The sequence below is a fragment of the Camelina sativa genome, chromosome 3, assembly GCF_030686135.1.
Source record: "Camelina sativa cultivar CO46 ecotype springtype chromosome 3, ASM3068613v1".
In the NCBI taxonomy this organism is placed as follows: domain Eukaryota; kingdom Viridiplantae; phylum Streptophyta; class Magnoliopsida; order Brassicales; family Brassicaceae; genus Camelina; species Camelina sativa.
In genome coordinates this window covers 13,889,608-14,172,399 of record NC_141882.1, presented here as the reverse complement: position 1 = coordinate 14,172,399, position 282,792 = coordinate 13,889,608, and the positions used below count along the sequence as shown (strand labels likewise).

Here is a 282,792-nt window from a genome sequence, read left to right as displayed (position 1 = left end):
TTATTTGACTCAATGGATGATGAATTTGATGGTTATAACCCAATGGAGCAGAAGTATGATACATTGCTTAGAAATATTGTTGTTAGAGATACTAATGAATTGGAAATTTATTTGAGAGAAGAAGTTGAGAATCCTGAATTGATTGTGGGCATTGAGTATGATATTCTCTCTTGGTGGAAATTCAACAGTGCAGGGTATCCCATTAATCTAAGATGGCTAGAGATTTATTTGCTACGCAGGTGTCTTCTGTTGCTTCTGAAAGTGCTTTTAGCACTAGTGGAAGAATAATAGAACCATATAGAAGTTGTCTTACACACTACATGGTGGAGGTTTTTATGTGTACTAAACAGTGGTTAAAACAATATACTCATTTTGAAGAAAAGGTGCTTACAAATGCACGGATTCTTGCAGAAGTTGAGTTTCAAGATGAGCTTGAAAGAGGTATTGTTTTTTTTTTTTTTTGTCTATCTATTTGATGTTGATTTTTAAGGTACAATCTCTAAGACTTTTTTTATTTGTCATTTTCTTTTTAGAGTTTGAAACTCTAACTCTCTAAGTGGTTTTGGTCCCGACGTGTTTGAAAGAAGAAGAGGGGTTCGATGTTTTGGAGCAGAAGTAGGTCCGCATCATTTGTTTGAATGAAGAAGATGATATGTTATGATTGTTTTTTTACTTCTGTACTTACTCATCTCTTTAAGACTTTGAACTTACATTTGGTTTTACTCTTCTATCTCTTTAAAACTTCAACTCTCAGTTCAGTATTTCAATTCAGATAAGACTTTTGATTTCGGGTTTTTTACTTAATTTCGATCAGTTTCAGTGAATTTCGGGTATTTTTATCAATTTCGGATACAAAAAACCCGAAACGTATCGGATATCCAACGCCAAGTTCGGATTTTGGGTAAATCCGAAAATATCTGAATCCAAAAACATCCGACCCAAACCCGACCTGATTCTATAAAATACCCGATCAGGTTTTATATGTGTACATCCGAACATCCAAAAATCTGAACCCGAACCCGATCGGATACCTGAATGTCCAAGCCTATGAGAAAATATGCGAATTATATTGAGATAACGAAATCAAAAACGAATTACAATTAACATAATATAAATCACAGAGGTGAGATATGATATATTTTTCCTTAATTCAATAGATCAGCCGTAAGTGCTTTCAGACAATCACAATTTATGAATCCGAAGATACAATTGATCACGAACTATTACTCTAGTACAAGAGTAATAGAACTCAAGCGAATAGATCTACGTTCTACTCCTGAGACTACTACCAACTACGAACTTACTTTGGACGAAGCAAGAGAGAGAGAGAGAGAGAGAGGGAGCGGCGGTGATTTTATAACTAGGAGTTTTTGTGTGTTTTTAGCGTGAGAAATAATAAGAGGTTGCAGCTGTATATATAGTGGAAAGAGGTAGGGTCTCGAGAGAATATTCTTAGAGTATTCCGCAAGTTCCTTGGAGTATTTCCCAAGTTGCTTGGAGTTCACGCCAAGTCTTTCCAAAAATTACTCGGAGAGCCCAAGAGCCCAAGGCCCAAAGACCCGCTCCAAGCCTGGCCCGGTTCGGCGCGCGTTTGGGAACCTTCCCTCTTCCTTCTGATGTGAAAACATATATAAATGTGTGAAAAACACTCTCATTTCTGATGTGGGACTTTTTCCCAAACACCCCAATTACCTCACTTCACACTCTTATTTCTCATTCAAATCAACTCCGTTTTGGACGTATGAGTAAACCATCTTGTAGTTCTCATTACCAGATTTCCATTGCACTATCAACCCGAAATTATGTTCATCCATTTGGCCCGAAAGTCGCCGGAAAGTCATTATCCCATAACCTGCAATTTTCAGAACTTTATTTCTTAAATTCAGTTCCAATAGATACTATGCTTTGCTATTATCTAGACTTCATAGGGGTTGGCTGGGGTGCATTATGCAATGGTGATAGAAGAGGTTGGACGTTTGGATAAAAAGGGAAGGGCAAAATATTCGTTCTTCATCGTCTTGACATTCAATCCTTAAAAAGAATTGAACGATTAGCAATGTGAATCAGCAAATGGCGGAGCTTGGAATGATCGCAAAACACAATAAAATCTAAGACATAGATATCGAAGCTGAGAGATGATTGGCCATGGATGCGATCAAGCTTGACTTCCCTATTGCGACCATATAACAAGTGTCCATCCATTTTCTCTTTCAAGCTTTACCAACTCTCACTCGAGCTTTAAGATGAATTTTTCTATATAACTATATTACACGCATCTAAAGAGGCATGAATGTGATGCATGGATGTTTAGTTTCAAGTTTGAATTATGTGGTGTTTGCAGAGAACTGGTTAATGATGACATTGAGACAAATACTAAGGAAACCTTTTGATTTATTAGAATCTCGTACAAATTCTCAATTTATAGTTTAGACTGGCGTTGTAGTAGTTTAGGTTACAATAGTCATCTCACCATCACTGCTATTCGCAAACTAACGGAAGTCCCTCCTAAAAACTTGTAAAAATTAAACTATCTACATATATACTCTTCCATGTAGTTAACAGTTCTGTGATCATATATACTGTTTTTGTATTATTTACTAACAATAAATATAAGCGTCCCAAACAATATATGGTTGGTATTTATTTATGAACAAAAATAGAACCATCCTTCCTTTAATTTATTCGTATTCACATCCACTCCATAAAAAAAACTGTTTCCATAAAGAGAAAAACATAAGAAGGATCAGTACCAAGAACAGCATATTCTCAGACCATAAATGGCAACGAGTCTTTTTTTTTCATGGAGCACCAGGTGGATCCTTGTGTCCGATGCCTTGGCTAGGACCCTGACCAGTGGGTCGGAAGGCGGTTTGTTCAATGTTCTTGTATATATTGATCTTGCACCTTTCAAAATCATCCTTTGGGGGTGCTAGTGGTGACCAGTACTTGATCGAACTTGGCGGACTATACACTCTAATTGGTTTTCGCGCAGCTGTTGTAGTTTCAAAATGCAGATGTAACACAAGCAGAAAGAGCACAAATAAGGAGAAAGACGCAATAGAACTATCACGGCTCACCATAATAATCAATAACTTAGAACGTAGAAACAATTTAAATCTTAAAACTTATAACAAAATACTTATAGAATGTTAAAGTAAATAGTTGAGTTTCTTTTCTTCAACACTACCGAGAGGATGCTACTTAATAAGGCTCCATGGGTGGATCCCGCAAGTCCTATGTTTTATTTTTATATTTCCTCTTGTTTCGTTTAAAACTATGATTCCATTAAAAGTAGTAGCTGTGCGAACATGGCCTTGTCAATTTGATGATATTCTGATAGTATAAGAAAAGAGCATGTTCCCACTAATACTTGCCAAAAATGGTATCGGTCTCGATATGATAACACTAATGATTTCTTCTTTTAGGAAGTCATGAGTTATATGTATATTAATCTTTAATCGAAAAATGCTTTGCCCACTTAACCTGCCAGATATTTTTGTTACGCTCCCCTTTATATGTGTACTTCTCCCTAGCTATTGGCCAAAACTTTAGGGGCATGTTCACATATCTAAATTAAAATATGAAGATGAAGCGGGAACATTAAACAATGGATTAATAAAAACGCACCAAGTCACTATCAGTTACATATTCTTTTTCATTAAAGGAAACGTCCACCTTAAACTGGCCTATTCGAGGAATCCTCACATAAAGATGAGAACAAATTCCAACAGCTACTCGTATATTAAAGCCACCATTCAAACACAAGTGATGCATTTCAAAGTAGTAAAATAGTAAGAGAAATGAATGGTTGATTTTCAAATAGGAAAAGAACAAGTTATTTAATCAGGTAATAACAATTACCAAATAACAAGAGGGTATATATGAAATTATTCCTTGTTGGTTTATAAGGTCTTGGTCATGTAGATATAAAACGCACCAATTGCTTAAGTTAGATATACACAATGAACTATTTCTTACAAGTTACAACCCATATTCCACATATGATGTTCTACAGTTTACAGTTAGAATATTGAATAAATTACATGCACATCAACGTTTTTCTCTTCAAACACGTCAGGCACGTACGCCTTCGCAGACCAGACGAGCTACAAAGGCCAAATAGTTTTTGATCTAATATTAAGATTAATAGTTTTTGATCTAATCAAATAACAATGAAATTAAGCTAAAAGAATGTAATTCAATAACGAAAAGGGTCACGAAGCTTAACATTAAATTAAATGATGAAAAAAGTAGCCTAACGTTAAACACACACATTAACATTGCCTTTGTGCGCAACAAAGTGAGGATTAATTCCAACTTCCTGAAATAAATATACACTTTTATTACTTACAAGTTACTTTAATTTAATCCGTCCACACTATATTTTATGTCAGGAAGTTGGAATTAACTTGTAAGTAATAAAAGTGTATATATTTCATGCTGCGTATGAAACTAGTCATATGAATATAGTAAAGTAAGACCTGACTATAGTAAGTAAGAATTTATATCCTCGATCTAATAGTTTACAAGTCCGTAATGTTGTACAAAAACATCCATAATCATTTATTACATAGTGATTAGTACAGAGATCTGATATACAAATAGTGGTGGAACAAATAGGGTGATTGAAATTTTGAATAACATGCATTACTTTGTTTTTCCTAGTATTTCTTTATTAGTTCACACTTAATAGAAAAAGTGAGTTTGAGGATATTATTAGTATTCAAATCACAATCATGATTAATTTATGATTCAATTTTGTCAATAGTGGACTTCGACCCCATCTATGATTAGAACCCATCGAATCGTATATCAATCAATAATTCAATATTAATTAAGATGGAGTCCAACGATCACTACTGATATATGATCGACTTATTAAAATATTTACTAAATGCATATTTGTATTTTCTGTCGTTACTCTGTATCAAACTTTCGTAGTTTTACTTGTATATACAAAACTAGATTAGAACCTTCATATTAACAAAATATACTAAATAATATTAATGTATATATTTAAATTTCACTCATAGCCATCAATTAGAATCAAAATATTTTAAAATTTACAAAAATATCTCCAAATAGTTTTTTTACTTTGGTATCTATAGTCAAGATAATTCATGATATATAGCTATAGAAATGATTTTTCACACAAATAAATATATAAATAAAGACCAAAATAATCTAGTGACTTAGTAGTTTTTATTTAAAAAATCATAATTTAATTTATATTATAATTAATTTATGAAATGACGAGTAGTAAATACTTAATAATAATTAAAAAGAGAATATTATTGTTAAAAGCATAAAAATATAATAACCTTCTCATCAAATAATAAAAGTATGTTCCAAAGATTTTTTTTTAAAAAAAAGATTAGACGCACTAAAATGAAATGATAACAATAACCAAAAACATTTATTGCAATAGAGCAACCCGATCATTTTTTTTTTTACATTACTTAGTTAACAAAAAAAAAGGTTCCATATTAGTTTGTATAACTGAAAACTATTTTGTTTTTCTATTATAAGACCATCAAGGTAGTGTCTTTACTGATAGTGATGTTAATGACTATGCATGCGAAATAATTGGGAACATGAGTCAACTGTTTTTATTTCGTCAAGACTTTGAAAAATATACACAGAAAAATCAAATACTAAGATTTTGACGATTTTCCTCATGTAAGTTCCTAATTTCATATAAATAAAACCTGACATTGTTTTCATTAATTTGATTAAAGTGATAACCTAATTAATCATATCATTGATCCAACTCTTGGTCACGCCTATTTCCTTTTTGTCTCCCACTAATTATTCCCGACTTGAATAATCCCAACTTGAATACGTAATCCGAGAAAGTAAGCAAATAAGATTGTAAAAAAAGAAGAAGAGAAGATTGTACAATAGTACAATACAATGGTTAATGAGATTGTACATTTAATTTGTACTTTTGTATCCATGTAATAGGGTGCATGTATAACTTACATAGATATATGCCCTGTTTTAGAAATCGCTAGGCGCTAGTCGGGCGGTCGAGGTGGACCTAGCGCCTAGCAAGAAAATCGGAGATTAAACGGAAATTAATCGAGGACTAGTTTTAGAATTATTTTATTAAATTATTAATAAAATAAAAATATATAGTATTAAATATATGTATAATTCTGTTTATTGTAAAACATCCTAAACTCTTAATTTAAATGTCTAAATAACAAAAAAATACATATTTGATTTATATTTGACTCTAAAAATAATCATTATATACAAAATTAAGCGGAAACTAATCAGATTAGACGGTTATAATCAAATTAGACAGGTATAGTTAGATAATTAATGCTAGGCGGGGATTAGTCATTAATCGAGGTGGAGAGGGTGGGCTTAGCGATTTTGCAGGGCGTAATCGGTGCTAGGCGGAGATTTTTAAAACAGGGATATATGTCACTAACATAGCAAGTAAATTTTGAACCCATTTTCAAAATGTTTTGTGTGGAGCAAATATATTCCGAGAAGCCTTGTGTGTGTGAGATATCATCATATATAACACGACTACACGAGTGGTATCCCTTAATATGCTTCTGAATGATCATGATTACCTTAAACTTGATGGAATTTATCTACTATACGATTTTTTTATGCCAAAAAAATCTGGTTTACTATTTTTCCACTGTTTTTTTTTTATTTTTTTTATAATGAATGTAAAAATATATTCAAACCAAAAAAAGTCTTTTTGTAATTACAAAAGATGCAGTCTTGTTCTAAACGTTATTCAAAGAGTGTAAATGTATTTAGAAATTTCAGATTAGGGATCAGAAGCGAGCCAGAGCTGAAGTCCATCTGCAAACTTTGTGGTATGCTGCTGCAAGGCAAGAAGTTTGTTTCGGAGCAATCAGTCGAGAAACTTAATGAGTTGAGCTGTTGTACTAGGATTGCCTCCATGTCGTCGACGGTTACGCTCCAGCCAAATGGTATGGACTATGGCCTGAAGAGCAAGACGTAATAGAAAACAAGTTGTGCCTTTGACATTCGTACCCGAGAGGAGGATCAGGAGTTGAGAGAGTTGAGTGGAGTAAAATTGAGGGCAGAGGGATCGAGCCATAGCCTGCCAAACACATGAAGTATATCCACAATCAAAAACAGATGAGGAACAGTCTCGAGCGGGGCACTGCAGAACCCACAAGAAGGATGTCCTCCCTAGTGCGACTAGTAACTCCTGCAAAAAACAGAGTTGATTTCTCCAAACTGATTGACAAGCCCAATATTGCAGCAAAGTCCCTAAAGACCTCTAAAATTCCTTCCATTGAAGAAGCTTTCCCATCAGAGAACACCATAATATCGTCCGCAAAACAGAGGTGGGTAAGGCTTAAGCTACGACAACGAGGGTGATAGCCAAACTTGCGCGCAGCCGCATCACGGTCAAGCATAGCAGACAACACGTTCATACAAATGGCAAAAAGATAGGGAGACAACGAACAGCCTTGACGCAGACCTCGCTCACTTTTAAAAAACCCGCCAACTCCCCATTCACTTGAACCGAGAAAGTGGCTGTAGACACACAGAGATGAATCCAATGAATGAACTCCTCCGGCAAACCAAGAGCAGAAAATATATTTAAGAGAAATGGCCACTACACCGAGTCAAAAGCCTTTGAGATATCTATCTTCATCGCACATCTGGAGGACACTCCCTCCTTATGATAATCCTTTACAAGTTCTGTAGCAAGCAATAGGTTCTCCATGAGTAACCGATCCTTTATGAATGCAGATTGGTTTGGTGCAATGAAAGCAGGCAAGATAGTCTTGAGACGGTTCGCCAAAAGCTTCGAGATAATCTTATATAAGATATTACAGCAAGAGATGGGTCTGTAGTCCTTCATTGCACTAGCCGAAGTGGTTTTTGGTATAAGAGCCAGGATTGTAGCATTAACACCTTTTGGCAAAAAACCAAACGCAAAAAAGGATTGGACAGCCTTAGTGAGATCCGAACAAAGGATAGACCAAGTACTTTTGAAAAACTCCACCGTGAAACCATCTGGACCCGGAGACTTGTTTAAAGGCATAAAGAAGAGAACTCGTTTCACCTCCATTGCTGAAACCTCTTAAAGAAGTCGACGTTGCTGGTCCACAGAACACCGAAAAGGCAACAGAACCCTTAAATCTTCAACAGAGATACCAGTGAACTCAGCCGTTTTGTGCGTTAGCAAGTGTGAAAAGAACTGAATCCCTTCAGCCTTAATATCATCCATAGCAGTAAGACAATTACCACTAGGATCAACAATCTCATGAATCGAGTTCTGAGACTGTCTTTCCGTAATGGCATTGTAAAAAACTCGGTTATTCTTGTCCCCCACATTCAACCAGTGAAGTTTAGAGCGTTGCTTGAGAAATCTCTCCTCCAAACCTGCAACCCGCTCCCAACGAGCATGAGTCGCTGCTTCCTCCACCACATCCTGAGGGGTAGGATGCAAGTGGGACGCTAGCTGTTTTGCACAAAGATCCTCATAAGCAACCGTTGCTCGTCGAGAAATATCAGCCAGCGTGTTGAGACTTTGCTCCCGTAAAACAGGTTTTAACTGCTTGAGTTTCTTGCTTAAAAAGAACAAAGAAGAAGTAGAAAGATAGAGAGCTGGAGTATCCTGCCAATAGTCTACAACACTCCGTAAGAACTCTGGTTGCGAAGCCATAAGATTCGTAAACTTAACCGGTCCCTTCTTCTGTTGTACTTCAGAATCAAAGTAAATCTTGCCACGAAGATGATCAGAACATCCCCCAGCCTCCACCAAATAGTATGATTGTGGAAAAGATTGGGACCAGTCTACATTATGAAGAACTCTGTCCAACTTCTTACAAATAAGACCATTTTCTTGATTATTGCTCCAGGTAAACAACGGACCCAAAGCTCGCAATTCCAATAGAGCAGTAACGTACCACGTCTTGAAAATCACGCATCCCAGAGGTTAACAACGGAGTGGAGCCAGCATTTGAATGCTCCTCAATGTCCAGAGTCTCGTTGAAATCTCCAAACAGAGCCCACGGCTTACCTCGAAATGAAGCTAAATCATGCTGCCTCTTAATATCAGCCCAAAGCGATTTCCTCTCCTCTGCAATATTATAAGCATAGATAAAAGAGCACCAAATCTCATCCACACCACCACTCATCTGAACAGAACAAGTAATCATCTCCCCACTCTTGAAAACAACTGAACCTTTGTTTGCGGGCTTGACACAAAACAGATTCGTCCCAACCGACTGAAAGCATAGTTAGACACAAGGTGCCAATCACCAAAAACCTTTTTCATTACACGATCCACATTTTTTTCTTGAACCTTCGTTTCCAAAAGACAACCAAACTGAAAACCATGTTTCCTGACCCACTTCTAACAACATCCTGTTTATTTGACTTGTTAAAACCCCGAATATTCCCAAAAAAACACGACATTAACGGTTGCGAGAGGAGTTCTTTTTGTAAAACTTTCTAGGACCAACGTCCTTATTTTTCTGAGATGAGCTAGACAAAAACTTATGAGCATCCTTCGAATTCCTCGGCTATTTCACACGAAGAGCAACATGATCTTTAGGCGCTGATGGCTGATGAGCTGACGCCAAGACAGACTCAGTTCCTGTTACAGAGACAGGAGGAGCTCCAAACTTCTCAACCGTAGCAAGATCGGCATCAGGTTCAATCTCCCCTTCCTCAGCATCCCGCAAAGCATCAAACCGGGAGGAGAAGCAATTTGAACAGCACCATAAACTAGTTTTTTTTGCATTGCTTGCGTGTTTTTACCACCCAAAGTAGTAACTTCTGTCCACTCCTCTGCAATTCCCAAAACCACCTGTTCAGTAGCCAATGGAACAGAAGATGTAACAGAGCTAGGATCCGTAACTTTCCCCGCACTCTCGACCATTGGCCGCGTACGGTCCGAGGGTTGCAAAGCCTAATTCGTTGGTGGAACCTCGGCCGGATCGCAGGCAAATGTCTGATTGTGACGACCACCGGACCGGTCTATGGTTAGTTCTGCCATAGGACGGTTTGGGGGCGTTACAAAGCCACCCTTTAAGCTCCTTCTCGCCGCAAAACCCTAATCATTCACAACCATCTATTCCCTAATCAATTAAACATCAAACAACACGACTTACCTGGATAACAACCATGAGAGAGCCTCCTTTTCTTTCCCAATCCACCACCAAGCTCCTATCCTTCCCCTCACACATGTTGAAGATGAAACTCCCTTCTCCTCCTCTTATGCCCCAAACACAAGGTCTCTTCCTCTAGCATCGTCGATGCATGACGGAGAAAAAGCTCCCCTCAACCCCACTGCTTGATCTCCTCTTCTCCCTTACACCAGGACCTCCTTCATTTTTCCATCCTTCGTTAAACCATCTCCTTTCTCTTCCCTTCAAAGAGAGAACCCACAACTCTCTTCTCCCTTTTACGGCAGGAGACGGTTGCCCTTACCATGGCGTCAAGATACCACTTATATATTTAAGCCCCTAGGATTTCTTAAACCATACCGCTTTAAACCGACGATTAAAACTTAACCGCTGAACTCAGAAAATTGTTGGTGTTGACCGGCATCCCATTGGTGTCACTCGACACCCACCCCCAAAATCCCTTTTTGGCTAAGATGTGTTACAATATATATTATATTATATATATCTTCCTATATTAATTGAGAGCTAAAAATATCAAACTAAACTTATAAAGTGTAAAAAATTACATTTTCATGTCATTGATCTTAAATTAAATGTTTAAGTTTTCAGTAAGGATAAAACTGTTATTTTAATATTAGACTAATCAAATCTTTTAAATAATTATTAGTTTCTAAAACACAATCTTTTTTTTCTCTACAATTAATTATGGATGAAAATTACTAATTAATTTTTAAAAATTGTAAACCAATCAGAATTTTAAAAACTAAGATTTTATTTTTTAACTTTACAATATGATTATTTTTAATAACAATATTCGGAAGATTTTATTAAGATTTTAAATTCTGATTATCCTATCATCTTTCTTTTATTTCATTTACTAATTATTTTGAATTATTCTATAATAAAATAAATATATATGGTTAATAAATATGTAGAATTTTTACTGCATATGTTGTGATTTGAATATTTAAAAATATGGTATATTAATAAATTTACGAAAAAAAAATATGTTTCAATGTTCTACATTGGCAGGTTAGTAAAACTATATTTATGCGGTTGATAAATTAATTAATTTTATTTAATCACAATTACAATATTATTACGTACTGTAAGATATTTGACAAAATAATGATGCAAATACAATAAAGAAAGAATATAAAACTGTAATATACATCAAACAAATTAAAGTACTATAATATTTTTTGGTAATTAATTAGTATTTAAAAACATATATATATATATTTACCAAACAGTCGTAATATTAAGAATAAATATTGTCTCAAACAAAATAACTTTTTAAAAGAAATATTAAAATATATTTTTAAAAATATTATAATTTTTGAAAAATTGTTAACTCGTGCTTTACTACACAGGATATCTCCTAGTTTGAACAAATAAAACTTACAGTTTACTATTATTATAAGGATGATTTTTATTTTTCACTTTGCCATCATTTTGCGAAGATATTGTCAAATCTATATATATATATATTCTAGCAGGTTTTCTATTGTCAAGGCATTTTGGTTTCCTTTTTGTTTATTTACTTTGCTCTCATAACTATCTAAAATAAATCTTTAAATCTAGACTTACCTTGATAAATAAAAAAATTAGCGAAGAAAAGAAAAATGAATTCAGCAAAATATTCAAAACAACTTATTTGGAACAATCTAATCATATGTTGTTAAAAAAAACATATTTGGAACGTCTCTTTTTGTAGTACCATTGTTTTAAAACTATTTGTAACTTTACATATGCTTACTATAAGATACTAATTTTTGATGGGATATCTTTCTAATATAGACACTAGATCAGGACCCGCGGTATACCGCGAGCAGAGCCGGCAATGAGTACAAGCAGGACAAGCAGGTGCTTGCGGCAGTAAGATAATATAGTAATTAACCGGCCTTTTTTGAAAAGTTGTCTTGGTCCGCTGGTTAAAGTAGTAGGTTTTTAGTGGTCTGCACCCTAGTTCGATTCCCAGCCCCCTATTCCCTAGTTTTTCAACCATTTTATTTTTTTAAAAAAAGTAGCTATAACAACAATTAGACTTGCAGCCCATAAATTTTTATTTTATTTTTTTATAAATATAATCTATAGACTATTAAAGTATAATTTGTGTCTAAGTTTGTTGTCTAATTATATAAAAAATGTTCTATGAGTGTACGTATAAAATGGTTTATTTATTGTGACCCCTAACCCTTCATCGTGGAAATGGAACTAATCATCCAAATCCACTAGTACGTTGTTGGTGCGCTACACGTTCCTCGAACTCTGGTCCCCACCCTTTAACAACCTTCCCACAGGACAAGCTGTCACCAATTGAACTGCATTTCCATGGTGACAGCGTGAGACCTATGGGGGCAAGCTAGCGGGGGCTAGTGGGGTCCACATGATGAGTTGTCAGAGGCCCATAAAAATGAGTAGAGATCGATTTAATACAATTGCATTTAATGCTCAGACTTTCCAAATCAGATTTAAATGACAAAAACTGCAGCCAAAATATTAGTATAGATCTATTGGTATTAGGTAGATATATATTTTTTAAATGTTTTTGAATACATATATAAATTTCCTTTTTTTATTCCTATATATAGAAATCACTGAAGTCTTGGTGTTGATTGCAATTATATAGAACTAATTATTCTATGGTTTATGTTGACAAAACTTGGGATATACGTATGCATCAATGGATATTGGGCCTTGGAGTAAGATAATATATGTCTTCGTGGGTCGAATTTACTATAATTCATTTTGTTGACTCCCAAATAAGGGAAATATATATATAAATTTACCCTTATTGACTCTCGTTAAACTAAAATCATGCAATTCGGGTTTATAATCCTATTCATATTATCCAATTTGTTTGGATACACATGAATGCATGATTATCTCTTTGGAAATCTATAAATTTCCTCATACAAATCAAATCATGAGTGATAAGCGAGTCATTAACCATTCGTACAAGTGCAACTTGGAGTGGTGGTGAGTTTGATAGGTTTGACTTTGAGGACAGGGTTTTGCTCGCAAAAGTTGGCCGGCCGAAGTTCAAAGCTACTGGATAGAGTAGGCATAGTCGGAAAATCTTCCTGGCATGGGACGTGGTGGAATCCGACGGTATACCACATCACTATATCTTTCTTCTCTATTTCTCTATTCCTGTAGTATACAATTTATACATATAGTTTAAGTCCCACAAAAAGAATCTTCTTTAATATGTATCGTAATTAGGACAATATAATATCAAATTTTAAGATATAAATGCTGTTAATTTTTTTTAAATTATTTTAATTGTTTTAAGAAACATTTCAGGTGTTAATATGTTTGTAATGCTTTAGAAAACTTTATTTTTTTCATCAAACTTGATCATTATATTAAATAGGGAGAGAATTATCGATGTAACTCGTTTGTGATTACATAAGTAATAAAATCATAATAGAAGAAATGAGAATTATTTGGCATAGTATGTTTTAGAAAATTTGATGTATAGTGTTTTTGTTCATTAATCTATAATATCCTTTACATAAAGTAATATAATTCTTATGTCAAATTCATTTCGTAAAGCAAAAATACTATTTTATACGGATATATAGAAGATCAAAACAGTAACTTTTTTTTGTTATTTAATTATTATAATATGATACATACCCAATTTCCGTAAACATTCAACTTCAATTTTAATTTTTTTTAACCAGCTCATGTTTTAAGCGAGGGGTGGAAATTTGGAATATATAGTTAATTTAAAGATTGATTCTCTAAAATCTTAAATTTTTTTTTTTTGTAATGAAATCTTAAATTAAATTTGATTATACTATTATTCAAACCATGCGACGGACGTAAAAGAATAAAATTTTAGTAGAGATTTTAGATTACCTTTGGGACCATACGGCTAACGTGTCGTCGCCTTGGCTCCGATCTGCATACAAACCGCTAGTCCAAATCTCTGATTTGTTATAAGGGGTGTTCCACATATTATAGTTGGTGAATGCTGCTCGAATCTGTGGGTAATCATCTTGAGTTAGAAGTGTGCCTGAAACCGGCCCCGGAAATAAACGGTATCCAACCTCATTACCGTGCTTCGTTCTCCGATCAGCGTTAACTACCACAAACTCTTCTACTTTAAGCCCTAGTTTCACCCGAGCCTCTGCCTCGGTTTTCGCCGTCTTTCGTTTAGTAGCCCAGTAGCTTTTTCTTGGTGTGTTAACAGATTTCGGAGCCTTGGTCACAAGTTCGGTACGTACAAAAGAATTGTTTGTACCATCGATGTCAAGATCAAGACGGAATGTCACAAAATGGTCGTGATTGACTCCGACAGTGTTGTCAGCAACAAGTGTCCCATGGATATCGTCTTCTTTAATCTCTGATGTGTGAACATATTCCACCGGTTTAACTTCTAAAACACCGGTTAAACCAACCTAGGCATATGAAAGCGGTAATATTATAACAGGTCGATTTGAGAATATCAATTATTTTATTAAAATATATTTAATGCAAAATCGTTTTTGTAAATCATTGTCACAACCGGTATTTTCTGTGTGTGTGTGTGTGTCTCGGATTCGCATTTAAACTTTTGACTGATATGTTTGATTGAATACTTGTAAATATTATGTTTCTTTTAATGTTTTAATGTAGAAAAGGAGTTGTATATCAGAATTACGTTTTTGAAAGACGTTGACATTACCTCCATTTTGATGGAAGCACTAGGTTTGAACTCGTAATCAATAATGTAGTCGTAGTTTCCCACGGCTGTCACCATACGGGCTACAAGACTTACGTCCGATCTAACCTCTGTGATCTGCATGATAATGTAAAATTTCCGACACATGGCCTTTGTATAGGACTTGCCGGTACTTGTTCATGTCCATGTCGAAAATGGACGCGAGGGAGATGACGAGGCCAGCTCGAACGTCGAATGACATGTGAAACTCCCAATTTGCCCATCTATTTCACAACCATATAAAACGAACTGATAATTAAGTTTTCATTGTCAAATTTTCTGGAAAGCGTTTACGCATATTCTTTCCAGAATTTCTTATTTACTATAATTCTCTCTCACGTTCTAAAAAGAGAGAAAATTAAATATTCAATGACAGTATATCAAATCATTGTGTTTTTCTTAATAATCATCTTCTATTGCCATTCAAATTCAAATTTATTTCAAGAATATTCAATGTGTGATTATCACACAGTTTAATCTGTATATATAAGCCACTAAAATTATATCTTAAAATAGTTTGAAAACGTACGAAAAAATGTTCGACTTAGAGAAAACTTTTTCTCACGGGTATATATAAATATGTATATTTTCTAATATGTACTATAAGTTACTTATTTTGTTTTAAAGGCTTTCCATAAATCTAATCATCTAAGTAATCAGTGTTCGTAGCTTTACCACTAACATTAAAACGTTGTTGGCTTAAGAGTTTGGAGTTCTTATATTTTCTCAGTTGCTTGGCTGATTTAAGAGAAAGAAATTATAAGAGTTTACCGACTTTTAATAATTCAGTTATAAATATCTCTCGGTAGATGTAAGTGAGAACAACAACTTATAAAATTTTGGGAGAAAAAGGCTAAAAATCTGCTATTATTCACGCTGAATAGTTATTGTTAGCAAAATCTTATATATAATTCTGTGTGCGGCCAAAGAGACAGAAAGAGAGAGATCCTAGTACCTCACGATGTGACCTTCAATCTTGAACCCTGGACCGTTGGGTTGAAAATTAGGACAGCGTTCTGAAGCGCCAGGCCAAACGGCGGCTTGAGCTTTGAGAAACGGAACTCCGTCCCGTTAGCCTTTGGCAGAGGACTGGTGAATCTGTCCTTAAACGTCGTTACCTTCATTTTTTCAAGGTTTACTATTATTGTCATTCCTTCAATAGGTCTAAGATACGTGAGGTGTATGACGCCTAAAGCACATATGAAAATGATGCCCCTTAACCCCAAAAAAAATTTCTTCTATCAAAAAGATATCCCCTGTATATTAATAGAGAATCATTCTCAAGAAAATGCTGATGTGTCGTCGTTAGAGAGCTCGGAACACCAATGAATTTATTGTCTTCATTTTTATGGATATTTATATATCTCCTATATATTAATAGAGAAACATTCTCAAGAAAATGCTGATGTGTCGTCGTTAGAGAGCTCGGAACACCAATAAATTTATTATCTTCATTTTTATGGATATTTACACATAATTGCTATTGAATGATTAAGGAATATTATTTTACAATTAATTAAAAAAATTCAATTTAAAATTAATTTTAATCATTTTTATAACATAATTAATTATTAAAATATAAAATCATTAGATCTAAAATATTTTCAAAACCGGAATTTATTCACCTATTAAAAAAAATGATTACTGTTCACATATTTAAAGTTTCAAAAATAAAATTATCACAATAATCATTATTATAGGGAATTGACTTATTTAATACCATTTGGTATAATATTTCACGGGTGAAACATATTCTTACATAAAATAGAAGAAATTTTTTAAAAAATAAAAAAATACTGCATAGATTAAGAAAGAGGTTATACATATATTTAATTGATATATAATAATTTGATTTAAATATATTTTCACAGGTTATATATATTTTTCTTACATAATTAGATACCAAAAAAAATAAATTTAAACATAATTCTAATTTTATCTGCCTATATTTATCCCATACTACGTGCGGGTTGTTACCTAGTAACTATGTAAAAGATCACCAAAAATTTCAGTTGTTTTAAAAACGTACATAAACCATCAACATAAATCACATGTTGTCAAAAGAAAAAGCATCATCGGTACATGAGTCACCAAAAATAATCCTCGCTTTCGTGCTTGCAAAATCATCGATCAACTTTGAGTTGTCAAGCGTTTCCACCAAATCTTGTTCTATTGATATCAACGCCAATCCATTTAATCGCTCTTGAGACATAATCGAACGTATATAATTTTTGATAAGCTTCAACTTCGAGAAACTTCTTTCTGCACAAACAACTGAAATCGGAATAGTGAGCAAAATACGATAAGCAATCCATGTGTTTGGATAACAACCATCCATTCTTTTTAAAAACTCTAACACATCAACCGCTTTTGTAATCTCCTTTGGCAAGACTCCTCTTAAAAGTTTAAGTTCCACAAACAGATCCTTTCCTTCTATATCTGAATTCCCGTCATGCTTGAGGGAAGCTTCAAGCTTCATACAAGATACCATTAACTCATCATCTCCTGCTGACTTTAGTTTCTTTAAACCAAACAAAAATCCAAAAGTTTCTTCATAATATTGAAATTGTTCGAATCTGACCTCAAGAGACATTATAGCTTGATCCACTACGTTGATGAAGTACTCGATCCTAAAACTCTCCTCTGCACTTAACGTGTTACTTTGATCAACATGTTCTGCGGCTTCACTAAACTCCTTTCTTTTTTTTATCAAGCGTTTTGGTTTTTTATAAAAAACTGGTTCAATATCCATTTGAATGGCAATTTCTGTAGCTTCTCCTTTTGCTTTCTGAAAACCAGTTTCTCTATAATCTTTCAGATAACCAACAAGCCCTCCTAACTGAGCAATAGAAACTTCAAGGTCCATGTCCTCTGACTGTAAGGTTTTGCTTATAATTTTGAAAGCAGAAAGCAAATCATACCATATTACCATTCCAAACAAGAATTCAAATCTTCCGATTCCATGTGTTTCACTCACTGCAAGAGACTCAGCTTCACTACGATGTCCTGGATTATCACTCAACTCTGCTAAGTAAAACAAAGCATCTCTTATCTTTGAAGCTTGAAACCTTATTGGTTTAACACTATCAATGCGGCTTTCCCAACGAGTTTGTGACAATGGCTTAAGTGAAGTACCATTCACCATCTCTTGGTACACTTCCCAATTGTTGGTTGAAGATGCAAATAGGGTGTATATACGCTGAACAATGCCAAAAAATGAAACATCCACACATCGGATTAGAAATGTCAGCTGCTCTTTACGACTAACATCAGGAGGTGAATCCAAAATGACTGAAAAATACTTTGCATCTTGAATCTTCTTTACAATAATCATCTTTACCTCATTAGCAAGCAGTTCTATCAACTCATTCTAAATCTTATGACTGAGATAATGGTAATGAGTTTCACCTTTTTCAATCCGTCGAATGTGTTCCTTCATTACTGCATCAAAGCCTCCAATCATCTTAATAAAATCTAGAAAATGCCTACTGTTTGGATCAATTACCTTTTCCTTTCCACCACGAAATGCTAGATTTCTTTCCGCTAGAGTTTTTACTACAACAATTATTCTCAATAATACATCTCTCCAATGCTTCCTCTCCTTGTTAATTGCCTCCTGCAAATGCTTATCAATAGTTTCAGTTTTCTTCAATCTCACTTCTAACTCTGTCCAACGAGTCATGCAAATGATATGATGATGAGTAGTTTCATGACTTTTCAGCCTATGTGAAATATTTCTCCAATCATTGAAACCGGTACTTGCCAAAACAGTAGGATTTGCTTCTTGAGTGAATAATTTACAGCAAAAACAAAAGACCTTGTCTTTAGTTTTTGAGTAAACTAACCATTTTTGTCTTGCTTCTCTCCGTTGCTCATTTTTCTTGTATAAGTGGCATAAGTGAAACATCTATTACCACCATCTCTTGGGAAAAGATAACAAGCGGGTGGTCTTGCGGGTGGACCCTTCTCAACCAAAAAAATTCTCATTCTCCTATCAATTTTCTCCCAGTTTCCAGGATCATCCATATCCACATTCTTATACAGACCCTTAATCTTATTACCTTTATTATGTTCTTCAGCGTGTTCATTCTCAAAGTTCTCTTCATCATCTCTTTCTCTTACAAGTTCTTCTACAATCTTTTCATCTGCAGCTTCTTCAATAGTAACATGCTCATCAACTTCCTTGTTTATCTCACTTCTAGCCGTCTCATCAGTTTGTGGAGGTTTAGTTCTTGTCACATACTTAAGAATATCATTGGTTTGAGATTTCACCAATTCATCTTGTCTCTCTTTTCTCTTCCTATTCGCACATCCACTTGGCTGGTTCCGAATTCTATTGCCTGGCAGCATTTTCTACAAATCAGAATAAGATGAGTTTATTTGATGAGAATTGTCACTGAGAACACATAAAACAAAAAATTAGCTTTTACTTTTAGTGGAGACTCCATGTACAGAAATTAGCTTAAACATAAGGTGTAAAAAATTATAATTAATCTCAAGTCTCAATTACCACTGGTGATTGATGATGGGCAGTGTGTGTTTTGGCGGAGACGGAAGATCAATGGAACCATCAAATAAAAAAGTTTGGAGTTTTTCTTTTTAATTCAGTTGCTATTTTTAATCGTAGAATTTTTTATGTAATATATAAGATAAAAGAGAATATTATGGTTTAGAAAAATAAGAAAAAAAAATCGTGAATACAATAAACTTGGGATTTGAACCTCTACTGGAGAGAACTCGAGCTAAAACAAAAAAACCACCACACCAAATAAACTTCTACAAATTGATGCCCCTAAAATACTTATAATATTTGGCGCCTAAAGCCCTTGCTTTATGGGCTTTAGGTCAGGGCCGACACTGAATATTAGCATCGATTTGATATAAATCGATACAAATTACTTGCATCGATAAAATGTAAATCATTTTTTAAAGTGATGCAGATTATTTTTGCATCATTTAAAACTGATACTAATATAGAAAATATATGATGTAATACCACACTTTTTTGTAGTGTACAGGTTGAGACTCAAGATAAACGTCACACCCACAATGTGTTGTAGTTTTCTTTTCAACCCTTCCCAAATTAATTAGAAAGCAAAGAAACTTGATCAAATTAATACTCATAGATATTATTTCATTTCTTTTTTGTGTGTAACCTTAGAAGTTCCAAAACTTTCTCATAATCTCTCTTCTAACTTGAGATCATTTCTAAATTAGTTTATTTCCTCATAGACCGAAATAGTTTAGAGTAGTGTAATCCCTATGAGATTAAATATTTTCACTAGATAGTTAGAGCCAGAAAAGAAAGAATATATATATATATATATATATATATATATATATATATATATTAAAAAAGTATTTTTACTTAAAGGAAAGAAAGTAAAAGATAAAAACTTACTGAGAACTCTCAATGAAGAATACGATTGAAAAGGCGATTGTCCAGACGGTTAGTTTTTGGTTCTGGATCCTCAAGCATGTCTTCTTGGGGATGGTTGATGTCAGTTGCGCCGGCGTCGTGGAGCAGTTTCCACTCCACGATTGCGTGGCGGTTATCTCCACGAAGTGCTTTCCACTTCATGATGTTCATGAGACGGTTATCAATAGAGGCTATGTAATGACCCTCACCAAGAGTAAAAATCCAAACTAAAATTTTGGAGAAAAGGACCCGGAGAAGACTTAGCAAGGTGGAGAAAAGAAGAATAAGAAGAATGACTGAAGAAAAGTCCGAAGAAAAATCAACCAGTCGAAAGATGGCCAATGGTTGAAGTCAAAAGGCCAAGACCAAAAAGAAGTTGAAGAAGAAGAATGGCCAAGTCAAAAATCACGAAAAGGTCATGGTACGGTCAGGACAGACGTACACGGACAGGGACGGTACGGACGGACATACATGGTCGGAGGCGGTACGGACAGACGTACAAGGTCGGGCACGATACGGACACTTTGGACGTACGCGGACAGAGATGGTACGCACAGGTCGGACGTACATGGACAAAGATGGTACAGACCGAGTAAGGACGGGAAAGGACGGACGCATGGGGAGTAGAGACAGTACGGACTGGGAAGGACGAACGCATGCCGAGTACAGATGGTCAAGGACCAGTACAGCCGGTGAAGACCGAAAGGTTGCGGTACAGTCAAGAAGTACGTGGTACAGTCAGGAAGTACGCGGTATAGTTAGGAAGTACGCGGTACAGTCAAGAAGTACGTGGTACAGTCGGGAAGTACGCGGTACAATCAGGAAGTACGCGGTACAGTCAGGAAGTACGCAGTACAGTCGGCAGTATGCGGTACGACCAGGAAGTTGCGGTACTGATGATCGGAGATGCGTTACGGACAGAGACATAGCAGACGGACCGAGAACTTGCGGAATGCATCAGACGAAGTGTGCGGTAAACACGGTTTTGCGCAGAAACGCTGTACCGACCATATAGCGATCCTAAATTTAAGGAGCGATTGTTTAGCGATTAAAGAGATTTTTCCACATGAAATCAACCAATAGGATTTCATGCAACTTAGAGGATTAATCATTGTGTTGTTGACACAAATAAAAGACATAATCATTATGTCTTAAGGAATTGGCCAATGGGGATTCATGCACCAAAAAGATGGGAGACAAAGGGAGATTCTCCTTTCTCCATCAACCAATCCGCACACATGCAAGAAGAAGAAGAGAATCTCTTAGCTTGCTCACCAAGTCGCCAAAATGAGTGGAGGAGAATCTAACCGTGTGTTTGACATGCATTGGGGGAATGCACCGCCCAAAAATCTCTATAAATGGGAGCTCACCCTTCTCATTTTCTTCATTCACCCAAAACACAAAGAAAACTTAAAAATTTTCTAAGTTTTACTCTCTCATTGTTGACAGAGAGGAAGACCGGAGCGAAGCACTGTCGGGACGCCGTTCGGGGTCGAGGAGAGACGCGGTACGTGGTCGCTGTTCGGAGACGCGGTACGTAGACGCTGTTTGGAGACGCAGTACGCGGACGCTGTTGGATGCAGTTGGACGCGAAGAAGGAGTTGTCTGATCCGCGGTGCCGTGAAGTCCAATCAACAATCTGCTGACTCTTCGCGAGTCCTATGGTGAGTTCTGTGGTAGTTTTGCGTGGGGTGCTGCATGGTTCCTATGGACCATGTACGTACCTACTGTGTGATGCATTTAGTCTAGGTTCATGTTAGAACTAGTTAAATGTTGCATGCATTAAATTGGTAGGATTCATGCTATAATTCATGTTTAATCACATAGAATTATGCTAGGAATCACCATGCATGTTGAGAAATTGATGAGAATTGAGCTGCATATTTTCATGAAGAATTTGATGCATTTTTAGCAATTCGGCTTGCTTAAAATTTGGATAAAGGACTTGCATGCGTAGTTGAATGAGTAGATTTTTATTTGCAATTTTTATTGCTTAAAAATCGGTTTAAATTGGTTGCATGCATGTAGACCAATCTAGGATTGCTTGAATTTTTATTCTTGATTCCTGTTGATTGTTGTGTGTTTCTTGCTTGATTTTTCTTGCTTGTTTTGCTTGATTTATCTTGCTTGAATTGGTTGTTTAGTACTAAATTCTTTGCGTTTTTACTCTTAGAAGTTTAGTACTTATCTTAGCTAGTCTCTTGAATTATATTTGTTATTTTTCTCGAGTCGTAGCTAGGATAGAGTAGTCGATCTTCTGTTCCTCCTATTGTTTATTGTCTCGTGGAAGTTCTCAACGACCACTTACGCGGGACAATGTCGGCGGCTAGCTAGCCACTAGCGCGACAGCTACTTGATGTCGTAGCATGGGATGGGTCATGCAGGTTACCTTTGTGGTATCAGCATGGACAGAGAGGTGAGGAGCGGAACAGATTATCGAGGGCCCTTAGGTGAAAGAGTCTAGGATAGTTGAGTAACCCTTAATTATTCTAGTCGTCTTTGTGTTGTTAGGTGAAAGAGTCTAGGATAGTTGAGTAACCCTTAATTATTCTAGTCGTCTTTGTGTTGTTAGGTGAAAGAGTCTAGAATATTCAAGTTACCCTTGTTCCGTTCTAGTCGTCTTGTTCATCACGTAGGAGTGAAGAGTCTAGTGTGTCGAGTCGATTCGAGTCTTGCTTGAACTAACCCTCTTTGCTTGCTTGTTTGTTGTTTGCTTCCGCTATCGTTTCTGTTGCGTAGCTTTGATTGCTTGCCTTGCTTGTTTTCCTTCCTTGTTGGGGTAGTCGGGGTGGGGAAAGTAGAAGCATGTTTAGGAAAGGGGTACCCAGGCTCACTGAGTAATCTTAGATTACTCATGATAATATTATTGTCTTGCAGGAGTTTAGGAAGAGTTGGAGCCGGAGCGAACTTAGGGTGCCAAATAGGATTGATTTCTGTGTTTTTGTAAAATCCTATATTTTCCTAAAATGTATTCTACGGAAATATCCGACTATTATGTGTATTGATTTGATAACTTATTTTCAATGTAATATTTTATTAAAGTAATATAATTCGGTTTTTGGGGGAAAACATGGCAAGTTGCATTTGATACATTGGCCTTGTCCGGGCCAACACAACGCACCAGGACCGCGAGGGTTGCAAAGCCTAAGCGAACCTCGGCTGCGGGCGGGCTCGCGTCCAGGAGGACTGGTCGGGAAGCTGCAGCTTCCGTCCCTCGACCGGACCACCAGGGTGCGGTTCCCATACGTGGCGTTCCGTGGCCGTCCGTGCTCTTGTCCAGGGCATAGGACTGGTTCGGGGGCATTACAGGCTACCTCTATAAAAGCCGATTGAAAGATCTTCATATGCTCTATACTCCACCACCAATATCAACTACTATCCTCTTTCCATTCCGTTTTTACAGTGTTCTTGTCCAAAATGCTGATAATTTGCGAAGAACGGTCCAAGACATCAACTTGGGGGCGGATGATGCCCCTATTGCAATTCCGGTAGACGTAGTGGCCAATGCAGCAGCGGAATATTGTTTCATTCTCATGGGCCGTCTAGTCATGCCCCGCCGCCAAAACCTCTGTTCTATCATTGCTTTGATGCCACAAATTTGGGGTCAAGCCGGATTGATTCATGGCTGTATCGTGGGTGGTAACCAACTTCAATTCATCTTCCCTACTGAAGGAGAAATGGAATTGGTCCTTCGTCGTGGCCCCTGGGGTTTCAATGACTGTATGTTGGTGCTCCAACGCTGGTACCCGAATGAGAACCCACCACTCATTGATTTCATCCTCTTCTGGGTGCAAATTCGAGGGATCCCATTCCAGTTTCTCAGTAGAGAAGTCATCTCCTAGATTGGACGCTCAATTGGCAACCTTTTGGATGTCGACTATGATGTAGAAGTGGTTGCTCGAGTGGAATTTGTACGTGTACAGATCCACTGGGACATTGACCTTCCTTTACGCTTCCAGCGACATATACAATTTCAAGATGGAGTTAATACCCTCCTGCGATTTTGCTTTGAAAGGCTCTGGGGCTTTTGTGAGGTCTGTGGTATGCTAACACATGATACTGGCGCTTGTATTTTACAAAATGGAGGCGAAGAACAATTTGAAGAACCTGGTGATGATGAAGGATTGCCATCACTTGCTGGACAACAAAATAGGGGTGTGATCATTCGAGAGATTGTTACTAAAGACCAAATAGAAGCAGAACATAGAGAAGACCCGCTACCTGATGATCAGATTCAAGAGGAAGTTGTTCATGATGAAGATCCTCACCATGATGCCTTAGCTCTCCCTGATGAATTTCATGATGAAATGGAACTGCCTGCTGAAGTTTACACTGATCAGGAGCCGGATGCACTTAACAATGCAGACATGAAGGCTCGTGGTAAACCGAAGAGAGAAGATCTGTCGGAGCAATCAGACAGAGCTGAATGTTCAAAGGTGATGGGCCGTAGAGACGGTAATGATAACATCTCAGGAGGAAGCTTGTCTCCCCAAGGACGTGAAAGAGGCGCGGTGGACCCTGAACCAACACTTCCCCCATAAGGACAACTGTTTGGAACTGTAGAGGACTAGGCAATGATCTCGCAGTTCGACGTCTTAAGGAGATTAAGAAAATTTATTCTCAAGACATCATTTGCCTAATGGAAACAAAACAAGGAGACGACGCTGTTAGATCAGTGAGTGCTGAATTAGGTTATGATCGTGTAGTAACAGTTCCCCGTAGTTTTAAGTGGTGGCATTGCTCTTTTATGGAATAGTAATATTTTTGTTTATGTTCTTTATCAATCCCCAAATCTTGTAGACACTTATGTTCAAATTAATGGATTTGGTTTCTCTTTTTCATGTGTATATGGCAATCCAAATCCATCTCTTAGACACTTGATTTGGGAAAGATTGGAAAGAATTGTAGTAGATAGAACTGGACCATGGATGGCTATAGGTGATTTTAATGAGATCAAAGGCAACCATGAAAAGAGAAGAGGTCCTCCACGCCCTGAAATTTCCTTTGCTGATTTTCAAAATATGATCCAGGTCTGCGACTTTCATGACATGAAACACCATGGTGACCCTTTCACTTGGACTGGAAAACGCCACTCGCATGACGTAGCTTGTCGCTTAGATAGAACCATGGATAATAATGAATGGCTTGATCAGTACCCAACTTCTCATGTTGAGTTTTTGGAGCTTATAGAATCAGACCATAGACCAGTCATAACCACTATTTCTAATGACGTCAACCCTCGGCAAGGACAGTTTTATTATGACAATAGGCTATCAAATAGAGATGGTTTCATTGTAGCAATAAACCATGGATGGAACCGCAGAACACTGGGTAACATTACAAACTTGAGCACCCGACTGAAGGAATGTCGAAAAGCAATCTCTCACTGGAAACGAAGCAATCCATCTAATTCTCGAGAGGAAATTAATTTTCTGAAGTTGATTGATAAGGCACATTCGGATAGATCCTCTAGACAACAGATACAGTGTCTCCGTCACAAATTGAGCTGCACTTACGCTAATGAGGAGGAATTTTGGCGTGTAAAGAGCCGCAAAGAGTGGATATCCTTTGTTGATCGTAACACAAAATATTTCTTTGCCACCGCTAAGAGCCATACAGCCAGAAATAAGCTATATTCAATACTTGATGATGAGGGCAATGAGCACCGAGGAGATTCACACATTGGCTGAGTGTGGCACAAACGTACTTCACCAACCTCTTCAAGAGTGAATTGTCTCCTCAGAACAACCACTATCACGTCTTCCATGATTTCCAGACCACAGTAACCCCGGAGATTAACGAAGATTTAACCAAACCAGTTACAGAATAGGAAATTAAAAGTGTGATCTTCTCCATTAGCGCTACAAAGGCTCCCGGACCAGATGGTTTCACTGGTGTTTTCTCTCAACATTTCTGGGAAACGACCAAAGAAGCAATTACTCTAGAAGTTCAAAATTTTTTCAACAGTGGTACCTTTGTCCGAACTCCAACCTTCTCGGTTAATATCAATGGCAACCCCCAAGGCTTCATACAACCAGCAAGGTGAATAAGTCAAGGTGATCCACTTTCCCCATATTTGTTCATCCTTTGTGCTGAAGTCTTAAGCCATTTAATGAAAAGAGCAGAGAGAAAGGGAGACATCAAAGGAATCAAGATCAGTAATGCAAGCCCCCCAATCACTCACCTCCTCTTTGCAAATGACTCATTGTTCTTCTGTCAGGCTAACATGAGCTCATGTGCGGTTGTCAAGGAGATTCTCACACAATATGAACAAGCCTCGGGACAACAAGTCAATACAAGAAAATCGGCTTTAACCTTTGGAAAAAGAGTAAGTGAGCCAACCAAAACTCAGATCAGAAGGTTTCTCCAAATTCATAATGAAGGTGGTTGCAGCAAATACTTGGGGCTTCCAGAACAGTTCGGACGTAAGAAGACCGAACTATTCTAATACATCGTTGAAAATGTTCAAGGTAAAACAAAGGGTTGGAACAACAAATTTCTCTCTCAAGGAGGAAAAGAGATTTTATTGAAAGCAATAGTTATGGCTATGCCGGTCTATACCATGAACTGTTTTAAACTGCCAAAAGGTATTTGTGAGGATATAAAAAGGATAATCGCACATTATTGGTGGAACTCTCAACAACAAGGAGCTGGGACTCACTGGGTAGCATGGGACCGTATGAAATATATGAAGAAGGAAAAAGGGCTTGGTTTCAGAGATATTGAAAAATTCAATGAAGCGTTGTTAGCAAAACAGGCATGGTGAATTCTTCAAACCCCAACTGCCTACTGTGATGTACTCTTAGGGGGAGGTATTTCTCAGGATCGTGTATTCTTGATGCTACCAGGGGCACACAACCATCTTTTTGCTGACAATCAATCCTTATTGGTAGAGATTTATTACGGAAAGGTATACGTTATACCGTTCGGGATGGACATCAAATCCACACTTGGACAGACCCTTGGCTACACATACACCCTCCTAGACCACCACGGAAAGCCCCTACTTACCAGTCAGATGATATTCCTATTGTAGACAACTTACTACTCCTAGACAAAAGCGGTTAGAATGAACATTTAGTACGAGATAGATTCCATACAGATGATGTAGCCTTTGTTATCTCCACCAAGATCAGCATATGGCAGCACCATAATTACCTTGGTTGGCACTATACCAAGCATGGTTTATACCTTGTGAAATCAGATTTTCCATGCTAGACCCCCAGATGGAGACCCACTACTCAAGAATGAATTATGGAAAACAAAAAAACCTCCGAAATTTAAACACTTTTTATGGCGTTAACTTTCAAATGCTTTAGCAACAGGTGCTGAACTTGATAGAAGCAGAGCTGGCGCTGAACTTTCTAGGGCTACAAGCCCAAAAAAAAACTAATTGCAGCTCCTAGGGGTCGAAAATGAGTAGTGGTGCCAATATCAGGACTTCTAAACCACTGGCCTAAGGAAAACTCTTGAAGAAAACGGCTGAAATATTTATTTTATTATGCACGGCCGCAAGCCAATGCTTGGCTTACTTGGCCTCTTGGCCGGCTCTGGATAGAAGACATATCTCCGTAAACGCCTACTGCAAACGATGTACTACAGAAGTTGAGACGACATAACACCTTTTCTTCTCTTGCCCTCATGCCCAACAAGTCTGGCGTGGCTCAGATATTCCCATCAGATGCCTGCTTGATCCTGCAGTCACCGTCGAATCCAAGATTAAAGTGATTTTTGATTATCATAAACATCAGAGAATTTATGATAGACTATCTCATCTACCCTTCTGGATCTTATGGAAGCTATGGACAAGCCGAAACAAGCTTACTTTTCAGAACCTAAACAACAGTTGGCAACGTGATCTCAGAGAAGCCACACAAGAAACGGATGAATGGTTAACAATACCCACCGTACGTGCACAGCCTCATCCCACTGTTCTAAATAGTAGCAGGCTCTAAAGAACACCAAACAACACTTGGAGATAACCCCGAATGGCTGGTTTAAATGTAATTATGACGGAAGCTTCATAACCAGAGACAGAAGAGCCACTGCATCCTGGCTACTCCGCGATGAACACAACCACTTTAGAGAAGCAGGACAGGTAACTGGAATTCCAGTATCAACAGCACTTGAAGCCGAATGCCGAAACCTTTGTTTTGCTATGAAACAAACCTGGCTAAGTGGGTTTAAAAAGGTGATCTTTGAAGGGGATAGTCAAGTTCTAGTTAACATACTTAATGATAATAGTCCAAGGTTTGACATGTACAACTGGATTCAAGAGATCAAGGGATGGGCAACACGATTTGATTCCGTCGAATTCAAATTGATCTCCCGGGAAGCAAACTTCCATGCTGACAAGCTGGCAAAAGCTCAATATCTTGAAACATTAGATTATCATTTTCATTTAACTATTCCTACATGTATTCGTTCATTATTCAATCTTATATCAACATTTTCCAACTAATAAATGAAGTTCTAGTGTTAAAAAAAAAAAAAAAACTTATCGGAGATTGTTACAAAAGACGAGAGGCTGTGTGAGAAAGAAAGAAATAAATGTGATAATATATATATATATATATATATATATATATATTATACTTTTTTTTTTGGGTAAAAATATACATTATACTTGTTTTGGATATATTAAATATGTAGACATTTAGAAATATTCAAATATATGAAGATGAAGTAATTTTATAATCAAAGACGAACACCATTATTTGCATTTAACATTCTAATTCGTATTTTACGTTAAAAAAATTATAACACATGCTATTTGATCAATAATATTGTTGGAAATGTGTTATTTTAAAAATAATAATCAAACTACAGCTACGTACTCATGTAGCGTTGAGAAAGAAAAACCGCGGTTTATCAAATTTTAAGGTCTGCCTAAACGTGTTTGGCGAGTATAGTGAGATAGAGTGTGATGGTGACAGTGTTGCTAGTTGGTGGAGATTGATAATCTAAGTCATTCTCAGAAAACTTATTAAACGTAAACGCAACGTCACTCCACACCATGCACACTCTTTGTGTTTACGAAACGACTTCGTTACGTTAGGCCAATATTTCAGAAACCCATCTCAGCGTAGTACTGTGGACAAAATATCAACGGTTAGTAATGGTTTCTTGGTCCATAAGCAACCAAGCAATTTATATAATGCAACTAGATCATAACAAATCCACAAATCTTTAATTAAACACAAATAATTTAGCTAGGGACATTTTCACTCAAATTAAGGATTCAATCTATAAAAAAACTCGAACACCATATCTAAAGAACTAACATCTAGTAAAGAACCAATTCTGTAATGTCTATGTTATGTATTTTCTCTACATTTTGGTGGATGGATATAGTAATATTCAAATATTTACATTGATCATTATAATCAATGTCAATATATATCATTTATTTAAATTGATGTCAACATTTATATATATAATTTTATTTAAGTGATGTACCGATTCTACTATTAATATCACTTGTGTGTAATTGATGTTATCTTGGTGTCAATTTTTTGAAGTGATTTTAATTGTTATATCATTGACAATATTAATAACCGATTCAAATATTAGAATCAGTTATATATAACTAAAATAAAAAGTAGTGTCAATTTTCTAAACTGATTTTAATAACTGTATCATTTGCGTTAATTGATTTTAATTTTGAATCAGTGGAATTTTATTGGGCCAGATCGTTTAGTAAAAGAAGCTATGGATAATCTTTCTCCTTTTGTATCTTATTCTAATTATGTTCCTGCTTGCCTTGTAAACATCTTTCATGAGGACCACACTGTAAACATCCTCTCTAAGGACTCCATTTAAATTTAATGAATGAAAGCTGTTGAATATATATATATACTAGTGTAATGGCCCGCGCTATACGCGGAAAAATAAATTAGAATTTTTTTTTGTAATATTATCAAAATAATGCTTTTAACAAATTCTCTAATTCAAACCTTTGTAACACATATAACAAATGAATTAGAATAAAATATTGTGTAGTATTATCAAAATAATGCTCTTAACAAATTCTCTAATTCAAACCTTTGAAATACATTTACAAAAAAAAATTGGTTATCTATTAGAAGAGAGTAGCTTACATGTGAATATGTAATGTAAACTTTGTGATCCATGTGTTAGTGCCATTCTAATAAACTAATAATTAAGTTTAGGGAGATGTGTATTTTATATGTAGTATATGATTATGGGTGTAAGTGCGTAAATTCTGTTGCAAAGAAATTAAAGACTCTGGTTAACTCAATAAAACGCACACAAAAAAAAAAAAAAAAAAACTGGAAACGTCCATGTTGCGCCGTAAACCAAGTCATCAAATCGTGCAATGAGAAAAGATCGAAGAGCAATCAATTGAAATTATTTGAAAAGTAAAATGATAAATTATATGAATCTCTACTATAATTAAAGTTGGTATATTATTCGTGGTGATCCCACGTACGGTAAGAGACAAAGAGAGATATCTTTTGTTTCAATATAACCAAGGAGCTTTGAGCAGGAAGAGTATAGTTCGTGGTTGTGGTCATGGTGTTGTACGCTTCTTGAGTTTGAACTTTGAAGCTCTGAAGCTAGATGTATGTTTTGAGTCGTGTCTCTTGTGATCGTGAAACAAAATAGCAATGAAAATAAAGATGGATGAGTTATTATAAATCAGTTTTTTCCAAGAGAACATCACTTGTAAGCAAAACAAAGCAAGATATAAAAATAAAGACAAAAGTTATGTTTTAAACAAAGTCTTACAAGAAATACGTTCCTATTAACGTTTTTCAACCTTCATATTACTACTTGAAACACCACAATTAAAACTTGCAATTTATCTGAACACAACCAAAAAAAAACGTCGAGAATAAATATTTATGTTGTTTGTTACTTTGCGAAGTTTCTCAAGTCTTAAAAGCTTTGCATCATATATATAGCATCAGACTAATAGATGGGATGGTAACAGTAAATATATCCTTATGGAGTTGAACCAACTAACGATTGGTTTGACAAATAAAAGGAAATATAATTGGATGAAACTAAATAGATCATAAATCAAAAAGACGATCTGCTATCTATAAGAACTGATGTCTGGTTAGAGCAAAGCAATTCCCTTTGGATCATAAATAAGCTTCACATTATTTGCTACTAATTGAGATTAGGTACCTGCAGATAAGAACATCTGTTTGGGGTCAGAGATTTCGAATGAAGAGACGACGGCTAATTAGAAACTGGAATCTGAAACCTGCAAATCCAAAAGGAAAAAATTGAGAAATAAAGAATTTGATGATCATTTAAAAACGACGATGAGAAATATGAAACAAATTGTGAATTGCAAAGAAGAAGGTAAGTACATGTAATGATGTGAATCTAAAAGTAGAACATGAAACGACAACTTCAATTTTTTTTTACTTGATAGAAGGAAGAGAAGCAGAGGCTTCTTGTAGAAAATCATGTTGCTGTTCTATTGTTAAAGAAAGAAGCGGAGTGGAGCATTTGAGATCATGGGAAAGAATCAGTTGAAGCGTAAACCTATTTTTTACACGATCTTTTGTATTTTTTCTGTTAATTAAGATCATGTGCCTTAATTCTATTGGACCGGTGACTTGTGTTTTATAGTATAAAGAATATATATATATATATATATATATAATTTTTTGGCGATAACAACATAAAAAGAAAAATTAATATGCCCCCATATTTTCATCATTTCACTTGAATGTGTGATGCCTATTAATGGGCATTCATGCTTGCACCAACGCTTATCAACGTAACCGCAACCGCAAAATTGACCCTGCAAGTAATCTATGTATTACACAATTACGTAATTGCGAATTTAATCATGATTATGACACGGCTACTAAACTAGATCACTAAAATGCTAGATATTTCAACATATTTGTTTCTTGTTGGTAAACTATGATGTAATAAGTATCGTCCTACCAAGAAAACAATAGAAGAATTATACAAAGTGGTGTAGTTCCGGTTTTGTCCGTTTTCAAGAAACCTCTACAGACCACAACGTTTCCAACGATCTGAGCAACGGAAAGACAGACCAAAGCAGCGATTCTAACCCGAAAGCATGATTTTTGGGTAAATAACAAGATTCTCCGTCCCCTTAAAAAAATACGTCACCCTTTTAGGAAAGTTTTTAACCCGAAGTCATGTTCTTAGAACAGAAAAAGGATGACTTGAGAAACAAGTCATTTGAGAATTCATATACCTTAGCCTTCTGAAACTCAGCCGAAAGGCACAGGACGAACGCGGCAAGACCAAAAAAAAGATGAACATGAAAAAGAGAGAAAAATTGGGTCTCCCATTCCTTGGGTCTTGTTCTAGAACCTCCACTGATTTGTCCTTACAATAAGGCGAGGGACTCAAGGATTAGCCGCAACACGTCATGAACAACTACATTAACCACCAGCGCTAGAAGAGCAGTTGAGTTGGCTTTTCCTTCACTTCAGGAATTGAGGCAGAGAAGAATATGATTGAGTGAAATATTCCCCATCCTTGATAAACTATGCATTTTACATTGACGGTACTACGGTTCTTTCTCATATCCAAAACCATCATTTACTAAAGTATCTCTAATCGCTATTGTTATTTAGCGGGCCGACGGCCGATTTCCCCACGAGAACTATCGTATCAAGCCAGATAGAGCCCGTTCTTTACCCTCGGTCTATATGTCCCTGAGAAAAAAGTTTAAAACCAATTTCCCCCCGAATACAAAGTTCGAAAGCTATATCTCCCTGATTATATTCTTCTACATCAGTTAACCCATACTCGTGGATTATATCGGTTTACTATTTTCTTAACAGATTAAGAGATTAATAAACCCAAATTATACCAAAGCAAACCCGATTTTGACCCGATAAACTTTGATTTTAGTATCCATTAACCTCAAAATCCCTAAAACTAAAAAAACCCATATTGTGAAGAACCCTAGAGTGAAACCCAAAGTCGAAGTTAAAATTCTTGAGGGAAGACAGCTTTAATGGCAATTGTCGTACGAGATGGAGAGTTTGGAGGAGATTTCGATGAAGAAGCCAATGATAGAGATGAATTTCACATCGAGCAATTGGTAAATGAGTTCGTGGATGAACCACCAGTCCACCATGATGTGTATCCGGAGAGTGATACAGAGGAAAACGGTGACGGTCCAGAGCCAATTCATACACATATCAGGCGCGGTGATGGGTATTTGTACGACAAGCAGACCTTCTTCAGTGGAGTCACTTTCAAAGAAGCAGTGACTGACTATGTTCTTCGAACCGGAAACAACTTGAAGCAATACAGGTATGATAAAGATAAAATTGGCTTTATATGTGTTGGTTGTAATGGAGAAGATGGATCAAAGTGTGAGTGGAATGTTTATGCCGCGATTCTGCCAAAGGATAACATGTGGAGGATTAGGAAATTTAATGATAAGCATAGTTGTATCCCTAATGGAGAATGCGAGATGTTTAAGGTGAATCATATAGCTAGGTTGTTTCTTGATAAGATTAGAGATAATCCTGAGTACTTCATGCCAATGAAAATGGAAGAAATCATAAAGGAACGATGGAAGATCAGTGTCACTAGGCATCAGTGTCAGGCGGCTAGAAAGAAGGCACTTATCTGGATTGAGAAGGAATATGATGAACAGTTTGCTAGATTAAGAGATTATGCTGCTGAGATATTAGAATCAAACAAGGATTCACATGTAGAGGTTGAATGTGTGACGACTGATGATGGAAAAGACATGTTCAATAGGTTCTATGTTTGTTTTGACAACATAGGAAGAACATGGAAAGAGACTTGTAGGCCTCTAATAGGAATGGATGGTTGCTTCCTAAAGAATAAGGTCAAGGGACAGCTTTTGGTAGCTTTAGGTAGGGATGCTAACAATGGTATTTATCCAATAGCATGGGAGGTTGTAAAAGTTGAGAATACCGACAATTGGATTTGGTTTATGAAGAATTTGAAGATTGACCTTGGACTAAATGATGGTGACAGCTTCATCATGATCTCTGATAGGCAAAAGGTAACTTGTATTGTTCATGGTTTGTAACTGATTTTGATTGTTCAGTTGTTTATGGTACCTTTAAATGATTAGTCTTATTTTGTAGGGATTGATCAAAGCTGTTCAGCTGGAATTACCGAAGATGGAGCATCGGATGTGTGTACAACACATCTACGGTAACTTAAAGAAGCATCATGGAAATAAAACCCGGATGAAGCCACTCATTGTGATACTCGAACTCGTGAAAGAAGAAGCCAAAGAGAGAAGAAGAAGCAAACTCAAGAAGAAGATTCGATAATGTAAGAAGTGAAAATTGATTTTAGGTTTTAATTGGGGATTCTGGGTTTTATGTAAACGGGTCGGGTTGGTGGAAGAATTTGGTTCAACAATTGGATTAATTTTGGAAGATATATGGTTTGGTCTCGGGTTTAGACATTATACCGCTATAATCCCGAATCGGGGAGATATAGCTTTCGAACTTTGTATTCGGGGGAAAATTGGTTTTAAACTTTTTTCTCAGGGACATATAGACCGAGGGTAAAGAACGGACTCTATCTGGCTCGATACGATAGTTCTCATAGGGAAATCGGCCGTCGGCCCGTTATCTAGCTACCTAGTTGTTTTTTAACAGTTTATTGTCTTAATGTTAAAACTCGACGTAGGTTTAAATTTTCAAAGTTGGCATAAGACGGTAAATCATAAGAGCTAAATCAACAGAGTATATATTTACCATTTTATTGTTACTTTTCAAAAAATCTTAAATGTATTTTTCTTAAAGTGAAACACATGTAGGTGGGAGCAAATCTTAATGTACTCTCCTTTTCATGTACTATAAAAAAAATGGAATTGAAATATATGGGATCACATAGCTATCAGTTTACTCTAGGCACAAAAATGCCAAGACCAGCAACAACATTTTTAAACACACATAAATACTACACCAACTTGGTATAAAAATCAATTTCTTTATATTATTTATTCATATTATCATATGTATATGGATACACCCGAATACATAATTATCTTTTGGAATCTCTTAACAATTCCTCATACATATAAAATCATGAATTGCATTTATTATGTGATGAGCTGGTTTCATTATATGATGAGCTGGTTATTAATTGTTCTTTGGAATACACTTTGGAACGGTGGTGAGGTTCATAGGTTTAGCCTTGAGGACAGGATTTTGCTCGAAAAAGTTTGTTGGCCGAAGTTCAAAGCCGCCAGACATAGTAGGCATTGTCGGAAAATCTTCTTGGCATGGGACATGGTGGAATCCAACGGTGTACCACATCACTATATCTTTCTTCTCTATTTTCCTATTCCTGTTACATTCATTTGCATAATTTTTAATTAATCCAACAAAAAATAAACATAAAGTACAATTTTTTTACATAAAACTGTTATATTCATAAAAGAATTATTGTTCAAAGCATTTCAGGTGTTTACATTTTTTTCTGGATTGAATGTACTTGTAGTATAGCTGTTTACATTTTTAATAGAGGTAGAGTACCTTTGGCACCATAAATTTGAGATAAGTCTATATGTATATATACGTTTACTTGCAGTAATCCCCTAAAATTCTTTGTGAAAAAGGTTTATATAATCTTACGTCAAGTAATTCAATTATTCAAAGAAACGTACCTATACAAAATTCTCACGAAGAAGGAAGCAAACTAATGGCTACGTATGTAAAAAGAATGAAATAGTAATAGCGAGGTAAAGTACCTTTTACACCATACAGCTAACGCGTCGTCACCTTGGCTCCGATCAGCATACGAACCACTAGTCCAAACTTCCGATCTGTTATACGGCGTGATCCACACGTTATAGTTGGTGAATGCTGCTCGAATCTGTGGGTAGTCATCTTGGGCAAGAAGTGAGCTTGTAGCCGGCCCAGGAATCAGACGGTATCCAATCTCATTGCCATGCTTAGTTGTTTTAGTAGGGTTAACCACCACCAACTCCTCCGGTTTCAGCCCTAGCTTCACCCGAGCCTCTGTCTCGGTTTTTGCTGTGTTTCGTTTTGTTGTCCAATAGCTTTTTCTCGGTGTGTTAACAGATTTTGGAGTCCTCTTGGTCACAAGTTCAGTACGAACAAATGAATTATCCGTACCATCGATATCAAGATCAAGACGGAATGTTACGTAGTGATCGTGGTTTACTCCAACGGTGTTGTCAGCAACAATTGTCCCGTAAATGTCGTCTTCTTTGATCTCTGATGTGTGAACATATTCCACGGGTTTAACTTCTAAAACACCGGTTAAACCAACCTATGCACATTTAAGTGGTAACACTAAAACAAATTAGAGTGGTAATTAACATTAAAAAACAAATTTGGGAATATCGATCTTTTTACATACATGGTCAAATCTTATTGTTTATTCATGCTAGAGTTGAAATGTTTTTTTTTCTTACATTTATTTGCTGTTTACGGCTAAATATTTATTATATATATATCTGTTACTTTTCGGTTTGCAGTCTTTTTTATTTATGATAAAAGTGTTGCGGTCTTTGTATTTACATTTAGAATTTTCAACTATTGTATCATAAATAGACCAAAATATAGTGTTTCTTTTAAATGTAACTATGTAAGCATATTTAATGTACAAAGAGAGCTAGCTGTAGCCGAATATGGAAGTTATAAACAACTAAGCTCCTAAAATCAATATATAAATTAAAATGCATGCATAAAGCTAGGAAAAGTTTTGGATAGACATTACCCCCATTTTGATGGAACCGCTAGGTTTGAACTCGTACTCAATGATGTAGTCGTAGTTTCCCACTGTCGTCACCATCCGGGCCACAAGACTTACATCTGGTCTAACCTCTGTGATCTGCAACAAAAGTTTGTGTAGATACATATATTGTTTATCAACAAAAAAACCCCTATAAATATGTTATATACGAAGATAGATTTCATGATAAGATATTATAATTTATTACTTTCATGCCGGGTACTTCAGATTCGGTATGTCGCCACATAATATCTCCGGCATATTTTTCGAAAATGCACATAACATTTGATACTTTTGTAGGAGTTCCATCTTGCCCCGCAAAGATGCCATCCATGAAGGCAGCATTTGGGGGACAATCGGTATATGGCTCAAGGGACACGGCAGATTGGCCGCAACCAAATTCACCACAGTCTAGGTAACTGATGAAGTACCAGTCATCATGTGGGTCCATGTAAGGGACAAACATCTCTGATAAATGGCCTTTGTATAGGACTTGCCGGTACTTGTTCACGTCCATGTCGAAAATGGATGCAAGAGAGATGACAAGACCAGCTCGAACGTTGAAGGACATGTGAAACTCCCAATTTGCCCATCTATACACAATCAAATCATAATATCAGTTTAAAAAAAATTATGTGCAATTTTTAAATTCAGAATTTTTACCAGATTTACAATTAGCAGATTTTAGCAATAAACTTGAACCAGATTAGTGATTGAGGTCACCGGATTTACCCTATCGACTGCAAATGCATGTTAGATCTGAAAACATTGGGTTTTACGGTATTGTACATGACCACATACTCCATAATAGTATAAATTCTTTACTTTTATATCTAACTTGAACTTAAATCTGCATAAAATGTATTTAACAAATGTATTCTGTCGTCTGATATTTCATTTTAAATTCAAAAAAGAAATTCTTCAAATCTAAATATGACCAACAACAACTAATTGCAATTATTTCGAAATCAGAAAATTTGAGCAGAAAAAAAAAAAGAACTGTCCTATTTTTACAGTTACCGACATAAAAAGTTTCTTTTCATATTTAGTTTAATTAATTATTGTTTGGCAAAATTGATTTATAAGATGTATGTGGCATAGTTGCTCTTATTTTGTTATTTTAACTCACAACTGGTACCATTTTTTACCTCACGACATGTCCATCGATCTTAAACCCGGGACCGTCCGGCTGAAAAACGACGGCGTCTCGAAGTGAAGGGCCAAACGGCGGCTTGAGATTGGAGATACGGTACTCTCTCCCGTTAGGCTTCGGCATAGGACCTGTGAACCTGTCCTTGAACTCCGCTACTTTCATCTTGTCAAGGTCAACGATTATCGTCATTCCTTCAATTGGTCTAAGATACGTGTTCACCGATCCGTTTAGATAAAATGGAATCGTTCTTATAAACCTCTTCGTCTGCGCCTCACCAAACCATCCCATCGTCGAGGATGTGACCACTACTTCCGACAAGTTCAAGCCGCGTTTCATTATCGAGTCACAAAACGGCTTAAACTTGAGAACAAGCGCGGTGGCTGCATGCTGCTCGTCAAGAGTGAGCATAGGGTTACCATTTCCTACGTGGATCTTGTCCGAGACAATGGCTCGAGTGGAAAGTCAACAACCATCTCTCGGTTCTTGCCCTTATCTCGGGCGATGACAAACGCTTGACGTGGTGGTAGTTTGACGTTGTGGTCTGGTGATGAGTGCCATGACAATACTAGGGACTTGTCTGGCTCGTTGAGACCCACGTATTGGAAAGTGAACTTATGGTTATGACCAATAGGGTACGACTTGTTGACGATAGTACGCACAAGGTTGAGTTCAGTCTCGGACAAGGGGTCGAAGGGGTGAGGCGGCGGAATGAAGCTCGAGGATGAGATTACGAAAATGGAAGAAAATATCAAGATGGTGAAGTGAAGTTGAGCCATTGCTTTGTAATTTGATTGTCTTGGTTATGTATAGTGTATACTATATATAGCCAAAATTTTCCTTCTCTTTTGCACTTGAACACATAAGGAAAACATGTAAGTTAGGGTTTTGTGGTCCTCAACATTAAGTTGTTTCACAAAATATATGGATAAGTATTTTATTTTGACCCTGTGTCCATGGATCTTGAACCCTAGATTTAGAACCACACATGAAAGGAATATTACAGTTAATATTTATTTCCAATTAGTAGAAATTTGTTATGCACACAAATTAATAGGGATTATATACACAAAATTTACAATGTCATTTTTTTTTCTTGACAGTACAAACAGAAAGAAAGTGTAGTCTTAATTAAAGTTCGGAGTTTCTCAGGTGGTTGGCTGATCCCTAAGGGGGAAAATGTACTTTTCATACTTCAGTTTAACAAATGTAACTTTCTCTTTTATTCATAAAACTTCAAATTATTCTTCTTCTTTTGAACCTTTGAAAGACACATTGTAAACGTTTTTGGTCCTAGTCATAAATTTTCTCGTTACTTATCAAGAGGGTTCTAAAGTAAGGAGCATAATTTATTTTGAACGTGTTTGTGTGGTTAAAGAAAGGAGAAGAAGATGCTTTAGTTAAATGTTGGATCTTGAATTTTTTGGTTTAAGAAGAGAAAAATTTTGGTTAAAGGAGAACGTATATTGTTTCACAATTCATGTGAGTTATATAGAAGAGCTTGTGGTGATACAAATCTATAAGAATTTTATGGTGTACATTGCTTGCTACACATGTGGTTCCTAGCATACAAAGTACATATGGTACAAAAACTTGTCGCTGGATTTTTCTTCATCTTGTCTTCTTCTTCTACCTCTGTGACCATGTGATAACTCACAAAACTTGTGGCTGGCTTTTCATTCCTCTTGTCTTCTTCTTCTTGTATTCTTCTTCTTCTCTTCTTATTCTATGTTTGTGACCAATTGCTTACCAATTGATCTTTTCAAACACCACAGTTTTCTTTTAAAGTTAAAAAACTTGTTTTACATTTGTTTAAAAAGATCAGTATATATATTTTTTACCTTCGGTAAACATGATCTAATAGAGGACCAGCTGCCGTATGTTTGCGCCAAATTTTTTGAAATTTACACTTTTAAAAAACCTTATAAAAACTTATATAAACGCTTTGAATTAAACTTTTTAAAAACCTTGTAAAAGCGTTTACAAGGTTTTTAAAAGGTGTTTAAAAAGATTTTAAAAGATTTTTACAAGGTTTTATAAGACTTTTATAAAAAATTTAAATCGTTTAAAATCTTACAAAAGCCTTGTAAATTTCTTTTGACGGGAAATTTTTTCTTGTCGAAATTTTTTGACAAAAAATTTTTGGTGGTAAACTTTTTTCGAAAGTTTTGTGGAGGAAAAATGTGTTGGAAATTTTTTTAGCGGAAAATTTTTCTTTTTCATTTTATTGATTAAAATATTTTTAATGTAAGTATAAAATGGTCGTTAAAAATTAAATGAGGGAAAAAATGAAATTAGCAAAAAAAGAGGGCATTTTTAAAAAAAGGTTATATCAAAAAGGTTACTTGTAACAAATTCTCTTTTGTAATCCATCTAAAACCATGTTTTCAATTTCAATCGAAAATAGAGAAAATAAAATTCGTCTTCTTTCCAGTCCATTTCTATTGTTACTATGAAACTAATATTTTGAATATCAATTTAATTTTCACTTAGTTATTAGTATTTATTTCTAACCTAAATTTTAAGAAGAACAATTCAATCATATTTTGAGTTATTGTTTTAACGTAATTAGGATGTTACATAAATTAAGTATCTATTACAGTAACATTTTTGTTTATTTCATCATTTGTAATGTGGTCCTTTACATCATAATAACAAAAATCCCAATGTAATGTTATGTCAAGACTCAAGGGGGCTACGAAGAAATGCGCAAATCCAAAATGGTCCTCTCTGGTAGGTCTCTTCCAACCAATGCAGTGAATTTTTTTGGGTCCCTTATACGATCAATTTAATATAGAATATCGCATACATGCCAATGATCGATTTGTATATAAATATACTGCTGTAGTTTTGAAGGTAAATCTTTTTAAAAATGAAAACAAACGATACTTGGCATCAATCTTTCTTCAATTTTTTTATTTATCTCATACTCTTATGTGGTATTAGAGTAGGTAGTCCATCGAAATTTTCAAATCCATAAATCTTCTCCATGTCTCTTTAGATTTTGAAGTGGAAAAAACAAAAACAGATAATTCGACCGGTTGTTTTCAAGGGGCAAACAGTATTTCTTGTGGTAAAGAACCAATATCATGTTGCTAGAGTTATGAAAGAGTACAAGCCAATATCATGTTGTAATGTTATTTACAAAGTGATTTCAAAAATCCTTGCTAATCGTCTTAAAGGTCTACTCCCTGAGCTTATCTCTCCTAACCAATCGGTTTGTAAAGGACAGGCAACTCATGGAGAATGTCCTCTTAGCATCATAACTGGTCAAAGACTACCATAAAGAAGACATCTCCCCTCGTTGTGCTATGAAGATCGATATATCTAAAGCTTTTGACTATGTTCAGTGGTCTTTCCTGCTCAATACGCTACACGCCTTACGCTTCCTTGAACAATTCATTCATTGGATCCGGTTATGCATTTCCACAGCTACCTTCTCAGTGCAGGTCAACGGCAAGCTCGCAGGTTTCTTCTTTGGTAGTGCCTGCGGACTGCGACAGGGCTGCTCCCTCTCTTCGTACTTGTTCTTCATCTATATGAATGTACTCTCACATTTGATAAATAAAGCAGCTGCAGAGAATAGGTTTGGCTATCATCCTCGATGTCACAACCTATTCCTCACGCATCTATGCTTTGCGGATGATCTTATGGATTTCGTAGTGGGCACTACGCGATCAGTAGAGGGTGTGATCCAAATTTTTGATGAGTTTGCGACAATCTCGGGTCTGAAGATTAGTCTTGAGAAATCGACCCTCTATATGGCTGGGATATCTCAAAATACTCAAGAGGCGATCAAATCCACATTCCTGTTTGAAGTTGGAACACTACCAGTCTGTTACCTTGGTTGGTCTCCCACTCCTAACCCAGTCTATGACCAGTCATGACTACGCACCGCTGCTCGCTAAAATTCGACATCAAATCCGTACTTGTACATGCAGATTCTTGTCCTACGGGGGAAGGTTACAGCTTATCAAGTCAGTTCTTATGAGCATTACAAATTTTTGGTCCTCTGCATTTCGACTACCTGGAAAATGCATGAAAGAGATCGAAAAGCTTTGCTCTACTTTCCTCTGGAGTGGTCCAGAACTTAAGACTCATAAGGCAAAGGTTGCTTGGCAAGATGTTTGCTCACCGCATTGTGAGGGTGGGTTAGGACTACGATCTTTAAAAGAGACAAACATCGTTTGTGGACTAAAGCTGATTTGGAGGCTGCTATCTAAAGAATCATTGTGGGGTAAGTGGATCCACACCTATCTCATTCGTCAAAGTTCCTTCTAGGACATACGAGAAACGCCTTCTCAGGGATCCTGGATGTGGTGTAAACTGCTCAAACTTCGAGGATTGGCAACGGACTTCCACCGCAAGGACATACAAAACGGTGAGTCCACCTCCTTCTGGTATGATAGATGGTCTTCATTGGGCACGTTATATGACCTGTTAGGTGACAGGGGTTGTATTGATTTGGGGATCCCTAAGCATACGACTGTGGCAACTGTAATGTCAAACCATAGAGCACGACAGTTTAAAACAATGTTGAGTCAGAAATTGCAATAGTCAGAGCAAAGAGGAAACAGAGGATTTGCATCTTTGGAAGAGGAGAACTCGTTTCAAACCTCGGTTCTCGACCTGAGATACTTGGAAACATATACGTATAGAGACACCAAAATGTGCTTGTGTAACGGGTGTATGGTTTCCCTAGGCTACCCCAAAATTTGCTTTTATAACATGGCTTGGTATGCTGAACAGACTCTCCACAGGTGACCGCATGTTGCAGTAGAACAGGAATGCTGATTCTTTATGCTCTTTCTGCAAATCTTCACTGGAAACAAGAAATCATCTCTTCTTCCAGTGTCCCTTCTCACATCAGATTTGGAGCAAACTCACAACTGGGTTCCTTGAAACCTACTCCACATCGGACTGGGACACAATTCAGACACTCATTATTGATACTACACTTGGTAAGCACACTTTATTGTACCTGCGATACACGTTTCAGACCACGGTATATTCACTGTGGCGAGAGCGCAACAATCGTAGGCATGGTGAAGACCCGACCTATGCATCTCGACTTGGGAATTGGATTGATAAGACCATTCATAATAAGCTACTCCTCCTTTTGAACTCTGGTCACCACCGTAATGAAGACATCCTCGCAATCTGGTTTTCTACCAGAACGTAAAGCTGTCGTCTTGTTCTTAACAAAAATAGAATCAAACATGTTACACTTGTTGTAAAGAACAGGTTTTTTTGATGAATAAAATTTTACTTTCATTCAAAAAAAAAAAAGAACCACAAGTACTGCACTACTGCTCTACCTAATAATTGTGGCCATGTGGGAGCACATTGCTAGCTCTCAAGAGGTATCAATAAATTTGTTCATGCATGTTCTATTTAATTAGAGTTCTTTGGAGCAGTCTATCGTTACCTCTTACTCATACGTTAAAACTGTAAATAATATATTAGACATTTTGGTTAATGTATTTGGCGATTTTCATATCTTTGATGTAAAAAGACGCTGAACATCCAACCAGAGGAAAAGTTATTCAAATTATCATTTTAGGAAATTCATAGCATTGTGTTAATGAAATGATTCTGCCACAACGAAAGACGTGGTAAGAAAATTTACTATTTTTACTGCTCCGTATAGAAGGGAGATATACAATAAACACGATACTATATCCCTCCCGTCAATTTTTGACCAAGTCATTTCATGTGGGTTTTACTCTGGTTACAATTTTATGGATTTTACGCGATTACTCAAATTATGCAATGCAACAGATGAAAAAGAATCAAATTTAATAGAGATTTAAACTACATTTGGGACCACTAGGCTATCGTTATCCACACATTATAGTCGGTGAATGCTGCCTGAAACATTTATAATTAAAATCTATCTGGGTCTTATGATTATTCGGTTCAGTTCCATCGGGTAAAAACATTTAGAATCAATTTGGTTTGCTTGGATTTTTCGATTCGGTACTCGTGTTTTAAGTCTAAGCCTAGATGATACTTTTAGGAGCGCAAAAATTGAATTGAGAAAAAATGTGAATTATATTGAAGTAACGAAGTCGAACAAATTACAATAACATAATAAAACATAACATAAATCACGTAGGCAATATATGATATTTTTTTCCTTAATTCAATAAATCGGCCGTAAGTGCATTCGGACAATCACGATGTATGAATTTCAAGATACAACCGATTACGAACTATTACTCTAGCACACGAGTAATATAACTCAAGGGAACATATATACATTATACTCCCGAGACTACTACTAACCTAAGAACTTACTTAAGAAAGAGAGAGCAATAGCAATTTTAGAATTAGGAGTTTTTGTGTTTTTGAGCGTGAGAAATAATAAGAGGCCATGGCTCTATATATAGTGGAAAGAGGTAGGGTCTCGAGAGAATATTCTCAAAGTATTCCGCAAGATTCTTGGAGTATTTCCAAAGTTCCTTGGAGTTCTCGCCAAGTCTTTCCAAAAAATTAAATGGACCTAAATGCGGTCCAATAAATACTCAGCGAGGCAAGAATTCCCAAGAGCCCAAGGCCCAAGGCCCATGGCCCCGCGTCCGTGTCCGGCCCAGCCTGGTTCAGTTTGGCGCGCTTGTGGGAACCTTCCCTATTCCTTCTACACAATTTTGAAACTATAAAAGTATTAAAATATATATAAAGAGTGATGAAACACTCCCATTTCTGATGTGGGACATTTTCCCAAACCCCACAAGTATTTCACTTCACACTCTTATTTCTCATTCAAATCAACTCCGTTTTGTACGTATGAGTAGAAAATCTTGTAGTACTCGTTACCAGCTTTCCATTGCACTATCGAACCAAAAATTCCGTTCATCCATTTGGCTAGAATTTGGCCGGAAAGTTGCCGGAAAGTCATTGTTCCAAAACATGCAATTTTCAGAAACTTTATTTCTTTAATTCAGTACCAACAATCCCCCACATGAATAGAAATAGTTGAACCTACTCATTGTTAATATCTGTAGAGTTTACTCCGCCAGATGGTGAACATGATGTCTTGACCAATATGGAGCTGTAGATAGGCTTAGACAGCATGGATAACACAGCTTCGTTTACTCGTAGAACGAGGTTCTATATTGTGCTCATTATGGCCTTGAACATGCCTGGTTAATCATGAGTAAATTTGGAGAGTCTAACCTCAAATATTCTCCTAGAAACAGCCCCATTCCACACTCAAGTGATTTTAATAGCTCCTTGTATTTAAAAAATATCCTGTAAGTATTTCAAATATTTTACGAAGCTAGACTTCAAATCATTAAGAGCATATGCTTAACCTCTACACATACATGATGCAGTTTACATCACTTTAAGAACGGGGAAAAGACAACACTCTCTTAGTGCTTGTAGCAGATTCAGCTTAATTTAGTTGTCCCTTTGAACCTAGGTCATGGGGTCTCCAATCTTAGTAGGTGGGGTTACCATCAAACCTCCTCTTAAGTTGTAGGCTTTAAACCTATTCCTCTTTATGACTATGTAACTTGATCTCGCGCCAAACTTTTTGTCAATGGATCCACTATGTTGTCTTGCGTCGAGATGTAATCAATCGTAACTACACCAGTTGAGATAAGTTGTCTAATAGTTTTATGTCTTTGTCTGATGTGACGAGATTTACCATTATAATGAGTACTCCTTGCCCTGCATATAGTAGATTGGCTATCACAGTGTACACGTATTGCAGGCACAGGTTTCCTCCACATTGGGATGTCTTCCAAGAAATTATGAAGTGATTCACCTTCCGATATAGCTATCTCCAAAGCTATGAATTAAGATTCCATGATTGATTTAGCCGCCAAGGTTTGTTTGGAAGACTACCAGGACACTGCTACACCTCCAAGTGTAAAAACGTATCCACTCGTGGATTTTGAGTTCCTCAAGTTTGAGATCCAGTTGGTTTCACTGTAACCTTCCAAAACTGTGGATTCTCTACCATAATGCAAGCCATGATCTTTGGTATAACATAGATAGTCCAAAACCCTAGTTATAGCCATCCAATACTTATATCCTGGATTACTTGTGTAGCGATTAAGTATATATACAGAGTGCGGTAAATCTGGTCTTATACAGTTTGTCAAGTACATTAGACTGCCAAATACCCTTGCATACTCCACCTGTTGCACAGGTTCACCAGAATTTTTGGTAAAGTGAAGTTGAGGATCCTCTGGAGTTTTTGGAGTCCCATTTGAGTAATGCTTGAATCAATCAAGTATCTTTTCAGCATTGTGGGTTTGAGACAAGATAAGACCCTCATCAGTTCTAATGATTTTTATCTCAAAAACTACATCTACTAAACCAAAATCTTTCATGTCAAAATTTCTTTTGAGCATGTTTTTCGTTTGATTTATGATGTCTTTGTTGATTCCAATGATGTGCATATCGTATACATATAAGCATAACAAAATGTACCATGTTGGAATAGTTTTGTAGTATATGCATTTGTCGCATTCAGTAATGCTAAAACCATTAGACAACATCATACTATCAAACTTCTCATGTCACTGCTTAGGAGCCTGTTTGAGTCCATATAATGACTTCACAAGTTTACAAACTTTGTGTTCTTGTATTGGGATAACAAACCCTTCAGGTTGTTTCATGTAAATTTCCTCTTCCAAATCTACATGGAGAAATGGATTTCAAGATTTCTCAAGGCTGCAATGCCTATAATCATCCTGATTGAAGATAGTCTTGATACCGGTGAATAGGCATCAAAGAAGTCTAATCCTTCTTTTTGCCGAAATCCTTGCACTACAAGCCTAGCCTTGTACCGCTCAATATCGCAATTGGTTTTTCGCTTTATCATGAAAATCCATTTAAACCCCAAAGGTTTAAATCCTTGTGGTAGATCTGCTATCTCGTAAGAATGATGTTGCAAGATAGAGTCTATTTCGGTTTTGACTGCTTCCTTCCAATAAGGTGCATCAGGTGTAGACATGGCTTCTGCATATGTTCTAGGTAGATTTTCAGCTAGAAATGCCATCATCAGAAAGTCTTCACCAAACTATTTACTTTTGCGAGCTCTTTTGATTCGTCTAGGTTCTTCTTTAGGTTCCAGCTCTGTTTCCACATCTATAGTACTCAAAGTATTGCCAGCGTCCGAGGTCGTTGCACCTCGTTGTTCACGAGTCCGTTTATGATTTTTCCTGCAGGGAAAAATGTCTTCAAAAAATGAAGCATTTTTTGATTTTATAACTGTATTCACATGGATATCTGGAAAATCTGATTTATGAAACAGAAATCGATACACACTACTGTTATTGGCATATTCGATTAAAATACAGCCTACTGTCTTAGACCCAATTGTGACCTTTTTAGGAGGTGTACAGCCATTTTTGCTAGGCACCCCCACACTTTGACGTATTTATACGAAGGTACTGTATCTTTCCAAAGTTCATGTGGTGACTTGCTAGTAGAATGCGGTTTCCTGTTGAGGATGTAATTAGTGGTAAGCAACGCTTCCCCCACATTTTCTGGGCGAACCCATATTCCTGCAACAACGCATTCATCATCTCTTTTAGAGTTCGATTCTTTCGTTCCGCTACTCCGTTAGATTCTGGTGATTAGGGAGCGGTTTTCTAATGAATAATGCTTTTTTCTCTTCAAAATGCATTGAACGACTCATTATATTTTCCTCCTCTATCACTTCGAACAACTTTTATAGTTCTCTAAAGCTGGTTTTCTACTTCGAGTGTGAACTCTTTAAATCATCAATGAAGGTATCAAAGTATTTCTTACTGCCTCTAGTTTGCACATATTTAAAAATGACATAATTCTGTGTGATTTAAACCTAGAGGTTCAGTTGTTCTTTTAACGCGTGGTGATGGAGTTTTAGTGAGTTTCGCTTGTACGCACACTCCACATTTTTCATGGTTAGTTTTGAATTTTGGAATTAAATTCAAGTTTTGCATTTTTCGCATTGTTTTATAACCTAAATGTTCATGTTAAGTAGTAAACGACTCAACCAAGTAAGCAATAGGGTTTTCTTTGATTTCAGCAACAGAAGAAGAAGTTAATCCCATTTTTCTTAAAAACTAACTGATCATAATCAAAATTAAAGGAAAAACCATGCTTGCTTAACACTGTTCTGGAGATGAGATTCTTTCGCATGTCCGGTATGTGCTTCACGTTTTACAAGGTGAGCCCACGATCAGAAGTTAGCTTTAGATTTTTTTTGCCCTGACCTTCAATCATGGACACTGCCGTGTTGCCCATGACAATCTGCTCATTTGACTTGTTCTTCATATAGGTGGTGAACATGGTCCTATCAGAGTATATGTGTGTGGTAGCTCCAGTGTCGTAGTACCACTCCACTGGATTGTCTTTCACCATGTTACATTCAGTAACCACCGCAACCATGTCTTCTTCAGTTAGGTTTGTCTGGCTCTTGAGATCTTTGGCTTTGCTTTTGCAAAACTTCAGCCTTGTTCTCAATCTTGCCACAATGATGACACTTCCCTTCGAACTTCCTCTCAAGGTTATTTTTCTTGAAGGTTGTTGCAGATGACACCTTCAAAGCCTTACGTTCTTACCAGCTTGGCCTTATGCTCAACTACATGGACATCATGCCCCTGGTTTTAAGCATCTAAATGAGCTCCACGATTGTTGTCCTCAACCCTCAACCTTCGGATGAGATCATTAAGAGGTATTGCCTTACATTTGAAATTACAGTAATTCTTGAAATCCAACTAGCCTAGTGGTAGCTTTTCGATCAAGCAATTCATTTTAAAGACATTGTAGATCGACATCACTTCCAACTCTATCTCCTAAAAGATGGGTTGAAGAGCCTCCACTTGTTCCATAATTGGTTTGGAATCCACCATCTTGAAGTTCAGAAACTTCGTAGTTGAAAATTTATGCATCCAAGACTCATCAATCTTGTACTTATTCTCCAAAGCCAACCACACTGCTTTTTGAAGTCTTGTACATGCTGTAGAGGTCGTATAGATCATTGACCAAACGGTTCAAAATCTGACATTTGCAACAATAGTTCTCTTGGGCCCAGTTATTAGGGATGTTAAAAAGGGTTTTTAAGTCATGTCCAGCCCTGACCGTGTATAAACTCAGCCCTTTAAAACCTTGGATATGAAAAGGACCATGTAAACTTAATATTAAAGAGCCGAACCCTCTTCAGCCCTAGCCCTCGTGGGCCTTTTTTTTAACGTTGTTTAGCTATCCCTCGGTCCGTGCTCAAGATCTTAGATCGATTTCTAAAGTCGTCTTCTTCTTCAGATATCTAACTCGTTGAATCTTATGAAGCTTTAATTTTCCTTAACCATGGATAATTGTTTTGATCCAAATCCTTTCGCTGAAGAAGAAGAAGAAGTCAATCTTTTCGCTGAAAGCCTTTTGACTTTTGGATTTGAACTCGTAAAAACTAGAGCTTTAATCGCTTTTCAATCTAAGCTTCTACGAATTGGGTTTTTGAATTTTGGTTGATTCATTAAATCATTGGGTTTTACATCGAGTTTAAATCATTGGGTTTTTACTTCGATTGAACCTTACTACTTTAATCCAAATAGAGCTTGAAGATATTGTGAAATATGAATATGTGAGTTAGTGAATTGATTTTACGACGGCGAAGAATCGTCTTTGCGGTTTCAGATGAATGGAAGAAGAAAAAGAAAAAAATATTTGTGGCTGTTTAGAAAAAAAAAAAAAAAAAAAAAAACAGGGCTTCAAAATCTGTATACTCGACCCTAAATAAGCTTGAAAATTTGTATAGTAAAAATACAGGGCTACAGGTCCAACATATTAAAACGAGTCGGACTAGCCCTTTATAACATCCCTACCAGTTATCCATACTTCTAACCACAAACACATCTGTGGCATCTTGCGGAAGCGTTGGTGGATCGTCAATGAGGTATCTTTCCATTTTCATGCTGACCAAGTAGTAGCGCATCTTGTTTTGCCACGTTATGAACTCAACTTTGCCATCAAACTTATCTGGCATCATCGCTTAGGAAGCCGAAAGTGGTATCTCCATGTGGGTTGATCTATTATCGAACAGATTTCAGCGCACATTTTCCATACCATAATCGGTAAGCTTCATGTTTTCAAGTTCATTTGCAAGATGAAAAGCCAACTCTTCAGGAGTCTCAGCATGGGTCTCAGGAACTCTATCACCGTCAACGTTGTTGGTATTGTTTCCAGACATTATGTTTAACAATAAATAGATCTGATTAGTATATCAATCAAATAATTCAAGTAACTAAATTACACTGAATTAATTTTGCAAACTCGCTTAAGAAGCGTTCGCAGAAATTCGTTTCACGTTTCACAAACTCACTCAATTAAGAGCGTTTGTGGAAACCAGAGAGAGTAGGGAAAAAAGAAGTAAAAGCTTTTTTCTAAACCTTTCCGCGTAAGCACCAAAAGTTGAGAACAAAAACAGTTTTAAGAAGATTTTGAAATCGTTTTTAAAAATTAAAAATTCGAAAAATTCTCAATCTGTTAAGAACGATAAGCAGAAAGCAGATTTATTGAATTAAGACTGTTAGGAGCGCAAAAATTGAAGTGAGAAAATAGCCCTGAGCAAATTAACCGGTTCTGAAACCCGAAGTAGGCAGTTCGGTTCGGATACAGATGGTGTATAATACCCAATTGGGTTTAGTTCTCTTAATGATCGGATAGGTGGTGGAGGAACTGCTTCTGAGCAAAATAAGAGCCCAAGGATACTTCCGCCAAGATCCGGTGTATGGTGCCATTTCACAAGAGTACCTGGAAGCCGTGACAGATGTAACCTACAACTATTGTGGAAAGGGGTTAGGATGTGCAACAAAGTCAGGGACAGTAAACTTGTGGAATCATAAAGATATATGTAAGGCATTCAAGGCGTGGGAAGAAGGTCAAGATGCTACACAAGGACAGCAAGTTATTAATCAAGAAGGAAACCTACAGAGTGCAAAAGTGCCTGAGCATGTTTTCAGATAGGCACTTAATCAAATGGTGGTGATAGGAGAGCTACCGTTGTCGTTTGTAGAATCCATGGCATTAAGATTCTTTTACAACAAGGTTAGTCTTCTCTTAACATGGTTAACATTCTCTTAGCAACTTTTTTTATTCGATATGTTTTTACTAATCAAAATTTATCTTGTATAATCTGTTTAGGTAAACTATTATAAGCCTCACTCAAGAAGGACAGCAACAAGAGAGATAGTTAAAATGTATCATGAGAGGAAGGCCACACTTATAAAATGGTTTATTGAGAGTAAGCAAAGAGTATCACTCATCACTGATATTTGGATATCCTTGGTAACATGTATGTTTTTTTCCACCATATTCTGATCATTACATTCTTATTCTCGATCATGTTATCTTCTCTAATCTGAGCTTCTTCTTTTTTTCCATCCACAGGTTCAAGTTATATGGTTATAACAGCACACTGCGTTGATAAACACTAACGATTGAAGAAGTTAATCATTGGATTCAAGTATGTGTCGGATCACAAAGGTAATACAATCGCCAATACTCTTCTACAATGTCTTGCTGACTGGGGGATAGAGAAGGTGTTTACTGTGACTGTGGATAATGCAACTGCTAATAGCAATGCTCTGAGTGATTTTCAGTCTACCTTCTCTCTAATTAGGAAAGATTCTCTAGTGTTGAATGAAGATTACATGCATATGATATGTGTTGGGAATATTATAAACTTGATAGTTAAGGACGGTATGGCTGAAATGGATAGTAGTGTTACTTCAGTCCGCAATGCCATATCTTATGTCAGATCAGAACCAAATAGGAAAAAGGCTTTTGAGATGCGAGTGGAAACTGGTAGATTAAAAAAGGGTAGTTTTCCTGTAGATGTAACCACTAGATGGAATTCGACATATTTGATGTTGACAAAACAATTAAGTTCAAAGGAGCTTTTGATAGGATGGAGTTCGAAGATAAGCTTTACAATGATTATTTCTTAGAGTATGAGAATGGAGAAAAAAGGATAGGACCTCCATTGATGAATAATTGGCGTAAAATAGAAAGGTTTATGAAGTTTTTTAATGTTTTCTATCAAGCTACATTGGTAGTTTCTGCCTCCACTACTTTGAATGCACATAAGTGCTATAGTGAGATAGTTATCATTATAGTGAAGCTTCAGTTACTCTGTCTTAATAGCAATGTCGATGTGAAGGTTAATGCCGAGAAAATGTATAAGAAATTTGATAAATATTGGGATGGCATTAAGAACATAAACGTTATGTTGGTAATTGCTAGTGTTTTTGATCCGAGAAAGAAGATTGAGTTTGCTAATTTGTGTTTTGCGGAGCTGTATGGGTAAGGTAGTACAACTGCTAAGGGGTTGAATGATTCAGTTTTGATTGTCATACGTGACATTTATTAGGAGTATAGTGAAAGATATGCTGAATCAACATCTCATGCATCCGATCAGTCTCAATCATCATCTCAGTATACTGAAGTGAGGCAAACAGATGGGTTATTTGACTCAATGGATGATGAATTTGATGGTTATAACCCAATGGAGCAGAAGTATGATACATTGCTTAGAAATATTGTTGTTAGAGATACTAATGAATTGGAAATTTATTTGAGAGAAGAAGTTGAGAATCCTGAATTGATTGTGGGCATTGAGTATGATATTCTCTCTTGGTGGAAATTCAACAGTGCAGGGTATCCCATTAATCTAAGATGGCTAGAGATTTATTTGCTACGCAGGTGTCTTCTGTTGCTTCTGAAAGTGCTTTTAGCACTAGTGGAAGAATAATAGAACCATATAGAAGTTGTCTTACACACTACATGGTGGAGGTTTTTATGTGTACTAAACAGTGGTTAAAACAATATACTCATTTTGAAGAAAAGGTGCTTACAAATGCACGGATTCTTGCAGAAGTTGAGTTTCAAGATGAGCTTGAAAGAGGTATTGTTTTTTTTTTTTTTTTGTCTATCTATTTGATGTTGATTTTTAAGGTACAATCTCTAAGACTTTTTTTATTTGTCATTTTCTTTTTAGAGTTTGAAACTCTAACTCTCTAAGTGGTTTTGGTCCCGACGTGTTTGAAAGAAGAAGAGGGGTTCGATGTTTTGGAGCAGAAGTAGGTCCGCATCATTTGTTTGAATGAAGAAGATGATATGTTATGATTGTTTTTTTACTTCTGTACTTACTCATCTCTTTAAGACTTTGAACTTACATTTGGTTTTACTCTTCTATCTCTTTAAAACTTCAACTCTCAGTTCAGTATTTCAATTCAGATAAGACTTTTGATTTCGGGTTTTTTACTTAATTTCGATCAGTTTCAGTGAATTTCGGGTATTTTTATCAATTTCGGATACAAAAAACCCGAAACGTATCGGATATCCAACGCCAAGTTCGGATTTTGGGTAAATCCGAAAATATCTGAATCCGAAAACATCCGACCCAAACCCGACCTGATTCTATAAAATACCCGATCAGGTTTTATATGTGTACATCCGAACATCCAAAAATCTGAACCCGAACCCGATCGGATACCTGAATGTCCAAGCCTATGAGAAAATATGCGAATTATATTGAGATAACGAAATCAAAAACGAATTACAATTAACATAATATAAATCACAGAGGTGAGATATGATATATTTTTCCTTAATTCAATAGATCAGCCGTAAGTGCTTTCAGACAATCACAATTTATGAATCCGAAGATACAATTGATCACGAACTATTACTCTAGTACAAGAGTAATAGAACTCAAGCGAATAGATCTACGTTCTACTCCTGAGACTACTACCAACTACGAACTTACTTTGGACGAAGCAAGAGAGAGAGAGAGAGAGAGAGAGGGAGCGGCGGTGATTTTATAACTAGGAGTTTTTGTGTGTTTTTAGCGTGAGAAATAATAAGAGGTTGCAGCTGTATATATAGTGGAAAGAGGTAGGGTCTCGAGAGAATATTCTTAGAGTATTCCGCAAGTTCCTTGGAGTATTTCCCAAGTTGCTTGGAGTTCACGCCAAGTCTTTCCAAAAATTACTCGGAGAGCCCAAGAGCCCAAGGCCCAAAGACCCGCTCCAAGCCTGGCCCGGTTCGGCGCGCGTTTGGGAACCTTCCCTCTTCCTTCTGATGTGAAAACATATATAAATGTGTGAAAAACACTCTCATTTCTGATGTGGGACTTTTTCCCAAACACCCCAATTACCTCACTTCACACTCTTATTTCTCATTCAAATCAACTCCGTTTTGGACGTATGAGTAAACCATCTTGTAGTTCTCATTACCAGATTTCCATTGCACTATCAACCCGAAATTATGTTCATCCATTTGGCCCGAAAGTCGCCGGAAAGTCATTATCCCATAACCTGCAATTTTCAGAACTTTATTTCTTAAATTCAGTTCCAATAGATACTATGCTTTGCTATTATCTAGACTTCATAGGGGTTGGCTGGGGTGCATTATGCAATGGTGATAGAAGAGGTTGGACGTTTGGATAAAAAGGGAAGGGCAAAATATTCGTTCTTCATCGTCTTGACATTCAATCCTTAAAAAGAATTGAACGATTAGCAATGTGAATCAGCAAATGGCGGAGCTTGGAATGATCGCAAAACACAATAAAATCTAAGACATAGATATCGAAGCTGAGAGATGATTGGCCATGGATGCGATCAAGCTTGACTTCCCTATTGCGACCATATAACAAGTGTCCATCCATTTTCTCTTTCAAGCTTTACCAACTCTCACTCGAGCTTTAAGATGAATTTTTCTATATAACTATATTACACGCATCTAAAGAGGCATGAATGTGATGCATGGATGTTTAGTTTCAAGTTTGAATTATGTGGTGTTTGCAGAGAACTGGTTAATGATGACATTGAGACAAATACTAAGGAAACCTTTTGATTTATTAGAATCTCGTACAAATTCTCAATTTATAGTTTAGACTGGCGTTGTAGTAGTTTAGGTTACAATAGTCATCTCACCATCACTGCTATTCGCAAACTAACGGAAGTCCCTCCTAAAAACTTGTAAAAATTAAACTATCTACATATATACTCTTCCATGTAGTTAACAGTTCTGTGATCATATATACTGTTTTTGTATTATTTACTAACAATAAATATAAGCGTCCCAAACAATATATGGTTGGTATTTATTTATGAACAAAAATAGAACCATCCTTCCTTTAATTTATTCGTATTCACATCCACTCCATAAAAAAAACTGTTTCCATAAAGAGAAAAACATAAGAAGGATCAGTACCAAGAACAGCATATTCTCAGACCATAAATGGCAACGAGTCTTTTTTTTTCATGGAGCACCAGGTGGATCCTTGTGTCCGATGCCTTGGCTAGGACCCTGACCAGTGGGTCGGAAGGCGGTTTGTTCAATGTTCTTGTATATATTGATCTTGCACCTTTCAAAATCATCCTTTGGGGGTGCTAGTGGTGACCAGTACTTGATCGAACTTGGCGGACTATACACTCTAATTGGTTTTCACGCAGCTGTTGTAGTTTCAAAATGCAGATGTAACACAAGCAGAAAGAGCACAAATAAGGAGAAAGACGCAATAGAACTATCACGGCTCACCATAATAATCAATAACTTAGAACGTAGAAACAATTTAAATCTTAAAACTTATAACAAAATACTTATAGAATGTTAAAGTAAATAGTTGAGTTTCTTTTCTTCAACACTACCGAGAGGATGCTACTTAATAAGGCTCCATGGGTGGATCCCGCAAGTCCTATGTTTTATTTTTATATTTCCTCTTGTTTCGTTTAAAACTATGATTCCATTAAAAGTAGTAGCTGTGCGAACATGGCCTTGTCAATTTGATGATATTCTGATAGTATAAGAAAAGAGCATGTTCCCACTAATACTTGCCAAAAATGGTATCGGTCTCGATATGATAACACTAATGATTTCTTCTTTTAGGAAGTCATGAGTTATATGTATATTAATCTTTAATCGAAAAATGCTTTGCCCACTTAACCTGCCAGATATTTTTGTTACGCTCCCCTTTATATGTGTACTTCTCCCTAGCTATTGGCCAAAACTTTAGGGGCATGTTCACATATCTAAATTAAAATATGAAGATGAAGCGGGAACATTAAACAATGGATTAATAAAAACGCACCAAGTCACTATCAGTTACATATTCTTTTTCATTAAAGGAAACGTCCACCTTAAACTGGCCTATTCGAGGAATCCTCACATAAAGATGAGAACAAATTCCAACAGCTACTCGTATATTAAAGCCACCATTCAAACACAAGTGATGCATTTCAAAGTAGTAAAATAGTAAGAGAAATGAATGGTTGATTTTCAAATAGGAAAAGAACAAGTTATTTAATCAGGTAATAACAATTACCAAATAACAAGAGGGTATATATGAAATTATTCCTTGTTGGTTTATAAGGTCTTGGTCATGTAGATATAAAACGCACCAATTGCTTAAGTTAGATATACACAATGAACTATTTCTTACAAGTTACAACCCATATTCCACATATGATGTTCTACAGTTTACAGTTAGAATATTGAATAAATTACATGCACATCAACGTTTTTCTCTTCAAACACGTCAGGCACGTACGCCTTCGCAGACCAGACGAGCTACAAAGGCCAAATAGTTTTTGATCTAATATTAAGATTAATAGTTTTTGATCTAATCAAATAACAATGAAATTAAGCTAAAAGAATGTAATTCAATAACGAAAAGGGTCACGAAGCTTAACATTAAATTAAATGATGAAAAAAGTAGCCTAACGTTAAACACACACATTAACATTGCCTTTGTGCGCAACAAAGTGAGGATTAATTCCAACTTCCTGAAATAAATATACACTTTTATTACTTACAAGTTACTTTAATTTAATCCGTCCACACTATATTTTATGTCAGGAAGTTGGAATTAACTTGTAAGTAATAAAAGTGTATATATTTCATGCTGCGTATGAAACTAGTCATATGAATATAGTAAAGTAAGACCTGACTATAGTAAGTAAGAATTTATATCCTCGATCTAATAGTTTACAAGTCCGTAATGTTGTACAAAAACATCCATAATCATTTATTACATAGTGATTAGTACAGAGATCTGATATACAAATAGTGGTGGAACAAATAGGGTGATTGAAATTTTGAATAACATGCATTACTTTGTTTTTCCTAGTATTTCTTTATTAGTTCACACTTAATAGAAAAAGTGAGTTTGAGGATATTATTAGTATTCAAATCACAATCATGATTAATTTATGATTCAATTTTGTCAATAGTGGACTTCGACCCCATCTATGATTAGAACCCATCGAATCGTATATCAATCAATAATTCAATATTAATTAAGATGGAGTCCAACGATCACTACTGATATATGATCGACTTATTAAAATATTTACTAAATGCATATTTGTATTTTCTGTCGTTACTCTGTATCAAACTTTCGTAGTTTTACTTGTATATACAAAACTAGATTAGAACCTTCATATTAACAAAATATACTAAATAATATTAATGTATATATTTAAATTTCACTCATAGCCATCAATTAGAATCAAAATATTTTAAAATTTACAAAAATATCTCCAAATAGTTTTTTTTACTTTGGTATCTATAGTCAAGATAATTCATGATATATAGCTATAGAAATGATTTTTCACACAAATAAATATATAAATAAAGACCAAAATAATCTAGTGACTTAGTAGTTTTTATTTAAAAAATCATAATTTAATTTATATTATAATTAATTTATGAAATGACGAGTAGTAAATACTTAATAATAATTAAAAAGAGAATATTATTGTTAAAAGCATAAAAATATAATAACCTTCTCATCAAATAATAAAAGTATGTTCCAAAGATTTTTTTTTTAAAAAAAGATTAGACGCACTAAAATGAAATGATAACAATAACCAAAAACATTTATTGCAATAGAGCAACCCGATCATTTTTTTTTTTACATTACTTAGTTAACAAAAAAAAAGGTTCCATATTAGTTTGTATAACTGAAAACTATTTTGTTTTTCTATTATAAGACCATCAAGGTAGTGTCTTTACTGATAGTGATGTTAATGACTATGCATGCGAAATAATTGGGAACATGAGTCAACTGTTTTTATTTCGTCAAGACTTTGAAAAATATACACAGAAAAATCAAATACTAAGATTTTGACGATTTTCCTCATGTAAGTTCCTAATTTCATATAAATAAAACCTGACATTGTTTTCATTAATTTGATTAAAGTGATAACCTAATTAATCATATCATTGATCCAACTCTTGGTCACGCCTATTTCCTTTTTGTCTCCCACTAATTATTCCCGACTTGAATAATCCCAACTTGAATACGTAATCCGAGAAAGTAAGCAAATAAGATTGTAAAAAAAGAAGAAGAGAAGATTGTACAATAGTACAATACAATGGTTAATGAGATTGTACATTTAATTTGTACTTTTGTATCCATGTAATAGGGTGCATGTATAACTTACATAGATATATGCCCTGTTTTAGAAATCGCTAGGCGCTAGTCGGGCGGTCGAGGTGGACCTAGCGCCTAGCGAGAAAATCGGAGATTAAACGGAAATTAATCGAGGACTAGTTTTAGAATTATTTTATTAAATTATTAATAAAATAAAAATATATAGTATTAAATATATGTATAATTCTGTTTATTGTAAAACATCCTAAACTCTTAATTTAAATGTCTAAATAACAAAAAAATACATATTTGATTTATATTTGACTCTAAAAATAATCATTATATACAAAATTAAGCGGAAACTAATCAGATTAGACGGTTATAATCAAATTAGACAGGTATAGTTAGATAATTAATGCTAGGCGGGGATTAGTCATTAATCGAGGTGGAGAGGGTGGGCTTAGCGATTCTGCAGGGCGTAATCGGTGCTAGGCGGAGATTTTTAAAACAGGGATATATGTCACTAACATAGCAAGTAAATTTTGAACCCATTTTCAAAATGTTTTGTGTGGAGCAAATATATTCCGAGAAGCCTTGTGTGTGTGAGATATCATCATATATAACACGACTACACGAGTGGTATCCCTTAATATGCTTCTGAATGATCATGATTACCTTAAACTTGATGGAATTTATCTACTATACGATTTTTTTATGCCAAAAAAATCTGGTTTACTATTTTTCCACTGTTTTTTTTTTATTTTTTTTATAATGAATGTAAAAATATATTCAAACCAAAAAAAGTCTTTTTGTAATTACAAAAGATGCAGTCTTGTTCTAAACGTTATTCAAAGAGTGTAAATGTATTTAGAAATTTCAGATTAGGGATCAGAAGCGAGCCAGAGCTGAAGTCCATCTGCAAACTTTGTGGTATGCTGCTGCAAGGCAAGAAGTTTGTTTCGGAGCAATCAGTCGAGAAACTTAATGAGTTGAGCTGTTGTACTAGGATTGCCTCCATGTCGTCGACGGTTACGCTCCAGCCAAATGGTATGGACTATGGCCTGAAGAGCAAGACGTAATAGAAAACAAGTTGTGCCTTTGACATTCGTACCCGAGAGGAGGATCAGGAGTTGAGAGAGTTGAGTGGAGTAAAATTGAGGGCAGAGGGATCGAGCCATAGCCTGCCAAACACATGAAGTATATCCACAATCAAAAACAGATGAGGAACAGTCTCGAGCGGGGCACTGCAGAACCCACAAGAAGGATGTCCTCCCTAGTGCGACTAGTAACTCCTGCAAAAAACAGAGTTGATTTCTCCAAACTGATTGACAAGCCCAATATTGCAGCAAAGTCCCTAAAGACCTCTAAAATTCCTTCCATTGAAGAAGCTTTCCCATCAGAGAACACCATAATATCGTCCGCAAAACAGAGGTGGGTAAGGCTTAAGCTACGACAACGAGGGTGATAGCCAAACTTGCGCGCAGCCGCATCACGGTCAAGCATAGCAGACAACACGTTCATACAAATGGCAAAAAGATAGGGAGACAACGAACAGCCTTGACGCAGACCTCGCTCACTTTTAAAAAACCCGCCAACTCCCCATTCACTTGAACCGAGAAAGTGGCTGTAGACACACAGAGATGAATCCAATGAATGAACTCCTCCGGCAAACCAAGAGCAGAAAATATATTTAAGAGAAATGGCCACTACACCGAGTCAAAAGCCTTTGAGATATCTATCTTCATCGCACATCTGGAGGACACTCCCTCCTTATGATAGTCCTTTACAAGTTCTGTAGCAAGCAATAGGTTCTCCATGAGTAACCGATCCTTTATGAATGCAGATTGGTTTGGTGCAATGAAAGCAGGCAAGATAGTCTTGAGACGGTTCGCCAAAAGCTTCGAGATAATCTTATATAAGATATTACAGCAAGAGATGGGTCTGTAGTCCTTCATTGCACTAGCCGAAGTGGTTTTTGGTATAAGAGCCAGGATTGTAGCATTAACACCTTTTGGCAAAAAACCAAACGCAAAAAAGGATTGGACAGCCTTAGTGAGATCCGAACAAAGGATAGACCAAGTACTTTTGAAAAACTCCACCGTGAAACCATCTGGACCCGGAGACTTGTTTAAAGGCATAAAGAAGAGAACTCGTTTCACCTCCATTGCTGAAACCTCTTAAAGAAGTCGACGTTGCTGGTCCACAGAACACCGAAAAGGCAACAGAACCCTTAAATCTTCAACAGAGATACCAGTGAACTCAGCCGTTTTGTGCGTTAGCAAGTGTGAAAAGAACTGAATCCCTTCAGCCTTAATATCATCCATAGCAGTAAGACAATTACCACTAGGATCAACAATCTCATGAATCGAGTTCTGAGACTGTCTTTCCGTAATGGCATTGTAAAAAACTCGGTTATTCTTGTCCCCCACATTCAACCAGTGAAGTTTAGAGCGTTGCTTGAGAAATCTCTCCTCCAAACCTGCAACCCGCTCCCAACGAGCATGAGTCGCTGCTTCCTCCACCACATCCTGAGGGGTAGGATGCAAGTGGGACGCTAGCTGTTTTGCACAAAGATCCTCATAAGCAACCGTTGCTCGTCGAGAAATATCAGCCAGCGTGTTGAGACTTTGCTCCCGTAAAACAGGTTTTAACTGCTTGAGTTTCTTGCTTAAAAAGAACAAAGAAGAAGTAGAAAGATAGAGAGCTGGAGTATCCTGCCAATAGTCTACAACACTCCGTAAGAACTCTGGTTGCGAAGCCATAAGATTCGTAAACTTAACCGGTCCCTTCTTCTGTTGTACTTCAGAATCAAAGTAAATCTTGCCACGAAGATGATCAGAACATCCCCCAGCCTCCACCAAATAGTATGATTGTGGAAAAGATTGGGACCAGTCTACATTATGAAGAACTCTGTCCAACTTCTTACAAATAAGACCATTTTCTTGATTATTGCTCCAGGTAAACAACGGACCCAAAGCTCGCAATTCCAATAGAGCAGTAACGTACCACGTCTTGAAAATCACGCATCCCAGAGGTTAACAACGGAGTGGAGCCAGCATTTGAATGCTCCTCAATGTCCAGAGTCTCGTTGAAATCTCCAAACAGAGCCCACGGCTTACCTCGAAATGAAGCTAAATCATGCTGCCTCTTAATATCAGCCCAAAGCGATTTCCTCTCCTCTGCAGTATTATAAGCATAGATAAAAGAGCACCAAATCTCATCCACACCACCACTCATCTGAACAGAACAAGTAATCATCTCCCCACTCTTGAAAACAACTGAACCTTTGTTTGCGGGCTTGACACAAAACAGATTCGTCCCAACCGACTGAAAGCATAGTTAGACACAAGGTGCCAATCACCAAAAACCTTTTTCATTACACGATCCACATTTTTTTCTTGAACCTTCGTTTCCAAAAGACAACCAAACTGAAAACCATGTTTCCTGACCCACTTCTAACAACATCTTGTTTATTTGACTTGTTAAAACCCCGAATATTCCCAAAAAAACACGACATTAACGGTTGCGAGAGGAGTTCTTTTTGTAAAACTTTCTAGGACCAACGTCCTTATTTTTCTGAGATGAGCTAGACAAAAACTTATGAGCATCCTTCGAATTCCTCGGCTATTTCACACGAAGAGCAACATGATCTTTAGGCGCTGATGGCTGATGAGCTGACGCCAAGACAGACTCAGTTCCTGTTACAGAGACAGGAGGAGCTCCAAACTTCTCAACCGTAGCAAGATCGGCATCAGGTTCAATCTCCCCTTCCTCAGCATCCCGCAAAGCATCAAACCGGGAGGAGAAGCAATTTGAACAGCACCATAAACTAGTTTTTTTTGCATTGCTTGCGTGTTTTTACCACCCAAAGTAGTAACTTCTGTCCACTCCTCTGCAATTCCCAAAACCACCTGTTCAGTAGCCAATGGAACAGAAGATGTAACAGAGCTAGGATCCGTAACTTTCCCCGCACTCTCGACCATTGGCAGAGAGGTCTCCTCCACAGGCATAGTTTTCTCCACCACTGACGTGGTGGTCGGCACATTAACGCAAACAGTAACAGCCGTATTCGTAACAGAGACAGGGGACGAAGATGCAGTTGCTAGCTTCGCCAAACAGCCATCAGCAGAGTGACCCCACTTTTGGCAGAATCCACAACGATTAGGCAGCCAAGGGTATTCATATTGCACACAGGCTTCAACTCCACGCACTGAAAAATAGTACGTTTTTGGTAGTTCTTGCATAAGATCCACTTCCACAAAAATCTTAGCATCTTCAAAATTAGTAACTAGCTCAGTGTCCGGGTGCAATCTCTTAGGTTCACCCACCGGACTTGCGAGAAAGCTAAGCCCCTCCCATGAGTACATTGAATGCTGAACATTCTTGATTGTAACCCACAAAGGCATTGTGTGAATCTCTGGTTGGGCCTCCTCTGCTATCAGAGACCACTTCGAAACAATCATTGGCAAAGCACAGACGCATTACGGATACGAAATTTGACTGTTGTTTCATTAAGTGCATAAACATCGATCTTAATATTTTTATCCCCCAAGTTCCAGATCTTGTTCAAAATAACATGGATCTTGGCTACGTGAGGCGCTTCAGTCGGGAACCTACCAATGAGAAAATCCTCCCACAGAGGCACCGAATCATTGAGAATAACCGGATATTTTTCCACTGTTCCACTGGCCAAATTCCACGAACATGCTATTACTACCAATCTATCATTTATTTTAACCATGTCTAAGGTTTTTTTTTTTTGTTGATAAAATGAGAGCACAACCGACCATTGATCTCCACCAAGGATGGTATATAGCCTACATAAACTATGTAATTTTGAGATGAAAACCCGATAAACCTTGTTGTATATCCTTAAATCCGATCGAGAAGATCCATCGTTTTATGCTGGAGTTGCCTAGCTACTTGTTCAGTTGTTCTATTATCCAAGACCCATGATCTATCCACCCAATATATAATAAAGGTATAGGTCGTATAACACTTTCACTGCTCAGAAACGGATCATGGCACACCTTCTGATATTTTTTAATGGAAAAGAAGACCATAATTAGAAAGAGTCTTAGGGTTTTCTGCAAAAGAGCCCCTCCAAATAGTTTTTTTTTTCTTTTTTTTTTTGTAAGTTTATCTTCAATTTGTAAGAAATGCAGATCAAACTTATGAAATTATATTTAATTTGCATTATATCCTTTGTGTATTTTCAAAAAAACTTGTATAGTCACTAATTTTTTTAGAATATAAGAGTAGATTTAGGTCCTCATCGCGAGAATTTCTATTTGTATTATATTATTTATCAATTTTATTTAGAAAAAAAAAAAAGTTGTGACTGATGGTTATATTGGGCTTGTTCGTTTGGTTGAGGTTGATTACAATTTCATAGAGTGGACTAAATTAAAATTAGATTTCATAGACTTGATTACAATTTCATAGAGTGGACTAAAAATTCAGAAGGTTTTCTTTTGCAGAGAAAAAAACAAAGTCTAAATAACAATTGGGCCGTATGGGCTGAATCAAGGTCCATAGGTGCTAAAAACATTGTCCTTCAGAAAAAGTTTTGTTTTTTCTTTACAGAGATGTTCAATTAGGGTTTTAACAAAAAGGTTTTAGGTTTTTTTTTTTCCTTTCTTTCGGTTGCTTCTCTTTCTCATCTGCCGCCCTGTGGTAACATCGTTTCGTTCTTTCAACAACAATGGCGAAGAAGCGAGATCGAATTGTCAACACTCAGCCTTTCATCTCCGATGACGCCTCCGTTGCTTCTTCCAGGAAACGATCAAAGGTTCCTAAAACCCATCAGAAGCAAGAGAAGGTAAATCAAAACATCTCCCGTTCGTTCATGTGTCTCCTCATTTTTTTTCAAATTCAAGCTTTTAGAATGCTTAATTGATTGTGGTTTTGGTGATTATTGCAGTTGATTGAAGCTGGTATGAGCTCGAAGATCATGAAGCAAGCTCTTGCCCAGCAAAAGGAAGTTGCAGATGAAGAGAACGCCGAGAGAAACCTTCGCAGCGCCGCTTTTGCTGTTGCTGGCGCTGCTACTGCGGGAGAGGAGAAGAGAGTGCTGGAGGAGGAAGAAGCAGATGATATTGATGAATTTGATGGAAACTTTGATACTCAGAGCCAATTCGATAAACAAGTGAGTGTATTGATTCTATATTAGCATTAGTTCACGGATGGATGGCTTTAGATTGAAAATGCTTAGAACTAGGAGGCTTCATTAATTCTGTTTTTGATATATTTTGATGTAACTTGATTCAGGAGGAGATCAATGAGGAAGATGAGAAGTTGTTTGAGTCATTCTTAAATAAGAATGCTCCTCCTCAGCGTACTCTCGCTGATATCATTATTAAGAAAATCAAAGATAGTGATGCTGATTTGGCTGAAGGTAGATACAGATTTGTGTGTTTAATGCTTCTGCAGCTTTTGTTTGATGATTTTGTACTTCTTTGCTGATTTGTAAAGCTCATAACTTGTTGTTGCAGAGGAGCGTCCTGATCCTAAAATGGATCCTGCCATTACTAAATTATATAAAGGGTAATGTTTTGTTTCTTTCTACTTCCCACCGCAAGATCAATAGAGCTTTCAACTTAGTTTTTTGAAGCGGTTCTCATGTTTTCGAGATGATCTTAATGCAGTGTTGGCAAGTTTATGAGTGAGTATACAGTTGGGAAAATTCCCAAGGCATTTAAGCTTATTACTTCAATGGAACACTGGGAGGATATATTATACTTGACCGAGCCAGAGAAATGGTCACCTAACGCTTTGTACCAAGCCACAAGAATCTTTGCTTCCAACTTGAAAGACACACAAGTTCGACGGTTTTATAACTATGTTTTACTTCCGCGAGTGAGAGAGGATATTAGGAAGCACAAGAAGCTGCATTTTTCTCTGTACCAGTCTTTAAAGAAGTCCCTGTTCAAGCCTAGTGCCTTCAATCAAGGGATACTATTCCCTCTTTGTAAGGTATATATATTCCTCTTCCAGAATTATCCACCAACCTCTTTACAGTAATGTTTTCCTGAGAAATCTATCATCAGAATGTGAATGTTTTCTTACTAGTTCCTTGGGTATTTTTTTGTTCATTCAGTCGGGGACATGCAATCTCAGAGAAGCTGTAATTGTAGGGAGCATTCTTGAAAAGTGTTCGATCCCTATGCTCCACTCATGGTATGGTAACAAATATTTCATTAATAGAACATCTTCCACAATCTTCAGATTATTCGTTGCATATTATAAACTTCTTGACATGTATTGCAGTGTTGCCTTGCACAAGCTGGCTGAGATGGATTACTGTGGCACAACAAGGTAAACGTGTACTATTCTATTGACTTTTATAACAGAGAAAGTCAGATAGTGAGATCGCCTTCTCCCATTTAATGTAATAGTTGTAAGAATGTCCTGATAAGCCTTTTCTTCACGCAGTTACTTTGTTAAAGTTCTTTTGGAGAAGAAATATTGTATGCCGTACCGAGTACTTGACGCATTAGTTGCTCACTTCATGAGATTTGTCGATGATATAAGAGTTATGCCTGTGATTTGGCACCAGTCTCTTCTTACCTTTGTGCAACGGTAATCTTCTCCTTCTTATAAAAGATGTTTGAGAAATCAGATAGAAACTGTGAAATTAATTTGTAAACACATGTTTGAACCGATGTACAGGTACAAGTATGAATTACTAAAAGAAGACAAAGAACATCTCCAAACTCTCCTCCAGAGGCAAAAGCATCACCTTGTAAGGCTTTCTAACTTTAGAAAAGTGAAAAGTATGTTTTGTAGATCACTACTTATTCGGCTTTTTCAATGTCAATTGTAGGTAACTCCTGAGATTCAGAGAGAGCTTAAGGGTAGCAGAAACCGTGGAGAGAAAGAAGATCCTATGTTGGATAATTATATCCTTTCCTAAATTCTCAATGAAATTTACTTTTAGTATATGGGATTATGAAATCCAAGTTATGTTATTTGATCTCCTTAACAGCAACTCACTTGTCCCAGTACCAGCTAAAGAAGACAGGTTTGACATTCCTGAAGTACCAATGGAAGAGGACTGATGATGATGAATTGATGATTCATCTTGTTTGGGAATCCCCAGTTTTGTCATGGTTGTTGTATTTCTTATTCAAGTGAGAGATTGAATATTTTTGTTGCATGATGATAGTGTATCTTTTAAACATGGGTTTTAGTTTAATTCATCTTTTTGATATAAAGAATCTAGTAGACGACATTTATTGATGTGATTATTTAAATATTTACATTTTGCACGAATTTCAAAAGATTTTTATTAATTTTATTTTGTCTCTCACCAGCGGCGCCAATCGTTGGCCTGGTTTTTAAAAAATTTGTAAATCAGCCACTTTATTTTCTCTCTTGTCAAATCAAACCCTTTAGTTAAATCGTGACCGTCTATATTCATAATCAGCTCAATGAAGATCATACGGCTGTTATAATTTTTTTTAGCATCTCTAAATTTCAAAATCAGTAAAATAAAATAAAAAAAAATTCAATCGTCAACAAAAATATTCCTCCACAATAAATGTCCTCAGTGCTCTCAGCTCTCTCTCTCTCACCCATTCCTCTGCTACTACTACTTGTTCTTCTTCTTCTTCTTCTTCCTGGATCGATCAATTCTTTTTTCGGATTTATCTCAGTTATTGCATCATATTTGCTGTACGGACGATTGTGGTTGTTTCTGTAGTTATTACAACTGTCAAGTCTTCTTCAGTTCTTCTGGTGAATAATCTCTGTAGATTTTTGAGGTTTGTGTTCAAATTCCTTCACAAACTATCTGATGGTCTTCTTAGTGTAGTTCCAGGTCTTGTTGTTCTATATACAAGTATCAGTCAAAATCCATGTTAGGGTTATAGTTGACAAACAAGGAATCTTCTTACATCTCCTGTCTTTAGATTTCGATCTCAGGTCTCGCGATTAGTTCTACGTTTTTAGGTCTTGTCTCTTTGTACTTAGTTATGTTTTTAATTAAAGATGTTTTGAGATTAGTTAAATAATTTGGGAAACTAATTATAGATGTTGCCTTTTTAAGTAGCTTAAGCGTCTCTCTCTTTTTTAGTAAAAAGCTTTTTCATCATTACTGCCTTTTTAATCCTTTCCTCAAAAGTTGTATTAATTAAACCCTCCAGAAAATTAAAAAGCTGATTAGTAAAAAAAAAATTACTACTGCAACTCAGTTCCAGTTTTTGTTTTGCCTTATCTTCAATGTACAGTGAAAAAATCCTTCCTTTTTGTCTCTTTGTATCTTGATTAATTTTATATTTCTGAAATGGAGTGCGTGATTTGTCTTCTTCCATTGTTCCATTGGTTGCATTGTGCTTGTCTGCAGATATATTCTTGGTAATTAGTAATTAGTAATCAAGAACAATTGTTAAAATCATTGTTTATTATTTTTTTTTTATTTGGATGATGATAAACCCACTCTTAACATTTTGTTTTGCTGTTAGCTTTCCGTACCTTTATGAGTTAAGGGGGAGGTATTAGTTTAGGATTTAGAAAGAATTTTAATGACTTTATGTTTTTGCTGATTGTTAGAATCATAGAAAATTGAAAGTTAAAAATAAAGGATTCTAAGAGATTGTTTAGGAAGTTTTTAAAAATCTTGATGATTTGTTTTTTCTAATCTTGTAAAATCTTTCTATTTGATGAAAGAGTTTTCATGACTTTTGTTATGAAGGAAATGATATAAAATCCTAAACCAATAACATAAAATTTGAATTCATTAATAATCCAAGATTCTTTTGTTTTACTTGAATAACATAAAACTTTTAATGACTTTATAAAACTCTTAATCCAATAACACTAGATTTATCAAGATTTTAGATAACTTTTTACAAATCCACAACCAATAACACCAAATTTTTAAAGAGTTTTTAAAAGTTTTGATTGAATAACAACATATTTTACCTAACTTTTAAAGTCATTAAAATTCTTTCTAAATCCTAAACCAATACCTCCTCCTAAATTTATTTTTGTATTGACTAGGCTGTAAAAATCTGTAATGTGTATTTATTATGCAGGGACAGAAGATGGTTGGTATATTTAATATCACCTGATTAAGGAGGAGAGAAACTTGTTTTTTTGGCAATAAAGACGCAAAAGGAAATTAGCTTTTGTTCTCTTTGGTCTAAAGTCTAACGAAGAATCACAAAAAAAGAAAAGGAAGGAAGGATGATGCTGATGAGAAGAAGGTTGGCTTGCTGTAGTAGAGAGAGGGAGATTAGCATCGATTTCGATGAACAAGATAGTAAGTACTACCAAACTTTAACCAATCTCTCTTCTTGTATTATTTACACTAATGATACTTACTTAAAGTCTCAATCTGTAGCTTTTTATTTCATTTATGGGCATAATGATATGGAATATTTAGACTATACCTGTTAGGGTTTTAGTTTCCAAATAAAAATTGAATGGGTCACTATAATTGTCTTGTGACCGGTTTAGGTTTTGTGGTATGGGACCAACCAATATTTAGACCCTTAAAGGATCCTACACCAACCCTGGTCATTCATGTAATAAATAAGGGCGTGAAGACTGTAGCTTTCCCACGAGACATCAATGCCTCAATTTAATATGACCCGAGAGCATTTTACGTGATGGTTCATTGACCTCAATCTAAAGTCTAAACCAAACCCTGTTTCTTAGGATGTGGGGTTTAGTATTAGTAGTTGAGGGTCCTCTAGGTTATCTTAATTCAGAAACGGCCAAGAGTAGGTAGTTTAATTGGTTTCACATGGTGTTATTAAGACTTAAACATATCCCCTTTGAAATATTTTCAAATTGTCAGTTTTTCATTTTTTTCATTTTTCAAGGAGTAGATACCATTATTAAATCAAAATCACTGGTGCTTGATTAAACAAGTATCTTTTGAACATTTGAAAGAAATGGTTTTAAAAAGTCTTCGTAGTGGGTCCTTTTGGAATTTTCACCACATGGGGATACTAGCGTCTACTAACTCGAAATTGTTTTTTTTTATACATTTGCATTTGAGAATGGAAGCATTTGAAAAAACAAGTTTAGCAAGTTTCTTGGGTTAGCAAAAGTTTTGACTTTAGCTATTAAAGACTCGAGGAACACAACGACTTTTATTCCCATTTGTTACCATTAGTTTTCTCTTTGTAGAACACTAGGCTTGCATAAATAACGTGTCCGTGATACCATTTTCTTGATTCTCATTTGATGAGAGTGAGACAGCAAGTAGATGGGTGAGGTGGAGAGTTCTTAAATATTTACCCCTTTTTTTTACTTTCCTTCCTTTGTCAAATCTTCTGCAAGTTTTGATGTCCTATACCACACTGTAGTCTACAGTATAAAAGATGGGTAAACGTATATGCTAATGTACCCTTTTCTTTTCAGGAATGATTACATACGATGGCTTGGAAACTTGTATTATCAACAACCAATCATATGAAGAAGAGAGTGGAACAAGTCGAGGAGATGGATGCCTTACTGATTCGTTGGATGATGATGCGTTTTCTAGCTGTTCATCAAGCAAAGATGCCTCCAGTTCTTTTTCTTCCAAATGGTTACCGATGAAGAATGATGAACAGAGTTGCGATGGTTTGAGCTTATCTGGAAGGTCTCAACATTTTGATGCTAAGGAGAAGAAGAAACCAGGCTATGCCTACTGCCATCTTGATGTGGAAGCTATGAAGGAGAGATTTTCTAAGCTGTTGCTCGGCGAAGATGTCACAGGGGGATGTAAGGGTATCCAAGTAGCTTTGGCTTTGTCAAATGCTGTAACACATCTTGCTAGTATGTTCTACTATTTTACTAGCAATTTAAGCTTTTTGTTCTATTGATATATTCTGAAGTTAATTTGTGTGATATGTCTCTGGATGACTACTAAGTTTCTTAAATTTGCAGCGTCTATTTTTGGCGAGCTATGGAAACTGGAACCATTGTGTGAGGAGAAGAAGCAGAAATGGAGAAGGGAAATGGATTGGTTACTTTCTCCAACTAACTACATGATTGAGTTAGTCCCTTCTAAGCAAAATGATGCCAATGGAAGATCACTTGAGGTAAGCAGTAAAGGTATTATCCAGAGTTTTTAAAAAGTAGCTATACTCCTGAGGAAGAAACTGAACTGAATCCTCGTTTGAACAGATAATGACCCCAAAAGCTCGTGCGGACATTCATATGAATCTCCCAGCTCTTCAGAAATTGGACTCCATGCTAATTGTAGGCTATTTACTCTTTTGTTAATCTTGTCTTTTCTTGTTCTTCTTTGTACTGATCTGGTTGAACTTGCATTGTAATCTATGCAGGAGACACTAGATTCTATGGTGAACACAGAGTTTTGGTATTCTGAGATTGGTAGTAGAGCTGAGGGGAAGAACAAGAGTACAAGTGAGAGCAAGAGATGGTGGCTCCCGTCGCCACAAGTTCCCAAACCAGGGCTCTCTAACTCAGGAAGGAAGAAATTGCTTGACAAAGGCAAAGTTGTATATCAAGTCTTCAAAGCTACAAAAGCCATTAATGAAAACGTTCTTCTTGAAATGCCAGTACCTGATGTCATCAAGGAAGCAATACCCAAAGTAAGCTTTACTATCCCTTTGAAATAATCATAAACAGTGTAGTGTGTAACAACTATGTGCTAAAATCTTGTGTTGTAACAGTCTGGAAAGAACAGCCTCGGTGATGAGCTGTACAAGATGTTGGCTTTGGAATCTGCCACAGTAGATGAAATCTTGATATCTCTCAAGCTGGGAACTGAGCATGCAGCTCTGGAGACAGTTAACAAGTTAGAATCTGCTATATTTGCATGGAAAGAAAAGATTACAGAACAAGGCAGCAACGGTAAATCCCCTGTACGAGCAGCTTGGTCATTTTCTAAAGATCCAACGTCTGAAATTAGTCGCAATGATTCAATCTTGAACCGAGCTAAAGCGCTTAGAAATCAGATCAAAACCAAATACCCTAATCTCCCTCACTCGTTTCTTGATGCCACAAAGATCCAATATGGCAAGGTAAAACATAAACAGAACTACTTACATCTTCATATCTCTTTCTTACTCCCATGTCCTGAAACATCTCATACTTTTCTATTACAGGACATTGGTCATGCGGTTCTTGAGGCATATTCCCGAACACTTGCGAATCTAGCATTCAGGATTCTTTCAAGAATGGGAGAAATCTTGAAAGAAGATTATTTAAGCAACCCCAACTCTCCTGCGCCACCGAGTTGCTTCCTTAACTCCCGTGACCCTTACAGAACACCTGAGAGGCCTTTGCTTTCGTCCCGTGTAAGGCATTCTTTAACAGAAGACATGAACAAAGCTGATGGGACAGAGACTGGTTTAGATTTTTTGTTTGCCGATACTAAGGCCAGTTCAGTGAATACAACTCCAAGTAGAAGCAGTAGACTCTGGTGTCTGAGTAAAGTGCCTTCTGATGCTTCTCCTTGATTTAGAAGGTCTCCGTAGTTTGATGCGTGCCACCTGAAGCTTCTCCTTTACTTTTGAGGGTTTTAAATTATGAAGCCTGAGATATTGTAAATGTATTAACAACATGCAGTTGAAGTATTATTAATACATGCAATTTTGTTCATAATTGCACCGTAAAAAAGTGGTTTTGTAATGGTTAAATTGATTTGGCTCCATTGACAAAAAAAATAAAGAAAAACTGCTAGCATGAAATGGAGATGGGTTGGAGATGGTCTAAGTTGCTAGTGACATCCAATTTATCCAGAACTACCTTACGCCCGCTTCCAATGAAGTCACCAGCAAGACTGAAAGTGCAAGCAGAATTTATTCTCAAAGACTTTTTGTGGCTTTCCTGGATGGGAAAAGTTATACTTACGACAAGTCGACAACACAGATGAGAGAGACTGACTACGAATGTTTTAGCATTTGCAACTACAGAGGTCAAAGAGATCCTGACTATTAAAAAAAACACGAAATTACTTTTAGACTACAGATATAAATTCAGATCTTTAATTTTTGAAAGGTACTCTTATCATAGTTAATATTATTTCCGTTTTACAAAAAGTGTCATATTTTGACATGTTTCAGGCACATTATAAATAGTTTGAGACATCCATATTTAGACTTATATTTAAACATGAAAATTAGTTTTTTTATGGCTCATGAATGAACCTTAGTTTATTATGTAACAAATCAAATCAAAAGAACTATGAACTTGAAAGATTAAAGAACAACTTTTCTTTATTGATTTAGAAACTTCTCAAAACTAAATATCTTTCTCTCTTAGGTCTTATGGAACATCTCTCCATGACCTCTTATTTATATAGATTTTAGCAATCCCTAAATCTATATGGAAAAGGAAAACTTACAAAACTTCTAATATTTAGACTTTATTTGTATTTCCTATTTTCTATCTCTTCTAGCATCTTCTAGGAAGAGATTACTTAGTCTCCAAGTCTTGGAATTATCCAAAATTCTCCCCCTTAATTCCAACTTGAACTTTAGGAAGCTTTGTCTCAACAACTCCGATTACACTCATTTCTTTAAACTTTATTCTTGCTAACGGCTTAGTAAGGATGTCCGCCTTCTGCTCCACACTGGGTACATACTCCACTTCAATATGTTCGTTTTCTATGGATTCTCGAATGAAATGGTACTTTGAAAGTATGTGTTTGCTCCTTCCATGAAACACCGAATTCTTGGTTAAAACAATGGCCGACTTGTTGTCGATCTTTAGTATAACCTTCTCGTCAATACAAAGAACCTCTTTTAACAACTCCTTGAACCATATAGCTTGTTTTGCGGCTTCCGTCGTTGCCATAAACTCTGCTTCACATGAGGATAATGCGACGGTGGGTTGCTTTTGTGATGTCCAAGTGATTGGCGACGAACCGAAGTAGAACATATGACCTGAAGTACTTCTCCCATCATCGACATCGATAGTGTGACTACTATCACTATATCCTATCACTCTCTTTGATCCGTCTCTCCTAAAATGCAAACCAAGGTTAGTTGTTCCTTTCACATACCTTAACACGTGTTTGAGAGCTTTTCCATGTGACTCTCTTGGACTTTGCATGTATCGGCTTAGAACTCCAATTGCGAATGCCAAGTCCGGTCTTGTGTGAAGTAAATATCTTAGACACCCTATGGCTCTTCTGTAACTGGTTGCATCGATCTCAGGTTCGTGTTCTGCTTTAAGGAGCTTCAAGTTTGACTCCATCGACACATGAGTCAAATTCCACGACTCCATCTTAGTGTCATTAAGGATCCCATGTGCATACCCTTCTTGTTTTATCATGATCCCATCTTCTCCTTGAAGCACTTTGATACCAAGATAATATGTTAGCATGCCTAGATACGACATCTCAAATTTCCTTGACATATCTTCCTTGAATTGTTCAATAACCTTGCGTGAAGTTCCCGTTACGAACAAATCATCAACATAGATTGCCACTATCAAGAATCCGCCATGAGAAAGCTTGAACATTCCTGGTGCTTCATCAGTTTCATTTTGAGGAGACCAGTCCCAAGCTTTTTTCTCGTCAAATACTACATCTCTACTAACCGTTATCTTTCTTGTGAGTGGATCATATAGACGATATGACTTAGAACCCAGTTCTGTTCCGAGATTGATCACACTTCTTGACCGATCATCTAGCTTCTTTAAATGTGGTCCGGTGATCTTGAAGTGAGCTACACATCCAAAAACCCTTAAGTGCTCGATATTGGGTTTCTTGGACCATAAGCTCTCATACGGTGTTTGACCTTGTAATGCCTTTGTCGGAACTCGGTTCATAAGATATGTTGAATGACGTACGGCTTCTCCCCACATATCATTCGGAACCTTCATTGCTTTAAGTAAGCTTCTGGTCATCTCCATTAATGTGCGATTCCTTCTCTCAACCACACCATTTTGTTGTGGCGTATATGGTGAGGTTAAGTGCCTAGAAACTCCATTCTCTTCGCAAAATTGATTAAAGTCAGTAGAAGTGAACTCTCCTCCTCTATCAGTGCGAAAGGTTTTAATGTCCTTGCCGGTTTGTTTCTCCACAAATTCTTTAAACCTTTTGAACCAATCGAACGCTTCACTCTTCTCCTTTAACAACATTGTCCACATATATCTCAAGAAGTCATCTATTAAAACAAACACGTACCGGTTGTTTGCTAGTGTTGGTGGTGATATTGGTCCGCACAGATCTCTGTGAACCAACTCTAACACTTGTGTTGCACGGTAAGTTGCTTTGATTGGGAACGTGTTTCGGGTTTGCTTCCCGGCTAGACATGCATCACATACGTTCATCTCATGTAATACTTGTGGCATTCCCACGACCATATCTTTTCTCACCATATTGTTCATGACACCAACACTGATGTGACCTAGCCTCGCATGCCAAGTCCATGTAGCTTCTTCTTCTTGAATTGAGAGACACTTCTGAAAGCTGATCTCCAGCGGCGTTTTGTAGAGGCGGTTTGGCGACCTTACAACTTGAACTAGTAGTCGTCCGTGCGAATCACTTAAGGTCAACCTGTTTCCCTTCATCTTTACTTCACAACCATTCTCTGTTGCTTTTCCAAGGCTGATGATGTTGTGTTTTAAATCCGGTATGTAAAATATTTCTTTAAGAGTTCTTCTTTCACCCGACTTGGTCACAAAGACAATTGAACATTTCCCGATAATGTTTACATACGACCCATCACCAAACTTTACTCGCCCCTTGATGTTTTCATCTAAACTTGAGAAAAACTCTTTGTTTCATGTCATATGGTTGCTTGCGCCGTTGTCGAGATACCAAACACTTGCGGTGTTAGTATCGTAGTTATCAGGAAACACTTTATCTTCGTTCAAGAACACCACTTCATGAACGTAGAGGGCTTCAGCTTCTTGAGTCTCGTTTAGGTTTGTTTCATGGTGTTGTAGAGGCTTATCGGGGCATTTTGAAGCATAGTGACCCGACTTGTCATACCTCCAACATACGACTTTTGTAAGATCTTTCTTCTTTTGATCATTCTCTGAGATTTCTCCTCCTTGATTTTGACCGTTAAATGTACCATGGCCTCGTCCTCTGCCTCTACCAAAACTTCCTCTTCCGGTACCGCCTTTGCCTCTTGCTCCCCCTCGAAATCCACCGTACCCTCCACGGTAATCGGTGTTTGAGAACATGAGTTTACCTTGATCTTCACTCAAGGTCTCCTTCCCAACTCGTTCTTCATAAGCTTTTATCCTTCCTACTATATCTTTGAAGGTTGTTGTGTTTAAGTTGAGGACCTGTTCAAGAGATGCTACGATATGAATAAATTTTTCTTTTGGAAGTCCCGATAAAAACTTCTTCACAAGTTTTGTTTCATCGATTGCTTCTCCTAGGGAGGCTGATTGAGCAGCGAGTCCTGACATCTTCCCTGCATACTCATCTACCGACTCTGAATCTCCCATCATTACCCGATCTAACTCTGCTTTTAGAGTTTGAAGTCTTGCTTCTTTCACCCGGTCTGCTCCCTGGTGACGAGACTCGATAGCTTCCCATAGGTTCTTCGCTGAATTTTGCTCTCCAATCTACAAAATCAACGTCTCTGGAATCGACTGCAACAACAGATCAATCGCCACATCGTTCATCTTCACGTCGGCGGAGCCTGGCTCTATTGTGTCCCATACTTCGCTGACCCGTAGCGTGATCTTCATACGCATTGACCAAACTGTGTAGTTTGTCAATGTTAACATCGGACATTGGATCGAAGGTGACCCAAGGTCTTTGGATCGTTGTGGTGGATTGCTGTCTCCCATGCTTGAGAACAAGGCTTCTTTAACCCCCGTCTTCTGCACAAGCTCTGATACCAATTCAAATCAAAAGAACTATGAACTTGAAAGATTAAAGAACAACTTTTCTTTATTGATTTAGAAACTTCTCAAAACTAAATCTCTTTCTCTCTTAGGTCTTATGGAACATCTCTCTATGAACTTTTATTTATATAGATCTTAGCAACCCCTAAATCTATATGGAAAAGGAAAACTTACAAAACTTCTAATATTTAGACCTTATTTGTATTTCCTATTTTCTATCTCTTCTAGGAAGAGATTACTTAGTCTCCAAGTCTTGGAATTATTCAACAACAAACCACTGGTAATTAAGCTACTAAGCAAATAGGAAAACACTACATATGATTGATTTTTTTTTTTTGTCGACAAAAGATTAGCTTAGAGAGAGCCAATTGGGTGGGAAAAACAGAATACATTGTATCAATTAAATTGTATAAAAAAACTAAGTGATATAATTTTAAATTACTTATTTATAAGTGAAGCAAATAAATGACTTAGCATCAATTATACTAATTGATGTTATAATTATTTAATGACATTATTTATTTAAATCTGATTCAATTTTAATGATTTAAGGAGCTCCATAATAAATACCATGTATCAATAGATTTAATAACAGTTATTAATTTCATTCATAATTTAAAGACATAATTTTCAAAGCTACTATTAGTCTTATTTGCAATATTTTAGAATTTATAAATTATCGCCTTACTATATACATTTCTTACTAATTTACTCTTCATAATTTGGTAATTTTTTGTTAAAAAAATGCAATTAATATTTGTATCCTAAAAATGGAAAAAATGCAACAGAAAGCTCTATAAAATACTATGATTATCATAGCTGACACATGTAATGCATTCATACGTTTGTATGACACATTACACAACATATATATGTTAGTGTGTAAGTAAAAAATCATATAATAATGTATGAAAAAGGTTAGTTTACCCCAATTACAGTTTGCTAATTTTAATTGAAATCAACTTATGATAATTGAAAGTACATGAAACTTTTGTGTTATATCTGTTTATATATGTATATTTATTAAAAGTTGTATTTTCATAACTAATTTGTTATTTGATTACATAAGTTTTCTCTAATTATTTACTATTATTTTCATTTATTATTTTGTAATTTAAAAATTATGTACGTAAAATATGTGTATATTATCTTTTACATACTAAATGTATTATATATATATATTTTTAATAATTTTCTATGATCTAGTTATATTGGTTTTGAAATTTTCTTCTATTGACTTTACTTATTTGTGCTAAACATTTAGCCGATTTTTGACTATTTCGTAAGATACATGTTACATTTTTTCAAAAATATTTCCCGCATAATAAAATATTACCTGAGAGCCATGTTACATTATTTCTCAAAGTAATTTTACAATAGATAAAAAATTTGTGAGCTTTTATATACCCATGATTTTTACATTTACATTGAATATTTTTCTTGAAGATATAGTACTATATTCTAAAACAAAATGCAAAATTCTATAATATTGCAAAATTTCATAGTTTATCAACAAAGCTTGAAATTACCTTTACAAGGAAAATGAGAGTAATAGACGAAGACAGCCTATTCTTAGTAAAAAAAAACAAAACCTTAAAGTTTAGTTTTAAAGTCATAAACACAAAAGCTATAATTAGTGGCCCTCTCAATTAATCAAATGGAGTACAAAACAAATCTTTATTGCTATATCTTCGTATTAATGAGTCCAGCTAAGCAGCAAGTCATCTAATGACTGCATGAAGCCGTTTCGTTACTAATATAAATAGAGTATTCATAGCCAAACATCTAAACACAACACCACCCACAAAAAAAAGAAGAAAAGCAAAGAAAGATGAGGTCGAAGTTGAAGTTATCGCTCATAGCTAACAACTACTTGAGGAAACAAAGATTCAAGAGGAGGAAGGAAGGGATAACGAAGAAACTCCATGAGTTCACGACTCTCTGCGGTGTGAAAGCCTGTGCGGTCATCTGCAGCCCGTACGAGAATCCGGTGTTGTGGCCATCAGCGGAAGGCGTCCAAGAGGTGGTTTCAAAGGTTATGGAGTTACCGGTGGAAGATCAGTGCAAGAAAATGTTTAATCACGAGAGCTATTTGCGTCGCGAAATCACCAAAGCAGAGAAGCAAGTGGAAAAGCTGCGTAGTGATAACCGAGAGACTCAGCTTAGACAATTTATGTTTGATTGTCTCGAAGGCAAGATGAATCAGCACCCGTATGATGCAACGGACCTTCAAGATCTGAGATCTTATATTGGTAGCTATATCAAGAAGCTTGATTTCAGGATGAAGGTCCTTACAGAAGAAAATGGTGAGTCCTCTTCCTCCACTCTGCTTCTTCCTTCTTCAGTTGCTGGTGCAGATTCTCCTGCTGTTGAGGTTACTGGTCATCCTGGTGTTGCGGATGCATCTATGGTAACTGATTTTAATGGATTTGATGGTTATTTTCCTTATGACGGTATGACTATGAATCCGATTCCGAATCAGCATGAGTCGTTGGTTCAACACCATGTTCCTGTTGGCTCGGTTCAACACCATGTTCCTGTTGGCTCGGTTCAACACCATACTCCCATGAATCTTGATGATCAGATTCAACATGGAATCTACGATATGAATTTGCACCAGGATATGAGTTTGGATCCAAATCAGTATCCATATCCACAGGGATCATTTATGAATCTGTTGCTGGGACATCCTCAAGAAATGGGTTATGATGGAGAACATGCCCATATCCCTTTCGTGAACGACAACTATCACCAGTTACCAACCATTGATCTTGCTACAACTGAACAAATGGGTTATGATAAAGAGCATGAATCGTTGGTTCAACACCATGTTCCTGTTGGCTCGGTTCAACACCATGTTCCTGTTGGGTCGGCTGAATACCATACTCCCATGAATTTTGATGATCAGATTCAACATGGAATCTATGATATGAATTTGCACCAGGATATGAGTTTGGATCCAGTTCAGCCTTCGTATCCACAGGGATCATTTATGAATCTCTTGATGGGGCATCCTCAACAAATGGGTTATGATGAAGAGCATGCTCACAACCCTCTTATGAACGGCAACTATCACCAGCTACCAACCATGGATTTTGCTTCAACTGGTCACATGCCTTCCATCAACACCAACACCATTGCGGGTGTTTATGCTCCGGATGACATCAATGGTCTTTAATCAGAATTCAGAAGATGTGGATTTCTAATAAGTGTTTGCATTTGTGTTTGTTCATTTCAAAGGACAAATATTTGATGATGTTTTTAACCTTCGAGTCCTCTCCCTTTGAGTGGATTCTATTATTTATGGTACTAGATAATGTATCAAAATGTTGACCAAAAAGAAAAGATAATGTATCGAAATGTTAATTATATTTGAAAAAATATGGTCATAAAATAATATTTTACTAATTTGTTTTGCTCTTAGATTAGTTTATAATATAATACATAAATAGATTTTTTACCTCGTTTATCCAGATTGTTATCTCTAGTGATTTCGTTTTGTAAACTCTGTATTCTTGGGTAGGTTAGCAATCATAGAGTATAAATCTACTTGTAATCTGTTTGGTTGATAAAAAAAAAAAATACTAATAACCAACTATTGTAGGTAAATTGTAACGTCTCTACTATCACCTTTTAATGGGTCCTATGTCCAATCCCAGTCTATGGGCATACCTTTTTTAATGGAATTTACGTCTTCACACTAGGCCATAAGCTCATCCATATCCGACGGTCGGTTTGCTATGTCATGGAGCCTTTAAATACTTGTTACCGTCCCTACAAATCACCACATGATCTTTCCCTGTATTTCTGTCCTCACTTGCACACTTCTCGGAAGGTCACTTATCCTAAGACCATTTCAGCATAAGCACTCTTAACTGTGGAGTTCTTTCAGGACTCTTGACCAAAAATATAAGTGCACTTTGGTGAGATAGGTAGTCAAATCAATTTTTTTAAACTTCTCTACAAGTCTCTGAAACCGGGGTGTCACATTAATCTAATTATTATTGGTAAATTTCAGTTGTTTCAATGAATGTATTAATTATTAAAGATACATTTTTATTGTTTGTATTTCGTTTTTTCCATTTTTTAATTTTCTAATCAAACTGGTAAATAGATTTCCTATGATCACCCAGAAATTAGATCATTTTTTTTTTTTGTCTAAGGAGATAAATGTTTCATTGAAAAATGAAAATAGTTTAGGTTTACAATCTTGGGTAATAGTGCTAAAGTAATGGTCCCATGGCCAAAAAATAAAAGCGAACAACATGGAAGCATAACTGAAACACGAGAACTCAGTCCATTTGCACAACATAAGCTCTACGTTAATTAATGGAGTTAAATGAAGCTAAGTGAAAACAATTTTGGACGCTATTACGTACCATTTACTTTGCTGAAGACGGAGGCCAAAATTCTAGAAGCCTTTCAGTGGGGGGTCCGAGACAAAGCCAGTCAACGGCAAGCAGTTCCATGAGCTATTCTAGAATGGAACCTCACAACTTGCCGGCATAGAAATTTTGCTAGGGTGCTGAATTTGAACTGTGTAATTCTTGAAAGCTGACGTTAGCTAGGGCATGCACTATGTTTGTAATCATCATTGAGGCTCATGCTTGGATGCCTTGAAACTTGGATACTTTTGTAAGAGGAGAAGATGAATCTAAAAGGAAATTAAATGGCTTTGAAGTCCAAAAACCTACCATAGGAAAATAATTTGCAAAAATAAAATCTTATAGAGAGAACTCATCTCCACATTATTATAAAACAAGAAGAAATCTAAGATCGAGATAAAATAAAATGTATCATTACAGGGTGACCTTATACCATATTGAAGCTCAACAATCACACAAAATAATACATTACCAGACGAGGAAGAAAAAGAAAAAAAAAACACAGCATCATTTGAAGCTTAAGTTTGATTTTACTTCGCAAAGAGTCACTCTTGAACCGAGCTTAACCGCTTAGAAGTCAGATCAAAACCAAATACCCTAATCTCACTCACTCGTTTCTTGATGCCACAAAGATCTAATATGGCAAGGCAAAACATAAACAGAACTAGCTACTTACATCTTCATATCTCTTTCTTACTCCCATATCCTGAAAGGCTGAAACATATCATACTTTTCTTTTTCAGGACATTGGTGATAAGCACATGAGAGGCACATGTGAGGAGCTAAAAAGAAGAATGAGAACAATGTAGAGTATAAATAGAGATAGATTACTATTGTAAAGGGCATCATGCATGATCAGAATTGTGTGAGTTTGTTAGAGAGCCTGCATGCTCTGTTCTTAGAAGATGAGTTTGGAGAACTGTAACTCCATGCTTGTCAATTAGGGTTTGATTTTGTAACTAGGATCGAGAGAGATAAGAGAGAAGAGTTTGTATCCTCAATCTTATCAATTGGTGCGTCGTGACTGTGATCGGAGTTATCGCAAGTGAAGATTTAGGGTTTGATGAAATTGGGGATTTTACCAAATTGAAGAATCAGAGGATCGAAGATGGAGATACAACAAGATTCACCGATTAGAGAGCTACCAGGGGCGGAGCAAACAACGGCTTCATCTATTGAGTTTTACGATCAATTAGCAAAGATGAGTTCCATGGTTCGTTGTGTAGAATCACATTTGGATTCAAGAATCGACGCTCAGGATCAACAGTTCTTGGAGATTAAGCAGAAGCTGTATTTTGGGATAAACAATTTATCCGGGAAAGAGACAGTGCAAGAAGTTGGAGGCACAAGTCAAATTACCACTTCAAGATCGCAAGATCAAGCCAATTAGGTAACACATTCCTTTTTGAAACCTTGCTGTAGTGATATTAGGCCTAGGATCATAGAAAACCTTCTTAACAACGTGGAGATGGCCGTGTTTGAGGGCGTGGGAATATATGGTTGGATTGTCGTTGTTGAGCGTTTCTTTCAAATCGGTGGATACAACGATGCAGAGAAACTATTCCTAGCTTCAGTGAGCTTGCAAGGAGAAGCATTGAGCTGGTACAACTTGAAAATTAACAGGAGACAGTTTGAAATTTGGGTTCAGTTTAAGTCGGGATTGATAAGTTTGTTTTGTATCAAACAGACAGGAACAATAGCGGAGTATATACAACGATTTGCGAATCTTTCATCACAAGTATCTGGGTTGGATGAGCAGAAACTAGAAGGGATTTTTCTCAATGTGTTAACACGGGAAATGCAGGAGCTTGTTCATATGCAAAAGCCATGTAATTTGCCGGAGATGATGGTTGTAGCTAGAGCTATGGAGTCATTTATAAAGAGAAAAGTTGATAAAGAAGAGTTGATGTTGGCTAGTAAAGACAATAAGAAGATTTATGGATCTGATTCTGCAGTGACTATGCTAAACGCATCAAGTCAAGAAGCAGGCTCACATAAGACTGGGTCAATATCAGATTATGTGCAGAAGATTGAGGATTTTTCATCTCGGGTTAATGGGTTAGAGGATCAGAAGTTAGAAGGGACATTGTTGAATGGATTAACACAAGGGATTATGAAAGGGAATGGAGATAACATGGTGAAAAAGATCGAGTTGCCAATTTTTGATGGACTTTATCCATGTAGTTGGATAACACAGGTGGAAAGATTACTTCGATCTGATCGACATACTGACATAGAGAAGATACAGTTTGTAACGCAGAAATTAAAAGGAGATTCTCTTAGTTGGTTCAGGAATGTGTCTTTCAAGAATTGGAAGGATTTTAAATCCAAATTGTATGTTTGATTTGGGAATTCGGTTCCAGTTACTCTGCAGCCATTGTCAATTCTGAAACAGGAGCCACTCTTAGCCACAAAACCGATGACATAGACTAATTTGCATCAAGAACAAGAATCACAGGAAAAAAAGATCTTTAGACTTGGCAGCAGATGGAATTCCCCAACCACAGAAAAGTGTGATTTCAGTCTTTAAGGATGTTCACGATGCATCTTTGACTTGTTCTAATGCATCAGGGGATCAGTTTCAGTCACAACCTGGCCTTCTCTTTCATGATCTAAACTCTAGGTTTGTCAGTGATAGTTTGAAAACTCAACAAGAAGGAATATTAAAGGTTTTAGATGTCTTTGAAGTGACTGACTATGATGAGAAGTCACCCTGTATAAAGGTTAATTGTTGTTAGCATTGCTTGCAACAAAGGGGACATCAACAGAAGTGTTCTAAAACATGGAAATTTAAGTTCAAAGATAGGTATGATACAAGAGTGCTGAGAAAGGAAAATTTTTTGTTTGAAAAGAAAACATACGAGGATGAAGATATTTTGCACTTTGGAACACAAATGGTGATAAGTTGTGGCTGTGTGATCATCCGGTGTTTGACAGAGTGTTTCTTCAAAGGCAGCGAGTAACACACAAGAAGAGGAAGTTAAAGCTTAGTGAGTTTTGGCTGCTCAAATACTACGAGAGATCAAGGGAGAGAGTACAAGAGTCTATGGTTCAAAGTAGAAAGATGCAGCGTGGGATTGTGAGTTACCATTCTTGGCACCGTTGGAAAGCTCGGTATTTGCAGAATTTTGAGAAAAAGTTTGACGCTGGATTAAAACAGAAGTGTGTTGGCAGCATTAATGCAAAACAAAGTTATGAAGGGAAGTTTATTGGCTTGTACTCACCATATGGGGATAGGAACGTCTATTATTCTGTGTGGCATTGTTGGAGAAAGAAGAATCTGCAGCTCGTTAATCTGAACAATGGATGTTCACAGCCACAAAGTCCGGACCTGCACTTTCTTGGAGTCACTTACTATGGTACAGAAGATGATTGTGCGTGCAGCAGCTTTGCCGTGGCAGGAATGGTCGTCTTGTTTGCTTCTGTGTCAATCTTATTTGCTCCTTCACAGCTTGAGGATAAGCTGTCGTCAAACGGGGGAGTATTGATAAGCACATGTGAGGAGCTAAAAAGAAGAATGAGAACAATGTAGAGTATAAATAGAGATACATTACTATTGTAAAGGGCATCCTGCGTCATTAGAATTGTGTGAGTTTGTTAGAGAACCTGTGTGCTCTGTTCTTAGAAGGTGAGTTTGGAGAACTGTAACTCCATGCTTGTCAATTAGGGTTTGAGTTTGTAACTAGGATCAAGAGTAATAAGAGAGAAGAGTTTGTATCCTCAATCTTATCAATTGGTCATGCGGTTCTTGAGGCATATCCCCGAACACTCGTGAATCTAGCATTCCGGATTCTTTCAAGAATGGGAGAAATTTTGAAAGAAGATTCTTTAAGCAACCCCAACTCTCATGCGCCAGAGTTGCTTCCTTGGCTCTCGTGACCCTTACAGAACACCTGAGAGGCCTTTGCTTTCGTTTCGTCCCGTGTAAGGCATTCTTTAACAGAAGACATGAACAAAGCTGAGGGACAGAGACTGGTTTATATTTATAAAACAAAATTTCATAGTTTATCAACAAAGCTTGAACGCACCTTTAAAAGGAAAATGAGAGTAATAGACGAAGATAGCCTATTCTTAGTTAAAAACAAAACCTTAAAGTTCAATTTTAAAGTCAAAACAAAAGCTATAATTAGTGGCCCTCTCAATTAATAAAATTCAAAACAAATCTTTATTGCTATATCTTCGTATTAATGAGTCCAGCTAAGCAGCAAGTCACCTAATCACTACATGCACCCGTTTCGTTAGTAATATAAATAAAGCCTTCATACCCAAACATCTAAACACTAAAACACAGCACCACACACAAAAAAAAAAAGAAAAGCAAAGAAAGATGAGGTCGGGGTTTAAGTTATCGCTCATAGCTAACAACTACTCGAGGAAACAATCATTCAAGAAGAGGAAGGCAGGGATAACGAAGAAACTCCATGAGCTCACGACTCTCTGTGGTGTGAAAGCCTGTGCGGTAATCTGCAGCCCGTACGAGAATCCGGTGGTGTGGCCGTCAGCGGAAGGCGTCCAAGAGGTGGTTTCGAAGGTTATGGAGTTACCGGTGGAAAATCAGTGCAAGTATATGTTTAATCACGAGAGCTATTTGCGTCGCCAAATCACCAAAGCAGAGAAGCAACTGAAAAATCTGCGTAGTGATAACCGAGAGGCTCAGCTTAGACAATTTATGTTTGATTGTCTCGAAGGCAAGATGTATCAGCACCGTTATGATGCAACGGACCTTCAAGATCTGAGATCTTATATTGGTGGCTATATCAAGAAGGTTGATTCCAGGATGAAGCTGGTGCAGATTGGTGAGTCCTCCTCTTCCTCCACTCTCCTTCTTCCTTCTTCAGTTGCTGGTGCAGATTCTCCTGCTGTTGAGGTTACTGGTCATCCTGTTACTGAGGATGCATCTATGGTAACTGATTTTAATGGATTTGATGGTTATTTTCCTTATGACGGTATGACTATGAATCCGATTCCGAATCAGCATGAGTCGTTGGTTCAACACCATGTTCCTGTTGGCTCGGTTCAACACCATACTCTCATGAATTTTGATGATCAAATTCAACATGGACTCTATGATATGAATTTGCACCAGGATATGAGTTTGGATCCAGTTCAGCCTTCGTATCCACAGGGATCATTTATGAATCTCTTGATGGGACATCCTCAACAAATTGGTTATGATGAAGAGCATGCTCACAACCCTCTTATGAACGGCAACTCTCACCAGCTATCAACCATGGATTTTGCTACAACTGGTAACATGCCTTCCATCAACACCAACACCATTGCGGGTGTTTATGCTCCTGATGACATCAATGGTCTTTCATCAGAAGATGTGGATTTCTAATAAGTGTTTGCATTTTTGTTTGTTCATTTCAAAGGACAAATATTTGGTGATGTTTTCTACCTTTGAATGGATTCTATTATTTATGATATTAGGTAATGTATCAAAATGTTGACCAGAAAAGAAAATGATAATGTATCGAAATTTTAATTATAAGAAGTTTGGTCAAGCTGAATTTGTACTATATGTAACCCCTCGAAAGCTGACGTTAGCTAGGGCATGCACTATGTCTGTCACCATCACTGAGGCTCGTGCTTGGATGCCATGAAACTTGGATACTTTTGTAAGAGGAAAATGGCTTTTCTTAAAACCATCGCAGAGTAGAACAAAGTGAATGGGTTTAATACTTCCACATACACTAAAACCTCTATAAATTAATACTCTATAAATTAATAAACACTATAAATTAATAAATTTTGCTGGTCCCAAGTCGGGCCAGTGTAAAAATTAACAATATTCGATAAGATAATAAGATAAGAATTTTTTCGAAATCTCCTTATAAAATATGGTCCCAATAATATCATAAATTAATAATTATGTAAATTTATATATATATATATATATATATATATATATATATATACTGATATAATAGTGTATGTTTCTCCTAAAGTTCAATTCTATAGAACAATTGTAATGTTGTATTTTCAACCTATAATAATATCTCTAAAATATTTTATAACATGTCATACAAATAATTAAAATTTAAAGTTTTAATTTTTAGATATGCATCATTTACAATTTGATAATTTGACAGATTATTAAAATAGGAGAATTGATATTATTGTTCATAGATTTGAATTTATGTGTCTCATGTGTATAAGTCAATTTGTCTATAATATTTGTAATTTATTATAAATAGTGCTTTCTAAATATTACAAGTTCAATTCCTAAACCATAAAATTTATAACATCCGAAAGTTTAATCTTATTTTGCTATAGTTGTTCCAATTCATAATTTTTAAAAAAATAAACAATTAAAAATATATCTATAAATTAATAATTATTAATTTACACTATAAAATAATAATTATTAATTTATAGATAAATTAATATCACTATAAATTAATAAAATGTCTTAGTTCCAACATTATTAATTTATAGAGGTTTTACTGTACTAACAAAGTGCACATGGCCTATCATGTATTGGTTAGATTCTGAAAGCAGGCATCAGACTGTGAACTGATTTCTGTAAATATAACAATGAGGCACACTAGAAAAGTTCAGTAAGAAGGTAGGCTACTGTTTTCCCGAGAGAGAAAGGACTCTTTCTTAAAACGTTACTGTTTTAGAATGAAGAAAAAATATAGAAAAATATTTTTAATATTCATTCATTCTTAAAACAAACCAATAAGAAAAAGGAACATAACACCAAAAACCGAAACAAATCTCACCAATGTCATTATCATTGACTAAAATATGATAACATGCCATTTAAATTTTCAATTGAAAAAATGGAAGAAAGAAATTAAATAAGGTCGGAGAATATCCACATCTTATTTTATCCTCCTTAAAAAATAAAAGTAAATAAATAAATCTTTTTTGTTTACAGACACAAAAAAAAATTAAAAACATGAAACAGAGCATAGTTATAAAAAAATTAAACTTAACAGAATTTTAATTGAGTCTACAGATTTTGATTTTTTTTTTATAAATACATATTTTGATCTTCATTGGGAATTATACTCTTCTCCATAATTCTGAAATTATTAAATGAAAATGTTACTTTTTGTTCATACTTGATTCCTATTGATTCTTTAACTTTCTTTTGTTTGACATGAACATGTTACTTTTTTAGTTCTAATCTTTTTAAATTTCTTGAAACCATATCTGTTTTTTTTTTAATTATTCTTAAAGAACCATAAAATAGTTTTTGACAGTAAACTAGAATGTAACTCTTGTTGTATTGGTCTAACCGTTTGCATTTAAGAAGGTTGCATGTAAATTGTAGAAATTAGAGAAGGGTTTTGGAGAAAAGTGTTTATTATTTCATTGTCTTTCTAAATCAATGATAGAAGGGTTAATTTATAAAACACCCAGCTCTTAGGTTCCAACGGCTTATAATAACCGCATCAACAAAGCCCAACATAAACTGTCAGTCCATACACCAATACTCCTTTGCACGACGAATATGGTACGCAAAACGTAAACTTTGCAATAGAAAAACGAAACATGTATGTCGTGGACACTTGTCAAAGACATACAAATCATGTCAACAAACTCCTCCACGCATAAACATAATTTTGAAAATAGGAGTGAAAATCCAGCTCGTCTTCGGTCTTTGGTAAAAAAGAATAACAACGTCCCGTACATGCAAATCGTGCAATCTTCACAAATAATTATCCTAATCTAGGACAGTCCACAAATCAGACTAAAAATAAATTAACCTAAAAACATGAGGGATCTAAACAATCTCCACAAATGAAACTATTACCAAATAAAAACTCAGAAAAATTCATAATTAAAACCAATGTAAACAATAAAGCCTTGAACCATCAACATTAATTTAAATAAAAGAACAAAAAAACCCTGATTAATTATTGCAAAAAGATAGCCTTAAACTAATTTAAATAAAAAAAAATCATATGACGTTACTCTTAAAACACAAACACAAAATCCCATTAATTAAATTATTAGAAAATAAATAAACTACATAAACTAACCAAAATCTAAAACCCATTAACTCTTTCACTAAAAATCAAACGTGAACACAAATCCAAACATCACATCATCTTCATCATTTCCATCTTTACCGTCTCACATGTCTTCTCCAGTTATCATTTCCATGTTTTATTTTCTTGTTCACAAAGATTTTAATGCGGAAACGTTAATGTAGATTCACAAGAATAATCTGGCTCTGATACTATGTAAAATTCAGATCTTACTGTGGGCTTACAACCAAAAATAATTGGCAGTGAGTGGATTGACCCAAATTTTTTAGATAGTACTCAAGTTCCTTCACATTTTTCGATGTGGGATCTTTTCCCCCATACGCCCCCTCGAGATAATGGTTATTCTAATAGCCATTATCTCAACATAATCCATCACGCTCCCTCAAAATAATGTTCTTCTTAGCTATTTCCATGGACTGAGCTTTCTTTTGGGCTATCAATGGGGTGATCAAACCTCTTTCTAGGCCAAATTGATTAACAGAGCCAGCTTGTGTAAGCTATGATGTTTCCACATTTACGGCATACCACATTTCAGACCTAGTCGGGAGAAGACTCAGAAGGAGTTAGAACTTAGAAGACTCCACTCTCGGAACAAAAGAAAGACTAAGACAAGTGTTTCATTTTTTGAAGGTTCCAAATTGAAGGACAAAGCACGTAGCCTTTTTGCTATTTATACAAGGGTTTTTGTATTTTCCTCTGGTCAATTGCCGAAGGAATGAAGATCATATAACTTATAGAGATCAATTTTGTTTTTTTCTGGCTTGGTGTTTAACTTAAAGAGATCATTTGATTCTGTTCATCAATTAAATATTTCATTTTTAAAATCTCTTTTTGGCAATTATTTGATAATGATTACAATTTCTACATGTTTGATGATGATGAATTATATAGAATGATTTTCTACATTGGTCAGCACCATAGCCAATGAATTCTACTATCCATTATATATATATATATATATATATTGAAAGTAAAACTAAAAACAAAACAAGAGGCAGAGTTTTCAATGCTCTCTTACATTAGAGGATCCCTGGAATCAATTTAAGTTATAGGATTTTTAAAAAAGCCAAGACTCTCGACGTGTTGATGTACGATCACAGCAAAATAATCCTCGGGTCTATCATGGAATCCATAAGAGCACCTAAACTCTTCACCGTTTCCAATTCCTAGGAGTCTAACTCTTCTAATGTTTTGTGTTTCAACATTGTAGTAGAAAATGTAGAAGGGTCGACAATTGCGTGACAACTTCGTCGGGGCGATAATGATCTCACCAGCCTTGTTGGTGCCTTGAAAAGATATTTCACCACACTCAATATCATCCCACACAGAGGAGGGTATATATCACACATATTTGCTTAGACCATTCAGGTTTCTTGGCGTGTTCTAGTATCCACAAATAAAAACTAGTGAAACGATAATAAGGGTATCTCACAATGAAAGCTAGCTTCCCTCTGTATTCTAAGAAAACTGTTTCGTTCCCCCCTTGGGCCTTGGAACAACAACACTAGGAACTTTGATGAAACTTAGTTTCTCAGATCTAACATCGAAATGCACAAAAGCTTGACCTGTAAATTTGGTGAAGAAAGCAGCATAGTAGAGAAAACCGTTGATGCATACATTCGCTAAACTCTCCCTATAAGGTAAATGGGTACCTTTAATATAAGGTAAACCGTTGATGCATACATCAAACCCTAGATTCGACTCGATTGGTAAAAGAGGTTTTACTTCTTTTTGTGGCCCTTCACTACAGAATTCACAGGCAATGAAATCATTTCAGACCTAACTTGGGCTCCTTCTCATCTTACTGAAACCCTAGCCATTTTTTTCCCAATTTTATTTTTTGTTTACGATTTTTTCCTCTTGACCATAGTGTTGAATTAGGTGACTAACAAAAATATTCCTCAAAAAAGAAAGTGAAACAAAACAAAATCAGTCATGCTAACGTCAAATGGGCCTCGAGGCCCATAATACACATAAAAACGTCGTCGTATTATTGAATCTACGGCGAAGAGAACTCGCCGTGAAACCAAAACACCTCAGTAGATCGGAGAAAGTTACACAGTCAATAACTCCGAGAATGGTTCAGCCGCGATTCGTCCGTCCGATGCAGTCATCACCTTCCACCGATACCGGAGAACCAACTTCATCCAACCTATACGTCGCGAATTGTGGACCAGCGGTTGGACTATCACACGACGCAATCGCGGCGGTGTTCGCTGATTTCGGTGAAGTGAAAGGCGTATACGCAGCCGACGAGAGCGGCGTTCGCGTCATCGTATCTTTCGCGGATCCTTTCTCGGCGAAATCTGCTCTAGAAGCCTTGAATGGTCGGCCATGCCCGGACCTTAAAGGACGGTCTTTGCATATTCGATACTCAGTTCTTCAATCAGCTTCCGAGGTACTTCTAATTACAATACTGGATCCATTAATGGGTCTTACCGTATCATGGTTAGATTTCTATATAGGTCTCAAAGTTTTGATCTTTATGTGTTACAACATGTAGACGCAGGTGAATGATTGTGTTCCAGTGTCTTTAGTTGATTCAGAGTTGAACATCCCAGGGCTTTTCCTAATACCTGAATTTGTCAGTGTAGAAGAAGAACAGGTACAAGGTGTAGCAGGTGTTTGATTTCTTTTTTTTATCTCTTGTGTTATACTTATTGGTTCTGTCTTTATTAGCAATTGCTTGCAGCTGTTGATGCTAGGCCTTGGATTGTTCTTGCTAAACGGCGTGTTCAACACTATGGATATGAGTTTTGTTACGGGACAAGAAATGTTGATACCAAGAAGCCTCTCGGGGAGCTTCCATCGTTTGTTTCTCCTATACTCGAAAGAATCTCGTTGTTCCCGAATCTTGATAACGACCCGTCAAGCTTGGATTTGGACCAATTAACGGTACATCATCACACTCTCTGTAACTTAGATTAAAATGTTTTTAACTACATTGAAAGGCTGAGGGATTCTTGTGAAAATATTAGGTAAACGAGTATCCATCTGGGGTGGGTTTATCTCCTCATATTGACACACATTCAGCATTTGAAGATTGCATTTTCAGCCTTTCTTTAGCTGGTCCTTGTATTATGGAATTCAGAAGATACTCTGTTTCCACATGGAAAGCCTCAAGTGCTGATGCTGAGAAGTTGGGTGACTCCTCTTGTATCAAAAAGGCCTTATATCTTCCTCCTCGATCTATGCTATTATTATCTGGGGAAGCACGCTATGCTTGGAATCACTACATTCCTCATCACAAGGTTGTATTCTTATCACCACAAACTTCATTTTATCTTCATTTGGATATCTCCTTGGCTCTCACCATGGTATTGTTACTGCATTTCTATTAGTTGGTAACCTTTGTATTGTGCCCTAATAGATTGACAAGGTGAAGGAAAAAGTTATTAGGAGGAGTCCCAGAAGAGTATCTTTCACAATTCGAAAGGTAAATATATAGAAAACATGTTTGTGAGTTGTGACCAATATGTGCTTTTTCAGTTGATATTGATAGACAATAAATTCAATTTTTTTTGCAGGTGAGAAATCATCCCTGCAGGTGTAACTATCCACAATACTGTGACTCTCAGCAACAAAGATAACTGAAGAAGAGGAAAAAAATGAAAGGGAGAATATGTTAGGTATAGACAAGATGCATATGGAGAAGAAAATTATCATTTTTGTAGTTGTTTACTCTTAATTATTAGACTAGATTTGAATGTTTATATTAGTTTTGATAATCAATTTGTTACTCATTGTTCCAAACGTTCTAAGTTCACCATGTTTTCATATAAGAAACAGCCTTCCTCAAGTATCTTCTTCTCATTTGTTGTATTTTCCTCTATTTCAGTTTAATATCTCTTTTATACACTACATCTAGAATCAACAAAGTATTACAATTAAAACGATCTATTGCAACAATGGGCAACTTGCAAAACCTCACGCTAACTTCGGTTTCTAATATTTCATTAAGTGATTTTTTTTGGGTATGAATGTGTTTCACGTTCATCCATTGTAGGATAAGTCACAATTTCACTTTTCTAAATACTTCAAATTATGTTACGATCATTTATGAGCTCAAGCTTTACACTTATGACTTATCCTACATATGAACTCACTATATTCCCTATGGTATTATTGAAACAAGCTTATTGAAACCGAGTCTTTTTTTTTTTTTTTTTGGTTAATGTTAAATTTATACCAATAAAAAAGGTCTACATTGTACAATGGAAACCCAAAAATACGCCAAGCTCTAGAAAGAGAGAACAATGGAACATTTTAAGAAAAATAAATATATATTGAGCTTAAGCCATATTTAAAATCTGGTGAGAGATACAATCAAAATAAAAACCAAGTAGAGAGTCAATAAAGGGATCCTCCGGCGAGAAGTAAATGAGACGATTGCGAATGGTGCGGTCAATGAGAATCCTGGTAGCGGAGACGGATGTATGTGAAGCTGAGAAGATTCGGTGATTCCGCTCTTTCCAGATCATGTAAATTGCAATTTGCAAGAGGAGCTTGAGAATTTTGCTGGCATAGAGAGGTGGGGACGACTGAACAGTGAGCACCCAACCGGTTGCCGCCGAATGCGAAGAAGGAGGATTCGGCGAAATACTCCCCGCGAGATCAACCCATATAGCCTTTGAGTACTAGCAGTCAAAGAACAAGTGAGCATGAGAGTCTAGACCCAACTCACAGAGGACACAGGAGGAAGGGACATTCATTCCTCATGTCCTGAGTTTATCTCTAGGCGTGAGCCTACCTTGCATCGCGAGCCACTGAATGAAGGAGAACCGGGAAACGGATTCCTTGAACCAGACAGCTTTGTACCAAGGCATGGTCGGCGCTCTCTCTCGTATTTGTTGCCATGTACCAAGAGTGGAGAAAGTGTTCGAGAAGGTACCTGATGGTTGCCTCCATTGAAAGAAGTCCTGACCTCTTTCGGGGGAAGGAGGGACGATAGTAGATCAGCAAATCCGGAGTTGCTTAGCTTGGGAAGATCTAGCACTTGGAAAGAACCATTGCCCGTCATGCGTAGCTTCATAGACTGATGCTTCCCGGCGGATACGCAGCTCACGAGGACCCATAGGACCAAAAATATCAATGAGGGGCCCTAGATTGGTCCAGGAGTCGTACCAGAATAGAGCATTGAGCCCGTTCCTGACTTGACACCTAAGAAGTTCCTTCAGAGTGGGTTTAATTTCAATCATCTTCCTAACATTCCAAGAGAGACGAGGAGAGATATCCATAAGCCAATAACTCCTCCTCCCAAAGATGTTATGATCCAACCACCGAACCCAGAGAGATCCTGACCGTGAGAAATGATACCACACTTGCTTCAACCTGAACACAGCAGCAAAGTCCTCAAGCGACCGAATACCCATACCCCCTTCCTGCTTTGTTTTGCAGATATCTTTCCAGGCAACGCGCGCCCCTCTGGCCGAATCCGTGGCATTCTTCCAAAGAAAAGCAGAGCACATGGAATCAACCTTCTTATAGAAACCTTTGGGAAGTACAAACACTTGACTCCAAAAGGTGACCTTCCCATAGATAACTGAAACAATCAGCCGTATCTTACCAGCATAAGAGAGGTACTTCGCAGTCCATGAGTGGAGATGGGTTGTTATCTTCTCCAAGAAAGGTTGTAAGGACGCCATTGTAAGCTTTGTAGGGCTTAGAGGAAGACCCATGTAACGTGTTGGGAACTGACCAAGTCTAACACCGATTAGACTGGATAACGCTGATGCTTCTAACTCATCAAAACCACCTAAGAAGAGCTCTGACTTCGCTGTGTTCATATCCAAACCTGACAGTTGACGGAACTGCTGAAGAATGCTATTAATCCCAAGCAGAGATTGGTCAGCTCCATTAGAGAAAACAAGGAGATCATCAGCAAATGACAGGTGAGTTAGTTGAGGGGAGAGACACAACGGATGTGCAGAGAACACGCCCTCCACTAAACCCTGATCTAGCATACGAGAAAGCACCTCAGTGACCATTATGAAAAGATACAGAGAAATGCAATCTCCCTGCCTTAAACCCTGCCTCCCTTCAAAGAAACCCATGAGCTCACCATTAATAGAAATCGAAAACCTTGGCGTAGATAAGCATTCCGTTATCTAAGTTCTGAAAAGAGGTGGAAAGTGCAAAGCTTCCAAGATCTTTAGAACAAAGTCCCAGCAAACTGTGTCAAATGCCTTTCTTATATCCACCTTGAGTAAAGAACTATTTGGGCAAGTAGCCTTCTCATAGTTTCGGATAAGCTCAGAGGCTAATAGGACATTCTCTCCCAAGCTCCTCCCACTAAGAAAAGCAGCCTGATTGGGCGAGGTAAACTCCATGAGCAATGGTTTGAGTCTATTAGCCAAGATTTTAGAAATAATCTTATAAGCAAGATTACAACAACTGATAAGCCTGAACTCCGAGAGGGCAGAGGCTTCCAGAGTCTTAGGGATCAGAGATATGACAGTGGTATTCATGTCCTTGAGAAGACGACCATTGCGGAAAAACTCCTGAACTGCACTGATTAGATCATCCCCAACTGTGGACCAAGCAGACTTGTAAAATTCTACCGGAAAACCATCCGGCCCGGGGCTTTTATTCTGAGGCATAGCAAATAGGATGTCCCTAACCTCCTCACTTGACACCTCCCTTAGCAGATCATCAGTCTAAGGCTGAGAGAATCGAAAGGGAATCAAATCCTGCAGAAACTCAATAGATGCAGGTGATACTGGCATCTCAGTAGAACCAAACACTGACTTGAAGTAGTCTACAGAGTGCCTGTTAAGTTCCTCCGGGGATGTAATTTTACTTCCATCAGCATCCAGAAAGAAGTGAATATGATTCTGGGAGTTCCTCTGCATCACCATCTTATGAAAGAAGGAGGTATTCTTATCACCGAGCGCCAACCACTGAATTCGAGATTTTTGCATGTAGAACTTTTCCTCTGCAGATAAGAGCATGTGCCATGCCTCTGATGCTAAATTCTCCTCTCTTGCTAAATCAACCAAAGAAGCCACAAGAATCTGCCTCTGAATCGCTGCAACTTCCTTTGCCTTCTCTTTCACCCTTTGAGAGATCCCACTAAAATGCGTTTTGTTAAGCAAGCGCAAGCTAGGTTTTAAAAGCTTCAAAGCACGCACTAACTTAAACTGAGCAAACCCGATTATGGAATTGGCTGACCACTCGGACTCAATGATATCAGGATACTCGGGATGGTCCACAATGTGAGTGTAGAACTTAAAAGGCTTGTTTACCACTCTGTGTAGAGTCGGAACCGAGAATAAACAAGGGGCATGATCAGACTGACCTGGCTCCAAGAATTCAGAATAAGCGTCCGGGAACGACCTAGCCCAATGCTCATTGATCAGATTATGATCAATGCGCTTAGAGATTGGATCCTCTTCTCTATGATTCCACCACGTGAACGGAAGCCCCTTAGACGGAGCTTCGAAGAGGTTAGCTTCCTGGAGGGCGAGCTCGAAATCACCAACTCCCGTGACATCTACCGGCTCGTGGGGAAAGCCAGAGTGATGCTCAGAGCGGAGAATCTGGTTGAAGTCCCCTATAACCGCCCAAGGGTTACTCGCCAGAGGAGTAGAAGCATGAAGGTAGGCTAACTCCTCCCAGAGCGCAATCCTTTCCTCCGGAAGATTAAAACCATACACAAAAGTAACTGTTATATTGATATTCTCAGCCTGAAGAAAGAATCCACAAGTGATAGCTTGCGCAGATTGTTGGTAGACCACCACCGTGACTCTAGGATCCCAAACCACCACAATTCTCGCTGTATTGTGGTATTCAAAATTCCCACAGAACTTCCAACCGTGAGGAACTGCCTTCAAGACTCTCCTGGTATTATTTAGTTGTATCTTTGTCTCCAAAAAAACTCCAAAAAGAGGCCGATAGATATTAATCCATTCCTTAGTCATTACTTGCCTTCTATGGCTATTTAAGCCTCTAATGTTCCATCCAAAAAACATACTTACTGGCGCTAGTTAGTTACTCGCAGCCTTGGGGCTGCTATTCTTACGTCTAACCATGATGAAAGGCGCTTCCTCTTCAACGACAACAACCGGAGAGGAGGGACGAGCTGGCTTGGAGTGTACCACGGGACCTTGCTCACCAGAATTGGAGGCCCCAATGGCATCGGAAGGATTATCCCGCACAGCTCTAGAAACAGGTGCCTCTTTACAAAGGCTCTTAGACCTTGTAGGACTTCTGCTTCGTCTGAGTGCCCTGCTAGCACCATGACCCTCTCCACTTTGTGATCGGTGATGCTCCTTCTGGTCCAACTCAGGGGGGACCTTGGGGCAACGAGAAGCTGAATGACCAAATTCTTCACATGAGCTACACTTTGCGGGGAGCCACGGGTAAGCGACATCAATCTGGATCTCTCTCCCGTCACTGAAACCCAAGACAAGCTTGGAAGGCAACTCCGCAAGCAAATCCACCTCAACTACAACCTTTGCAACCTCAAAGGTTTCCTTCCGTGCAGTCTCTAGGTGAAGAGCTTTGGGTTCGCCAACACCAGAAGCAATTCTGGCTAGACTCTCATCAGTGAATAAGTAGTAGGGGATTCCCCTAAACTCCACAACTACCTGAGCCTTGGTAAGCAGAGGCTTCTCTGGGGTAAAGTCAGGAGACCAAGGGGCAACGAACATTGGATGGCCGGCGATGTTCCAAAGGTTGCGACTCAACAGAATCGAACGAGACTTGGCATTGGTGACACGAAGAAGAAAGGTGCTAGGTCTAATACGGTGAACAAAGATGCGAGGACCTGAGCGAGCCCATAAAGCATTCACCACACCGATAATTCTACCCATCTCCGGAGGAGGACCATGGAACTGGGCATAGACATAGTCCTTGAACTCCTCTTTAGCTACTGCAACACTTTCATCAGGGATGAGAATGAAAGGAACACCAGAGACATGCTTCGTCGGGCTACCAATTTTCCCCAGACCGGCTCCTGGCTTAGCCACACTTGCGTAGGAACGAGGGGGTGCAACAGACACCTTATCCGATTTAGAAGGCACATCCGCAGGTAAAGGAGAGAACGAGGAAGTGGAAACCTCTGCACATGGAGAGGAGTCGGTGGATCCCGTGGCGGCAGGAACAAAGGCTGATGGATCTGAAGGCGGAGCCATAGGAGAAGCGCCTCGGGGTGAAACATTCACAAGGAGTGGACGGGTCAGATCTAGATCTGGGGCGGATTGAGAGAGATCTGCATCCGCAACCTGGAGGAGAAGCTCCGCACGAACCGAAGGAACCTCCTTCTCAGGCAGAGCAACTTGCTGGGTGGGAACAGAAGGAGCCTTCTTCTAAGGCGGAACAGCTTTCGAAGCAGCTTTCGAAGAGGTTTCACTGTAAGACTGGCGAGGGAACTGAGGTGGAGGAGAAGCCTGAGGACGAGGTTTCTTCTTCTTCCCCATTGGAACAGAGATCCAAGTCGGCGAGGGACCGACCGACGGCGAGAAAAGAGGCGGAATACAACGGAGGGGTATTAGATTTTAGATGTCTCGGGAAACGGAACCAGAGAGTAGAAAAAGCACCAAACTTCTTTCAAAGTAAAGTCTTTTTAAAAAAGCTCCGATGCCGTTATGTATTCTTAAATAGATTATTGTTTGGAATATTAAAACCGAGTCCGTGTTAGTGGTTTAATTGAAGACTGGACACAATGTACATTTAGGTGAGAGAAGAGAGCATATTTATTGTATTTTTGCAACAAATCTAGTTATCTAATACTCCGTCCACGTCTCAGTTGCAAATAGATATTTTCTAGAGGGTGGTTAAAACTTAAAACTCAAAGTACCCGTTTTAAACGATACAAATACAAAAGTTTTGTAGGCCATAAAAAGTGAACTGCTTTGCCCCACCCTTATTATTGATAAGGCAACAAGAAAGAGTACTCACTGAGTAATCACAATTCAACTGTACATTTAGTTGTATTAGTTTTGGAAAATAACAAATCATAATCAAATAGAACAACAAAAAAAAAAAAGATATAAAGTCAGAAAGTCACTTGTGACCTTTTCCCATGGCGTTGCTAGATTCTCATGTGTTGATGGGGATAGTTAGACTGATCTTTTTATCTGCTCTTTTTGTTGGCACTATCGTAAGCTCGGAATCGCAATGCCGGAATTTCGAATCCATCATCAGTTTCGGCGATTCAATTGCCGACACCGGGAACTTGCTCGGTCTCTCGGACCGAAACAATCTTCCTATGAGCGCGTTTCCACCGTACGGAGAAACTTTCTTCCACCACCCAACCGGTCGTTTCTCCGATGGCCACCTCATCATTGACTTCATTGGTACTTCTAATCCTTAGTTCCTTTATGTGGTAGTCTGTGTTTTTAACTCTCGGAAGAGTCAAAGAAAACAAAACCTTGTGGTAGAAAAGAATCTTGTTAAGGTAGTAATAGAGATCTAAGGGCTCTTTTTTCGTTTTCCTTTTTGTCTTATGTAAACTCTGGTTCTGTTTTCTTGTTTTGGCTTAGGTTCTTGTAAAGTTAGTGTTTCTTCTGTAAATTATTTCTATGTTTATCTTTTTTTTCTTTTTTCTTGAAGTGCAAGTTAACAATGTAAACCGTTAAGTGATGCTCCAATTTTTTTATTTACAGCTGAATTTTTGGGGCTTCCTTATGTGCCTCCTTACTTCGGATCTAAAAATGGAAACTTTGAGAAAGGAGTTAATTTTGCTGTAGCCTCAGCAACGGCATTGGAAAGTTCTTTTCTCGAGGAGAGAGGATACCATTGTCCTCACAACATCAGTTTAGGAGTTCAGCTTAAGATCTTCAAGGAGAGTTTACCAAATCTATGTGGTTTGCCATCAGGTAGTGAACTAAGATCGACTTTAGTGGAGTCATTATTATGTATTTGTTTTTCATTAAGAGGTTTGAGTTCACTTGTATTTGTTCTTAGATTGTAGAGATATGATTCGAAATGCTTTGATTCTCATGGGAGAGATTGGAGCGAATGATTATAATTTCCCATTCTTCGAAAGCAGACCCTTTGATGAGGTCAAAGAGCTAGTTCCGTTTGTGATTAGTAATATTTCTTCTGCCATTACGGTAACAGTTTTAATAGGATTCTTGATATGCTAGCCACAATAATGAGTAAAACATATTTGATTAATTAGGTTTTTAAAAACTATGTTTGTTGCTTTGGGACTGTGTTGAATCCAGGAGTTGATTGGTATGGGGGGAAGAACATTTCTGGTGCCTGGAGGGTTCCCTATTGGATGCTCAGTAGCATATTTGACATTATATCAAACATCAAACATGGAAGAATATGATCCTTTAACAGGATGTTTGAAATGGCCGAACAAGTTTGGAGAATACCACAGCGAGCAGCTTCAGGTAGAACTCAAGAGACTCAGGAAGCTCAACCCTCATGTCAACATCATATATGCTGATTACTACAATGCTTCCTTGAGCCTTGGCCAAGAACCAGCCAAATACAGTTAGCCTTCTTCATTCCTCTACTAAATCTCCGCAACCAATTTACTGATTTGGTATTAACTGAGTTTCCAAATCAATGATATTTTCAGGATTCATAAATGGAACCTTGTCCGCTTGTTGCGGTGTAGGAAAACCGTACAACTTCAGCTTTAGTCAAAGTTGTGGAAGTGTAGGAGTGGAATCTTGTAACAATCCTTCAAAGTACGTAGCCTGGGATGGCATTCATATGACTGAGGCTGCACATAAGTTGATGGCCGATGGATTACTCAAAGGACCATATGCGACCCCTCCTTTCAATTGGTCATGCCTCAGCTCCAAAATAAAGAACAAGAACTCATTAGAAAACACAATATTATTTGATGAGTAGTTGACGCAAGTTTGTCTCAAAATTTATAATCTGTTCTTAAATCATTCGAGTACTATTCGTTTAGAGTTAAATCACAAAAATTAATAAATTTATTATCAAATTTAATTTTGGTTTTATATGTATGAAATACTTTAAACTTGGATTAACTATAAACAAAGGGAGTATGGTCTAAGTATGTTTGTGTTCACCTTTGTAACATTGTGTTGTTGTCTGATGGAGGGTAGTTCAAGTGTTACTAACTAAATCATGTGATGTATTTTAGAAAGATCAAAGTCATCCTACAAAATAACTCCGTGGTCCACTAATCGAGAAGAAATGACCCTTGCTGTAATCATCCACTTCCTAGCAATCAATTAAATTTACGATTCGATCATCATTGGTTTAAGAAATCCCACTTTTCCATATTATTTTACTGATATCATAACATATAACAATTGAGATCAAGCTTTGGAAGTAAAATACTCGTTTAAAGAGAGATTATTGTTAGACGAGGCAAGTGATCTAAAAGAACTAACTCTTTAAGAATAATTTGATATCCAAGAATGAGAGATTTCGGTACAATAGAGAGAAAGAGAGAGAAATTTTTCTTTTGATAAATTTGAAACGATTTGACGGCTTTTTTTTAAATAAATAAATAATAATAATAATATAAGTATTAATAATTAGAGGGGTATTCAAATGAGATTTTGGAGAATTTGATGGAATTCAAAAAATTTTGGATTTTGATAATTTTTAGAATATTTTGGTGGATTTGTTAGTTTTTCAATTTTAAAAAAGGAAAAATAGTTTGTGATTTGGTTAGATTTTAAAGAAATATATTGGATAATTTTAAGAGATTTTTTATGATGAGAATGACATTGCAGATTTTCATAAACCTCGAGACATTTTCATACGCACAACAACTTGGTGTTAATAATACTCTTGACAAATCTCCTCAGCTTGCCTCGTATGTTCTTACAGTTCTTTGTTTTCTATATCTATTGTTATTAGTGATCATAGGAACTGGACTTATTTGGTCACGTTACAGTATTGTAATCACTCTGATATGTTTACTGCAACTCATGTTCATGTCATAACTGTGCATGTTTGCTGTATTGAATTACCCCTCTTAGTAACAGAGGCATAACTGTGTTTTTAATAGTGTCAATATATATACAAAGTGTTCATAGGAACTGGACTTTAATTGTATATCATCATTCTCTGTTTTCAATTAGTGTGTGGTGCAAAAAGTGCGATAAAAAGGCGATTTGGCGAAAACCTAATACCCTTTTGCCGCCTTCGGTTTGGCCTCACGCTGCCGTCGAGAAACTCTCCTTCCTCTCTCCTCTTCCTTTCTAATTTCAATGGCGACCAAGGATCCCCCGGATCCCCCAATAATAATGCCAAATCTGAACCTCGCTCAATCGCTCATCCCAAGTTCAGAGACTTCTGATTTGGCAGTGACTACTGCGGTGCAAGGGACTCAAGGTCCAGTATCGGAACCAAATCTTAACCCTCCTGTAGAGAAAGTTGTAACTCCACCAGTCATTGACGATACGACCCTACAATGGGCAGCTCGTTTCAATCCAAGCCTGCACAATCTTACCAAGGCGGTCCAACCAACAGTAACGGAGGATGGAACACCTAGGGTCCGTGCACCAGCTTGTGTTGTTTTGAAATCATCGGACACTTAGAAGGACCACATAGTGGCTCACTTCCATGGCACCCCTCCATCAGCCGGAAATTTTTTTGTGGATTTGAATCCCATTTGGGGTAAGGACAGTCGCATTAACATTAGGATGCTCCCTAATGGACTGGTCCTAATCTACATTCCCTCGGCTGCAACTCGTAAATGGATAATTGAGGTTGGGTGTTGGCAAGCCGGGAATTGCTTATTCACGGTAACGGCTTGGTCTCCAACAGCAACGCTCACTCCGGTCAAACTAGTTTCTCTTCCAATTTGGGTAATTCTAAAGGACGTTCCGCCTCAAATATATTTGCTACCGGGCTTAAGCACAATAGCGTCAGGAATAGGAGAACCATTGCACACGGAGAAACATCAGCTACCTCCTATCTCTGTGGACACTCAAATAAAAGTGGAGATCCTGCTAAAGAAGGTACTTCCTCAATCAGTGCTTGTAGAGGATGATGATGGAAATGAGGTACGTGTATGGATTGAATATCCTCGACTACCACCTAAATGCGATTACTGTGGAGAGTTCGGGCACTTATACCATCGTTGTCCTGCTGCACCTGCAACCAACAACAAGACTCCAAACATTGAGCAGAGGACTCACAGTGCAACCATCCCCTCCACAAGTAAGGGAGAGGAGACAGCTACTAAGGTACCTATGGTCAATCCCGTGGTGGAGAAACCTGAAGTGGCAGATAAAGGAACTCCTCCACCATCCGCAAAAGACTCATCGGAACTTGTTGACCTAAACAGGACTAAATCAGTGCCTCTTGCACAGTCAACTGTTTACATAGACTCACCTCCACCTAAGATTACCAATGAATGGAAGATTGTTAAGCGCAGATCAAACTCTCCAAAGAAGAAGGGAAGTATAAAAAGGGACACAGACGGATCGGTTAAGGAGCCCAACCATGGGAAGAGAAAAGGGGGAGGGACTGCAGTTGAAAGCTTGTTAGGACCTTCAAAGTACCTCGAAGTTAACCAAGTCAAAGCCGTTCCGGGGATGCCTCACAAATCAGGGAAAGCTCCTAAGAGTGGGAAGAACGCCAACAGTGGTCGACCACCTATCAAGGGTCGATCCAACCTACGTCCTTGAAAGCCTAGCTTTCATCTTTTTGCACACCGATGGTGATGAATAAGTTTTTTTGTGATAATATATGTGGGCTAAATACCACTCAAAGACAGCAGGAGCTCAAAAGTTGGGTACTGTCTAAAAGACCTCAGTTAGGAGGCATTTTGGAAATGCATGTTCAGGAAGCAAATGCGGATTTTATTATGGCAACTACCTTCCCTTGTTGGCGTTATGACTTCAATTATTCTTCTCAAGCAAGGATGGAAGAATTTGGCTTATATGGGATCCCTCTATCAAGGTATTCATTTATAAGAAGACAGTTCAGGTGGTTTGCTGTGGTGTGTTTGATCCTTCGACAAACCAATCCTACACTGTCTCCATTATATATGCTCGGAACAACTTGGTTGATAGACGCGAACTGTGGGAGTCTTTGGAGGAAACACACAATTATAGCAGTCAGCGGAACTATCCTTGGATTCTTCTTGGAGATTTCAACCAAATACTGCATGCTCAAGATCACTATTCACTCTATCCTTCCTCTCTACCGCTTCAAGGTATGGCTGAATTCCAGAATTGTATTGACAACTGTGAATTAGTGGAGATGGCTAGTAGAGGAAATGCTCATACTTGGTACAATGGACAAGGTTCCAATCCAATAACCCGCAAGCTGGATAGAGTACTGACTAATGAAGCTTGGGACACTCAGTTTCCGCAGTCAAACGCCTTGTTCAATGCACCAGGGGGATCAGACCACACTCCTATTCTTGTCAACCTCTCCTTGTGCACTGATAGAAGAAGTGTTCCATTCAAATTATACTCCTTCTTCACTACACATCCCGACTACGAGAATTTGCTGGATGCTGCTTGGTCCCAAGAGGTTTTACGAGGCTCAGCTATGTTTGCTCTATGCCAAAAGCTAAAAGCGGTCAAGATCGGTTGCAAGTCTTTAAACAGAAGATGCTTTAGCAACATACAAACATGCAAAATGTGATTCTATCAGCTCCAACACAAGCTATGTTCTTAGAGGAGAATGAACTAAGGAAGCAATGGTTATTCTTATCGTCGGTTGAGGAGTCTTTCCTGAAGCAGAAGTCAAGAATCATATGGTATGCGGAAGGGGACTTTAACACCAGCTTTTTCCATTAGTCCGTTAAAGCTCATCAGTCAAGGAAAAAGATCTGTTCTCTCATAAATGACAACAATGAAAGGATCTCAGACAAGGCACAGCTTAAGGTCACGATAGAGGACTACTACAAGCAACTTCTAGGCACTAAAAACGAATCAGTCCAACCATTATCAGTGGAGGAAATTAAAGACTTAACCCCTTACAGATGTGAAGATTTTTTGGCCACTCAATTGAAGTCAATCCCTACGCCGGAGGAGGTAACTACAACTCTCTTCTCCCTTCCCAGAAATAAGGCACCTGGACCCGATGGATTTACAGCGGATTTCTTTGTTAATGCTTGGGGAAAGGTGGGACCATGTGTAATTGAGGCGGTCTGGGAATTCTTCATCACTGGAAAACTTCTTAAGCAGGTTAATGCCACCATTTTGGCTCTAATCCCTAAAAAGGTGACCTCAGAGAAGCTTGGTGAGTTCAGACCAGTGTCTTGTTGCAACACATTATATAAGATAATTTCCCGCATCCTTGCCAAGAGACTCAAGCTTTTCACCAATCTGGCAGTACAGAGGAACCAATGTGCATTTATAAAAGGGAGGTTACTCTGTGAGAATGTTCTACTAGCAGTGGAGTTAGTCACCGATTTCAAGTAAACCGGACCTGTTACTAGAGGTTGTCTCCAAATCGATATCTCAAAGGCCTTTGACAACATTGACTAGGACTTCCTCATTAACATTCTCAAAGCCTATGATCTTCCTGAGGAGTTTGTGGAGTGGCTGACAACTTGCTTCACCTCTCCTTCCTTTTCGGTTGCATTAAATGGAGAGCTTGTAGGTTATTTCCAAGGCAAAAAAGGGCTGAGACAAGGTGATTCTGTCTCCGCGCCATTGTTCACACTAGTCATGAAAATTTTATCCAAGAAGTTGGATATTGCTGCTGGCCTAAACCAAATTAAACCTCATCCTCTATGTGTCGACCCACTCATTACGCACCTCAGCTTTGCGGATGACCTCCTTGTCTTCTTCGATGGCACAAAATCCTCACTGGTGGCAATTCTGGAGGTACTAGAGAGTTTTAAGGCAATTTCAGGTTTAGGGGTCAATCTCTCCAAATCATGTCTGTTCCTTGACGGTAATGACAGGAATGTTATAAGTGGAATTGCAGCTCGACAGGGAATATCACATGGAGCTTTACCTGTTCGTTACCTTGGAGTTCTGCTGATTACGCACAAACTCTCTCCGACAGACTATCAACTGCTTATAGATAAAGTCAAAGGAAGGATTTCAGGCTGGACTCATAGACATCTCTCCTTCGCAGGAAGACTACAATTGCTTAAATCAGTCATTAATAGCACCATCAACTTCTGGAATTCAATCTTTCTTCTTCCCAACAAGTGTCTTGAAGAGTTGGAGACTATCTACAGTTCCTTTTTGTGGAAGCGAGTGTTAGAATCAGCCCGAGGAGCCAAGGTTTCTTGGGAGATAGTCTGCTCTCCGAAATCATCAGGAGGTCTAGGACTAAAAAGACTCATCGATTGGAACAAGATCTTCGGCTTGAAGCTAATTTGGTTAATTTTCTCTCAAGCAGGTTCTCTTTGGGTTTTGTGGATCAAGAAATATTTGATAAGAGGAAAAAGCTTCTGGACTGCAGATTTTAGAAGCACAGGGAGTTGGATCTGGAGAAGGTTGGTAAAGTTCAGAGAAGTTGCTCGACCATTTATTCATTGTGAGATTGTCTCAGGAACTGGATCTCTTTTCTAGCATAACAATTGGACAGGACTCGGTCCGCTTATTGATGAGGTTGGAGAAACGGGACCCCGACTATCAGGTATAGGACTCCACTATAAGGTCTCTGAGGCTGTCTCCAACGGGGAATGGACGATAACATGGGGAAGGAATCCAGTTATCCATCTGCTCAGAACTTGTTTGATTGATCATCACACTCCAAATGATCCAGAGGGAAATGACATTTTCAGTTGGAAGCTCCCACAAGATCAACCTGGTAGATCATTCTCCTCAATGCAAACATGGAGGAGACCAGATCCTGCGGGTGGCACACACAAATTTGGTTCAAGGAAAACATTCCAAAGATGGCGTTTATGGCGTGGCTAACGGTTCTTGACAGGAAAACCACAGGAGACAGATTGAGGAGATGGAATTTACAGGTACCCTATACTTGTCTATTGTGCACTGCAGGAGAAGAGTCCAGAGACCATTTGTTCTTTAGTTGTCCTTACTCTAAAGTCTTATGGCTGGATTTATTCGCTCATCTCCTACCAAATACTCCGACTTCTTTCACTGGTTATTTAAATTGGATCAAGACTCCTACCACAAATAGGAAGCTTAATACCATTTGCAAACTGATGTTCCAAGCCCTGTTATACAATATATGGGCTCAAAGGAATGCAAGACTTCACTCCGCTACTATTCTATCAGGGACAAGGGTAAGAAAAGATATCCAGCTACTGATGAGAAGAAAACTCACAGGACTGGATAGAGCTTCTTCCGCTATGATACCCTCAGACATAGAGGATACCTATCTCCATCACTGGTTCAACAACTTTCAACCTTCATAGCATCCACCTTAGCTCAATTTGAGTCCTTGCTAAATCCTAATGTGTGTTCTTATGTGTGTTCTTATGCTTTTTATGCTTTTTGCTTATCCGGTTATATTCCGGTATTACTCCGGTATCATATAAAAAGGAAAACTCTGATTTCAAATATATAAAGGTATCTATTAAAAAAAAAAAAAAATCATTCTCTGTTTCCTTCCTTATATATCATTGATTTGTTATTTTGTTTCACTCCTTGTTCTTGGAAGATCGGTCTTTTCTTTGACCACCAAGAATACGAGAAATCTGCAATCCTCTGCTAAATGCTTTGTTAAAGAGCACTTGGGTCTGAAACTCAGATACGAAAGGGAACCATGCCAAGTGTAAGGAATGTCTTGTGTATTATTGATGATATGAATTACAATATAACATACACACAAGGGTTTTGTACACCACTAATTACACTTATAACCTTCATTACATATCTCCTCTCTATACGCCCCCTCAAGATGGAGGCAAGTTCTTGACACCAATCTTGGAACTCAGCTCAAGGAACCGTGGTGGAGGCAGCAGTTTCGTGATAGCATCTGCAAGCTGATCATCACCAGAGATGTGGGAGAAGCGAAGTGTACATGACTGGATGTTTTCACGAACAAATTGATAATCAATGGCCACATGTTTCATCTTTGTGTGAAAAACCGGATTTGCACAGAGATACGTTGCACCCATGTTGTCACAGTAAATCACCGGAGTCGTAGGTAGAGTAATCCCCAATTTGGTTAAGAGTGTACAGATCCAATTGAGTTCAGAGGTTGTGTTTGCAACAGCTCTATATTCAGCCTCGGACGATGATCGTGAAACACTCCACCGACCAACCAAGGTATTGTAGACTCCCCACAACCATTCGATACTGCTTGGGATCATCAAGAGGTGTGCCAGAGACAATCGTAAGTTGCGATGAGGAAGACATAGGCGTATGAACGGGTTTAGCTTCAAGCATTTTCGTCTTGGCTAGGAGATCGGTGATGTATTTTCACTGCATCATGTGCAAACCAGTGGACGTTTGTGTAGCCTCGATCTCCAAGAAGTAGCTTAATGGACCAAGGTCTTTTAGATAAAAACGACGAGCAAGAGATATATGAAAGGCACGTACCAAAGCTTCAGGGCCTGCAATGAGAATATCATCAACGTAAACCAGTACATAGACATAGGACTGATCATGTTTATAAATAAACAGTGAGTTGTCCCCGAGTGAAGTTTTGTAGCCAGAGTCAAGGAGGAATTGTCGCAGTTCTTGGTACCAAGCCCTGGGAGCCTGTTTCAATCCATACAGAGCTTTCCTCAAGCGACAAACATGGTGTGGACGATCACGGTCAACAAAACCTGGTGGCTGGGAGACATAAACCTCATCTTGTAGAGTGCCTTGAAGAAAAGCATTGTTGATATCGACCTGATGAATCACCCAATTTCGTTTTACTACAATTTCTAAAATAAGTCGAATGGTGGTGGATTTGATAACAGGACTGAATGTCTCTGAATAATCCACCCCATATTGTTGATGAAAGCCAAAGGTGACCAACCTAGCCTTATATCGAGCAATAGAACCGTCAGGATGATAGTTGAGAGTGAAAATCCACTTACAAGTAATGACATTTTAATTTGTTGTTGGAGGTGTGAGATCCCAAGAGTGTTCTCGTAATTGAGAATTGATCTCCTCCACCATAGCATTCCTCCAGTTTGGATCACGAAGAGCTTCTGCCACCGTCATTAGTATAGGCAGTGTTGTTGTTGTCGAGAGACCGTACTTTGTGTTAGGCTGCGTGATATGATTCTTAGACCGGATCCGCATAGGATGTTGGTTCTGTGGTGGAAGTGGTAGAGGAGCTGGGACGAGAGGCAAGGAAGCCGGTGATGCAGGGATCGACGAGGAAGACGATGTATCACGTTCTGGACTTCAATCCACTAATGGGCTTGGTGAAGCAGAACTCATTGATGGGCTTGGTGCATTAGAGTCATGAACCGGGATTGGGGAGGCCTCATTGTATGAAATATCTTGAGCCTGTTTTGTTCTGTTTTCGTGAGCAACATCAGAGGAGGTGGAAGACGACTGTCGGGATTAGGACGACGAAGTCGCTGAAACCGATGAGGCCAGTGTTGAGGTGGACGACGGGTGAGGATCTGAATGCGGGGGTGAGACAGAAGGAGCTGATGATGTGGGAGCGAGTGGTACCGATAACACTGGAATCACCGATAACACCAGAACCGGTGGTGTTGCGCTTGGAACCGGCAATACTTGGCAAATGGAAAACTGGTCTCCACGAATTGTACATGTCGAGACGTATACATTCGACCAGTTGTAGCATCGAAACACAAATAGGCACTTTGTGTAAGTGAGTACCCAAAAAACACACACAGTGTAGAGCGAGATTCCAGCTTGTTGTTGCGATAAAGACATAGCTACGGATAGTCCTCCCATACCCACTAGTCTCCTAACCACGATCAAGACAACATCAGAAAAAAATATCAATACCATTAACCAATAAATAATCCCATATATAATAATCAATAATCAAATATATCAAATCCAATAACCAACAACAGGGAAACATAGAACCAGCAATCATAACAATGTTCTAATGACACAAATTTAGCAACCTAGCAATGCCAGAAAACAACCAATCGAGTCCCTAGAACCTCCACCACTTCATCTCCTTGATTCCACGATCAGACTTTGCCTTTACCTACACCACAAACACAAATTGCAATGCAGGAGTATTTCATAAACACTCAGTAAGGTAATCCTCCCATCTACTGGGCTATACACACAAGCAATAAATATACTCTAACCATCAAACAACAACCAACAAACAAACCAGACACTGCATCGACCGACACAAGCTTGCATCGACCGACACCAACTGGGGACTGCATCGACCGATGCAAGGTTCACTTTCATCGACCGATGCTTACATTGCATCGACCAACGCATGCTCGACATTACGCGGAAACCCTAATTGCATCGACCGAAGCCTCCAGATGGCATCGACCGATACTCCTAGATCAATCTGTGCCATCCTCACACTACATCGATAGACGCACAAAGTGCATCGACCGACGCACATGTTGAGCATCGTTTTTCCCAAAGCTTCTCGCCGAATCTTCGTTCCTATAAGCAATAAACTTGATCCCAAGCCACAAGAAAGCCTCACACAAACCTAGATAACGTTTTGACAAGATACACAACACAAGAACACACAGATCAGAGAATCTCTAGCTTAGATAAGCCATGGTCATGCACTTACCTTTGCCAAGAAGATTCTGAATCACAAACAAGCAAGAACGCGCTCCTACGAAGCTCCTACAACGATCTTAGCTACAGATCTCTATAGAAGCGCCTCCAATCTCCCAAAATCTCACCAAGAACACTTAGAGTTCTTTTCCTCTCTTCTTTACTCTCATAAACGGCTGAACTCGTCGAATGAGACAAAACTCAAGTTTAAAGGTTTTCCCTAACCCAAAACGCAGCGTTTAACTTAAACTTGTCAGTACTAAACCGGCTATGCATCGACCGATGCAATCCCTAAACCAGGATTTCGGTTCGCGGATGTTACAATTCTCCCCCACCAATATAGATTTGTCCTTGAATCTCGAACAACCATCAGCGAAGGACTCCCGTGCAACCGTCTCCACGGTCCGCACTCCTCCGACCGATCTACGAAAAGTCACCTCTAGGCGATAGACTCACGCTCTAGGCATTATTTGCTCTCAACTTTTGGAGTTTCCTTTTCTCATATGCCTAAAACTTGAGTTTTATTGGCTCCTCATCAGGCCGAAGCTTGTATGCCATAATATTGGCTCCTCATCGGGCTAAGCCTGCATGCCCTAATATTAGGAAGTCCAATACTCGTCTCTCGGGTTGCCACCCTACAGCACGCCCCTGGATCGTCATCCAAAGTCGATATACCAACCATACTCTCAAGCCCCAAAGTCTCAGAATATGACGAACTAGGAGAAGATAAGTCCCCTAAGAGTCGCGAGCAAACAATTCTGAACACGTCTGAGTCCTATCCCTATCCAGGTTTCCTTCCCGTGGCACGCGTAAAATAACACAATGTCCTACCAACCACATATCCCCTCACTGGAATCCTCAGGACCACACAAGGATCATCTCACTGCCCCACGGGCCGCTATAAAGGCCAAACAAATGTCTTAAACAGGACCACCACCAAAGCCAAGGAAATGTCCCAAACAGGCCCGCCCAAAAGCCAAACAAATGTCCTAAACAGGTCTGCCACCAAGGCCAATCGCCCTGAAGGACCGTCACGAAGACCACTTGTCCCGAAGGACCGCTTAAACATGCAACTCTGGCTAAACAGCCCGCCACAAAGGCCACACACTGGCTAGACAGCCCACCACAAAGGCCACACACGGCTAAAAAGTCCGCCACAAAGGGCACACTAGCCTCTCGAAGGCTCACAACCACTAAAAATGGACAAATTCTAACTCACATAAAAATTTCCATTTTTAGACTTTCCACTTCTAGAAACTTTTCTCTTTTAGAAACTTCTAATTCATGAACTTTCCCTCAACACCGCCTCACGGAAATTTTGCACCCCGAGCACCACCTCATCTTGTTACTTAGTCGCACAACCAAGCACCACTAAGCGACCAAGTAATCAAGAGAGATGGGCTGGAATACTCCATACCCGCTCCAGCCACAGACTACAACTGAGACTAGGCTAGACAAGTTCAAGTCGTGACCTGCTTCTCGAACCACTTCTTGAACCTTGCCTTCATTCTCGCCTCTGGCTCCCAAATTTGCTCCTCAACACCATCACAGTCCTAAAGGACTCTCATCAAAGGAATCTTCTTCTTCTGAAGTTCCTTGATCCTCCTCTCGAGCACCCTCACTGGTCTCGCCTCCAAAGTATTGTTAGGCTGAAGATCCTCAGGAATCTTAGCCAACAACCGATTATCCTCACCGAGACACTTCCGCAACATAGAAACATGGAAAACCTTATGGAAAGCTTGCATAACCTCAGATAACTCCAGTCTATATGCCACTGGTCCAACTCGCTCAATCACTCTGAACGGACCCATATACTTCAGACTCAACTTAGTCTCAGTCAATGACCTGTTCGGACCCCGCAACATGGTTATCTTGAAGTACACTCTATCTCCAACCTAAAACTCAAGATCTCTCCTCCTCCTTTCGGCATAACTCCTCTGCCGATCCTGAGCTTCCTTCATGTTCAGCTTGAGAACCCGAATCTTCTCTGAGGTCTCCTGAACAAAATCTGCCCCATATATGCTCCTCTCCCCTCACCTGAGTCCAGCATAACGGTGTATGACACGACCTCCAATACAAAGCCTTATAGGGAGCCATCCCGATGGTCGCCAGGTAACTGTTGTTGTAAGCAAACTCTACCAAGCTCAGGTGATCTGCCCAATGGTCACCCCAATCACACACACTCATCCTCAACAATACCTCTAACGTCTGGATCGTCCTCTCTAGCTGCCCATCTGTCTGGGGATGATAAGTTGTACTCATATGCACTCTAGTGCCCATCTCTGCTTGAAATGCCCTTCAGAACACTGAAGTGAACTTGAAATCCTTATCAGACACAATACTCGCTGGCACCCCATGCAACCTGACTATCTCCTTCACATACTTCTTAGCCAAGACTGCTGCTCCATCAGTCTTCCTAATGGCCAGAAAATGTGCCAACTTAGTCAACCGGTCCACAATGACCCAAATAGCATCAAACGTCTTGGACACTAGCAAACCCACTACGAAGTCCATAGTAATCATATCTCACTTCCACTCTGGAATGGGAAGACTCTTAAGCAATCCACCTGGTACCTGATGACCAGCCTTCACTAGCTGACACAAATCACACCTCACAACCAAACTAGCCATGTCCTTCTTCATCCCGACCCAATAATAGTATCTTTTGAAATCACGGTACATCTTAGTCGCTTCTGGATGAATAGAGAACATGCTCGCATGAGCCTCTCTCAGGATCTTTTGCCTCAACTCAGGCATACAAATCCGCCCATGCACCAAAATAGTACCATTAGCCAAAACCTGATACTCTGAATCAACATCCTTTGAGGCATTCACAAGCCCCAAATTCTTCTCCTGAGCCAACCGCACTCTGCTCAACAGATCTGCTCTATCAGCTGCCACCAAACCCAACGGCTCCTATGAAACAGCACACAAACTCAACACATTGATCTCTCCTACCAGAGACTCCATATCCTGCTCCTGAGCCGAAACATCAGCAATCAAGTTAGCCTTATCAGGGTGATAGGCTATCTCCAAATCATAATCCGCCACCAGATCCATCCACTGCCTCTGCCTCAAATTTAGCTCGGGCTGAGTGAATATATACTTTAGGCTCTTATGATCTGTAAACACATGTACCTTTGCACCATAAAGATAAGATCTCCAAATCTTTAAGTCTAGAACAGTCATCTCCAAGTCATGAGTAGGATAGTTGTCCTCATGCTTCCTCAACTGCCGCGAAGCATAGGCAATCACATTCCCATGCTGCATAAACACACACCCCAAACCAACTATGGATGCATCTGTATAAACCACATAGGGTTCTCCATCTGCAGACACAATGTGACCCAGAATACCAATCTCACGCTGCCAGAAACTACACTAGCTCAACTTAGCAAACAACTTCTGCTTACGCAGCTTCTCCAGAACTGCTCTCAAATGTACTGCATGCTCCTCAGGACTCTTAGAATAAACTAGGATGTCCTCGATGAAAATAATGACAGACACGTCTAGAAACTCCTAAAACACGATGTTCATCAATCTCATAAACGCTGCTGGTGCGTTAGTCAACCCAAACATCATCACCACAAACTCAAAATGCCCATACCTCGTCCTGAAAGCAGTCTTCCTCACATCTGCCTCATCTATCGGGATCTGATGATAACCCGACGCCAGATCTACCTTGGAGAACTAAGTAGCACCCCTCAACTGATCCAACAACTCATCGATCCTCGGAAGAGGGTACTTGTTCTTCACAGTGACCCGGTTGAGACCTCTGTAATCAATACACAAGCGGAAACTCCCATCCTTCATCTTAACGAATAGCACCGGCGCTCCCCACGGTGATACACTAGGACGGATGAATCCCTTGCTCAACAAATCCTCTAACTGCTTCTTCATCCCTGCCATCTCTGTTGGAGCCATCCTGTAAGGAGCCTTGGATAACGGTGTCGTCCCTGGTTCCAGTTCAATCGTAAAAGGATCAGACCAAGAAGGTGGTAATCCCTGCAATGACTGGAACACATCCTCAAATTCCTCCACAACCTGAATACCGCTAACCGTAGACTTCCCCACTAACTCTGGCATAGATATAGTAACCAAATAAGCCTCACGGCCTTTCTCGATCATCTTCCCAGCCTGAATGGCCGAGATATTGAGACTCCCCGAAGTCGGTCTAAATCCCTGAAAGACCAACTTCTCTCCTGAACGCTCAAACTCCACTCTACCCCGATGACAATCCCGATGAACCATATGCCGATGCAACCAATACATCTCCAAAATAACGTCATACAGCTCCACTGGGATGATAAGCAAATCCGTAGGCTAAGACTCTCCCACGATCTGAATATCGATACCCCTCGCTCGATCTAAGACTCTCTGAAACTTGCCTCCAGCAACTCTGACAACTCCTGCATGCTCTCCGGGATCTCCCATGATACACGCACTTTCTGCACACTCCGGGGTAATGAAGTTATGAGTAGCTCCAGAATCAAACATAACATGGGACTTAAACCCGCCCACCAACAAGGTCCCTACACAAACCTCATGTGTTGAGAACCTAACACTTTATCACATGACAACATAAAATCTTAACTTACTAAGAATTCACAAAGACAAAGTACTAGAAATTATACCTGTGATCGCCCCGGCACTGGTTCCACCAGTCTCTGCAGTCGTGTAAACCCCTAGCGCCTGCTTAATCTGTGCTACCTGCTGCCCTCCCGGCTGCACCTGCTGCCCTCCCGGCTGCACCTGCTGCAACGCCACCACTGCTACCGGCTGCAACTTGGGACACAAGGGCCTGATGTGCCCTGGCTCCCTGCAATGATAGCATACACGAGCTGCTGCCGTCAGAGCACTCTTCTTGGGACAGCTAGCAATCTTGTGATCTTTCCCCCATACCCGAAGAAACTCGGACTACCTGGCCTCTGCGTAGCCTCCCATCTCCTTTTGGTTCCTTGCGCAGGCTTTCCGCCCTTGCTAGAACCTCCCTGATGCTGAGCCTTGCTAGGCTGAACTGTTGGGCTAGTCGCCACTGACTGTGCCCGGATATCCTCCTTGATCCCTGCTGCAGTCTCAACCAGCTCTGCACGCGTAGTATAACTCCGCCCTCTACAGTGAACCCTCAAATCATCACGTAGGACCCTCAAAAACCTCCTGATGCTCCTCAGACTCCATATCCGGACCCCCATACCTAATACGATCTCCCTAAGATAGAACTCCGATGAAAGGCTGAAGATAGGTAATAGGCGACTTGATCTTGTTGATGATGATGGACGAATGACTTTGAGTGATGATGTGTGAAGATCGAATGATGAAAACAATGGTTCGATGGAGATAGATGTTTAGGTGGTTGTATGGATTGGAACAAAGTGAAGAGTTTCTGAATCACAAAGTGTATAGAAACCCAGAAATCAAGAACGCATTCTAGAATTCAAATTGAGAGAAAAAGTGTGACAATACTTGTTCATACAACTTCTTCGCTACCAAACAAGGAGGCGTCGCTTTTGGGTTTTATAATAAACCCTAGGGCTCGAAACTCCAAACTACAGGAAGTTCAAAATAAAACAACAAGGCGTGTAAAGGAAATAAGAAAACAACGAAGCGTCTAGGTGATCTGTAGTAGTACAGAAGTCACTTGTATTAGTACATTATTCCCCATTGGTAAGGACTTCTAGATAACTCGACGTAGTGATCCATTTGCCTCATTAAAAACCATACCGAGAAAACCCATTGGGACAAAACTCAGCTATGGGAAAACGAGTACAAACTTCACACCTAAGTTATCTAGTTATCATTACCGGGTGAAGTCTTCAGGGTGGATATGTTGAAGACTTGGATCCTCGATAGATTGAATGACCTGTCAGCTATGAGTGCATGAGCTTCCTTGGCCATCTCCTTAGCTCTTGAACGAGTGATCCTTCCCACGATCTCTGGTTTCTGTGCAGCTTCTGTCTCCTTGCTGGCCACGATCATATCATCCTCCCCCTCTTCAAAAGGATTTGTCCTCAAATCGGGATCTGCATAATAAGGAAGCAAGTCAGAAACATTGAATGTTGAAGATATATTATACTGACCTTGAAGATCAATCTGGTAGGCGTTGTCATTAATCTTCTTGATGACTTCAAATGGACCATCAGCTCGTGGTAGAAGCTTGCTTTTCCTCTCTTCTGGGAATATATCCTTGCGTAGATGAATCCACACCAAGTCTCCTTCTTCGAAAACGATCTCCTTTCTGCCCTTGTTCGCATGTTTCTCGTACTACTTGGTTCTTTTTTCTATGTTCTCCTTAGCTTTAGCATGTATCCTCCTGACCTGTTCAGCCTTTTCTTTGCCATCAAAGCTACACTTCACACTTAAAGGTAAAGGAATCAAGTCTAGAGGTGATTGTGGATTAAAACCATAAACAATTTCAAAAGGAGAGAATAGAGTAGCAGAATGCTTAGCGTGATTATATGCGAACTCTACGTGTGGTAAACATTCTTCCCATGACTTGAGATTGCTTTTCACTAAGGTCCTGAGGAGTGTAGATAGCGTCCTGTTCACCACTTCGGTTTGCCCATCTGTTTGCGGATGACATGTGGTTGAGAATGATAGCTTGGTTCCGAGTTTAGCCCATAGCGTTCTCCAGAAGTGTCCTAGAAACTTAGTATCTCGGTCTGAAACGATTACTTGAGGTATTCCATGCAGACGTACTACTTCCCTGAAAAACAAGTTAGCTACAATAACAGCATCATCCGTCTTGTGACTGGCAATGAAGTGAGCCATTTTGCTAAACCTGTCAACCACAACGAAAATCAAATCTCTACCATTTCTGGTTCGAGGTAAGCCAAGAACAAAATCCATAGAAATATGAGTCCAAGGTTGAGAAGGGATAGGTAGAGGAGTGTACAAGCCGTGGGGCTGCACCTTACCCTTCGCCATTTTGCAGATATGGCACCTAGAACAAACCTTCTCAATGTCTTTCTTCATTTGAGGCCAATAGAAGTGTGCTTGCAGTCCAAGTAGAGTCTTTGACACTCCGAAATGTCCAGCTAGTCCACCTCCGTGAGCTTCTCTGATCAGCAGCTCTCTCATGGATCCTCTTGGTATGCACAGTCGATCCTTAAAGAACAGATATCCATCCTGCCTATAATAGTTTTCAAAAGCAAACTTATGGCATTTGCCATAGCTCTCAGCAAAATCGATGTCAGTCTCATAAAGTCCTACTATTTCATCAAAACCTTCTAGCTTAGAAGACAAAGTAGAAACGAGAGTGTACCTCCGGGATAATGCATCTGCGACTACATTATCCTTACCTTTCTTGTACTTAACCGTGTAGGGAAAAGTCTCAATGAACTCCATCCATCTGGCATGTCTCTTGTTGAGCTTCTGTTGTCCTTTGAGATGCTTCAGGGACTCATGATCTGTGTGAATAACGAACTCCTTGGGCCACAGGTAATGCTGCCACGTTTGAAGAGCCCGAACCAAGGCGTACAGCTCCTTGTCATACGTAGGATAGTTCAACGTCGATCCTCCTAGCTTCTCACTGAAGTAAGCTACTGGCTTCCTATCCTGCATCAAAACAGCACCTATACCCACTCCGGAGGCATCACATTCAATCTCAAAAGTTTTCATAAAGTCAGGAAGTAAAAGAATAGGGGCAGTGATAAGCTTCTCTTTTAAGGCTGAAAATGCCTTCTCTTGTGCTTCCTCCCATCTGAATCCTACATCCTTCTTGACAACTTCTGTAAGTGGCGCTGCAATAGTACTGAAGTCTTGCACAAATCGCCTGTAGAATCTTGCTAGTCCATGAAAGCTCATGACTTCTGCCACGTTTTTGGGTGTTGGCCACTCCTTGATAGCCTTGACCTTCTCATCGTCCACTCTAACTCCTTCTGCACTGACAACAAAGCCTAGAAAAACAACCTCAGTAGTACAGAATGAACATTTAGAAAAATTAGCAAAGAGGGATTGAGAACGAAGAACATTTAGAACTTGGCGGATGTGTTCTAAGTGTTCTTCTAGACCTTTGCTGTAGATGAGTATGTCGTCGAAGTATACAACCACGAAGATGCCTATGAAAGGTCTGAGAGCATGATTCATTAAACGCATGAAGGTGCTAGGAGCATTGGTGAGACCAAACGGCATGACTAGCCATTCGTAGAGCCCTTGCTTGGTCTTGAAAACTGTTTTCCATTCATCTCCTTCCTTCATTCTGATCTGGTGATACCCACTCTTCAAATCTATATTTGAGAAGACTGTTGAACCACATAACTCGTCCAGCATGTCATCTAATCTCGGAATTGGATGTCTGTACTTCACCGTGATGTTGTTAATAGCTCTGCAGTCAACACACATCCTCCATGAACCATCTTTCTTTGGTACAAGCAAAACTGGTACTGCACATGGACTGAGACTCTCTCTGATGTGGCCCTTGCTCATTAGCTCTTCTACTTGCTTCTGAAGCTCTTTAGTTTCTACTGGATTGGTTCTGTAAGCTGGTCTATTTGGTAGAGCTGAACCTGGTACCAAATCGATCTGATGCTCTATCCCACGTATTGGCGGCAAACCTGGAGGTATCTCTTCTGGAAATACATCCTTGTACTCTATAATCTCTATCATCTCGCGTGGAAGTTCTCCTGCTGACTTAGTACTGGTGAGTGTCTCCTTATACACAAACATGAATGTGGTCATCTCTGGATCAAATAGCTTGTTGAACTCGCTGTGATTGAGGTACAGGCTGTGAGACACTTTCTCTGTATCCTTGCGGTTCATGTGAAGCTGGTCCTTGTAGATTTCGCTGGGTGTAAGTGGTAGAAGAGTGACCTTGCATCCTTTGAACTCAAATGACTGCTTGTTGGTATAGCCATCATGAAACACTCTTCTGTCGAACTGCCATGGTCTTCCCAAAAGGATATGACTGGACTTCATCGGAATCACATCACAAAGCAGCTCATCTTCATACTTCCCAATTGTGAGTTTCACTACCACTTGCTGCGAAACTGTTAAAGCTCCTTTGTTATTCAACCACTGTAGCTGATAAGGTCTTGGATGTGAAGTGGTCTTGAGATTAAGCTTATGTACCATCTCTTCACTAGCAGCATTAGTACAGCTACCACCATCAACGATCAAGGTGCAGACCTTGTCTTGAACCATACACCGGGTGTGAAATAGGTTCTCACGCTGCCCTCTGTCATCTGGATGAATCTGAACACTTAAAGCTCTGCGTGCTACTAACATCTCCCCCATGACTGCTGGTTCACCTTCTTCACCTAAATCAGACTCTGGTTCACTCTCTGATCTGTCTACAGGCACAATCTCTCCTCCTTCTTGAAGAAGAAACATCTTCTTGTTAGGACAGTCTCTGAAATAATGCCCCATCCCTTGGCATTTGAAACACCTGATATGACTTGTAGAGGTGCTACTCTTGGGCTTGAAATCGATCTTAACTTCCTCTTTGACTGTGGCTGTCGCGGGTTTGCTGTCCTTGGTGAAGGCGGGTTTACTGAACTCTCTTGGCTTGGGAATGTTAGGCGTAAACGTTGACCTCACTCCCTTTCTCTTGATCTGTGATTCAATTAGCTCTGCCTTATGTACCATTTCTTGCACATCTTCATAGTTCTGCAGCTCTATCTTGTCTTGAATCTCTCTGTTCAAACCTCCAAGAAACCTAGACATAACCATGTCTTCACTTTCTCTCAGATCAGCCCTGATCATGACCGTTTCCAGAACCTGATAGTAGTCTCTTACAGACTTAGTGCCTTGAGTGAGACGCCTCAGCTTGTTAAGAATCTCTCTCTGGTAGTGTGTAGGCACAAACTTCTTTCCCATCTACGTGACTAACTGTTCCCATGTAGTGATAGCAGGCTCTCTCTGTCGATGTCTAGTGAGTCCCAACTGCTCCCACCACAACAAAGCATAGCCATTGAATTCAGATATGGCTATCTTTACCTTGTTCAACTCATAGGTACCTTGAACTTGAAAGTTCGACTCCATCTTCCTTTCCCAGTCTAGATAAGTCTCTGGATCATTGGTACCATGGAACGAAGGATACTGAATCTTGAGATGATTCAGCTGCTGCCTCAAGGGATCATAATCTCTGCCGTGATCTCTGTTACTGTTTCTCCTCATTGTCTCTTGGCTATGATCTGAGGCTTCCTCTTCTTCTGAATACTCTCTATCTGTATCAAAGTATATTCGATGCCCAGCTACTTGTTCAGCTCGTCGTGGGCGTGTAAGATCTCTACCAGTTCTTCGATGCTCTCTTTCTGTGCTTTGAGTGTTTCTTCTCTGACTGAAACAAGTCTCCCTTCCCCCAGTAGGTGACTTAGCTGTTCTGATCCGTGTATGTTTGGAAGAAGCTCCCACGTGTGCCTTTCCTTTAGCTAAGCGGAGAGCCTCATTAGGACTAGGCGGTTCTGAAGAACTCTGATCTGAAGCGCTAGTTGCTTGAGCTATATCTTTGATCTGCTTCTCAAACTTGTTACTGAGCTGCTCCATCTGTTGCTGGAACTGAGTAGACATTGTCTTGTTTGCTTCTGTTATTTGCTTAGCCATGGCTTGGTTCAAAGCTTCCATAGCTTCTGGAGAAAGCTCCATTGTACCTGCAAAATAAAGAAGAAACTCGAAGTAAAATGTTCCTTGAATGAGAAAAACGAAAATAAACTCTGAAACTCTGAATTTTAAACAGAAAACACGACTGCAGACCTAATGTCGAGCTAGACTATTAGAAAAAAATCGAACAATACCAGCCCTATAATGAACAAAATTCGAAATAACTAACCCTAATTGCAGTCTAATTCGAAACAACACCAATACTAAATCCTAAACTCACAGAACTCGATCTAAACACCAATGAACAACGAAAACAAACCCTAAAACTAGACAAACGAGATAAATCAAGCAACACAAACGAGATTAGGGTTTTTAGAATCGCTTAGCCTTTGGCACAGAGTTGGCTCTAATACCACATAATACAATCTCCCTAGAATAGAACTCCGATGAAAGGCTGAAGATAGGTAATAGGCGACTTGATCTTGTTGATGATGATGGACAAATGACTTTGAGTGATGATGTGTGAAGATCGAATGATGAAAACAATGGTTCGATGGAGATAGATGTTTAGGTGGTTGTATGGATTGGAACAAAGTGAAGAGTTTCTGAATCACAAAGTGTATAGAAACCCAGAAATCAAGAACGCATTCTAGAATTCAAATTGAGAGAAAAAGTGTGACAATACTTGTTCATACAACTTCTTCGCTACCAAACTAGGAGGCGTCGCTTTTGGGTTTTATAATAAACCCTAGGGCTCGAAACTCCAAACAACAGGAAGTTCAAAATAAAACAACAAGGCGTGTAAAGTAAATAAGAAAACAACGAAGCGTCTAGGTGATCTGTAGTAGTACAGAAGTCACTTGTATTAGTACATTATTCCCCAATGGTAATGACTTCTAGATAACTCGACGTAGTGATCCATTTGCCTCATTAAAAACCATACCGAGAAAACCCATTGGGACAAAACTCAGCTATGGGAAAAAGAGTACAAACTTCACACCTAAGTTATCTAGTTATCATTACCGGGTGAAGTCTTCAGGGTGGATATGTTGAAGACTTGGATCCTCGGTAGATTGAATGACCCTTCAGCTATGAGTGCATGAGCTTCCTTGGCCATCTCCTTAGCTCTTGAACGAGTGATCCTTCCCACGATTTCCGGTTTCTCTGCAGCTTCTGTCTCCTTGCTGGCCACGATCATATCAATACCTCAGAAGTCGACTGAACTCCAAGTCAAGCTCCTGCACTGACCGAGTCCCCTGAGCTAGCTGAAGGACCTGCACCTCCAACCTATCTAGTGCCTCTCTAGGTAAATACTTGCGGTTGAACTCCAAGACGAAGTCAGCCCAAGACATCTCCCTCTGCACTCTCCTAGCAGCCACAACACTCCACCAGTCAAATGGTGGACCCCAATGTCCACCTAAAACTCCTCAGTACGTTCCACACTCGTCCTCCACGCATCCGTAACAGTTGGATCAGTACCTCCCGAGAACCGCTCGGTACCTATACGGCTCATCTCTCTCAGCATGCTGACATAACGAGAATGAACCCCTACATCCGCACCCACTGGCTGCTGCACCTCCGCTGCCACTGGCAGTACTACTGGTGCCTGAGCCGGTACCACACCCGGTATCTGAGCTAACAATTGTTTGAGCAAACCCGCAAGGTCGACATCCGGGACTCCACCCACTGGGACTCCCACACCTGGGGTCCTAACATCATTGGGTACTTGAGCATCAACACCGCCCTCTCCGGCCACACTCATCGAATCCCCTTGGACACCCTGCGACTCGCAGACACCCTCTGCTATCAGACTCTGGTCCGCAGTCTCACTAACCGCTGGGACTCTGCCCCAACCACGACCACGTCCTCGTCCATGACCACGTCCGCGTCCATGACCACGACCACGACCAGCAACAGCATCCTCTCTAACCATCTGCACTACCATGAACAGAAGGCTAAGCACGCAATTATCATAACACAAAAACATAAACTCACCGTGAAATCACACTGTAGGCTCAAAGAGGATGTTCTAGGACTTCATGCCATACACAATTGACTAACTCACATAAACAATCAAGACATGCAATCCCAAACATCACAACAAAAACCTAGTGAACCCAAACCTAGAACCGTAAGGGCTCTGATACCAAACTGAAACGACCTAACCCATTTTTTTTCTTTAAAATAATAAATAATAATAATAATAAACTAACACTAGTGGTTCCATACCCACTAGCCACCTAACCACAACCACAACTAACAGTGGAACATCAAATACCAATAGATATCCAATAAATATAACATAACACAATATCCAATAATCAACCAACAAGATACATAGAACCAGAAACCTAGCAATGTTTCTAATGACCCAACTCTAGCAACCTAGCAATGCCGGACAACATCCAATCGAGTCCATAGAACATCCTCCTCTTCATTGACTTGATTCCACGATCACACTTTGCTTTACTTGCACCACAAACACAAATTGCAATGCATGAGTATTTTATAAACACTCAGTAAGGCAATCCTCTCATATACTAGGCTATACACACAAGCAATAGAGATACTCCAACCAACATACAACAATCAACAAACAAACCAAACTCTGAATCGACCGACACAAAGCTTGCATCGATGGACACCAACTGGGGACTGCATCGACCGACGCATGATATGCATCGACCGATGCAAGGTTCACTTGCATTGACCAATGCTCCCATTGCATCGACCGACGCATGCTCGACATCACGCGAAAACCCTAATTGCATCGACCGACGCCTCCACATGGCATCGACTGATGCTCTTAGGTCAATCCGCGCCGTCCTTGCATTTGCATCGACCGATGCACATGCCGAGCATCGTTTTCCCCAAAGCTTCTCGCCGGATATTCGTTCCTGCAACCACAAGACTCGATCCCAAGCCACAAGAAAGCCTCACACGAACCTAAACAATGTTCTAACAAGCTAAACAACACATAAACAGACAGATCAGAGAATCTCTAGCTTAGATAAGCCATGGTCATGCACTTACCTTTGCCACAGAAGAAATCCGACCCAAACCCAGGAAGAAAACAGCCCTAGGAAGCTCCTACAACGATCCCATCTACAGATCTCTACAGGAACAGCCTCAAACTCCAAGAATCTCCCAAGAACACTCAAGAACACCAAAAACTCTTCTCTCTCTCTCTCGTTTCTCTCAAAAGCGGCTAAACACGCCTAATGAGACAAAACACGAGTTTAAGGGTTTTCCCTTTACCCAAAACGCAGCGTTTAACTTAAAACTCGACCGAGAAAACCGAGCATGCATCGAACGATGCACTACTATTTCAATTCTACAGACTTTCCAGATAACTCTAACATTTTGACTTTCTAAATAAGTCTAATTTAGTAACCTAACTGCCTATGAAAACCAAAAACTTGATTTCTCCATATGTATAATACATAATCATGTCAAAAACATACAGAAGCAAGTACATACCAAATATCAAAGAATACAACAAGAAAATTTTTAAAATTATTCACCAATTTGCAATAAATTGGTTTTCAAATTATGAGGACTTCATATTGATGTCAACATTGTAGAAATAAACTAGCTTTATGAAGATACTTCCGCTGAAGTCTATTTTGTGTGGTCTATTTTTGCAATTAAAATTTAATAAAGAAGACATCGTGTCAAGTCTACTATGGTAGTTGACTTCTTTTGTTGTCTTCCTTTGTTAATTTTTTGGTCAGTTTTGCAATTAAAAACATATAACAGAGTTGACTTCTTAGAAAGTTTCAAAAGGTTAACTTCGACTACAGTCTACACAGGTTATTTTTGCAATTGACCAAACCATTGACTTTGTATTAGACTTCTAGCTAACAAGTAGACTTCATATATCTGTCAACTAGAAAAAGTAAACTTCGTTGTGGTTAGTTTTGCAATTGACAAAGTATGAATTTCGCCAATTAGACTACTTACGAAGTCTCCAAGAATGTTGACTTATTTTGCAGTCTGCCGTGGTCATTTTTGCGGTTGACCAAAATTTTAATTTTTTAACTAGTAGACTTCTTTAGCAGCCAACAAGTTAATTTTATATAAATTCTATTACGGTCAATGCTTTTATATTTTGGTCAACTTCAAAAATAACCAATATAGAAGTCTACTATTTTATTATCCTTCAAAGACTTCGTCTGACAGTCTTAACTAAAAAGTCAAGAATTTGGTCAATTGCAAAAATATACCTTAGTAGACTGCAAACGAAGTATCCATTATAAATATTATAATGCAGGCTAAACCATATTTTTTTGTTTTCAAATGAAATTAAGGAGACCGAAGTTTTAGTCTAGAGCTTGAAACTCGATAAATTTTAAATTGCAAACCTAACCACATAGTAGACTTTAACATGATATTATGATTGTTGGACTAACAAATGAAGTCTAATTTCGACAAAAACACAAGGAAAATCACGAAATGTACCGGAAAATAACCTTATGGTGGTTGTTCGCAATGTCTAAACACCGAAGACGTCGTCTTAAGTCACCACGGAAGAAACTCAACGCCAATTTAATCGCTATCCAAGAATCATGACATATAACAAGATAAATGCACTTACAAATTTTCTTTGATTAAAATGGAGAGAAGATGGAAGAAAATGAAGTTCTCATAGCAGTGGGTGTTATTTAAGCCTACAAATTCAGGTTGTTGAAGTTTTAAGAGCTTCAAATTTGGTTGTTCATGGTAGTTGGAAAAATATGGCTGTGGTACAACCGTAAATAAAAGAAGAAGATGAGGATATGAATGTAATAAACATTTTCGCAAGAAATTCAAATAAATCAGAAATAATGGCAATTTCGTGAATACAATAAATAGACGATGATTTAATAGGGAGAAAGTGGCAAATATTGGAGAGAGAAAAAAAAGGTCTAACATTACAATTGACTCAAGTTAGGGGTCTATTTTTACAAGTCTCCCCTAAATCTTTTAAATTAATATATAATATTAATAGGATTTGCTATATTTTTCTTCAAGTTCAAATCATATTTTCTTATTATTGTTTAAATTTTATATATAAATATTTGACAAGTAAATACTTCGCATATATATATTCAGTTGGAGCAACATAGGTCTCTATGGTTGGATGTAAAACATCGTAAATATCTTTAAAAAAATATTCTAAGAATATTGATTTGATTTTGTTTGTGATGGTAAACCGGTATATCGTGTGTTTTTTTTTACAGCGATTTACGATTTTGATTTTGTTTGTGATGGTAAACCGATTAAAAAAATTATATGATTTCTTAAAAATATTTTCTAAAATTTGCTGCTAAAGTCTAAGAAGCACCAGCTCAACTGGTCAACTTTTAAGGAGTGTTTATTCAGTGAAAGTTTTTAATGGCTTTAAATTATTGGTGTATTTTTTTAGAGTGAAATGGTTTTGTAAATGCTTTCAGGATGACCACGACGATGAAATCACCTGATTTTATCAGATAAGTCTCGAGAGAATATGGGAGATTTATAAAATTAGACTATAAACTTGAGTCAATTGCAATGTTAGATCTTTTTTTTCTCTTTTTCTAACATTTGCCACTTTTTCATATTAAATTTTTGTCCATTAATTTTATTCACAAAAATGTCATTATTTCTGATTTATTTGAATTTTTTGTAAAAATGTTTATTACATCCATATCCTCATCTTCTTCTTTTATTTACGGTTGTGCCACCACCATCAATTTTCCAACAACCATGAACAACCAAATTTAAAGTTCTTAAAGCTTCAACAACCTGAATTTGTAAGCTTAAATAACACCCACTGCTATGAGAACTTCATTTTCTTCCATCTTCTCTCCATTTTAATCAAAGAAAATTTGTAAGTGCATTTATCTTGTTATATGTCATGATTCTTGGATAGCGATTAAATTGGCGTTGAGTTTCTTCCGTGGTGACTTAAGACGACGTCTTCGGTGTTTAGACATTGCGAACAACCACCATAAGGTTATTTTCCGGTACATTTCGTGATTTTCCTTGTGTTTTTGTCGAAATTAGACTTCATTTGTTAGTCCAACAATCATAATATCATGTTAAAGTCTACTATGTGGTTAGGTTTGCAATTTAAAATTTATCGAGTTTCAAGCTCCTAGACTAAAACTTCGGTCTCCTTAATTTCATTTGAAAACAAAAAAATATGGTTTAGCCTGCATTATAATATTTATAATGGATACTTCGTTTGCAGTCTACTAAGGTATATTTTTGCAATTAACCAAATTCTTGACTTTTTAGTTATGACTGTCGGACGAAGTCTTCTTCCGATAATAAAAGAGTAGACTTCTATAGTGCCTATTTTTGGATTTGACCAAAATATAAAAACATTAACCGTCATATTATTGATAGAAAATTAATTAGTTGACTGCAAAAGAAGTCTACTAGTTAAAAAATTAAAATGTTGTTCAACCCCAAAAATGACCACGGCAGACTGCAAATGAAGTCAACAATCCTGGAGACTTCGTAAGTAGTCTACTTGGCGAAAGTCAAACTTGGTCAATTGCAAAACTAACCACAACGAAGTTTACTTTTTCTAGTTGACAGATAGATGAAGTCTACTTGTTAGCTAGAAGTCTACTACAAAGTCAATGGTTTGGTCAATTGCAAAAATAACCAGAGTAGACTGTAATCAAAGTTAACTTGTTGAAACTTTCTAAGAAGTCTACTCTGTTCTATGTTTTTAATTGCAAAACTGACCAAAAAATTAACAAAGGGAGACAACAAAAGAAGTCAACTATCCTAGTAGACTTCATCCGGTGTATGCTTTATTAAATTGTAATTGCAAAAATAGACCACACAAAATAGACTTCAAGGGAAATATCTTCATAGAGGCTAGTTTATGTCTACAAGGTTGACATCAACATGAAGTCTTCATAATTTGATAACCAAGTTATTGCAAATTGGTGAATAATTTGAAAGATTTTCTTGTTGTATTCTTTGATATATGAGATGTACTTGCCTCTGTATGTTTTTGAAATGATTATATATTATACATATGGAGAAATCAAGTTTTTGGTTTTCTTAGGCAGTTAGGTTATTAACTTAGACTTATTTTTGAAGTCAACGAGTTGGAGTTCTGTATGAAATCTGTATAATTGAAAAAGTCTTTAATTGAAAAATGAGTACGATTGCTTCACAATCCATCTATATATTGGTTGAGAGAGAAGATTCTTGTTCCTCACAAATCTGTTTACTACATTGCAATGGTGAGAACTAAGAAACTTTAAAGGAACAGTTTCATATCCTGATTTAGTTTTTCTTTATAATTTTGTTTCTGTCTTCTCTTCTTTGTAGGTCGTAAACATTGTGTTGAGGTTGGCGTGGTTGCAGACCGTGCTGGATTTCAACTTCGTGTTCTTACATTGTGAAACTATGGTTGCTCTTCTTGCTGCTCTTGAGATCATACGTCGTGGTATCTGGAATTTCTTTAGGTAACTTCTGAACCCAAAAAAATTTAATCACTGTGCTTGCTCCTTTTAAAGCATTTTTTACTTAAGCGTTCTTGCTTTGTCTGGTTGTGAAGGTTGGAGAACGAGCATTTGAACAATGTGGGAAAATTCAGAGCATTCAAATCAGTTCTGCTACCATTCAACTACGATGAAGAGGAAGATCGAGATAGTTAAATCTAAGATTGTTATCAAATCAAGGGTTTTTTTTCACATGAGTGGTACTCCAATTTTGTATTGTTCCTTGTAAAACAATAAAGAAGTAGGAAATGAGCATGATGAGTCTTCGGATATAACAATCTTTTCTACCTAGTGTTATTATTGTTGTGCTCTCTCTGTCACAATGGGAGAGAGACCTACTAAACAAACAACAGCGATCACACCTGTGAGCTATTTTAACTATGATACACCAATAATTACCCTTGAAACACTCTAAGAAATTATGAGGTATTGACACAGCAAGCGTAAGAAGCATGAGCATATTGATCTTGCAGAAATAACCCAAATAGTTTGCCAAAACAGCATCAACTAAGTCTATCATATCACTCGAGTCTACTACTAAAAAAGCCAATGTTGCTGCCTCTTGATATCCAACAAGGAATGATCATATTGAAAACCTTTATCAGTTGTTCGAATTGCCTTGCTCACTAGGGTTTAACCGCTCACCGCTGCAACAAAAGAAATGTGGCAGCTTAACTCGCCTGCAACTCCTGGAACACAAAAAGAGTATGCACTTAAACAGCGGTATATACAAGTGCCCTCATCATGAGATCATGATAAGCGATACAAATACAAAATCAAGCATATGCCAAGGCCAAACAAGTGTGATTTATTGCCATGGCCAAACAAGTTGACTATTGTACCACGACGAACACAAGAAGTTATTTCATCAAACTTGTTAAAGGTTCACATTTCTAGTTACTTAAATGATATGCAGTTTCTAACAAGTGATGCTAAAGTACAGAATATTGAATCAGAAAGCATATGCGCTTATACTTCAGCTATTGAATTAAACAGTGACAAACAGATAAAGCAACAAGAGAAGCCAATCTATAGGAACAGGTTTAAGAGCCTTTGGCCCATTTCTTATCCCTTTCTTGTGTTTAGAAATCTGCATTTTTCATAAAGAACAACTTTGATTAACACTATCATTCTCCAAGGAAAAAAAAATACACATTTTCATACTAGATAGCTCTGAACACCCAAGAACATATGAGCCTTAAGGAACCAAATCAATTTAGAACTGAGCTTAAACCCAGACGCCACAATAATTCAAAACCCTAATGAAATTTTTAACATTTCAGAAGCAGGAAAACGAAAAGGAGAAAAACCAAATAAGAGAGACTGAGAGTTCCGTGACCTTCTTCTTAGGCACGGCCATTAGCTCCATGGATCCGCCGAAATCAAAACTTGGAAGCCCGAATCCGAAACTCTTTTCATCGATTGAACCCGGCTGATTCTGATCGAACTCAGGCAAAACCAGCGGCGGCATAGAAATGAGGCGATCGAAAGCCATTGCTCAAACGGAGAAGATGCGAACTCGGAGATCTTCTGAGTTCAGATCTAGTACCAAAAGAAAACAACAAGTAAATGATGAGTCGTCATTAAAATTTGGAAATGAGAAAATCGATAAGGAGAAGAAGTTGAGAGATGGATTCTTACGAGAGAAGCTGAAGTAATACCGGCGGTGGCGTCAATATCATCATCGACATCGTCGTTCAAATTCCACCAGATCTGGCTCTGATCTAGCCGCCGCTACAATCTTCAGATCTGTCAAAATAATAAACCACCCACACATTAATAAACTGATTAACGAGAAGAAAACAACAAAGCATCATAGGAGAAGACAAAGAAAAGAAGAAGACATTACCTATCTAAAACTCGAGATTAGGGTTTGGACTAAAAGGTCGATCTCTACACCATGTTTGACAGAAAAAAGAGCTGTAGATGACGAAGATGAAGAAGAAAGGTGATTATGATGATGATTTGGTGAGAGACATATTTTTTCAGTTTCAAAATTGCTTATCGCCAGAGAGAGAGGCAGAAGGTGGAAGAGAAAGAAATGGAAATTATTAAGGTTAGGGTTAGTGAAAATTAGGTATATATAACTCGGTTAATTAAAACCAATTGGTTATGCCCTGCCGAACCGAACCAAACCGGTAACCGAATTACCATATTAATTACGCCGATCAGTTTATTGATCCTCTCACAGATTGCTGCCGAAAACCAAATATCTCGGTTTAATCGGTTCGGTTCTTTCGTTCTAACCAAACGCCCATGACTAATTATTAATAGATGATGGCATAACAAAGTCAACCACTAATAGTTTATAGAGAAGTCTACTTAAGCAAACCCTAAATCAAATAATTTTAACCTAATCAGTCTTTCCTCCCTTAATTTGACTCGTTTATATGTAAATTTATTTTATTTATATGCAGGAAGTCTATGTGGTTATTATTTGGTCAATAGGTTTATCAAATTATTTTTTATAATTTTTTTAATTAAAATTAAACTATAATTAAGGAGTAGACCTACCTTTATGTCTTCACATATATTCAATTTGTAATCTACCTTAAATAAATCTATTGCAGACTTCCTCCGGGTTACATCTGTCATTTCGGCTTCTGTTTATTGTTGATCGTAAGGGAGTCAACTGTAATTTCAGTACCCTTAGTGGTTATGTTTTCAAATATTGAATATGGGGTCTACTATTGCATTCAAGGCCAAATAAAGGTATACAAAATGCAATTGTCCCAGAGAATATTTCAAAATTTGTTAGGATTGAATTTGTTTGTGTTTTACAAATAAAATTTTATAAATATAATACTTTCAAATCCAAAATAACACTAAATCTAAAGGATTTAAATGTATTTTAGAATATACCACACAAATACACAATCTAAATAACACAGGATTTTAATGTAATTTTCAAACACATAATTGAAAATGTGTAACTGCAAGTTAAAACCTACCAATATTTAAAAAATAATGTTTTATGTGAAACCAATTCAATATATCAAATATTTTTATTCCAACCAAATACTATTAGATATTAAACTTCCAAATAAAAATAACTTGTGTTATGTTTTAGAATTTTTCCGAATATATTTCATTATACTAACATCAATTACTTTTTGATATAAATTTACAATTTTAAACCTATAAAAACAACATTAAAATGTGCTGTTGCATGGTCATTTATATATATATATATATATATATAGATGTATAAAAAGAAAATCAAAATATAAGTTAACATATCGTTTTAAAAGTTTTGATATTAACATATTTTACAAAATTTAGTTTTAAAAACAATTTTCATTTGCACTGCCCATAAATCTATTACTTTCTTAACTAAAACTCTTACATTTCACAAAATAATTAGTTAATACTAAATACTAATACATCTTACAATATAACAAGCCAAATTTTTAAATACACTGAAAGCAAATATATAGACAATAAAAAATAATATATCGCTGTAATTAAAAAAAAAATAAAAATCAAGTACATTCAAACAAAATTTAGTCAAACAAATCCTGCGAGAAGTGTGGCATTCCCGGAGAAGTGGTGGTGTCCCCTGCATTCATGCTTTTTAAGTTAACGAATATATCTTCGAAGCTCGGTGCCATCAGAACACCCAAAAAGATGATGGCTGAAATTTACCAATAAGTTCTTGTACATGAGCATGGTAGGGTAAAAAATTACCAAAATTGAAATCAATTTTTTAAAAAAAAAATCAAACAATAAAACAATTTGCAAATTTAAATTGAGAAAAAGATACTGATGCCAGTACGACTAAAGTGAGATTTAAGTGTGAATGGATGATTGTGTACTCATATTGTACTTGAGATGATAAACACTTACTAAATTTTATATCGGATTCACAGTTTAAGAATCATGGTCGGATTTATTCAAGAATAATCTGATAAAGCTGTCTTTTTGTATCTCTCTCATTTTGATTTCAAAGGAAAAGTAAGGTAATACATCGATCTTTGATTTATATATTTGCCTTTTCAATTAGGAAGATTTGTTGTAGATTTTAAATTTTCTTTTTTTATTTTCTTCACATAGTGCGTCGATCTGGATTCCAAAAGATCTGGATTCCAAAAGAATTGAATCGAATATGGATCTTCTTCTACAGGTTTGAATCTATTTCCAATTGTATTTTTGTATTTGTTGTTGAAATCGAATCAATATTACGATCCATAGTTAATTTTTTGTTTTCTTCTTTCTTGAATTTTTATCACAAAACAGGATAATCCTATCAAGCCTAAATGAAAGATAAGCCAAAAAACCCTTTCGAATCCTGTTTATCCGTCTACTCTGATGAATTGGAAACTCTAATAATTCTGTTTTGTCTGTTCAGGATAATTTTTTCCCCAAATAGACGCTCATTGGACTCGACAATTGGATTGAAGGAGACATATGAATATACTGGTTTTACAAAAATATTTTAAATGAAAGGTAAGAAAGGAAATAAATTTTGGTTTAACACAGGTTATAGGGTTAATTTTCGTTTAACAAAACTAATGTCAAATTTGTTTACTTGTTAGGGTTAATAATTCTGGTTTCGGCCAAATTTTCAACTACGTAAAGAACAATGGAACGTGTAGTAATGAAGACATATATACACTATCCTGGTAAGTACAATCCAGGTAAGTAGTATGAAAGTTTATTTCAACCAAAATTTTAACTTTCTCCTTACAATGTTTCTTAATTATATAAATTAAATAGTTTTTGTTAACAATTTATAAAAGACAAAAGTATGTTTTTATAAATTATATTTTAAAAAAAAATTTCGATAGTATGGAAAAAATTTTGATAATACGATGAGACAGTAGGTTTAGCACAAACATAAAAAAACTATACTAAATTATTACAACAACATCCAAGTTTTAAATAAAATGTTTGCTTAGAACCATACTTGCCACATAAAACTCTTTCACTCATTTCGTTCCACCACTTCACCATCCTCGACGGTCTCCACATCATTTGAAAAGATCTTGTTTTTATAACACAAATCAAAATATAATTTCAGAAACAGAGCTTACAAAATAGTATAGATTTTAAAAATACACAAAAGAGTTTATCAGTAATAGGTACCTTCAAAAATGTGTCCTACATGAAACGACTCATTTCAAATTCTGAAAAACTTCCTTGAATACGACGTTCATTGTTTCCTCCTGTGGTTTTCCTTCTTTATCTACAATCAAAACCTTCAATCATTTTTTATTAGTAACTCTTGAAACTGCCACATAAAGCTGACCATGTGAAAAACATGGCCTCGGCAGATACAACCCAACATAATCCAAAGACTGTCCCTGACTTTTGTTAATAGTCATTGCAAAAGCAACAACTAACGGTAACTGTCTTCGCCGCATTTTGAATGGTAGTTTAGTATCTGAAGGAGTGAGCAATATCCTTGGAATGAGTACTTTATCGCCCACTTTGTCTCCTGTAATCACGATAGCTTCCAAAACAAACTCAGCCAATTGTGTTATCTGCAACCTTGTTTCATTCATTAGCCCTCCTCTTGGATCTATATTCCTCAACAACATTACTGGACAACCGCTGGTCACTGTAATACAGCAAAATAAATACACACGTTAGTGCTTAATATATGGTTAGTCAATGAGATGATTAGTTAGTACACATATGAGATAGTATGGTCTCATTACCTTGTATCTCGCGGGATGACCTCTAATCTTTTTTCGGTTTGTCGTTAAGCTCAGATGTTTTCATTTCGTCAATGGAAAACCTGTCCAAGAACATCTAAAATAGGGGGAAATTATGTTATGCAGTTAATAACATAGAATACAAATTCAAACTATTTATATAAAAACAAACAATATATTAGCGTACCAATCAAAATATTTTCATTCAAACCATCTTCAGCGAGTATGTTCTTGTATGAAGCTAGATCCAAATAAAAATCGTTTGAAACACAAGCACATCGGGTTATGTTGGTTGAGTTCATGATGGTCATCTTGTATTGATGTTTGGTTGCCCGAAATTTCCCTGTTGATCTTGACAGTTGAAAGTTCTCAATAATTCGCCACTCACCAAAAAAAAATAAGCCTTTGGAATTTGTTCAACTGCTGCTTCTTAATAGTAGCATGAATGAGAGAACCCTATAATAACACAATAAACATATTAATTAAAACTTTGGTAGACTTTCTTGTATAAAGTAAATATGTTTATAAGTTATAAGGAGAATAATCTAAACTTACTTCAAAATCAGCCAAAATCATCTCAATTGTTTCTCCATTGTATGTTGTGTATTGTTTCCATGTATGGACGATCTTCACTCTGATTTTCCATGTTGTTTTGAAGGCCTTCAGATCGGAAAGCTGTGTGAACCCATCGGTGGCAGCCATGACTTATACCAAGGTGAATTTCTATTCTCTTTGTTCGTCTGTTTGATGAGTTTAAAGATTTCCAATGTATTCTATAGATTATATAGTATTTGAAGTTGGGTTTGGTAGAATTATAGAATATTCGATGCAATGAATATAAAATATTCTCTTGTTGATTTGATTTTGGGTTTTATACGATATACTATATTAAGAACCGGGATTCGATCCAACTGTTTCTGTTTTTTTGTTCTGATGATTGATATACGCCATTAAATAACGAAGAACAAAAGGTAATATATACTAAATGGTTGTTGTGATTTTTTGAAAAGAGAATATTTGTGATAAATTGTTAATATTTGTAGTTAATGTTTTGATATGATTTTGATGATTGATCTATTACAGTAGAGAATAATAAGGGATTGCATATGATTAGTTGGTATTTATTTAGTAGTTGCAGATTTTAATGTCGTTTGTAATTAATACAGGTTTAAGGGAAGGCAAAGATAGTGTTTGGATACACATTTTGTATATCTAGGATCCGAATGGAATAATACCAAACCATAAGGATCCGCGTCCCATAACCTAATATAATGACTTTGTTGCCCTTAAATTTTTTTTTTCTCTTCTTCCTTGCTTAATCCGTAGGGGTATAATATGGAATTTTTTGCAAAGTTTTTTTTTCTTTTGGCTTTTGTACTCCCCAGTTAATAGTATAGATGTGAATCTTTTGTTTATTGTTATATATATTAAACGGAATCCTAAAATTTCTTTTAATATCTATGATTAGAGATGCAAAAGAATATAGAGAGAAAGTGATAAAATCGATCAGGTGGGATGCATACGATAAACTCATTAGGCTTGCATACAAGGTAAGGACCAGCTTCCACGCTGTAGGTAACAAGGGTTACCCTACGATGCATGGGGACGCCTGTCGACCACCGTCTCCCGTCTCGGATTTGTGTTGGGGACGGATACCTCACGGGGACAGCAAGGAAACGTTTCTCCGCCGTTTCAGAGAAAGCAGGGACGGCAAGCAAAAAAGGAAACGGGAATGAAGAGATATGGGGACGTTTTTGAATCGTTTCCAAGATAATTTAAGTGTCCCCTTTTTAGAATAGCTATTTAACTTTTTTCTATAGAAAAACTCAAACGACAAAAGGAATTAAAAGGCATATTCTAGGGTTTCAACCTTCTATATAATTGATTCATTGCTGCGCTTTCAGTTTTCACGTCTTCTAGTCTTCTCCTATCATACATATTCATAGGTCTTCTCTTCTCTTCACGTGTTAGTCTTTGACTCTTTGTCTCTTTGACGTATTCTCCAGTTTCGTTCACAAAACCAGAACAATTCCTCAATAATTAGTTTTTGATTGTTATTTAAGATTATTTTTCTTCTATTTTGAGACTTATATTTATAATTATTATTTATATTTTTAGACTTATATTTATATTTTTCTTATATGTTTATTGAAGTATCCATGCCGTACCCGTATCTACTAATTTTTACTTTGCCATTTTCCGTCCCCGTTTCCGTACCCAATTCCTGTTCCCGTACGCGGTTACCATCAATTCATAAGGACTCTAATAACCGCATAAGCTACGATAGCTGAGATTAAGGGTGAAGAAGAAATCACGCTTCCCGTTTCATTTGTGGAGCGTTTCTTGAGTACACACCAACTCGAAATACATCAGCCGTATTACCATTGGCCACCATTATTTGGAGTTGTGAAAGAAGACGGAGATCTTTTGCAAATCTATAATATAAAGCAGCTTGGGATTAATGTAGATCTCTCCATGGAGCTCAATGGTAATCACTTTCTTAACTTTTTGTGTTCATAACAGTTTGATACCAGTTTTTTGAAAATTTGTTATTTCAGTATGTTTCTCCTCTGTTTGCTACTTTTTATTATGTGCTTTGCTTCGATCTTAGTTGGCCTTGATTCTTGACTTTGTGTTGGCTCGTTATTTATTTTTACTAGTGTTATATCTATTGCATCAAACAATCCAGCAAGAGAAGTCAATCATTTGTTCTTTAGATGTTACTATGCACAATCTTTATGGCAGAGAAAGAAACTCTCATTTACAGTTTCCTATAATTTTGTTTAAATATTGTTTTTACTTTCTCGAAACAAACGAAAAGGAAAGAAAGACGATTAGATCGAAATAATGAATCATAACTGGAGTTCCCTTTCGAATTTGCTAGATAAAACAGAGCTTCAGGTCATCTCGTTGCTGGTTTGATCAATGCTACATCAACCTTAGAAGAAAATCTCGAGAAAGTTTTTCGATGCAGTCTAGATAACAATGTTGCTTTCACCAATCAGCTACTAGTTTAGATATTAGGGCATATTTGGAAGAGTCAAAATCTACAAGTATTCTAGCAACGACATCAATCATGGTCTCGAGCCATCAAATTAGCCCGAAATGACATTGAAGAATGGATTAAGTCAGAGGCATATCTCACAACGTTTGGCGTTATAAAAGCAGCATAAACATCATGCAGAGTAAAGAGATGGACTAAACCAGAAATTTCATGGATTAAGTGTAACTATGATGCCTCTTTTGTCAACACATAAAGGGAACCTCAAGTTGGCTGGATTATAAGAGAGGATAAAGGATCATATATGGGGGCTAGCCAAGCGAAGGGAGCAAAAGTTCGGAATTCTATGGAGAGTGAATGTCAAAGTCTAATACAAGCAATGCAACATTGTTGGATGAAAGGATTACGCAGAGTCGTTTTTGAAGGTGATTGTCTTGAATTAACAAGATTACTACACAGACAAACCATCAACTTTGGGATGCATAATTGGATAAAAGAATTTTTACTCTGGAAAGAGAAGTTTTGAGGATGCCAAGTTCACATGGATCGGCAAAGATTTCTACAAAGCAGCCAACTTCCTAGCAAAGTCTCATTTACCAAACAATAGTTCTTTTAATTTTTCATTACTATGTTCCAAATGGATTATTACACTTCCTCCCTGAGAATCATTGTACTGCAAACTGCTTAATTTAATAAATCAGATGTTTATTAATAAATTTTAAAATGTAATATTTTATTAATTTAATTTGATATTGACATGGCATTATTTATATGACAAGTAAGATCCCTAAATTTTTTTCCTTACAAGTTGGAGTCCTTGTAAAAATAGTTTTTTCGAATAATTTTACATTTTATTCCAAAAAAAAAAAATTAACATTCGATTTATCATTTAAGCAATGAGAAAAATGTCAACAAAAATCACCAATTTTCAAATTGTGGCCAAAAAAATCATCAACTTCTGAAATGTCATTTAAATCACCAGGTTTTTACTGAATTTTCAAACAAAAAGGTAACTTTCGTTGACTAAGCCCAATTGAGGCACGACGTTAAATTCCGTCAGAAGTTTACAAGAACAAGCTTTGGTAAAAAATCCGACTTTAAGCAATTAAATCATAAAAATCCAAATAAAAGTTAAAATCAAACTAAAAAAGAAAGAACTAAACTTTTTCCAACAGATTACTCAATAACAATTCTCATATCCCAATAAAAAACTCATATAGAACCCAAATTCAATCAACATAAAACTAAAAACCTAGATTAGGTAGGTAGATATGAAAACAAAACCTTTGGGATTAGATTTGAATATGAATGAAGGCCAAAGCTGGAGGGAGATTCGTAGAGTCAGATTTGCAGAACTTCTTCAATGAAAAAAAAAGGGAAAAAGATGATAGATTGGGGTTGAGACACATCTGTTTTTAGATCTTTTTTTTTTTTTTTTGGAGAGCCAAGATATATTTGAGAGAGAGACAAGTAAAATAAAAGAGAATCTAGGGTTTTCATATTTATCTTTGTAAGCCATAAAATATTTTGTGGGTATATGTGGCTGAATTTTCTAGAGCAACAATATTGAAATTTTTGAGAGAGAAATTTTGGAGAGAGAGAGATCATATAAAGATTAGGGTCAACTTACAGAGAAGTATATATATGGTTAAATCATCCGGTTAGGTTAAAATCAAGGAATCGGTACGCATTCGGTTAGGTTGATAGCATAACAAAGTCAACCACCAATAGTCTACCGAGAAGTCTACTTAAGCAAATCCTAAATCAAATAATTTTAGCCTAATCAACCTTTCCTTGTTTAATTTGACTCGTTTATATGTAAATTATTTTATTTCAATGCAGGAAGTCTATGTGGTTATTATTTGATCAATAGGTTTATCAAATTACTTTTATTATTTTTTAAGTAAAATTTAAACTATAATTAAGGAGTAGACGTCTTTTTATGTCTTCTTGTTGACGTAAATTTGTAATCCACCTTAAGAAATCTGGTGCAGACTTCCTCGGGTTATATCTGTCATTTTGGCTTCTGTTTTTTGTTTGGTCGTAAGGGAGTCAACTGTAATTTCAGTACCCTTAGTGGTTATGTTTCTCAAATATCAAATATGGGGTCTATCTTTGCATTCAACACCAAATAAATGTATACAAAATGCAATTGCCCCTTTAAAAATATCATAAATATATGATAGATCAAAAAGTTAAAAAATTATAAACACTCTAATTTGATTTGTTATAGCATGAGTCAATAATATGTCACTATAATATGATAAAAGTTTAAGAAATATGATTTCTTGCTAGAGCCTAGAGCACGGGTTCAAATTTCAAAATATGATTTCTCAGATTAAATTTAAGTTTGGATTAATGTTGTTTGGTATGCTTTCTCGGTCATGATGATTTTGACAAACATATGTTACATATTTTGTCCTATAGTTTAAGTCATAGAAATAACAATCAAGATACAATATATATATATATATTTTCAGCACAATATATAACTTTAAACACTAAACAAATCAAACAAAAGTAACAAACAATAACTAATTTTTTTTATCACACAGCTTAATCCGCGTTATATCGCAGGTCAAAATCTGGATATACTAGAATATAGGGAAAAAAGCCTAAAAATACCCCATTTATTTTTTTATTTGGAACTTTAATACATTGCCTTTTTAAATTGGAAGAAAAATACCTCAACTAATTTTCATTGGTTTAAAAATACTTAATCTTTCAATTTTTGATAGATTCCAACATGTGACTTAACCGTCGTCAACGGACGTCACAGATCATTCAACGGGCGTTAAAGTCTAACCACGTGTGTATATATATAGATATATATATTTGGGATACACTTTTTTCGAATATATTGGTATGTTCTAGTGGTATAATTGGTTTTGGTATTACTTTAAATGGGTTTGTTGGGGTTTTAGTACATTTATGAAACTTAATTATGAGTTTGATACACTTACTATTTACAATTGAAAAAACAGGGTGGTGTGAGATAGAGATGAGTAGAAATAGAAATGAGAGTGGGACATAGGTGATGGGGGACATTACCAAAATATCCTGGTCAATGGGTTTAATTACACTTTATGCCATTGTACATCTCATTTTCTCGTTATTTCTTGATTTTTTAAAAAATTGTTAATATAATTTTCTTTTAGAAAACTTTTTAGATACAAAAAATTCTATATTTTTTCTTTACAATTTGATATGAATTTTGTTTAATAATTTTTAAATATATTATATACATATTTTGTATCCGTACACATTTTAAAGTGTACAAATGTCTATACACTTTATTAAGTGTACAAATGTCTGTACACATAATTAAGTGTACAGATGTCGGTACACATTATCAAGTGTACAAATGTAATTTGTTTAATACTTAGGGTTTCAGATGTTTGTACTGCAATGGTTGGTAAAAATTATATTTGTATACTTAATAATGTGTACCGACATATGTACACTTAATTATGTATACATACATTTGTACACTTAATAAAGTGTATAGACATCTGTTCACTTAAAAATGTGTACGGATACAAAATATGTATATAATATATTTAAAAATTATTAAACAAAATTCATTTCAAATTGTAAAGAAAAAAATATAGAATTTTTTGTATCTAAGAAGTTTTCTAAAAGAAAATTATATTAACAATTATTAAAGAAATCAAGAAATAAGGAGAAAATGAGATGTACAATGGCATAAAGTGTAATTAAAAAGATTGTTGAATGGCAAAAATGACTGAGAAAATAGACCAACAGTGATCAATGTGGTTTTTTCTAATTATAAATAGTGAATGTATCATATTTCTAATTATGTTTGAAAAATGTATCATTATGCCAAATAACTCTACTTTAAAACCCATGTTTGAAGCCACTCTCATACACCTTTTGATTTTTAAAAAATAGTTTTTAACAGAATGGTAAAATAGTAATTATTAAGTCATCTTCTTTACTAATCGCAACCCTAACGACATTGATTGTGGCCAACTAAACTGAAGTTTTCAAATCCATCTATTAAAATGGTTTTCCCGATCTAACGACATCAATTTCTTCTTCTCCCTTAGCCAACCGCCGATGTATTCACTACAAACCACGGTAAGGATGATGATTGGGGAGAGTTCGTCTGATACTTCGATTCCAGATACAAAAATTGAAAATCTGTTCGGATTCGTCAGATCTGATTACGGAATTTCTCAAAAGAGATCACAGAGTTGTTGTTGGCCAGTATTGATAGACAAAGAAGAAGAAGACTATTCCACAAAGTCCAAACAATTTCTTTCACAGATCCAACAGATTCTTCTGAAGGAGAAAGAGAAAAAAGAAATTAGAAGAAAAAAAAAACCTCTGCGGTTTGATGTCTCTCGAACCCGAACCCGAACACTGGTGTCGAGATGTACCCAACTCACTCGTAATCACTACACTAGGACAATAAATCATCTAATTAGCCTTACCGTGTTGTATATATCTATAAAAGTTAGTGTGGTTAGACTTTAACGACCGTTAAATGATCTGTAACGTCCGTTAACGACGGTAATTCACGGGTTTGAATCTACCAAAAATTTAAAGACTAAGTATTTTTAAACCAATGAAAATTAGATGAGGTATTTTTCTTCCAATTTAAAAAGACAATGTATTAAATTTCCAAATAAAAAATAAATGGGGTATTTTTAGGCTTTTTTCCCTAGAATATATATATCTTACAGAATAGATGTTATTTTCTTAAGTATATTCACTAAATGATTTTATTTCATAGTATTCCATAAAAAAAACTTTTTAAAACAAATAAAATTATCGTATATACGATGTTTTAAAGGAAGGAATTTGAACCCGTGCTCTAAGACAGTCATATTCTAATATTTTATTAAAATGAGTTCACCGCGATATTATGGGGGCTCAATACCTAGTTATTATAATGGAATAGAGATTAAGCTCGGGTGATAAGGAACCACATCTGCATAGTTTCCATTTTCGAAACATTTACCATATGTTCTCAAGTCATGATCATATATCCAAAGACTCGGACTGGGGCTACGATCGGTCGCATAATTAAGCACCAGCTTGTTCTTCTTCTTCAAAATTGCTAGTGGAATGGTTACTGTCTCGTATATTTGATACTCTAGCAAATTCTCTGTAGGAAAATAAGGTAGATCCAAAGAATACATTTTTTCCCATAATTTGTCTTCATTATTTAATACCCATATGTTTTGTTTTGGCCATGCTTTTTCTGATAGACATAAACGGTTATTCAGATCGCATATTTTTACCAGTCTACAATCTCTCAAGACAGTTGGGAGTATTGAGGTTGCCTGAAAAGTTTCTTTGTGAAAATCAAAAGACACTACTCTTGTTTTCGGAGAATCCTCATTTATCAACCAATGAAGTGATCCATCAACGTATACCGGATCTTGATATACATCACGAATCACATAAGGAGAAGACTTCACATACCTCCACGTATTGGTGTCAAACTCAAAAACTTCACAGGTAGTGACACTATCTTCGTCTATTGTGAAATTGTTATATAACCAAACTAACTTGTACTCTCCTGTGTATATGTCTTTTCCGAATCCGAGCCCGTCATAGCTATACCGTGAAAAAGGCGTTTCTCCTCGTTCTCTCATTAAGAAGTAGAGTTCTTGATATCCCGCCCCATGAACTTGCCGGTACCATCTAGTACTTGGATTGACAACAAATATTTTTCCGTACCTGTCGTAACAGCATATCATACCGTCACAACTATTGGTCACACGACACGGGACATTATTAAACTCGATCGCTGGAAAATCAATCCTCCTTGGTGGAGGGTAAGGACAAGGGAGCTCAGTCGAAAACGATGAACCCAACACCAACATCCTCATTAAACATACTTTAATGGCTTGAATATGACCATAATCAACGAGGAGAAGGTTTGGGTCTAGTGATTGATGATGGGTCATATGACTCTTCTTGAAATGTTGAGATTCAATAGTCCACATCCATCTTCTGGACACAGATTTAAATCTAAGAAGAGATTTAACCGAGAGTCTTGAAATAATCTCCTCCAATAAATCGTGAGGTAGTTCCATACTAGTTTGATCAATGTTTTAATATTTCTCTTCCTCTCTCTCTCTCTCTCTCTCTCTCTCTCTCTCTATTTATATCTCTTTGTAATGATGATACCCTAAATATCTTAGGATTATATATATACAATACAATACATAGCCTTTTTACTTGGTGAGAGAGAACAAAATATATTACAATATTTCAACGTGTCGAATTTTGGTGAAAATAAAGATGGATGTATCAATTTATTTAAAAAGATATAGCTTCTTTTGCTGTCTTTTCTTGTTTTTGAAAAAGTTTTGAGATTATAAATTAAATACATTCAATTGAAGATAATGCATTTTATCCATTTAGATATATATGTATATATCTTTTAATTATATATATATATAGCATTAGTGTTGTTATAATTAATTGTTGATAATATTTATCTAATCTTTGAAGCTTTCTTAATTAGTAATTAAATTAAAATGGAAAAATCAAGTAAAAGACAGGGATAGCACATGTTTTATATTGTTGAATGTTTTCTGATTGCAGATAGATACAATATATAAGGCATTGATTATACAACCCACGTCCAAGCGTAAGAATTCACAACATGTAGTACGAATCATATATAAGTTGTCTAAGTTAGATTATTATCCCTACTATTATTTGTAAAGTCGTTTAACTAATAAACCTTTGTTTTCTAAAAAATTATAAGGGTATGTCATTAGAGTTATGACCAAATTAATTTATTTAAAAAGGGTAAAAATGAAATTTTCCACCGTTCAAAAACGGATAAAGACGCGGGTTTACATGACCCAGTTATATTGATTCGGATCCTCTTCTTTAATCATGACCGTTGATCCACTTCCATCATATCCGTTAATTTAAAAACCTAAAAAGTGTTTCTCTCTCTCCCTATGCTCTCTGTCGCCGTCTCCATTTTTTTAGAGAGTTTTTTTTTTAATTTTATAGGAGTTTTTTTACACAACAACACTAAGGGGTGTATTCAACTTAACATTTTAAGTGATTTGTGTAAAAGTTACAAATCCTATGTTATTCAATCATGGATTTTTAAAAGTCTCATGAAATCCACTGTTATTCAATTGATGATTTAAAAATCTACTTTGAAATCTATTGTTATTCAAAACAGTTTGTAGATTTGTATTTTAATAAGTTTTAAGTATTCTGGAAGATTTTGGAGGATTTTAGAGGATTTGTTTAGTTAAAAATACATAAATACAAATCTTATGGTTTTAGGTGGGATTTGAAAGAATTTTACCATAAATCATATCAACTCCCCTAAAATCTATCAAAATTCCAAATTTTCTAAATCCCATCAAATCTTCCAAAATCATTATTTCAGTACACCCCCTGAATCAGCAGAATTAAACATGAATTTTCAGTGGATTCAGCTTTATTCGGTGTCTTTTTTTTTCTCTCTTCTCAATCTCTTTGTTTCCTTCCAAACCCTAATCTCTCCATTATTCTGTTCAATACATGTCGATGATGGCGGGTATACAAGCAGTGTGATGTTCTCGAGGTCACTGGTTTGTACCTTATTTTTATGTTCTTTATTAGAGTCCCAAATATTCTTCAACCTAATTTGTAAAACCTTTGAATGTTCCTTTTCTGCTTTGATCGCATAAAGGTGTTAAGTTTTCTTTTGTCAAAAAAATATTTCTCAGATTCTTTTGATATTTTTCAGTTGTTGGGTGCCAAAAATTGAAAGACACCGAATGGTTTTCAAGGCAAGATCCGTATGTCGTTTTGAGTATAACGGCGCAAGATACCTTACCAGAACTTGCATAGGTCATTATTATTAGCTCTTCTTCTATTCATATGATTTGTTTCATATCCATTAAAATTGCGGTTTTTTTGGAAAAAGTTTTTAAGATTTTTCAATTCTCAAAGGGCTCGAAGTTTTACTAATCAATATGAATATGTTCGATGGGTTTGTTCTCAGATGGTGGAAAGAACGATGTTTTCCAAGAGAAGTTTATGTTTACTTTGCTTGAAGGGCTTAAAGATCTTAAGGTTGCTAGCAATACACTCTCCACCGATGACTTCATTGGGAAATTCTTAAGGTTCCATATGTGTAATGCTTAAAAATTCCTGATTTGTATTTGGAATTGAGTATTTTGCAGTGTTTGTTTGTTTTTTGTTAGGATTCAATTGCAGAAGGTTCTTTCTCAGGGATATGACAATTGCACCTAAAATTTGCAGACTAAAACTGGGAGGTATGAACAATAGCTATACTTTGCTTTCTATTGCATTGAGTTCATGTTTGGTAATTTATAGTTGCATGATGTACATTGGTCTAAGCTAATTTTGGTGATAGACTTGCTTATTATCAATGAATCTTTTGATGTGATTTGTACTATATGGTGATTGAAGATGTAGTTCTCCCATGTTGTAGCTCCATGCTCGACCCTTATGCGGTCGTGTTTGCGTTCTCGGCGGTTAACCATGGCCCCATGATACTACACATATCAGTATATGCTTGGTTTAGCTAAATTATAGATTGCATGTTTTTTATTTAAATAATATGCAGAATTTTTTATTGTGTAAGTTGCATGTTCTGTTTCCTAGAATATGAGTGATAATTGATTTTAGAGGATTTACTTTGTACTTGTGCATTTTAAAATCAGGAAAAACAATGCTTTGCTTTTGTCCACTCCTTCCATAAGTTGAATTCTCAACTCCACTATTGAAAATGTTTATTGTTTTCATTGTTTACATTAGTACAATGGTTTTAGTTTATATGATTTCATGATTGGTGTTGGTCGTTTATTAAAGTAATATCGAGTATCGATATGGTATTGAGAATTTAACTATAGTAACACATATATTTGCAGAATTTTCCCATGGGTGATTGGGTTAGTTCATCCTTTTAAACGTTACAAGATATGTCATCGCATGTGAATGTTCGATGAAGTTAAACAGAGGAGCTTGGACTGATCATGAAGACAAATCTAGGAGTAAAGAGATTTCATCACCACTCCTGGTGAAGGCAAGTTGAGCACTCTTCCCAAACCAAGCTGGTATGAATCTATCTATCTATCCATCATTACATCTTCGACATACAATACCAGTCTAAGCTGTAACCTGTTTCTGTTGGCACATGCAACAAATATTGAATTTATTATGTTCTTTGCTTTCTTGCTTTTGTACTCAATTTTCAACACAAATGACAATGTATGATAATTGGTCGAGACTGAACCTGCGGGAGAAAGTGAGGGGTATACATTTTTCTATACATTAGGGATTTTTGTTCAATTGTTTTGTTGAGCACGTACACTTTTTATTATTTAACAACACTGGACATATTGGATAAACTAAATTATTTAAAATCGTACCTATATCGTTACTTCTCAATATCCTAATCTCCCCTACAAATACATTTAGATTTCAATTAAGTATCCTTTTCTGTTTCCGTATCTTAGCTACTCGACTTGGTCCCCAAGATTATTAAAATCGATTAAGTCATAACCATAGACATCATCTAAGTTTCTCTACAAATATCAAGTTTCACTTAACATTCTAACTCACCAAGCAATTACCTCATTTCTATGTAAACTCTCTCAGTGTCTTTTTCTACCAATGGCTCAAACAGTGTCATTCCTCAATGATGTTAAGTGAGGGTGCTTCAGACCTCGAAAAAGAGACACTTTCCACATGGTGCTTGCCGATTTCTAAGTAAGACACATCACAAAAAAAGAATGTAGATTATTCTTTTAGTTTATCATTTCCGAAGATTATCACAATGTTGATGATGATGGTCTTTTAAGAGAATATGTAGGTGATGAACAGCTTATGACTTTTTGCCGAGCCAGGAAGCGAGGGACTTCAAAAAAATACATTTCCGTAGTGCTAGCCAAGCTTGGAGGAAGTGAAGCAAGCTTTTGATGTCATTGATAAAAACAGAAATGGGTTTATCCATCCAATTATGTATTTGATTAATACAATCCTCTCTTATTTAGTTGGAATGGATTTTAAGGTATTTTTTTCCATCTAAAGCATGAGTTAAACAAATACCAGCTTTTTATCTCTAACTTCGATGAACTTCATTGAAAAAATTATAAGCAAATAAATTTTCTATTACAAGCAGTCATAGTTCATTATATTAATTTTGTTTTTGACAGAAAAAAAAAATAAATAAAAAAATTGGATCACACTTTCATTCTAATAGTAGGGATTTGTTTGGAGAACATCTATCATTTGAATTTATTTTTAGATAACTTTAACTACTAACCAAAGATCCAAAAAACACTAAATAATTTCAACTGAAATCGAATCAAAAGACGGAATGAAAATCTTTAATCATAAGATTAATTTTTTATAGATAAATAAACTCTTAATATCATTGGAAATATATTCATGTTTATGCACATAATTTCATATCAGAACATGTAAATTAAATTATGATTAAAATTCCAGTCTATTTATGGTATTAGGATGAGAAATAGTGGATGTGAGACATAAATGGGTAATTTGTATAATAGAAAACATTGCACTTAAACTAAAACAACCCGTTTTTTTTAATAATAAATACTAGATATAATTAAGCATCTCATACTACTTAACTAAACCAACCAAACCACAACTCATCATTAAACCAACAACAAACATTATGCACAGCGGAAACATACTAATAATACCTAAACAATATATCATCAATACAATATCACTCCTAACCATCCTATCCAACAACCTAGCATAACTCTATCCAAGGTTCCAATATAAACAAAATAACCAACAACACACAAACGAGACCCTAGATCATCCTCCTCCTCATTGCCATGATTCCATATCACATACCTTCACACCACAAACAACAATTGAGATGCGTAAGTATTATCACAAATACTTAGTGAGGCAATCCTCCCATCTACTAGGTTATACACACAAGCAACTGAGATCCCAATGTTTAACAAACAACAAACCAGGAAATCACGAATCAAACAAGTTGGTGTCGACCGACACCGACCCCGCATACACGTTCTGCTCGAAGCCAATCGTCGAATCTCCGTTTCCAATCATCTCCAGTCCGTTCCAAACTCACCCAAAAGCTTCAGGAACCTATAAGAACCATAACACAACCACCACAAACAAGAACAACACCACAAAAAACAACAAATCAAGCAAACAAAGGATTCTCAGGCTTAGATAACCCATGGTCATGCACTCACCTCTTTTGCAGGAAATATCTGACCCAACAACGACGAACCCAACCCTTAGAAGCCTTCTCCTTCGTTCCTAGCACAAGATCTCCACTCCACAGCAACAGATCTCACCAAAAGCCAATGATCTCCCAAAAGCCTCCAAACTCTCAAGAACACCTTTCTTCTCTCTTTTCTCTTAGAACGACCAAGACAATCTCTTTTCACGACCTAGGTCGAGTTTTTCCTTATATACATGGTCTAGATAACCCAATTAAATCAAACCAAACCAGAATCGACAATTAAAACAAACCAGTCGAACAAGAATTCATTGGTGTCGATCGACACTCCTCTTGGTGTCTATCGACACCCACTCCCCAAATCCCCAATTTGGTTCGCGGATGTTACATAAACGATTTAAAAAAAACTTTAGTATGTGACATGTAAATTACTTAAAAATTTTAATTTATACTAACTATATAAATTAAAAAATCAAATGGAGAATAAATGTATTTTGTCTAAATTTCTTAGCCAAAATTTATTAACTAAATTTTATATGGGCAATTATTTAAAATACAATGGTTATGGGACATAAAATTTCTAACGGGTGGATTGGGACGGGATAGGATGGGATGAGACTTAACGAGATTTAACATTCATAACAAAATTACTTTAACATTTTCAACAAACACAGGCTATGCTTGATTAATATGGATGAATTGCAAAAATTGTATATTTTCCAGGTGCTGAAGAAGATGTTCATGTTTATTTTTGGGTACGGGTTGTGGTATTCTACTTATACACCAAAATATTGACAGCACCCTAAAAGAGTGGCCAAAAAAAAAGAAATTGTATCACACTTTCATTTTAATAGTTATTTGTTTGGTGAGCATCTATCATTTGAATTTTATTTTAGATAACTTTATTTATTAACCACAGATCCAAAAAACATTAAATAATTTTAAGTGAAATTGAATTAAAAGATGGAATGAAAATCTTTAGTCATAAGATAATTTATTATATATAAATATACTCTTAATATCATCAGAAATATATTAATTTTTATGCACAAAATTTCATATCATAGCATGTAAATTAAATTATGATTAACATTCAAGTCTATTTATGGTATTACGATGTGAAATAGTGGATGTGAGACAGAAATGGGTAGTTCGTAGAATAGAAAACAGTGGACATAAACGATTTTAAAAAAAAACTGTAGTATGTGACGTGTAAAGAACTAATTTGAGATCTGAACTTTGACAATTTTGGGTATTTTTGAAAATATTTTGAGAGTTTTTAAAAATTATAATTTATACTAACTATATAAATTAAACATTCAAATGGAGAATAAATGTATTTTTCTAAAATTTTTAGCCAAAATTTATTAATAACAATATTATATAGGTAATTATTTAAAAGAGAATGGTTATAGGATATAAAATTTCTAATGGGATGATTGATTGGGATGAGACTGGACGAGATTTAAGACCCAGTAACAAAATGACTTTAACATTTTCAACAAACACGGGATGTGCTTGATTAGTATTGATGGATTGCAAAAATTGGTATATTTTCCATGTGTTGAAGATGATGATCATGTTTATTTTTGGTAGGGGTGGTGGTATGATACATATACACCAAAATATTGACAACATCTTAAAAGATTGGCTAACTAAGTTTTATGGAAAATACTAATATTATACAATAAAAATTTTACGACCTAAAAGAGTTTATTTGATTGAATATATGTTTTACCAGTGTTTTGAAGTAATTTAATTTACTAATTAAGTACATATACTTTAAAAAACAATAATTAAATTTTGACAAAAAGTCCAGTCTATTTATGGTATTAAGACAAGAAATAAATTTCTATAAACTGAAATAGGTAATTTAAATAATGAAAAACAATATAATGAACGATATTTTTTGAAAAAAAGGGACATAAATTTTAGAGAAAAGTAAGAAATAAAAAATATAGGTGGATAGATTCAAATTTCAAGCTTTCACTAATTTGGATAAGGATTGATTTTGTGACAGGTAATTAACCACTTTCGAATGACCACTTTGAAAATTTTGGTATTTTTGAAAACAATTATAGAGTTTTGAAAAAATCAACATAGAACTTTGGTATCCCATCTAAATTTTTTACCCAATCTCTTTCAATAAACATTGTTTAACAGATAGTTATTTAAACGAGAACGAACATAAGACAAAATAAATTATGATGGATACGGGATGAAACGAGTCAAGACAAGATGAGACGAGACGAGATGAAACGGGATATGACGAGACAAAAGGGGATGAGTTGGGATGTAAGGGGATGTGACGATATGGAACGTATTCCCCATTCCAAAGTAAATACGTCTAAGCTTAATTTTTTTTAATTGACATGAAAAATAACGTACATATGCTATAGCGCTTGGGTTAATATAATTCTTAATCACTTTATGAATTTATAATTATATAAAAATATTTTGTCACGTGCTACAGCACGGGTTAGTACCTAGTTGTCTACTATTAGGAAAGCAAGATAATATCTTGCGGACCAAATATTGTAGACTATCAAAATCCATTTCAACCGAAAAACTTGAAGACCAAGATCTCAATATATATTATTTTATTATATTACCCTATGTGTTTAGGAAATTTACATTATATTGGTCTTAGCATTATGTTAATGTTATCACTATATATATGTATGTGTCATCTCATATAAAAAAAATTCAATAAATTATTCTATTCTATAAGAAAAATACTTAGGTTCACCCCTATGGTGAACATTTTTGTTCACTTCTTCCTTTTCAACCAATCAAAATATTATATACATTATTTATTTTAAAAATAAATCAAAGTTAAATTTTTTTTAAAAACAAATCTTATTATATAAAGCTTGATATTAAAATTACTCATTACAAGATCGTGACACGTGTTAAATATATTGATTAGATGTTGATATGTGTCAAAAAAAATTTAATAAATAGCTAATTAAATATATTTACAGAATTTTACATGTTTATATTTTTAAAAATTTATTTTTCTAAATCAAAAAGGAAAATTAACAAAATCAATATATTTTCCATCTAATTATATTACATGTGCGTTCTCAATAAAATTTGACATGTGTAAGCAAAAACTTAATTCATCAAGCATGTATATTAATCAATAAATAATGAATAAAAAGTTTAAAAAATAACATAAGTTATTTAACATAATTTTAGTCGGATATAAAATTTTATTGTAAATAAGTACACAAAATCTTGAAAGAATAGTGAACTTAAAAAAAAAATCAATACATGATGTGTATTAGTATAGTTTTACATGTTTTATTTTAAAACTTTAATGCATGTAGTAATATGAGAAACCTGAAGAAAAAAAATAGAAAAAAATGAGTTTGTAGAAATGAATTTTTTGGTTAATTGATGAAAAATGACAAAAGTATTACTTATGAAATTATGACATAGAAGAATAAAATTTAGGATATTTTTGGATTTCCAAAAATGTTGTGGATGTTAACTGAATTTTTTTATGGTTTAATTTAAAATACTAACCAATATACATATTATCTCATATGATGCTCATATTATTTTGTTATTAAATTTTTAACTCTAATACATGAAGAAGTGAATTATGGTTTTATGATGATATAGATAGTTAAATGTGATTACTAAACTGAATATTTAACAATGAAATTTATTTGACATTAAAAATATATATATATTAGTATGTATCATTTTAAAAAATCATTGAAGAATTGTGACACCCCAGTTTCAGAGACTTGCGGAGAGGTTTAAAAAAATTGATTTGGCCACATATATAACCAAAGTGCACTTATCTTTTAGGTCAAGGGTCCTGAGAGAACTCCATAGTTAAGCGTGCTTGAGCTGGAGTAGTCTCAGGATGGGTGACCTTTCGGGAAGTGATTGTCGGAACTCTGCGAGTGAGGACAAAACACGAGGAAATATCATGTGGTGATTTGTAGGGACGATAACAAGTCTTTGAAGCTTCCTAGATGTAGCAAATCGATTGTCGGATATGGATGGGCTTATGGGCCTAGTAAGAAGACGTGAGGCCCATAAAAGAAGGTGGGCCCATGACTAGGATTGGAAATGGGGCCCACTAAGAGGTGGCGGTCGGGGTGTTACAAGTGGTATCAGAGCCGAACTGATATAGTGTCAAATAAAACCTAATGTGCACTCAACTAAGATCTAGTGGTGTCGTCGTAACACGTCAGGGTCGAATCCACAGAGACCAAACGATACACTATGAAATTATATAGACCAAGTATAGCTAAAGCAAGAGAAACTTTGTATTTCAAGTAACCGATTTAAACAGAAAATAACTAAGGGTTTTGAAATCAAGGAAGGATATTGGGCGTAGGGAATCAGTTTTAAGGGTTACAACCACAAATTTAGATGATAGACTGGGGAAGCTTTAAACACTGTTCTTAAACTCAAATCACAATTATAAAGCTAACCTACTACCACAGCGATAGCTAACTATGCAAAGAAATAACTAGAAGCTAAACTTCCGTTTGGATCTAGGCAAACAAGCAAGCATTAAAGCTCAAGTTTGATTCGTTTACAAGGTGCCTCAACTTCAACTTCCGTTGGCTAAGGTCCACCTTGTTCAACTATGTTCCTTTCAAGTAATTCAACAATACTTTCGGTGCCACGATGAATTGAACCTAAGATCTTAATCTAGGTGATCAGTCTAGCTTAAGCATTAAGAACAACAATAGATGAAGAACAATAAGATCAATCCCCAGATCTAACAAACCTAAGTTTAAAGAATCATAAACCCCCTTTTGAAACCCGAAACCCAATAAAACTACTCAGACATAAAAATAAAAGAACAGCTAATGAAAGATGAAGAAATTATAATTAAATTGCAAAGAGAAATAAAAAGGTTCGAAAATCTTTTCCAAAGAGATACAAAGGATTCGAGATCTTCTCCCCAGCTTACAAGTACTCCAAGCGGCGTAGAATAAAAAGTGTTTTTTGTAGGGGTCGAGTGTAACATCCCGATTTTTATAGTTGGGCCAGTTTATTCTGTTACTAAGATCAGTCCATTAAAAGGCCGAAATGGAGCAAAATGATTAAAACGACAAAACGAATGTCGTGTGTTGTATATGTATCTCCTTCTCCATTTTGCCGTCAAAGAGAAACGCAGACCTAACCATAAAAACACACTAGCAGCTTGATCTTGATCCTTGGAGATCTGAAGTCGTGATCTTCTTGTTGGTGATGTTGGTACTAAGAAGAAAGTTATCGAGAGGCCTTGTTGTTGTCGTGAGTCTTGTGGAGAAGTAGTGTTGCTTAGAAGAACGTGAGCCTTCACAGCCGTCGGTCACCACCGCTGGTTAGTCCGCCACCGTCGGTCACCGGAGATGTAAGGCGTTGTCACCGGAGCAGTCATGGTCCATCGGAGATATCTTTAAGGGTAAGGAAACCCTATTTTCTTATGTAGCTTGCACAAGAAGTTACTGACCTTGTCTTATGATTGTTGTTGTCGTTTCGTTGTTGAGCGATGAGGATCCAACCGCTGAAGCTTGATTGGCCGTGTCGATGTCAAGCCGCCGATCAGATCTGTCGAGAGTAATTGCCGAGAAAGGTAATCGGCTGCACCTTGTCTCGTGTTGTTGTTGTTGTTGTGTTTTGTTGATTATTGAACCGTGTCTAAACCAGTGAATCTTAACTTATATAAGACAAGAACCGTAACTTAATTCATGTGGACGTGAGTTGACTTATGGTTTGGTGGTCACGTATGGGAGTGTGGTGTTTGTGATATTTGTTTGACTTGAGATTTGATTATGAAACCAAACATTCATGTGGCCTGAAAGTGGAATTGTGGTATATTAAATTATTAGATTATGGTCTAATTAATTTAAGTGGAAAATATCAAAATTAAGTAAAGACTTTGGATTTTGGTTTGGTTTAATTGATTATGGTGATCTAAACTGCTGCAGATCGAGGATTGTTGCTGAAGAGTTTCTGTTGTTACTTTTTCTACACCAAGGATTAAATCCAATGACTAAGGTGAGGGTGGTATTTGCGGATAACAGTAATCTCTTTCCTTATGTACTCTTCGATAGTTGCTGAGTATAGACTCAAGAATTGTTTGTTGATTGAAAGTGTTTTTGTTGATTTGTGTGCATGGTAAAATAGGCTGTTAGTAACATGATATATGTTAGGCACATTAGCTACATAATCTGATGTTATGAATTAACTTATATATTATATTATAAATATAATTATGAACATAAATGAGAATGAGAATGAGAAAGGGAAAGATACTTGAGGATGTTGGACTGTAATGGACCGACGGATTCATTGCGGGTCATAAACCGGTGACGAGCAGGGAAGAATCGAGCTATTGGTCGTGGTCTTCTAAGAAAGGGGGTTTGGGAGCCAGAAAAAGTGTTAATGGCCAAACCTATAAATAAAATAAAACTTCTTAAGTAATGTAAGGAAACAAAAATGTTTGAATGTGGTAGTTGCCACCAGAGTGCATAAAATAAGTGAAAGTTATTGATGAGAATAAGATGTTTGCTTGTTTGTTTGATTAATATACATTCTAAATCTATGCTAAGTAATGATCGTTGATTATTTTCGGAACGTGATTATTGTATGTCCAGTGGGCAGAGTTTGATCTCCACACTGAGTAAACTTGTTTACTCACCCCCTTATTTCCCTTTTTCCCAGGTTAGTAAGTTCAACAGTTGCAGTTTGAAGTCTGTTCGTTGGTGAAATTTAAAGAAAAAAACGTTTTTGGCCAGACCGAATGGATTATGTTCCGTCTTTTGCGACGGTAGGGTGTTACATCGAGCCCCGTGCTTAAATAGTAAAATAAAACCCTAAAAGTTGGTTTAAAACAAAAAAGGAAAGGTTGCTTTGGGTACGGGATCGGTCGATCCCGAATGTAGATCGGCTAATCCTAGATGCTTTTCTGTGTTTTCTCCATCTACTTGCTAGTCCGATCAGTCTTCACCAAATTGCATCCAGATGCTTGTTTTCATCCCCAAAACACTCAGTTTTCTTCAAAAGCAACCTAGAACATGTACAAACTCATAAAAGACTAAAAAGACTCTAAAAGCACACTTTGACTCAAAAAGACTCAAAACAAACCTAAAAACTATGGTTAAAACCTATAAAATATAGATACATCAATTCCCCCGGACTTGAATCTTTGTTTTTCCTCAAGCAAGAACAGACAAAAACTCAGGAACAAAGAAAAAGTTTGAAAGTGGAAACTCACATATTCTTGAGAATCACTACTTTGCACTCTTCATGAAATCAATTAAGAACTACTTGTTGTACTTTGCCCATGATTAGGATCAACTCTCCCTACTCCGAACTCCACAACCTTAAAGAACCTTCAGCATCCCCATTGTTGTCTCTCTAAATCAGATTAGTGAAAATGTGTGGTCTTGCCAAGGGAACATCGATCACTGAACTTATTGACTCCTTCAACCTTTTAATGCCCAAGACTTCCTTCATATGCTCCATTTCCTCTCTCCTTTCTCACTTCCAAAGGATCGATTTTTCCCTAATTTTCTAGGATATCATTGTATTTTTTTTATCGATCCTTTGCTCTTTTCTCTGAGACAGGTTTCCCTGAATTCTGAAGGTTGCACGGGTTTACGGACAACCCTCAGTTCACTTCTTTATTACCTATATCCTCTCTTCTTCTTCTTTTCTTTTCTCTTTTTCTGTTTTTTTTTATGAGTATTGAAGGGAAAAGAGAGGGGAATCATACTTTACGAGGAGTTGCATGTCTTGTATTGCTTAAGGGAGGAGTCTTTTCCAATGTATACCAAGTCCCAAGGCAAGAAGTAAAATCTGGTTAAGTCCTTTCAAAGCTAGAGACAACGCAGGATCAATTTCTTGTTCTCGTTGGTGAGGGTCTTCTGGGGCGTGTTGATTCTGCTCATGTTCGTTCCAAGCTTCATTCAAAAATAAAAAGTACTAAAGCAATCATAAGAGTGTTAGTTCAAGGCAAAGACTCCTAGAAGTCTGAATCTTCATGAAGAACGAAGCAGTAAGCAGCGTCTGAATCTTCAGTTCTTGATTGATGAGTTTCTCATGAAGAACAAGCAGCGATCAGTTCTTGATTGATGAGTTTCTCATGAAGAACAAGCAGCGACGGTGGTGTGTCACGACATGCAACATGATTAATGACTTACTTATAATCCTCAGGAAGCCCATTGAGGATATAGTCAAGCTGATCCTCAGGAAGCCCATTGAGGATATAGTCAAATGTAGAGAAAACAAAAACAAAATTTGGGTAAATTTCAGATATATACACGAAGTAAACTATGAAATTAAACTTAAATTGTAATCATAGTTATTAAAAAAGTTTCAAAAGAAAATGCAAATGCAATACGCAAACGCAAACCCACATATAGAAACCATATTCCTTAACGAAGATGGTTGAATCCACTATAAAATGTGGATGCTTTGAGCACAAGTTTCACAAACCGACCGATCTTAGAAACTCAATCTCGACAAACAAAGATCAAACTAAAAATGCTCAAAAATGGTGTTGCTCTCAGGAAGTACATGATCCAAAATCTTAGAGATCATGTAGAACGACAAAAAAAAACAAGGTAATCAGGTCCAGGGCACAAGATGGGTTGGAACGTCTGTCTAGGGTGCTTTGGAAGAGGCTCAAATTCTACTTGGCAGACGAGAAAAAACCCTGCTTCTACAGAGTGATGGGGATGACTCTACAAAGTGCAGAGGACCTCACAGTAGAGGTCAAGGATAAAGAAGGAATAAATCCTCCTGAGCAGGTTCCATTTCTCCCTAATTTCTTGAGTACACACCGCCTCTTAGCAATTCACCACCCATACTGGCCTTGATTGAGGTTAGAAAGTGACAATGGAGACGCTTTAGATTCCCAATAGAGCATATAAATATATGTGAAGACCCTCTGGAAGGAGGGGATGAAGGGTAAAATCTTTATAACTTACTCTGTAATTACTCTGTTTCTTTTGTTTTTTTTTAATAAGTACTTCTTTATTAAAGGATGTGTTCTCTTCTCAGTGAATCAAGGAGTAGAGAAAAAGATGATCTCAGTTCCTTTGTCTCATCATCCTTCGTGAACCACAGAAATGAGTTGAAGACCAAGATGCTCAAGGACATGGGCGTGACCTTCGATGAGCATGGTCAAGTCATGTTTATCGGAGGCTATGTCAACCACTTGGCCGATCGTTCCATTGCGGCTGTGGTCGGTACTGTGGATTGGCCAAAAACGAAGCCGTACGCGGCAATGGTAAGAGCACAAACTCAAGGCGAAGAAAGGATTCAACGCTTTGGTGAGGGTTGCTCAAAGCTTGTCGAAGCTCACATTAGAGAGAGCGGGAAAAAGCCAAATAAAATCGTTATCTTCCGGTATGAGGTGGGCAAAGAGATTCTCCAGGACGAGCTGCAGGATTTGAAGAATAAGCTCGGTGGCTACACTTCGAACATCACGGTGATCGTGGCAACAAAGCATGCGAGTGATCCGGAGCGAGACGATGATATCGACTTTTACAGTTTTTCTCTCGGGGTCCGGTTTGATTTCGAATTCTTCTATAACAGTGGTAACTTCTCAATGACAAGTCTCCTCCTCTACTTGTGCTCCAATGAAACTACAACGAAAATTGTGACTCCACTTACCTACACCTTCCAGATGGTCCCTCCGATCACTACGCTCATCTCGCCGCTGTCGGAGTACACGAGGGAGACCCCATTAGCGACGAATCGTGGATCCTTCATGACTATACCAAAACCTTATACGGGTCGAAGTAAATAAACCAATAGATTTGAACGACGTGCATATTACTCTGTTTTCTTTTACCCCCTAGTCTAATTAACGTGTTTAAAAGCTCGGATATTATTATTGCTCCTCTTATGTTACGAATGTTTGATAAAACAAAATATTTACATATTTGAAATATAAGAAAAATCGAGAACTTATACAAAGGTTATATAATGTGGATATTTGTTTATTTGACACAACACAAAGTCGATGTTCTGTTCTCATTCGAATTTCTATCCAAATGTTTTGTCGTCTTTGGCTTTAGCTTCGAATTCACACCACGACTATGATGGTGCATGCAGTAGTTTTGCCCAACTTCTCGCACGTACTTAGTAATTGTGAAATATACGACATATGAGTGCATTCCCTGGGTGATCCTTGCAGGTAACTTCAATTGGAAGTAACACCCATCGAGTGAGATATAATAAGATTATTGGGGATTTAAAATAATGGAATAACAAATTTGTATAGAAATGCTTCGATAAATGTAGAGCTTTTTTATATTATGTCATCCAGCAATAATTATACCAAGTAAGTAGTAGAACATACGCACAAAGGCGTATACAATTTGAGATCAAGCTTTGGAACTACTTGATTTTATGCAATTGAGATTAAAGCTTGGGAAAAGCAACTATGGATGTATCTCCTCTACCAAATCTGACGAAATATACATCGCCATTGTCAGATTTTTTCAAAAAATATAATGAATATATACATATTTAACATTTATATTGGAATTATTTATTGTGTGATAACGATTAGGACTAGAAGATATGTACATACATAAAGATAGCATATTGGATCGATGATATGGATTATTGCCTTGGTTAAACATCTTACGAATATCTTAGCTAATTATCTTATTAGAGAGCTTGACGTCAAAGTTACTCATTAACAAAATCGTAACACGTGTCAATTATTTCATTCAGATATTAACACATGTCAATTCCAAATTTAGATATTAAAATTTAAAAAAATCAAAATGTAAAAATTTAAAACCTACCCTAAAAATATTTTATATAAAAGTAAAATAGAGAAAAGAAAACCTATTTTTATTTAAAATCTTTTAAATAAAAAATAACCTTTGTAAACTTCCAAATATAAAACAAAACTGTTAACAGTTTTAAAAATAAAAGGCAATTATAAGAAAATTATAAAATTTAAACAGCTTTAAAATTTTTAAAAGATCATTATAAGAAAATTATATATATATATATATATATATCATAAAATTAGAAATTATAATATATTTTATTTATTTTAATTTTAAGTTGCTAATTTTACAAGAAAAATGATTACATTTTCTATAAGATAAAAAAATGATTGTGAAAATATAAAACTAATTACTGTTTCTAAAAAAATGTAAATACTCACTTTTATATAAAAAAAGATGGTTGAAGTAAAAAAAAACAAAAATAGATCGTCTCATATTTTTTTCACCAATCAAATAATTTATTCAAAAAACTGCTATTATAATATATAATATAAGAGTATGTAATATTAGTGTATGCATTTTGTAACTATAAAAATGTTAAAGTGAAGAGATATATAATAGGTTATTTATTGTGCTCATAAAGACAATTTGTTGGTAGTAGTAAAAGCTAAAGAGTATATTTAAACAGTAAAATATATTTATGTGTACAAATATACTTTTAGTGGTAATGTATATTTTCTATAACCAAAAGTTTATCTCTTTACTTTTATACATTGTTTTTACTTATGAAAAAATATATATATATATTCTTTGTAAAATTTAATTTCATGAACTCATCTACAACTATTTTCTTTAACTAAAATTGTATCTATTTACTTTTTTTTAAAATGAATTAAAATGAAATTCCTCCATTAGTTGTCCAAGCTGGAGGGAAAAAGTTTATAGAAGGAACTTCAGAGATAAGAGAACGCGAAGCACGGGCAAGACAATCTGCCTTCGTATTTGACGCACGCGGGATCCAAGATAAATAAAATAGTGGGAAGGACTCCAGCGAGTTAAACTCATCGAGCAGGTTGGAGAAGGACGGCCAATCTTTAGGGACTGCACACTAGTGAGTAACTTAGCACAATCAGTCTCGAAATATTGACAAGCGATCCCTGCAGCACGTATCCGCTCCATGACCCATAACAATGCTTCTAACTTTGAATGTAGGGGAGAGGGGCTCCGTCTTAGACACTTTGCCCCTAACAACAAGGTTCGCTCCTCACAACGCAACACCACCAGCCCAATCTTGAATGCACATTGGTTGCTTTCTAAGAACCAACAATCTGACAATCAGGTGAAGAAACCTGGACATCCAAAGACGAAGATGGAGCTGACATGACCGCCGTAAAAGAGAGTGCCTCTTCCCATGCTAACTTATCGCCCAAAGCCTGAGCAATTATATCATTCGCCTCGATCTCTAAACCTTGAAAAACTTTTTTATTAATTATGGCCTTCCAGGTTGCCCATAAAATCCATGGTAATTGAAAAAGTTTATTAGGATCACCCTGTTGAGAGGCCTCTAGAAAACAAAATCCAAATTCGAGTACACCCACTCATATGGAAAACCCTCTAACGACACCAGAGTCGGAGATAAATCCCAAACTTCACACGAGCGAGGGCATTCAAAGAAAACATGATTAATAGTCTCAACCGCAGAGTCACACCTTTTACACCAAATATCACATTGGACAACTTCGTGTATCAATTTATTTTTATAATTAATTTTTATTTACTGAAAATATTTATTTTATATTCTTTGTTAAATTTTATTTTATTTTAAAAGTTATAAATCCGCACATCGAACGTATCCTAATCTAATATTATATAAGAGCTTAAGTGGAAAAAAATACTAAAAAATATGCTATCTTTATGCTATATATAGGGGTTATGAAATAGTTCTGTATCTCATAGTAAAAAACTTAGAAACGCATACTAATTAAGCTAAGCTTCGCCTTTCCAAACCGTAAACTTCTGGTTATTTTTTTTTTTTGATTTTGATGATAATTTCATAATAAAATATGATTTTATATGATTTCTCTTATTCTTCACTAACTTTTAAAATCAAGTAAGTCCATATTGATTTTAAAATCAATTTCAAAAAGCAAATTAAATTTTGGTTTATTAAAATGAATTTCTAAATCAAATTGGATTTAAAAATATTGGAAAGCATCAAAGTAATGAATAGTCCTCGGCATTCGGGTACCCGTTCGGGTTCGGGTCGGCTTTTTTGGATTTTAGGGTATTTCGGTAAAGGGCTTCTAGATCCATTTGGATATTTTTAGTATTCGGGTCGGGTTCGGGTAAACACCCATCGGGTTCGGATCGAGATCGGGTAAACACCCATCAGGTTCGGATCGGGTTCATGTACCCGAATTCAATCCGAAATTAAGTAAACCAAACTTAATTTCATTTAATAATCATGAATTAGTGGCTTGATAAAAGTTGTACGTATTAATATATAAATACTAAAGGTTTTAGAATTAATCAAATTTATTAAAGTGGCAAAATGGTTAGAATGTACCCTTTAAATGCTTTAGGTCATGGGTTCAAATCTCACTAATGACTATTTTTGCAATATATTTATACATGTCCGGAATTACCCGTTCGGATATCGGATAATACCCGATCGGGTTCGGGTACCCGATCTCAATAGATCCTAAACCCATTCGGGTATTTTAAAATTTCGGATACGGGTTCGGGTCGGATTTTTCGGATTGGGTTCGGGTCGGTTTTCGGGTTCGGGTATTTTGCCCAGGCCTAGTAATGAACCAACCTCTCTACCAACCTTGGTTCTAAAATTCAATAAAAACTAGATTTTAACCCCCGGTACACCGCGGAGATATAATTTTTATTTTATGTTATATCTATTTGTTAAATATTGGATGTTTAGTAAATAGAGGAATAACTAAAATTTCCGGTTGTTGTGCGGTTAAATATTTATATTATTTTTTTAACCCGCAATATATTTCATGATCATTTGTTTGTTATATTTAGTTTAGTTTGTTTAGTGTTTGAGATTCTATTTTGATTTTTAATTGTTATAACAAAATATAAGGGATCTAAATACATAATCAATAATTTATATGCTATGATTAAGTCACATTTTTCCTAATGATTTAATTATTTTATACAATTTTAGTTAAATCAACTTGATTTTATGTCAAATATTCTAATATTAGTAGTGTTGAGAAGTAATTAAATGAGAGTTTAACCTGTGTTAACAGAAATTTAATAATATTTTATTAATTGGAACATGTACTCTTTATAACTCATCTACTATATAACTTTTAGACTTTTTTAATTTTACATATTAGTAACAATTAAAATTTTTATTAAGTTTATATATGTTAATTATAATATTTAAATAAATGTCAATCGAAATTTCTCTAACGTTAAGAATCAAAGCTCAGAGGTTTTGGGAAACAAAATGGGAATCAAATTATTGTTTTCTTTGTTTGCGAATGATTCAGACATATAATATCTTCAAAACACAACATAATGTGTGGTTAAATATATGATATTTTATATTTCCATATTGATTGCTGTTAATTTTTAGTTGGAATGAAATGTAAAATATTTAGGAAACAAAATCTGGACTAATGTTAGTTTTGGAAACTTTTTAGGGGTTAATGTTGTAAATAACTTTTAAAATAAAGAAAACTAAAAAACATAACACAAAATGTACTTCAAAAATGTTAATATAGATTTGGTTTTTATTATTTTAAAAAAATAAATAAAATAGTTCATTGAATATTTTAATATAAATAAATGACACAAATAAAAAAAAAATGAGTTTCTTTGCATACTAGTTTTTTTTTTTTAATGTGAAACCCTTCAAAGAGAGTCTATCATCTTAAACCAAAGTGTATTAAAACTCAAATTGCTCACTCAGATGTTTAGTACTACTCTGCATCATCTTCCTCGTCCGATTCGTTCTTCTTTCACCAGGTTGGTTTCTTCGTTTCTTTATCAATCTACTGTTTCGTATATTTAGTAATGCAACTAAATCCATCGTCTCTGTTCATTTGTCAATTTCGATCTGAAAGGCAAAAAAAAAAAATTGTGTACTTAGTGAGAAATTTCTCATCTTTGTACTGGAATCAACCCTCACGAATCTTGATTTGATCTGGGCTGTAACTGAATTTGTATGGCTAATAGGGGAATGATGAGTTTTTAAGTTTTTAACCTAAACATTGATGTCAAAGGATTGATTTTTTTTTTTTTTTTTTTTGTTTATCTGACAACCCTTTGATTTGATGATTCAACAGTTCTCGAGTTTGCAGGAAAATTGTATCAAGAAGAATGAGTACGAATCCAGCAATTGAACCAAAAGTTCGCAAATTCGAATCCGTTGAAGGAGCTGATATTAGTTCAACAAGTCAATCTGATGGTTTGTTATTATTGTCATAAGTTGATATAACTTTGGTGAATTAAGTATTGAGAAGTTTTTGTGTTTCCAGGTATCAGATTCCGACTTGTTTCGTATAACATCTTAGCTCAGGTAATATCATAATCTCTCATGTGCTTTGTGATATGATGTAGCTTTTTATTTTTGACTAAGTTTGTAGTTTTAACCGTTTGTGTTTTCTGGCCTTGATTTAGAGATTAAAAAAAACACGTCTTTTAGCTCCTTTCTGATATATTTTGAGATTCATCTTTCTTGTAGGTTTATGTGAAGAGCGCCCTTTTCCCACACTCTCCACCTGCCTGTCTCAAGTAATTTATTCTCTACATTTCTCAGTTTTCAAGATCAAAGTTTCTTATACTCGTCAAGAGTTCTTTGTGTGAGTTGTAATTAATGGTCTGGAGTATTAAAACTTCCAACTCAAGATTTGCTTCAGAAAACAAACAATGGATTATATGAATGTGCTTGAACTTAGTTATAAGCAGGCATTATTGTGTTTGGTGTTGCTCACATTGATTGATTATTCATTGACCAATATGTACTTTGGATTTAGCCATAAATTATCTTTGTTAAAAGCTTAGAGAACGGTGCTTCGTAAAAGGTTATGACATATGCTGTAAATGTGACTTGGTCTTCCTTTTCTTGCGTTGCAGATGGAAAGCTCGTTCACATGCAATTCACAGCGTACTCAAAAATCTTGAGGCTGATTTCTTTTGTCTGCAGGTTTATTCTTGTGAATCTTCTTCTTTTAGTTTGTTTGATTAGAATTGAGGTACCCTATTGTAATGAGACAGAACTCCTTCACTCTCTTGTTCAATCCACTATAAAATTTTAGACGTTCATAACTGTTAGTGTTGTTTGTTCATAGTGCCTATGAATTGTGTGTATCAAATGGTGTCTCCACTTGTTTAGTTATATTATTACAATTTTTGCAGGAAGTAGATGAGTACGATAGCTTTTACAGAAAAAACATGGAGTCTCTGGGTTATTCTGGGATTTATATTCAGAGAACAGGACAGAGGAAGCGTGATGGTTGTGCAATCTTCTACAAGCCAAGCTGGTATGATTAAAACATTACGCGTGATAAGACTTTAAACTTAATGCAGAAACATTAATCTGATTGATACAACACACTCTTCTTTTGATTTAGTGCAGAGTTGATCACCAAGGAACGGATCGAATATAATGATCTTGTGGACTCAATAAAGGCAGATAGTGTTACCTGCAGCGAACAGAAGATTGAGACATCCAACGAAAGAAAAGGTGATGAGAAAGCGAAAGGTAAAATTGCCCTTTTGTGCTGTTTCTTTTATATCTCAACATCATTACCAACTTTTATCTATTGTTCTCTTCACATGTTTCCACAAATCTGCCCCAAACAAAAGATTCTCGAAAAGACAGTCGTGACCTTAATGATCCACTAGTGAGACTAAAACGCGATTGTGTTGGTATAATGGCTGCTTTTAGAATCAACAAGCCATTTCAGCACATTGTTATTGTGGCAAACACACATCTTTACTGGTACAAAAACTTGTCACCACTTTAAAGATGATATTTTTTCCACATGTTTCAACTTTCATCTCCTGTTTTACTACTTTCTAGGGACCCCGAATTGGCTGATGTCAAGCTTGCTCAAGCCAAGTATCTACTATCACGACTAGCTCAGTTCAAAATGCTAATATCAGATGAATTTGAGTGCACACCTTCGGTGTTACTAGCTGGTGACTTCAATTCAATTCCTGGGGATAAGGTTTGGTTCAGTTGCTTACATTGAGTTTCCCTAATTGTTCAATCTATTTTGCAAAAACAGTTTGGGTTTGGTTCAGTTCCCTACATTGAGTTTGAGTTTTCATCATTTTCCAGGTTTATAGTTACCTAATATCGGGTAATGTAAAACCTGCAGAGACCATAATAGAAGAAGACGCTCCACTTCCTCTGTCTAGTGTCTATGAAGTCACAAGAGGAGAGCCTAAGTTCACAAATTGCACTCCTGGCTTCACAAACACCCTTGACTACATCTTCTTCTCTCCTTCTGACTTCACCAAACCTGTGAGTATCCTCCAACTACCTGAACCGGAATCTCCAGATGTTGTCGGTTTCTTACCGAATCATCATCACCCGAGTGATCATTTACCAATAGGAGCTGAGTTTGAGATTTGTCAGTGATAGAAATTTTGTTCATCAGAAAGTTTTGTTGCATTACTCCATTGTTTAACCAAAGTGTAAACATACACAACACAGTACTTGAAAGACTTCGATCATTTTCGTCTCTATAAACAAAAAAAAACACACTATATTCTGGGTTCTGTCTTATTCATTGCACTCATAAAATAATATCATAAGAAGTTGTTCTATTTGTCTGTTGTCAACTAAGACAAAACAACAGAAGATTTTGTGAAATGACATATTAAAATATGATGATCCTCGTTCGAACTTGTTGAATAAAGTTGCAACAGAACTAGTCAAGCACTGATCGATCTATTTTATCTATCAACCACTAAAGTGGTACAGTCGCACCAACTTATATTGATGATAATTGTGATGAGTACGAACGAATATTCTTTTTTTACAGTCCCCAACTTTCACCGATAATTTGAACCATTGCTAATGAATAAAGTCGTACTATCGTATTGTTTCTTCAAACTTTTATCCAAAAAAAAACGACAGTGATGTAATGTGTTGTTCCAAAACATAGAGATGATTATTCAAAACGAATAATGATCGTTCCTTTGCATATATATCACAAACAACCGAAGAATTCTTTGTGTTTTCTTATATATTTCATCTATCTTCTTACAAATAAATATCATTGAGCATAAGCTTTGTTTCCCCTTGAGAACTTTTACCTATTGCTAAACTGAAAATGAAGATCTTTGATGTGAGTTTCACCGGAGAGTTCATAGTCAAAGCTTCCGGCGACCAACCGGAGAAAGTTAATAGCCTTACTCTCTCAAATCTCGACCTTCTTTCCGGCCGTTTTCCGGTGACGTACTTTTACTTCTACCCCAAGCAACCGAATGTATCCTTTCAAACAATCTTCAAATCCCTCCAAGCCTCTCTCTCGGAAACTCTCAACTACTTCCATCCTTTCGCGGGTCAGATTGTTACCAACGAAGCCTCTCAAGAGGAGCCTATAATCATCTGCAACAACAATGGAGCTTTGCTTCTCGAAGCCAGGGCCAGTGTTGATCTCAAAAGTTTGGATTTTCACAATCTTGATGCGCTTCTCCAGTCAAAGCTGGTACGGGTTAACCCGGATTTCTCTTTACAGATTCAAGCGACAGAGTTCGAATGCGGAGGCCTCGCTATGACATTCACATTTGATCATGCTTTAGGAGACGCGAGCTCCTTTGGGAAATTCCTCACTTTGTGGTCAGAGATATCGAGAAACCAGCCTCTTTCTTTTGTACCAGATCACCGGAGAAATCTCCTCCGGGCACGGTCTCCTCCACGTTATGACCCTCACTTGGACAAAACATTCATAAAATGCAGCGAGGAAGACATTAAGAACATACCAATGCCTAAAACGCTCATCAAGCGTCTCTATCACATCGACGCTTCGAGCATAGACATGTTGCAAGTTCTAGCTACTGTTAACAGAGAGAGCAGGACAAAGATTGAAGCTTTCTCCGCTTATGTGTGGAAGAAAATGGTGGATTCTATCGAGAGCGGTCATAAAACCTGCAAGATGGGATGGCTTGTTGACGGTAGAGGAAGACTCGAGACCGTTACCTCGAGCTACATAGGAAACGTCTTGTCTGTAGCTGTAGGTGAAGCCACTATCGAAAATCTGAAGCAGAACCATGTATCAGAGATAGCAAACATAGTGCATAAATCGATTACAGAAGTGACAAACGATACTCATTTCACAGATTTGATAGATTGGATCGAGAGTCACCGACCTGGACTGATGTTGGCTAGGATGGTTCTCGGACAAGAAGGACCAGCTTTGGTTTTGTCTTCAGGAAGACGGTTCCCTGTAGCTGAATTGGATTTTGGATTTGGTGCTCCTTTCCTAGGAACTGTATGTTCAACGGTTGAGAAGATAGGAGTTGGTTACCTGAACCAGCGACCTAGCGCCTGCAATGATGGCTCTTGGTCAGTTTCTGCTATCGTCTGGCCTGAACTCGCTGAAGCTTTTGAGTCTGACTCAGTTTTTCAACCAATGTCTGCGAAACATCTTCAACGCCAGACCTGAAGAAAAGCTCAGCTAACGACGAAAAAATAAAGCCAAAGAAAGAAGCCTTTCATAGTTTTCTTTTATTATCTATGAAATTAAAGTTACAATGGATTATGGTTACAATGTGGCAAAACCATGTAGGTGTTTTTCCTTTTCACATTTTATGCAACTATATGTTACTTCTGCACAGGAAACAAAAACAAAATCAGGGAGCTTTCGCCGGATTTCAGATACTCAAACCTATGGTCAAAAGTCTTTAAGGCTTCTTTATATATTTCTTGGCTTCTGCGGAGAAGCTTCTAACGATTTGTTTGTCGGAGAATGTTAAAGGAAGCTCTTCATCATCATAATTATTCTCACTTCTGTCTATCCAGCTATGAGGTCTACTAGAGTCTTTTGGACTATCATTTCCTTCACTGGATCCCGTGGGTGAGTTTGGTTCATCTTGTAGCTCGCGATACAAGTGTTTAATTATGAACAGAGCAGTATCATTATCTCTCCAATAGTTTCTGCAAAATATATAACAGTATTGATTTCTTGGCTATAAACGTTAAAAATGTAATGTGTAATCAATGTAAAGTTTCACTTACGTATGAGCTCCTATAGCTTGTAGATAAGGATGCTCGAAGGTTTTTTCCTGCATCACCCAAATATTTCAGCAATTATTATATAAAAACGAGCGAGCTTTAGCCAAATCCAGTACGTGTTGATTTTTTTATTCGGTCATATTGCAGTTTCCAAGAACTATCCGCAGGAAAAGTGGAATCACAAAATTAATAAATTAGCTGGAAATGCATCAAAACTAAACCTGGAGCATGTGATCTATTCGACCGTCTTGCGTTCCAGTTAATCTCTCAATCATTAAGGAACCATAGGACCTTCCATCCTTTTCGTCATCAGTTTCTTCTATCTCTGTTCAATCACATATACAAGTATAATTAGAAGTACATCAGAGGTAATAGAATAACCATGCAAAGTAATGACTTTTTTACCGTCTAGTTTATCCGCACTTTTGGATTGACATATAGTAAGAACTCTTGTCTGCATGAAATTAAAGATAAGTACATCAAATCACAAAGGATAAAAACTTGGGGTCAGTATTACAAACAAAGAGAAGCTAATTAGAAATCCAAAATAACGCACCCTTACTGAATCAAAATGATTCATTACTCTCTGTGAACGTGCTGCAAAATCCTCTTTGAAATCCTGTAGAACATTACATAGAGCAAATAAATTACAAGAGGAAGCAAACATAAACACCAAACCACAGAATTACAAGTACCTGCAATCCAACATGCAACCGCTTGCCACCTCTGTGGTACGGAATAATAACAGGTCGCTTTGGAAGGTACTCTTTGCAGACAAGTGGCTCCAATCTGCGTGGAACACAGTTACACACTTCCAAAAGAAGGTAAAAAAAGACAGCAAGATCATAAACTAGCTACACACTGTTTTATTTCCATGAGGACTAACCTATATGCAACAGGATCATAGGGGTGAAAAATGTTGAACATTCGACGACAAGCTGGCATCTCTTCAATAGCATTCTCCTCTTCCCAGTAATCTTGTCCCTTACCTAACACATATTAAACAGCTTTTAGTGCATATAAAGAGACTTTGCAAAGAAAGGTAAGAAATCAATTCAATAGCAGAGTAAAGAACCTACATTAAAAAATAATAATTAGCCAATTACTTTGATCGCTTATTCACGGATCTCTTGCTTTCCCAATTCCGGTGTTACATTAAAAAAAACTAATAAACAAATGAAAACGTATTACATTAAGTATTACCTATCCCAAGACGTATATTTCGAAGGGCGAGAAAAACTCCAAGGGGAGACCCAACAGCAAAGAAAGTGTCAACCTGAGCAGAATATGCAGTTAAGAGTTAGGGTGACGTTTTTTCCAGTGTGGGTTCTGAATGTGAGATATACATAATAGTTCGACAACCCACACCTTGAACTCAAGCTTTTGGTACTTGATAAAAGGAGTAAAGCTTGTAGGTGCCTTGGCATCTTCAGTTGGCGCCTTGGCTTTTTCTGTTGATAACACCATTTCATATCATCACCCAGATGTACATAAAAGAAGCTTTCAAACACAACTCGATATATGGAAAATAAATAAAACATCAAGGGTCAGAAACAATACCATCAGACATTATTCTGGCATTCTCTGATTGCAGTTGTGCTACTTTTGACCTCAATAAGTTAACCTGGGATAAAAATAACCACCATCAATGGAAACATAACTCTCTGTCTGTGTTGGTCAGTCAGCAAAAAAAAACTGGACAACATTTTCACAGAGAACACAAAACTAAGAAAGTAGCAGATGCTATGAACACAAGTGTTGAAAGCTTGCAAGAACCTAAACGAATAATCTCATCAAAGAAAGAAAAGTTGAAAGTGCCAATATCTACCTCTTCTTGTAACAACTTAATAGTCTCCTCATTATTAGAGTTGCCATTTTCTTTCTCACATAATTGATCTTGATAAAAGGATGAAGAATTAGGTGTTTCACAGTCCGCTCCATCTGGTCCATCCTGTGAGGAAAGAGCACCACTATAATCATGATGGTTGTCCTCCTGGCTGCCTCTTCTTTCCAAATCCACGCTGTCTACAACAGAATCAGAGATCAACGAAGGAGCTTCCTGGATGACATGGTGATGCTCCAATACCTTTGATTCTTTAGCCATCATGTTATTATCATCTTGACCAGTGATTGCCTCGGTGTTATTCAACTGGTTATAATTCTCTAGCTCATGATTTGATGATGGATGTGAACTACAAGGTTTGTCAGCGTTAGCTGGAACTGGAGGAGATTCTTCATCTGGAAAAAATTTCTTGTATACTGAATCCATTGGGAATGGGGATGACAAATTGTGCTGATGACATAAGATGTCATAGGAGAGAACACTCCCCAGAGAGTGTCCATAAATGGAAATCTGTAAAATGTCAATGAAAAGAAAATGAATTTCAACTTCATGCAGGCTTACACTAGTCAAAGTTTGATGAATGAAAAACAGTAGACCAAATGGCCACCTTTCCAACGTAGTCAGGATTCCGCTTCAAAAATTTTAGATACAGTCTGTTCAACTGTTTTGAAACCTGTAAAACGAAAAAGGAGCACAAATCACTTGTCATACTTAACAAGATTATCAGTTATAATGATACAGAAGATGAAAGTTACAATGTTTTAGATTTTGCCGTCACAAAATCTAAAACTAAATCACAAATTTGTTTCAGTTTGGAACTTTAAGACAAAGTGAACAACGAATTTGGGAAGTTACATACCGAATCAATTATAGCCTGACAATAAATGGGGCTCATGTAGTATAACACATCGTGAACAGTTGCGCTCAGCATCTCTCGCAAACGCCGTACACCGTCTAAAGTACATTTATCAACAGCAGCTTCACCACTTAGCTTTAGACCCTTTCTCCACTACAAAAACAATAGAGAACGACAGAATCTATAAAGTAAGATCATACTATACAGAGATACAACATAAGGGGATATAAGCATTTATGTATATATGTATAGACACCTGGCATGGGATGAAGAGGACTCGTTGAGTGCTGCGCTGATGAGAGGTTAGATGACGATCCGCTAAAGCTGCTGTGATTTGACGAAAGTTTCCAACATCGTCAACAAGATTGGACTTTTCTACTTTTTGACCAATACCATGAACCATAAATACTAGATGCCGAACAGGGACCTGGAGAAAATAACACAAAAGAACAGTCCAAAGAGCTTTAAAACATTGAGATATTCTACACTTAATTTGACGATGGAGAGCAGATTCTCTATATGCAAATGCAATTCATAGAATACAAGAGCATACAAAGACATACTTGGGAACAGTAGTCATCCATTTCTTCCTCCCTTTGTTGTCGTTGTTCTTCCTGAAAGATTCAGAATAAATAAATACACAAGAACTCTAACTAGCTAACAAGAAAATTTCAACTGTAAGATTTAATTGGATTTTTCAGTAGATAGTGGTAAGGATAGAGTCCAAGAAAACTAACAAAAGAAATCAGAATAATCTAAAACACCTGCGTAGGTTTTGAAGAGTAAGAGCCAGCATAACCACGTCTCAACTTAATACCATTCCCAGTATATCCAACAATGCCAGAGAACCCAGAAGGATCAACATTAAGCCACGCTTCCCAAGTGTCATCCTCCCCAGTAAAGAGAGCATGGAGCCCCTACAATAACAACTTTGGATATTATCATCTATGCACCATTTAGCTAACAGAAAACTACAGTCTCTTACACATGAAATCAAACACATACCGGACTGGAACCTTGCAAATCGATACGAGCTGCAAAAAGCCCAGAGGGTTGAAAACTTCTTCTGCGCCAAACCTGGGTGACAAAATCCAAACTAATTGGTGCAATTGGCAAACAGGAATCATAAATTTGAATTGTATACCACAGAAAGATAACAAACCTTGTTACGATATGCAACCTCCAGCTGCTCAGAAAGAGTTTCTGGAATTGGAAGCCAGTCTAAGCCACCTTTACGAGCAAACCAATGGCCTCTAAGCACACGCCGATTATCTCCATTCCAATACACAGGAAAACAATGCCTCCTCACCAAGTCCACCTGCAGCATACCAGTTCCTTGGTCAGAAACATGGTTTGAATGTAAGGACTCTAATGGCTCAACATGGTAAATTCACAAGAAAATTCTGAAACACTCTTTGAATCTCTGCACGGTGGTTACCTCATAAAGCCCACCCTTAACAGGTACACCAACTCTCTCCTCTTCAACTTCATATAGACTAGAGGACACAGAAGCTTCAGAAGGAGTTTCAGTTGACTGCTTAACTGATTTCTTTTTAGAATTAACTTGTGGTCTCGGGCCTTCACTGCATTCTGCATACTCTTCCCACCAGAGTGACAACAACTCATCTTCTCTCTATTACACAAATATCCCCAAAAAAGAAAACTTTTGTTTGTCAGATATCACAATTCACTCAAATTTTGAACCTAACAACATCCACACAAGTCAAGAACTTGTCGAGACAAAGAAACACATTGTAAAACCACAAAAGCTTAGAAGAAGGAGAAGTACCTGAAGGAAAGAAGCCTCAATCGCAAGAGAATCCCTCATACCAAAACGGAAATACTCACTCTTCCCAACTACGTCAGTGCGAGGTACTGAAGCAGCTAATTCTGCACAGCACACATAAACACATTATATCTTCGATCCAGCCATTATAAATTCGGATACACAAACAATGCCCTTCTAATAAAACCAAACCAATTAAGGGATATGGCATTGCTCAATGACATCTTCAAAGCTAGCCGCAATTCTATTTTGGAAAGCTGAAAAAGACTAACCGTTTTCAGCCAGAGGAACCTTACAAAAGTACCAACGAACATCACTCCCATCAGAAGGACTTGTAGTCTGAGCAAGATACTTTTGTCTACCATAGCATTGCTCAATCACATCTTCCAACCTCGCAATATTCGAAGGCGTATTCTTCAACAAATCCGGAGCGGTCTCATTATTAACCTCACGAGTTCCTGAACGTGCCTCTCTATCTTCTTCCATCTGATTCGGATTGAAAAAAAATAAAAAAAATCATAAAAGCATCAAACTTTGGACTACAAAACACAAACCTAAATCAGTTAAAATCAGAAACAACAAAGAAGTCTAATTTCTAATCTAGTCGGTGATCAAAACTGAGAATTTCACAAAACCCTACAGAGAAAAAAATCAAGAATCAAATACATACCGCGATACAGAGAGGGCGGTTAAAGGACGAAGCTTTTTAGATGGGAATTAAACAGAAACAAAACGAAAGATTAGAGATTTTTGATTTGATGAAAGCTAAATCGCGAGAGGAGAATTAGAAAGAAGGAAGAAAAAAAAAGGTCGTTTGAAAAAAAAAAAAAAAGAGTGACAGCTGGGGAAATCGAATTGAATTGAATTGAGTCGAAAGGTTTTGGTTTTGTTGGAAAGAAAGAATATTCGCGAGACGAGAGACCGAACAAACTAAACAAAACTTTTGCTTCGGCGGTTGCGTGTACTGTCATCTTCTTAAACAGCTGCCACGTTTGTTGCCAAGTCAGCCTTTCCCGCAAACCAAAACCAATTTTGTAATTGTTGTTAATTCTAGTCCAACTTGGTGAAGAAAAAAATTAAAAAGTGTAAGAATAACAAGAAATCATATTTATATCATTATATAAAAAAGTTTTCGAACTTGAGTAGGTGAGTAAACCAAAAGTCCAAAACCAGATTAAACTCAAAATCTCTAAATTGATTTTACTACCTCATTACGATAGCCATACTACTCATCTTGACCACTTACAAATTACTCCATTAGTGGAGTATGCTTTGCCAATAAGAAGTAAGTTTGTTGGTCCTAACCCAAGTGATATGGACATGTTTGTTTCTTGATTCTTTTAACGTGCAAGATTCCTTATTCTCAGTTCCTTGTTTTCGTTTACGTTTATTTTCACGGTTTTTTTTACGTTAATACAATTGCCAAAAAAAAGAGAGATAAATATACTAAATTAAATTGGTCAAAAACATTTTAAAATTCTGACACTTGTTTCATACAAAACATTATACGAATTGAATTGAAAAAATTCAGAAAACCCCAAAAACCCAATCTTCAAAAAGCGGTAGATGAACAACTTAAACGCTTTTTAGCAGCATCGGGTCAACATCATCATCATCAACATCATTATTATCATCATCCTCTTTGTATATGAGACCTCGAATCAGAGATGCCTCAGATAAACTCCGACCTAATCGAGCCTCCTTCGACGACGACGACGCAAAGTTTCACCGGAAACACCTTCCGCCTCTCAGGACCATGTTCGGTCGATGGCGGAAATGGACTGTTCTCGTTGCGGCGATCTGGATCCAAGCTTCGACGGGAACCAACTTCGATTTCTCTGCTTACTCCTCCCATCTCAAATCGGTGCTCGGAGTTTCTCAGGTGAGGTTGAATTACCTCGCGGTGGCTTCCGATTTGGGGAAAGCGTTCGGGTGGTCGTCTGGGATCGCTTTAGGTTACTTCCCTCTCTCCGTCGTTCTTTTTGCTGCGGCGGCTATGGGATTTGTTGGTTATGGTGTTCAGTGGCTTGTCATCACCAACATCATCACTTTGCCTTATTCTCTGGTACATATTATTAAACTTCTATTCAAGAATCATGTGTTGTTGTTGCTTGCTTCTGTGTTCTTTATAAATCAAGAATCTGAATTTTGATTGTGGAATTGAATCTTTTTTTGTTAACATGATAGGTGTTTCTCTGTTGCTTGTTGGCTGGATTAAGTATATGTTGGTTCAACACAGCTTGTTTCATCCTCTGCATTCGTCATTTCCCGAACAATCGTGCTCTTGCTTTATCTTTAACGGTAAGCTTCAATGGTATCAGTGCAGCCTTATACTCCCTTGCTTTCAATGCGATTAACCCGTCATCTTCCAACTTATACCTTCTGCTGAACTCTCTGGTTCCCCTTGTTGTTTCCTTTGCTGCCCTTTACCCGGTTCTTAGTAAACCATCTATAGACCCTACTACACCAGACAGTGAATCACGAAGACATGACTCTCATGTGTTTACTATTTTGAATGTGTTAGCCGTCATGACAAGTTTCCACCTTCTCCTATCCAGTTCCAGTACTTCATCAGCTCGGTTGAATCTTCTTGGAGCTATTGTCCTTTTGGTTTTCCCCTTGTGTGCTCCTCTTCTCGTTTATGCTCGGGATTACTTTCTTCCGGTTATTAACCATCGTTTAACCCATGAAAGCTCTGGCTATGTTATGCTTAACATAGATGAGCTCAAGAGCCAAAAAGCGTCTGTTTCCGGATATGAACTTGTGGGGACTGCTAAGGAAGGGAACATAGTGAGGCTCGGTGATGAACACTCGTTTCGATTGCTCATAAGTAGATTGGAGTTTTGGTTATACTACATTGCGTATTTCTGTGGTGGCACGATTGGTCTTGTGTATAGCAACAATTTGGGACAGATTGCTCAGTCTTTGGGACAGAACTCTACAACCCTAGTCACAATCTACTCTTCATTCTCCTTCTTCGGTCGGTTGCTCTCTGCCGCACCAGATTTTATGCACAAGTAAGTTTACATTTCCAAGATAAAAGGAATGTCTTATGTGAAATTGAGATAATAGATTCTCATTCAGAATACTGAGTCTTTCAGGAGATATCGTTTGACAAGAACCGGCTGGTTTGCAATCGCACTCTTACCAACTCCAATCGCTTTCTTTTTACTGGCGGTATCATCGTCACAACAAACAGCATTGCAAACCGCGACAGCCTTAATCGGTCTGAGCTCAGGTTTCATATTCGCAGCAGCAGTCTCCATAACATCTGATCTCTTCGGACCCAATAGCGTAGGTGTTAACCACAACATTCTCATCACAAACATACCAATCGGCTCACTCTTATACGGTTACATCGCTGCCTCCATTTACGAAGCCAACGCAAGCCCCGAGATAACACTGTTCGTCTCTGACTCAATTGTTTGCTTAGGAAGAGACTGCTACTTCAAAACATTTATGTTTTGGGGTTTCTTGTCTATCCTCGGCGTCGTTTCAAGTCTGTTGCTGTACATAAGAACCAAACCGGTTTATAACCGGCTTGAACAAGACCAGGGTTCAATAACACCATCATCACACAAGGATCTTGATCCATTGTAAATCAAATTTGTAACACAAAGAAAGAAAACCACATTCTCTATTTTTTTCTATAGGCTACAGAAATGGAAGATACATGAGTTCTTTACTTGCATATTATAAGAAAAAGGGGAGAATGTTCTCGTATAAACTTGTCTTTAATAAAGTTAATTAATCACGCATGTTTGACGCGCATAGTATCGGAGCCAACGTAACTGACAAAATCATGAATTAGCCGTTGAGTGACGACTTTTTATCATTTTCTTCTCTCACCACTCTTTATTTCTTTCTTCTCTTCTCCCCCAAAAAGGAAGAAACCCTAAGAAGCTTTGGTTTCACCAAAAATGGCGGATTTTGGGTATTTTTCGGATACAGACGATTCAGCAGTAGAAGAGCTGGTTTCTCAAGCGAAGGAGCTTTCGGCTTTGGAGCAAATAGCTGCGATCAATTGTTCCGGATTCACCGATTCAACTCTCCCCGATGATCTCGAATCTCGTTTCCGTCGCCTCAAATCTCTTCCAGCTCCTCCACGAACCGACCCGGTTTCGTCATCTTCGTCGAAGAACACGAAGAAGCATCTCTCACAGTCCAAGAGCGTGGCGACTCATCATCCCAAGGAGGATGTGAATTTCTCAGGAAATCGAAGAAATCAAGGTAAAATTCCTGGTTCCGTGAGTTTATCTGATGAAGAATCGAGTAAAATCACGAGAAACAAACGAGATCTGGACTTGAAATCGAGTTCGCGAGCTGAGCTCGTCTCTAATGGAAGTGGAGATTTCTCAGATTCTGGAAACATCAGTGAGACTAAGATTTTCTCGCCAGTGAAACAAACCAGAAAAGAGAAACGCAGAGTCGTATCATCACCATCGTCTTCTTCGTCATCTTCGATTGATTTAGCTACACCACCATCAACAGATTCAGAACCAGAGAAGAAATCAAAATCGAAATCGAAATCCTCATCATGGTTCGACAAGCTATCTCCGTCGAAGATCATCGGATCAATTTGGCGTTCGTCACCGAAGAAATCACCAACCAACAACAAGAATCTCAAAAGTTGTAAATCGTTTAACACTGCTGCTACTTACTCTTCTGGTCGAGAGAGGAACATCGATTTCGACGAGTTTTTATCTGATCTGAATGCGTTTCCAGTCGAAGATCAGAGAAAAATGTTGAAGAAAGCTCTCAAAGAGCAGCAGAAGATGAGGAAAGAAGCAGCCGCGATCATCAAAATGGCCAAACAGGCTTCAGCTAAATTCGATTTTGATGATTGAGATTGAGAGAGAGAGATTTGGGATAATTTGTGCAATTTCGGTTTTGGCTGGTTTAGTTGTTTTTGGTTATTTAGTTTCCCGGTTTGAAGATATATGAATGTAACCAGAAGTATAAATAAAATTATAATTTAGTTATATCAACTTAAATTGTAATTTCATCCTCTGATAAAGCCAAGGGCACAAAAGCTATCGTTGATTCGTTTAACATAAGTGAAACCCATCAGTCAAATAATTCATAACAATTAAGAAACCTCTCAATAAGCAGTCTTAATGAAAATTAAAGCTAATCAAACTCCATGCCGTTTCAATCTTTTCGCGTTCTCATTCGTGCCGTTTATAAACCCTTGCAAGCTTCACTCATTCTCATCACAAACATTCCAAAAAATCAAAAATGGTAACCAAAACATTCCTCTTATGCTCTCTCTTAGCCATCTTCTTCTTGTTCGCTTCCACTTCTTCAGCTCACTTGAAAAGCCTAACCGTCGAGCTAATTCACCGTGACTCTCCTCATTCACCACTCTACAACCCTCACCACACCGTCTACGACCGTCTAAACGCCGCTTTCTTCCGTTCAATCTCCCGTTCCCGCCGTTTCACAAGTACCAAAACCGATCTCCAATCCGGTTTAGTCTCAAATGGTGGCGAATACTTCATGTCCATCTCCATCGGTACTCCACCGTCCAAAGTCTTAGCCATCGCTGACACGGGAAGTGACCTAACGTGGATCCAATGCAAGCCATGTCAACAATGTTACAAGCAAAACAGTCCACTCTTCGACAAGAACAAATCTTCCACCTACAAAACCGCATCTTGTGATTCAAAATCCTGCCAGGCTTTGTCCGAACACGAAGAAGGGTGCGACGCGTCGAGAGACATCTGCAAATACCGTTACTCTTATGGAGACGAATCGTTTACCAGAGGAGAAGTTGCAACCGAAACAATCTCCATCGATTCTTCCTCTGGCTCCCCTGTTTCTTTCCCTGGTACAGCCTTCGGCTGCGGTTACAACAACGGTGGTACATTCGAAGAAACCGGATCCGGAATCATTGGACTCGGAGGCGGTCCGTTATCGTTAGTCTCCCAGCTCGGTTCTTCCATAGGCAAAAAATTCTCTTATTGCTTGTCACACACGTCATCTACAACAAACGGTACAAGCGTCATAAACCTAGGAACCAACTCGATACCTTCCAAGCCAAGCGACGATTCCGCTACTCTAACTACGCCGCTAGTCGTAAAAGACCCGGACACTTACTATTTCCTGACTCTCGAAGCAATCACCGTCGGCAAAACCAAGCTTCCATACACAGGAGGAGGATACAGTTTAAACGCCAAATCAAAGAAAACAACCGGGAACATCATAATCGATTCCGGCACTACGCTTACGCTTCTCGACTCGGGATTTTACGATGCTTTTGGTGCAGCGGTGGAAAAATCAGTGACGGGAGCTAAACGTGTGAGGGATCCACAAGGGGTTTTAACACACTGTTACAAATCCGGAGACAAAGAGATCGGTTTACCGGAGATAACAATGCATTTCACTAACGCCGACGTGAAGCTGAGTCCGATCAACGCGTTCGTGAAACTCAGTGAAGATATGGTTTGCATGAGTATAATCCCGACAACTGAAGTTGCTATCTACGGGAACTTGGTTCAGATGGACTTTCTAGTCGGGTATGACTTGAAGACCAAAACTGTGTCGTTTCAACGCATGGATTGCGCTGGTAACTTGTGAAGCTAAAGCGATGTCGTCTTATTGATCTGATATCCATAATTATCTCAAATTTAATAAAATACTCAGTATTAATAATATCTTTACTTTTTTAGAAAGAAAACCTCAGAAACAAATAGCTCCAGCACCCAGTTTTAGTCCAATAACGCTTTTAAGTGAAGCCAGACCGACGAAAATGACTAATTTTTATCTATTTATTTTGAAAGCGATTGACTAATTATTTAAGCTAGTTGAAATAATTTCTATTTTCTAAAGTTATATGATAAATGCCTTTTAACAAAAAAAAAAAGAAAAAAAAAAGTTATATGATAACCTCATGTTGAAAATGATATTTAGCTAATAAAACAAAGATATGGGCATATATCACCCTGAGGTCCAATTAATATTTGCCATTAAATATATAGAATAATAAACTTTTCATAAAAACAAAAATTAAGACGTCATTAAATTAAATATGAAGTTAATGAGTACAAAAATGAAGACCACTCAAATAAAGAAAGTGTTGGAAACCGAAGGAGGAGTAGCTAGCTGCTTCAACTTTCTCCACTATAACTCATTCTCCATTGTCGTTACCTTTTTGTTTTTGTTTTTTTTTTTCTCTACGACTGTTACCTGTAAAGAAAAGAGTTAAGGATCCATTACTTTATCTCCTCTGTTTCCTCAATCTGAGAAATTTTTAACTTAACCCTTTTCCCCAAATCTCTTGATCTATCATCGGTTGGTAGTACTGAAGAAACCGAACTTGAAGCTACTTAGAAATTGAGTTTTGGTTTTAAAAGACATGGAAGCTATAAGAAAGCAAGCGGCGAAACTCAGAGAGCAAGTCGCCAGGCAACAGCAAGTGGGTGGTGGTTTCTTAATTTTTTTTTCTAGATTTCTGTGTTCTTAGATTACTGAGATAATTTGTTTTGTGGGTATCAATAAAGGAGGAATCTTTGAAGTGGGAGATGGTTTAATTTATAACTTTTGGGAGTAGATAGGATTGTCGAGGTAGGAATTGGTTATGTAGTTAGGTGAAAAGTATGGACTTTGCTTGTTTTAGGCATAGGTTACCTTATAATTTCTAAATTTCAGACAAGATTTGTGTAGGCTTCTTTTATTTGTACTATAAAATATATGGTTATTGTGTAGGCGGTTTTGAAGCATTTAGGGCATGTTAACGCGGATGCTGTTGTTGTTGATGAAGAAGAGCTTCATTGTCATCAGAAGCTTCAAGATCTGTATAGCTCTACTAAGGCTGCAAAGGTAAAAGAGTGATTTAGTTTAGGTTTTTTTTCCTTAGGGTGTCTCGGATAATTTAATCTTCATTGGTGTTTTGGTTTATTGAAAATTTCTTCTGTTCACAGCGTTTGCAAAGGAACATTGTTCGTGGACTCGAAGGTTTCATTGCCACAGGCACGAAAGTTGTAGAGATTGGTAAGTTCTTGTTTTCTACCTGATCTCATATACATATTTCTTGGGATCAAATTTGTAATGTTCTACTGTATGTCCATAGGGTTGAAGTTTGCTGAAGATTTTAAGAAATATGGAGATGAGAATCCTGATGCTAATACTCCTCTCTCAAGAGTTGCACATCACTTTGGTACCTCTTACAAGTCGGTGGAAGGCGAGAGGGAAACGCTCCTTGGAGTTCTTAGTGAGCAGGTAAACTTTTTGGAACATTTTCATTTCATTCTCTATTCTTTTACCTGCCAGGGTCGCTCGAGAACATGTAATAAAGCTTTAGACTTTCGTTTGTTTAGGTTTGTGAGCCAATTCGTACAATGATATATAGTGCGCCTTTGGAAGATGCTAGGCATTTGGTGAATCACTATGACAGGCTGAGACAAGAAGTTGAAGCTCAGGTAAAAATCCTATTGAACCTCTCTCTGGTTTGCTTTGAGGCTATTTGAAACTTCTTGCGGTGTTGACCATTTGTGGAGGAAACACACGCTTTTTAAATAGGCAACTGATGTACTGAGGAGAAGATCAAAGTTGAAGGAATCTGATATTTCTGAAGAAGCCTACATTAAACTTAAGAATTCCGAATCGAGATTGGCGGAGCTCAAAACAAGTATGAAAACTCTTGGCAAAGAAGCTACCAAGGCCATGTTGGAAGTTGACGATCAGCAGCAGAATGTTACTTATCAGCGCCTTCGTGCTCTGGTAATCATCACTTGAATCATATTTCAGCTCATGATTATTTTACTTGTTCCTTTGATTGGATATGAAATGAAAATACCAACGCAGGTTGAAGCCGAGAGAACATATCATCGTAATGCTCTTGATATCCTCGACAAGCTACATTCTGAGGTCAGTAACTTGCTCTATATACATACTTCTGATTATGACTAGATACAATCAGTCATATGATCTGGTTTTGCTTTCTTATTCAGATGATTGCTGAGGAAGAATCTATAGGATCATCACCAAAGTCACTACCTTTACATTTAGAGGATGCTGCTTCTCTTCCCCAAGAAGAAGTGAGTTCAAATACCTCGGGAGAGATCAAATCAAATACCTCGGGAGAGATCAAATCAAATCGTCGAGAAGAAATGAAGTCTAATTCTCAAGAAGTAACCAAACCCAATCCCAAGGATGAAATGAAGTCCAGTCCTCAAAAAGAAACCAAATCCAATCACCAGAAAGAACTCAAGTCTAGTCCACAGGAAGAGATCAAGAAGTCCAATGGATCTGATGATCATCACAACCATCAACTTCTCAGTCAGAATGATTCTTACTTTCTTGCAAAGGTAAAGCCTTTAAAAACTCTTAACTCTGATTTGAGTCGATTTTACAAATTCAGAGGAGTAAAGAGTTATGTTTTCTTGTTTTTGGCAGGTTGTGCACCCGTTTGATGCTCAAGCCCCAGGGGAACTCAGTCTAGCTGTCGATGATTATGTAATTGTGCGACAGGTACATTCCCTGCCACCCGTGTTTAACAATACATACAAAACAGAAAAACATGATTTTAACAATTTGGTTGTGTTTGATGAAACAAAATTTCAGATGGCTGGAACAGGCTGGTCAGAAGGAGAATACAAGGGCAAAGCCGGATGGTTTCCTTCTGCTTACGTCGAGAAACAAGAGAAAGCTCCCGCGAGCAAGATCGTGGAAACAAACGCCAAGTAGCAGTGATCTCTTTCTTTAAACATATATATACATCCATAAAGTATGTGTAAGCTACGATTGTGTGTTTTTCTTCCGTCGTCTTACATATCATCATAAGCTCATACGTAAGTATGATTAGGTCAAGATATGTATCCACGAGTAAATATGATCTGTGTAAGAGATACGATACGATTGTGCTTTTTCTTCCTCTTTCTTAAGTCTTAACTCTCGAGTCGATTTCTCCATGATGAGAATCCTGTTTTATCTTCTGTAATCTAACTCTAATTATGATAATATGATCTTTCAGTTTCTTGTTTCAGTACCTCTCGTAAAGCTTGCTTCTTTATAAATCTAAGTTGAAATCAGCTTCAGAAACCGTACAGAGTTTGAATCGTAAAGACTCTGTTTTTGTAATGTTTATGTACACGAAAGTTCAGAACTTTTAACATTTTCATTACATTTGTTTTGTTTTGGGACAAACCATAAAAACTGTAACGCCTTTTTTGGTGGTAAGCACAATTGTATTCTGCTGACATGAGTATGGGTTCTGTACAAACTCCATCACTTCTTATGTACAATAAGATGCTCAAATCTCTTGCTGAGACAAAGAGTTACACGAAAGTTTTGGCTTTGTTCGGTGAATTGCGAGGACAAGGCTTGTATCCTGATAGTTTCACTTTACCGGTTGTTCTGAAATCAATTGGTCGTTTGAGGAAAGTTCTAGAAGGTGAGAAGGTTCATGGTTATGCTGTGAAAGCTGGGCTTGAGTTCGATTCTTAAGTATCTAATTCACTCATGGGGATGTATGCTTCAACGGGTAAAATGGAGATCACTCATAAAGTGTTCGACGAAATGCCTCAACGAGATGTTGTTTCTTGGAACGGGTTGATTTCTAGTTATGTTGGACATGGGAGGTTTGAGGATGCTGTTGCTGTTTTTAAAAGGATGAGTCAGGAGACCAATTTGAAGGCTGATGAGAGTACGATTGTGAGTACTCTTTCAGCTTGTTCGGTTTTGAAGAATTTGGAAGTTGGTGAATGGATTCATAAGTATGTTGTCACAGAATTTGAAATGAGTGTTAAGATTGGGAATGCATTGGTTGATATGTTTTGCAAATGTGGGTGTCTCGATAAGGCTAGAGCTGTTTTTGATTCGATGAGAGACAGGAATGTCAAGTGTTGGACTAGCATTGTTTCTGGGTATGTTAGTAATGGTAAGATTGATGAGGCGAGAGAGTTGTTTGAGAGAAGTCCTGTAAAGGATGTTGTTCTGTGGACAGCTATGATGAATGGTTATGTTCAGTTTAACCGGTTTGATGAGGCACTGGAATTGTTCAGGTGCATGCAGACTGAAGGAATCAGGCCTGATAATTTCGTACTAGTCTCTCTCTTGACAGGTTGCGCGCAGACGGGAGCTTTAGAGCAAGGGAAGTGGATACATGGGTACATACGTGAGAATAGAGTTACAGTAGATAAAGTAGTTGGTACTGCTCTTGTAGACATGTATGCAAAATGTGGATGTATTGAGACAGCTCTAGGGGTTTTCTATGAAATGAAGGAGAGAGATACGGCTTCATGGACATCACTTATCTACGGTCTTGCAATGAACGGGATGTCAGGGAGAGCTTTGGATTTGTATAACGAAATGGAACATATCGGTGTTAGACTAGATGATATAACCTTTGTTGCGGTCTTAACAGCTTGTAATCATGGTGGATTTGTAGAGGAAGGACGTAGGATTTTCTATTCAATGAACAAAGTACATAAGATCCAGCCTAAGTCAGAGCACTGCAGCTGTCTGATTGACCTACTATGCAGAGCTGGATTATTAGATGAAGCAGAGGATTTGATAAGTGAAATGCGAAGTGAAAACGATGAAACTCTTGTTCCTGTGTACTGTTCTTTGCTTAGCGCTGCTCGGAACTATGGGAACGTAGAAATAGCTGAACGGGTAGCGGAAAAGCTCGAGAAAGTGGAAGTAAGTGATTCCAGTGCTCATACTCTGCTGGCAAGTGTATACGCATCTGCTAATAGATGGGAAGATGTAACGAATGTGAGAAGGAGAATGAAAGATATGGGAATCAGAAAGTTTCCTGGTTGCAGCTCCATCAAGATTGAAGGGGTTTCTCATGAATTTATTCTTGGAGATGATCCATCATATCACCCAAAAATGGATGAGATCAACTCAATGCTGCATCAAACGACAAATCTGATGGTGGGTTTGGAACATGAAGAAATTGAAATTTGATAACTTTCTTGTATATTCTCTAACGAGTTCCCTTAAATCATTGACATTTGTTTCCCTGCTTTTAAGTAATCATGAATATAAGCTAATGAATCGATATGAGTTTGAAATCAGGTTCTTTAACTGAACCAAGATTTTGACTGAGACTGAGGAAGAAGAAACATGGATTATTTCAAAAGAAGAATTCAGAGTTTTTCTACAAAGGTCGCAACTATACAATTCAATTTCATGTTCAAATAAAGTTTCTTTTTCCAAAAATCTGAACAAAAAAAAAGAAAAGGAAGGGGCTGAAAATGAATGGCTCAAATCTTGTAAAACTGGAGGGCAAAAGTAAATGGCAACACAAACACAAAGACTCTGTTCCATTACTGGAGGTTGATGGATCTTCATTGGCATTTGCAGGTTTTCTTGGGGGGAGCAAAACTGTAATGGAATAGACACAAGGCATCTGGAAATTCCCAAATAGATTCTGTTTACTTTTTCTCAGGTGGTGAGTTCATGCAATCAATCGGAGCCGGAATCATAAAATTCGCTGGGGCAAGGAGTCATGACTTCTGATTCAAGTAACTGGACAACCCGATGCATCGTGGGACGCTCTTCTGGACTCGACGACACACACTGTGTTGCTATTGATAGAAGAGCATCCAAGCTCTCTATCTGCATTCCTTCACAGTTTGGATCAACGATCTCCCTTGGCCGTTTCTCGCTGATTAAGAACTTTAGCTGCAAAAAGATCATTAACCAAAAGTTCGTTTAATCAAATTTATCGGAATCAAAACATCAATATCAAAACAAAGAATGTCATTTGCGTACCCAACCAACAACGTTAAGGCCTTTCTCAATGAAGGAAGCATCTGTTGGTCGTTTCCCACTCAAGATTTCAAGAACCAAAACCCCGAAACTGTATACATCTGTTTTCTCGGTTGCTCTACCGCTTTGCATATATTCTGTCAAGTCAAAGTCAGATGGGAAACTCTCAGCATTTCGAAGATCAAATCTTTAGTAAGTGAAGACTCTCAAAAGGCCTTTACCTGGAGCTAAGTACCCAAATGTGCCTGCAACAATGGTTGTAATATGGGATTCTTCGTCTTCCAACAACTTGGCTAGACCAAAATCCGACACCCGTGCCTGGAGATTGCCATCAAGCAAAATGTTGCTCGACTTTATATCACGATGTATAATCCTAGGAGAACAATCATGATGCAAATATGATAACCCTTTCGCAGCTCCTATGATGATATTTACACGCGAATCCCAGTCCAGTTGCTCGCCTCTCTCTACTAATTCAAGAAACCAAACATTCTCAGTGAAATATTCATAATATGGAAGAGAGTTGTACAGAGGAGATTGGTGATACCATGAAGTGCTTCATCAAGGCTACCACCGGGCAAGTAATCATATAACAGTAGCTTTGATGTTGGCGAATTGCAATATCCACGTAGATTCACGAGGTATCGGTGTTTGATGCTGCCAAGAATCTCAAGCTCCCGCTCAAAAAAACGATCAAACCCTTCGTTTAATTTAAGAATTCTCTTCAATGCAAAAACGTTGCCATCATCCATGGCCAGCTTATACACTGTTCCAAAGCCCCCACATCCGATAATGTGCTCTTCATTCAGCATTTCCAGCTTCTTAATAATATCTTTGGAAGAGTAAGGCAAATCTCCGTGGAACATCACAATAGAAGCACCTGAATTGAGAAAGTCATAATGAAGCTTTTGGAAATGGAGGGAAATTGATTTTTTTTCCGAGATAATATCAACAAAAATAAAAATCAACATGGCTCACCTCCACCAACATCCTTTGCAAGGCTTTTAATCTCGACTTTACCGAGCTTTTTATATAAAAAGCATCCCCAGAAACACATCAGTGACACTAGAAGCAGCGCACCTACGGTTGCTGATGCACTAATAAGCAGCTTACCCGAGTTTTTCTTCGGATTTTGACCTATAATGTAGAAGACACCAAATATTTATATCTAACTTTATTGATAGGGCCACAACAAAACCTGTATATTGACCAGAAACTTGCTAGGATGCATAGTTGCTTTACCTGATTGGGAATTTGAAGAAGGGTTTCGACTATCATCTTGGCACACGACATCAATTTGCTTTCCACACAAGTTAAGATTTCCAATGAAGCTGTAGGGGTAATGTATCAGTTTGAAAACCTTTTTTTAGTTTCAGCTGCACTAATACAGGCTAGCTAAATAATTACTGTGGTAAAAAAATCATCCCAAATATAAATGAAGCACTGAAAGGAGAAAAGGGATTTAATTGTCTTACGAGTTCTTAGAAAATCCAGGGAGCACCCCGTCAGAAGGTATTTCCCCCACCAGGAAGTTGTTTGAGACATTGCTTCAAAAGACAAAAATAAACAAAAAGATTCACAGAACTGGAATATGATCAATAACAGCGGAAGTCAGAGATTAAGGTGCTCACAAGTTAGCGAGCTTTTTCAACTGCCCAAGCGAAGCAGGGATAGCTCCACTGAGAGTGTTGCTTGACATGTCCCTTGAGGATATAATAAAAAAAGTCGAAAGTTAGTTTTAGAACACAGAAGAGAACAACCACTAATTGAATTAAGTTAAACCAAAGTAACATTATCGTGCTTCTCAATTACAGTACTTTTATAGGCTCACTAAGAGTAGAGGTATAACTAGTTCTGAATACAATGTAGTATACAAAGGTATTATGCAGTCATCCATAGGTTACCATGATCCTAAATGGTAACAGAAGTAAATGAAACAAACAGCAACAGATATTCCAGAGACCAGGAGACCGACGCATCTGCAAATATATGGAAGAGGGAAAGAAAAAACCATACAGCTTTTGAAGGCCAGGCAGGTCTCCTATCTCAGCTGGGATTGGTCCAGTGAAGTAGTTACTCTGCAAGTAACTGCAAAACCCAGTTGGACAATTTTGATGACCATGAACAACTGATATTGGTCTCTCAGAAACCATGTGGAATTCAGCATAAATATCCTGGAAAAGCGCTTACATTTCTTCCAATGCCGTGCAATTTCCCAATGCTGTAGGTATTGATCCATATAAATCATTGTTGTGAAGCATTCTGCAACGACGTACAGGTGATCAATGATCACTATCAGAGTAAGTATACTCTTAATTAATAAAATGAATTTAAGGTTAGAGAGTACATACAAGAGCCTTAAATGGTCGAGCTTTCCAATCTCAGGAGGTAAAGGTCCCATTATTTTGTGATAAGTAAGATTCCTGCGAAACAAGAAACATTAAGGAACACAAATACTGAAGATAAAAAGCTTAAACCCCAACAAGATTTCAAGACTTACAAGGTTATCACTCTCTTCGTTTTTGCATCACATGTCACTCCATTCCATTTACATGGATCTGGATCTTCTGGTCTCCACTGATGGATGAAACTATCTGATCTACTAACTGCATTTCTGAAGCTCAGAAGCGCCTCGCCTGAATGGTGTAACAAGCCAAAAAAGGATTAAAGCTCTAAAAAAACGGCGCAGGGCGCTATGAATGGTAGGTAATAAGTGAGCGAATCATATGGCAGTAAGTGTACCGTCAGGACTAATGGCTTGATTTTCGTTTGATAGTGCACAAAGCAATGAGATCAAAAGAAGCCATGAACAGCAGCTTTTCATCTCACAGATGCCCACCATGGCACTGTCCAAGCATAATATAACTACTACCAATCATTTGAGAGAAGAGCACAGATAGTCAGCTATTTGATGATCCCATGTGTCTACTATGTCCAAGTAAGAAACTAGACTCCTGAAAAACGAAGGAAATACTTATATTATCAGATTAGAAACTAGACTCCTGAAAAACGAAGGAAATACTTATATTATCAGATTACTAAGGAGCCCTGAAGAATTTGAAAATTACACTTAGCACATAACATAAGATAAACAATTGTACATAACATCATACAGTAGCCCAAAAATCAAACAACTGATTTCTCAATAACACATCAACCTATGCATGCTCTCATCTACATTTTGAGTACCTGGAACAGTGAAACTGTCCCACAAGAATCCCACCCACTCCCCTAATTCCTAATATTAGAAAAGTGAGAGTGAAAAATTCTGCCAAACAAAATTACCAAATTCAGCATCATTAACCAAAAGAGCTCAAGCTTCAATAAGATTCAAACAGTTAAAACAATCAGAAACTCAAAATCAGAAAAAAAAAAAAAAAAAAAAAAAAAAAAAAAAACGATTCCGCAAAAAGAGCCAAAAGCCAACTCTTTCCCCGACAAATATCAAAAGGTCAAAACTTCAAAGAAGCAAAAGAATTAGTACCAAGACTACAAAATGGATCCGAGAGGAAGATGAAGAGGAATTGAGAAATTGAGAGACAGAGGAAGAAGACGACTAATTGAGCTGTAAAGCACGAAAATTTATATATTAACTAATCGAGACCCAAAAATAAAAATCACTTTTTTTTTTTTTTTTGGGTTGTGTGTGTGATTTATTTTTATGGTAAGAGTGAAGAGAGAGAAAGCTAGAGAGTGTTGTGTTGTGTGTGAGAGAAGAGAAGTGTTTGTGTTTACAAATTTAATTAAGTTTTTGTAAGAGAGTTTGAGAGAAGAGAGAAGATGCTTTCTTCTCCAAAGCATACGACCAATGAGAAGAAACGAAGTGGGTCTCGCACGTGCCGATCTCGACCTCTCGCACGTGCCAACCGACGCTTTCCTATACTGATAGACAAACCCAATTATTATGCCAGCTACACCTTAGCTAGCCTCCTCCTATCTCTCTCTCTCGGTCGATACCTTCATTGGGCCCTTCTTAAGGCCCATTATACTAATTGACGAACCATAAGCCGACCGGTTTTCACAAACCGGTCGAGATTAGAAGCCATTGTTGCTGGTTTGGTTGGTCGTGTCGCAGTTTGCGTTTTTAATCGATGGCTACGGCGGCGACTCTTTCCCTGAAACCGCCGGCGAGCTTGTTCTACGGCGGGAATCAACGCGACGGAGGAAGGAGAGTCACTGTTGCACGAGTTTCTCGAGGCGAAAGGTTTCATGAGAGTATTGTTCGTCTCTCTGCTTCGACTGTGCTGTTTCTCGGGTTAAGCAGCCTTCGCGTCTGTTCTCCTGCCTCAGCTCGATTACTACCTCAGCCGATTGTGGCTAAGGAGAATGAAATCAACACAGAAACTATATCTGGTGCGTGAAATTTGAACATCTTCGTTACTCTTTGGGTTTCAATACATTTGAATTTTGTTGTCTAATGGAATGAGTTTTACAGGTGAAGTGAATCATGAAGTTGAAGAAGCAAAATTGGAAGCAGACTTCGAAGCTTACAAAGCTAAAGTGTATTCTCTGACTGTGCCGTTAAAACTCGTTGCCTTGCGTGGCTCAGTGCCACCATCATGGATCAAGGTTGTCTTAGTTTTTCACTTCTCTGTGTTCCATTTCTTATTTTGAATCTTAGCTTATTAGCTGAAATTGTATGTTTTTTGGATCGAGTTTAGGAATTTATGAGCTCACAAGGGAAGAGAGTGAGGTTAAAGACTCGGTTTCTAGCAAATCTTGAAGAGATTTTCTTTGATCTATGTAAGCCTAGTAAAAAGGGGAAAAAGGTTCTGCTTCGACTGCAGCAGCTGATATGATTAGTATTGGTGATTCTTGGCTGAGTTATGCTATTAAGCAAAAGCTGATTGAGCCAATGAAAGGGATTGAAGATCAAGATTGGTATAAAGGCTTGAGTGAGAAATGGAAGGTGAGAATTTAAATCAGTGGTTTTAGCAATATGAATATATCAGTCGTTGTGCAAGGGATGGATTTCTACATTGATCAAATAAATTGAGTTTGTTAGGTAGGTCTGGATGATATATGGTGATACAATAACACTAACTTGGGAGAATTTAGAGGCATAGTCTTATATGTGTTTCAAGTTTCTTCCTCTGTAAACTTGGAAATGTTCTTAGGGTTCATTTCATGACTTAGAAAGTCTCAGATTTATCTCCGCAGGAACTATGCGGGAGAAAAAGCTCCTGACGGTGAAACGTGGGCTGTCCCATATCGCTGGGGCACCATTGTAATAGCATACAAAAAGAGCAAATTTCAGAATTACAAATTGGCTCCGATAGAGGTTTGTATACTTTATATTGAAACGCTATCTTAAAAGAAGTGAATATCAGTGAACCTTTTCTCTGGCTTTAGGACTGGGATGATCTGTGGCGACCCGAGCTTGCAGGGAGGATCGCAATGGTGAATTCTCCTAGAGAGGTTATTGGTGCTGTTCTCAAATACATGGGAGCATCATACAACACGACAGACCTGGATTTACAAGTTGCTGGAGGAAGAATCGCCGTGGAAAAAAATCTAGCATCACTTATGAAACAGGTTTTTGCCTTTTTACTATCTCTCCATACCCTAAAGACTAAAAGAGAGCACATGAGTTTAACATGTTTCACTTAACATCTATAGTTATTGAGAAAAAATGACAATGGTGGCTGATCTTGTTTCCCTTTTTGCTTATAGATTAGACTGCTTGACAGTAACAACTATTTAAAAGCTTTCAATGTCGGAGATGTCTGGGTCACTGTTGGGTGGAGCAGCGATATTATCCCTGTCGCAAAACGTATGTCTAATGTTACAGTGATTGTTCCCAAGTCCGGGGCCACCTTATGGGCTGATCTATGGGTAAGTGACAGTCTTCAACTTTCTTGATATTCTGAATGCTACCATGTAACATATCCGGACACTAACCCCTGAAGCATCATCGTTATTCAAAGGCAATCCCGGCTGTTTGTGACTCTGGTTTAGAAGCAGAAAAGATAGGAGGACGAGTCCGAGGCCCATCTCCAATAATCCACCAGTGGATAGAATTCTGCTTGCAACCCGCAAGATCATTACCCTTCACACGGGAAGTGATTCCTGGTGCATCTCCTTCAGCTCTTGAGGGTACTCTGGTTAAACAACCAAAAGAAGCAAAGAAAGACAGATCAAAACTGGACACAAACCTCATCTCAGGTGTTCCTCCTCCAGAGATTTTGTCTAAGTGTGAGTTCTTGGAACCTTTACCAGAGGCTACGCTATTGGAATACCAGCTTCTGATTGATACTGTAAAGAAGCAAAACCAAAGACCTGGCCTTATGGAGAAACTACAGGACATTGTTTCGATTCGGGTTCCAGGTTTTAGGACAAAGCTTGACTCCGAGATGAAGAAAAATATTTGAGAGACTGACAAAAAGTGGAAATAGAATTTTTGTATTATTAAATAGAGCAACTTTTTACATTGAAAACAAAAAAAAACCCAAAAAATCTTCTCTCGTGCCCTCGTTCTCTCCTAACAAAGTAATGAAATATCATGTCATGAGGAGCGGTGAGAGATTGCATTTCCTGACGTTATTAGCCATTTGTATCACTGAGCAAAGATGCCAAAGTAGAAGATTGAGCAAGCAAAAGCAATAACAAAGCAGAAACATTTGTTTAATTTAAACGAAACAAATAGCCAAATACAATAACCAAACATCATTATTCAATTTATGTGATTTAACAGGTAAATTAGTCATTATTCAATTGAATAATGATGTTTGGTAAATTAGTCATTTTCAAGGCATAGGTCATTTTATTAGACTAGTAGAAAAAAAGGAACAAAATTTGAGGAAAAAGGAAACTCCCGTTACTTGACATTCTCATCATTAGCCAAATTAAGCGGTGTTATTTACAAAAACAAAAAATTGATATAGGGAAAGGTAATGTTTTCCTTTGGACCTAAAGCCAAAAAATAATTTTACTCGGGACTATACAGTAGTTCTTAAAACCAAAAAGCATCATGACTAATAAATATACCGTGGTTATTTGTGGTCGCATTAATATTAGCTATGAGTAGCCGAAGCGTTTCATATTCCTCTACTCAGTTAGTTGCTTTATAAGTCCAGTGACTCTGCGTATTCTCGAATTTGGTTACTTATAAAAAAAAATTATTGGCTGTGCTTCGAATTCATATTGTAATCTACCTCTCTCTCTTTCTCTCTCTCTCTCATTTTGGGTCTGTAGTTTAAATTGTTGGTTTTGTTTAGTTAACAAATTTGGTTGTTTGCCACTTGGGTTGTATGATTCATTTAACCTATCGATTCATGTTCTGGTAGTTTGATTGCAAGGAGTCTTCTTCATCAAGATCAATGGAGAAGCAATATGAAAAGACACTACAAGAAAACAAGTCTTTTGTGAGGAAAGGTTGCGACGGAGGACAGCTCTCGCAAATTTGCGGTAGATTTGCAAGGGATTTACGAGAAAACCAAAAACCATAGCACATCCCTCGCAAATTTGCGAGGAACTCAGTCGTCGCAAATCCATCGCAAAATTGCACGGGATTTACGACAAATTCGCTGGGAATGTCCCATCCCTCGCAAATCCATCGCAATATTGCGACGATTTTGCGAAAACATATTCCATAGCAAATTTGCTATGGAATTGCGAGTGAATTGCGAAAACTATAGCAAAGTTAGGATAATGATTTTTTATAAATATTACAAAACTTAATATAATTATTCTGAAATACATTTGAATTTGTTCATAAGGTGAATTTACTAACTTTTAACATTATTTTAATGGTTTTTACAAATTAGATATTCTAAGTTTGCGACATAATCGCGATTGATTTGCTAGACCCATAGCAAATTCGTCGCAAATCCATCGCTAATTACACAAAACATAACAATTCCCTCGCAAATCAAAACCCTTAACCCTTAACCCTAAACCCTAAAGACTAATTACATTATTATTAATGTTTACAAAGATGAATCCAAGACTTATAATCAAAGATAGCAGTGCAACACAAAATTCTTGGAGAATTGGACAATTTGGCAAATATTTGTCTCAATGTAATGAACATATATGTGATATAGTTTAGAACATCATCATGTTTGGAGTAAGAAGCAAAATTGGACAATTTTGCAAAATTTGATGATAGAAAAGAGTATGTACTTGAAAGTTAATTTGATTAATTTTTTAACATTACCTTTGATGGTTTTTACAAATTAGATATTCAAGGTTTGCGACAAATTAGCGACTGATTTGCTAGACCCATAGCAAATTCGTCGCAAATCTATCGCAAAATACTCAAAACATAGCAATTCCCTCACAAATCAAAACCCTAAACCCTTGAACCTTAACCCTTAAGACTAATTACATTACTAGTAATTATTAAAATGATATAATTCAATATTTATAATATAAGATAGGGCACTAATGACAATTGCAAATCCTAAACCCTAAAGATTTTGCGAGGGATTTGCTACGTTCCCTCGCAATTTGGTCGCGAAAAACTCTAAATAAGAAAATTTATATTAATTATTGTTTGTGATGCTTTTGCGAGGGACTCTAGTAAATCCCTCGCAAATTTTGCGTTGGAATTGCGACGCCATTAATTTCCTATATAAGTAAAAAACCTAGTTTGAGCGAAGCTCAAACCAACACCCGCAGCCGACAAACCCTAAACACTTCTCTTCTTCTTCCGATTTCATTCTTCTCCGGTTGCGTTCACCATTGCTTTAGGGTTTAGAGCACTTGTCTTCTCCGGTTGCCTACAAACCCTCTCATCTTTTCTCCGGTTGTCTACTCCTCCTCTCATCTTTTCTCCGGTGTCTACTCCTCCTCCCATCCCTTCTCAGGTTAGTCTACTCCTCCTCTCATCCCTTCTCCGGCTAATCTCCTCCTCCTCTCTCTTCTTCTGTTGTTTTCTAGATGGGTTTCGATTTAGGGTTTCGATTTAGGGTTTTTCGATTTAGGGTTTTTATTTCAATTTTTGGGTTTTTATTTCAATTTTTGGGTTTTTATTTCAATTTTTGGGTTTCGAATTCCATTTTGGGTTTTTATTTCAATTTTAGGGTTTTTGTTTCAGATTTTGGGTTTCAAATTCGATTTTGGGTTGCGAATTCGATTTTGGTTTTAGGGTTCTAATTATATCAATTTTAGGGTTTTTACCTAATTCGAATGTAGGGGTTTAATCTAATTTGCTTTTAGGGTTCTAATTATATCGAATTTGAGGGTTTTAATTTAGTTTTTTTTGGACTTGGTTTTTAGATGTCTTCACAAGAGAACCAAAATCATTCTGGGAGCCAAAACGTTTACAGAAGATTTATATCTTCTCAAGGGTTATCTCCTCCCATCCCTTCTCGAAGGTTACCTTCTTCTGCCTATGCTCCAAGGGTAGCTTCTCCCGCCTCCTCGCAAGGTACCTCACTGGTGATCCAAGAGAATCGTCAAGGAACCTCACCGGCGGTGGAAGATCATCTTCCACCACCGCAATCGACTTCGCGTGTCAACGAGGAGTCTCCTCAGATCTCTTTTTTTACTTTGGAAGAGCTACTTACAAGTCCCGCTCGTGCTAGCTTAAAGAAATTGGACCCTAAACGCCCTCCGAGTACTCTATGGTAAGAATGTAGTTAGGGTTGTCTAATTTTTTAGATATATTTTCATTGATCCTCATTCCTTTTTTTCTTGTGTTTTGTAGGTTTGACGAGGATCCTTCGGTTGCTGCTACTGTTCGGGCCATCTTTGAAAGAGATTTCAAAGGAGCTCATGCCAATTGGACCCAAACACTAGGTGTGGTTGTAAACCGGTGGTTTGAAACGTTTGCGGTAAGTTAAATGTTTGTTGATGTGTTTAAATTACAGATTTTGTTTTTACTTACTTGATTCTGATTTTGATTCATGTTATGTTTTTACAAGCAAACATATAACTGGGACCAGTCCATCAATGGGAGAGTTCGAGCCGAGTTTGAAAGCAAGTTGAAGACCCGGATGACTGATCAAGTGTCTTGGTGGAAGTCTAAGTGGAGAGTAAAAGGTGATGATGCAAAGCCGTGGTGGCTTGATCCGACAGTATGGGACGGCTTGGTCAAGTTTTGGTGTGAACCAAAATCTGAGGAAAAGAGCATCAACAGTCGAAATGCTCGATACAGTGATCCTGATGGCACTGGAATGCATAAACACCGGTCTGGTCAGACCTCCTTTAAAGCTCGTGCACGAAAACATGTAAGTATGTTTAGTTAGTTATTTAGTACAATTACTTATAAATTCTTGCTTTAGTCTAATACTTTGTTGTTTCATATCTTTGTTAAGTTGGAGATGACTTGTGAGGCACTTCCTGATTTCTTGAAAGTCCTAGAAGATACTCATAGGAAACCTGATGGGTCGTTTGTGGATGGATTATCTGAGAAAGTATACCATGAAGTGTCATCGAGGATAACTGAGGCTGAAACTGGGCTACGCTCAGGGGACAACATAGAGAGTAGTGCTTCTGGCGGATTGTCAGTTAGTATGAAGAACCGAATTTTTGCTGAGGTAAATTCTTGAACTTTACATAGTGTTTTGTTTTATATCTTTGAACTTTACATTGTGTCTCTAGTTTTTGTTGTTTGCAGGTTGCTCCGAAGAAGAAAAATAGGATATATGGAGTCGGTACTATGCAAACTGAAGTATCTTCAGCTCAAGTTGTTCTGACGCCTACTCCGACTGAAGATCCAGTCATTCTAGCTGAGAAGCTTTCTCAGGCCGAAGCTGTTCTTGCGAGTCAGTCTACTCAGTTAGAAGATTATGCATTGAAGTTGCAACAAAATACTCATAAGATGCATTGCTACGATGCCTACTTCGATTATCTATCTGAGAAGGACCCTGAATTTGCTGCAAGATTTCCCCGACCTGAGACTGATGCCACCAATGAGACCAGAGCAGGAGATACCGGACCTGAGACCGGAGCAGGAGATATCACGAGACCAGCTTAGGATCTCTTGTTCTTCAATTTCAGCTTATGTTTATGTGTTTGAATCTGAGAACTTGTACTTGTGTTTGATTTATGTTTTGAACTTATGTTATTATGTTTATGTAATTTTAACAACATTTTGTATTACAAGTTTAATTTCAGTTTTAATTCAAAGTTTTTTTTGGCTAATTATGAATTTTAGTTTGCCTAATTAGAAATTAATCATAATTAATTTGCATAATTAAAAATAAACATAATTACAAAATGAATAATTCCTAATTCAAATCTCAGCTGTTGCGACGGACATAAATGTTGCAAATCCATCGCAAATTTGCGAGGGATTAGCTTTAACCAAATTGCGAGGAATCTGCTATTGATATTGTCCCTCGCAATTTGCGTTGATTTTGCGACGGCATTTTTTTCCTCGCAAAATTTTCGAGGGATTTGTGACGTTAACCAATTTGCAAGAAGCGATTTGCGAGGGAAGTGTGTTCCTCGCAATTCTGTCGTTTTTGCCTATTTGCGAGGGATTTGCTATGAATTCTTCCATCGCAAAAGGCTTGTTTTCTTGTAGTGAGAAGATCACATGGATGATTAAGAATTTCTCCTCTTTGCAATCTGAGAAAGTTTATTCAGATAATTTCATAGTTGGTGACTCCAGATGGTAAGAAATCTTCTTCTCTAATTTTTTCGTTCATTTTAGGTTTATATTTCATATTGTACTTTGCTTTATTGGTTTTGGTTTTTACTTGTCAGGCGTCTTCAGGCCTATCCCAAGGGAGATACGCGTAGTAATAACAAATGTTTGTTTGTCTTTCTCAATGTTGCTGATTCAGAATCTTTGTTGCATGGTTGGAAAAGACACGTCAAATTTCGCCTAACTGTTGTTAATCAAATGTTGGAGAAACTTTCCCAACAAAGAGGTAAATTGTGTTTCTTAAGGCAGACAAAATTAAGGTCATGTTTGATGTTCTATTTGTCATAGACTTTGTCGGACTTTGTGTTGCTGCTAGATTCTTTTTTATGTTTTGTACAGTTCTTGTTTTGACTTAAGTTCTATGTTTGTGACTTTATATATAGTATCTCAGAACTGGTTTGAAGAGACGTTCAAAAGCTGGGGTTTCTCTAAAATGCTTCCCCTTGCCAAACTTGTTGACCAAAATGATGGTTTTTTGATGAATGGAGAAGTCAAGATTGCAGCCGAGGTTGGTGTTCTTGAAGTTGTTGGCAAATCAGATGTAGTAGAGGAAACTTTATTAGTTAATGAAATTGTCGAATGCAATGGGTTTCAAGTTCTTCCTTCACAGGTACGAAAACTACTTGTAAACTATATAAGTCACTTTCTTGTACAGGTTGCATATTTGGTTTGTGGTATGTTTTGAGATCTCGAAAAAAATGACATCTGAGATGGTTTTGTCACGTACGTGCAGGTAGAACTGTTAACAATCTGTTCGAAGAGCACCCATACATTGCATCAAAATTCCGTCCGAAGAACCCACATCTGAGAACAACATACTTGGATAGCCTACTAAGCTTGACTGAGATCCTGTGCCAGTCCCCTGAAGAACTCTCAACTGATGATCTGGCCAGTGCTTATTCTACACTAATCTGTGTGACAAAAGCGGGGTTTCAGTTGGATTGGTTCGAGGAGAAACTAAGAGAAGTTGGTGAGACTCGTGTGCAAGAAATTGAGGAAGAGTTGGAGGGCATGAAGGCTCTGCTGGAGTTCTTACGATGATGTTGTTTTATGAATTGAATTGTTGTAGGCAGTTGAGAGTTTGGCTCTAATCTTTGTTTTGAAACTTTTCTTGTCAGTGAGGTTTCCTTAAGTTTCTTTTATTGCGCTTTTGTTTCTTCTTGGAAAAGAAATTCAAAAAATGTCTTAGTGTCTCAATTCATGCTGAGGATACATGTTATCTAATAGACATGTGAAGATGACTACAGTCTACAGACAGTGATGATGATGCTTGTGCTGATATTAAATCAGTTAATTTCTCACATAAGAATAGTGTAAATTTGGAACCTATCTAACAGAGAAAGAACTAAAAGAACAGCTGCGATGGTTGGATAAGAAGATATTTGGTTCATCAAGCTTCTTCTTATATATGTGTCTTTAGCTCTCTTTCTTGATTTGATTTTACATGTCCCCTTCCTTTGTTGGATCTTCCACAAGTTGCTCAGAGACTGCATTTGTGTCTTTTCACTTCCTCAAGAATCTTGTCTGTCTCCATACTTCTCTGTTTTCAATTTCCCGATAATATTCTCCAACTATAAATCAAAAACCAATAAAGGTTTAAAGCGAGTATTTTATCAGACTTGATGGAAGAATTAAGAGAACAAAATTAGAACATCACTTGATAATCAACACTTTCTCATTATTGGTCAAAGAAACGGTGTTTAAGAATGGTTTCATTTTTTTTTTTGGAAGGTCTGTTATTGTTTAAAATTGATTTAGGGAAAGTTAAGTTTTCATGAATATTTTCTTGAGACAATTTAGGCTGTGGCCCCATCGGCATGTCAATTAGGGTTAACACATGCAGGTTAACTCGATCCCATCCTGAAAAATTTTGAGCTCACGCTTAATTATATATACTAGGTTAGACCCGTGCTAAACCGCGAAATATTTTTTATAAGTATTTTTAGATATGTTAAATTATTGAAAAATAAAATTGTGTTTGAATTTTAATTTCAATTAAAAGAATTTCATTTTAAAAAAGTTAATCATATATAATCTGAAGTAAGGCTCCATTAAACATGTTTCTCTTTAAAAAAAAAAAAAAGTCTACAGGTAATCATATATCATACATTAATCACTCAATTCTAATTTCTTTGATCCAAATGTCTTCGTTTTATAACGTCATCTAGGAAGAAGTGAGAAGATTGAGAAGAGAAAGCATTTTTATTCCTAAATTAGTTTATCCATTTTTTTAAGAGAAAATCTCCTTAAACAAAAATTAAAAGTGGCACTTTGACTTTAAACCTTCAAATTTTTAACTCCAATAATAAATTACTAAATGATTTTCAAGATTTTGTCACTTAAAATCTTGAAAATGACTTATATTTTAATGGGCACAAAAAAAATAAATGGAAAAATGATTCTATCAATGGTATATAGTTATTTTTATTTTAGTTTTTTTTTTAACATCTAAGCAATTATATTAATCATAAAAGTATTACATAATACATGAAACCATTGAAATACAACCATTGAACCAAATATAGGAAATTGAACACAATTTCGATGAAGAAGTGGAAGTGACTATGCTTTCCAACCGGAAGCCTTACTGGCAACAGATAAAATCTGTTAAATCCCCTCTTCATATACTTGTAAAAGGCTTAACATCTTATAGATGAAACTCCCAAATGCTTTTCGCATCACTTTGATTAAATAAATACTCTGATATGTTGCTTCAAAAGGATCAGGATCATGTCTTTCATATCGCCATATCCATTGTGTGTGGTTAGTGACCCCGATTTCCTTTTTCGTAGAGCCTGAAGAATCTGTTCCTGGGACAGCGAGACCATCATCACCATCATTGGACCATGACTCTGAACAGAGGAAAACATCACATAAGCCCATTCCTTCGATCACACAGATTTTTCTACTGATACCCGGATCAAATACCCAAATGATTTCTTCAAACCATATGTTTGAAGAAAATTCATCGGTTAAGAACCAGAGATGACGCCAGTGAAAGAAACCACTGGAAATAAACTGTATATGAAGGAATATATCACGCTTCAAACGGATCGACATGACACAGGACAAGAGACATCGGTAGAGTGACTCTTCCAATCTTGAATTTGGCAACGGCGTTAAATGAAACTGATAAGAGTTTGTCTCCATTGCAAACATGATCATAAACGTTGTTACCATCTCAGAAGAGAAAATAGATCGGAAAAGAATTCGATTAAAAAGTGTGTCTCTCATCATAATTATTAAGAATAAAAGAAGAAAAACTAGAAAAATGAGAAAAGAACCACCGGCAAACGCCGGCAGTCCTAAAAAACGGACGAAACTGTTGAAGATCTTCTTTGTTGTCGCCAAGGGGTAGAGAGAGAGTTACGGTTTTTTTTTTTCAACCTTTCAGAAATTTATTTATTTTAGTTAAAAGTAACTTTTATCACTAATAATGTATTTTAAAATTATTGAAAACTAAATGGAAAACATTTTTTAAAAAGTTATCGTTTATCATTATAAATATCATTAAAACATTTTTCAGATTTTTTTTATCATTAAATTAAATTGACTTTTTGTTTCTCTATTCAATTTTAGAATATAATAATTTAAAGTAACAGTAGTAATTTTGTTAATTTTATATATATATATATATATATTAACGATATAGAAATCACATTAATATTTAATTTTTATTAAAATAAAAATATTATTAAAGTCAAATCATTATTTGGCCACATACATTCTATCATCTTCCCTTCTCTTAACTTTAATCAGATCAAAAGTTATGTGATAAGAGTAAATAAAATGACAAAGGATACAAAAAATCGATAATTGGAAAACAACATATACAAATGAAGTCCAAGAAGAAAAATAAACTTAATGTTGGGCATTTGTCCAGAGCTTGTCACCTCTTATCATAAAAGCAGATAATATCCATTTAGTATAGGAAAAAGCGTTACTTGTAATTTAAGTAACGTATTTGAGCTGATGCATCATTCTGAAAGCACAAAACATACCTCTCTCTTCTCTAACCAAATCATCTCGACTCCTCAAGCCATGACAAAGATCCAGCGATCAAGAACTTGCTAGGTAAGTTCCCAGGTAGTGGTGCTAAATACGTTATCTTCTTCCTCAGTATATCAACTTCCATCATTTACACAATGACACAAACACAGAGAAATTGTTGCATCATAAAAAAAAACAAAGAGAAAAGAAAGAAACATCAAAGAAACGTGAGGACCAAAAGAAACAAAAGCTTTTGATTTTGGACACAACAAGAACTTTTTAGAGATTACCTTGAGCCAATCTGGTCTGGTTCTTCTGCGTATAAGACATCGATAAAAAAAAGGCAGCAGATCGCGATCATCGATATTTAGTCACCCTCAACAGATTTGAAACCCGGTTGGACCTGATTGGCAGAGGTGATACTGAAGCTTGTGGTCCACCACCAATTCGGAAGACTTGCAGATCACTAAAGCTTGATGTATTGGCATACGGAGAGAGTTTTTCGATAGACCGTAAAAATATTTCATGAAAACTAAGCTTTTTAATTTTGAATTTCATTTCCAATGGCATGAAAATTGGATAACTGACCACTACCTGGATATTGTACTCTGTTTCAATATTTCAGGACGTTTACCTGAATCCTAAACGTCCTTCAACTTTGATGGTAATCTTTGTCCGTGGCTACAACTCCACCAGACTTGTGAAGAAGCAAGCAGAGTAATTAAAGAAGAAGCAATTCATTTCAAAACATAAGAGATGTGAAAGTTTAAGTTAAACTTTCAATCCATCATATGTTTCTTCTCTTACAAAGAAAGCATAATGTTGTTCTCTTTCTTTCTTCTCTTTTGTTTACCATTATTGCCCACAACGTTAATTTAATTTATATTCAAGCATGATGGATTGAAAGAAGAGAACAGTCTATACTCTCTGTAGCATGTAAATAGAAGAACGTTCAAATATTCAAGATGATCCAGGTTGCAATTACTCAGATTCAGGATCTCTTTTGCTAGGCTAGAAGAACAAAACTACGTTACGAAAAACTCCCGGGATCAGATAAGCGAATGAATTATCTACTCCCAAGCTTTTGTAGCTTTCATCTTCTCAGAACACGGCTTAAGCTACAAAAATATAAAGTTTCCTCAAATTCTTACCAATTTATTAACAGAAATCAAAACTGAAGTTGAAACTGGTCATGATACCTTGGGAAGAGAAGTAGACAAATTGTAGCAGATACAAGGACTCTGTTCAAGCAAGGCTTTGTGCTAGTAGCAGAAGCTGCGGTTCACCTGTTTGCAACCAAAATAAGGTGTTAAGAATCATAATCTTGTGTCAGAGAGCATATACTGAAACGATGGAACAATAAGCTGTGTGAAGCATTTAACCTAGCAACAATGCTCGCAACAGATTCGGTTTCAAGACCAGACTCGTAAGCAAAGAGTGGGCCATAATGTGAATCTCCATAGCTCATAGGCAACTGCTCTGTGTTTCTAAACCATGTAATAGGAAGTTTTCCACTAAAGTCCCAAAAAGAGCATCACTGAACTTGACAGCAGGATTCTTCTGACAGCATCATCAATCCGGGTGACAGGAATTACTTTGTTTTTCACCAAGGACGTAAGATCATTGGCAAACTCAGTAAAGTTGAAGGGGACCATGACCTGTGCATATGTAACATTATTTCATTAGCCAATACATACACAAGTACCATTTTCCTTTCCCAATCCAGGAATGTCTGTGAAGTTCGAAACACAAACCATATCAATTCCAGCTTGAACTGCAGCTCGGACGGAAGCTGTGTAGTTTGTATGCGGTGGTGAGGAAATCATATCAACACCTTGCCGAAGTAAAAGAACCCCGCACATAATCATAGAGATGATAAGTTGGAATTAGAACTCAAAATCAACTCCTTGAACTAAGAATTCACACATGCTCTATAAAAGGTTCTATTCACGACTCTTCAAAATACATCAAGAAAGGGCAATATTCATTTAGAAATACTACTGCCAGAACACAGAGCATGTGCATTGATGTTAAGGGTACCCTTAAGATACCTTGTGATAAGCTCAGTATTTGCATGCATCTTCTCACCATTCCAGCTTGACTATGAAACCATCACTGTGGTAACACCTTTGTAAATTGCATCACCATAAGCAGGCATGTGGTAAAGCAGTTACCGTGTAATTCTCATTTATTCATCGGGTTGTCCCACCATCTCCCACATAATGCTTGGCACATGCTGCAATTTTATCCCAGACAAAATAACACGCATGAAAAGAAGAACATATTTATGTAAGGCTCATGTAAAGGATGCATCGTGAGTCTTGCCAAGATCATTCTGCTATGGAAATGACATTAGACCGTTTACACAAAATGAAGTTCCACGAAATACAAATGTCCGTTTGTAGATGATGAAGTTAGCAAGAGGGGATAGCAAACCTGGTGCTCTCTACTAAAATTAGAAATTAGAGACTCTTTTCTTTCCTTTATAAACGCCTTGAATGCCATTGTTTGAGAAGCACTGCCTTGTGAATTCGAACTCTCATTTCGCACCCTACCTGGATAGTTCTTCTGATTCTGTAAGACATAAAAATTTAGATAAACATAACTATTGAAACAAAAGATTGTAAATAAAATATAGTGAAAAGACATAACTCTACGATGAACAGACGCAACTGCATGATTTTTATAACATAAAAGACAAAACTCTACAATGAAAAGGTGCAACTGTATAATTTTTAAAAAACAAAAAAAAATATATAAAATGAAAAGGTACAACGAAATATCGCAACTGTTGTTGGTATTTATTCATATTGTTATTATTATATATGTTATATATATATATATTGATAGATAGATATAGTTTAAAAGACAAATATTTAGATAAACATAATTATTGGAATAAAAAGTTGTGAATAAGATATTGTGAAAAGACACAATTCTATAATGAACAGTTGCATGAACAGACGCAATCATATAATTTTTCTTTTTTCCAAAAAAAATATAGAATCCCTCTGTTTCATAATATATGATGTTTTGGAAAAGTATTTTTGTTTAATAATATAGAATGTTTTCAAGTTTCTATGCAACTTTTATATTAATTTTATATTTTATATTATAGAGTCTTTTGTATAATTGGTTGAATTTTTTTAAAGTGGACATTTCTTAATCTGCATGATTTTACTTAAACATCTTATATTTTGAAATTGAGGGAGTATAAGGAAAATGTACGACGAAAAATCGCAATTGTTATTCAGATTGTTATTATTATATAGATAAATGATTATTAAAATTTCATTGAATCACTTTATAGAATACTTTTAAATATTGTTTCATATTTCTAAATTTAATTTTTTATTCGTAAAAAAGTTTGGAAAAGCCCAACCTAACCTCGGCCGGACTCTAACATATGTGGGTTTAGGGTCGGGCGAGCGTGATTGACATACCTAGGCATTAATAAATAGTCCTATCAGACCAACTATGAATGAGGAGCCGGAGCCTTTCTTGCATTCATCTAGTTTTTGTATCCAACACGATTCACATTCAAAGCGAGGTGACCCTGCGTTTTCTCGAACGTTACTTGTAAAAATTGTTTATTTCAAACCTTAACAACTCATAGTGTTGTAATATGCCTCTAGGTTTTGTATTTTGTTGTTTAATTGATAATAAAAAGTTTGGTTGTATGCCACTCGGGTTGATCTAGGGTTTTAACTTATCTTCATGTTCTGCTGGTAGTTTTGGTTGTGCCTCATCATCAAGATCAATGGAAAAGCAATATGAAAAGAAGATCACATGGACGATTAAGAATTTCTCCTCTTTGCAGTCTGACAACATTTCTTCGGATAATTTCGTAGTTGGTGACTCCAAATGGTGAGAAAACATGTTCTCTATTGTGTTCGTTCAGTTTAGGTTTATGTGATATTGTATACTTTGCTTTATTGGTTTTCGTTTCTGCTTGCAGGCGTCTTCTGGCTTATCCCAAGGGAGATAGGTCTAGTAATAAGAATTTATATTTGTCTGTCTATCTCATTGTTGCTGATTCAGAAACTTTGCCTTATGGTTGGAAAAGACACATTAAATTTCGCTTAACTGTTGTTAATCAAACGTCAGAGAAACTTTCCCAACAAAATGGTAGGTAGATTGTGTTCCTTAAGGCTGACAAAAGGTCATGTTTTATTTTCTATTTGTCATGGACTTTCTCGGACTTTATGTTGCTGCTAGATTCCTTTTTATGTGTTGTACAGTTCTTCTTTTGACTATGTTTCGTGACTTTATAGTAACTCAGCACTGGTTTGAAGAGAAGGCCAAAAGCTGGGGTTTCTTTGAAATGCTTCCCCTTGCCAAACTTGTTAACCAAAATGATGGGTTTTTGATGAATGGAGAAGTCAAGATTGTAGCCGAGGTTGGTGTTCTTGAAGTTTTTGGCAAATCAGATGTGTTAAAGGAAACTTTATTAGTTAATGAAAGCATCAATGTCAATGGGTTTCAAGTTCTTCCTTCACAGGTAAGTTTAAGACTTAAGAGTCACTCACTCACTCCCTAAAGTTCAGTTTCTTGTATATATATCCAAAAATATCTATTTGATCTATGGTTTTATTTTATTACGTCCATGCTTCACTGGCAGGTAGAATCTGTGAACAATCTCTTTAAAACGCACCCAGACATTGCGACAAAACTCCGTCTGGAGAACCCACGCCTCAGAACAGCATACTTGAATAGCATACTAACCTTGAATCAGATCCTGTGCCAATCCCCTGAGAAACTCTCCAATGCTGATCTCGCCAATGCATATTGTAACATATCTTGTATGACAAAAGCAGGTTTTAAATTGGATTGGTTGGAGAAGAAACTGAAAGAAGTTGGCAAGGCTCAGCTGCAATAATATGAGCAAGATTTGAAGGAATTGAAGGACTTGAAGCAAGAGTTTATGATGCAGTTCTGACCATGAGGATGTATTTAGTCGAGTTTAGTCCGTTTAGAGTTTAGTTTGGATCTAAAATTGATGTTCTGGACTGTTATGTTTTTCGGTTTTGTTTTGAGGCTTAAGTTGTCATTGAGATTTCCCAATGTTTCTTTTATTTCACTTTGATTCTTGCTGGAAAAAAGAAGGCAAAAAAAAATGTGTTAAGTGTCCTCATGATCAGTGACAGTTGGCACACGAAGGTAGTCAATTTAAACATGATCAATTTCATGAAAACTACAGGACATGTTCGATTTGGGTTGGAGGCTTCCCTCAATATGTAGATAAACAATTGGGAGACTCACAAAAAGTGGAAATTATATTGAAGTAAACGGTGTTAATTATGTTCTTCTTGCAACTTTTCCTTTGGACTGTTTACTGTAACAATTGTTTACAAGCTTTCAACGTCTGGGTCACTGTTTGGATGGAGCAGCGATGTTATCCCTGTCGCAAAACGTATGTCTAATGTTACAAAGATTTTTCCCATGTCTGGTGCCATCTTATGGGCTGGTCTATGATTTACATAGATCAATTTCACGTAAAAAAACAAGCTGCAAGTTAAACATGAGTTTTATCTGTCACTCCTTATAACAAAGAGACGAGGCTCATCACATTTGCTCACGTTTTTAGTGGTGTATCAATGTCAAAGGTGAAGATAGATTGAGTAAGAAAAAAGAGAAATGAACAAAAGGAATAAAGAAGTTGAAACATTTGTTCTATCAACTACACAAATCGCCTAACGCACGCAATAACTCTAACACTATCCAATTTATTGGCCATTAAGTTCTTAATGTGATCTACGAGGTAAATTTATCAGGTTTGGTGGAAAAAATTAAGGAATTAAAATTAGAACATCACTTGATAATCAACACTTCCTCTTATTAGTCAAATAAACGGTGCTAATGCATGTTTTTTTTTTTGTCAAGTCAAGTGTTCTTGAAACTCTTCTTCCTTTGGAAATAAAAGCAACAACATTTTTCTTGGGACTAGTTCCTATTAAAAAAACGAAAAAGGATTATACACATGCCGAAGCGTTTCGCAGTCCTCAAGTTTTCGTATTTAACACGAGTCACATTCATAGCGGGTGACCTTGCGTTTTCTCGAACTTACTTATAAAATTTGGTGTGTGTGACTGTGTTTTCGAACCTTTTTAAAGGCTTCGGATCCATAGTGTAATCTGCCTCTCTTTATTTATAGGTTTGGTTTTAAAATTGTTGATTTCCTTAAAAGAACAAGTTTGGTTGTATTCCACTCGGGTGGTTGCAAGGAGTCGTCATCAGGATCAATGGAGAAGCAATGTGAAAAGAAACTCACATGGACGATAAAAAATTTCTCCTATTTGCCACATCAACTTCATATTTCTGATGATTTCGTAGTTGGTGACTCCAAATGGTAAGCAAACTTTTTTTCATTCACTTGAGTTTTTTATAATATTTTGCATTGCTTTATTGGTTTTGCATTTTTCTTGCAAGGCGCCTTAGGATATATCCCAAGGGAAATGGAGTTACTAAATGTTTGTCTCCCTCTCTGGAGGTTGCTGATTCTGATTCTTTGCCTAATGGTTGGAAGAGACACATCAAATTTCGCATAACTGTTGTTAATCAAATGTCGGATAAACTTTCTGAACAGAAAGGTAGAATATATTGTGTTTCTTAATTATGACAGACAAAAGGTCATGTTTAATGTTCTATTTGTCATAGACTTATCTGATCGGACTTGTGTTGCTGCAAGATTATAGTTATGATTTGTGCAATTCTTGTTTTGACTTAAGTTCTATGTTTCTTGACTTGACAGTATCGCAAAACTGGTTTCTCCTACCTGCGGTTTCGTTGACATGTTTCCCGTTACCATACTAAATGAGAAATTTAATGGGTTTATGGTTAATGGAGACGTCAAGATTGTTACTGAGCTTTTTGTTCTTAAAGTTATTGTCAAATCTGATGTGCTAGAGGAAACTTTATTAGTTCATGAAAGCATCAATGTCAATGGGTTTCAAGTACTTCCTTCGCAGGTAAGTTTTGTACTTTTTTTTAATATGGTTTTCAGGTTTCCAAACACTGCTGTATGATATGGTTTTACTCTATATACGTCCATGGTTCACTTGCAGGTAGAAGCTGTGAACAGTCTATTTGAAGAGCACCCAAACATTGCATCAAAATTCCGTTCCAAGAACTCACTTCTGAGAACAACATACATGAACGTCCTACTAAACTTGACTGAGATTCTGTGTCAATCCACTGAGGAACTTTCTAGTCATGATCTGGCCAAAGTATATGCTACACTATCTTATGTGAAAGAATCAGGGTTTGAGTTGGATTGGTTGGAGAAGAAACTTAATGAGGCTGGTAAGACTAGTCTGCAAGAAGTTGAGGAAGAGTTGAAAGTCTTGAAGAACTTAAAGGAAAAGTTCTGCTGGAGTTCTGACGATAAGGTTGTACTTTCAGGTTTGGATTTGTTTACGTGATTGATAAAGAAGGAAAAATAAAATGAGTGTTCTCTTTCTCTCTTTAATTATAACAAATAATCAAATCATGAAGAGCCGAGGCTGATCACAATTGTTCGTGCATTCAACATGTCAAAGTTGAATATATTGAGCAACGAGAACTGAACAAAAATATTAAGAAGATGAAACTACACAAATCGCTTAATACAATAACATTATTGATGTGATCTAAGAGGTAAATCATTATTTTATCAGATTTGGGAAAAAAAAAATAAGGAACGAAATCTGACACTTCACATGAAAATTTAAAACGTAAGCACTTGACACTTTCTCATTATTGTTTAAATAAGGGCCAACCATACAGTAGCGACAAAACCACACGCGAAGAAGAGATGGTCCTGTCTTTCCATGGTAAGTTAACAGAACACACAAGTGCCCGTGGAACTTCCATTCCAAGCAACCATACAGGTTCCCGTCGAAAGACGGTCTAGAGCCGCCAACCATACACAAAACGAGAACTTAGGAGTGGCATGACGGAACCAAATTCCCTGTGCCAGACCACTGCACTAAATGTAGTGTGGATATGGTTCCAAATATCCTGAGTCGAAAATTTTGGACGAAACACGTCATTTTTTCCTTTCCAAAGCACCTTATCGCCACTCTGCTGGCATTGTTGCCATTGAAGTGACAGATCGTCTTCTATCGCATTTAGATAATCTGCATGTTGTCTCCGTCGTCGACGACGAATCCACACCTCCGCCACAGTTATTAAACCAAAAAGAGGTGTTTTCCCCATTCCCCACTTCCACTTTACAAAAGGTTTTTGCAAGGTCACCATACTTAAGAAGTTTTGACCATTTCCAAGAACCCAAGTGATAAGCCTCATCAGGTCTACATAAGGAGGAAGAACATAGAAGGAGCCGCACGTGGGGATCAAGAAGAGAGCACGTGCGAGTAAAAGAAGACTTTTGTATATAAGCATTGTAAAAAAGAGTGCTTGGTTATGTTGTTTGTTGTGAAAACAAAGTCTTATCTGACTTTGAGGAATCAGTTATGATCTAGCTACGTTTAGAGACCGATCTTATTATCAGTTGTAACAGTTCATTCAGATAATAAAAAGAGAGTTTATTTTTCTTATCACCAAGCTAGTCGTACTTTTTAGGGACCAAAAAGAAGCTTACTGCAAGAGATTCATATGCACCCATTGCACCCATAAGGAATCACCCTTTGAGACTATGCTCCAGATTAACTTTAAACAACAAACCAGGTTAGCCTCATGAAATGATCTCAATCCAAGGCCACCCTCAGATTTTGGTTTACACACAGCCTCCCATGCCACTTTGGCCTTTCTAGTGCTCATCTCTGGTCCCGACCAGAGAAACGACAAACACATGGAGTTGATCTCAGCTAGACACTCACGAGACAAACGATAAGCAGCCATCCAAAAATTACAAACACTCCAAAGAACTGAGGAGACCAAGTTAAGCCGACCCGCAAAAGAGAGGTATCTAACCGTCCAAGAGCCAATCAGCTTTCTAATCTGCTCAACAGCGGAGAGCAGTCAACCTTGGTAAGTCGTTTGGTGACTAAGGTTAGCCCCAAATAGCAAATCGACAAGGAGCCAGTGACAAATAGGAAATGAGCAGAAGCAGGTCGATGTGTTATATCCCCCGCCAAGGAAAGCACTGATTTCTCCATTCTTATATTCAAACCTGATAACTTGGCAAATTGGGTAAATACCGCAATGATACCCTCAATAGACCTAGCCTTGCCATCGGATAGGACCATAACATCATCCACAAAACTAAGATGAGTGAGACCAAGAGTCCGGCACCGTGGATGATACCCAAAAAAGGTGCTCTCCCGCCGCCCTATCAAGCAGTTTAGATAGAACATCCATACGTGATAAAGGTAACAAACAAATATAGGGAAAGGGAACATCATTGACAAAGCCCTCGGGATCTGCGGAAGAAACCAGCAAGCTCACCATTAACCTGTACCAAGAAGTAGGTTGTAGTAACACATAACATTATCTAGGGGATGAACGTTGGTGGAAACTACAATGCGGAGAGAACATTGGAAAGGAAAGACCATTGAACTGAATCAAAAGCCTTTGAAATGTCAATCTTGATTGCACAACGACCAGAAATGGAGGGATTATGATAGTCTCTAAATAATTCAGTAGCCAACAGCACATTCAATTAAACAAACGATCCTTCACAAATACAGATTGGTTACTAGAGATAAACTTCGGAAGCACGCTCTTTAGTCTATTAGCAATGATCTTCGAAATGACTTTATAGATCACATTGTAGCAATATATTGGTCTATAATCCTTCATCTCCTTAGCAGATACTTTCTTCGGAATAAAAGCAAGAATTGTGGAGTTTATACCTTTAAGAAAACCCTTCGCAAAAATTGACTGAACCGCTAACACAAACTCTGAACCGAGAAACTCCCATGTAGCTTTATAAAACTCCGAGTGAAACCATCAGGACTAGGCGATTTATCATTTGGCATAAAGAAAAGAACCTTCTTGATTTCATCACCTAAAACTTCCCTATTTAGAGCATACTGGTCCATTGCAGAACAGCAAAACGACCATAAGAGCTCCATCTCCTCCGTCGTAGTACCCTCAAAACCGACGGGAATGGTCTGTAGAAAGTCCCTAAAGTACCTTTCAGCCTCGACTTTGATTTCATCCTCCCTAACAACCTCTCTCCCATCCTGAACCTGAACCTCCTTAATAGAATATAAAGCTGCTCTCATAGTAGCCGCTCTATGGAAAGCTTTCTTATCTCCCACTTTCAACCAGTGCAACTTAGACTTCTGCTTGAGGTATTTTTCTTTCAACTCCGCCAAGAACTCCCATCTCTTAAAAGCGGTATTCTCCTCCACCCTCGCTGTAGAGGATGGGTTAGACAAGTTAGCTTGTTGCTTATGGCATAACACCTCAAAAGCCTCCTTAGTCTTCCGGACCAGATTTCCCAACTGTCTCTTAGCCAAAGAGCGTAAAGCTGGCTTTAACCCCTTGAGTATTATAGAAAACTTGAAGAGTGTAGAGGTTGAGAGAAACAAAGGTTGCGTGATTTTCCAGTAGGAGTCAACTAACGGCCTACACTCCTCTATCTCCGCCATTAAGTTGACAAACTTAAACGGTTTACGCAGTCGAGCATGATTATCAACAACACCCATAACCATGATCCTGCAGTTCATATAATCAGAGCAACCCCATCAGAAAACATGCTATATGCATGCAGATACTATCGAACCCATGCGTCATTCACCATCACGAGATCTAACTTCTTAAGAATCTGATCATTATCCCGCTAATTACACCATGTAAAATGGGGACCATGGAAAGCCATGTTCGAGAGAGAACAATGGTTCACTACTGCTTGAAAATCTCGCATACCACCAGAGATTATCGGATTAACATCAATCATGGAATGCTCCACCATATCCAAGGTTTCTGTAAAATCGCCAAACAAAAGCCAAGGCTTATTTTGGAAAATAGGCAGACAACCTTATCAGGGGAATGCGGCTGAACTTGCGTAACATGACCAATTTGAGCCTCCGGCGACAAACAAGTTAAGACAAGGTGTCCCCACTTCTTACAACAAGTACATAATAACTCTCTAATTTACATGTTTTAGGCATTATTTTTTGTCCATATTTTGCCTTATTTATACCCTAACTTTAGCAATTTTAGGTCATTAACTATAGGAATCTACATTTAGGGTGTTGCATTCATGCCTTTGTGCATTTTGGATGAAAACAAATGCTTTAGAGCCTAAAATGGGGAGAAACAAGGTCAAATCTGACCATGTACCCGAATGAGCTATTGAGCAGGAAGAACAATCAGAACCTCAACCCGATCGAGAAGGATCTAAGAGCAGGAAGAACAACCCAAAGACCTACCCGAGGAACAACTCGACCTTATCCTTGTGCATCCCATTGAGAAGACCCTCGGGCAGGACTGAGCAGCTAGATTTAAAGGGTTTCCATATATAAATCCCCCTCTTCTTCCTCTCGCCAAAGCACGCCGCAGACCCTCAGAACAGAGAGCGAGAGCTTCTGGGAGAGAAACTGAGTGATTCAAACTCTTTTTCCACTTTGTTAGGATTTATTTTCATTTTCTTTTGCTATTCTTTTAGATTTCGATTTTGTACTCTTCTACTCTATTTCTATTTTGTACTCTTCTACTCTATTTCTATTTTCAATACAATGCAATTTTCGTTTATTTGTGTTTTTATGTTTTCTGCAATGAGATCTGAGTAGTGAAACAAAGTTTCTAGGGATGGGATAGACAAATATGTGTTCTTGATCGGTTAGGATGTCTTAGCTTGATTGTTTATGTTATATAAATTCCTTTCTAGATTGGTGTTCTTAATGTTATTTTCAGAACGAGAGGTAGAGTGGATCTAGGGTGTTTTACCATCGAGAGATGTTTTTGAAATGCTTGAATCAATCAATGCTAGAGATTTACTCACTTAGCCTAAGAGATTAGATGTGTAAGGAGTTTATTGACAATAATGAATCGGTTTGTATTGTCTGCTTGGTCATGTTTTTCCAACGAGAGTTGGGTACGGGAGTGATTAAGGTTGATTGTTTCTATCATGAGAGTGTTTTAACAAGATTTTAGAGATTCATTGTCTAGGGAATATTTGCTTGAGGCATGTAGGACATCCATACTGGTCAGGAACACTTAGGAGTCGATTACCCCATCCTTAGGAGCTTTCGCATCTTGATTGTTTACGTTTTTATTCATAACTCGACCCTATACCTGAACTGGTACTCGATCACCAGATTTGTGTACACCTTCGAGTTGTTCTTACTCTTCTTCTTTACCCGATCACTCAACCCGATGTTGTTCTCGAATGCTCGCATCGAGTACTTAGGTCGTGTGGTTCTTGTTTATTTATTTTCTTTTAATTATTTTAGGATTGTTAGATCAAACCTCAATTATTGCTTGGCTTGACTTGTTTGTTCAGATCGTATCTTATCTGCTAGCATAACAACCATTTGGATTGATAACCTTTGTACTACAACTGCATAGGGATTTGATACCTTGGGTGAAAATCTTGTTATCAATACACCTCAGCGGTAACCCGGGTAACTATAGTGTACAACTGAATCTAGTTCCCCATCTTCTTCTCCCGTGAAAAAATACTCTCAGGGCAATTCCTTAGTTAAATTTGCTTCTATCCGAATTTGAGCCTCATCGAAGCTGACACACGCCTCTGTTTTGGGATGTAATCTAAGATTTTGTGTCAATCCACTGAGAAAATTTCTAGTCATGATCGGGCCAAAGCATATGCTACACTATATTATGTGAAAGAATCAGGGTTTGAGGTTGATTGGTCGGAGAAGAAACTTAATGAGGCTGATAAGACTAGTCTGCAAGAACTTGAGGAAGAGTTGAAAGTCATGAAAAAACTTGAAGGAAAAGTTCTGCTGGAGGTCTGACGATAAGGTTGAACATCTCTTTATTCGAGATCCTTAAGTCCTCATTGAAATTTCCCTATGTTTCTTTGATTGCACTTTGTTTCTTAATGGAAAAAGAAGGGGAAAATAAAGTAAGTGTTATCTTTCTCTCTCTTTATAACAAAGAATCAAATCATGAAGAGCTGAGGCTGGTCACAATTGTTCACGTTATTGCTCGTGCATCCAACTTGTCAAAGTTGAAGATAGATTAAGCGCGCAAGCAAAAGAGAACTGAACAAAAGATATAAATCATTATTTTATCAGATTTAGTATATAAAAAAAGAACGAAATAAACTTGATGTTCGAGTTTAGTCCGTTTAGAGTTTAGTTTGGATCTAAAATTGATGTTCTGGACTGTTATATTTTCCGGTTTTGTTTTGAGAACAAGAGGCTTAAGTTGTCATTGAGGTTTCCCAATGTTTCTTTTATTGCATTTTGATTCTTGCAGGAAAAAAGAAAGCAACAGAAAAATTGTATTAGTGTCCTGAACTGTGACAGTTGGCACACAAAGATAGTCAGTTTAAACATCAATTCATGTTGATGATGATGGATATGAAGATGATTGGAGATAGTGATGACGCTTATGTAGAGATAATTAGTAATTCTTCTTTTCATGGAAACTTCACTCCAAGATGAAGAAAAACAATTGAGAGACTCACAAAATTATGGAAATTGTAAACCTTGTTATGTTCTTCTTGCAACTTCTCATCTAAAAAAATATATTACTTGGGGACTAGTTCTTTAAAGAAAAAAAAAGGATTATTACTTTATTAATTATATGTTATTAAAAAAAAGGATTAGTATATCTATACTAGTATTTTTGCAGCAGTTTTTGCTCAAAAATAATTTTGGGAAAGTTTTTACATTTAATGCATTGACTTTAATATTAGTTACCAAAAAATTTCAAAGTTAGTTATAAGTAAGATTTAAAAAAAGAGGAAATTTTTGTACTTCATTCAAACATAAATATATGGTTCATTTTTATTTTTATTTGAATTTATATTTAAATTATTTTGAATTATCCTATAATACAATTAGTGAATAAAAATTGTGATTTTTTCCTGCCTATGATGTAACACAAATTTTTTAAAACGGACATATATTACTCAGTAGATGAATAAAAAAATACGGGTATAATATCCCACATTGCCTAAAAAAATTGAGCAATAGTTCAGAGTCATATTATAAAAGAGACCAAAATGATTCATAATACAAATAAGTAGAAAACTTGATTTATCAGGCATTCAAAATTAAAAGACTTTTATTTGGTTTATTCCAGTTCTTTATTTTAAAGATTTTTAAAAAGTTAAATATTAAATATTATAAATATTTAAAACTTTTAAAAAAGTTAAATATTATAAATATTTATATTTTATAAAAATTATTAATATTATAAATATTTATATTTTTTAGAAAGTTAAATTTTATAAAATGTTAAAAATATTAATAATATTTAAACGTTAATGAAGTTTCAAATATTTTAAATATTTAAACTTTATAAAGTTTCAAATATTTTAAATATTTAAACGTTATAATATTTCAACTTTTAAAAAAAGTTAGAAATCTTTTAAAATATTAATAATATATTTAAATTTTTACGAAACTTCAAATATGAGAAATACTCAACCGTTTTAAGAATTCTAAGTATTATAATTATTTAAACTTTATAAGAAGCTTCAATCTTATAAAATGTAAATGGTTAGAACCTTAATAAATAACATATAAACTCAATCTAATATTTACAATAAAAAACAATAAATATTAAAAATTAAGATTATATAGTGCGAGTTAAAATATCTTGGGACGGAGTTATATAGCGGGACGGGTTTGTTGATATTTATATAAATTTAAAATATCATTAATTTGGTGTTAAACGAGTAAAACATCATTTCATAATTTGATTAATACTATCGGTATCCGAAAATAGACATATCTAATTAAATTGATTAATAAATATTATGTAAAAATAAATTATATTTCAATATTATATGGTTTAAACTTATAAATACAACTTATAATTTAAATGTTTTTGTTATAAATAATTTGTCTCGTACCACGGGTCCTAATATAGTATTGTCGTATATATGTAGCCGCATGAATAACCAACCTAATAAGAGCTGAGAGGAGCCGCAGTGTTTTCACATTCCTCAAGATCCGTAATCAACACGATTCCCATTCAAAACCTACTAGGTGCGTTTAAAAACGAAGCGTCTTCTCTCGTATGTGGCTACTTAATTTATATAATTGCTGTCTCTGTGTGTGTTTTGTTCTCACTACTCAGTTTTTTTAAAACTTCGAATTCACATTGAAATCTTTTTTTTTTGGTTCTGTGTTTAAATTGTTTTTTCATTTTTCGTTCTTAAATAAAAATTTGGTTTGTGTATTAGTATCAGCACTCAGGGTTCTAGGATTTAACCTAATTTTCATCAAGATCAATGGAGAAGCAATATGAAAAGAAGATCACATGGACGATTAAGAATTTCTCCTCTTTGCAATCTAAGAAAGTTTGTTCTGATCCATTCGTAGTTGGTGACTCCAAATGGTAAGAAAACTTGGTTTTCTAATGTGTTCGTTCATTTATATTATTGGTTTTGGTTTATAGGTTATGGTTTTTGCATGCAGGCGTGTTCTTGCCTATCCCAAGGGAAATGGGGATAGTATTAACAAATGTTTCTCTCTGTTTCTGAGTATTGCTGATTCTTAATCTTTGCCTTCTGGTTGGAAAAGACACGCAAAATATCGCTTAACTGTTGTTAATCAAATTTCTGAGAAACTCTCCCCACAGAGAGGTCAATCTTTCTAAGCCTTACAAATTAAATGTTCCTGCGAGATTCTAGTTATGTGCTGTGCAATGCTTTGTTTTGACTAAAGTAGTTACTATGTTTTGTGACATTACAGTGGGACAAGCCTGGTTTGATCACAAGTGTCCCAGCTGGGGTTTCGGACCAATCCTTCCCCTTACCAAACTTGTTTACAAAAATGATGGATTTTTGGTGAATGGAGAATTCAAGATTATAGCCGAGGTTGGTGTTCTTGAAGTTGTTGGCAAATCAGATGTGTTAGAGGAAACTTTATTAGTAAATGAAAGCGTCGAGTGCAATGGGTTTCAAGTTCTTCCTTCACATGTAAGTAAACTACTTGTAATTATACATATAGTAAGAGTCGCTCACTATACAAGCTCCGTATATGGTTTGTGGAACTGTTTTTAGATCACCAGAAAAATTCCTATGCTGTTTCACTTGCAGGTAGAATCTGTGAACAGTCTGTTTGAAGAGCACCCAGACATTGCATCAAAAATCCGTGTGGAGAACCCTCGTCTGAGAACAACATACTTGAATAGCCTACTAACCTTGTCTGAGATTCTGTGCCATTCCCCTGAGAAACTCTCCAATAATGAATGATCTGGCCAACGCATATTCAACACTATCTTATTTGATTGATACTGATTGATACTGTAAAGAAGCAAAACCAAAGACCTGGCCTTATGGAGAAACTACAGGACATTGTTTCGATTCGGGTTCCAGGTTTTAGGACAAAGCTTGAATGCTTGACTCCGAGATCCGAGATGAAGAAAAATATTTGAGAGACTGACAAAAGGTGGAAATAGAATTTTTGTATTATTAAATAGAGCAACTTTTTACATTGAGAACAAAAAAATACCCAAAAAATCTTCTCTCTTGCTCTCGTTCTCTCCTTCTGACAAAGTAATGAAGTATCATGTCATGAGGAGCGGAGACAGATTGCATTTGCTGACGTTATTAGCCATTTGTATCAAACAGCAAATACGCCAACGTAGAAGATATAGATTGAGCAAGCAAAAGCAATAACGAAGCAGAAACATTTGTTTAATTTAAACTAAAAAAATAGCCAAATACAATAACCAAACATCATTATTCAATTTATGTGATTTAACAGGTAAATTAGACATTATTCAATTGAATAATGATGTTTGGTAAATTAGTCATTTTCAAAGTAATTAGGCATAGGTCATTTTATTAGACTAGTAGAAAAAAAGGAACAAAATTAAGATAGGTGATTAGATTAAATTAGTTTAAATTAGTTTAGCTGGAGAAGAAACTGAAAGACTGTTGGTGAAGAAACTGAAAGACGTTTCTTAGAGCATTATTATAGATACTATCATGTCCCGCTGTTAGAACATTCTCATCGCATATATTATAGGTGTCTTTAGTACTTTTTAAAATATAAATATAAGACATATGTGAGGAGAGAGAAGAAGAGAATATCTTCTAAAAGATATCTCGAATATATATTAATAGAGAAGTACTCTCACAAAAAGTTTGAAGTGTCGCGCTCACAGAATTCCTATACTTTTCTAATAAATGCTCTTACTTCTCATTGTTATTTACATATAAATATGCCACTCAAATAATTATGAGCCAATGTTTTTTTTTATTAATTTTTAAAAATAAAAGATTTAATCAACTACTAAATCCAAAAATGTATTTAATTATCATTTTTATAACATATTTACTTATTAAAAGTAAATTACATTTTACAAACAAGAAAAAAAATATTCATTTATTTATCACTTTTATCATTTTTCTCATTGCATTTTTAAACTTAGAATTAGTTTAAATTAAATCTATTAGTTTAAAAATATTGCTTTATCTATTTAATGGTATAGTGATATTGATAATAATGTGAAACATAAAATATGTGAATTTGATTTTAGAAACACAAAAAGACAACAAAATTTTCTACACCACCTTAAAATTCTTTTCCAAATTCAAGTATTTTACGGGTGAAACATATTTTATAGAAAATAAACGCAAATTTGAATAAACGAAAAAAACTTTACTTACAGATTTTTTTTATACAAACAAATCTTAAATCTCAAATAATAATTTTACTCATAATATTTTATTTAAATCGATTTATCCCGTACATAGTGTGGGTTGGTATCTAGTTAAAGACATCATTAAGTTCTATGTTTCGTGATTTTATAGTAGCTCAGGACTGGTTTGATGAGAACTCAAAAATGCTGCGCTTTTACACACTATGTCAAAATCATGGTTTTTTGGTGAATGGAGAAGTCAAAATTGTTGCTGAGGTTGGTGTTCTTGAAGTTATTGGTAAATCAGATGTGTTAGAGGAAACTTCGTTAATAAATGAAAGCATCAATGTCAATGGGTTTCAAGTTCTTCCTTCACAGGTAAGTTATGTACTTTTATACACATGTCATAAGAGTTGATCACTATTCAAGCTGCATATATATATATATATATATGGTTTTACTTTGTACATCGATTTTTTTCAGGTAGAATCTGTGAACAATCTTTTTAAAAACAACCCTGACATTGCTTCAAAATTCAGTCTTAAGTGCACGCATCTGAGAACAACATACTTAAATAGCATACTAAGCTTGACTAAGAGCCTGTGCCAGTCCCCTGAGGAACTCTCAAATGCTGATCTGGCCAACGCATATGCTACACTAATTTGTGTGGCAAAAGCAAGGTTCAAGTTGGATTGGCTGGACAAGAAGCTGAAAGAGGTTGGCCAGACTCGGGAGCGAGACATTGAGAAAGAGTTAAAGGATATGAATCAAAAGTGCGCAGACATTGAGAAAGAGTTGAAGGATATGAAGCAAAAGTGCCCAGACATGGAGGCTCTGCTGGAGTTTTTACGATGATCTTGTTTGGTGGTTTGAATTGTTCAAGGCAGTGGAGAGTTTGGCTCTAACCTAGTGATTTGGTGTTTTTGTTTTGAAACTTCTTGTCATTCCTATGTTTCTTTCATTGCGCTTTGTTTCTTGATGGAAAAGAAATTAAAAAATGTCTTAGTGTCTCAGTTCATGCTGATGTTACATATTATTATTAACTTACACATGTGAAGATGACTAGAGACAATGCTACTGCTCATGCAGAGTATGCTAGTACTTATTTTTTATGATAAAAAAAGGGGTTAATTTCTTATATAAAAATAGTGTAAATTTGGAACCTTTTAACAGAAAAGAACTAAAATTCTCTTAACAACTGCAATGACTGGATAAGAAAGTAAGTGATTCCTCAAGCTTCTTCTTCTTCATTGCTGCTCTCAACCAAAACAACATCCTTCTGTGTCTTAGCTCTCTTTCTTGATCTGCTTACACATGTCCCTTCCTTTGTTGGATCTTCAACAATGTCTTCAGAGACTGTATCGTGTCTCATCACTTCTTCTAGAATCCTGTCTCCATACTTTTCTGTCTTTAACTTTCCTATAATTTTCTCCAACTGTATATTGAACCAATAAAGCTTTAAAGGCAAGCTATCAAACGTGAAATAAAAAGAATAAAACTCAAATTTTATCAGCGCAAACTCGCCTCTTGTAATGAATCTGGTTTTTGGGAACTTATTGAGCCAATCTGCTGGGTTGAGAGGACCGTGTGAGGGAGTATGTTTCCATCAGCTGCGGATAACTCCTTCCGTAGCTCGTCAAGCTTAAGTTCTAACCCGGCAAATGAAATACTTCTTTTCGATTTCTTGATTTGTTTGCTTGAGGTTTCCATTTTGATCGTCTTTCTTCCTGTTCCACAATATAAGAACATGTTTTTTGTTATGAAAGTTCCAACTCTTAGACAGTATCCCGAGCTAGCCTAACAGTTTCAAAATGAAATGGGATGTGGCGAATATCGAGTTCTATCTATACTCACTAAAACTACATGATGTTTCTAACATTTTCTACTTCTATTGGTTCAACTACCTGAGTGGATATCTTGTGTTCATGTGAGCGTGAAGAGAAGGTAATTCCTTATTCCTTACCTTGCAACAGTTGGTTGGCCAACGGTCCTATTGTTACATAAGCGTTTGTCGAGTATGGTGTGTGCTGGAATTCTTCTTTCTGCACAGAAAAAAACCAAAACTCAGTTACGGCCTGAAGAAACTAATGTCAGAAGTTATCACGTGTCGATATTACAATCTGACTGAAAACTATAAAACATAGACAATGATCTTACCAATACCGAGTCAACAATCAGTTTTATCACAAGATGTTCTATCTCGTCTCTCTTTAACTCAGCACCTAGGTTTAACCACAGAGTTTAAAATTAACAACAACAACAAAAACATAATGCACCTCAAACTAATAATGAAGAAAACGTGACTAACTTAGATCTTTGTGCTTATTTCTGAGTTTGTCACCCAGCTGTAACATCGTCACTCTTTGATCCTTGGCTAGCGTTTCTTGCACCATAGAAACCACGAGCTTAGCAAGGTCTGCAAAAATTCATGACACAGAAAAAACATTATGACATTATCGACCGACATACGGCTGATAGTTGTAGAGAAATTGCAAATGAGCTGTTAGTCCTTGAAACAAAATAAGATGAAATTTTTTTGGCAGAAAAACAAAAATTATAACCTGATTCCTAAAAGTTTCACAATAATATATTTCAGAGAAACAACAAGCAAAAGTAGGGACATACCCGATACGTCAACTTCCTTGACCTCACTTGACAAGGCACAATTGTCACACATTCCTTACCAAATGTAGAATAAGGATCAGTACATCAGATAATCTAGAATCAGGGGACCTAGTAGAAAATCTATCAGTCGTAGATAACTGTAAACAAGAATACCATTGCAGTCTTGTGATGGCTCCCCAAAATGACGGAAAAAGGCACTTCGACGGCATTTGGTTTTAGACTGCAAAAAAGAATCTCAGAAAATTATGGTTCATAAGATAGCGTACAAATAAGAACATTTCAAGATCATTAATGCTAGACAAGATAAAAAGAGTAACCAAAGAAAGTAACTTGGTCACTCTAACGCAGGCTGAGCAAAGTACACAACTCTCTTGGAAGTTGGTGCATTTAGCCAATACAAAGTGCTGATTGCCACTGTTTGCTCCGGATATATACAGGTGTAATAACAATAATGCGCTCTTCAGGAAAGAGCAAATGAAACAGCGTACCTGACAATATCTTACTATATCATAGAGATTCTTCAGACCAGAATACTCGTAGAAGACCATGGAACTCTGTTTGGGAGGGGAAGAGGAAGAAAAGCATCAATGCAATTTCAGAAAAATATAGATATACACAGCAAACATTAGCAGGGTAGAGTAAAATTAGGAGCTGACCTGCCTGGGAACATCAGCCGAGCGAAAAAAGAGGATGCACTCAGATGGGAGGCCATCACGACCGGCACGGCCACTCTCCTACATTATGATGGTTAGGTGATAAGAGGGAACCTTATAAATACACCGAGTTTTAGTGGACAAGAGATTGGAACCTGGTAGTAAGTCTCCATCGATTTGCTCAAACTATGGTGGATGACAAACCTAACTACAACAATGTCTCATGTATCAGTTGGAGAAGATAGTAAGAATGGTGATAAATAAAATGCAAGGGATAATAACTTGCAAAATGGAAGAAATCTGCACTAGGGAAAACTGAAACAAAAGTTAGCACTACTAACCATCAGGCTTGTTGATTCCCATGCCAAAGGCAACCTGCAAAACAATAAATACTAATTAGAGTTGATTAATGCAGATCACTGCTCCACTAAATTATAGAATGATAACGGAGGATATACGTACTGTTCCAACAATGACCTGCAACTTGTTCTTGCTCCATCTATGAACATGACACAACAAAATAGTCAGTCAATGCTGCAAACTGCACATCAGTAACTTGATAATCAAGAGAGTCGAGCTGCATCAGAGCTGGACTTTGAATCTCGGTTCAAGGTAAGTACCAGGCACCACACGTTATAAGAAATGTTAGCTTACCGCATATGAACTTTCTCGCGCATATTTACATCCATATCAGCGTGGTAATAATCAGCAGAAATTCCTCTCTCTCGTAAATCACCTGCAATCTATCACCATTGCGAGGATAACAAAATATGTAAGCTTTTCTTCCCCAATCCAAGGTTCAATTCAATATAGAACAATATTAATGGTCAGAAATGAAGGGTGCAAAAGAAGAATATAATGGTAAGTTCAGTACATAAGATGTTGTGTGAAATTTTGTTACAAACCTGTTCACATTCCTTCCGTGAGAAGCAGTAGACTATTCCAGATTCATTATTAGAGTATGATTCCCGTATGAAATCTGCAATTTCATCAACCACCCCTTTACCAACTGCCGATTTTTCTCGAACCTGCAAGATAATTCACTGCTCATGTCCACTCCAACATATTATCTACAGAATGAGAAATCTATAATAAAAAAAAATCATCACTATGAGTACCGAGTAAAAGAGATTTGGCCTGTTAACACTGCTAACAAATTTGACGCATTTAGGAATATGCAGCATTTCTGTCAGATCATTTTGGATCTTCTGTGTAGCAGTTGCCTACAATAGAGACATAAATATAGTTATTGGTCATTTTCTGATTAACACAGGAGCAAGCTCCCTAGTGTTGACTGATGTAAGCCCAAAAAGTGTGCGAATAAAGCATGGAATAGATGAAAACAAAAACATACAGTTAAAGCCACCATGGGAACTTTAGGAAACTGGGTTTTTAGAATGCTTAAGTTCTTGTAATCAGGGCGAAAATCATGACCCCACTGACTACAACAATGAGCCTCCTGCAAACGAACCAATGAGGGAGTAGTGTTTTTTGCTAAGAGTGTGGTATGTCCAAATAAACGAAAGCCAGAATTTGAGTAAGAAACTAAAACCAGGAGAAACTTACATCAATTGATATAAGAGAGAGGCGACAAGCATTGTGACACTTTTCAAGCTTCGACATGAACCTTTTGCTCTTTGATACCTTTTCCGGTGTTACATAAAGTATCTTGAGGTCATCTTCACCCTTTTCAAGTGCCTTGTACACAAATTTCTCATTTTCCTTGCCAGAAGTAGAGGTCAGCATGTAGGCTGAAATTCCTAAAGCAGCCAAACCCATGACCTGAACAATCGTAAACCATAATTGGATTTACCGCACATAATCAAAGAATATCTAAAGAGCTAGAATATTTAAGTAAATGTAGCTGCTTCATGAGGTGGACCTACAAAAACAATTTTCCTAAGTCAAATACTAACCTGATCCTGAATGAGTGAAAGTAAAGGACTGACAACAAGAGTTGTACCACCACGAAGTATAGCGGGAAGTTGATAGCAAAGACTCTTCCCGCCACCTGCTGCCATGATCACCAGGACATCTCTTCCCAACATTATAGCGTTAATAATCTAATCGTAACGCGGACTGTCATTAGAATCAACATATGAAAACAGATAACATCTTAGATCAGAAAATGCAGAACGTCACTTACTTCCTTCTGGTTAGCCCTATACTTGGATATACCAAAAATGTTAAACCTAATACCATCAGCACGAGAATCCCACTCGAACGCCTCAGACCAATTCTCTATAGCAGTAGAGCCACCAGATGATGCAACAGGGCTTCCTGATGCTGCTAGTGCTTTTAACAATGTCTTTAACTCAGACTTCCTCTCGTATAACCTATCTTGATGCTCAATCAAAGCACTTATCTGACCTGTTAAGCCATTTCAATCAACACGAAAATTCAAAAACTGAAACTTTCACTAAAACATTAATCCAAGTTCTTATGGCTATGAACTCGGAAATTAACCTAAACCCTCAATGTATATTCATATAAAGCAGACAAAAATAGAGAATTCGAATGCTTTTCTAGGTTACGTATATACCAGAAGCAACCTGAGAAACCCGAAACGCGAATTCGAAGATGAAAAGTAAAAACAGGAACGAGTGAAAACGAAGAAAAGGGTAAACCTTGAACATCTTTTAACTCGACTTCTAAATTCTGAAGTTCCTCCTGAATCGCTTCGCTTTCCATTGAAAAACACCGGCGGGATCAACGGCGGTGTGTGTTTTACCCTTCCGTCGTCGGCGTCGCTCTCGTAACTCGGAAACGATGGAAAGTGAAGCCAATATATTGGGCCTAAATTGGGCTACAATCATCTGAATGGGCTTATTTTTAGGCTTATCTTAAATAATGCTCCGCGTTGGCTTAATTTATCATACGCCTTTTTTTTTGTTTAAATATCATAAAACTTTTGAACACATAATGAAAAATATCGATTTTATGATTTTTAAGGAAGTCACGAAGTGAGTGAGGTCAGTGATGATCAACAAGAGCATGAAGTGGAAGGATCATGGATTCGTTCGATATGTCCAAAGAAGACCTAAGAAACTTTCGGTTAAGCGTGACGACACTTTAACTTAATACAATTAAAAACTGTTATTAGAGTATGATTCACAATAAACAATTAAAAAACAATGGAAATTACTAGTACTTTATGTAATTTATTACTTGTCTTGATCATGTATGTATATGGGATTTGAACCCCATCATTCTGAAGTCCTAGCCTGCCATATGAGGATTGGTAAGTATAACACAATAGTTGATCTAACATTTTTACGTATACATGCATATCAACTTAAGTTATACATATATGTGGGTATTTATACAAACACTTCAATTTATTACTCTTTAAGATTTATAGCTGAGGTTTACAAAAACTACACCAGGTTCAAGTTAGCATTTAAATTTAAACACCAATGTATAAGATGTATTGAAAAACAATAGTAATAGCTAACACACAAAAATCCAATGTCAATTATTATAGTTTACAGAAGAATAGAACATTTAGTTCTGCAAAAATAGATATTGTTGCTGTTAATGATCCGAATTAATAGTTAAGACTTTCAAAGAACAATATTGATTTTGTTTTTGAAAAGTTAATCACTGCCTAATTAAATTATTTTCTCTACCTCTAAAATCAATTCTCCACAAAAAAAAAAAAAATAGAACAAACAAAAAAACTCTCAAAACAAGAGAAAATAATATATCGTATATAATAAATAGAGACGAGACATATAATATATACTGTTTTTTATCTAAAAAATATACTAGTATATTACAGTTTTTTTGTAATTAAAACATGTCGGGACCGAACAAAATCTGCGACCCATACCGGATCCCACTAACCAATCCCCCTACTCTCGATTAAAAGCTCACCACACGACAAAACTACCTTTTTGCTAATTTCGTCATCGCTTGTGTCATCACTTATTTAAATCCCAAAATCGAAACATATCCTTTAGAGCATGGACATCCGTGTCCCTCAAATATAATAAAATTATTTTTAGGATTTTTTAAATTTGGTATAAACATTAGTGTTCCTCACCGTTGATCTCTTAAATAAAATAACAATATTTTTAATTTAAAATATTAATTATCTAAATTAATAAGTAAAAACATATTAAAATTTTAATTAAAATAAGACATAAGTATGGCTAAACTCGGGTTGAAAGCGTCTCGTCTCTACCAAGAGACTGTTTTGTGTTGTGCTACGCGTTTTTTAGTGTAGCCATAATCATTAATGTAGTAAAAGATGGTCTTGCTAACATGTGGAGAAGGTTTGTTCCTCTTTCCATGGCTATGGCTATACCATTTTTCTTAGGATCTTACTTTGCGATTGACATGTGCGTGGGGAGTTTTATTTTGTTTGTCTGGGAGAGGTTAGATGCGCCAAAGGCTGAAGCTTTTGCAACAGTAGTGGCTTATGGTTTGATATGTGGAGATGGAATCTGCACTTTGCCAAGTTCAGTGCTTGCTATAGCTGGAGTTAAACCTCCTATTTGCATGAAGTTTCTCTCATCTGCAGCTAATCATAGAGTCGACAAGTTCCTGCAAGAATCCTCTTAGTTTAATTTTTAATGCTCAATGTGATGGATCTGTTGAAGAAGTAAAGTGTAATGATGTTTCAATTTTGAAAAAAAATGATAAAAGGTATATTGTCTTGATCACTCAGTATAGATGCATGAGAGACGGTTTGCTTTTGTTGTATTAAAATGAGCAGAGATGACTTATACATAACTCGATTAAGCATGATGAATCCATTATCCAATTCTTGCTTTGTGCAACATAATCATTATTCATCAGTCTCGTCGCAATTTCTCATTCTCCATCTCACACAAACATAACTTAAAGAACTAAAAACTGTTCATTCTCCCATCAGGATTCTCTTCTTTTGTCCCAATCCACCATGACTCAGAGAACACAATCTACACAACGTGCATTGCCAAAATTGCTCTAGAGTTCAAGATACACACAGAAAAAGAGAATGAACTCTAAAAAAAAAGACTAACCATATTATCAAAATAATCATCACATAAGACATTTTTTCCTCCTCTAGAGAACTGAAGAGTCAAGTATCTGTTCTTAGGATACAAAATCGTTCCAAAAAGCTTCATCCAATCCTAAAAGAACCAACACTTTTCAACGATTCAGAACACATAAAGCAGCAGTAACGCCTCAACATTGAGTAACACAAGTGACCCAATTTAGGGATCTAACCTAACCTGGAGGAAATTGAGGTAAAGAACAGGGTTTTTAGTAGACAATCGATCGAGATCGCCGATGGTAGCGCCGGAGATAGGAGCGAGAAGACCAGGGAAGGAGAAGAGGAAACAATTTTTGCGCTGAGACTTGCGGATGATGTTGGTGCCATGGTGTTTCAGAACTTGCTTTGAAGGTTTGAGAGAGGAATTAGATTTCGCCGGAGAATCAGAGACCAGTTGGTTATCGAGGCCGGAGACGCTATCACGTGTAACGAAGGACGCAGCAAATTACGTTCCGTTTGGAGGAACGTTTCTTCGATAATCTGTTTATTTCGATTTAAATTTATAATTTTCAGAATGAAAGACGGACCAAACTAACGCTAATGCACTTGCTCTTAGACCAGTTGAATGTTGAAACTAACAGTGAAGCTTTGCTCACAGATTCTCATATTAGTATAGATTTGACCAAACACGTGCTTGCATAATTACTATAGCCTATAGCATATCCATTCAAAGGCAAGTACTATACCAAGAACACGATCTACTACTAAATAGATATGGAGATTGAACTCTTAACAAGCGATGTAGAGCGAATAAAAGGGATCAAACAAATATGAGTATAGAGTTTGCATAAGAAACAATGTAAGTAATACAAATTTACTCACAAAATGAGCAAGATAAATGGTGAAAAAGGTAAAATGGATAGAATAAAGATTGCAAACTCAATAAAACTATAATATTGAGTGTTGACTTGTATATATTATGATACTAATTCGTAAACTGAAAACAAAATTTAACACCACACATTTTTTTCAAGAAATTAATTATCTACTCGATTTTAGATACCACTAGAGGTGCTACAAATGAGTAGTTGGAGTTGACTAGTTCAAACTCCAGTTAGCATGAAAGAAATTTATGTTTCAACAATCAAGTTATTTTTTATAGATTTATTTAATAAATAATTTAATTGATCTAGTTAAATTTAGTTGGTAGATCATATGAACAGTTAATAAGTTCGAACGTTTTTCCCCGTGGATGAAAATAAGGAGTATATATTACTTATATAAACTCAAATATACTAATTCACACCAAAAAAAACTCAAATATACTAATCAAAGCATACGTTCATTATCTAGTTAAATTAAATAAATATATAAACCCGACTTTTGAAAATTTGATTTTTACAACTTAGAGAGGAAGAGAAAAAGAACATGCATGCTATTTCTATGTCATCCAAGACTCTAAATATTGTTACACACTGAACTGAACTTTGTTTAGCGTTACACAGAAAACCTTGGTTGGTCTTGCATGTATTAATGTATATACAATATATCTAAGCTTGATATTTTGTCTTTTCACGCAGCCATATGTCGAGGTTCTATGGTGTAGTGGTTAGCACTCTGGACTTTGAATCCAGCGACCTGGGTTCGACTCCCGGTAGGGCCTCTCTTGCTCTTCCATTTTTGAACAAAAAAGAAAAGAAATATATAACTCATACTATATTTTCTTTTTTACACTCTAACTACTAGTCTACAATACTACACCAGTCAGCCTAAGATTTTCTTCGCTTCCACGATTCGATTTGGACGTCATATCACTATACATGGCGTACATGCATGAAGGTATTCATCTCTCTATCTCTCCTCCACTCACTCCCTTATAGAATACAAACACGAGTACACGACTTACACAGCGCAGTACGTAACAATTGATTTTAATATAATGAAGTAATACATATTTTCAATACGTACAGTTGTTAAAAATTATTGATACAAAAACAAAAGCTGTGATGATTTATTTAATTAAGATTAGCTTTTGTTTGTAGTTCATGCGTGTTTAATTGTTTTTATACAGGCTAAATTCCAACAAAAATGGACTTATCATTCCAGCATCAAAACTCGATTGTAAACATAAAGAATATAAACTTATCTCGTATTATACTTTTGATCAAAGAAAGAAATGTATATGCTTTAAGCCTTTAACTAACAAAAAAACTCTACTCGAATACTTTCGACACGGTTTTAGACCTTTCTTTTCTAGTCAACACATACGTTGTACGTAGACCTTGTTTTTTAATTTTATTTTTGATTTTATGTACGTAGACTTTCAGTTCTATTAAAGATGATATGAATAATTAAGTCATATGTAAATCCAATCATTTCATTATATGATCAATAACATCTCTCAATCAGTTAGGTTATTTTTATTTTATATCTAGAGTTTTGAAATGTGTTTTAGTTGACCCATTAATAACAAGACTGAATATTATGTACATGTGTAGTAGTATTTTTGGATTCCTTTCTGACTGAAAAAGTTTGTCTTGTTAAAATATCTTACCTAAAAACAAAAAAAAATACAAATTATTGTTATTTTCTGAAAAGAAGAGAAATTAGTTAAGGGCAAGAAGAGAAGAGGCGACGACAGAGAAGCATTTTAATTTAGAGCCACTAGATTGGATGATCATAAATAAGAAGAGACGACGACACTCTTTTGTCTTTGTCACTGACACCAAACTTTTTTTAATCAAATTAGGAGTAAGAGTATTTTTTCAACTAGTAATAATAATAATCTTATTTTAATAAATGCGTGCTGTCCCATGCAAGGAGCAGCTTTCTACATTAAATGCTTTACAGACTTCACCAGAAAACTTGTTTATTCATAAATATAAATATAAATATAAATATACTACGATGCATCCGATCCAAATACATGCATGTATTGCTGTATCTATACTATACAGATCGTCCACAATCGTCTGTTCTCTCAAACCCTATCGGAAATATATAATTATTAACCGAACTATATTACATGATTTTCATTAATAATTTATCAAAACAACTGGTCAGCGGATTTGGGCAGCGTGACATTCTAATGTCAATGGGGAGGACCATAGAATCTATCTAATTACGCGTATATCATTCCATCGTCCAAGATTCTAGGTAATACAATATGGAGATTTTTTTGGTCATATAATTATTCTTTGACGAACTACATATCACATAACTTGAACATGATAATGATTTTTGATAACATAAATGGTAACCACACTATATGTTTCCAAGTCTCAACTGATCTCCATCTCGACAAGAAAAATCGCAAAATCAGAGGAGAAACTGTTTGGGATAATAATCATTTATTAGGCTGGGGAAAATGTGATTTAATTCCTATTACCCAACAATAAGAAAAGGTACTAATTAAACACTATCGATCAAACTAACTAATAAGTACATGTTAGAACGTTATAGTACAGTTAATTGCCAACAAAGTAGTACAAATCCAACTACTCGAAGTCTGAAAGTTTGCCTCCTATAATAATCCTTTCTTTTTTCGGCTAACAATGTAAGGATCCTAGAAATCCAAAAAACCCGTTATGAACAAAGAGGAGTCAAAGAGGGTAATGTGTTAGGTCATCGGTATAAATGCTTTTAAAACCTCTTTCAAAAAAAAAAGAAAAAAAAGAAAGAGGGGTCCAATAAGATTCGTACCGAACACAAAATGCAAAATCCTACCTGATCTAAATATAATTAGGATGTGAAGGCAAGCTCGTGAAATTCGAAAGCAAATCCGAAACGTTTTCCAAAGCTTAATGAATCCAAGTTTGTTCCTCTGCAATCGCACTGCTCGATGAAAATAATGATTAGAATTTAGAGTTAGAGATCCCTCGCTCATACATACAGTATAGATTAAGATAACTAAAATGTTTATTACTACATGTGTATGTACGTGTGTTTTCCTATATCACAATAAAAATTATCAAATCAATAATTTTTCGGACAAATATTTTTACAGGTGTAGTTTGTATCATTCGTCTAATTATGACACTTGCCACCTATATATACTTTATACTGGAGTATTATACTCCAATATAATAATGTTCTGACGAGTGATCAATATCACGTTTTGGAAAGTCATATAATCACATTCTTCATCTTAAGAGTATTTTTTAATATTTTAAAGTATTTTTCTGAGCATTTAAAATTTATATTGGAGTATTTTTCTTCTTCATTTATGATCATTTAATCAGTTAACTCATTTGATATCTACTAGTCACACTTGAACATAAATGATAAAACACCAATTCAACACACATTTAAATATTTATTTCAGTGTGAAAAGCTTTGGTGAACATACATTGTATTATTCCAAATCTGAATTTTAAGCTGGAAAAAGTGATTTACAGGTTTGCAAGTCTTACCAAAATCTAGCCTTTAACAAGACTAAGCTGAAATTTAAAATCTTCACCCAAAAAGAAAAAAGAAAAATTCAAAAAGACACAACACTTACTATTGGAAAGTTCTCTCGCCGGAATATTCACGCAAACCACGGGTATGTTCGTTCACGTGCCGGGTGCCCGCCACCACAAATCCCTTTTAATCACATTTATTGAAGAAAATAAAAAAATTGTATCTAGTTTTCGTTAGGATACAAACCAAGTCCCACATCTAATGTTTAAAAAGACTATCATTAATATATAAAAGGTTAGGGTTAATCTAATAATTGTCAATTGGTTTTTAGTTTGAAGCCCAAGATAAACCCAAATTTAACATGGTATTCAGAGTCCAAGATTAAAATTCTGGTGGATCTAGAAAAGCGGATATAGACATGCCTCTTGTTAACCCGAATAATGGGGTCTAAGAAGGGGTTTATTATCGGTCCAAGTAGGATCGGTTCGGGATGGAGTTATCATCTCGAGGATGCGTGTTAATATCCCACATATGATCTTTGGTTTGAAGAGAAGATTGTTGGGATACAAAACAAGTCTCACATCTGATGTTTAAAGAAACTATCATTAATATATAAAGGATTATGGTCAATCTAATAATTGCCAATTAGTTTTTAGTTAGAAGTCTAATATAAACCTAAATTTAACAGTTTTATTCTATTGAACATGCCTGCATCTATTGTTTATTAATCAAATTTACCTTGTAGAATTACGAGAAACATGTCAAAATTAGCCCAAACTATTCACTACTAACATCATAGATGAAGTAGATCATCTGTTTTCTCAAGCAAAACTGCTAAATTGATTGTGTTTATGTTTTACAAGGGGAACATGCTTTATGCACTTTTTATAAGCATAACATTTATTTAGTTTCCATCTTTACAATAAACTTTTGCACCTTCTTTAACCTATTTAATATCTCTTTCGAAATCTTTATGATTTAATGTCAAAATGACCTCCGGGACCGGCCTTGACCATCACATGTGCTGCAAATTTATATATTTTTAAATAGTTGATCTTCGGAAATATCAAAACAAAAGTGTATGGATGCAATTGTAAATTTATGCATGAGTTAATTACATGGTATCCTTTTTCAATTCTTCAACTATTTTCTACTTGTTTAAGTTATCTCCCTACTGCACACTAGAAATTGACAATCTTAATTAAGTGTTTGAGGGTTTTGGCTAAAACCACGTACACTATTTGTAGATTGAAACACTTTCTTGCTTTAGAAATAGTTTTTTCATTACAAAAATTGTATATTAATTTATGTTAAGTACAAAACTTATATGAGAAAAAGACTTAAAATACATTTTAGTTATATGGAATAATTAATAATTAGCATCAGTGCATCACATATGAAACTACTCCAATTTTATCGTTCAGGAGAAAGAAAAGATTGATGTACATTAAAAACCCAAAGCATATTCATTATTGAGAAGATAGGGGAAAGAATGCTGAATCTGGATCACACACATGACTACCCAAACGGAACCAAACGACACCATACGGATGTCTCTGTCGTTTTTTTTTTCTTGTTTTTTTTTTTTTTTTTTTCTCTCTTCCATATAAAAATGAATAATAGAAGTTTCTCTTAAAGGGAAGTTTTGGACCTTATCATAATTAGCAGTAAATCGATTACAAAATTATTCAATAATATACGAACACATATATGATACTAATATGGGTCTTTTGTACACAAATATGATTATGGGAAATTTATTCAAATAACCGTAATTGTATATATTTAAAAATATAGTAGATGAATTAATTCAATAATTCAGAAAATTCATATATTGTAAAGACTAAAGAGTTGGAAAAAATCAAAATTAACAACCATTTTCAAAACATGTTTATTCCAAACTACTCAATTTCTAAAAAAAAATTATTGACTAATTAATTATGCCAAAATTTTCGTGTTTAACACTCAAAGTTTTGGATAAAACAAAATAAAAAAAAATAAAAAAGAATATATAGTGAGAACTCTAAAAAAAATGTTTCATCCGAATATAGAAACGGGACAAGGTCTTAAAACAAACAAAAGTATCACGTTTTAAGTGTAGACCTATTTGAAATTTGGAAATGAAAGAAGACAAAAATTGAATGAGATACACATTGAACTTAATCATTATATAAAAACATAGAGCAAAAGTATATAATATATAGATTTGCATTGTCTGAAAATAAAGAAAATGTAATTTTTTTTTTGTTCACCAAAGAAAATGTAAATAATGTACGATATTAGGTAGACAAATTGCCAATAGTATAGTTGTACTCCCTGAACAAATTTAATTAAATTAATACCTACTTGATTAATATAATCATATAATGATGCTATATATGTATATATATATGAGTTAGCTTTATGTATTAATTAATGATAGAGATGTTATTACTTTCCAACTTTGGCCTTTTCGATTTTTTTTTTTTGATATATGGCTCTCTCTTACACATGACTACTACTTTTCCCTCTCATTCATTACAGCTTCACGCCTCCTTTATCTTCCCCAATTAATAAACAAACCAAACCAAAAATATAAATAAATAAAATAATAGTTCAAAAAAAAAAAAAACCGTCTTCAATGGTTACCGCTGCCGCAGAATCACCACCGGCGAAACGAAGAAAAACAATCACCGGAAACGAAGACTCCGCTTTGATCGAAGGACTTCCCGATCACATCTCAGAGATCTGTCTTTCTCTCGTCCGCCGTCCGTCGTTACTCTCCGCCGTATGTACACGGTGGCGCCGTCTCCTTTACTCGCCGGAATTTCCTCCGTTTCCTTCTCTCTACGCGCTGTTCGTCGGTACGACCTCGGAGCCGGGTCGGGTCAACCCGTCTGTTCGGTTTATGTGTTTCGACCCGGTTTCTTCCAAATGGGACCCGCTTCCTCCTCCTCCACCCGACCCGCCTCTTCACCGGATTCTTTACCGTCATCCGTCGTTCATCTCATTTAATCTATCGATTCAATGCGTCTCCGCCGCCGGTAAACTCATTCTCATTGCCGGAAGTAACCAACAGCTCTCTCCGGCGATCTCTCACCCGTTGATTTTCGATCCGAATACGTCATCCTGGAGCTCCGGTCCTCAAATCGGATCTCCAAGACGGTGGTGCGCCACCGGAGCTTGCGACGGAGCTATCTACATCGCGAGCGGGATAAGTTCACAGTTCTCATCAACCGTCGCGAAATCTACCGAGAAATTAGATCTAACCGATCAAATTTCCAGTAACCGGCGGTTTAATTGGGAGAAATTGAGAGATATGAGAGATTTACGGTTTAGTCGAGAAGCTATAGATGCCGTTGGATATAAAAGTAAGCTTTTAATGGTGAACGTAAAAGGAGACGCGATTAAAGAAGGAGCTATATACGACGTTGTTAAAGATGAATGGAGAGCTATGCCGGAGGAGATGTTGGTTGGATGGAGAGGTCCGGTGGCCGCGATGGAAGAGGAGATTCTTTATTCGGTGGATGAGAGGAGAGGGACAGTGAGAAAATACGATGAAGAGACGAGAGAGTGGAGTGAAGTTGCGGTGGTTGATGGTGGTGAGGAGTTGCTTAAAGGAGCTACGCAAGTTACGGCGGTTGCCGGGAAGCTTTGTGTTGTTACCGTTGATGGGAAGATTGCTGTGGTGGATGTTGTGGCGGAGCCGGCGATGATTTGGAGTGTTGAGGTTCCTGATGGTCTTGAACCGGTTTCGGTTCATGTTTTGCCAAGAATGAGTAAACCGGATTTTTGCTGATGTAATTGGTTTTTTTTTGTTGGGTGATATTTTATTCTTTTCTTTTTTTATACGGAAACTTTTTTTTTTTCTTTGTTTTCCCGTTTTTCTGGTGGAAAAGTGTCATCTTGTCGTTTTATTTGTTTGGTTCTGGAAATATGGTGGAATCACCAAAAATATAATCAATTTTTTTCTTAGAAATTTCGTATCTGAGAAAGAAATAAGATTTTTATACATGTTAGCTTGATAGAAAGAGGAATCCATTCATATTTTAAAGTTTGATGAGATTTATAGTGTGAGCAGTTGACAGTTGTTTTAACCTATCGCGCTGCTTGATTTCATGGAAATGGTCTGAAGCATACCAACACTCACCAGTGGTGTGGTGATGCTACAACGTTGAGAGTCTCACCAACTTGAAGGAAACGAGAGCAAGCCACGTTACTAATATAGTATTCAACAAATCAAAGATGTAGACAGACATACAAATTATGGATAAGAAGTTAAGAACCACCTATTTCTATAAGTTCTCTTATACATGCATTATTATAAAGCTACGTGTGTAACTTATTTTTGTTTTTTTCGGTGCATCTTGTTGTGGGACTGTGGGTGTAGCTTGATTATGTATTAAATAATTGATTTCAATCGAAAAGACCAACTTTAGAAAAGCTCACATATCATTTCAGTAAAATCAAATAATATCCTAATTAAGTGAATTAAAAGAATTATATACAACAAACAAACAAACAAAATCGTCATGAGGTTTTTAAACAAAGAAAAATGGAAAAAGTGTTTGGGTTGGGTTTAGAAATATCTGATCCATTGGGCCATTGAAAGACCTCTTTGTGTTACATAAACAAGAAATGAAGACCATTGTTTCCTGAGGACCATTGAAAGACCTCGTAGTCATATCAATCTAATTCACCTAGATTAAGACACTGACTATAGACAAACATCATATGGTTATTAAAAAAACATATATATAAATATATATATCAAACATTAATGTTTGAAATCTACAGTTGAAGTTTGAAAACGTATGATGGTGATAAAACACATGGGTTCTATAAGTGATGTGAACACATTTGAGTAAAGATGGTGTGGAGGGTTTTATTAGTGGTTGGGAGAAAGTGGTTAGAGAGACTATAGAGAGATGTGTTTAAATTTTGGTATGCGACTGGGATGGCTCTTATGGTCCAAACAAGGCTCCTCCAACTCCGCATGGAGGGATGGGAATTCATTTTGCGTCTATAAAAAGAAAACGTCAGCTAGAGAAGCAAATCCATTAATTCAAGTCCGATGGAGATGTTGTCGAGCTTCTAAGATTCATCCGTTTGACATTTCAGGTTACCAACTGTGACATGTTGAAGGAAACGTAACAAACAACTTGTTGCTATATATCTTTGACCTCTTTGATTTAATCAGAGTCTTTCCAAAGTTTTTGCTTCAAACCACGTCGTCCACCATGCTACAAGCCTACAAACATGCTCCATAAGGACCATAATATTTAGAGAAGAAACTATTGGGAAATCTTGGTTGAATCTCACACTAAGTTCCAGCTTCCAACAAAAATGAATGACAACACCATTGTTGTTTCAGTTTTTTTTTTTTTTTTGGTTTTAAAATTCAATGTATCATCATCCTGTATTTAAAGTTTTTAAAATTTCTTGTTATTTGAAAATCTAGCTAGGAAAACTAGTTTTCAGAAACTAATTTTAAAAAGCTAAAAATCCTAAAATTAAACCAAAAATCTCAATATTTATTAAAATCAGAAAATAAAATCTCAATATATTCTTAAATATTTGATTTAACAGACTTTATAGATCATTCATTCTTGTTATTCTAATAAAAAAAATCTATAACAAAAATGGAGAAAAAAAATTAAATATTCTAAAGTTGGCATAAACACACAAAAAAAAAAGAGAATAGCGTAGTCCAAACGCATATAAAAAAATCTCTTCTCAATAATAACATTTATTATTCCAATATAAATCCTCCTCATTAAAAAAAAAAAGGATTTATTCCAAATCCTTCCAAACTATATCCCAAAAAATTATATTTATACAATATTTATATACATATATATAATTCCAAAGACGCCAAAATCTTGAGGCAGAAAAAAAAAAAGAGAAAAAAAAATGCAGATCTTCGTCAAAACCTTAACCGGGAAAACCATAACCCTAGAGGTCGAGAGCAGCGACACCATCGACAATGTCAAAGCCAAGATCCAGGTTTAATCTCTTCCTCCCTCTTCGATTTCCACCTCCTCTTAGTGTTTTTGGACTCTTGAATTCTTGATTTTTGCCTGGATAATCTTAGTTAGATTCTTGAGCGGATCTAAGTTACGAATTGGAAGATTAGGTTAAGGCGTTGTTCTAATTTGGTTGTTGATGATTAAAAACAGGACAAAGAGGGGATACCACCTGATCAACAGAGGTTGATCTTTGCTGGTAAACAGCTCGAAGATGGTCGAACGTTAGCTGACTACAACATCCAGAAAGAGTCTACTCTTCACTTGGTCTTGAGGCTTAGGGGTGGTACCATGATTAAGGTCAAGACTCTTACTGGTAAAGAGATTGAGATTGATATCGAACCTACCGATACTATTGATCGTATCAAGGAACGTGTTGAGGAGAAAGAAGGCATCCCTCCTGTTCAACAAAGGTTATATTAGACTTTTAGTTTCCCCAATTTGAGTTCCCAATTTATGGACTACACTTGAACAATATCATTAACAACTCTTTGTAGCTCCCATGTTTGTTCTTGTCTCGGTTGTGATATAGCTGAGTACTGTTCCTTAGTTTAGTACTGATTCTGTTAACACAATGTTTGTGGTGTATTATTGACTTTGATTTTCATGTTCTATGTGACTATATGTGATTACATATAAGTTTGGTTGTAAGTTAGTATTTTGGTTGGATGCTTATAAGATGTCATGGATTTTTTTGTGTGCAGACTGATCTATGCTGGAAAACAGTTGGCTGATGACAAAACGGCGAAAGATTATGCGATTGAAGGAGGCTCTGTTCTGCATCTGGTTCTTGCTCTTAGGGGTGGTCTTGGTCTTCTCTGAGAAGTAAAACTCTTTTTGAAGATATCTTTTATGTTTTTAGTTTCTAGTAATGGCTTTTTAGATTTGGATATGGTGCTTTAAATGGACTAATGCTGTTTTTAGTGGGTTTGGATTAGATTTGCCAATAATCTGTTCAGTATCGAATCATACTTATTTTTGGATTTAGCTCTTTATGATGAATATCTTTTTTTTTTTTTTTTCAAGAAAGAGGCTCGTAGGTCGTTAGATAAACAACTAGATATGTTAAAGTGGGATAAAAGCTTATGGGTTGGATCGGACCATACCGATTTAGATTGCTGGTTGCTTCAGTTATACAAAAAGTAGTAACATATTTTAGTAAAAACAAGATAATGAAAGCGATAACGAAATAGTGGTACAACGAATTAGATTAGTGGTTTCGTCGAATCCTGTGAATATCCAAACCCCAAGTAACATCAGTTACAAGTTATTTATAACTTAATTTTGTAGTAATTACATGAGTTATTTGATTTGTGTTTCTCTTATATAAATACAGATGATTCTTTTTTTGCACATAGTGTTTACCTTCCTCACATTGTCACATCTCATGTTATATCATTGATCCTTGGTTTTTTATTCTATAATACATTCATAACGCGACTAGCACATGACCAGTGACCTTCCATCCCACATGTAGCAGTTACTTTCTATATAAAATATTTTGTCCTTTCTAGAGTTCCCTTAAACTATTATTTACAGGATGATCCTAAGTTGATTATCTAATAATGTCACAACATAAAGCATGTATTTTACTTGGGATTTATTTTGTTACATCTTAAGTTCAAATCTGCTCATGAATAATCTTTTTTCTTTTTAGTGAAAAAATTTAATCTTAAACTTATATGAAAGCTAAAACAAAACACTATAGAAGAAAACGTATTATTACAGGGACCACAAACAAACAAAAAGTGACCGTTGAGATCTAAACGTTAAGGCTTTATTAAAGCTTTACAAGACATAAACGTTGCGGACAGAATCAGATCCTTCCAGAGCCTCCCACAAAATCATACATATATATATATACACATCTACAAGAAGTAGAATCAAAGCAATACCAAGAGTTCAAGAAACAAAAACAATCAGAAAAAATATTTGAAACTAGAGATCTCAAGATGGGTTTGGTGGTGATCATATCTCTTCCTATAATATTCTTGTGTCTTCTTCTTGGATTCGGCTGCTACTTCCTAGGCAAATCTCGCGGCCGCCGTGAGATCCGAACTAATCCACAAGTGTATGGAGCTCCTGCTCCGCCTCCAGGTGCAATAGCCGCATCCTCCTCTCCGCCGTTGTCTCCTCATCACGCCAAGCCAGACAACAACAACTCTCACAACGTCTAATACTTTTCTCTCTCATTGTTCGTCTCTATTGCTTTTTTGTTGTATTCAATGTAATCTTTTTCTGTAATTTGTGTATTTTCCTTTATCTCTTTGATGTAAATAATAAAGAAAGCCTAGTATGGTGGTTCCTTATAATTTGGTTTGAACATGAATTTAATGAGAAACCGGTCAATTTCTGTATGGGAACTTCATGTTTTACAGTTCATTGGTTAACCGGAATTGTGATATGTTTACCAGAAAAGGAAAAATAAACATGAATTGTGATAATGTGATTTCGAATTCTGGAAGTAGAAGAAGGAAATGCAGATTGCTTAATATGTTTTTCTTGTAGCATTGAATTGACTTGAACCAGAGATATTGTGGTAGGAAATTTTGAAACATCTTGAAGAGAAAAATTTGTGGAAATTTCTTTTTGTAATTAGCATTGGTTGGTGTAAGTGTGCTAAGGATACTAGTACTCTAAGAAGGATTGTCTTCTAGATTGAATAGTTTGTCTGTATCTGAGTAATTTTGTTCAATGTAAGTGTGAAGTGGATAAACGAAGCTAACAAGTAAGATAAAGTTATGTTGTCTTCAGTCTAAAAGCAGCTGAGCCTTTTCTATAAGTGAGCAGTGTCACTAGAGAGGATGTTCGGATCTTCATTATTGAAGGTCTCTGACTTTACCATTAAGGATCAACCGTTGTATAAATCTTGAGATAATTGCTTTCAAGTTTCATAGTTACGTGATTGGTAAAGATTGAGCTGAAAACATCTGCACTGAGAAGTAGGTCTCTAAGTTACTAAGAGAATAACTCCTCCTAGTTTAAGTTCGCCCAATTGGTTCATTATGGTAGATGGATTCAGCTATAGTTAGTCTATGTAGTTGATTCCGTAGTTAACATGTTGTTAAAATCCATAGCTCTGTAACCAAAGCAGGGATTTGACCTCTTTGTTTCTGCATCTTTTGACTCTGCAGCTGCACTTCGAGTGGTATCATACTTATCTCTACCTTATTCCGCATTGAACGCTTTCTCCATAGTTCCAACTCCTCCGAGAGACTCAGTGTATGAATACGTCGCAAAGCATTGGTATGACTGGTTTGTAAAAGCTGAGGATTGTTGCTTAGGTTCTGCAAGTTGGAGAGCTGTTTGAGCGGTTTATAGATTGAGATAAACTCATTGACCGAAGCTAATGACGACCTTTGGAATTATTGGAGTTGGGATATAGATAGATATAAGGGAATGTAACTAGAGGTAATTGTCCAAGACTCAAAAGCTTATAATGTTTGTGAACAGAGAGTAATCACAAAGGACTAAGAAAAGCAAATTCAGCATAACCTTTCGTTGGTACTTGTATAACTATTAAGTTAGTGCACCAGTACTAATTCAGTAGTGATAGCTCTCATTTTTAAGAGACTTTAAAGAAATTCAGACTAGATAATGTTGGGTCTACCAAAAGGCAGAACCCTCCAAAAATAGGCGTATGCCACTTAGCGTGGAGGGCACACGGTATTCTTTAGTAAAAGGCGAAAGAATAGTTCGCTTTGTGCTCACCACATGGCTGCGAGGTTTGAAGCTGTGGAGAGTGAAGTTAATTTATATTGACGTTTCTACTGTCAAACCTTTTCAGTCTTCCGATGTGGGATACGCGTGAAGCTCATGCTAAGAGGCTTTCGTGGGTTCGTCCCCTTCTGGGTATTAAAGGCCCAATATGTACTAATTTGAATTCAACCCGTGTTTTCATTTCGTTCCGTACAATCTATGTAAAGTACATTTTTGCACCATACTCTCTTAATCTTAATCTTTGTATCCAAACAGGTTTCAACTAAATTCTCAACAATTATTGTAATCAAACACAATCATTTTTTTATATACTAATACTAATTTCCTAAAATATATCTACCTAATTTAAATCAATATGTTAGATTAAAATATAATTTTCCTTTCATTTTTATTTAATCTTATATTTAATTTTTAATTACTATCTAAAAAATAAAGTTAATTACATCATATTATGTGATTTGAATTTTTATAAACGGATATATATTTGATTTGATTTAAAGTACATTTTGTGCCATCACTTTTTGTCTACTTCGGGTCGGATTTTAAGTAAAATTATAATCGATTCAATTATTTGGATTCTACTTAATATGCTGAATATTTTGGGACGATTTGTTATTAATTACATACCTATAATATAACAACCAATCAATGCTCATTGTAACTTAGGAAATATCTAATTTGCATTTTATAAACTTAGGAAATATCTAATTTGCAATGTCGAATTTTTAGGGCCGAGTTTGACAAAAAGAATTAATAGAACAAATTCTGTAATCACATCCTCTTAATCACATCCTCTTAATCACATCCCTATAATATAGCAACTAATTCAAATTAATAAACATCTTAGGAAAGATCTAATTTGCGTTTAATAAATATTTACATATTTGATAAGATCGTATTAGCTTTAAATGTATACTATCAATCCAATAATATCAATTGAGAATCAAAATAAGAATATGCCAAGATGTGATTATTATAAAATATATTAATCAAGTTAATATTAGTGCCATATTTTAATATTACTAACATAACATTATAATATGTGCTTCTCTCATATACTATTAATTAAGCAATGAACTCATGCATAATCAACTATATTTTATATCAAAAAAATTAATTAAAAAATAATAGATCTGTGGTATACGACGGGGTAAAACCTAGTAATAATTTAATGTGGTATACGACGGGGTAAAACCTAGTAATAATTTAAAAGAACGACAGGAATATATTAATTGAAAAATACACCATGGATCAGTTGAACATTTACACAGCAACTTCATTCTTTGGACTTTGATTTTGGTTCGAACATTTTACAAACGTGAATGTTTTTAGCAAAAAAAAAAAAAAAAAAAAGATAGACAAAATCACTAGCCCATCTGAGTATGTGGTTTGTCCAATAAAGTTTCCAGACTTTGCAGCGTTAAAAATCAGAATTATAAACCTACATATCCTTTTACATGATGTTAGGATATGTATTTGATTGGTTTTGTGCAACTATGTATACAATATATATAATTAATTACATATATATATATATATCTTATTATATAAATATACATGATATTGTATAGTATTAAAAATAAAAGATAAGTCCTGTCGTGTGTAGTCCACATATCTCTAAGATCAAAAATGACAAAAATTACACAAATCCGCGGGCAAAATCTCTTATCCAGTGACATGTTACTTTCCAACCAATAAAAACACGCCATATCATCACCACAAGACCTCTTCTCTTATCTTCCTCTTCCTCCACTAATCTCTCCAAGAATCTAAAGCTCCTCCCATAAGGTCCTCTCTTCTCCCCCAGAATCCCAAAACAAACCCCTCCTAGTAGTATCCGACGAACCCGAAAGCGTGATGTCGCTCACGATCCCTACGAATCTCGTTCTCAACCCGAGATCTAACAAATCTCTCACTCAATCCGTACCTAAATCCTCCGCAAGATTCGTCTGCTCCGATGACAAATCAACACCACAATCCATGAAAGCGTTCTCCGCAGCCGTCGCCCTCTCATCCATCCTCCTCTCAGCTCCGATGCCAGCTGTTGCTGACATCTCTGGTCTGACTCCTTGCAAGGACTCGAAACAGTTCGCTAAAAGGGAGAAGCAACAGGTCAAGAAGCTTCAGTCATCTCTCAAGCTTTACGCTCCTGAGAGCGCTCCTGCTCTTGCTCTCAACGCTCAGATCGAGAAAACCAAACGCAGGTTCGTCGTACTCTTTCTTGAAACAGAGCTTTTTGTTTCCTCTGTTCTTGTTTCTAGTGTTAGTTGCTTCTAGTGTAAGTATGTATGAAACTGTTGGATTGTTTTGGAATGATAAGCTAAAGAGAAATGTTTGGTTTGGTTTGGTTAGGTTCGACAACTACGGGAAGTACGGACTGTTGTGCGGGTCAGATGGTTTACCGCATTTGATAGTGAACGGAGACCAGAGGCATTGGGGAGAGTTCATTACTCCAGGGATTCTGTTCCTTTACATTGCAGGATGGATCGGGTGGGTTGGAAGAAGCTACTTGAGAGCTATTAGTGGCGAGAAGAAACCAGCGATGAAAGAGATCATCATCGATGTTCCTTTGGCTAGTCGGATCGTCTTCCGTGGTTTCATTTGGCCCGTTGCTGCCTACAGAGAGTTCATTAATGGCGATCTCATTGCTAAGGATGTTTAAGAGAACTTTTGCTTTCTGCTTTTGCTTACTCTTTATCTCTCTAATCTCTCTTATGTTTTCTTTTCCATTGTAACTATTGCAAAAAACAATGCATTGTCGAAAACTATTGGAATTTGGATTGCCGCATTTAGAATGAACCATGGTTAAAAATCTTTGCTCTGTCAAGCTCACCGCAAATTTCATTTCACCAATTGTCATAATTCATAAATACATCTCCAACTTTGGTTTATCGAAGTTGACAAGAGGCCTTAGTCGTATTGGTACATGAGTCTTTGATCAGGCAAAGACTCATGCTCATGCTCATGCTCATGTGAATGTGAATGTGAAGAGTATTATGTACTGATGTGCGATTCTATCAGGCAAAGAAGAACAAATGGGTCATAAGCTTGGGTAATAAATTCAAGCCCATACTTACTTGGAAATACGAAAAGCATATCAGTGACTTACATGAAGGTGTTGCGTGTGGAGTACATGTGCCGTAGAAATTAGCCGATTTTTTCGTCGTCTAATTAAGAAGATAGTGCTAAGAGCTACGAGCTAAGTGCTAAGGAGCTAGGAGCTAGGAGCTAAGAGCTAAGTGGTAAGTGGTAAGTGGTAAGTGGTAAGTGGTAAATGCTAAGGTGTTAAATGCTAAGCTAGACTTAGCCAGCACGTATTAAACACGACCATTAAACGATCAATATGTTCATACACACTGACACACATTGTGAGCTCCTTAAATATAAAATCATACTGTATATATGAAAGAGATAAATATATATTTCACAAATAACAAAATATACATTAGGTCAATAACAAAGTTCTCTCCTCAGTTGAAATGATCATAATAACCCTAGACGATCATGGTCCAAAGTCGTACATGGTTCACGTACACCAAATCCCAAATACCCCCGAAATACAAAATTACAAATACTCATATATAATAATATAAACTTAGTAGTATTTTATATGTATCTATAGACTATATATATCATGTTAATAATTTCACTCTGTTAGTCAAAACAGAGCATTTTCATTTCCTACCCCTACTTTAAATATATAAATCCCGAAATTTCCAAAATAAAAGATTAGGAAATGTAGTAGCAAAAGGAGAGCTTTTTGTGTTGACTAGCAAGACCACATAGACTCTCCCAAACTGGCCTCATCCACAATGTCCATATGGCTAAACATGCCCTTGTTGTCCTGTGGACTCACTTGCTTCGACGACGGTGAGCCGCTGCTACTCGGGCTATCCGGGCATAGTCCGTGCCCCTGGAAATTAGTCGAGTGACGCACACGTAGATGCACCACTTCAGCTTGAGCTAGAGCTAGCTGAGCTTGCAACACATCGATTTGTTGCTGGAGGGAAGAAATTGCTCCTACGCAACCGTAAACCGGATCCCTCACTCTTGCATTAGCCTCGTAAACCATGCTGCTCACTGCATCTCCACGCTGGTGGATGGATAACTCCTGTTGAGTTTCAAAAAAATTCTTGTTAGACATTAAAACCAACCAATCTCACAAGACTATTCATCTCAAGTTTATATTATACAGTAGCTAGCTAAGAAAAATGTTAGATCATACTATCATTTACAAGGTTGCACAAAAAAAAAAAAAACTATCATTTACACAATTTAACAAAAGTTAAAGTGGTTACATCAGCTAACAGAAGTGGTTGAAAATTACATCAGCTAACAATTGTATATGTCACTAAACATATTCTTAAACTCTTAAAATGCAAATATCAACAATTAAGTGTTTAAAATCCCTCAATTAGTTTTATATTATAATATAAAATGGGTCGGACCATTTGGTAGTTGTCAATAAAAAGTTATGGAAATGATAGTAATGTCTCATCTAACATAAGAAACAAGAAAATTATTCCTAATTAACCTAACCCAAAATATGATTAACCACGTTTTTAACTAATTATTCTTAGGAGAAAAAGAAGAAGAAGAAACCTGAAGCATCTTGTTGACGTTGCTAGCACCGAACACTCTATGAACATTAGCAAACTTCTGAGGCTCATCCGCCGGGAAATACGGCGAGAAAACACAATCTTGAGCGCACCGCCGCCGCAAAAGCTTACAAGCCGCACACGGTGACGCCGCTCCTTGCTTCCGGCTACTTTCTTTCATCACTCGCTGCTACGCCACGTGTTCTTTGGATTGTGAAAGTTTTTTTTGTTATGGACCGTTGGATTGAAAAAACTCAATCGTCAAATCGGAGAAAAAGCTGTGTGGGAACTGGGAAGAGGGTCTAGGGTGAAGTGTGATGGATCTGTGGAGATTTATAGAGTGAGCTAAAACTGAATTAATTTTATTTTATTTATATATATAAAATACAAAATGATTTAAGACAAGAAAATTAAAAAAAAAGTCAGCACATCTGAGAGTGGGACCTAGAGATTTGGAAAACACTTCAATTTTGTTTTACTGGTCCTAATTAATAAGCTAATTAAACATCACGTGACACGACCACTTTTTTTTTCTTTCTTTTGGCGCCAAAGACTATTTGTTTTATTCTCTATTCTCATTGGTCTTAAATTTTACCAAATTACAAATGAGATATTAAAATAATTTCATGGCAATTGTTTTGAATAGAGGACTTCAATTTTGGAGTTCTTTCTATAGACATAGACCTATATATATATATACATAATATTTTTTTCTTACTTGTCTGTGTTTATTCTGGTTATGTTTTGTAGAGAGCTACTAGCTAAAGGAGGTTTTTCTCTTTGGAATGTTGTTACATCTCTTTTATATAAAAATGTGTATATAATATATTTATAGGATAAGGAAATTTAAGACCTCGTGCTTGTGCATGTAATCATTGTTTCTTATATCTTTTGTGTATTGAGATTCTCACAGCTTTCTACGTGGTCCCTCGAATTTGCATAGGAAGGGCATATTAGAAAAACTCGAAATCCACTTTTTATTAATAAATAAATAAAACTTATTTTTCCATTGCTTAAATATATTGGAGAAGGGTGAAATTAGGATTTGTTGGAAGCAATTTAAGGAATTAGAGTAGATATAAAATTTGGAATTGTATATCAACGAAAATTTTCAGTTTGATCATAACCTTTAGTCAAAAATAAGACAATTCATGCATGTATGCGCTGACAATACATCAGTATTCTTAAGAAAATGTCATTATTTTGATATTATATATAAAAAGAAGGCAAAATATTGATATTCTAAAACATCAAAACTTATTTTTCCATACAAAGTGAAAATACTGAACACTTATTACTTATTAGGCTAGACGCTTTTATATTTTGATCATAAAAATTTAAAGCATGTTCCATTTCATAAGTGCCACATTTTTGTGTGCGTTCATAAACATCCAAAATTATCAAGTAGATTATTGTGGTGTTTTTTTTGGATATTATTTGACGTGTGATGTATATATCGTCCATCTATATGAATATAAACTAAAATATTTATTTTCTTTTTTTTGGACAACAAACTAAAATATTTCTAAATGCAAAAATATTATGAACGAATTATATATTAAATTTCATGTGCAAACTTTAACATAAAAAAGATTTCATTTATATAAGAAACTTTTTGTTGTTGTTAAGCTTGAAGAAAAAGGAATCTTTGTCCTAATCGAGTTATGATTAGGAAAGAGATATGACTCAAGTCTTGTCTAGGAGTTATCTAGATAATAGTGGTTTTCCTATTAGGAATAGGTTTTGGTTTTCACTATATATATGCTTGTCGAGTTATGGCAAACATAAAAGTTTTTGAGAGATTGACTTGAGATTTTAAGAGAGAGCAATTGTGAGAGAACTTTAGTTTTGAGAGGAATTTTTCTAAAGTTAATAATAAGAGAACAATTCTTATTTACATCTTTGTTCTTATAAAACCTGCAAAACCTGCAACTTTTCTATATTTGGTATCAGGGCATTATAAAGGAAAAAAAAACTAATGGCAGAATCCGAAGGTACAATCATGGTAGCAAAAACAACAGAGGGAGGTGGATCTTCTTCTATCTCGTGTCCTATGCTAACTGCCACAAACTACACAGTTTGGGCGATGAGAATGAAGTTTGTTCTTAGGGTCAATACGGTTTGGGAAGCAATCAACACAGAGGCCATTGACGAAGAAAAGAATGACATTGCCATTGCGTTATTGTTTCAATCAATCCCTGAAACACTCATTCTACAAGTAGGAGAACTTAATACAGCCAAGAAGATATGGCTAGCAATCAAGAACAGACACGTTGGAGCTGAGCGAGTTCGAGAAGCTAGGTTGCAAACCTTGATGACTGAGTTTGATAGATTAAAGATGAAGGATGCATAAACTATTGATGAATTTTCTGGAAGGATATCTGAAATCGCTTCAAAATCAGCTGCACTAGGAGCAGACATTGAAGAACCTAAATTAGTTAAGAAGTTTCTTAAAACAATTCCTCGAAGAAAGTATATTCAAATTGTTGCCTCTTTGGAACAAGTACTGGATTTGAATACAACAAGCTTTGTGGATATTGTTGGACGGCTTAAGGCCTATGAAGAGAGGATCTTTGATGACGAAGAACCGCAAGAAGAACAAAGCAAGTTAATGTATGCAAACACTGCTACTAATGCTGATTCAAATCAAACAAGTTACACTAACCAGAATCAGTACAAGTACAATGGAAGCTACATAGGAAGAGGCAGAGGAGGAAGATATTCTTATCGAGGAAGAGGACGAGGACGCAACGGAGGAAGAGATGCCTCACAGATTACGGGTTTCAGATGTGACAAGATGGGTCACTATGCAAGTAGTTGTCCAGACCGATTACTCAAATTGCAGGAAGCACAAGAAGTCGAAAAGGATACAAAAAACGCAGATGAGCTATTGATGCATGAAGTAGTTTTTCTGAATGAAAAACGTTGTGTTCCCAACAAATTTGAGACAAGTGCAGATGGAGATAGTGTTTGGTATCTCGATAATGGGGCTAGTAACCACATGACCGGGGATAGAAGGTATTTTGACTCACTTGATTTGACAGTTACAGGCAAAGTTAGATTTGGAGATGACTCTCGCATTGATATCAAAGGAAAAGGGACCATATCCTTTGTTGATCTAAATGGAAAAGCAAGAAAGATGAATGATGTATACTACATACCTGGTTTGAAAAGTAACATTGTCAGCCTGGGTCAAGCTACAGAAACTGGATGTGATATTAGACTAAGAGAAGGACTTTTAACAATGAGGGATAATGAGGGAAAATTACTTGTCAAGGCAGTGAGGTCACCAAACAGACTCTACAAGGTTAGAATGGGTCTGAAGGATAACACATGTCTTTATCTGACAGACATAAGCGAAGCGAGTAAATGGCATACTAGGATGGGTCATGTGAACTTTGACACTTTGAACTCTATGATTGCGAAGAGGCTAGTACATGGTGCTCCAAACACTACGCTTGAGAAGAAACTCTGCAGTTCGTGTTTATTGGGTAAACAAACACGGAAGGTCTTTCCACAAGCAACTTCTTATCGGGCAACTAGGAAGCTTGAGCTCATACACGGTGAGCTCTGCGGTCCTATTTCACCAAGTACTAATGCTAAAAATCGATATATTTTTGTTCTCATAGATGATTACTCACGCTACATGTGTACAATCCTGCTAAAGGAGAAGGGAAATGCGTTTCAGAAGTTTAAGAACTTCAAGATGATGATAGAGAAGGAAACGGAGAGCAAAATACAAACATTGAGAACTGATAGAGGAGGAGAGTTTGTATCCTTTCATTTTAGTTCCTTCTGTGAAGAAAATGGCATTCAAAGACACCTTACAACGCCTTATACACCACAACAAAATGGTGTAGTGGAGAGGCGAAACAGAACTTTGATGGAGATGTCGAGAAGTATTTTTAAGCACATGGGGATGCCAAATTACATTTGGGGAGAAGCTGTGAGACATTCAACTTACCTTCTTAACAGAGTAGCTACACGGTCACTTAAAGACAGAACACCCTATGAATTATTCAGAGGTAAGATACCTAACGTCGATCACATACATGTTTTTGGATGCATCGGATATGCAAAAGTGGATTCTTCGTCTTTGAGGAAGCTGGATGATAGGACTCGTATACTCGTTCATCTGGGAATAGAGCCTGACTCGAAAGCTTATAGGCTGTTTGATCCTTACACGAAGAAGATTATTGTTAATAGAGACGTTATATTTGACGAAACCAAAGGTTGGGACTGGAAAGTTGATAATACTGTGTCAAACAACAATGACAACTTTAAAATCATGGCTGACGGTTTTGGAGACCATGGGGTACACGAAGACAACAGAGGAGCTGAGACAGAGCAGAATGTCGAATCTGATGAAGCATCAGAGGTTAATGAGGAGAGAGAAGAGAACGAAGAGTTAGACAATCAAGTTTGGTTACCTCCAAACATGTCACCGGTTGTATTGAGAAGATCACAAAGAGAAAAGCATACTCCGAAGTATCTTTAAGATTATGTGTTGTTAGCAGAAGAGGAAGGCGAGATGTTACTACTAAGCTTAAACAATGAACCTAGAAATTTTCTAGAAGCAAAAGAGTCAAAAGAATGGATACATGCTTGTGAAGAAGAGGTTGGTTCTATTGAAAAATTGGAAACATGGGATCTTGTTAACTTACCAGTTGGAGCAAAACCTATAGGACTCAAGTGGGTGTTTAAGCTAAAGAGAAACTCAGATGGCAGTATTAATAAACACAAAGCAAGACTTGTTGCCAAAGGTTATGTGCAACAATATGGAGTTGACTTTGAGGAGGTTTTTGGTCCAGTAGCTAGGATTGAGACAATTAGATTGCTTGTTGATCTTGCAGCAGCACATGGATGGGAGATACATCATCTTGATGTTAAAACAGCCTTTTTGCACGGTGAACTTAAAGAAATAGTCTATATCTCACAACCTGAAGGATTTCAAGTCACTGGAAGTGAAGGGAAGGTTTATAAGCTAAACAAAGCACTGTATGGATTGCGTCAAACACCTAGAGCCTGGAATAATAAGTTAAACACGATCTTGTTGGGTCTACAGTTTGTTAAATGCTCAAAGGAGCCTTTCAGTGTATCGAAAGAAGCTTGGTGAACACTTGCTGGTTATTGGTGTGTATGTCGATGATCTCTTTGTGACAGGGACAAGTCTGTTGGCGATTAAAGAATTTAAGAAGGAGATGTCATCCAAATTCGAAAGGAGTGATCTAGGCAAGTTAACGTACTATTTGGGAATTGAATTGACACAACATCAACATGGAATAACGTTGAATCAGACACGATATGCACAAAGAATTCTTGAAGAAGCAGGGATGAGAGACTACAATTTAGTGCATACACCTATGGAGATGGGTCTGCAATTGTGCAAAGCTGAAAATGAGAAGGAGTTTGATGCAACAGGGTATAGGAGAAACGTGGGATGTCTACGTTATTTGCTCCATACTCAACCTGACTTGTCTTTTGCAGTGGGAGTTTTGAGCAGGTACATGCAGAGTCCTAGAGAATCACATGGAGCTGCCATGAAGCACTGTCTACGATACTTAAAGGGAATAATAAGTCTTGGTTTGACATACGGCAGAACAAAGATACCAAGATTAATAGGTTACAATGATAGCAGTCACAATGTTGATCCAAACGATGGTAAGAGTACCTTTGGTCACATTTTTTATCTAGTTGAAAGTCCAATTACTTGGTGTTCACAGAAGCAAGACATCGTAGCTCTGTCCTCTTGTGAAACCGAGTTCATGGCTGGAACAGAAGCGGCGAAACAGGCAATTTGGCTGCAAGAGTTACTTTGTGAGATCACAGGTGTACCTTGTGAGAAGGTTACAATACGTCTAGACAATCAATCTGCGATAGCACTAACAAAAAATCCAGTGTTTCATGGACTAAAAAAGCACATACACAGGTTGTTTCACTTCATCAGAGAGTGTGTCGAGAATGGAAGAATAGAAGTAGAACATGTCCCTGGAAGTGAGCAGAAGGCAAACATTTTGACAAAGGCCCTAGAAAGAATCAAATTCAAGGAGATGAGGGATCTTATTGGAATGAGTGATGTGAAGAGTGAAGTCAAGCTTAAAGGGGAGAATGTTGTTATTAAACTTGAAGGAAGCTTGAAGAAGAAGGAATCCTTGTCCTAATCGAGTTATGATTAGGAAAGAGATATGGCTCAAGTCTTGTCTAGGAGTTATCTAGACAATAGTGGTTTTCCTATTAGGAATAGGTTTTGGTTTTCACTATATATATGCTCGTCGAGTTATGGCAAACATAAGAGTTTCTGAAAAATTGACTTGAGGTTTTAAGAGAGAGCAATTGTGAGAGAACTTTAGATTTGAGAGGAATTTTTCTAATGTTAATAATTAGAGAACAATTTTTATTTACATCTTTGTTCTTATAAAACCTGCAAAACCTGCAATTTTTCTACACTTTTGTCATTTCACATGTTCCCATATATATGAAGATATTCTTATACATAATTACAATTATCAAGATTATCCATACCTAACTTGTAAACATTTTTTTTAACTGTTTATAAAAAGTCATAAATTATAAAAAGGAAAACAACCTTAAAATAAACACACAAATATTATAATGGGGGCAACCATATGTCTCGTCATCCGCTAGTCAAAAAACAAAGTTGAAAGAAATATTACAGTGCACTCTATTATTTTCGTAGAATAGAGATAAACAAGAACTTAGAAAAGAAGACGCCCACAGCTTTCGATATCAATTCCTATATATATATATAGCGTGAAAATGAAGAACGTTGAATTGTGGAGAACATTTCTATTTTCTCTGAGTATTAAATCTAAACTTTGTGTTCATCATTTCTGGTATTTAATAGAGCTATCAGCTATGTTACAAATATCGGTTTCTGTTCGGAATTTGCTCTAGAGCATACTATAGTCACCGTGAACTTTTGCATTGGCGTCGATATATAGAAGACTCCAAAAATTTCATGTCAACAGGAAAGAAGAGAAAAATCCAAAATTATTTTGGAAGAATTTAGAAAGATAATAATGTTTTATCTAGAAGGCAAAAAAGAGAACTCCACACTCGACAGTTTCCACTAGTGATAAGATTTGTATTTATATTATGGTGGAGTGTCTTTCCGACAAAACTTCAAACAGTCGACTCTTTCAATAACCACTTATGTAGCTTTTGCCCCTTTTCCATCATTCTTATTGGTCATCGACAAATTAAAGTTCACTAATGAATTAAATCAGCCTTTTTTTTTGTATAATTTAAACATTTTACTCCATGCTTTATGATCACAGACGTATAGGAACAGTGACATGACCTAAAAGCTTGATTTATGTATTTTACCATTTCGTTAAATCATACTTAATTATAAGATGTAATGTTTTGGACCGAATGTGTCGGTTTCAACAGATCTCTTCCTCTCCAATCCCAAATCTTTGATTTGTCAATTGGAAAAAATATATATATGGCATCGGCAGGTAGCTACTCGTTTTCGTTTAAACTGTTATTAAATTATGATTTACTATTAACACCTTCCATATTGAACAATCTACAAATAGACAACAGATGATTAGACATATATTATTATACGGATGATTTAATATGCAACGTACGTGACTTTTTTAGATTTCGAATCCACGAAATATTTTATTTTATAACCGTATTAAAAACTTTATGTTAACATTTTTTAATATTTTTGTGACAACCGTTGGGTTTAAGTATACTTAAGAAGATTATATGTATAAATCATTACAAGGGGTCCTTGAATAAGTCATTTTTACGAAATCTCATGTACAAACAGCAAAACTGCTTATGCAATAGATAAATTGTACATACATATATCATCATGAGTGTTAATTATTACAACAGGTCAACTCTTGCTGTAATTATAGAAATCAGTGGTAGTTAATTTGTCAAGTTAAGAACGTCCTCTACAACAACCCTACTGATTACCTATTACTATTCTTTTTTTTTTAGTAACCTCTCCCTGACTTATGTTCCGTACTATTTTATTTTTTTGTTTGGCTAAATTAATGTGCTCCTTTCTAATTCTAACTAAACCGTTTTTAAAATGAAATTCTTTTATAGTTTAATCAACCCAAGAAGGTAGTTATACATATAAGTCAAAAAGCAACTCTCATGAGCAAAGTATTCAGCATGAGACTGATCATTAGCTTCCCTTTAATCAATCAAACTAAATTTTATTACATCAAACAAAAATTTATTCAGATGAAATGGTTTAGAAAACCCTTCACGATATTTATTAATCATATATATTTCACCGTTTCGTTTTCTTAAAAATAAAAATCATAAGACAATGTTCAGACTATATTTGTGTGTGTGAGAATATGTTACGGAATACATCTCTTAGTACTAAACTACTATATATGTTTCAACACTTAGTTCCTCAAGGCAACAGGTTCAAAAAAGAAGAAGAGAAAAGATACAAAAGAAGGAGAGAGCAGAAGACTGTTAATTGAAGTAGAGAAAGAGACTAGAGACGTTACTTTGACGGTTGAAAGAGCATGAAAAAGAAATAAAGCAATTTAAAAGAAAAGCTCTTTCGGTTGATGGAAATTTATATAAATAAATTAACAAAAATATGAAAAAAAGAACTAGATTGGAAAGAATTGGTCGTAGATTTTAAAATAGCAATTAATTAAGCAGAAGATCACTTCCGTATCATTATGGTCCCTACTTCACAATGAAGTTTTCGTCGACAGCATTAACGTTCACAATTTATGTTATAAAATCTAACAAATAATATTTGGATATATAAATCTATAATTGTATTTGCTAATTTTTTTGTTTTCTGATCCTAATCAAACTAGTAACACTGTTTTCTTTTCTTCCTTTTCCTTCTAAATAGTACATTCAGTCACACCCTTATTCTTTTAGAAAAAAAAAACAAGATTGACGGTCCAATAATCATTCGGAAAAATGCCATAAAAATCCCAAAGTTTCAAAATTGGAACAAAATAATCCCCAACTTTGGAGATGTCATTTTAATCCCCAACTTTGGGTTGACTTATCCTAAAAATAAGAAACTTTCTTTGACTTCGCCGTTTTAGACACGTGGTTAAATCTCCGTTAGAAGCTAATAGACAGGGTTAACAAACCGTTAACGGCTTCCGTTTAGCCAAAACGACGACGACTTATAAACGAGAAAACACTGAAGAAAATAAGAATCCCCAAATCAATTTATAGGTTTTATTTTTCAAACCCCCAAATCGATTCTCAATCTCTCTCTTTTCCGATGAGTTCGAGTTCTATCACATCCGGTGGCGTAGGTGAGCGTGGTGTGCCGTCCAAGTGTGCGTGTGGCTTAGATGTGAAGATATTTACATCTAAAACTCAAGAGAACCCGGGACGACCATTCTTTCGTTGTGTAAGCAAACGAGATGTCAATACGTGGACAAGCAAAAGGGATGTAAGTATATGTCAATTCGTGCAGTTCAAATTCGGCTTCATAATCATGGTAAGCTAACTATATTTCATTTAATTGTACATTATAATCATTTGTTCAAGTGGGTGGAGGATGCCGTGTTTGAAGAAGTACAAGATGCCTTACCAAGACTATCCATAATTGCAAATGAGATTAGCAAAATCAAAGCAGAGGTCAATGAGATAGATGCTATGGTGAAAGAATTAAAAGAAGAAGACATGGCCAACAAAAAAGAACTACGCAAGTTTATGATGTGCTTCAAAATCGGTTTTGTTTGGCTTTGTGTTATGACCATTTTGTGTAGTTTTGTATTGTTCAGGCAAGGAAATCAGAAGACCTTTATGTTAGGTTATCAAAAAGAGCTTAATGTATTTCTTGTTTGATCATAAACTTGTTTGATCTCAAAAGTAATGGATATCTCTTGTTTGAATTGTGTCTCAATCATGATAGAACATGTTTTGATACAAACAAAAGGACAAAAAGCAATCCAAACACAAAAAAAAAACATAATCCAAACGAAACCCGACCCTGAAGTTTAGCGTGAACATTCAAACCATGGTGCCCAGCCTCCTCGCTGTGAACTTCCCTGTGATCCGCCCAAATGAGTTCTTGATCTGACTGAGTTCTTGATTTGACCATGGTGCCCAGCCTCCTCGTTGTGAACTTCTCTGTGATCCGCCCAGATGAGTTCTACCCAAACTCAGAATCTCTTCCGGGTCTTCATCTTGTGGAACAGCACATTCTTCGTCGCAATCTTCATCATCGTCACTATATGAAAGAGATCAGGAATCCTCTCCTCATCCCATATATCATCTCCACTATCGTCTCCATCAATCTCGTCTCCATCGTCCTCTCTCGCATCCGACCCAAATTCAGCTTCAAAATCATCAAAATTCTCTTCCTCTATACCAATATTATCGTTGTCTCTTTCTTCTACATAATCTACATTTGGCTCGCAATATCTTTCTGGAACCGCTACAATGCTCCATCTTTGATCTTCAAGATCTTCTTCACGGTTACCTTCGTCTGCATATCGAACCTCATCACAGTCTTCATCACCAACAACCTCACAATCATCTCCACTCACGGCACGATCATCTTCGATATCTTCAGCAATCTTCCTTTTTCGTTTACGTTTAGGAACTGCCTTACTGTTTTGATCCTTGGCTGTCTCCTCTACGAATCGCTCAGCCGGACCATCCTTCGCAGTCTCCACTTCGATTCGATCCATCTCAGGACCATCCTTCTCATTCTCTTCTTCGATTCGATCCGCATCAAGACCATCCTTCTTATTCTCCTCTACGAGTCGCTCAGCCTCAGGACCATCCTTTTCAGTCTCCACTTTGATTCGCTCCGCCTCAAGTCCATCGTTCCCATTCTTCTCCTCTATGAATCGCTCAGCCTCAGTACCATCAGAACCATCCTTCTCATTCTCCTCTTCGATTCGATCAGCCTCAGGTCCATCCTTCTCACTCATCTCTTCGATTCGATCCGCCTCAGTATCAGACAGAATCTCAACCGTCTCGGCTTCAGATCTTGTTTGAATCGAGTCTTTCTCTGGAGTATTCATCGTCAATCGCAACGACCGCGGCGGCGGAACAAAAGTGTTCTTTCCTCCACGGGTCCTCGCCATGAAGAGAACTCGAGAGAATTGGGAGAGAATTTGAGAGAATTGGGATTTTTTTTTTTTTTTGGGGTTAAGGATTATGATTTCGATTCGAGAATTGGATTCAATTTGGGAATTTTCTCGTTTATAAGTCGTCGTCGTTTTGGCTAAACGGTAACCGTTAACGGTTTGTTAACCTCGTCTATTAGCTTCTAACGGAGATTTAATTGCGTGCCTAAAACGGCGAAGTCAAAGAAAGTTTTCTATTTTTTTATAAGTCAACCCAAAATTGGAAATTAAAATGGCATCTCCAAAATTGGAATTATTTTATCCCAATTTTGAAACTTTTTGGAATTTTTATGGCATTTTTCCCAATAATCGTCAGTTAACTTGGTTATACTTTCGTGAGCAAAAGCCACAACGTGGACAAATTAGTGGATATCTTACATTTTATTTTATAACTTTTTAAGTTTTGTATCGTCCCAGTCCCTTATCAATCTACTACGATTATTGGTCAAACAATCTTGGGAGATATAACTGGCACAATCAAGAAAAAATGAACTGGCTAACTACTAACTGGTAACAAAGATGCTAAAAGGATAAAAGAAGTCTCATATATGTGATTTAAATCCTATAGTATATTTAGTTTGTGATACCTCATTGCTCCTTCATGAAAATGTCATATAGTGATATAGATACACTATCATGCTGGAATTTTTTGGCTCGTTCTTCACGTTAACACTTTTTGGAGACTCAATATCTGCTATAGTTTCACTAAGTTCTGAAAGCAAAGTAGGGATGTTTGTAGCGTTATCTGACTATTACTACATGCATGTTCATCAAGTGCACGTACGTGAGATTGAGCCCCATACTTCACTTTCTTCCTAAACACCTTTAAATATAACTCTAAATTTTGATTCGACGGCGCTTTGAAGAGTGTCGTTGATAAAATTTACATTGATATTCTAGGCATTCTAATCGTTTTTGACTACGCACATATGGAAATAATCCTTTACGGTCATGACTCATGAGTTCATATTTCATATAAAGTATACAAAATCAAGCTCGAACAAAGTAAATTTCAATGGTTTATTCTGAATTGAAACTCAATTAATCTAACTAAAGTCTTCTATCTTAATTTAGCCATAGTGGTCATGCAAGGTTGTGGTTGCTTTGGCAATGTTTGTTTGATCTTTCGCCAAAAAACAAGCGTACACATAGTACTTAAATACAAGGTATTTTCAGTTTAGAAACATAATTTTTTAGAAAATTCAAATCTACAAATTTTAGACTCAAAATATGCTCTTTATAGTCAAGAAAGTTGAACTCAACCACTACTCCACAACATATATATTTTAAAAAAATTTGATGTCCTCATATATTTAATGAACAATAATGTTAAAGCTCCAATTAGTTAGGCTTTAGGTCAAGCCGGATGTGATTCAACTTATAACTTATTTATATAACGTTGTCTGATTTTTAAAAAATTGTTGGTTAAGCTGTTTTCTTACATTGTAGATCTAAAAACTATGTCATTAACTTAGATAATTATTTAATTATATATATATATATATATATATCGTAGAATCAATATCCTGTCTAAGTCAAAACCCCAAAATCTTCGACGCCATCTACTTTTTATTTTCTTAGTATTATCGAAGATATGTCGAAATATTTTTGAAGGGAGGTGGAATCTTTTGGAAGTTGTTTTCTTTCTTTTTTCAGTATTGAGATAAATAGAAGAAGAAAAGTTAGCTTTTGGTGACCGCAATGGTGAATTTGGAAACATAATTGTTGGAGGGTGACATCATGGAGAGTTTAGTGCCTTGTCGTTTAAGCATAATGTGAAAAATATATCAACAATAATGAAATTCTCAACCTTTGAGTTTCTCAGTACATAAACCAAATTCAGTAAGTAATTACTTCAATGATTAGGTCAGCACAACAAAATACTAGATAAGATACTCCACTCTGTAAAAAAAGTTTTTAAAATGTTACTAAAACAATTTAGGAATGATAAAATATTTTCTAAGAAATAGAAATAGAAACGTTATTAACTATTATTTTTAAAACTTAAATAGTCCAGTTAAAAAAAAAATTAGCATAGTTATCAGTTTGACAAAGTTACTAAGGTTAATGTAATATAAATATACATATATTACACATGTAATTTTTTTGTGTTTGTTTTTGCTTACTTTATATTAAATCACTTTTATTATATCATTGATTATTAATTGTTAGAAGTCAAATTTTGATGATTTTTTTAATTCATAATTTTAACTGAATAAATACTTGCGTTTCTGTGCAAACAAACAAAATATTGTAATTCAGTGACATAAATAAAGTATTAATACTCTTCACATATGCTACCATATTGAATTTTGCAATTAAAATTTTAATCTATAAAATATTGAAAGATTATAGCAAATACAATATAATTTTAATTAATGTAAAAAGAGGTTGTATATACATATACATATTGTAAATATGCAATCATGAAGAAACTATTTGTTGTGATTTTTTTTATAATCGGATTCTTTAACTTATTTTACCAAATCATGCATATTTTCACAATGTAATTGTAAATCATTGCGATTTATAAAAATACAAATAAACTATCAATTATTTTATCTGAGGAATTATTGTGGTCGAGCCGACAAATATGTTGTAATCTTGAGCAAAAAATTAAAGAAGATACAACAAGATCGACGACAATGCATGCACATATCCTTCTTTACTTTCACCGTTTCACGTCTTGTCAAGTTTAATTAACTTACCTTAATGCAAGCTAATCTCATTGGTCAAAGAGATTATTTTAAGGTGCCATTATATTATACATATTTTACTAATGTAATTACAAGAGCTCTTTTCAATTAATTATTTTGTTATAAGACTTATATGTGGATAGATGTATATGTTAAAGTACGAGAATACACGAACTTTGTTAACGGGGTTCGGATAACTTATATCCCCGGGACTAAGTCCAAAATTTATTAGCTAGAAAAGTTGCATCATCAATTGTATCTGATGGGGCAACGCAACACACCATGTGTGAACCCTAAGGCGCGCATCTCTTTATGAAACATCCTCTTGATATTTATAAGAATTTCTGAACCCTAGAATTGACAACTTTCATATTCTAAACCGATAAACTAACATATTTAAATAACTCCTAAATAGAACTAATCCTAATTCCATAACTCGGTAGGATAAGTATAGCTTGCACCTCAAGCTATCTTCAAGCTTATGTCAACATTCTCCCACTTAAGCTTGAACTCTTTTTTTTCAAAAACTCTCTTGCCAATGAGATCCCTCATTTCTTTAAACTTGTTTCTTCCAAGTGCTTTAGTCAAAATATCCACATTTTGCTCACTCCTGGGAACATGTTTGACTTCCACTTGCCCATTCTCCACACATTCTCTTATATCTTATTTTATTTCAAGATTGATCCCCTTTTGATGTCGTCGAACACTATCTTCATCGCCTCCATTCTTCGATGCTTATCTTAAACAAGATTCAACTTATGAACAATCTTTAATACTCACAATTTCCACGGAGACTTAAATCGATAGAGACTTCACCTTAGTCTTTCTAGTCTTTGTGACTGCAACGGACACATCTTAGATTGATCCCAATCAGCTTCTCATAGGATTTTTTTTTCAAATGAGCTCTATATCTCCTTGCAAATTTCCTTTGAAAACTTATGACTGAACTTATGATAATCACTAAGTAGAACATATTCTCCTTTTTCATCAAAAGAAATCTTCAAATACTTCAACCTTGATGATGCAGATCATATCTCCTTGTCCCTTTCTTTTTTTCCCAAACAACTCAACTTTTCCTTTGTGATCTCTTTTAATCTCTTCAACCACACAATCTTCTTTATGAATTTTGTTAATCACACATACCTGTTTACAAGCTGAAAAGATGATCATCTCTTCTGAAATTATGCTCTCTAATCTAACCTTCAATATATTTCTTCACAACTTCTTGTTTTGAGACAACTAAAATTCTGCATTTTTCATCAGTTCTGATGCATAGCACAATGGAGTAGCAAACCAACCCAGAAAATTATGAAATTTTGTGGGAATATCAATAATAGTCATATGAAGACACAAGAGAAAACAGATCACGATTTCCATCTACGGTTTGAATGTTACGGCTATTTTCCCAGAACAGATCCAGAATGATGCAACCTGCAAGCAGTCCAACTTTGAAAGCAACTTCCCAATAAACCACAAGGAATCAGATGACAATATTTATATCATTGGAAAGATCTCTCTCTCAAGTTTTCAGAACACCTTTTGTAGCTTCAATCAGAGGTCTGTATCAATAGTAACCGAAGAAGAAAGTACCGACCCTAGAAAGAAAACTGTTCTTGAATCCCGGAAACTTCTTCCCGGAAACTTCTTCCTTTCATCATTCTTACGATTCGTCTTCTTCTTCTTGCATCTGTTCACTCTTCTTTTGTTTCTCTTTTGTAGGATTAAGCAATGAATCAAATTCCAACACTCCCTCTTGGTTCATTAGCTGAATTCCCAAAGGCCAAACTAGGAAATTTGATCCCACACGCTACTTCTTCTCGATCGGTTCGTGAATCTCTTTCATGTCATTGACAGAACTCGTTGGTGAGTTCCCTTGCTCTCTCATTGCTTCAATCTTCACAAGCTTTCAGTTTTCTTTGTCACTCTCTCTCTCTGTCTCAGATCTCCCTCGTGCTCTCATTCTTCATGAATTTTTTATTTCCTTCTTTCTTCTTCTGCAGGTGCTTAGAGTGCAATAACTATTGTTTCCCTCTTCAATAGAGCTGATGCTTCACGTCAGTTTCTTCCGGTTAGTCAAACCCTCACCATCTCGATTGTTCTTCATGGAGACTCTATGCTCTCCACAGTCCAGACACAGGTAATTCACTTCTCCCTTTTATTGATTGTGTGTCTCAATAAGGGAAACATCCGAGCCACGACACACATATAACAAATCAAAAAATACGTCAGCTGACTTCACCTGAGGAAACAAACAATCATCAAAAATCCCAAAAGTCACATACGAAACCTCTAAACCTCCAAATCATACCCCACACAAGCTTGTAACACATTGACCGGCTTCTTCTTTTAGATTTCACAAAAACTGATCAACCACCAATTCACAAAAACACTTTTTTGCGATGTGATTCCGATTGACACCACTGCATTGTCCAGTGACCCTTTCGACACCGTTGAACCATCCACTTCGTCTTCTTCTTTGAACTCTCTGATGCCTTTCATCCTTACTACTGAATATCTTACTCCCAAACCTTCTCAACCACAATTGTAAGATGTTCAGCTGAAGATCCAATGAACACTATCGGTTATGCAACTTAGCTGCTACCGCAAATCTCCGGTCACCTCGTTTCATTAAATAAAAAATTTAGTCGAATTCCAGAACATAGCTTCTTTCCTGATTTCAAATTTAGTTAACAATTCCAGAGAGATATTTTGCTAGCAATATCTTAGTCTTCGTCTCTCTCTAATGGTTTCATGAACTTGTGCCAATCTTGTTATAAACCTTAATTCCTCTTTTCTTAGTCAAAGACAGCTACATCCTTACCTTTCAACCCTTTAAACCACCGATGTTTTCTCACGTCGCCACAAGACCTTTCGTCGAGCCAATCATGAACTCTAAATCCTAACAAGTTTAAGAAATCCAGGATTTAAAATTGCTTTTATCGGTTGACGAAACGAAGAGAAGAAGAATCTCTATGTTCTCAAGCAAATCCACAACGTATTCACACATATCCATCATCTCCAAAAAAAAACTTTGAAACCCTCTATGTCTCTAGAAGCTGCAATACACTTTTCAATCACCTTCTCACAATAGACTTTTCGATCGTGGGCTAATTAAATCAAACATTGGCCCAATAAAATATTCTTCTGACCAAATCTAAGTCGATAATATAACATGATTCTCCTATTTTCGGTCCGACGCTGACTCTATAAACTCCTGACAAGTTCAACACAATTTCATCTTTCTTCTCCATCTTCTGAAACTTTTATGCCCACCGTTGCACCCTTTTGGCATGTATCCATAATTTGAATGTCTCCACTTGATCTTCACAACCCCGCGAAGTCAAGCCTTCAATTCCCATCCTCAATCAGCCACACAAATCAGAATTCTCGATCTCTTCCTTACATCATCATGAACACTTTTCTTCTCTTTTGCTTCAGTTCTCACCTTCTAGCCACAAATCCATGACCATACCCAAAACAAGAACATACCTCTATCGAACACAGCTCTGATACCAAATATAAGACTTATATGTGGCTAGATGTATATGTTAAAGTATGAGAAAACACAAACTTTGTTAACGGGGTTCATATAACCTACATTCCCGGGACCAAGTCCAGAATTCATTAGCTAGAAAAGTTGCATCATACAATTGTATTTGATGGGGCAACGCGAACACACCATGTGTGAACCCTAAGGCGCGCACCTCTTTATGAAACACCCTCTTGATATTTATAACCCTAGAATTGACAACTTTCCTATTCTAAACCGGTAAACTAACATATTTAGATAACTCCTAAATAGAACTAATTCTAATTCCATAACTCGATAGGATAAGTATAGCTTGCACCTCAAGCTATCTTCAAGCTTATGTCAACATTTGTTACCGTCCAATATCCATTATATATATTTTACTATTTTTCCTTATATGCACATCTATATATACATTTTTAGAGACATTTATGAAATAAATCCTGAAGTTTACACCTATTTACAAGGAATGTCATTGTCATTATTTTTAAATTTATAAGTTATAAAAAGAAATTTAAAACTAAGATTTTGTGCAGAACAAAAATTCTTAAAATATCTCTTTAATTAATCAGCTATTAATTACAATATCTCATTAAATATTTGTTTTGTAAAATTTCTAAATATTTCCTAAAATATCTCCTTAATTCATTATCTTAGAGCATACAAGAAACTAACTACATTGTAAATCACAAGATCTATTAGACAAAACACCAAGTCAACAATCTTTCTCTACGGGACTGGTTGTAAGACAACACGGGTTCTAATCGATATTACAAAAAATTAAAATATTATTTGTCTCATATTTCAATACAAGTAAACTTTTTATTTTACTACTTTTTTAAACAACACCGATATAGGATATGAATAATCGAACTGATTTAATAAAAATTGGTATTATATAAAATAATTATTAAAGAAATTCCAACAAAATCTGTAAATTCCAAAACATGTGAATTCCTAAAAATAAATATGTTAAAATCTAGTTGCTTACAAATGTATCTTCGGGTTTTAGATTTGACAGCCCGATCGTGTTTTATCGATTACCGTATGGTGCAAAACTAGTATTGAGTTTGTGGATGTTCGTTCATCTTGTGTGAATCCTAAATACCTTCCATATAATATATCCAATCAGAATCGTCTCAAAATATATGCAAATATATATTTTTAATTAAAAATTAAAATTAGTGCAACAACAAAATGATCTAATCATCGAAGATTTTAAATATAGTTTCATAATAAGAAATGAGGCGCTAAAATGGTATATTTTCCGCGAGTACGCATACGGCATACCACCATTGTTTTTATGTCGAAGACTCGCACTTATACTTTTAAAGTTGAATCCATGTTAAGATACGAAAGATCACAAAATTAAAATCTTCGGTCAAACGATCAAACATTATATACTCAATTCCATGTATTGATATAATAAATATCGAATTTCACGATATCAAAAACTGTTTAATGGTGCTTTTACTAATTACTTGAAGGCGAAGAAAGTATATACTTATCTTTGGATGAAGAGTGTATACATACCCACACGTATTACTTTATGTCGCATACAACATGCGATAAGTCGATTAATTGTTCATATTTGGTCGTACGAACGTGCTCGTAATGTTACAATGTTTATTAGTGGATCCAAATCACAAATTTATAAGTAACTTTAGTTTTTCTTTTGTTTTTTTTGATAATCGTATTCTACGACCACGACTTAAGTAAAATGGTATATTTACGTATAAACATGTTAAATAAGAATGTATTTATACATTTTGTTTACTATTTCTAACATATTTGTATGATTATTGTTTAAGGAAGTTTGGGACCCATGATGGTTTATCACACTTTTTGGTCATTAAAAGTAAAAACATATAAAGGCATGCCCAACATTTGGGGACCTAATGTCCAATTTCAATGGGGCAGTAGGAATTACCATATAAATATTTGAAATTTAAATTCTTCTTTAATTTATAGTAATTAATCTTCTGCGTTTTCGGGTTAATAGTAAAAGTTTAGGATGAACGAATATCATTTTTTGATTGGTTTCTTTTCTTTTCAAAGAAACATTACCATGATTAAAAAATGATACATGTACATGAATATACAAAATAGATGTAAACTAAACAAATTATACATATACCTAGTGAAACATAATATGTAATTATATATTTTAAAAATAAACAAAAAGTTGAGGAAGATATATATGTGCTACCGAATCACTTCTAACTTCCGATTACGAAAGAAATTAGATGGAATCATGGAATCATAGAAGAATAAGAATGAACATGTTAAAGAAATAACATTCCTATGTTGCGCCAAAGATTTATTCCTGAATCCATTACATCTTGACTCAATCGTCTCTCTTCTATTTTAAAAATGAGGCGCTAATGTTCGGAAGAGGAAGAGACAAAGCTATGTACTTCGATCATCTAATTAAGAAAAGTCTCACTCCTGCTACATCACATGCGTGACTAGTGTTATTGAATTAGTCATAACTCTAGTGGATCGTGAACAAAGCCGTACTCTTCTCGGATCTAGGGGGAGGAGAAATCAAATTTAAAAATCTTCTGAAATATAGTGTTATTGAATTAGTCATACACAAAAGTATTTTTAAATCTATTTTTATTGAAACATATTAACCAATGGATTTAAACCACTTTGTTGACGAGGTTTAGATGATTTGGTTTGTAAAAAAAACAAAACTTTAAATGTTCTAGTTATTTAGGGAAATTTTATAAGACACCATAACAATTTCTCTTAATTCACTCAAAATCATCAAAACCATCTTAAAACTTAGTAAAATTCATATTAATATTTAAAATTAATAGTTGATCCACTTCTTTGGCTTCCTTGATCATTATCTATCATTCTTCAATATAAATATTTGAAATAAATAAATAATATTTACTCTCTCCGTTTCAAAATATAGGATGTTTTAGTTAAAACACGCATATTAAGAAATAGTTACTTTTAAAAAGTTTAACCAATCATAAACAAGACGGTATAATATAAAATATAAAATTAATCTAAAAGTTGCATAAAAAGTTGTAAACATCCTATATTATGAAACAAAAATACATTTCTAAACATCTTATATTATGAAACAGAAGGAGTATGAGTTAACTTTTGTACTTCGAAAAACTGAATATATGCAGAGTTTGGTGTTAGATTTCAAACATCCATATAGATGAGGTGTATAAATAATTAAAGTTTTGTATCTAAACACCAACCAATCTCCTACAAGACTGTTTCAGTATCAAGCTTGAGTATTCTCCTAGAGGAGGGATTAGCGTCTCGTCGAAAGAGAGTTGTTTCTCGCCGTAAGGTGGCATGTATAATGGTCCATGGTCGTTGTTAACGTTGTGTTATGATGAGCTAGGGCTTTGAGAGAGATATGCTTGGAGAACAAGTTACGGAGCTCGACCTATTCTTCCCCATAGAAGATCCATTATTCTCACAAGACTCATTTGTGTTGCTTGCTATTGATCTGCTTTCTTCTTTGATTGCCCCACTAATTCTTTTTGGTGGCCTTTTCAAGATCGGACATCACTTCTTGAACTTTTTTTTGTTTGCGTTCCACTAATACAAAATACAAACTGTAGGCCCATTATAACGAACCCCAAAATCAACCCTCTTTAGCTAGCCTCCCCATATCTACGGGCGCCAACGCTACTTTGCTATTCTTCTTCATTCTTCAATCAGGGATTTTGAAACTCTAGCTAGGCGATTATTCAACAAAACTACTCTACGTATCCCATTGGTTGTGCATTTTGATTCGGTTTTCAAGCAGTTGTCGTTACATTTGCTATGATTTGTTCGTAATTGTAATCAGATTAGCTACACTGTTTGCTACTTTATTTCTTGACTCTCATCCGTGCAAATGCATATGAAAGAAATCTATTTGAATAATTTGTTAGACGTTAAATTCTTTTTTTTTTAAACACAAAATTGATGCCTAACAATCATCAGTATACTTGGTTATACTTTGGTGAGCAAAAATAAATATTCATCTTTGCCACATCTTGGAGCAAATGGGGATATCACACTTTTTTTTAATATAATTTTTGGGTTTTGCATTTCCATCTATTATTGGTGGTAAAGACTATTGGCCAAACAAACTCGAGATAATATGTGTATATGACAAATTTTGAACCGAATAAATAGCAAAAAAAATATAATATGTGATTAAAGAGAAAGAAAATATCCTATATATGTGATTTAAATCCTATGATATATTTGGTTTGTGATATTTCATTGCTAGATAAGATTTGTAATGTTGTGGGTGTTTTTTTTTCTAAACCAAAAATGAAGAAAGCGCCATGTAAATATGCTATCATGCAGAAATTTCTTGCTTAGAACACTTTGGATTAAAAAAATTTGGAGGCTCCGTATGAGATTATCTGCAACAATTAAACACCAAAACTCCTACATATATTTGGTCAAAAAGCTAAAGTCCACAAGCGTTTCTCACTAGTCCCTACGCTTCTAACACCAATGTAGGGATGGGTGCTTGTATCGTTAACTGACTATTACAGTATTACTAGATGCCCGTTATTAATACATGCCAAATTGAACTCCATGCCTTATAAACACGATTTTACGAAATAGTTTTTATTGCCACATGCATGTTAAGTATATCTGTTTTGTCACAAGTTGCAGTGTAGTTAACCAATTGACATGGTTATAAATTTATAACCATCAACATCAGAGATTACAGACCAGAAGCTTCACTAACACATGGGACCGATAAAACCTAGCTAAAGAACTCAAATGAGGAAAAATCTACAATGATTTTTCCATTTCACACATAAAAGGGATCCAAAATATTTTCACCTTAGTGTAAGCTATTTAAACTGAGTTCTTAGTACTCTTTTAACAATTATGTTTACCGAATGTCACTTTCTTCCTAAAACATCTACAAAAACACCTTATTCCTTGTATATATTCTTATATCTAACTCTGAAATTTTGATTCGAGGATTAAACAATGTCATCGACATTCTAGGCATTCTAATCGTTGTATTGCATGTGCACATATTTCCAGAACCAAATCATTAATCTTAAGACAATTATGAGGTTACAAAGTATTTTCTTAGTATTACCAAAAATATGTCGAAATATATTTTGAACTGAATTTTAGTATTACCAAAGATATGTCGAAATATATTTTGAACTGAATTCTCTTGGAAAGTTGTTTCTTTGTTTACTACTGAAATTAATAGAAGAAGAAAAGTTAGTTTTTGGTGACCGCAATGGGAGTTTGGAAACAGAATTGTTGGAGTGTTGCATGATGGAGTTTAGTACGACACGTTCAATTAAGCATCATATGAAAAAGTTATCAACAATAATACAAAATGAAATGATCAAACTTTTGACTTTTTCCAACATAAACCCAATTCATTGATGCGAAGTTATGCCAAGTTGCCATTTGATGCTCTATATTTTCGATATGTGGTTTATAATCCATTCATGACTTTTGAAAACAATAGACACAATACTGTATATATTCCAATATTTTGACTTTTTTCTCATAATTTAATGTAAAAAAACGAACGATTATTTGATGATAAAAAAAAAATAGTTTACATTAGAAGATGTCAACTTTTTTTTTTAATATAATAAGGGCTTTACTCTTTTTTTTGTCTATTAGGCATTTTATATTATTTTAAAATATGATATATTTTTTTTCATATACTACTTAGTAGTCATGCTATTAAAATCCATAAATTCTAGTGAAATATTTCATTTATAAAGACTCAGCTCACAAATTGTTTTTTTAAATGACCCAACTGAAAATCTATTTTTAATAAGAATGATAAAAATTAAGTATTCGTCAATAAATAGAACCTATTATTGAGAATGACCAAACCAATAATATTAATACGCACATTTATGCAAAGTCGTATTCAAATTATTTTTATATTATGGCTTGCGTAGACCAACATATAAAACCAACCCATGGGAAGTTCTTAATTAATAATTTTTTTTTGTAGACTACTAAAACTAAATATAGTCAATTTTTTTAATAACTAAGTCGTGTCAATCACTATTAATAAAAATAATTTGTGAGTTAGGTCTTTCTATATACATATATATGTACTATTATTTGCACGTTCGATCGTTCTATATAGAATATTAGAAGTAGGTTTGGATCATTCTCAATAAACATAATTTGTAAGTTGGGTTATTCTTAATAATTATAATTAACAAAGGTAAATAATAATTTTTTGACAAAAAAGGCAAATAATATATAAATAAATATAATTTCTAGTAGTCCTAATTAAGGAAGGGAAGCTGCTTCGTCGCTTTGTTTGGAAATCATCCAGAGGTGACGCTAAACATCGCGGTATCACATTCGGAAACTAAATAAGTAAATATCATTTTCAATAGTTGCCCTCCACTCTTTGTTTTTAGGAATCTGGAGAGTGGAGTTCCACACTTCCACAAAAATGTGTTCAACTGAAGATTCATGAAAAAAGATTTGTTAGTGTAATTGAAACGTACACCTATACTAGCCTGATGTTAAAATAACTAACGCCTCGCCAAATAAATTTTCCTGATCCACTTGATATGTTGTTGTTGGAGTGAACCCACGTATTCTGCCCACTAATTAGCCCGACTTATCAATGTGACTTATAGTAATAAATCGGTTCAACAGTCAGGTCGGATCAGACAAGTTCAAATCAGTTGACTGTTGCCAGTGGCCATATACATTTTTTTTTTTATGTTTATGACAACTGCTTGACAATCACACATTGTGAAGAGCGAGAACGAGGGTGGTAACGGTTGTTTAAAGATTTCTTATTTGTTTACTTTATATATTTTAAAACTTTTTTCAGAACTGTAAAATGTAAATTAGCAGAGATAGTCTTATGAATCTTATCTATTTATGGAACATACAAAAGTAAGAAAATTAGCATAATTGAAAAATTCATAATGTTAAAAGCGAGTGTGCTTGTCAGTTGGGATGCCTTCGAAATGGTTAGAAGTGATTGCATAGTATAATTAGAGTAAAAAGAAGATATTATGATACCAAAAAAAAGAAGAAGACTACGATATTAGTTATTCTTCTTTAGAAATTTCTGTTCTTTTTAATATGCACTTAAATGAAATGATGAATAGATGCATTGAGCATTTGGATGTGATTAATTAAATAGACTATTAAATTTATGATGTATTACATCATTGCATAATGTAAGCACTCTATTATAATGAAACACTTAAATATCTTAGTCGTTGGACATAATTGCGTCTTAAATAATACTACCTCCTCGTTCAGTTGTCCCATGATTTCAACCATTAGATTGGAAAGGAATGTCCAAAGATCTGAGCCGTTAACATCAAAATGAGAAATCTATTTAAGAAGATGGCTTCCTTCATTACTTCTCACATCAAAATATTTGAAAATATTTCTTCTTCTATAATATGCCTCCATATATACAGAAGGTTCATAATAATTCTACGAAGCCGGTGCATGTAAACACGATTTCTGGTGGTGAGGGGTGGGATATTGCTTATGGAGAAACTAAGGATATTAATGATTATATCACTTCTGATGTATATTCGGAGATTAATGTAGAAGATGGAGATAATTCTAAAGGATATCGCCTGAGATACAGCTGGCCGAGTCAGATTATTTCTCTTAATGATAATATTGGCCTCAGTGCTGGTGTTGCAGATTCTGAAATTCTTTCATGGAAGGATAAAATATATATCGGTATACATGTTTATGTAAATTCAGTCCAGATACATGCTAAGAATGATTATTTAGGATTACGTCAAGCTGATGAATCTGTAAAATATTATTATTCTATTACTGCAACAATCAAAGAAGGAGGAGGTGTTACACTTGAAGGATTTGAGCCTCAAGGTGGGAAAACTAAAGATGAGGTTGAAAAAGAGGAAGAAGCATCAGCGGAAGATGGCGCAACTCAAAGTACCAGCAAGATTAATTAAGTCTCCTTTTCCCTTTTAGTTCTGTATTCTTGTGCAAATAATAAAGTGGCTTTATGTTCCTACCTTTGAGGGCAAAACCACGTTTTCTTTATGCTTTTGTGTGCTTCCAAGTGTGTAGGAGTTGAGACTCCTTTGTAAATTGAAAATAAAACATTAAATAAAGACTTATTATGTTTGCTTATTGGAAGATTTGTTCTTGTGTTTGTATTGTAGAGTAGATTTCACTAGAAAAGCAAATAAGAAATTTGTTTTACTAACAAAGTTTTTAAAAATTGAGTGAAAGAACCGAGAAAAAAAAACTGATATTGTAACATTCTAGAAAACAATTGGAGATTTTACGCATTTGCTAGCTCTAACGTTTCTGTATTCAATCCGAGTTAAACTCAATTCTGCAGCTTGTCGCTACACGTGTTTTCAGGGTCTTTCGTACTCAAATATATAATGTGCATGGATGTATATAATTTTTGGATGATCGGTTTATACCACACAAAGTCTAGGTCTCTTTAATAAACTACACAAAACTATCCAATTAATCGAGAACGACACCAAAATGAAAATCGATTGTGACATCTCGGTTTCAGAGACTTGTAGAGAGGTTTAAAAGAATTGATTTGGCCAACTATATTATCAAAGTGCACATATCCTTTCGGTTAAGGGTCGTTAGAGAACTTCATAGTTAAGCGTGCTTATGCTAGAGTAGTTTTAGATAAGTGACATTCCGGGAAGTAATTGTCGGAACTGTGCGAGTGAGGACAAAACACAGGGAAAAATCATATGGTGATTTGTAAGGGCGGTAAACAAGTTTTTAAAGCCTCCCAAATATAGCAAACCGGCCGCCGGATATGGATGGGCTCACGGGCATAGTAAGAAGACGTGAGACCCATTAAGAAAAATGGACACATGGATTGAAATTGGATATGAAGCCCACTAAAATGTGGCGGTGGAGGCGTTACATCGAACAATTTTGCATTTAGATTGTGTATGTTTCCATTCAATATGTTTCAAACGTGATTTAAAATCAAAATTTACTAAATCTGACTTCTTTAACTTATAGTACCCTACCCGAGAGACAATGATGAACGACCAATCATTATTTTATTTTATCGGTTTAAACCATCATTATTGATTGGTCGTGTAATACTATTTTCATCTCCTTTCATAAAAACGCACATTGATAAACAAACCATTTACGTTTAGAAAACGTAATAATTTGCTATTTGCAATCTACTGTTTAACCTTGTTCTCGCCATGCCATTTGGTTATTAGATAATGCACATGTTCTCAAGTATAAGTTATAACCTTTATTTGCCAGAGTTGCTTTGGGCCGGGAACAAGAAAATAAAAGCATTAAATCACTTTTTTAAAACTTTTATCTATGTTTGGTCGGAATCTTAATATATAAGTGGTTTACACTGCAAGCTTGATAGAGTAAGTCCTTTAAGGAGCCCTCTCATGAATTAGTGAAAATTTGCCCAACTTAGAGGAAAACCTTGCTTTCCTCCAATCCTTATCAACGGACAACGATCATATTGGTTTTGGATCACTTCTTGACGAAGCCTAAACCTACAATTTAGGTTTTTAATATCTCGAATCTCCAACTAGCTAGTCATAATGTTCATATTGTATATTTTGATTTGAATATGACGAAATATAGTCTTTCTTTGTTAATCTGGAGCAGCCATGACCATGCATGTGGCTGTCCTAGAAATTTACAACTACAGCGAGAGTTTAAAAGAAAAGACTAAACCCCAAACTCTTCGTGAATGAATTAGTCTGCTTTCCAACAAAAAAACTACCTATACACATATCTTGCATGCCAGTTTGTATCCAACTCACCAAAAATCCATCATCGGATACATTTTTCTGACTCTACTTATCTTGCATGCCAGTTTTTTTTTTTTTTTTTTTTTTTTTTTTTTTTTTTTTTTTTTTTTTTTTTTTTTTTTTTTTTTTTTTTTTTTTTTTTTTATGGATCCCATGCTTTTAAACTGTGGATTTCTTAAATTTTAAGAAACATGGATTTTTTTTGTCAGTTAATGAAAAAAAAAACCCTGAATTTGTAAATTTGTTTTAGAGTTAGTTTTTTTTTGACATCCAATTATTTTTTTTTGAAAATCCATATTTCTTCTATAAGAAATGCCACTTTTCACAAAACTTCTTATTAAATAATATATCCTTTGAAATTAATTATACTAATAGGCTGATAATCTACATAATAAAATATATTCATAACAAACACTAGTTATTTTATATTTTTTTAGTATAACCAAAGATATGTCGAATATATTCTGAAGGTTTTTTCTTTTTTAGGAAAAATACTTAGAGGGTTTGAACTCTTTTATCCACCTCCTCTTTTTTCAATCAATCAAAATCTTCTATATAATATTTCATTTAAAATTAAATTATAAGGCAAAATAAATTAAAGAAACAAATTATGTATACTTTTAATTAAATAAAGTTAAATCTTGGCTTGATTTAGATTTTACAATTAAGCAAGATTATATATTGGTTTGAGTTTATAAATAAGAATTAGGGTTTATATTTTACAATTAGAACGAAATTATGTGCCGGTTTGGGTTTACAAATGAGGTAATTAGGATTTAGAATTTTTAATGAAAACAAAATTATATGTCGGTTTGGGTTTACAAATGAGGTGGTTAGAATTCAGATTTTATAATTAGAACGAAATTATATATCGATTTTGGTTTACAAATGAGGTGATTAGAGTTTAAATTTTACCATTGGTATGAAATTATATGACGGTTTGGGTTTACAAATGAGATGATTAGGATTTATATTATACAATTAAAATAAAATTATCTGTCGGTTTGGTTTATAAAAGAACGGTTTGGATTTTTAATTTTACAATGATGTATATAAATTTTGTTTTTTTATTTGATAAAAAAGTGAATAAAAAGGTTGATCCTTAGGAATGAATTCAAATATTATCTTTTATTTATTTAATAATAGAAGAAAGGCAACCATATGGTTCTTTCTCTAACAAGTTCTCTGCCAAAGGTACGTGGAAACAAATCTGCCAACCCTGCTCTCCTGTACTCTGGCACAAGGCCGTTTGGGTTAAGGAGTCTGTTCCACGGTTTTCATTTATCCATTGGTTGGCTGCGAAAACAAGGTTATCGACTCGAGATAGACTGGTGCAATGGGGACTGAATGTCCAAACATCTTGTGTTCTCTGTAACACTGGTCTTGACTCCCATGCTCATTTGTTCTTCGAATGTGAGTTTTCCAGCTCTGTTTGGGTCTCCCTGGCAGAATGTATTTCACCTAATCCCCCAACTACACTAACGGACACCGCCTCCTGGGTATTGACAGTTCAATCTACGCCTCACTTTGCTAGCAAGGTTTTGAAGCTCCTCCTGCAAACCTCTATCTACATGATTTGGAGAGAGAGGAATCGTAGAATATTCTCATTGGAAGTTCGCTCTCTCGCTGCTACTAAAGCTCTCATTGATCGCACTATGCGGAATCGCCTAATCACTTTTCCACCAGAGGATCCGTCGGACGCCCCCTCTCTACTTGGGTTTTATTTTGGTTGTATCTCTGGCCCATTCTAAATGTGGCTTAAGCTCTTGTTTTTATTTGATTGTTCCATTTCTCTTTTCATGGGAGCGGGATTTGTTTTTCGGGTTTCATTGTAAAATGTGAACCTTTTTTGTTTGGTATAATATTTTAACATTACACCAAAAAAAAAAGAAGAAGAAAAGTTAGTTTTGGGTGACTGCAATGGGTATTTAGAAACACTAGGTTAGACCCGTGTGATGCCGCGGGATACTTTTTTATACACTCGGATAAATTTAATTGTATAATTGGTTTAACTCTAATGTATGCTATGGTTTTAAAAAGCTCTAGTGTTTTAACAAGTCTGCAACAAAAGAGAGAAACTTAATTAAAAGCTGTGTACAAAGCAAGAAGCTTCATGAATGTTTACACAACATATTCGATATCCTTTGGAATCATGAGTCAGAGAACACATGTTCTCTTATCATTTAAGAGACTTCTCTTTAAATACAAAATAACAATGTAATTGTAAAAGTGAAATCAAATAATATCATGAGAAGAGCTTCTTTTCCAAGTTTTATTTTCATACTTTTCTACAAGTTTTCACTCAGAACCCTACACAACAATCGATCAAGAGACAAAGGCTGAGAGTAGTAATTGAACAAAACAAAGTTAATATACTTAGGGATTTTCACTTGGGATCGTTTTTGTTTCTTATTACAAAACTGACAAGCTTCTTGTTGTGTTTGTGAACAAGTTTACCAATACAAAACATTGATCAATACACAAATGAATATAAAATCCATGATTCGAATGGCAAAGCATCACAAACAACAATACAACAAACGAAGTTTATTTATACCCATGTTCCACGCTTATTTTTACCAAGATCATAGAAGGTGTTTATTTTTCCTTTGTTGATACACTCCTAATTAAGCTTTCAATCGTACTGCATAAAGTAGCTACCTTCTAATTCAATATATTCACATTACACCTTGTGAAGAAACATAGAAATAAAAACATTATATCAAAGGCAAAAACATTATATCTAAGGCAAAATTAATAGCATATAGCCAATCATCAAACAACAACTACAACAAAACCTTCATTGAGCTATTTACTGATGATGGTCTTAAAGAGTTTGGTCATTGGAAAGCTCACACGAAGACATGGTCTCATCAACGTTTCTAACTACAAATGACTACACTATTTAAAAATAAAATCAACAATCTTACATGATCAAAAGAGATTAAAATCAGAAAACCAACTTAACCCAGTTTGATGCATAGGCGATATCTTCATGAACGATGGCTTTTGTCTACTGATTTTGCTTACCTTAGGAAATTCTCGAATCTCTTCTTCTTCTTTCACGACGAGAAGTCAGAATCGCTAAACCTTTGTCTTGTTAGAGTCAGAAACTTTTTTGAAAAAAAACCACTTAAGCATACAGAGGGGCAAGAGATAGAGCCATGGATAACACAATGGTTTGTTCTTCTTCTTTACCGTGCTTCTGTGGATACATCTCCACCGTTGATCAACTCTTCGTCATCACCAATCGATCAACCTCTGTTTTAAAGAATCACCAAATTTAGGGTTTCCGCTGCGCCACTAGAACTTGATTTTTTCAGTTTCTTATCATCATCCTCTGTTCCTCTTCTTTTTTATTCATGGTTCTGATCCCACACGCGTTGTGTGCTACATAGAACAAAAACATATAGACAAATTTGGTGTAAAACTGAAACCACACTATCAGACAAATTTGTGGCAAAATTTACCATCGCGAAGCTAAATTAACGACAAAAACTGGGATGAATCCACAATAACCTAATGCATCGAAGCAATAAAATCAGAGTCAGAAGTAAAGAAAATCCGAAAACATCATCGAACCCCAAAAAACCAATCTCACAAGGCGAAAACCCCCAAAATCGAACAATCAAAATGCTCAACACTATGAGGGTTGAAATCCTTAAGTCAATCTAATCAACTTCAACCAAGTCAGCACCCATATCTATTGAATCTGCCATCACTAGAGCACAGATCAAGCTTGGATATTTCACAATTTCTTTTCAGTTCTATATATATAGTTTCAAACTCAGAGAAGAACAAAATCTCAACATCAAAAGTCATAATCCAAAAGATAATTGAACATCAAAAAGGTAAAAAAGGAAGAAGAAATCACTAATATACACGTTGGAGGGTTCCATGCTTCGTCGAGCGCCGTTGATCGGAAAACAAAACGGGGACCGGCACACTCCTGTTTGCAGGGAAAAGAACTCGGTGGAGATTCTTAAATTTTCGTTTTCTCGATCCCTAGAAATAAATCATTCTGTCCCTCTTGACAAAATTATAGATGATCTGTATTAAACGTTATAATTTGATTGGTTAACTATTTTTACTGATGTGTTAACTTATGTTTTATTACAAAATCTGATGTATCAGTAACTTATAAAACAAGAAAATTTTATTGTATTGATAATCGTTACTGGGTTACATGATGGAGTTTTAGTACGACACGTTTAAGAATAATATGAAAATAAATATCTGTAATGAAATAATGATCAAACTTTGACTTTTTTCCAACAGAAACCCAATTCATTGATGCGAAGTAATGCCATTTGATGCTCTATATTTTCGATATGTGTTTTATAATTCATTGACTTTTGAATACAGTAGGCACAATATATATTCCTATATTTTGATCTTTGTTTTTTTCTCATAATTTAAAGTAAAAAATAAAGAAGAAATTATTTGATAACAAAATAAATAAAAAAGACATTACATTAGAAGATGTCAATTTCTTTTAATATAATAAGGGGTTTACTCTCTTTTATTGGTCTACTTGACATTCTCTTTTATTTTAAAGTATAATATAATTACTTTATACTTAATAGCCATGCACTCATGCTATGAAAAGTCCATTAATTCTCGTGAAATATTTCATTTAAGAATGACCCAACTGACCAAGTGTTTCTAATAAGAATGATACCAAGAAGTACTCGTCACTTTGACAAAAAAAAAAAAAAAAGTACTCGTCAATAAAAATAAACTATTTGTATTGAGAATGACCAAGCTAATATACATATATTTAATGCAAATTTGTAGTCAAATCATTTTTCATAATTCAAGCATATTATTGTGAGATATTTCAATGGGATCCCTACTTTTTTTTTTCTTTTTCATTTATGTAAATTTAACAAAATATGTATAATTAAATAATAAGTTTGATGAGTACCACCTTTGTAGAAAAAACTTAAAAATAATTATTTTTTCAAAAGATTCAAGTTATTACTTTTTTCCAAGATATCACTACAATGTTTTGAAACAACAGTTTATTTAAATATATTCTTTTATTCTATAGATTTTAATTAGACAAATCGGAGACTTACTGCTGGAATCAAAATCAGACTCAGAGGAATCCATCATTTAATTAGACAAATCAGAGACTTACTGCTGGAATCAAAATCAGACTCAGAAAAAAACAAGAAAGAAAATAGAAGCTTAAGTTGCAGAGCCGTAGAGAATATACTGCACTTGAGCGAAAAACCGCCTAATCCCGGTGCAAGATAACCAAAATAGCTCACTCTAGGATTTATTCTGAATTTAATTGAACTGTGCATTCAATTCAAAAGAGATGAAACTCTCAAACTCAAAATCAGAAATTAGAAGAAAAAGAAGGAGGAGATGAAGAAGTAGAAAAGAGAAAAAGTTCTTTTCTGCATCAATAATCTTTTGTTTCTTTGGAACAAGGATGCTTCTTTGGAACAAGGGTGTGTCTACGACTTGTGTTTTCTGCACCAATACTCTTGACACTCGGGACTACCTTTTCTTCTCTTGTAGTTTTACCTCAGGTGGCTGGGAAAATGTCGCCAAGAAGATCTATGCAACGCGGTTCTCCTTGGATTGGCAAGCTCTAATAATGACAATATTGGGCTCTTAAAATATGGTGTGGAAAGTTTCATTGTCTGCTATGTCTTACAAGCCACAGTGCATGCTCTATGGCGCGAACAAAATCAGAGGAGGTATGGAGAACACCCGACCACCGCAGAGCAGTTGATCACATACATCGATAGACAAGTTCGGGACCAACTCCTCTTGATAACTAAGAGTGGAGACCGACGCTATGATAATGGTCTACAGTTTTGGCTCGCATCAAGATATTAGTTTTCAAAGCTCTCTAAGCTTGTAGTAATTCAGTGACCAAATTGTTGTACAAACGCTATTTTTTCTTTAAATCAAATTTAACATTTTCTTCATATATATATATATATATATTGCTTAGAACTCTTTGCATTAACACTTTTTGGAGGCTCCTGCATGAAATTATCGGCAATAATTAATAAAACACCAAAAAAACAAACACACTATGCTTTTAAATACAATGTAGGGATGGATGCTTGTATCGTTAACTGACTATTACTACATCACATTCTCATTAAATATATGTCAAATTGAACTCCATACCTTATAAACATGTTTTTGCGAAATATTTTTTACAGTCACATATTAAATATGTTTTGTCACAAGGTTCTTGTGTTGTGTAGTTGATCAAATGACATGGTTAATTATAACCGTCAACATTAGAGGTTACATACCAGAAGCTTCACTAACACTTGGCCTAGCTAGCTAAATAACTAAAATGAGCTATTTAAGCAAGTTTCTAGTTCTTTTGAACATTTATGAAAAAAAACTAGGGAAAATAACTAGAATAACCTATATCTTTTAAAAATAACTAGAGTGTTTTTATCCTTTTTAATCTCTATAATACTTTTTATAAGTTTTATCATAAAAAAGTTATTATGAAAATGCCATTAAAAGTTTAATGCCAGCGTGGCAAAAGTTACTATTATTTACCAAAAAACCTTAATTTTGCGAAATTTCAAATAAATCTGTATGACAAATCTTTTACAGATTTTATTTCATAGTTATCGCAGATATGTTTTTTGCAGATTTGTTTTTGATTTGCAGATTTGTTCCACATATTTATTTATGTCACATATTTATTCTACAAATCTGCGACAGATTTGTTTTCGCCACAGATTTGTTCTACAGATTTGTGATTACGTTTTCGCAGATTTATAGGCTGTCGCAGACTTTTTGTCTACCACTGACATATCTTACAGACTTTTATGACGTTACTACAGATTTTCTTTGTCAGACAGATTTGGCTTTACAGACTTGTTTTTTCCTACAGATTTGTTTTCTAACCACATACTTAATGTACAAACTTTTTATGTTAAGTAGCTACTGATTTATTTATAGTGAATACAGACTTCTAATAAATTTGGAAGTGGCCGCAGAGTTGTATTGAGGAAAGATAATTGCTAGATTGACTCTTAATAATCACAGTTTTATTCAATGTTACACCAAACTTATTTTTGTCACAAACTTATTTTTAGAGACTGCAGATTTGTTTGATATAATGGTCGCAGATTTAATCCTTACTAAACTAACTTTTTAGTTGTGGCAGACTTAATCCTACATATTTGTTCAGATCTTTTAACAACTGAACCACCAATTTTTTTCTACAGATTTGTTTTTGTGTTTCGGCAGATTTTGCGGCAGATTAATAAAAATAAATCTGTCACATAATTTATAGAGACACCACAGTTGACTCATTGATATTTGACCCAATCCTTACCTTATCTTCAAAAGTTTCGATTTAGGTAAAATTTTTAGTAACATAGTAATAAATCTCCAATAACATAATAATAAATCTGCAATAACATAAACTTTTTTCAATAATATAATACAAAGTCATGAGCTCTTACTACAAATGTAATTGTAATATCGTTGAGGCAGAGAACTTAGGGTGGATCTAACCCAGTTTCTTTTACCAAAAACGATTGTTGAGTTCTAATATACATATAGGCTTTAAATCGTTACTTATTTTGTACTTACAGTTTAGCTTTTTCAATCGATTTTAGATTTAGCCACTTAACTCTTTTTCCCCTTAAACTTTCATATCTTTCCTCATCACACAATACAACATAATTTTTTTTCCACCTACAATCTTATTACTTTGAATTAAACCAAAACAAGAGACAATTCATAGATATGTGCTTAAGTTACTTAATGCTCTATATTCTTCTTGTAGGCCATTACAAAACTAATCACAACATAAACACATACAAAATCTCATGTAATAATTAAATAACTAGGTAACAATCCGCAATATGTGCGGTATAAATCGATTTTTAAAAAATAATTATAAGTAAAATTATTATTCTAGAACCAAAATTTGTTTGTGTCAAACATAATATGTAACTGAAGTTTTTTATTTATTTATTCAAAGCAGCGTTTTGTCGTGTAAAAAATATGTTTTACCCGTGAAATCTCTAAATGTGTAAGAATACATTTCACCCGTGAATAATGTGAACGTGGTAAAGAAAATATTTATAAAATGTTACAGTTTATGGAAATATATATTTTTTGTGTGCTTTAAAAATCAAATTTTATATTTATGGTTAATTGAGTAACTATAACAATTTTTCATAATCTAATAATCACTCATTTTAAATATATTATAATTTTTTTTGGGTACTAAGTTTATTTATAATGATAAGGGTTATTGTCTCATTCCTTTTTAATAGCACATAGATTAATATAAAATTAGAACATATATTCCTATTCGGTTATCAATATTTCCATTTTTGAATGAATAATCACACTAATTATGTTGAGATTAATTAGGGTCCGTACCTAGATATATATAAATAATCACACATCATGATATCCCCTAATTTGTTGTCATTTTTATATTTATTTATGAATATATATAAATCTATATTTATTGGGAATTAAGTTTTTTTTAATGAGTTGGAGATAATTCAAGGGTAATTTATATTTCTTTTTATTCAATTATAATAACTATTGAAAGCTTGTTATTTAAATTATTATGGTAATAATACTAACATAAAAAATAACATTTTATATGATTTTATTAATAAGTTATATGTTTAATAAGTTATATGTTCTTTATTTTTATTAACTTTATATGTTTTTATAGCCTTTTTAAGTTATTTCTTAAAAATAATATTACTTTGACTTGTATATTTGTAATTAAGTAAATTTTAGTGAAATTTTAACTTAAAATAGTATGTAATTATTTCATTAGTTTTAATATGTTATATTTAAATTTGTGTGAAAATTGATGACATATCTAATTATTATTCAGTTAATTGTTTTAATTTAAACATAATGGCATGTTGATGTAAGTAAGTAGAAAATTTAAGGGTTTTTTTGCTAAATGTGTCTCGAGCTCTCTAACGGCGACACATCAGCTTTTTCAAGAGAGTGCTTCTCTATTAATATATATGGGATACACCACGACCATGAACAAAAGCACATAAACTATGGTTTTGAAGGTTCTTAGGTCTTGCATCTCTTTCACATATAATTTGACAACTACTTGAAGCTCTCCAATATCAAAATCTTGTGCTTTGATGACCAAAAAAAATCTGCAATCAAAATAATGCATGGTATACAACCAACAAACAAATATGCGATGAAGGACAAAAACCTACAATTTATCAAACCTATATCTAAGATAATTCTCTTATAAAAACCTAAAATAAATATGCAACCACTTATAAATAAATCTGTGAAGTAACAAATAAATCTGCGAACAACGAAAAATAAATAGATAATTTGTAATGCCCCGACCGCCACATCTTAGTGGACCCTATGTCCAATCCTAGTCCATGAGCCCACCTTCCTTAATGGGTTTCACGTTCTCTCACTAGGCCCGTGAGCCCATCCATATCCGACGGTCGTTTTGCTACGTCCAGAATGCTTTAAAGACTTGATACCATCTCTACAAATCACCACATGATCTTTCCCTGTGTTTTATCCTCACTCGCACAGTTCCGACAGTCACTTCCCGGAAGGTCACCCATCTTGAGACTACTCCAGCTCAAGCACGCTTAACTCTGGAGTTCTCTCAAGACCTTTGACCGAAAAGATAAGTGCATTTTGGTCACTAAATTTTTTTAAACCTCTCTCCAAGTCTTCAAAACCGGGGTATCACATAATCAAACAACAAACAAATCTTTGAAAGCTAAATCTCAAATCTTAATATAAGCTAATTATTTAACAAAAACCTGTAAATTGTTTACAAACTTGAGCTATTTATCTTACAAACCTTGCAACTTATAACAAAAATCCTGCAATTTATTAAACCTTAACCTTCAAACTAGGGGAGGCCCGTGCTACAGCACGGGATTATATTTTTTGTTAGTTATTTTTTCGTAATTTGTATTTTTTTAATGTAGTTTTCTATTTTGAATTATTTTCTTTGTTTATATAGTGTTTATTTTGTATATTTGGGGTTATACAGTAAATCAGAAATCCTCATAGAGTAAGTAGTTTGCAGAATATAGCTTTTCACGAAAACAAACACACCGCAATATTGGATAGTAGTTTTGTAAAAGGATAGACACTCCGCAATGT

The 282,792-nt window shown here is 36.1% G+C and overlaps 33 protein-coding genes, 3 long non-coding RNA genes, 2 other non-coding genes and 10 pseudogenes across 67 annotated transcripts; 29 read left to right on the top strand and 19 right to left on the bottom strand.

Moving 5' to 3' along the window:
- Positions 1–8,089: 8,089 nt before the first annotated feature.
- On the bottom strand, positions 8,090–9,895 carry LOC147946915 (uncharacterized). Its single transcript, XM_087507295.1, has 4 exons — positions 9,775–9,895; positions 9,546–9,679; positions 8,919–9,239; positions 8,090–8,830 (listed from the first exon to the last, which is right to left on the bottom strand). Exons 1-4 carry the CDS (start codon positions 9,893–9,895, stop codon positions 8,090–8,092), a joined length of 1,317 nt encoding a protein of 438 aa, XP_087363421.1.
- Positions 9,896–13,090: 3,195 nt separating this feature from the next.
- LOC147946914 (amine oxidase [copper-containing] alpha 2, peroxisomal-like) lies at positions 13,091–16,200 on the bottom strand (annotated as a pseudogene).
- Positions 16,201–16,903: 703 nt separating this feature from the next.
- LOC147946913 (uncharacterized) lies at positions 16,904–18,616 on the bottom strand. The gene is made up of 2 exons (XM_087507294.1): positions 18,014–18,616; positions 16,904–17,878 (listed from the first exon to the last, which is right to left on the bottom strand). The coding sequence occupies exons 1-2, from the start codon at positions 18,188–18,190 to the stop codon at positions 16,904–16,906; spliced, it is 1,152 nt and encodes a 383-aa protein (XP_087363420.1). The 5' UTR covers positions 18,191–18,616.
- A 6,587-nt stretch (positions 18,617–25,203) lies between these two features.
- Positions 25,204–25,965, top strand: LOC104779013 (uncharacterized). Its single transcript, XM_010503413.2, has one exon. It carries the CDS (start codon positions 25,204–25,206, stop codon positions 25,963–25,965), a length of 762 nt encoding a protein of 253 aa, XP_010501715.2.
- Positions 25,966–30,649: 4,684 nt separating this feature from the next.
- Positions 30,650–31,864, bottom strand: LOC147946912 (uncharacterized). 2 transcript variants are annotated; one of them, XR_015592548.1, is made up of 3 exons: positions 31,621–31,864; positions 31,433–31,511; positions 30,650–30,881 (listed from the first exon to the last, which is right to left on the bottom strand). It is a non-coding gene; the product is annotated as an uncharacterized LOC147946912 (long non-coding RNA). The 2 variants fall into 2 exon arrangements; XR_015592549.1 differs by lacking the exon at positions 30,650–30,881 and adding an exon at positions 30,905–31,104.
- A 1,396-nt stretch (positions 31,865–33,260) lies between these two features.
- Positions 33,261–34,036, top strand: LOC147946911 (uncharacterized). The gene is made up of 2 exons (XM_087496516.1): positions 33,261–33,974; positions 34,019–34,036. The coding sequence occupies exons 1-2, from the start codon at positions 33,261–33,263 to the stop codon at positions 34,034–34,036; spliced, it is 732 nt and encodes a 243-aa protein (XP_087352642.1).
- Positions 34,037–35,213: 1,177 nt separating this feature from the next.
- Positions 35,214–39,619, bottom strand: LOC147946909 (amine oxidase [copper-containing] alpha 2, peroxisomal-like). The gene is made up of 5 exons (XM_087504430.1): positions 38,155–39,619; positions 37,215–37,599; positions 36,992–37,105; positions 35,997–36,541; positions 35,214–35,593 (listed from the first exon to the last, which is right to left on the bottom strand). The coding sequence occupies exons 1-5, from the start codon at positions 38,565–38,567 to the stop codon at positions 35,386–35,388; spliced, it is 1,665 nt and encodes a 554-aa protein (XP_087360556.1). The 5' UTR covers positions 38,568–39,619; the 3' UTR covers positions 35,214–35,385.
- On the bottom strand, positions 38,582–38,935 carry LOC147946910 (amine oxidase [copper-containing] alpha 2, peroxisomal pseudogene; annotated as a pseudogene).
- Positions 39,620–60,713: 21,094 nt separating the features above from the next.
- Positions 60,714–62,999, bottom strand: LOC147946908 (uncharacterized). Its single transcript, XM_087507293.1, has 4 exons — positions 62,399–62,999; positions 62,170–62,303; positions 61,543–61,863; positions 60,714–61,454 (listed from the first exon to the last, which is right to left on the bottom strand). Exons 1-4 carry the CDS (start codon positions 62,997–62,999, stop codon positions 60,714–60,716), a joined length of 1,797 nt encoding a protein of 598 aa, XP_087363419.1.
- Positions 63,000–64,098: 1,099 nt separating this feature from the next.
- On the top strand, positions 64,099–66,752 carry LOC104777196 (bystin). The gene is made up of 11 exons (XM_010501409.3): positions 64,099–64,357; positions 64,460–64,684; positions 64,807–64,933; positions 65,031–65,082; positions 65,184–65,511; positions 65,636–65,715; positions 65,806–65,853; positions 65,971–66,117; positions 66,208–66,280; positions 66,362–66,437; positions 66,532–66,752. The coding sequence occupies exons 1-11, from the start codon at positions 64,241–64,243 to the stop codon at positions 66,594–66,596; spliced, it is 1,338 nt and encodes a 445-aa protein (XP_010499711.1). The 5' UTR covers positions 64,099–64,240; the 3' UTR covers positions 66,597–66,752.
- Positions 66,753–66,979: 227 nt separating this feature from the next.
- LOC104777195 (rop guanine nucleotide exchange factor 14-like) lies at positions 66,980–72,102 on the top strand. Its single transcript, XM_010501408.3, has 8 exons — positions 66,980–67,301; positions 68,574–68,800; positions 69,910–70,308; positions 70,420–70,574; positions 70,660–70,734; positions 70,821–71,090; positions 71,172–71,522; positions 71,607–72,102. Exons 2-8 carry the CDS (start codon positions 68,725–68,727, stop codon positions 71,958–71,960), a joined length of 1,680 nt encoding a protein of 559 aa, XP_010499710.1. The 5' UTR covers positions 66,980–67,301; positions 68,574–68,724; the 3' UTR covers positions 71,961–72,102.
- A 3,132-nt stretch (positions 72,103–75,234) lies between these two features.
- Positions 75,235–75,912, bottom strand: LOC147946907 (uncharacterized). Its single transcript, XM_087507292.1, has one exon. The coding sequence runs from the start codon at positions 75,910–75,912 to the stop codon at positions 75,235–75,237; it is 678 nt and encodes a 225-aa protein (XP_087363418.1).
- A 2,202-nt stretch (positions 75,913–78,114) lies between these two features.
- On the top strand, positions 78,115–79,737 carry LOC104779012 (agamous-like MADS-box protein AGL86 pseudogene; annotated as a pseudogene). The gene has a single exon (XR_015592520.1). The product of XR_015592520.1 is annotated as an agamous-like MADS-box protein AGL86 pseudogene (transcript).
- A 5,248-nt stretch (positions 79,738–84,985) lies between these two features.
- On the top strand, positions 84,986–86,209 carry LOC104779011 (agamous-like MADS-box protein AGL86 pseudogene; annotated as a pseudogene). The gene has a single exon (XR_015586996.1). The product of XR_015586996.1 is annotated as an agamous-like MADS-box protein AGL86 pseudogene (transcript).
- A 4,444-nt stretch (positions 86,210–90,653) lies between these two features.
- Positions 90,654–92,510, top strand: LOC104777194 (alkylated DNA repair protein ALKBH8 homolog). Of its 2 annotated transcripts, none has more exons than XR_015592518.1 (6): positions 90,654–91,109; positions 91,215–91,316; positions 91,404–91,606; positions 91,690–91,962; positions 92,082–92,147; positions 92,239–92,510. XR_015592518.1 is itself a non-coding variant. In XM_010501407.3 (6 exons), the coding sequence occupies exons 1-6, from the start codon at positions 90,660–90,662 to the stop codon at positions 92,299–92,301; spliced, it is 1,170 nt and encodes a 389-aa protein (XP_010499709.2). In that variant the 5' UTR covers positions 90,654–90,659; the 3' UTR covers positions 92,302–92,510. The 2 variants fall into 2 exon arrangements, 1 of the variants encoding a protein (XP_010499709.2); XM_010501407.3 differs by having other exon boundaries at positions 91,391–91,606.
- Positions 92,511–93,003: 493 nt separating this feature from the next.
- Positions 93,004–94,764, bottom strand: LOC147946906 (uncharacterized). Its single transcript, XM_087507291.1, has 3 exons — positions 93,836–94,764; positions 93,462–93,771; positions 93,004–93,348 (listed from the first exon to the last, which is right to left on the bottom strand). Exons 1-3 carry the CDS (start codon positions 94,762–94,764, stop codon positions 93,004–93,006), a joined length of 1,584 nt encoding a protein of 527 aa, XP_087363417.1.
- A 603-nt stretch (positions 94,765–95,367) lies between these two features.
- On the bottom strand, positions 95,368–96,630 carry LOC147946905 (uncharacterized). The gene has a single exon (XM_087507290.1). The coding sequence runs from the start codon at positions 96,628–96,630 to the stop codon at positions 95,368–95,370; it is 1,263 nt and encodes a 420-aa protein (XP_087363416.1).
- Positions 96,631–98,584: 1,954 nt separating this feature from the next.
- LOC104777193 (GDSL esterase/lipase At1g31550-like) lies at positions 98,585–100,630 on the top strand. 3 transcript variants are annotated; one of them, XM_010501405.3, is made up of 5 exons: positions 98,585–99,009; positions 99,319–99,531; positions 99,620–99,768; positions 99,883–100,159; positions 100,248–100,630. In XM_010501405.3, exons 1-5 carry the CDS (start codon positions 98,736–98,738, stop codon positions 100,523–100,525), a joined length of 1,191 nt encoding a protein of 396 aa, XP_010499707.2. In that variant the 5' UTR covers positions 98,585–98,735; the 3' UTR covers positions 100,526–100,630. The 3 variants fall into 3 exon arrangements, 2 of the variants coding, with proteins under 2 accessions (XP_010499707.2, XP_087360539.1); XM_087504413.1 differs by having other exon boundaries at positions 98,613–99,009; positions 99,620–99,717; XR_015592508.1 differs by lacking the exon at positions 99,620–99,768 and having other exon boundaries at positions 98,644–99,009.
- A 5,848-nt stretch (positions 100,631–106,478) lies between these two features.
- LOC147946904 (uncharacterized) lies at positions 106,479–106,964 on the top strand. The gene has a single exon (XM_087507288.1). The coding sequence runs from the start codon at positions 106,479–106,481 to the stop codon at positions 106,962–106,964; it is 486 nt and encodes a 161-aa protein (XP_087363414.1).
- A 21,892-nt stretch (positions 106,965–128,856) lies between these two features.
- LOC104777192 (uncharacterized) lies at positions 128,857–129,750 on the bottom strand. The gene is made up of 3 exons (XM_010501404.2): positions 129,595–129,750; positions 129,285–129,345; positions 128,857–128,960 (listed from the first exon to the last, which is right to left on the bottom strand). Exons 1-3 carry the CDS (start codon positions 129,748–129,750, stop codon positions 128,857–128,859), a joined length of 321 nt encoding a protein of 106 aa, XP_010499706.2.
- An 11,785-nt stretch (positions 129,751–141,535) lies between these two features.
- LOC147946903 (F-box/LRR-repeat/kelch-repeat protein At1g09650-like) lies at positions 141,536–143,067 on the bottom strand. The gene has a single exon (XM_087495713.1). It carries the CDS (start codon positions 142,982–142,984, stop codon positions 141,827–141,829), a length of 1,158 nt encoding a protein of 385 aa, XP_087351839.1. The 5' UTR covers positions 142,985–143,067; the 3' UTR covers positions 141,536–141,826.
- A 1,269-nt stretch (positions 143,068–144,336) lies between these two features.
- LOC104777191 (uncharacterized) lies at positions 144,337–146,225 on the top strand. Of its 4 annotated transcripts, none has more exons than XR_002036893.2 (5): positions 144,337–144,496; positions 144,655–144,758; positions 144,913–144,983; positions 145,115–145,186; positions 145,805–146,225. It is a non-coding gene; the product is annotated as an uncharacterized LOC104777191 (long non-coding RNA). The 4 variants fall into 4 exon arrangements; XR_015586989.1 differs by having other exon boundaries at positions 144,351–144,489; XR_015586988.1 differs by having other exon boundaries at positions 144,351–144,489; positions 145,094–145,186.
- Positions 146,226–162,609: 16,384 nt separating this feature from the next.
- Positions 162,610–165,590, top strand: LOC104777189 (carbon catabolite repressor protein 4 homolog 4). Of its 13 annotated transcripts, none has more exons than XM_010501399.2 (10): positions 162,610–162,839; positions 163,160–163,281; positions 163,352–163,392; positions 163,558–163,607; positions 163,950–164,019; positions 164,232–164,356; positions 164,447–164,577; positions 164,682–164,817; positions 164,899–165,046; positions 165,160–165,590. In XM_010501399.2, the coding sequence occupies exons 1-10, from the start codon at positions 162,784–162,786 to the stop codon at positions 165,460–165,462; spliced, it is 1,182 nt and encodes a 393-aa protein (XP_010499701.2). In that variant the 5' UTR covers positions 162,610–162,783; the 3' UTR covers positions 165,463–165,590. The 13 variants fall into 13 exon arrangements, 12 of the variants coding, with proteins under 12 accessions (XP_010499701.2, XP_010499703.2, XP_087360527.1 ...); XM_010501401.2 differs by having other exon boundaries at positions 162,680–162,839; positions 164,447–164,559; XR_015592503.1 differs by having other exon boundaries at positions 162,682–162,839; positions 164,452–164,577; positions 165,200–165,590.
- Positions 165,591–165,921: 331 nt separating this feature from the next.
- On the top strand, positions 165,922–168,171 carry LOC104777187 (coniferyl alcohol acyltransferase-like). The gene has a single exon (XM_087504367.1). It carries the CDS (start codon positions 166,160–166,162, stop codon positions 167,492–167,494), a length of 1,335 nt encoding a protein of 444 aa, XP_087360493.1. The 5' UTR covers positions 165,922–166,159; the 3' UTR covers positions 167,495–168,171.
- Positions 167,536–173,498, bottom strand: LOC104777188 (phospholipase SGR2). Its single transcript, XM_087504366.1, has 22 exons — positions 173,219–173,498; positions 172,821–173,034; positions 172,552–172,652; positions 172,201–172,395; positions 171,925–172,080; positions 171,768–171,839; positions 171,527–171,679; positions 171,326–171,376; positions 171,019–171,189; positions 170,766–170,915; positions 170,514–170,579; positions 169,892–170,416; positions 169,624–169,687; positions 169,432–169,514; positions 169,267–169,339; positions 168,950–169,052; positions 168,759–168,852; positions 168,620–168,682; positions 168,469–168,517; positions 168,285–168,388; positions 168,067–168,113; positions 167,536–167,985 (listed from the first exon to the last, which is right to left on the bottom strand). The coding sequence occupies exons 2-22, from the start codon at positions 173,032–173,034 to the stop codon at positions 167,733–167,735; spliced, it is 2,787 nt and encodes a 928-aa protein (XP_087360492.1). The 5' UTR covers positions 173,219–173,498; the 3' UTR covers positions 167,536–167,732.
- Positions 173,499–174,016: 518 nt separating this feature from the next.
- LOC104777186 (protein NUCLEAR FUSION DEFECTIVE 4) lies at positions 174,017–176,275 on the top strand. 3 transcript variants are annotated; one of them, XM_087504363.1, is made up of 4 exons: positions 174,042–174,613; positions 174,736–174,849; positions 174,990–175,565; positions 175,650–176,275. In XM_087504363.1, the coding sequence occupies exons 3-4, from the start codon at positions 175,078–175,080 to the stop codon at positions 176,146–176,148; spliced, it is 987 nt and encodes a 328-aa protein (XP_087360489.1). In that variant the 5' UTR covers positions 174,042–174,613; positions 174,736–174,849; positions 174,990–175,077; the 3' UTR covers positions 176,149–176,275. The 3 variants fall into 3 exon arrangements, with proteins under 3 accessions (XP_010499696.1, XP_087360489.1, XP_010499697.1); XM_010501395.2 differs by having other exon boundaries at positions 174,054–174,613; positions 175,073–175,565; XM_010501394.3 differs by having other exon boundaries at positions 174,017–174,613; positions 174,736–175,565.
- Positions 176,276–176,468: 193 nt separating this feature from the next.
- Positions 176,469–177,536, top strand: LOC104777185 (uncharacterized). Its single transcript, XM_010501393.3, has one exon. The coding sequence runs from the start codon at positions 176,469–176,471 to the stop codon at positions 177,393–177,395; it is 927 nt and encodes a 308-aa protein (XP_010499695.1). The 3' UTR covers positions 177,396–177,536.
- Positions 177,537–177,786: 250 nt separating this feature from the next.
- LOC104777184 (putative aspartic protease At2g35615 pseudogene) lies at positions 177,787–179,199 on the top strand (annotated as a pseudogene). The gene has a single exon (XR_015586982.1). The product of XR_015586982.1 is annotated as a putative aspartic protease At2g35615 pseudogene (transcript).
- Positions 179,200–179,425: 226 nt separating this feature from the next.
- On the top strand, positions 179,426–182,533 carry LOC104777180 (SH3 domain-containing protein 1). Its single transcript, XM_010501387.2, has 10 exons — positions 179,426–179,965; positions 180,256–180,369; positions 180,471–180,540; positions 180,620–180,768; positions 180,867–180,968; positions 181,069–181,269; positions 181,354–181,416; positions 181,500–181,856; positions 181,945–182,019; positions 182,113–182,533. Exons 1-10 carry the CDS (start codon positions 179,906–179,908, stop codon positions 182,233–182,235), a joined length of 1,314 nt encoding a protein of 437 aa, XP_010499689.1. The 5' UTR covers positions 179,426–179,905; the 3' UTR covers positions 182,236–182,533.
- A 73-nt stretch (positions 182,534–182,606) lies between these two features.
- On the top strand, positions 182,607–184,516 carry LOC104777182 (pentatricopeptide repeat-containing protein At1g31430 pseudogene; annotated as a pseudogene).
- An 89-nt stretch (positions 184,517–184,605) lies between these two features.
- Positions 184,606–189,181, bottom strand: LOC104777183 (LRR receptor-like serine/threonine-protein kinase FEI 1). Of its 4 annotated transcripts, none has more exons than XM_087504334.1 (15): positions 188,753–189,023; positions 188,458–188,536; positions 188,011–188,222; positions 187,769–187,904; positions 187,620–187,691; positions 187,459–187,530; positions 187,285–187,356; positions 186,900–186,971; positions 186,744–186,815; positions 186,511–186,599; positions 186,247–186,405; positions 185,816–186,148; positions 185,490–185,738; positions 185,272–185,405; positions 184,606–185,181 (listed from the first exon to the last, which is right to left on the bottom strand). In XM_087504334.1, the coding sequence occupies exons 3-15, from the start codon at positions 188,108–188,110 to the stop codon at positions 184,963–184,965; spliced, it is 1,779 nt and encodes a 592-aa protein (XP_087360460.1). In that variant the 5' UTR covers positions 188,111–188,222; positions 188,458–188,536; positions 188,753–189,023; the 3' UTR covers positions 184,606–184,962. The 4 variants fall into 4 exon arrangements, with proteins under 4 accessions (XP_087360460.1, XP_087360462.1, XP_010499691.1 ...); XM_087504336.1 differs by having other exon boundaries at positions 185,490–185,735; positions 188,753–189,001; XM_010501389.2 differs by lacking the exon at positions 188,458–188,536 and having other exon boundaries at positions 188,753–189,181.
- On the top strand, positions 188,188–197,908 carry LOC104779009 (MATH domain and coiled-coil domain-containing protein At1g31390-like). Its single transcript, XM_087507287.1, has 6 exons — positions 188,188–188,206; positions 188,682–188,719; positions 196,749–196,834; positions 196,927–197,093; positions 197,251–197,505; positions 197,601–197,908. The coding sequence occupies exons 1-6, from the start codon at positions 188,188–188,190 to the stop codon at positions 197,906–197,908; spliced, it is 873 nt and encodes a 290-aa protein (XP_087363413.1).
- On the top strand, positions 189,235–191,782 carry LOC104777179 (uncharacterized; annotated as a pseudogene). The gene is made up of 7 exons (XR_015592474.1): positions 189,235–189,621; positions 189,704–189,837; positions 189,930–190,177; positions 190,415–190,549; positions 190,621–190,803; positions 190,942–191,103; positions 191,196–191,782. The product of XR_015592474.1 is annotated as an uncharacterized LOC104777179 (transcript).
- Positions 197,909–200,595: 2,687 nt separating the features above from the next.
- LOC104777178 (uncharacterized) lies at positions 200,596–202,134 on the bottom strand. The gene is made up of 2 exons (XR_015592450.1): positions 202,057–202,134; positions 200,596–201,975 (listed from the first exon to the last, which is right to left on the bottom strand). It is a non-coding gene; the product is annotated as an uncharacterized LOC104777178 (long non-coding RNA).
- A 2,483-nt stretch (positions 202,135–204,617) lies between these two features.
- On the top strand, positions 204,618–205,943 carry LOC104779008 (MATH domain and coiled-coil domain-containing protein At1g31390-like). Its single transcript, XM_019242425.2, has 4 exons — positions 204,618–204,724; positions 204,816–204,985; positions 205,132–205,358; positions 205,479–205,943. The coding sequence occupies exons 1-4, from the start codon at positions 204,618–204,620 to the stop codon at positions 205,734–205,736; spliced, it is 762 nt and encodes a 253-aa protein (XP_019097970.2). The 3' UTR covers positions 205,737–205,943.
- Positions 205,944–207,099: 1,156 nt separating this feature from the next.
- LOC104779007 (MATH domain and coiled-coil domain-containing protein At1g31390-like) lies at positions 207,100–208,748 on the top strand (annotated as a pseudogene).
- Positions 208,749–209,784: 1,036 nt separating this feature from the next.
- LOC147946902 (uncharacterized) lies at positions 209,785–213,147 on the bottom strand. Its single transcript, XM_087507286.1, has 6 exons — positions 213,044–213,147; positions 210,747–211,462; positions 210,507–210,651; positions 210,349–210,426; positions 210,178–210,251; positions 209,785–210,128 (listed from the first exon to the last, which is right to left on the bottom strand). The coding sequence occupies exons 1-6, from the start codon at positions 213,145–213,147 to the stop codon at positions 209,785–209,787; spliced, it is 1,461 nt and encodes a 486-aa protein (XP_087363412.1).
- Positions 213,148–216,179: 3,032 nt separating this feature from the next.
- LOC104779006 (MATH domain and coiled-coil domain-containing protein At1g31400-like) lies at positions 216,180–219,524 on the top strand (annotated as a pseudogene).
- On the bottom strand, positions 219,507–224,684 carry LOC104777177 (ATP-dependent DNA helicase Q-like 2). Of its 2 annotated transcripts, none has more exons than XR_015592446.1 (20): positions 224,445–224,684; positions 223,964–224,187; positions 223,734–223,880; positions 223,384–223,599; positions 223,172–223,276; positions 222,936–223,040; positions 222,723–222,845; positions 222,472–222,560; positions 222,280–222,316; positions 222,159–222,192; positions 221,973–222,021; positions 221,821–221,898; positions 221,653–221,718; positions 221,318–221,384; positions 221,165–221,218; positions 220,848–220,955; positions 220,697–220,761; positions 220,503–220,581; positions 220,064–220,266; positions 219,507–219,974 (listed from the first exon to the last, which is right to left on the bottom strand). XR_015592446.1 is itself a non-coding variant. In XM_010501386.3 (20 exons), exons 1-20 carry the CDS (start codon positions 224,506–224,508, stop codon positions 219,771–219,773), a joined length of 2,121 nt encoding a protein of 706 aa, XP_010499688.1. In that variant the 5' UTR covers positions 224,509–224,684; the 3' UTR covers positions 219,507–219,770. The 2 variants fall into 2 exon arrangements, 1 of the variants encoding a protein (XP_010499688.1); XM_010501386.3 differs by having other exon boundaries at positions 221,973–222,025.
- Positions 224,685–228,392: 3,708 nt separating this feature from the next.
- On the top strand, positions 228,393–228,464 carry TRNAQ-UUG (transfer RNA glutamine (anticodon UUG)). Its single transcript has one exon. It is a non-coding gene; the product is annotated as a tRNA-Gln (tRNA).
- A 5,158-nt stretch (positions 228,465–233,622) lies between these two features.
- LOC104777176 (F-box/kelch-repeat protein SKIP25) lies at positions 233,623–235,160 on the top strand. Its single transcript, XM_010501385.2, has one exon. The coding sequence runs from the start codon at positions 233,823–233,825 to the stop codon at positions 234,978–234,980; it is 1,158 nt and encodes a 385-aa protein (XP_010499687.1). The 5' UTR covers positions 233,623–233,822; the 3' UTR covers positions 234,981–235,160.
- A 1,772-nt stretch (positions 235,161–236,932) lies between these two features.
- LOC104777175 (ubiquitin-NEDD8-like protein RUB2) lies at positions 236,933–238,236 on the top strand. The gene is made up of 3 exons (XM_010501384.3): positions 236,933–237,187; positions 237,361–237,620; positions 237,912–238,236. Exons 1-3 carry the CDS (start codon positions 237,095–237,097, stop codon positions 238,027–238,029), a joined length of 471 nt encoding a protein of 156 aa, XP_010499686.1. The 5' UTR covers positions 236,933–237,094; the 3' UTR covers positions 238,030–238,236.
- Positions 238,237–239,019: 783 nt separating this feature from the next.
- Positions 239,020–239,564, top strand: LOC109131146 (uncharacterized). The gene has a single exon (XM_019241804.2). It carries the CDS (start codon positions 239,160–239,162, stop codon positions 239,382–239,384), a length of 225 nt encoding a protein of 74 aa, XP_019097349.1. The 5' UTR covers positions 239,020–239,159; the 3' UTR covers positions 239,385–239,564.
- A 1,247-nt stretch (positions 239,565–240,811) lies between these two features.
- On the bottom strand, positions 240,812–240,927 carry LOC147946901 (U5 spliceosomal RNA). Its single transcript, XR_015596068.1, has one exon. It is a non-coding gene; the product is annotated as a U5 spliceosomal RNA (small nuclear RNA).
- A 1,579-nt stretch (positions 240,928–242,506) lies between these two features.
- Positions 242,507–243,741, top strand: LOC104777174 (photosystem I reaction center subunit III, chloroplastic-like). The gene is made up of 2 exons (XM_010501383.2): positions 242,507–243,131; positions 243,280–243,741. Exons 1-2 carry the CDS (start codon positions 242,785–242,787, stop codon positions 243,587–243,589), a joined length of 657 nt encoding a protein of 218 aa, XP_010499685.1. The 5' UTR covers positions 242,507–242,784; the 3' UTR covers positions 243,590–243,741.
- A 585-nt stretch (positions 243,742–244,326) lies between these two features.
- LOC104777173 (LOB domain-containing protein 4-like) lies at positions 244,327–245,872 on the bottom strand. Its single transcript, XM_010501382.2, has 2 exons — positions 245,530–245,872; positions 244,327–245,038 (listed from the first exon to the last, which is right to left on the bottom strand). The coding sequence occupies exons 1-2, from the start codon at positions 245,704–245,706 to the stop codon at positions 244,697–244,699; spliced, it is 519 nt and encodes a 172-aa protein (XP_010499684.1). The 5' UTR covers positions 245,707–245,872; the 3' UTR covers positions 244,327–244,696.
- An 8,912-nt stretch (positions 245,873–254,784) lies between these two features.
- Positions 254,785–255,356, top strand: LOC109130558 (uncharacterized protein At1g43920, Chloroplastic pseudogene; annotated as a pseudogene).
- A 14,938-nt stretch (positions 255,357–270,294) lies between these two features.
- On the top strand, positions 270,295–270,825 carry LOC147946900 (uncharacterized). Its single transcript, XM_087507285.1, has one exon. The coding sequence runs from the start codon at positions 270,295–270,297 to the stop codon at positions 270,823–270,825; it is 531 nt and encodes a 176-aa protein (XP_087363411.1).
- The last annotated feature ends 11,967 nt before the right edge of the window (positions 270,826–282,792 follow it).

Coding starts and splice junctions, on each gene's coding strand:
- LOC147946915 (XM_087507295.1), bottom strand. CDS start 9,895: ATGGTCGAGAGTGCGGGGAAAGTTACGGATCCTAGCTCTGTTACATCT. Junction 9,680..9,774: donor AGAAGTTACTACTTTGGGTG/GTAAAAACACGC, acceptor ATGCTGAGGAAG/GGGAGATTGAACCTGATGCC. Junction 8,831..8,918: donor TGCGTGATTTTCAAGACGTG/GTACGTTACTGC, acceptor ATTTGTAAGAAG/TTGGACAGAGTTCTTCATAA.
- LOC147946913 (XM_087507294.1), bottom strand. CDS start 18,190: ATGATTATTGTAAAGAAGATTCAAGATGCAAAGTATTTTTCAGTCATT. Junction 17,879..18,013: donor CTTCAACCAACAATTGGGAA/GTGTACCAAGAG, acceptor TACTTAGCAGAG/TTGAGTGATAATCCAGGACA.
- LOC104779013 (XM_010503413.2), top strand. CDS start 25,204: ATGGCTATAGGTGATTTTAATGAGATCAAAGGCAACCATGAAAAGAGA.
- LOC147946911 (XM_087496516.1), top strand. CDS start 33,261: ATGGCAATTGTCGTACGAGATGGAGAGTTTGGAGGAGATTTCGATGAA.
- LOC147946909 (XM_087504430.1), bottom strand. CDS start 38,567: ATGCTCACTCTTGACGAGCAGCATGCAGCCACCGCGCTTGTTCTCAAG. Junction 36,542..36,991: donor GCGGTTCCATCAAAATGGGG/GTAATGTCTATC, acceptor AAATGTGCATAG/GTTGGTTTAACCGGTGTTTT. Junction 35,594..35,996: donor TTAGCTGTATGGTGTAAAAG/GTACTTTACCTC, acceptor TGAATGTAACAG/GAATAGGAAAATAGAGAAGA.
- LOC147946908 (XM_087507293.1), bottom strand. CDS start 62,999: ATGATTGTTTCGAAGTGGTCTCTGATAGCAGAGGAGGCCCAACCAGAG. Junction 61,864..62,169: donor AAGATCATGTTGCTCTTCGT/GTGAAATAGCCG, acceptor CTATGCTTTCAG/TCGGTTGGGACGAATCTGTT. Junction 61,455..61,542: donor TGCGTGATTTTCAAGACGTG/GTACGTTACTGC, acceptor ATTTGTAAGAAG/TTGGACAGAGTTCTTCATAA.
- LOC104777196 (XM_010501409.3), top strand. CDS start 64,241: ATGGCGAAGAAGCGAGATCGAATTGTCAACACTCAGCCTTTCATCTCC. Junction 65,716..65,805: donor ATCCCTATGCTCCACTCATG/GTATGGTAACAA, acceptor CATGTATTGCAG/TGTTGCCTTGCACAAGCTGG. Junction 66,118..66,207: donor CTTCTTACCTTTGTGCAACG/GTAATCTTCTCC, acceptor ACCGATGTACAG/GTACAAGTATGAATTACTAA.
- LOC104777195 (XM_010501408.3), top strand. CDS start 68,725: ATGATGCTGATGAGAAGAAGGTTGGCTTGCTGTAGTAGAGAGAGGGAG. Junction 68,801..69,909: donor CGATTTCGATGAACAAGATA/GTAAGTACTACC, acceptor TTTTCTTTTCAG/GAATGATTACATACGATGGC. Junction 70,735..70,820: donor AATTGGACTCCATGCTAATT/GTAGGCTATTTA, acceptor TAATCTATGCAG/GAGACACTAGATTCTATGGT.
- LOC147946907 (XM_087507292.1), bottom strand. CDS start 75,912: ATGGGAGATTCAGAGTCGGTAGATGAGTATGCAGGGAAGATGTCAGGA.
- LOC104777194 (XM_010501407.3), top strand. CDS start 90,660: ATGGGCCTCGAGGCCCATAATACACATAAAAACGTCGTCGTATTATTG. Junction 91,110..91,214: donor TTCTTCAATCAGCTTCCGAG/GTACTTCTAATT, acceptor TACAACATGTAG/ACGCAGGTGAATGATTGTGT. Junction 91,317..91,390: donor TCAGTGTAGAAGAAGAACAG/GTACAAGGTGTA, acceptor TGTCTTTATTAG/CAATTGCTTGCAGCTGTTGA.
- LOC147946906 (XM_087507291.1), bottom strand. CDS start 94,764: ATGGGTTTCTTTGAAGGGAGGCAGGGTTTAAGGCAGGGAGATTGCATT. Junction 93,772..93,835: donor GGGCTCAATGCTCTATTCTG/GTACGACTCCTG, acceptor GGTCCTCGTGAG/CTGCGTATCCGCCGGGAAGC. Junction 93,349..93,461: donor TCAGTGGCTCGCGATGCAAG/GTAGGCTCACGC, acceptor TTTGACTGCTAG/TACTCAAAGGCTATATGGGT.
- LOC147946905 (XM_087507290.1), bottom strand. CDS start 96,630: ATGACTAAGGAATGGATTAATATCTATCGGCCTCTTTTTGGAGTTTTT.
- LOC104777193 (XM_010501405.3), top strand. CDS start 98,736: ATGGCGTTGCTAGATTCTCATGTGTTGATGGGGATAGTTAGACTGATC. Junction 99,010..99,318: donor CCTCATCATTGACTTCATTG/GTACTTCTAATC, acceptor TTTTATTTACAG/CTGAATTTTTGGGGCTTCCT. Junction 99,769..99,882: donor ATATTTCTTCTGCCATTACG/GTAACAGTTTTA, acceptor TGTTGAATCCAG/GAGTTGATTGGTATGGGGGG.
- LOC147946904 (XM_087507288.1), top strand. CDS start 106,479: ATGGCGTTTATGGCGTGGCTAACGGTTCTTGACAGGAAAACCACAGGA.
- LOC104777192 (XM_010501404.2), bottom strand. CDS start 129,750: ATGGCTTTCGATCGCCTCATTTCTATGCCGCCGCTGGTTTTGCCTGAG. Junction 129,346..129,594: donor TGGCCGTGCCTAAGAAGAAG/GTCACGGAACTC, acceptor TGAAAAATGCAG/ATTTCTAAACACAAGAAAGG. Junction 128,961..129,284: donor TCTTAAACCTGTTCCTATAG/ATTGGCTTCTCT, acceptor TTAAGTGCATAC/TCTTTTTGTGTTCCAGGAGT.
- LOC147946903 (XM_087495713.1), bottom strand. CDS start 142,984: ATGGAACTACCTCACGATTTATTGGAGGAGATTATTTCAAGACTCTCG.
- LOC104777189 (XM_010501399.2), top strand. CDS start 162,784: ATGTTTAGTACTACTCTGCATCATCTTCCTCGTCCGATTCGTTCTTCT. Junction 164,020..164,231: donor CTGATTTCTTTTGTCTGCAG/GTTTATTCTTGT, acceptor CAATTTTTGCAG/GAAGTAGATGAGTACGATAG. Junction 164,578..164,681: donor AGGTGATGAGAAAGCGAAAG/GTAAAATTGCCC, acceptor CCCAAACAAAAG/ATTCTCGAAAAGACAGTCGT.
- LOC104777187 (XM_087504367.1), top strand. CDS start 166,160: ATGAAGATCTTTGATGTGAGTTTCACCGGAGAGTTCATAGTCAAAGCT.
- LOC104777188 (XM_087504366.1), bottom strand. CDS start 173,034: ATGGAAGAAGATAGAGAGGCACGTTCAGGAACTCGTGAGGTTAATAAT. Junction 172,653..172,820: donor GGTTCCTCTGGCTGAAAACG/GTTAGTCTTTTT, acceptor TGTGCTGTGCAG/AATTAGCTGCTTCAGTACCT. Junction 169,053..169,266: donor AAATATACGTCTTGGGATAG/GTAATACTTAAT, acceptor AATATGTGTTAG/GTAAGGGACAAGATTACTGG.
- LOC104777186 (XM_010501394.3), top strand. CDS start 174,197: ATGAGACCTCGAATCAGAGATGCCTCAGATAAACTCCGACCTAATCGA. Junction 174,614..174,735: donor TCACTTTGCCTTATTCTCTG/GTACATATTATT, acceptor TTAACATGATAG/GTGTTTCTCTGTTGCTTGTT. Junction 175,566..175,649: donor GCACCAGATTTTATGCACAA/GTAAGTTTACAT, acceptor TGAGTCTTTCAG/GAGATATCGTTTGACAAGAA.
- LOC104777185 (XM_010501393.3), top strand. CDS start 176,469: ATGGCGGATTTTGGGTATTTTTCGGATACAGACGATTCAGCAGTAGAA.
- LOC104777180 (XM_010501387.2), top strand. CDS start 179,906: ATGGAAGCTATAAGAAAGCAAGCGGCGAAACTCAGAGAGCAAGTCGCC. Junction 180,541..180,619: donor CACGAAAGTTGTAGAGATTG/GTAAGTTCTTGT, acceptor GTATGTCCATAG/GGTTGAAGTTTGCTGAAGAT. Junction 181,270..181,353: donor ATCAGCGCCTTCGTGCTCTG/GTAATCATCACT, acceptor ATACCAACGCAG/GTTGAAGCCGAGAGAACATA.
- LOC104777183 (XM_010501389.2), bottom strand. CDS start 188,110: ATGGTGGGCATCTGTGAGATGAAAAGCTGCTGTTCATGGCTTCTTTTG. Junction 187,357..187,458: donor TGCACGGCATTGGAAGAAAT/GTAAGCGCTTTT, acceptor TGGGTTTTGCAG/TTACTTGCAGAGTAACTACT. Junction 186,600..186,743: donor CCTGGATTTTCTAAGAACTC/GTAAGACAATTA, acceptor TTACCCCTACAG/CTTCATTGGAAATCTTAACT.
- LOC104779009 (XM_087507287.1), top strand. Junction 188,720..196,748: donor TCCCCGACAAATATCAAAAG/GTCAAAACTTCA, acceptor TCTTGTAGTGAG/AAGATCACATGGATGATTAA. Junction 197,094..197,250: donor GAAACTTTCCCAACAAAGAG/GTAAATTGTGTT, acceptor CTTTATATATAG/TATCTCAGAACTGGTTTGAA.
- LOC104779008 (XM_019242425.2), top strand. CDS start 204,618: ATGGAAAAGCAATATGAAAAGAAGATCACATGGACGATTAAGAATTTC. Junction 204,725..204,815: donor GTAGTTGGTGACTCCAAATG/GTGAGAAAACAT, acceptor TTCTGCTTGCAG/GCGTCTTCTGGCTTATCCCA. Junction 204,986..205,131: donor GAAACTTTCCCAACAAAATG/GTAGGTAGATTG, acceptor GTGACTTTATAG/TAACTCAGCACTGGTTTGAA.
- LOC147946902 (XM_087507286.1), bottom strand. CDS start 213,147: ATGCGAGCATTCGAGAACAACATCGGGTTGAGTGATCGGGTAAAGAAG. Junction 210,652..210,746: donor TAAATCGCCTAGTCCTGATG/GTTTCACTCGGA, acceptor GTTTTCTTAAAG/GTATAAACTCCACAATTCTT. Junction 210,129..210,177: donor TGTTCCCTTTCCCTATATTT/GTTTGTTACCTT, acceptor ACTGCTTGATAG/GGCGGCGGGAGAGCACCTTT.
- LOC104777177 (XM_010501386.3), bottom strand. CDS start 224,508: ATGGAAAGCGAAGCGATTCAGGAGGAACTTCAGAATTTAGAAGTCGAG. Junction 222,561..222,722: donor CACGGAAGGAATGTGAACAG/GTTTGTAACAAA, acceptor CAATGGTGATAG/ATTGCAGGTGATTTACGAGA. Junction 221,899..221,972: donor CGATGGAGACTTACTACCAG/GTTCCAATCTCT, acceptor ATCATAATGTAG/GAGAGTGGCCGTGCCGGTCG.
- LOC104777176 (XM_010501385.2), top strand. CDS start 233,823: ATGGTTACCGCTGCCGCAGAATCACCACCGGCGAAACGAAGAAAAACA.
- LOC104777175 (XM_010501384.3), top strand. CDS start 237,095: ATGCAGATCTTCGTCAAAACCTTAACCGGGAAAACCATAACCCTAGAG. Junction 237,188..237,360: donor ATGTCAAAGCCAAGATCCAG/GTTTAATCTCTT, acceptor GATTAAAAACAG/GACAAAGAGGGGATACCACC. Junction 237,621..237,911: donor ATCCCTCCTGTTCAACAAAG/GTTATATTAGAC, acceptor TTTTGTGTGCAG/ACTGATCTATGCTGGAAAAC.
- LOC109131146 (XM_019241804.2), top strand. CDS start 239,160: ATGGGTTTGGTGGTGATCATATCTCTTCCTATAATATTCTTGTGTCTT.
- LOC104777174 (XM_010501383.2), top strand. CDS start 242,785: ATGTCGCTCACGATCCCTACGAATCTCGTTCTCAACCCGAGATCTAAC. Junction 243,132..243,279: donor ATCGAGAAAACCAAACGCAG/GTTCGTCGTACT, acceptor TGGTTTGGTTAG/GTTCGACAACTACGGGAAGT.
- LOC104777173 (XM_010501382.2), bottom strand. CDS start 245,706: ATGAAAGAAAGTAGCCGGAAGCAAGGAGCGGCGTCACCGTGTGCGGCT. Junction 245,039..245,529: donor ACGTCAACAAGATGCTTCAG/GTTTCTTCTTCT, acceptor GAAACTCAACAG/GAGTTATCCATCCACCAGCG.
- LOC147946900 (XM_087507285.1), top strand. CDS start 270,295: ATGCCTCCATATATACAGAAGGTTCATAATAATTCTACGAAGCCGGTG.